Consider the following 288358-nt stretch of genomic DNA (forward strand, 5'->3'; position numbering starts at 1 on the left):
CAATATCCAGTCAGTGTTATGTTATGCTTCATAAGTTTTAGCAACCTATACCATTGGAAGCCAACACATTTTATTTTTTCCAATTCGGCCACAGGCTTTGGAAATGCGCTTTCTATGATACATTCTTCTAGTGATAATTACGTCACATTTTATTCTCATTTCCACAGTTATTTTCATTATCTTTCTCTCCGGCTTCTTGGCTTAATGGTCATAGTAGTGCTGTTCGGTTCTGAGGGCCCTCAGTTCGATTCCCGGCCGGTTTGGAGACTTTAACTTTAAATGGTTAATTCCCTTGGCTCGGGGACTGGGTGTTTATAATGTCCCCAACTTCCCTGCAACTCACGCACCACACTCACCACTATCTTCCTCCACAATAGCACACAGTCTCATATACCCTAACCGGGCGAGTTGGCCGTGCGATTAGGGTCGCGCGGCTGTGAGCTTGCATCCGGAAGATAGTGGGTTCGAATTCCACTGTCGGCAGCTCTCAAGATGCTTTTCTGTGGTTTCCCGTTTCCACACCAAGCAAATGCTAGGGCTGTACCTTAATTAAGGCCACGGAAGCTTCCTTCCCACTCCTAGGCATTTCCTATGCCATCTTCGTCCGAAGACCTATCTGTGGCGGTACGATTTAAAAAATTGTGTAAGAAAAAGAGTAATGGAGTAGGCTGGCTGTCGCCGGAGTTGTGTTGAAAGTGTGTGGTCCGTGTCCGAGTGCTGAGGGTATGTCGTCGTGGTGGACTGTTTACATTGTTGTCGTTGTGTCGGTCTGTGGGTGTTGGACAGGAGTGCTGGTTAGCAGCCTTGTATTAGTTTAGTGGTCTATGTTGAGTAATTCACTACGTGAAGCAGTTATGTTAACTGTGAGTTAACTGAGTTCACTGTGTTGATTTCGCGAGTTACCGAACCTATCTGGATTCGCCGTGCTTCGAGATTGCTAATAGAGTGTACGATTGAACCTGTCTGCTGTATGAAGCGACTAGGCGTGCGAAGCGAAGTGAAAATGAGACTTAACCAGGATTATCGCCCGTCTCAGTTAATACCACCGAACCGGACTACCTGCGGAGAGGAGGAAAGATACGTTGTAAAGGGAACTATTGTTATTCATTATTAAATATAATTGTTTTTATACTAATTGGGTCTTCGTACATTAAATTAGATCGATAAAACAGACAGTGGTTTATTCGTAACGATAATGTATTGCCCAGTGCACAACTCAACTATCCCTGAACTTCAGTATCGCGTTCCCAGAAATTCTACTTAGCCGTTTTACTGTGACGTAATACACAAACAGGCGGACACGCACAACATGTGAACTGAGGCTACTTTCGAAGATCTCCATTGGGGTAATCTCATAAATGGGATTTTTAATAAAGGGTACATATCTCTGCGGATGGTTATGAGAATATTTAGGGGCTGTAGTAAGGATGTAAAGGAGAGGGCACATACGTCTCTTGTAAGACAGTGAGTATGGTTCCAGTGTATGGGACCCTCACCAGGATTACTTGATTTGAGAAATGCAAAGAGTCCAACGAAAAGCAGCTCGATTTGTTCTGGGTGACTTCCAAGAAAAGAGTAGCGTTACAAAAATATTGCAAACTTTGGACTAGAAAGACTTGGGAGAAAGGAGACGAGCTGCTCAACTCTAAGTGATATGTTCGGAGCTGTCTGTGGAGAGATAGCGTGGAATAACATTAGTGGACGAGTAAATTCGAGAGGTGTTTTTAAAAGAAGGAGACTTTACAATATGAAGATAAAGTTGAATTCAAGAGGACAAATTTGGGCAAATATTCGTTTATAGGAAGGGGAGTTAGGGATTGGAATAATTTACCACGGAAGACATTCAATAAGTTTCCAAATTCTTATCAATTATTTAGGAAAAGACTAGGAAAACAACAGATAGGGAATCTGACACTTGCGTGTCTGCCCTAAATGCAGATCAGTGTTGATTGATTGATTGATTGATTGATTGATTGATTGATTGATTGATTGATTGATTGATTGATTGATTGATTGATTGATTGATTGATTGATTGATTGATTGATTGATTGATTGATTGATTGATTGATTGATTGATTGATTGATTGATTTTTTATACCTAATCCGAGGTAAACATTTAAGTATAAGGGTAACATTTTAAGTGCACAGAAAAATATTTTTATACTGCAAATGTAGGGAAACTACGCTAGCACTCTAGGGAAAGGTATTAATAAACATGGAAAATAAATATGGATAATTGTGACGTGATTAAGCAACAGTTAACTAACATGTAATAGTAACGACGATTGTAGGTGTATATGGTTCCTATAACTACCAGTGGCTTTCAGAGAGTGCCGAATGATTGGCCTTCATCTGCTGGCAGAACTGCTGCCATGGTTCACATTCATTAAGGAGGACAGCGTCCATCAACGTTTAATAACTTAGGTCACAAATGAACTCTGATTATCCATTATAAGTACAACAGGTAATTTGGCTAAGCTGACAGCCCTAACTAGTCTTCAACTTACCCTTAACTTTTCACTAACATACAAAACACAATAGCCAACGTCTACGAAAAAATACGCGCTTGAGCCATTGAAAATATATTTGCCGTTTCAGCTTCGAGCAACTTTCATTGACAAGTGACAAGTGCCTGGCGGATATTTATCGCAGCCTCTTGTAAATATACATAAATGTTCCACTACATGGCAAACGCAAGTTTTAGCTGTTCATACTGACTCGCTCTCTGCAGATAAATAGTTAGAGATAACCCGTGCTTACAACAGCAAACTGTTTTGACTGTCCATTAGTACGTTATTCTGTCTGACTCCAAAGTACACGATTTCTTTTCATTTTATTATTATTATTATTATTATTATTATTATTATTATTATTATTATTATTATTATTATTAATATTGTTGTGAGTTATACGATGATCCATAATTAGATAATTCTTGTGATTATATATTTGTGTTTTGTATCTTTCAAAATGCGAATTGATGCAAATAAGGTGTTGGTTGGAGGTTTTACACCAAACTGAACTACCGTAACTTATTCATCACGTGGAGTACATGAGGGGGAAAGAGAAATAATAAATTCATATCGATCAAGAAATTTGAAGGCGCCACCATCACTGAAATTCTGGAGAATGAAGAACTGGTGCAAATGCCTTCCGAGGAAACTGCTGATGTCGAGCCTGTTTATAAACCTTTGACTGTTGATGTAGCTATGTTGCTTTTGTGTCAAGAAGATAATTGAAGTTACAAAGAAATTATTGTCATTGAAATGAAAATGAAATATCGTATGGCTTTTAGGACCGGGATATCCCAGGACGGGTTCGGCTCGCCAGGTGCAGGTCTTTCTATTTGACTCCCGTAGGCGACCTGCGTGTCGTGATGAGGATGAAATGATGATGAAGACAACACATACACCCAGCCCCCGTGCCTTAGGAATTAACCAATTAAGGTTAAAATCCCCGACACGGGACCCTCTGAACCGAAGGCCAGTACGCTGACCGTTCAGCCAACGAGTCGGACATTGAAAAGAATCATGCGTCACTCCAGGAGGGTCGAGGACAGCAGCTACCTATCCCATTATAAGAGATAGTATGAACAACAAGGAAGGAAAGACGAGAAACTCAAGGAGTTGCTATAATAGTTGACTGTTGAAGGGAGCAGACGTGTTTGCGCAGCGATGGGTACAAATTATTTCCGTATCAGCTAGGCGAGCAGCAATCAGGATATGGGCAAGCAGGCAGGAGGATACCGGGTGTGCGCTGGAATGCGGACCTGCAGCAGGTAGTTAAGGTCTGCACACACCAACGCGGGACGTGGGGAGCAGGAGCGGGAGCGAAACCTACAATCCTGCGGTCGTTGCAGAGTTCGTCTTTCTGCACACACCAACGCGGCACGTGGGAAGCAGGAGCGGGAGCGAAACCTACAATCCCGCGGTCGCTGCGAAGTTCGTCCAATACATTACGTCCTTCATGGCTATCTGTTTGAGGAAGTTCGTGATTGTTTTCTCACGTTCTGTTGCTTCCAGGAGTGAATAAAGCAGGCGGTGCCGATACCTTCTTCTTAGACATTCCAAAACGGCCTGATCCATAGGTTGTATCAAACTTGTCAAGTTAGGGGGCAAAAACAAAGCACGAATTCCATCACATACTAGTTCATGTTCATCTGGATGTGGCCCTGCGTTGCCCAGCAATAAAACTGCTTTAAGAGGCAGACTTGGTCTCAGTAGAGGGGACCCACAGTACGATGACATGGCGCAAATACGCAGGGAATGAAATGCTGTAGAAAAATCATTTCAAATTTACGAAAGTAAACGTTCAAATAACGCTCGGATTTGCGAGACTCCACTCCACTCTATGTATTTTTCTTTCTGATTTCTGGCTACTGGAGATTTCTATACTACAATTGGTCACAGTTTCCGGGTCGGATTTACAACAGTTCGTGCTATTGTTCGAGATGTTTGCCAAGATATCTGCGATAGAATGCAAGGAATATACATGCCAGAACCATGTACCAAAACATGGATAGAATCAACTCAAAGATATTACAGAATATGGCAATTGCCAAACTGGATTGGTAGTATCGATGGGAAGAAAGTTACTATAAAATATCCGAGGAACATTGGATCGAATTATTTTTGTTGCCTGAAGAAGTTCTGTACTGTACTTTTCTCAATTGTTGGTACAGATTACAGGTTCCTATGTGTAGATATCGAAGGGTACGGAAAAACAGTGATGTGCTATTTCCCAGAACTCTGTAATGGGACAATTGTTAGAAGTGGGTGCTCTTGGTGTTCCGAAAGACAAACAATTTCCTGGACAGAACGTGCCTGCGCCTTATGTTATAATCGGCGACGAAGTGTTTCCTCTGAAAAGTTACTTATTGTAACCGTTTCCATACAGGCAAGCAAAAGGAGACAAGCGCAAAGAAAATTACAACCACCGACTATGTAGAGCAAGAAGGGTCTTAGAAAATTCCTTCGGCATATTAGCACAGAAATGGAGAATTTATTACAGACACGTGAAGGTTCATGTGGACACATCTAAGCTAATCATTAGAACAACGTGCATTATGCACAGTTTACTGAGAGAAAATTCATCATGTTACGAAGATTTAGATCCACCGGAATCAGGACTTGAGCATTTGAAAATGTTGAGAATGATACACGACGAGCACCCACTGTAGCCTTCGCTGATCGTGAGAAATTTGTGGAGTTCTTTGACATGCATAAAAACAGTGTATAGATAGATTGAGTATTCATCCTACATGTAGGTTTACGAACGGTGAAATGTGTGCAAAAAAGTCACAAACAGTGATAATTAAAAACTGATACTTATCAGGTACACGCAGTTCTCTTCCTATTTCATCCCACAACATATCTTTCTTCCTTATATTCTTTTAATCTTTATTACCCATATCGTAAAGCATTGGGTGTTCCTTAACGCACTCTATCAACAGTTCAGTCGCCATTGCTACTGTCACAATGAATGCGGGACGCGGCAAAACGCTGCATGCTGCGAACTGAAAATGGTTCGCAGCAATCCCGCACTAGGCGAGAGAGACGCATCGGTGTGAATGGCCCCATATCCCTCTGTACTTATAATAGTTCGCGACGGGATCGTTCCCGCTCCCGCTCCCGCGTCCCGCGTTGGTGTGTGCAGACCTTTACCCGGGAAGTGTTATATCGTCGGCACTCATTACTACGTTATTTGTCATAGGAGGCTTGGAGTTAAATCCGGAGCCTGTTCAAGCAGCTTCAGAAGAGGTGGTGAACGTGAAGGTGGAGTTATGGGATATAAAAAGAACTTAAGATCTGGTGCTAAGTTTGATACGTGTGGAATGTGGTATAATTTATAATGTGGTAAGCTACAGGCCCTGGACGGTGATAAGGAAAGGACGGCATGTAGCAAGTATTTCCTTAATGGGGATGTGACTAGCGACAAAGCAAAAATTGACGAACTTCAGCGGGAATTAAGTGAAGCAAATCTCATAACTGCGTGGCTACGAAAGAAGTTACAGTAAGTGTATATGAGAAATGTAGGCACTCATTAATCTGTGGAGAATATTAAACTGGTAAATTGTTCGGTGATAGGCGACTCTATCGTACGGCATACAGGACAGGAAAATAGGTCAGTGAAAGTGATGTGCCTGCCGGGAATTCGAGCGGAACAGTTGAACAGGAAAATAAAGGACGAATGAGGCAGGACTGAGGAAGTAGTAATTCTCCACGTAGGAACTAATGATTTAAAAAGGCAATGTACTGAAGACATAATGGGGGACATTTCTGATCCAGTGAACTCTACTAAGAAAAGTTCCCGATGGCAAATTGTGTAATTAGTGGTACACTAAGACGTATCATGGAAGAAGATTGGCCGGTTGAACGAAGAGCTTCAGTGGGTGGCCGAAAATTCCGGATCACTCTTTGTAGACGGCAACAGTTGGATTGGCGACAGGGACTGCAGCAGAAATGGACTTCACCTGGACCAGGGAGGAGTGGTGAGACTAGGTGAACTCTTTTCGAGGGTTACCGAGTCCTTTCCCATTCAACCGGATGATGATGCAGAACGGGCAGTCGAATGACGATCCACGATGGGAGCAGATTCGATGCATCTACAGCGACAGCGGGACCACCAGCAGGGTATTGTGAGAGGCAGTGATACGCGATCTGGTAAGTTTCTTGGAATGTTGCAGGTAAACTGCGGAAGTATTGGTAATAAAATCGCAAAATTCAAAAACTTAGTTGATGCGAGTGACCCTGATATAATTGTGGGAACGGAAAGTTGGTTATCGGATAATACACCTAAACGGGATAGAGGGTCGAAAGGAAAGGGAAGTTTCCTTTGTGTTACGTCAGAGCTAAGCAGTACGCTAAAACTGGTTCTCGATGACTGGGAAATAATTGGGGCGGAGGTAAATAATGCACCCAATAAACAAAATATTGTCATTATTGGAGCCAATCGCCCGCCGAAATCAGGATTAAACACGATCACTCCTCTTTCAGAATTGACATGTGCAAATATAAGCTACGAAAAAAGCTATAATTGTAGATCTAAATCTACGCTCGGTAAACTGGTGTGGTGTCAACTACGGGGGGGGGGGGCTATCGCAGGAATCTGTTAACCTATTAGTGTGGAATAAAGGCTTTTGCCAACTCATTACAAAGAACACACGTAAAGGAGCACTTTTAGATGTTTTTTCTAATTAGACCGGACGACATTGTGTGATAGTACATATGTCGCACCCTCGCACTGTATTCGCAAATATGAGATAATATTATTGTCATTATTCGTATTACTATTATTACAATAATTATTATTTTATTTATCTTAAGCTGGAAGGTCTCCATACGTGATGTGAGTAATTTGTTTTGTACAAGCGGATGGGAAAACACTGCTATTTATAACTCGGAAAGTTTCCGTGAGTCATGTGAAACAGGCCAGAGTCCGATGACGCGGCCTGGTTATTATTATCTTGGGATCCGGAAGAGGTTTGCGGCGTGGTCCTGGTATGGCAAGAGGATCTTCCACTCGTGATTGGATATCCAGGATCAATCTAGATGTACCATGTAAGAGTAGGGGGAAGCTGAGTTCTATTTAGGCATGTGAGTAAACGACGGAGAGAACTTGCCTTAAAACATTTCTGAAACGTGGTTGACGTGAATTGTTTGTGAAATATGAAGTGTGGTACTGGCCTACAAACTTTGGAGTTTTTAGGCACTTGATATTATATCACTTGTGATGGCTTGGTGTCTTATATGTTGGTGGAACAACAAGCGTGTGTTGCTCAAATGAAAGTATCTTTAAAAGAAGTGTTAGAATCAGTGAACAACGAATTCTAAAGGTACAGTATCAATGTGATGTAACAATAATGCCAATAATGAGAATATGCAAGTTGTGTTGGTACTCAGAGACAGTGCAGGGTATTTATTTACATATATATGCTTTGTAACTAATGTGCATCGGGCTGACTACAAATGGTAGTTTGGTCCTCGATTTTCGTTTCCAATTTTTGTTGTTGTTGTTGTTCTTGTTGTTCTTGTTGGATAATTGTGTAAATATGGAGTTTTCAGCAGTATTTTTTTTGTATATTTTATGTACATTTTGATGTGTTGATGAGGTGCTCATGCACGGATATTATTCTTAATATAGTTACTTACTTTAGAATAAGTGGAGTTATTGATGGACGTATGTGAAGCTCCTACCAATTTAGTTGTTGTCAGAAGGGTTAGGTAAGACCTGTAGCACATGCACCTGTACACATATTTATGCACATGCCCTCGGAGAGAGAATTATCATTCTCTATTAAAATTCTTGATATTCATTTAGGAGAACTCTGGGGCCCATATTACGGATATTTCGACAAAATTATTTTATTAATGTATTTTATTTCAATTACTTTTATTTCAATTATTATGCATATATAATAATGGGAGGTTACTAATGGCTGCCCAACGTGAGGCTGAATGATTGGTACATCCGTTAGGTTTATAAGTGTAGGTACACTTGTCAGGTATGGATGGAATTCTAAAAACTATGTCTCTCAAAGCTCTGTCCATTTCTGACCTTAAAAATGGGACCTCCTCTGTCAGTAGCATCGGCAGCCTCTTTTTCTTCCAGAACACTATCCTCTCCTTCTTTACGTTGATACAACTGTTGGATATGTTCCTGCCATCCTTCTGACTTCTCTTCTTTCCCTAGAAGTGGTTTACCCTCTGAGTTTTAAGAGTCATACACCTAGTTTTCCTTTCTTCAAAGGTCTCCTTGATTTTCCTGTTTACAGCATCTACCTTTCCTATGACCATATAACCTTCAACATTCTTGCACTTCTCTTTCAGCAATTCTTCCTTAACTGTCCTGTACTTTCTATCCCCTTCATTCTTTATTCGCCTGTATTCTTTTCTGCCCTCTTTAGTTTTTGCATTCTTGTAATTTCGTCGTTTGTCAATCAGGTCCAGTATCTCTTGAGTTATCCATTGCTTCTTAGTTGATCTTTCCTTTCTTCCTAACTTTTCTTCAGCAGCCTTACTGATCTCATCCTTCATGACCGTCAATTCTTCCTCTACTGTGTTTCCTTAAGCCTTTTCATTTTTCCTTATGTTACATGATCCTTGAAACAATCCCTCAAACTCTCTTCTATCAACTTGTCTAGATCCCATCTCCTTGCATTCCTTCCTTTCTTCAGTTTCTCCAAATTCAGATGGCATGCCATGAATAACAGGTAGTGGTCAGAGTCCTCATATGCTACTGGGAGAGTTTTGCAATTCAACACCTGGTTTCTGAATCTTTGCCTAATCATAATTAAATCTATTTGATACCTTCCACTTTCTCCAGGTATCGTCATGTATAAAGCCGCCGTTTGTTGTGTTTGAACTAAGTGTTAGCAAGAACTAAATTATGATCAGTGAAGAACTGAAGCAGCCGACTTCCTCTTTCATTCCTTTGTCGTAATTCGAACTCTCCTCCCGTATTACTTTCTCTTCTGTGGCCTACTACTGCATTCCACTCTCTCATCACAATTACGTTGTCGTCATCTTTTACATATTGTATTAAATCTTCTATCTCTTCATAAATTCTTTCGATTTCTTCATCATCCGCTGATCTTGTAGGCATATAGACCTGCACTGTTGTGGTTGGTATTGGCTTGGTATCTATCTTGACCACCGTTACGATGTTTTGTGGAACGGCAGAGGTGAAAGGAGGTGCTGGGATGAATAGGTCTCAACTTACGAAATTAAAGTTAATTTAAAATTTAACAAAGGTTATATTTTCTTTTCAAGATCAAGAAATAACAAGTATAACAGGTACTCAGTAGCATATTGTACCAGGAAAGCCTAGGTCCTGGTCCATATTAATTGAAAGAAACATTACTTCAGCATAAAAGATCCGACCGACGTACGAACATCTATGTAAAGAATGTTCCAGTATGTGCCAGACCCTACGAGTGCACTAGGCGGAGTCAAGTGACGTCACCTGTCGCCTGAAGCTCACCTCCCCTAGAGATATTTCTCGAAAGAATTTTTCTTTTACCAGCTTTTTAACACCTTAACCAATTTCAACGGGACAAACGCTGAATTATAGCGGACGTCATAAAAGTTAATCCCTGTGAATTTCGAATTAATTCATCCCATGGTTGTTGAGTTATAATAATTTAAAGTTTCAACGAAATTACGTAATCACGGTCACATGGCCGAGAGAGATGCTACCCCTCCCAGCGCTGGTATCTATATATGCCAAGGCCAGCCAGCAAGCAAGCCAGTACAAGGACGAGTAGACAGCTGTGTGAGTGAGATAGAGGAGAGACCGGCCCGCGTACAGTATGTTCGCGCAGTCACGGTGAAAGTACTTTCCGTCGTATTTCCGGAACGCGAAATTATATCGCCGACAGAATTATAAAAGACGTCGCACTATATTTAGTATATCGCGTCGCGACTACAGTCTAATCCTAAAGACATTTAAGAATGTAATACGAGTGAACTTATTGAAGTGCAAACATTAACTATTTTACGTTCACAGAATATGTCATTACGTGTAGACTTATGATTTTGAACTTCTGCAGAAACTAATGTGTAGAATCACCAGAACTCGTTTCTTTCCGAGTATTGAACTGTATTCCTTTATTCATGCCACGTCAGTATACGACTTACAGTAATTTGAGTGAAAATTAAGAACTTTTCTGAGGTAATATAACATTATAATAACAGGATAAGCAGAAAATAATTCTTAGTGACTTAATGACTGTGTTCAAAGACTGTGATTATCGACTTGCCTTTTCAAGTGTGAACTGTGCATTTATGAACGTTTCAATAACGACTGTAAATAGTAATTCATACAGGAAGGACTGTGATTCTTTCAATTACGCCATAAATAGTGTTCAACAGTCAATGACAGTGTCAGTGTTAACTACTCGCACTAAGTGAATTTTTCGTGTGCGAAAAATCACCCTAACGAGCTGCAATTCTACATGATCCAGTTCCAGCCGTCATCACCTCATCGGGAACGTCAACATGGTGTGTCAAGGGAACATCGCCGATCCTGATTCTCCACGGAACATTCCAGATGTCCATCCTTCGACATTTTGTAGCAACATTTCTTGCCATAAGTGAGTAGTAACAAACTGACTAAAATTTTCTTTCATTAATTTGTGAACAGTGGAAACTTCAGTGCCGCGTGTGAACAAATATTTCAGAGTTCCCATAATTTCTCAGAAGTGATTAATTTAATTTCAAATTTCAGTTTCATATCTCGTAGAAAGACTTTAGGCTTTTCAAGTGTGCTATATATCAAGGGTGACGAACTGAGAACTGAAAACTATTAACCAAAATTTAATTTCTCATTATAAGTGTGCTTAGGTTTAGAAAGACTTTAGGTGGAAATTCAATACCTCATATTCTCACATATGAAAGACTTTGAAATCAGTAATATTTATGCCATTTTCATGAACAGAATTCAGGAAGATTACTTTCAAACTTTTAATTTCAATGCCAGATTTGAATCAAAAATCATATCGCAGGGTGAAGAATTAATAAATTGTTTTGAAAAAGATTTTTTAACCATCTATTATTCGCTCTGCGAGTCTATCCTACTCTGTATCGGCTCCAAAACCAAGTTCCACTCCCTGAGGTCCTACTCATGCCCTTTGCCCACAACTTTTCCTGGTACAATATCAACAAATTAAGAATGTACAATTGCAATTTGTTAATGGATTTGGGATTCGAGCCCCCAGACACGCAATCCTTGAGCAATGAGCCTAACTTTGCCTATGTCCAAAGTTCAACCAAGGGGCAGAAAACCCCAACCATGCCAAGGAGCACTAGCTCCCAATTACCCAGTTAAGCCTGCTCGAGGCACACAGAAACCAAATTTAAGAAAGAGCAACCCGCTCTCAAAGTTCAAGCCTATTCAAAGGCCACACCAAACTCAACCTTCAAGCTGCCCTCCAGGCACACAAGAACAGGGGTAAAAATACCCAACCTACTGAGGCCTATTCAGTAAAGAAACAGGATAATTACATGGCCCCAAAATACCAACATGAGTGGAGGCGTAACTCGCACTCCTAATACACCTTTTTAAAACCTACTTGGCACTAGGCCGCATATGCAAGGGCTAATCCCATACTACGGAGGTGACACGATAGAAAAACTTTATTACATTACGAGGAGAAGGGAAACTGTTATGAAAACGTAGTCACCTCAAAACAAAATGAATGGGAGCTCGAGAGGGTTAGGCACTCTCTATCCCAATTTGTAGTTAAAGAGACAGAATTTATATCAAGTGTCTTTTACATTTTAAAGGAAAGTTACATGATAAAAGTTTCGAACCTGCCCCGAGGGTTAAACTGCTGAGCTAGCAAGAAAAGAAGTTATTAAAAGGCCATTACTTTATGGATGAACTGCTGCCCGAAGAAAGAGGCGCTTCCCGCCCCCTGCTACATACTCACACTATGATAGATGTTACTGAAGTGGCCCGGAGACCAGAAAATCAGCAGTTTAAATGCCCTCGTGGAACATTCGAGACCTTTCAAGAATGAGAACCCACACCCCCTCAATTTTATTGGGTAGCATAAAGCAACATCTCCATATCGGAGAAGACATACGTTATTGGTCAAAAATTAATTATAGAAATTCGGGATTGGCTAAATTCAAAACAAGCGGAAAGAGAAGGGTTATACTGCCAACCCAAAAAAAAACTGCAAGAAATTTAACAAAGAACAAACTTATGACTACAAAATTTCTTCCAAAAAGGTTCCTTCACTTCGCACTAGGGTGCACAATTGTAGTTCTTAAGTAGTGCCATCTAGAAGAGAATGTTCACACTTCTTACTACAGTGAAAACAAAACAAATCGAAACAGGCATAGTTCAGAACACTTCAAAATTTACTGTAGAGACATCTTCTGAGAAACCTTAGAATTAATATGGTGTTAAAGTTCAGGCTTTCTCCAGTAGATGAGTTTCAACTAGCGCAATGTTTGAATTAGCGGCGTGGAGGTGTACCGCCCGGTACAACCACAATAATCCTTTCAATATGCTGGTCGTAGTAACATACCCGCTGTACTATTCTCTTAGTCCTTATTAAACCAACTCTTGCATTTCCCCTGTTTGATTTTGTGTTGAAAATTCTGTCGATGCCTGACAAAATATCCTGTTCTTCCCCCAACGTATTTCACTTATACCCACAACATCTTACTTTAATTTGTCCATCTCCCTTTTCATATTCTGTAACCTATCAAAAGGATTCAAACTTTTAATATTCCACGCTCCAACTCGCAAGTCCGACTCATTGGCTGAACGGTCAGCGTACATGCCTTCGGTTCAGAGGGTCCCGGGTTCGATTCTCGGCCGGGTCGGGGATTTTAACCTTAATTGGTTAATTCCAATGGCACGGGGGCTGGCTGTATGTGTTGTCTTCATCATCATTTCATCCTCATCTTGACGCGCAGGTCACCTAAGGGAGTCAAATAGAAAGACCTGCACCTGGCGAGCCGAACCCATCCTGGGATATCCCGGCACTAAAAGCCATACGACATTTCATTTTTTTCCAACTCGCAAAATGTCACTATCCATCTTCCTGATGATTGCGTACTCTCGTGTAGTATCCAGCCGGAGATCCGAATGGGGGACTCTTTCCCCACCGGAATAGTATTCCCGGGAGGAAGCCATCATCAGTACATCATTCATATAGAGAGAGCTGCATGTCCTCGGGAGTTAGTTACGGCTGTAGTTTCCCGTTGTAAACTGTAGTTTTAAGCACTGGAAATACTTAAGTTGTGTGTAAGTTTGTATATATTGATGCGAAATTTAGAATGTTAAACTGGTAGTATTTCTTGTACTCTTGTTGTTGCTGCTGTTGTTGTCGTTGTTGTTGGGTACTTATATATTAACTTTACTTTATTATCACTTGTAATGTTAAGCTAGTATTAAGATTAACCCATAATATTGTAAGCTGTAGTGTTAAGCACTGGAAATACTTAAGTTGTGTGCGATTTTGTATATATTGATGCCGAATTTAGAATTTTAAACTGGTAGTATTTCTTGTAATATTTTCTTTTCATGGAATTGTTTGTTGTACTATGGTTGTAGTAGTTGCTGTTGTTGGGCAATTAAGTTTCTACTTTACTTTATTATAACTTGTAATGTTAAACCAGTAGAAAGCTCAGCCTATAGTATTGTAAGCCGTAGTGTTAAGCACTGGAAATAATTAAGTTGTGTGTAAATTTGTATATGATGATGCTGGATTCAGAATGTTAAACTAGTAGTAATTTTTGTAATACTTCCTTTCCATGTAAAGTGAATAGTTAAAGTTGTAAATGATGGTCACTGAATTTTTTATTTCCTGCTGGATCTAGAATGTTAAACTAGTACAGTAGTATTTCTTGTATCTTTTTGTTTCCGTGGAATTTCATGTTGTACACCAGTTGTTGTAGTTGTTGTTGGGTAATTACAATTTTAAATTTACTTTATTATCACTTGTAATGTTAAGCTAGTAGTAAGTTTAACCCATAATATTGTAAGCTGTTGTGTTACGCACTGGAAATACTTAAGTTCTGTGTAAGTTTGTACATATTGATGCGGAATTTAGAATGTTAAACTTGTAGTATTTCTTGTACTCTTGTTGTTGTTGGGTACTTATATCTTAACTTTATTATTACACTATTGTAAGTGACCGTTGCCACCGGTATATTTCCTAATTGCGATGTATTTGTTAATAATATATCCAATGAAGTGTGATATAATTTTAATAATAATAATAATAATAATAATAATAATAAATAATGTTATTTGCTTTACGTCCCACTAACTACTCTTTTACGGTTTTCGGAGACGCCGAGGTGCTGGAATTTAGTCCCCCAGGAGTTCTTTTACATGCCAGTAAATTTACCGACACGAGGCTGACGTATTTGAGCACCTTCAAATACCACTGGACTGAGCCAGGATCGAACCTGCCAAGTTGGGGTCAGAAGACCAGCGCCTCAACCGTCTGAGCCACTCAGCCCGGCGGTATAATTTTCAAGAGGAAAGGTCTAACCTAATGGCTGTGGCAACCCAATAAACCCTACTTTATTAGGCCCTTTACGAATTTGAATATAACATAATATAACAATATTACTTTCAAACCCACCTTCAAACGCACTACTTTTCAATGCAAGATCCATTTAAATTTTTTTATTGTAATCCATCTCTGCGGTGGGCGCCCACAAAAGATAGAGCGCTTAGATTGACAGATTTAAAGCAGGATCGACCTGGGCTTAGAGTTTCGTGGCATTTACTTTTCAACTTACAAACATCCTCAATAGCAAGAAAAGACTGACAATTCTGCGACTGCATTTGGTAATGCATTTACTACGAAGAACGTTCCTAATTGTTCATCAGCTGACATTTTTAACAACTACCAAGCTGGATTTAATTACGACACTACGCATCACCCAAGGTAATGAAAATTAAGAATGAGAACACTTTGAGATAAAAAAAAGGGTTGAGTGCAAGGAAAGAAATTATTTAAATAACATGGAGTATTATTTTAAACGAAAATATCTATTTCAGAACTGAAACAACGAGAAAAATGTTAATTATGATCGTTACATTATTTTTCAAGAAGAAATAATAGCCTAACACAACTTCTAGAATAATGCATTTATGAAGAAATAAGGAGAAATTTGAAAGCATTGACTATTTATCTCCTTTGATAAGACGACTAGCGTCCCAGTTGTTCATAATTTCATTGGTTCTCCCATGGACGAAGAATACCAGAGAGCTTCAAATAAGATGACGCCTCCTGATGCTCCCCCAGAATTCAAGATAAAAATTACAGACCGATTCAATAGTGTGTTCCTCTGGCGGCTCCCCATCCCGAACCATAACACACAGACATGATCGATGGGATTGAGGTCTGAGGATTATTTCGGCCAGTCCAATGCTGACACGTCTGCATGCTATCGAACACAACCCGTCCTCTGTGTAGAGCGCTCGGACTGTTAGCAGCATACACTCCCCTGCGTCCATCTTGGATGAGACCGGAACTAATACTTTCACTTCAGCGGCAATCATCCATTTTCAAAAGGCCAATCTGATCCTTCCACTCCATGTAGTGGTGACGACGTCTTCTAAGGAATAGCGTTTGATATCGGGGCTTCACAGGGACTTCTTTACGACAGCGAAACATCAATTACACCGCTCCTGATAACCGACTCCCTGAATTCCTGGATCGCCGGTAAGAACCACGTGAGGTTTTCTGTGCTCTGGTCTTTCCTGGTAGGGAGAAGTTAGTTACATAGCAATCAGAAATAGTAGCATTCAGAAATGTTTGAAGTTAAGATTTCCCTCCTACCTACGCGTGGAAGGAAACAGGTCAGATGAGTAGCTCCTCGCCAAGAATTTCCCCAGGGGTGATGAGAGCTTCCATAAATCCATTAGCTGTGCCGCCTGCCATATTCCTCATCATTCACGCAAGATTCCTATTTCTTGGACCGTACGAGCGTACACTTACTTCTGAAACCCACTATATGTGAAGGTAAGGCAACATGCATTTTTCCTTCAAGTAATATGATATGTAAAAATATTTTTCTCATATCTTCTTGTTTGGGTCTTAGGGAATAGTTTAATCTCTGAGAGGATGGTTGTATTCATATCGATCATTAAGCATTAAGTTATATATAAAATAACCTCCTTGTCGGGAAATTTAGAGACAAATGCAGGTACAGCAAACTGGGATCCACGTATCTGTCGAAATAGCGCGTGTTAATATATGTTGATAGCTCAAACAACAATAATTTAAACCTGCGACTGTACCATGGAAATGACTGCAATTACTGTTTCCGTGAAAGATTATGAAATTAATCCAAAATGTGAAATATTGACTAATTTATTTCTCATACTCATGTTTTTCATATTGCATGTTCGAATGGCATTTGTGCATAAAAGAGTGACATCGTAAATATTTAAATTAATATAACAACCATTAGTTGACTTACCTTTATATAGTTGGAACGGGCACCCGGTCCGCAGCCCGCAGCAAAGAAAACTGCATACATTTGCTTGCCCAGCTGGGGGTGATTTGTAACGGCAGTGCGCTTTAAAATGGAAGTTCTCAAACCCAACAGAAATCCTCACAGCTCTATTGCCAAAGCACCTCTTAAAATAGACATCAGTCTATTTCTTCATCTCAGACAATTAGCATGTGCTTTGTTCACTGTTTGAAAGTATTGTTATATTTACATCATTAATTAATATTTGTGAAATGAATTTCTTTTCACTTGCCTTCATGCAATAATGTGAAGACCGTATGAATTAAACCTGGATACTAACGCACCAGAAATCCCTGAATTATCAGTGCACGTAAACAATCCTCAACCGAGCACCAGTAGCAGTGCTACTCGACCAATTAACAGTGTTGCAGTCCCCGCGAGTGATAATCAACCGAGCACCAGTAGCAGTGCTACTCGACCAATTAACAGTGGTGCCGTGCCCGCGAGTGGTATTCAACCGAGCACCAGTAGCAGTGCTACTCGACCAGTTAACAGTGGTGCCGTGCCCGCGAGTGATATTCAACCGAACACCAGTAGCAGTGCTACTCGACCAGTTAACAGTGGTGCCGTGCCCGCGAGTGATATTCAACCGAACACCAGTAGCAGTGCTACTCGATCAGTTAACAGTGGTGCCGTGCCCGCGAGTGATAATCAACCGAGCACCAGTAGCAGTGCTACTCGACCAATTAACAGTGTTGCCGTGCCCGCGAGTGGTATTCAACCGAGCACCAGTAGCAGTGCTACTCGACCAGTTAACAGTGGTGCCGTGCCCGCGAGTGATATTCAACCGAACACCAGTAGCAGTGCTACTCGACCAGTTAACAGTGGTGCCGTGCCCGCGAGTGATATTCAACCGAGCACCAGTAACAGTTCTACTCGACCAGTTAACAGTGGTGCCGTGCCCGCGAGTGGTATTCAACCGAGCACCAGTAACAGTGCTACTCGACCAGTTAACAGTGGTGCCGTGCCCGCGAGTGGTATTCAACCGAGCACCAGTAGCAGTGCTACTCGACCAATTAACAGTGGTGCCGTGCCCGCGAGTGATATTCAACCGAGCACCAGTAGCAGTGCTACTCGACCAGTTAACAGTGTTGCCGTGCCCGCGAGTGATATTCAACCGAGCACCAGTAGCAGTGCTACTCGACCAGTTAACAGTGGTGCCGTGCCCGCGAGTGGTATTCAACCGAGCACCAGTAACAGTGCTACTCGACCAATTAACAGTGGTGCCGTGCCCGCGAGTGGTATTCAACCGAGCACCAGTAGCAGTGCTACTCGACCAGTTAACAGTGTTGCCGTGCCCGCGAGTGATATTCAACCGAGCACCAGTAACAGTGCTACTCGACCAGTTAACAGTGGTGCCGTGCCCGCGAGTGGTATTCAACCGAGCACCAGTAACAGTGCTACTCGACCAATTAACAGTGTTGCCGTGCCCGCGAGTGATATTCAACCGAGCACCAGTAGCAGTGCTACTCGACCAGTTAACAGTGTTGCCGTGCCCGCGAGTGATACTCAACCAAGTAGCAGTAGTTCTGCGAAGAAAAGAAAGGCGACTAAACTTTAAGGAAGCAAAGTCAACGGCTGGTATGTAACGCATACGAATACGTTACGAAGAACAATGCAGGAAAAGGTTATATTTCGGAGACAGCTAAAATTTTGAAACTTGACAGCAAAACTATTAGGAAAATCGTACAAATAGGTTCTACAACTCCCAAAGAGTTTTAACAAAATTGATGGAATATGCTTGAATACTAGATTGGCGATATAAATTCATAGAGCATTTCCGGCAGTATGTTTCGAAGGGTGCAGAGATAGTGTGAGGCCCCAAATTTAGCCAGCAAATGAGGTGCAGGTGAGGAGCAGCGTAAGCCTACACTCTAACTCAGCCCCTAACGTCACTCAAACTTTTGCCGCGAAAGGCTGCCTGCCTACCCTCCTCCTCAGTCTTAGCCTTCGACTCCGCCTGCCCTAAAGCCCTAGACTTGCGCTGAGAAGGTAGCCGGCCAACTTCCTCCTCAGCTTTAGCCTCCGCCTCCACCTGCCCTAGAGCCCTATACTTGTGCCGAGAAGGGCAGTCAGTGAGGATAAGTTTATGCTCTTGTATGTTAGGTTAAATACTTTTCAGATCACCTTTGTTAGGGACATCATTGTGAAAATGTAGAGAAGGGCAGCCGGGAAATGCAGCAGGTGAGGTTAGAGTGAGGTTAAGCTTACACTCTTAGCTAGCATTGGGTTGGGTTGGGTTAGGTTAGGTTAGAATAGGTTAACTTTTCAAATTGCACACGCTGTGATGCCATAGGTCACGTGACCACCGAGGGTCAGACCTGTTCCTCGGCGTGAGGATTCGGTAGAACCCGTAAAAATTACCCTATCATCATCATCCTTCTACTGCTTTCACCACAATTTGTAGGGTTGCGGGTGCGAACAGCGTTACGAGTGCGGATTTTGGCCCTGTTTTAGGCCGGATGCCCTTCCTGACGCCAGCCCTATATGAAGGGATGTAGTAACTATTGCGTCTTCCTATGGTGGTTGGTAGTGTGGTGTGATGTCTCAATATTAGGAGGAGAGTGTTGGAACAAACAGAGGAGTAATCGCAGGCGATTTAAATCCCCGTTCCGGCCGAGAATCGAACCCGGAACCCTCTGAACCGAAGGCCTCAACGCTGACCATTCAGCCAAGGAGTCGGACAAAAGTACCCTATTATTACTATAAAGGATGCATGGTCGATATTTCACTACCGGTTTGAATTTATTGTTGCTGATTTAGTAAGTGGGCACATCTTGGCCTTCAATTTGGACAGTTTACTATTGGGAGGTGAAACCTATCCGATATGCTTTTTCTAAATGTTTCATGTCCTAGTAGAGGATTGAGAATGTATTGCGTTAGGTAGATATGGGATAAGGATTGATACTATAGATAACGCTGGGTATTAACCATTCAGATGCCAAGACGTAGTTCAAACAACAGAATGGTATCCTCCAATAGATATCATCATATTGGATTTAACGTGAGGTTCTACAGTGGAATGTGCCACCGTGGATTCCTCCATGTTGGATTATATTGTTGTCTGTAATGTTGTAATGCTTCATATCTGCAATATTAGTTCATTTCCTTTTTTACTATAATAGTTCACAGTTCTGACAAATTTCCTCCATGGTCGTTTAAAATTCCGATTGTCGCCTTGGCGTGCTTCATTGTCAACATTTATCATTTTATTTAACTCCCAATATAGTTACTACCTTGGTCATTTACATGCCTAGAAACCGACCCAGTGTAAATCAGTTAAATTGATTTGGACACGCTTTCTTAGAGATGAGATCAGAGTTGGTATCTCTAGGATTTTTTTAAAGTTACCGTATCTCATAATCTACACATTCAGAGTGAGACTTAGTGGTATCTGGTACTTTCACACCCTTTAAGCTGACGTCTCCTACTCTGTTAACAGTCCAGTTTCCTCACCGCCTACTTTCCTAAGATAAGAGACCAAACGATACATTCTTCAAGCATAGTAATTCAAATCCGGTACCAGTACACCTTTGTGTCGAAACAATGAGCGTGGGATCATAATCTTGAGATATACAACCTTCAAATATTCACCTTGACACGCCATTATCGAGTAATACGTGAAATGGACAATGATCAGTGTACCACCGAGATGGTTAGAAACGTGACCGTCTAGTTTTCTAACACACACTCTAATTTGTTAACGTTACCTCTACGTGACCAGAACAATTGTCTAAAAATGACCGTATATCCATGAAATATGGAAAATCATACAGTTGTAGGTGGATTAATGCCTATAATCATGAAGTTTGAGGAAATGTTTGGATAGTGTTATAACATGTCCAACTAGTTAGATTGGTACTGTGAGAAGATAACATCCCGTCAATGAAACAAGGATGATTCTTGATGTGTTGCGCTTGCATTGAACGATCATTGAATTATGATCCCCACCCCATGGCACTACAGCCCTTGAAGGGCCTTGGCCTACCAAGCGACGGCTGCTCAGCGCGAAGGCCTGCAGATTACGAGGTGTTATGTGGTCAGCACGACGAATCCCCTCAGCCGTTATTCTTGGCTTTCTAGACCGGGGCCGCCATCTCACCGTCAGACAGCTCCTCAATTCTAATCACGTAGGCTGAGTGGACCTCAAACCAGCCCTCAGGACCAGGTAAAATCCCTGACCTGGCCGGGAATCGAACCCGGGGTAAGAGGCAAGCACGCTACCCCTACACCACGGGGCGGCGAATTATGATCTACCCCTTACTTAACAAAGTACATGTCCTCCATGTAACGATCATACCGTGCAACTGGCTGTGAGGTTTGGGTCACGTAGCTACCAGCTTGTATTCGGGAGGTAGTGAGTTCGAACCCCACTATCGGCAGCCCTGAAGGTGATTATTCGTGTTTTCAAACTTTTACACCAGTGAAATACTACGGCTGTATCTTAATTAAGGCCATTCCTCCACCTCTTATTCATTTCCTATCCCATCGTCGCCATAATGCCTTACTGTTCCCGTGCGACGTAAGGAAGATTGTATAAAATAAAACGTGAAATGTAAAAATCACATAATGTGGTATAAGCTCAATGAGATGTAGGGAGTATCCACAATTTACTGCCTTGCAGATTAAGTACAATATGACACTCAGTGTGGGTATTACGCTGAGTGGTGTACGTAAACGTCTGATGTACACCTTTCCATTAAATAGTACAGGTGATATCCTGGATAATATCTAGTGAATTTGACGGTCTCTCTAAGGCCGGGCAAATTTAATTCATATATGGTCGTCTTTCAAGACTGAAATCAAAAAATATCTAGTGTTGTATATTGCTATGTTCTATAGTAATAAAACAAAACATCTTCCTTTAATACTAAATCCAAATCTACTTTAGAATACAACAGAATACATTTATATCTGCCTTCTTGAATGAATGGGATGTCTTTGTTTGCATTATATTCACCTTTAATAATCTTCATGACAGTTTGTAAGATCAAGCTTCAAAACATCTTCCGTATGACTGAGACTCAGGCGGTCAGAAGTTTTAACCATGTTTAAATACGTAAATACCCATTCGCACAGATATGTCGAACCAAGAGAGGAATGGATCATTTAATTGCATATTCCTAAGTTGTGGCATTTGTCCCTTAGCTTTAATTTCTTTAATGGTAAATCACCAACATAAGCTTACAAACGAATGTTATTTTGCAGATATATAATTTCGTTTTCCAGACTAAGCTTGCTAATTACAAACATTGCACTGAAAAGAGCTGCAGTTTCCGTGACATTCAAATCTGATTTAAACTGCTGAACCTTGCAGCAAACTCAAGTAGAACAGTATCAATTTCATTTGTGTGTTTGTATGCTTTGAAATTATGTATTTTGATAACTCTCCTAATGATCCGGAATATTAAGAGAATGAGAAAAATCATTGTGTTTGAGATCATTCACCTTGAGAACAAATTTAATTTTGAATCATAAAATTGTGCTTACCGTCTCCCCGACTTACTTAGTTTTTGCCATGTAATTCTATATCCATTTCACTAAGAGTGCTAATAAATTCAGCTAAATAAAGCACAATCACATAGCCACTGTCCATCATCTAATAGCTCATGTCGTATTTCCTCTCCTTCAAGAATGATTTGAATTCATTCCAGGTCAAAATACCAAAGGGAATTATCAGTAGGCTACGATAAAATGTCCAAAATAAAAATGCCAAGTAATGAGCCCTCAACTAAAAAATGTCAAGGAATAAAATTCCGAAATAGAATGATACAATGGAGAATATGTTAATGGAAAATGTCAAAATATAAACGGTCCAACGCAAATATTGTTCAAAAATATACTTTAAAATTCATTTAATGTATATTAATAATAGGTATTTAATGTAGGAAATTTGCTTTAATATCATTACCATTTTACATGTGATAATTATCTGTACAATGTTTCTAATACGAGTTTGCTCAGTGAAATATTTTTTGTTTACAGTTTGCCTCATGTTTTCGTGGCACCCTTGCAACTGTATGATGATGTTTTCATGGTCATGTTCTTACTCTTGTAAGTTGTGAATGAATCGCCATACGCTGACCTGATGAGTCATAACCACTATTTGAACTTTCGAGTGAAACCCCTTAACTAAATATTTTGTCCTTTCTTGACTTGCAGTCTAAACTCGTAGACGTTCCACAACTCTAAAGGGAATTTAGGAGGAATTGGTCATCTGCAAGCGCTTCCTGATCGTCCTGTCACAGATGTATGTTTGATGTAATCTGCCATATCTAGGTAGGAGGTTATCTTAAACGCCATCATACAGCATATCGAAAACCTGTTGTACATCGTCCTAGGGGTTATTCGACATCTAAAACCCTTGCTGTCAGGCCTGTATAGACCTTGTATGAAATGAAACAAGCATCCTTTTATTGATGAATTCGGGACATTGTTCTGTGCAGCATTCATATTACCGTGCTCCAAGTCCGCCTCTCATACTGACATTGATTAGTCCATGCCCTAACCTAATGCGTGAAGATTTCTGGTTGTCATAAATCACTGTATACATTTCTTCAGCTCCTTTTGCCATTAAACATAACACAAACGGAACTGTTGTTTTATAAACTTTAGTGTGTACTATGAACACGTCACATTAACGACCACTACAGGAACATGCAAGTCCCTCCACACAGGGTTGTCGTCAGGAAGGGCACCTGGCAGCGAAACAGGGTCAGATACACACGAGTGACTCAGTTTGTACCAGCGATATACAGTCTGGGAAACGTGGTAGATGAAGAATTTATTGTGAACCGTAGCATAAAGTATAATGACACAGTCTTGAACGTTCCACCTGTGAGGCACTCTTCAGACCTACTCAACTGTTCACAGACGCGGTTCGTGGAGAATAGTAAAATTCAGTCCAAATCTCCTGTGTCAAAATCATATTGTTCATCTTTCAGGGTCTTATCAAGTGAGTCATTTTCTACCAGATCTTGTAAATTTATTACATTCAGCGGTCGTTTAGCGTTAGTTTAACAGTTCTTCACAATTTCCTTGTGACTAGCATATTGGATAGAACTATTTAGTTATGCACATTTTCCGGAACGAAACGGACAGTTCGGGAGGGTATTTCTTTTAAACCTGCATCTGCAGCAGGCTTACTTACACCGCAAACTTTTCTGACTTCAATGTCAAGAACATGAGTTTCGTGGAAATGCTCGCTAGTGCCATCATATTCAAGGTAATATTACACAAATAAACATTTTTGAAGCTTGTAGAATTTCATCGGGTCTTTTCTGCACACCTTCTCACAATTAGTTGAATATAAATCGTATATGAAAAAGTCATTAACCATTTTAATTATTCTGTGAATCAGTCACACATGCCAAATTTGTACGCCTACTTGTACATTTAAATCGAATTAAAAGACGACCAACTCCTAGCAACACATCCAACTATTAAAATGTCCTCAACAGTGCATAAATATGGCTCATTCTGCCTCTATGCAAACTACCCATGGGTTTCTGACTTTGGACTAACTACCTTTGACCTATCTCCTTATTGAATTTTTGACTTTGGATATTTTTTTCATTCTGAAATTTCTATTGGGATTGAAAAGATGTGGACATATTTTCTCGCTGACATTTTTCATTGTGCATTATAACTCTGAGCCATTTCACATCACTGAGCAAACTGCAAAATCTATACAAATGTTGCTTCTACCTTCGAAGTTCAGTGTAAAAACTAACTGCGGTGTTTATTCATCAAGAGTTGACTTGAAGAGACACCCCTGGAGAGATTTTCCGCAGATAAAGTTGACTTTCTTGAAGGTCATGATCATGATGTTACTTGTATTTAATGCCCATAGCTTACGTTTTCTAGCAATGCAATCTGGAAAATCATCATGTTGTCTGCAAAGGGAAATAAATCCATCACTACTCTTTTGCGACATTATTGGTTAGGAATGGTATCGACTCGCTATATTATGAAAGAGAAGAAAAGAGACTAAGAAGGAGGTGAAGGTTGGAAAGAAATAGAAATGATTGCGGAAGTAAGGAGAAATTGAAGGAACTAATAGGAAACTGAATCCAGTGAAGAAGTCAGCTAGGGATAACATGATGGGAAATATAATTGGCAGCCATTCAAATTATAGTGACACATGGAAGGGTTTGATATAGGCACTTTAAGACAGAATCAGGTCTCATGAGGGACATTTCAGGAATCATTAATGAACAAAGGGAGTGAGTATATGAGGATCTACAGAAAGCAGAAGTATTCAGTCAGCATTTCGTAAAGATTGTTTGTTACAAGAATAGTGTCCAGACAGAGGAGGTGACTAATACTAACGGAGTCCGGCCCCGCGGTGTAGGGGGCAACGCGTCCGCCTGTCACCCGGCGGCCCCGGCTTCGATTCCCGGCTGGTTCAGGGTTTTTAATTGTAAATTATTAATATCCCTGGCCTGGGGACTGAGTGCTTGTGTCGTCCAATAATATTGCCTTGAGGAATTTCCCTCTTAATGATTACAGGATCAGATATTGCTTCAACTATTTTAATTATCTGAGTTCTATTTTCTAGAAATACAACCACAAATTCAGTCACATTTTTGTCTAACCCAGTTGCACTAATTTTTGACAGTAGTCTCCCATAATACACCCCTTAAAATGCCTTATGTAGGTCATTCACTATACAGTCCATTTGACCTCCTGAATCTAAGATATCTGCTATAACTTGCTGGAAAGGAAATGGCGTATAGCCGGATATAGGTCTTTTCATTTGACTCCCGTAGGCGACCTGCGCGTTGTGATGACGATGGAATGATGATGAAGACGACACATACACCGAGCTCCCGTGCCAGAGAAATTAACCAATGATGGTTAAAATTCCCGACACTGCCGAGAATCGAACCCGGGACCCCTGTGACCAAAGGCCAGCACGCTAACCATTCAGACATGAAGCCGGAGCTCTTGCTGGAATCTTACAAGATGAGCTTCAGAGGAATAACCTTTCCTAATCACGAACTGCCTTTATCGAACCAGTTATTAATTTCGCAAACATGTCCAGTATAATTAGAAAGAATGCTTTCCCAAAGCTTGCATGCAACACACGTTGAACTGACATGCCTGTCATTTTCGGCTTTATATTTATCATCCTTTCCTTTTTACACAGGGGCTACTATAGCAAATCTCTATGGATTTGGCTTAGCTCCTTCTAGCAAACAATAATCTAATAAGTACTTCGGGTATGGTATTACAGTATATCCCAGCCCATTGTCTTTAGTAAATCCCAATAAATTTTATCAATTCCAACTGATTTTCTAGTTTTCAACTGTTGTATATTATTGCAAATGTCATTCTTATTGTTGGTAAATTTCAATACTTCGTTAGTATTTTTTAAAATGCTATTTGTTCGGGGCGTCGACCTATAGAGATCTTTTGCCCTACTTGCACCATATGATATGAATCTACGTGTAATTGGAATTGCAGAAGTGTAGAGTGTTGAATGTGGGGAAAGGAACGTTACGGACGACATCACATTTGTTACGATAATAATCTCCCTCGACGATATTGTTTTTACAAAATTCTTATAACCCAAATAGGATCCATTACTTTCCTCATTTCAGGTGAGTGCGGTCATGTTTGTCAATCTGATTTCCTCCTAAAACTCATCTACGTTTTATAAAACATGCATTCCTTCCAATGTCTCCAGATTCATAACTGAATATTCGAGTAGATTGGTATGATAAATTGATATACACTCACTACAAACATCAACATAACAATGTCACTTCACATGTGAGTATACATGTTACTTAAAATACTGTAATTAATATTCGCGGTTATTATGACCAAGACCTGCCGCTAACGGTTAGAATTTGGCACATTGGATACATCTGAACTAAATAGTTCACCGTATGAAACTATTTATAGCAAATGACATAAATGCCTTTACACAGGAAACTTATATCTCGTCTCTCTTCTGGGACTGCTGCCTTCACCTCGGATGTTATGCGTGCTCCATGCGGCTCATTTCCACCTCTCCAGATGTCATCTCTGGTCCCAATGCATGCTGCTGCTCAGCCTCGTTATGGCATTCCAGGTAATCTTCTCCGTCAGCTTAGGCGGATTTCATGAAGTCACAGTCGCTCATGAAAGCAGAAATTAACATTGTATTGGCAGAGTACATATTTGAAATATTCATTTAGCATCTCAATATATCTATATATTATTGTTTCTATGTAGAATTCCGTCTCTATTACTATGCAGATATGATTTATTGTTAATGAATGTATTTTTCAGGCTAATTATGGATTCCGATTGCTAATTTAATCACTCTTCCGTGTACTATATTGCCTGTAGTACGGAATTTTGCCTTCTCGCCTCTTCTTTTCGGTGGTCTCAATATAACCGTTCTTTAGTATTTAAATTTAACGATCTCAGGTCTTTTTCGCATCTAGATTGCTGTTCTCTGTTATCTAGTTCGCAATTTTTCCTCAATCTTATTATTTAAATTATTATTTCAGTCACAACGACGACAGATTCCGTCTTCTTTCTTCTAAGTTGACTTATTCAGTGTAATTTTTTTCTTCAAGTAAAGGATGAATCAGTTTCAATTATTTTTAAAACAAAATCTGTTCCATCTTAAAGTACCTTTGCATGGCCTTCATAATTCTGCGCCTTCTAGACGTAGATTGATCTGAGTTTTTGTGACAATTTTTATATATTTGTACTACCTGAAGTTGCGGCGCGCCATTTTGTCTGCCCCTTTTCCTTTCGTACAGTAGAACAGGAACAATCAGGACTACATTTGCTTTCTTCCAGTCATCTCGAATTTGCGTATTGTTGGGAGTTACAGTAAGTAGTACTTCCAAAATAATAGCGTAGAATATCTCTACCTCCCAGTTTCAGAACCTGCCCAGCAATATTACCAGGCCCTGTCGACTTACTTTTCCTTAAGTTATTAATTCTTTCCTGAATTTTTATACGGCTAATTTGGAAGAGAGAACAATCAGTGTTATGGATAATGTCCATCGCCAAGCTATTCTGCTCATTAAATACGTTCCCCTACCAATGATTTACTTCATTAGCTATTAGTAGATCGTCAGTAATTACTTCACCTTCTCTGGACATTACATTATTGACACATCATGGCTGGTTCCTTTCCTTTTCCTAACATACTTATAGAGATTTTTACACCCATTTTCCCTGGAAGAAAGTATGCCTTTCATATACTTGTCACGAGCAGCTTTCTTTTCACAAGCGAGTTCTTGCGAAACCTATTCATATGCTCCGAACTAAATTGTCTTTTATTGCACGCTTTCCTTACTTTTCTTTTAAGGCTCCTAATATTACTACTGTAGTAATCGGGATCTGGGTTCCGTTTTCCGGTTTAGTAATTTAAGGGGCACAAACTGTTCAATGGCAGTATTAATAATATCAACGAAGGTATCCCACATTATGTTTATTTGCCCGCCTTGTGATGCCCAGCTGAGAAATATTTGCCATGGAAACTCTTGGAATTTAAAAGGATCAGCTTTACTACACTGGTATAATTTTAATATCCCCTCATTATCTACTTTATTATTTAAGAGATATCTAAAGTTTAATTCTGCAGCAGAATGGTCGCTAATTCCTGGTTCCGGCATACAGCTAATATGTAAGTTATTGGGTCTTATAAGATAAACTTCTAAAGTGTCATTTCCTCTAGTTGGAAAGTCTAGTGCATGGGTAAATCCACCATCCCCAATTAGCTTGTTTACCGTGACATGACCGTAGCCCCTTCCCGAAGCCTTGCCGAACCAGTTCATGTCCGGAAGATTTAGGTCACCTGCAATTATAAAACCTTTCTGCATATTGTTGCATGAACATCGCACAGCCTATAGAGTACCGAGAAGTTGTTACCAGGAGCTCTATATATTCCTATTATTTGAACGGGGTTGGCATTCCCTTGATCAATGATTTGTACACACAGCATTTCGTGATCCTCATCAACCCATTTTAAACAACCACCTATGTTCTTTCGCATACAGATAAATACTCCGCTACCTCTAGACTCTCCGTCCCTTCTATATAAAATGAAATCACCCTGATGTACTTCGCTACTATTTACAATCCCATTCAGCCACGACTCTGTACAATTGATAATATCCACATGGTATGATTCAGTAAGTTTCCAAAATTCAATCATTTTATTTTGCATGCTTTGACAATTCACCTGCATTAGTCCTAGGATCTTACTTCCATAGTCTATAATCCGTGGCTGGTCATTGCCCGTCGTCATCTCCAGTTGGCAGCCGTCCTCGGACTCCAGTCTTCCTCATCCTTGCCGGCACGACTCGGTGACTCTCTCGTGAAGGTTTCCTAACTCGTAGGAGCGTCGCCTGTTGAGGTTCAACCCGTCCCGCACGATATCCCGGTCTCCTATCCAGCAATCCGTCTCCACATACACCAAGTCCAGATGCTGACATACCCAGTCCATCGGATCGTTCAAAGACTTCACCCACCGTAGAGGTACGCCCTTCCTTCGCACTGCGCCACTGAGTATGATCTTCGCATTGTTTAACTTTTTCTTAGCTGCGCTCGCCAGTTCATACACCTCACCACTGACACCTTTCTTCTAAGATCATCGGTCGCTACACGAAGCAAACACTTGCACATCCACTCTTTCAACCTGGTGAGACAGCTGTTCAGTTTTTGTTCCCGGATAACACTGTACCTTTCTACCAGTCCTCCTTGAAATATCACCACTCCAGCGTATCATCGAGTCACCTATGATGCGTACGTCACGTGAATTTTTGTGAACGAGTCACTGTCCTGCCCTGGTTCAACTGTAGGAATATAATCAGGTTCTGCTTCCTTGTTCCTTTTTGTAATATTGTCTATCTGTGCTTTCACCGTTTCTTCGAATTCTGTAAGCATTCGCTTTCTCTATTTTCACGTCTCTCGCCTTGATTGCTTCCCTCATATTTTCCACAGTGTCACAAATTTTACAAACCCAAAGGTTTTCCGGACAATCCTTTTTATTTACCTTAGCACAGCCGAAGTGGAATCACATCACACATTTGATTCCATTCTTTAAGTTATGCTACACGTTGAACACTTAATTACCGTCGCTTCTGTGGGGGCCTGAACATCACACTCCACTGCAGGTCCTGGGTTCAACTCAGCACCACCATTAACCAACAAGGCCGCTATAACAACTGGCAGGAACCACAAGTTACCAGGTCCGGAAAGACCGCACTGTCGGGTGCAGGAGGGCCTCACCTGCCCGTACCACATTCCTCTCCTCGCCCGGTAAATTTCCAACGCGCAGCCCATGGTAAACAACTTCACTTCAGAACGCTGGAAAAACACGTCCGTCTACTTCAACAGTTCACTCACTACATAATTACATAAGGGACCGATATTACGATAGGTGCTCCAATATTGGGAGAGAAACTTTCTGAGAGTTTGCTTGTGTTGAGGTGGAAATATTCGAAGAACGTAACACCCAGTATGACCATTGTCCGTTCCCTTGTTCAGATCATTAATCGATATATTTAAACTTAGGTGTCTGCAGCTCATCGGGCTGGCCGTAGTCTCTACAGGGCCTAAGGAATAGATAGGTTGGCAGATGAGAAAATAAGGATGAGGTTTTAGGGCGGCCTTATACCACATATATTGATCGTTCTTTAACAAATATAGGGGTACCTTACAAGAGCATAAAGATGAAGTTTGGATCCGTTTACCTTTACTGAGTGAGCAGTTATCAAAAGAGAATACTTTTCTCTCCCTCTCATTCTCGTTTTCTCGTTTTCTGGAAGTGTGTGTGTGTTTTGTGCTCATTTCGAAGGCATTAGAAGTAAGTGACCACAAGGTTAATTTGCTAGAACAAAGAGAAAATCCGAAAGACACTTTCATGTTAGTAAAATTAGTGAGATCACATGGCGTAGACATATTTTGCTTAGTCCGTATTCAAGCACTATCTAGCTGCAAGTGACACCTGACCAGTTGGCAAGTTCAAAAGTCTAAACAGTTTAACATAAGAAATAATATTATCCATTACTCAGTATTGTTCTTACCGGGAGCAGTAACATAAATACCAGTATCTCTGTGAAACTCCGTCATTATGGCATTAATAAATTTCTCCTTTCATTATAATCGATTTCCTTCAGTCCAAAGTAATATAACTATTTCCATTACTAAATAAACAGCAAACCAATGGTACGAACGAACGTTCGTTACTGCATGTGTATTGTGGCAAAGAAGGCCTAGTGTGAGGTGGCTGGCGGGACACAATAATGCCAGTGAGAGCGACAATATGGGCGGGACAACAGCAAAGAAAATAATAGCTCCGCCGAATTGTTCAGGCCTGCGATAAAGAAGCTCCTGGAAAAAACTGCGTGGTGATTTACAACAGGCCAGGCACCCAGAGTGAGGTGGAAGTCTACATTCCTTTACCAAATTATTGTAATTAACGGAGTTGCGTTAAGTAATTTTATGATCATATACTTAGCAAAAATTATAACAGGAATTTATTCATGGCTCAGAAAAGATATTTTGGATGCGGAAAATTTTTCACGGAGTTGGAGTGTTTATCGTAGAGACAGGGTAGGAAAGATAGGAAAGGGGGCATTCATACTGGTGCAAGGAGAATTTGTAAGCTACGAAAAAGTTAGGAATGAGAAATATGAAATTCAAGGTGCAAGGCTGATCCCTAAAGATAACAGGAAACTTGACGTTTCATAGTGTACAGACCTGGAAAGGCTAGCGCTGACGCTGATTAAGTTCTATTTGATAATATAATATGCTATGTGGAGAACGATACGGAAAGGAACATTGTTGTATCGTCTGATCTCAAGTCACCAAATGTTACCTGGGAATGTGAATGACAGAACTCATGACCAACAAATGGGAAGTATGTTAACCCGGGAAGGACAGCTGAATCAGAAAGCGATGGAACAAAATAGAGGGAAAAATATTCCAGACGTTGCGTGATAAAACCGGATGAACAATATAGAGAAGTGGAGTGATACATGGTATACGTGTTCATGAATCTGTTAGTACAGGATTTAAAATAAATGAATGTGGTAAAAGAAAGGTTAAACAAGTACGACTATTATGCAATACCATTCGGTTAATAAGAAGGGCATTGGAGAATTAAAAAACACTTATGATCAATGGAATATGGCAAATAAAAATATCAATAGCCTATGGGATGGGTTTAAAGCAATTGTTGAGGATTGTTACAATAGCTATGTGCATTTAAAGCTTGAGGAGTGTTACAGTAGCTATGTAAAATTGAAGCTGGTAACGGATGGTAGGAAACCATTGTATTACGACTGGGAAATAAAGATATTAAGAAGGAGGTGCGGGTTAGAAAGGAATTGGATTAGAAATGGTTGCGGGAGTAAGGAGAGATTGAAGGAACTTATAAGAAATTGAATTTAGCAAAAAGGTCAGCTAAGGATAATATGATGGCAAACAAAATCAGCAGCCACATGAATTTTAAGGATCAATGGAAGGATATGCGTAGATTCCTTAACAGGTTCCAAGTAGAACATTCCAGAGATCATTAATGAAAAAAGAGAAGTGTGCTGGTGAGGACTTGCAGAAGGCAGACGTATTCAGTCAGCAGTATGTAAAAGTAGTTGGATATAAGAATAATATTCAGACAGAGGTGGCGAATAAAATTGGCTAATTAATTAGTTTAGTGTGAGGTACGGTAATAAAACTAATTAATTTATATTTACTGTCACAAAACCGATCAAGTTTATTATTAAGATGAAGAAGAACGCAATTCGTTTTAATTTCGCTCGAACACAATTCTCCAAATACGCTTTTTGTCTCTCCTGTGAAATCTAAAAAGTGTCCGATGATCAGTTTCGTTAATGAGCTACTCGTATGCATATAATTGTGTTAAATTTAAGACATGTGAATTCTCCTTACCTCATTTTTTGAGTCTCCTTTCTTAGACTCGTCAAAGTATTTGTTTCATGAGAAAATCTAATGGGATGCAGATGAAACTTAGTTCTGATCCACGAACACACCGGATTAATCTTAATATACACTCTTCATATTCACACAATACATCACACTACCAACCACTGTAGAGTATGCTGCAATGAAAACATTCCTCCAGTTAGGATGGCGTTAGGGAAAATATTTGGCTGCAAAACTGATCCAAATCCCCTCGTAGTGCCGAACCTGAGTAACCTGGAAAAGATCATAAAGAAGAAGAAAAACACAACAGACGAATATAATTGAAGAGAGTTGTAATAGTATGGAGACATAATTTGAGAACCGAATTAAAACCGGGGCCCTTAATTTAAAATATTGTAATGTTCCAATATTTACTGAGTAATATTGTCAGAATGGCCATAGACATTCACCGATGTGTTGTGCATCCAAGCAGCTTATTTTGTCATTTATGTCAACATAAGAGAAATTAGTTCACTCGCACAATTTTTGAGGTTGGTGAAATAAGAAGCAAACCGTTTTTAGGAAGTGTTTATTCACATCATTATTTTACAACACATGTGGTTAAAAATCAGTCGCATACAAACAGTGAACATGTAACTTAATAACTATTGTATAAAGTCAATAACTTTATGGACAAATTACTAGAATATAGGATAGGAAACATATTCGCCATAATGTAATGTAGGTTTCTGTAATGATTTGTCTGATCTACAGATAATTTACTGACTATGGGTTCACCTTCCCTTTCACTTTGTTCATGATATTATTGAACAATGCGTATATACCGGCTCATCTAAACCAGACTACAACGAACTTCTCTGCTAAAACTCACAGAAAGACGGCCAATGTTTTTACTACCACAAGTCATACAACAGCACCCATACTCTTAAAGGAGATTTGATTAACCGAAACCTGGGTATGAGAATCTGCTTAGAGTACTGTTGCTATCAATGGGCCACTTAAAGGAAATCTTAAATAAATTATTGTAAGATAGTAAAATTTAATTTTTCAAGATTACTTCTATCTTTAGTATTTTACAATTTAACAATACGACCCATTGAACTCTGAATGCATAAGAAAAATTTTATGCTAATGATCTAAATGAACGAAACGCAATTCCTTTACTGGGCTAGATTTTTTCTATGACTGGGCTACAGTCTGGCATTTGTTGAAATTCATTTCTAAATTGGATCAATAAACGTACAATTTGACGTTGTCTTGACGGCGTTTTTTGTCATAGAACCTAATCAAAGCCCCTCGAACGTTTAAATAAGTACTATTTAAAGCAATCATTGGATATTTCGTGTACTCATGAAATTAAACCAAAGGAAAAAACTTCCTTTCCAAAATTTAAGAAACGAGATTTCCACTTCCGGAGATTCATATGACCCTGGGGTTCATGAAGTCTACACCAAAAATGAGTATCAGGTTAATTCCTAGGGGGAAAATCCAGTCGGGCTTAGAGCAAACCACTCTACCCTTCCATGAACCGAGGTTACGGAGAGTGGAAGCCTTAACCTTCCACCCCTTGGGTTTTGCTTTTACACCACTTAACGACACGTGTGATATGTGGCTTTAGGAAATGAAGAAAAGGAGTAAATATTCATTTAACTTGTTCTATTCCACAAAGTGATTGTTCAAAACGAGAGCTATTGTGAAAGAACTAAGCTAAACGAAGTAGAAATCGCGTCAAATTGAATTATTATTATTATTATTATTATTATTATTATTATTATTATTATTATTATTATTATTATTATTATTATTATTATTATTATTATTATTATTATTATTATTATTATTATTATTATTATTACGGTTTAAAACGACCATCATGAAGGTGTGTGTGGGTGCGGTTTCCATGCATGGAGCGCCAGCCTATATATCTAGAGTGGACGTTAAGGCATCGTGTTTGCATGTTCATCACGGCGTAACACTACTCCATCTTCGTTTAAAACATGCATCTTTAAACTGGTGTAAAGGATGTTGTTTTCTTTCTATTTTACGTCGCACCGACACAACCAGATCTTACGATGACGATGGGGTGGGGAAGGGCTTCGACTGGAAAGGAAGCGACCGTGGCTTTAATTAAAGTATAACCCTGATGTGAAAATGAAAAACAACGGAAAACCATCTTCAGGACTTCCAACTGCCAACAGTGGAGTTCGAATCCACCATCTCCCGAACGTAAGCTCACAGCTACGTGACTCAGACTGCGTGGATGAAAATTAGTCTCTCGTTGATTCAATGCCACAAAAAAACATTATTTACGTATCCATGAAAATCCGTATTTATTACCTACTGTACAAAAAAGGGAGTATTGATTTGCCTTCCTTCACCTTTGTTTCATAATTGCGGGATAATACGGTCAACTAAAATCACCATCTTCTGGCCTATTACAGTATGTATGACAGCTACCAGAGTATTGTTGCTGTCTATTCTTGTGAAGATTTCTAGATGGCTCATTGATATAAGTCTTACCCTAATAGATAAAAACCGCGGAGGGAGACTTTTAGTTTTTAGTGCTATCGGAAACTCAGGAGCATTAATTTTCAGTTAAAAAATTCAACGTTTATAAGGCTAGTGTTCAAACCGTGGGATCCTTAGTGAGAAGCCGGTGATTATGTTTCTCTTCTGCCACACCCTCTAAGAGATAATTCAATAAATTGGTTCTTCAAGGCAACGAACACATAAACGACAAGAGGGTCAAAAAATTGCACCCAGCTCATTGTTCACCAGTGCACGAGAGAAGTATTTATGTTAGACATGCATTCAAAAAAAGAGATGATAGGAATTATATGTTAAGAGTCTTCTCGTGGTTTATCTTGAAACGAATTTTCAGGAAACTTTTGAATAGATATGGGAGCAATGGGATATAGGTGCTACTTGTGATGTAATTGTGCACTTCAGTTAACGAGGAAACAGTAAGTATTTATATCGAACTTTGATCCAGTCGTATGGGAATATTTTTATGTGTAACAAAGCAGAAATAAAGGGAGAATATGATTACAGCTGATAGCAGGTTTGCGGTTCTCAGAATTGTCTGAACGTCTTCATTAGTACTTCACATATTATTTTTATCCCAGATACGCTGGAATACCAGAAAGTGTCTGTTTGCACGTTCTTACATTTCTTGATGACTGTACGCGAATGAGTCATAACCTTAGTGGTTTGAAGAGTTCAGAAATGATTCTTCTCGGTGGAGCATGGTAGCCAAGTCGTATAGTTACCGACTTCTTCGAGAGGCAACGTCAGTTTGAATCCCTGTCAATACATCTGAGTTTAAAAAATGAAAAGTGTCATCTATGTAGTTTGTATTCCGCGTACAACTTGAGATCCCATGAATATGGACTGCGATATAAATATTTAAAAAAACTGCAGAGTTGTTTTTGCTTTTCCATGTCCTTATGGGATTAGGTTTGATTGGGCCTTGATCTAATTCTGGAATGGCGCGAGCATGAACTAAGTTCTGTTAGGAGAACTGGTTCTACAGGATCAGAACTGAAATAAAATTCTCCCTTTTCGTGTTCCAAATTTTAGGCCCTATTACATCCCTCATTTATTACCTTCATATTCTCTCAGCAATATTTATCATTTGAAATTCAATCACATCCGTAACTTTATACGTTTCAATCTACTCTATCACGTACAAAATGCACACAAGCAATGATTCCTACCTTTTTCTGGACCTTGGATTCACAGTGTATCCTATAGGGAAGAAAACAAGGAAGTAAGAGGCCTACTACATATATTGAATCTGATTCCTGAAGAAAAATGTATAGAACAGTACAATTTCGGAAATTCTTAATACAACCAGATAAAATCATTAAAACAACGGAAATTCAATTTACAGGTAATTATTGTAACAAGGCATAGCAAGTAAGGATAGAGATAAAGCAAATATTAGTAATTTATTCCCTTAAGAAATCTCATCCATCTTCTACTATAATACATGTACATATTTTGACAAAGAATTTGTTCGCCAGAAGAATTTAGAATCAATTTCACTCTTAAATGTGCACATTACAGGAGAATGGATATTATCTCCCACTTTTTACTTGACGGTATCACTAAGATGGTAACAGACATCTACAGGCTCGTCAGATTTTGTATCTAAAGATGCAGATATTATTAATGGAGGAGATTAAAACTCTGACTGAGAAGTAATGAACGTCAACTTCAATTATGATCACTTAGAATCTGAAAGCTTTTGGCAGGACTAATGCTGACAAGAGCTAATTACGTACTGATAACAAGAACTTTGAAGTGCACAGGAGGTTCACTGGGAAATGACTGGTTGTTGAAGAGGCTAAAATGGGCCCCCGAAATATAATGTTTTGAATAACTTGCTCTTTAATGCGTAATATTAGTAGTAGCAGTCAGAATAAGAGTATAAGATGCTTTTTATGTACTAACAACCTGAAACACAGTCTCTTTAAGTAACTTGTCTTATAACCGTTTCCCTGATCTTCGATCAGTCTATCTATTTGCAATGTGCATGCTGGAATACAACGTTGTGAAACACACACAAGACAGGAGATACGACGGTAACAACGATACATTATCAAGCGTCCACGCCCTCGCAGGCAACTTCTTCGGTATAAATAAGCTAGCACACAAACTTGTTCTCCTTTCAGTCAACTATCGAACATCCTATAGCTTATTAATTTTGGTTAAGGAATTGGTGGCAGAAATGGATAATTTTGAATGCTCTTTGTAACAGAAAGACTAGCTTAATATAATGTTCTTGTTTGTAGAGACTTCAGCCGTAAGTCTGGATAGAGTCCCTATAGATCAAAGATATCGATGGCTTACTTCTAAAACCTCGTATCACCCAATGCACTTCCTATCCATTTTCTTCCTTAAGACTCGTCACGCCTCCCAGCCACATATGGATGTACAGTCCATCAGAAGAATTTTCGTTGTGTTCATTTTCCTATGCTGATGTGTAAAGGAAAATGAACCTTAAATATATTAAACTGTAGGAGTGCTTAAATTCGCCATTAAAACAACATCCCTACAATAGTGTATGATAAGGTCCATTTTCCTTTACACGCTAGCACAGGAAAATGAACACTTCGAAAAAGGTTCTGATGGACTGCATATAAATATGTGACTGGGAGGCGTGACCAGTGTTAAGGAATATAACGGGTAGGAAGAGCATTGTAACATACGAGGTTTTAGAAGTAAGCCGACGATATACTGCCGTAGAAAGCCAGGAAAACGGTAAAGAGGTGCACTAGGAAAATGAGGGGAGAGGTAGTTTTCCATCAAAAAGGAATGCAGAACAATTGTCAGCGTTTGATTTATTCATGATTAACAAGTCATTTGTTAACCTCGAGTAGAAAAAGAATTCGTAATTTCATTACTGCAGTCGCAGTCATTTGTGAAGATTAGGTGAAGATACTGTCCTTCATGCTCAGCGAATCGACCATGTAACGGACTGATGACGATGATGCTTGTTTTTTAAAGGGGTCTAACATCTAGGTCATCGGCCTCTAATGGAACGAAATGTAATGACAATTCAAAAGTCCAAAATCATCCACTGACCAGAATTCAAAACGTGATGATGAAAAAATGCATGGATGTATATGATTTTAAGACAATCAGTGGCTCCGACCCGCAATGCCCCACCTTCCACTTAAACCAATACTATTGCTGGCCAAGGGACTGCTTCTAAGGCACATTCTTGAAACTATGATGCTTGATGTATAAAAGGTCCAAAATCCAGGTCAACGGCCCCTCATAATGCTACTTATCACTGGTGAAGTAGAACCATGGTCATATTGCGGTACTAATCAAAAGTAGCGTAGACTCGCGGTGTTCCACACATTATGGTACTACTCATATGTATCGTATGTTGCACAGTTAACACAGACCTATGTTGTTTCTCACGTAAAGGCGCCATTCATAGGCAGCGCAAACCAATGGTGTTCCTTACAAAGGTGTACTAATCACGGGCGCCGGTATTTCCGTGGTGTTCCTCAAATAGTGGGTACTAATGACAGGCAATGCAGCCCCACGGTGTCGCTCGTATAATGGTACTAATTACAGGTACCGTAAACCCACAGCGAAGCCACTCTCTGCTGCTACTAATCACAAACCTGTTGTGTACCTAATATACAGTACTTGCAAGTAAAAGTGACCCATGGTGTTCCACGCGTGATGGTACTAATCACAAGTAGTTTCATGGTTCTAATACAATCATCCCTTGGTCGCCCCTTTTAGTTGCCTCTTACGACCTGCAGGGGATAATTATGGGTGTATTCTTCGTTTGCGTCCCCCACCCACAGGGGGTATGTAACGGACTAAGTCATCTTTATGCCCATATAATCTTGGCATTTTAACCTTCTGCGGTTCGTGGCTAAGCGTAATCCCAGGAATCTCATTTTTTACACCCTTACTAACCGGGAAGAGACCTGGGGGCGCATGCATGATTTCTTTCAATCACCCAATCCGCTGTTCGGAAGTTTCCGGCGACACTAATGTTCGCTTGGCATGCTGTGCAGAAATGTTGGTATCCGCTTATAATCGTTTATTAAGTTGTACTTTCTTATTTCGTGTTTGTTGTTTGAATGTTGTCTTGTCTGTATCACTTCGCCTTGTAAATAAATAATCTGTTAACTGTTAATAATAAGTTTCTGGAGTTACTCGTGAGACTAGTGAAATATTTGGAATGGCATGCACTTTCAACACTCCATCACCAAAAAACAGGGAAGTCTGTAATTTCGTTCTCACAGCTATGCTTTCTATTTCTTACAGCTCCGCTCACCAAGTCTCCTTACAGTTTGTACGATCTATTCCTATCGCCGTCGTATACAAACAGTACTAGTAAAAATTTACACGTGTGAAATGATTGACAATTAACTTCGTATAATACTTCATGTTCGCTTAACCCATATAATAAATGTGGCTATTGTTAGCCGCTTGCACCCATACTAAGGTAGACCTTCCAACGAGTTTTGGGTACATTGGTTTTGAAGCAGATATACATAAAATGTAGAATTATTGGATAGACATTTGCAAAACATATAATTTGGTTCGTGGTAATAAATTATTTGGTTACTCTAGTTCGTCAGTAACGAATACATTTCCCTAATTAACATAATTAATCATTAATCGTACGTGGTGAACAATTTCATTATTTCGTAATCATAATATTCGTTCATTAGTTTGTGAACTTTTGCCCAATTAAGCTTGGTAGACGTTTTCAATGACATCATTTTGTCCTTTACTGTGGACAGCTGCTGCCAGATATATTATTACAACTAAGGATCCAAGTCGTTAAATGATTACTGACAAAGCTAAGAGTAACAAAAATATATTTCCTGGAAGTCTGCAACAACGTAAAATAAGGCTAATTGCATTAACTATGGTTGTGGTACAGTTAAATGATTGTTCATCGTATAAGCGAATTGAAAATAGTATTTCGTTGAGTGAAAATTATGTTCGCTTAACCCATATCATAATTGTGGCTATTGTTAGCCAGTTGCATCGTTATTAAGGTAGACCCTCCAACGAGATCGGAAGGCATTTATAGTGCATGGAAAACTGCATAGTATTGTGTGTGGTGTATGAGCTGCAGTAATGTTGGGGACAGTGCAAATACCAGTCCCGGAGCCAAGGGAATTAACCATTTAAGATTAAAATATCCAACGCGACTGGAAATCGAACCCGGAACTCTCTGAATCGAAGGTCACTACGCTTACTATTTACATAAGTTTTTTACAATTTGCTTCACTTCGCACCGACATAGATAGGTCTTATGGCGACGAGGGGATAGGAGAGGCCTAGGAGTGGAAAGGAAGCGGCCGTGGCCTTAATTAAGCTACCTGGTATGAAAATGGGGGACCACGGAAAACCATCTTCAGGGCTGTCGACAGTGGAGTTTGAACCCACTATGTCCCGAATAAAAACTCACAGCTGTGCGGCCCTAACCGCACGGCCAAGTCGCCCGGTATTCAGATAATTAGCCGGACTACTTAACCCCGAAGACAGCATTTGAATCCAGTTTTTAAAACTTTCTTAAATATTAATAATGTTGTTGGCTTTACGTCCCACTAACTACTATGAAAACTTTCGGAGTCGCCGAGGTGCCAGAATTTAGTCCCGTAGGATTTCTTTTATGTGCCAGTAAATCTACCGGCACGAGGCTGACGTATTTGAGCACCTTCAAATACCACCGGACTGAGCCAGGATCGAACCTGCCAAGTTGGGGTCAGAAGCCCAACGCCTCAGCAGTCTGAGCCACTCAGCCCGGCTTAAAACTGTGTTACTAAATCGTGTAAACCGAGATATATTAGTGCTATTTTGGCTGGAAAAATGTTAATTTATGATAATCATGGTTTTCGTATTTTATTCAAATGAAATAATCAATAGGTTGGCCCCTTCATAATATTTCCTACTACAACTTCAACACTTCATATAGTACACATTTTGTTACGTTCATATATACCTTATAGTTGTGCTTTCAAGTTGTTTTGGAAACAATTTCATTAAAATGTATGTTCCACCTATAGTGACTTACTTCATTACAGACATTCAGTTATTGATAAAAACCGATAACAGTACCGGTACAAAGTAAACTACATACGTTGGTTTGTAAGCATGACACGGTCAACATGATTATCACAATTTTAATTTCAACTTTATATTTAAATTCAGGGCTTTTAAGCCACGGGCCGCGCCTGGTTCAAACATTTCGTTTCCTACCGTCAAACCTTTCCTGACATAGTCCTGTCAAACAAAGTACCTGTTCAGGCCATAATAACAACCATACACCGAAAGTCAGTAAAACAATATAGGCCAAGTTGAAATATATAGAAAGAAATAATAAGATAAATAAAACTAAAGCAAAAACAATGTGAATGCTTCCTATCTCTCGAACTAAGTACCTCATTAAAAATGTTTATATTTTCGTAATTGTATAGTGATAGGTTTTCACTAAACTTGAATACATCGGGTGAGTCCTCTGCTCCTTACTTTTCCCGACATTCGGTCTCTCTTCCAACGTCAAGGAAACTATGCTGTTGTCTACCTCTGATATTATATCAAGTTTATGAGGATAAATCTTTCAATGTACAATAGTCTCTAGAGACAGACCGATTCATAATAACAGCAACCAAACCAAACCAAACCAAACCAAACCAAACCCCATGGCACTACAGCCCTTGAAGGGCCTTGGCCTACCAAGCGACTGCTGCTCATCCCGAAGGCCTGCAGATTACGAGGTGTCGTGTGGTCAGCACGACGAATCCTCTCGGCCGTTATTCTTGGCTTTCTAGACCGGGAATAACAGCAACACCACTGTGAAAAAATGTATGCATCGATTTCTCGTATGATGAGGCTAAAAGGTCGTGCCCAATGGTCGGATGGAGCGGGATATTAAAGTTACACTGAAGATGATGGTGGTTCTTCAGAGATATGAAGTGAGTGTGACTTGGCTAAAAGGAGGAATTTGTACCTTTAGTAAGGTTGACAGAAATCTGGGAAGTCTTGGTCTCCTGGCCCCGTGGGATAAGCCCTCAAGTGCTGATACATTCGCTGTCCGGTGGGAGTTCAGAATCCACCTTCGAAAATACTTTTAATTGCATCTGTGCACTCAACAGACGACTATGTGTCAGAATGTCCGTTCGACAGCATGGTCAGGTGTGCAGTAATCAATAAGGTCACCAGTTGCAGTACTTCCTTCGATAAAGATCCCATGTTCTGACCAATAGCGGCCGGTGGAGTAAAGAGTTGAATTGCTCTTCCTCAAATTAAGATCGTAATATTTCATATTCGTTTTATTATTGTTATAGCATACTCAAAACCCGTTAGATTGTAAGCATGGCACGATCAACATGATTACCATAATTTTAACTTCAACTTTATATCAAAATTCAGGCCTTTTTAAGCCACGGGCCGCGCCTGGTTCAAGCATTTTCTTTCCCACCGTCAAACCTTTCCTGACATAGTCCTGTCAAACAAAGTACCTGTTCAGGCCATAATAACAACCATACACCGAAAGTCAGTAAAAGAGTATAGGCCTAATCGAAATATATAGAAAGTAAGAATAAGACAGATAAAACTAAAGCAAAAATTGTTTACATTTAAACAACATTGACACCGTTAATTGTAATGTTCCTCGATTACAACTTCTTAAAATATTCCAAACATATCACAAAAGCCTTCCCTTGAGATATAAACAGCCTTTCCTCTTGCAGCTTTTTGCTACACACGCGCTCCTCATAACTGAGCTACGTAACATGGTAGTAAACAACTCGCGGATATACCTACTTATGGAATCCGTACATTATTTCAGTGCACACTTTCAGTGGCGCTAACACTTCGTTCACGTCAAAGAACGTTTTTTCAAGTGAATTCATGAACGATACCTATATCTGGCCTAGGCTGTTATTATTGTTATTAGTATAGTCTACAGTCAAAGATTTTGCAGCATTTACATATCACAGGTACCTATGTATTAAGGTCGGATTATAAATTGTTCCTTGCTTAAATACTACAAAATAAAGGCCGGGTTACTCACCCAGTATGTACCAAAGCAAACCCCATGGTGCAACAGCCCCGAAGAGCCATAGCTTGCCAAGCGGCCGCTGCTCAGCCCGAAGGCCTGCAGATTACGAGGTGTCTGTGGTCGGCACGACGCATCCTCTCGGCCTTATAGACCGGGGCTGCCATCTCACCGTCAGATAGCTCCTCAGTTGTAATCACGTATCTTAGTGGACCTCGAACCAGCCACCAGATCCAGATAAAAATCGCTGACCTGGCCGGGACCCGGTATATACCTGAGTAAAATACGTATAATTTGGACTTTAATAGGTTAATTTTTCAAACCACTGAATGAGTGTAAGTTTATATTCTGAACGAGAGCGAATGCTGACAGTCATTTCCACAATATTGATAAGAATATAATTGGTTTTATGTCCAACTAATTAATATTTTACGGTTTTCATAGACATCAAGGTTACGGCAATGTTTCCCTGCAGAAGTTCTTTTAAGTGCCGGTGAAAGTACGGATATGAGGCCGGCGTATATGAGCAACTTTAAATAACACAGAACTGAGCCAAACTTGAATCAGCCACCTTGAGCTCAGAAAGGCAGCACTTGAAGATCCGAGCTACTCAGCCCTACTCACGGTTTTTATCGAACCTTTCTTGAGTTCACTTGTATTCCCACGCACGTCATTCTAGACTGCTATATATTGGACCCTCATTCTACAATCACAAGGAAAATACTACCTTTTAATTCTACGTCTTCGTTTTTTTTAACTCTGCCTTGTCGCCCGTTCCAAATCTCATCGTCTGTATTGTACTCGAATTATATTTTACTCGTAAATCATACCTCACCTACACTTTTGTGTCGTCACAATAAATAAGAAATAGGTTATAATTTTCAAGTTAACTCTAAATTACAGTTCTCCTCGTCAAATACTATTTTTCACCTTACTCGTCCTAGATTATTGTTCCATTCACTAAATCTTCATTTCGAACATCTGGCACAAAAGGCATGCACACCACAATATAGTTTTAACCTTGAACGATATCAAACAGCAGTTTAAGGTTTTCCTTTCAGCACCTTAATCGTCAAATTTATGGGAATACGTTCCCACATTATGGCACTATTATGATAGATGTAGATACGAATCCATTCTTGTTTGACAGCATCTGTAATGACTCCGCCGGCATATTCCTGGCAGTTCAGTGTCATCATTATGATACATTACGCATGTACGATCATTAATTACTCCGAGATAGTCCGTCCAGTATATCGTAGTTTATAGTTGAGCATTTCACAAAAGTTAATTGCAGCATCAAACTGGTTGCATTATGACGTGAGCACTTCGTGCTCCATTATGCTGACAAAGCCCATACTCTGCTGCCATACAGTCACCGTAATGAGTAATATGAAAAACTTTGGTCTGAGTTAATCTCATCAATACGTCAGGCATGCACTTTTTCGATGATCTTCATTTTATTATTATTTTGTAGAATGTTTATTATGAGGTTACCTCTTGATCCTGGGTAGAACTCGTCTAACAGGTACAGGTTCCGTAGAATGACTCCTCCTCTGTACCACAGGTGGGCGATAGGTTCCTCTTGGGACTATCACTGGGTCTATTGAGTTGCTGCGTTTATTTCTACTAAAAGAGAGATGAGGTGGTACCGGGGGTATTGACTTAAAACTATAGTTGAGGGACTCGGGCTGCAATGCGTCTTCAGGTGCACTCCATACTCCACTCTCGGCAAGAGGTATTTCGTCCACTTTCTGGGCAAAACGAACAATTTTCTTGTTAGAGTTAGTCTTTCTTGGTATTATTTCTTCGTCTTTCCTGAAACTCGTGTAGAATTGACCTGGATCCCCATGATGATCGCTTAGATGCAAGTCTTTTTCGGCGACTGCATCTTCTACAAATCTAGCTGGCTGTTTGTGAGAGCGACCCACAGCATATGAGTGTACATTGTTTCCAGGGTTCACTACCGACTCTATGGGTGTAGATGTTATTATTGCCAGGTCACAGAATTCGCATATAAACCTAGGCTCTCCTAACCAAAGAGGTTCCTGAGGTCCATCATCCTTTTCACTTACCAATCCACTCTCCTCCATACGATTATCCACTAAACGCAGATGTAAACCTTCGGAAGTAGCAAATAAAACAGGAGTTCTGTAGCTAGCAATTCTTCTGTATTTGTTGTTCTTTTCTTTCGTTTTCTTCTTTCTAAACTTCTTCTTAGCACCTGCATTGTTCTGGAGAGCTTTCTTTGCTACTGAGGCTGATACTGACCTCGCATCATCCAAATGCATTACACTATTATTTCTACAACAACAACAGCAGAAAAGATGCCCGCATTTCTTACGCACCTCCTTGTGAACAATAAGAACAACTATAGGGGCTATAATGGTAAACTTATAGCGACACCAAATGAAGAAGTCATCATATTCTCCTGTCATTACCGGCATTAGCTGCCAAGCTATCTCTGACGTAGAGCTTGATGACATGCTGGTTGAATTTCTGTTAGGTGAAGGTAGAACGATTGTGAATGGGTAAATATGGACGCTGAGGATGTGAGGAACGAGTAATATAATGTATATAATGATTAGAATAATCATTATAAGATAGAAACTTGTATCATCCCAGCAGGAGTTACAACCAAACCATGTCGTCCACGAGGTGTCCCGCGAAGTCGTCCAAATGGGGGACGACCCTAATGTAGCTCCCTGGCCACTTCGATGAAGAGCTGCTTCCTCGAGCTGTCTTTGACGACGACGCTCAGCGTTGACATGACGACCGATGGCAGTAACTGCACTGGTGATGACCAGCCAAGGAACGAGATCTCCAAGAATCAGTAAGAGTGAAGGGTAAATGAGGTCTTCCGGGACGGCTGTGTCATATGCAGCTCGTACGACACCACACAAGTACCTATAACAAACACAGGCACGTATTAGCTCCATAGCGTGAACATTTACCTATTTGCATGATACAGTGCACGACTGTAGCTGTGCAAAACATTCTGAAAATGGTTTGTCTTTGAATTATATCATCTAGTATGAATGTGGAAATTCACAGATTATTTTAAATGTTGTCAGTACTTTATTCAATATATTGCATGTTAATGTGCACATAATTCATAACGGCTTCGGGAGAATGCTTTATAAAACTTCATGTTTCAGTAGTATGTTCTTTTTAATAACGATGACGGTAAAAAACGACGATTTTGATGGCCTTGGTCTCAGCTGCGACTTATTCAGTAAAATACTGGAATATATACAAGGACACATGGAGAACGATATTATACATATAACATGAGTGCTGAAGTTATTGAAGTGTACTACAAGAAAAGTAAGTGGGGAGAATTACAGTTACTTAAAATAATTTTACTCGATTACCACTACAAATTACTTTTTCAACAATTAATGTTTAAGGTTACAATTACCTACCTCACAGAACGTCAGCATTAAGAAAAATAACTGGCATTTTCTTTTTCCGGAATGGGGCTTGAATGATACCAAAGAAAGGAACGAAAAATATATGTCATTTTGTAATTTTTCTTCTTAGCATAGAGACATTAATTAAGTGCCTATCATCATTTAGTAAGAGTAAATATGATAAATTGGAATTTAAAAACGATTTGTCTAACGTTTATAATTTAGTTAGTGACTAGTAATGTCAAACAATTTACAACTTGCTACACCACGTTTTCATGGGACAAGTTACAACTTTGCATTTGCTGAAAAGACGCTCGCTTGGAGGAATATCTTGGTTTAATTTTATCCCGAGCACTTTTGGATACTGCAGGTTAAGTTTGATGTCTCTGGAGGTACTGGAGAGTTAAAAAAGGAACGATATCTCATACAGCAGTGGAGAAGCTACTGGTTCTGTTGTAGTAGAACTGAAAGAGTTACATTCACCGTCACTTAATTTCTAACCCACTTCACCTTCCATACGACGTATATTTCTAGAGTGTAACGATTAAGGTTCTATTTCAAGAAGTAAATTGCGAGTAATAACCGAATTTTGTATAAAGTAACGATTACAAGTAAATATTACTAAAAATGTATTCGTTACATATTTGTCTATTACTTTTACTCAGTTACTTCGGAACACTGGTTTTAATACTGTTTTATTGAACTTGTAATCTGAATTAACGTACTGAAGTTGCATTTTTCCGTGACCAGTGATAAAATGTCCGGCTTCGTCGCTAAAGAGTTCTGGCCCCGGGTTTGATTTTCGGGCTGGTAGGGCTCGGCGACGGGATACTTTTGCCGTCTTCAACATTAGATTCATCAAAGTTAGAGCCCCATTCTTACATACGTGATTGCAGGCAGGTAGTGCAATTGCTGCCTGGGAGGCTGATTACCTCGGATCGAACAGGGGTATTTCAATCGCCTTGAAAAAGAGTACTGCACTGTATTTAAAACGTCGGCAAACTGTACGGAATATACAGAAAACAACAACACGGTTCAATTCAGAAGAAGAACTAAATAATACAAAAGAATGTTTAGTTGTCATCCCGTCAGGGTAGGTTGCTTTCCCATGGCTAGTATCCGATTTCCACCATGTCTGTTGAAATCCTAACCAAAGAATTGTCCGAACAATTCTGATAACCGCCCTGCTCCAGAAGTATATAAATTGGTATAATTACTGCTTTCGTCCAGCTATAACTAGAGTACATTGCTAAACCCTCAAACTACCAATAATAAACCTCTTTCTTCTGGGGAAATTGCATCCTCATCTGTGAATTGACCGCTCTCCCCACCCGTCTCACATTACCACGCTCTTTCTCGCCACTGACTTCTGAGATCCGCGACGTTATCAGAAACGTTTCTTCTTAATTGTGATTAATTCCTCAAAATATTCCTTGTATTCGTCCAGTACGTCCTACGAACCTACAGTGAATTTACTTCACCAAACCAGAATGATATTTATTTATTTCCTTAAATTTCAATGATATGGGCCAGAATTCTCAAATGTATTTCATAAGTTATCACGTAACGTCTATGCTTGAAGTTCTGTAACGATTTGTTTAGCTCTTTCCTCCACGAAATACCCCCTATTTCTTCCAGATTTTTTTTCTTTTACATGTCACCCAGCCTTTAACAGCGACAATGACGTAAAGTGGGCATTTCTCCCATCATTAGAACTGTTATTTCAAGAATAATATTTAGCACTGTATCGTTTTATGCTTCCATTTCTCTATTCTATATCTCATTTCTGGCTCTTTTCTTGTTTCCCTTGATCGACCCGTGTATCTCTGTCCACATTTATTACCCTCAAAGCCCATTAAGAGATGTAAGTTTTTTCAACATTTTAGATCTCGAATTTATTGGCGATCTTTATAAGTATATATTTATCGCCTGATGTTAATATGGATCACTTCTAAAATAAATTCGGGCCTCTGGTCCCATAATATTCTTCGGTGATGGGAAAGCTGCCACTAGTTCAGTCTTCGTGAAAATTTCTACAATAAAACTTCAGGTGTGCGTGTGTGTGCGTGTGTGTGTGTGTGTGTGTGTGTGTGTGTGTGTGTGTGTGTGTGTGTGTGTGTGTGTGTGTGTGTGTGTGTGTGTGTTGTGATCATTTTCCAGACGACTAGAACTTCATCTGGCTCAAAATATAACTTAGAATATGTATAACTCAATTGGTATGGTTTTCAGTAGGAATAAATATGAATAGAATATGAAATTTCGATCTCTTAATTTGGGTCAAATTCAAAATGTGTGTTAGCCTATATTAAAATTCTAGGATAAAATTATTATACTTAAAAAATTAGAATATGTAAGAGATCACTGCTAGCCCAGCGGTCTAGGGGTAGCGTGCCTGCCTCTCATCATGAGGTCCCTGGTTCGATTCGCGGCCAGGTCAGGGATTTTTACCTCGACCTGAAGGTTGATTCGAGATCCACTCAATCTACATGATTACAATTGAGGAGCTATCTGACCGTGAGATAGTGACCCCGTTCTATAAAACAAAGAATAATGGCCGAGAGGATTCGTCGCAGTGTCCATGCGTCACCTCATAATCTGCAGGCCTTCGGCCTGAGCAGCAGTCACTTAGTAGGGCAAGGCCCATCAAGGCTGTAGTACCATGGAGTTTTGTTAGGTTTGCTTTGGTAAGACATAAGTTCAATTTTACAATGCGGATAATAGCATGTAAATTCTGATGTATACTCAACTGCACAAAAATTCGCCGACAAGTAAATATTTAATTATAGATGTATTCTTGAAACGCGTTGATATTCGTAAACTGTGGTTAGTTGGTCGCAGAAGAGATGATACCTGGAATCCTACTGTCTGCAAAATATATTCATCCTATTTCAAACAAGGGGATTTTAAAAGAAAGTCATCTTCTCCGTCGGCCAAATTTTCTGTGGTTGAATGTACACAACCATGATCCAAGAACTGTTGAATTTATCGGTGGACGGTTTCTAGTGTGATGACTAGGCTACTTTATTCCCCTTTCAAGAACACCTCTATTTCTCGGCCTCTTTGAAACATCTGCTACCCCATCTCCAGTCCTGCTGCCTGGAAACTTCAAAGAGCTCTCAGAACCATTTGAACCTCTACCTCTAATCCAATTAAAGAAGGTTAGAGCTGACTTAACAATATATAGCCTACCATGTTGCTAGAATGCTAATTGATGACGGAAGCATGGGAAGAGGAGAGGGGGCAAGAAAGGAAAAAGAAGTCCCCTGGTAACACACTCAGTACAGAGTGTGAATGCAAGACATTTATCGTAAATAGTAATTCAAAGCGCTGACATAGTTTGTGTTTGTTCGTCTGTAGTATAACGTTTCGTTAAAGAAATAAAATGCAATCTGTTACCACATGAATTGCTCCCTTGAATAGGAAAAAATAGCGGACATAGCCGAGCACTGAGATGCAAGAAAGTAGCTTTTAACCCCACTGCTTTCTGCATCGAAGATGGTTTTCCGCGGTTTCTCATCTTCACACCCGGTAAATGGTGGAGCTGTACCTTGAATAAGGCTACGATCACTTCCTTCTCAGTCCTAAACCTCTACTATCCCATCGTCACAATAAGACCTGAGTCGGTGCGACGTAAAACCAACAGTAAAGAAAAAATATGCCTATTACCTCCGTGGTTCTGACAAGTAATTTATTGTGCAGAAATACTGAAATTGGTTGGCGAAGAAGTTGCTTTACGCTTCTTAAAATGTGTTGTAAATATTCTATTGTATTCAATATTTGAAACCGGATTGTAGCAATTGTGAAAGACTACTAACCAAGTATATCAAGTTTCTGAGAGATGTATTTAATTTCTCCAAGTTATTTTTCGTAGGGAGGATGCCAGTATATTCAGGTACGTTTCTGGGATCTAGAAACGGTGAGTAGGGAAGAGGTTTTCCTGTGGTGTTGGCAGATGTATCTAGACAAATTTCAGAGTTAAAATAGAGCAAAGTGTTGAAATAAATGTCTCTATCAGTCGCATGTATTCCGTATTATGGCGTTAGGATTAATGATGGACATAAGAAACCATTTCTTTCTCGTTTACCTAATTGTGAAGCAACATTCCTTATTCCTACTACAAAAAACGTCATCTGGTTGAAGAATATATTCTGAAATGTGGCTGGTAGTCCCAAAAAACAGAAGGAAATACTTACTTTTGATCGGTTAGTGTAAGTGAGATCTAGCCAATTAACCTATTGAGAATCTCACACAAAGAATTCAGAATAACCGACGTACTCAAAATACAAGTGGTGCAAGTCGACAGCTGTCCTTAGTAAGATATTCATTGTTTTTTAAATAATCAAGTAGAAAAGTTTAGACACTTTTTTCCTGGTGGCTTTACGTCGCACCGACACAGATAGGTTTTATGGCGACGATGGGATAGGAAAGGCCTAGGAGTTGGAAGGAAGCGGCCGTAGAGTTGATTAAGGTACAGCCCCAGCATTTACCGGATGTGAAAATGGGGAACCACGGAAAACCATATTCAAGGCTGGCGGCAGTGGAATTCGAACCCACTATCTCCCGGATGCAAGCTCACAGCTTTGCACAGACGTTCACTAGTACAGCGTCTCCTATTCTACGTATTTACCGGAGGTCTTCTTGATATGACCAAAATTAAATATATAAATCCCATGCCGAAATAAGAAATTTGTCAATAATCAATCCATGGCTAATATCCCTTACCAACGTCTGCAATTCCAGTCTACATGTTTATCTCCCAAAACTTAGGTGTAACTCTAGAATTATCCGGATTAGAATAAGTTGTATGTAGCAGATGTACCGCACACGAGCTTCATGCAACATCTTGATTATTCAGTCGACATTTCAAGTTCCTTTGTAAAGGGAACTATTTAAATACTTTGTCTCGTACGCGCATGATCAAGCAAGAATATTTATGGCATAGCCGCCAATCGAATCGTATCACATGGAGTGAACTCTAGGACGTGATAGTAGCATAAGATAAAAACGAATCAGAAATAGCTTAATCAGCTAGCCTTGCTAAGTACCTCAAAATACGTCGAGTTTCTTTCTTGAACACCATTCTCACTAGATAATATAATATAATATAATATAATATAATATAATATAATATAATATAATATAATATAATATAATATAATATAATATAATATAATATAATATAATATAATATAATATAATATAATATAATGTGAAATGTCGTATGGCTTTTAGTGCCGGGATATCCCAGGACGGGTTCGGCTCGCCAGGTGCAAGTCTTTCTATTTGACTCCCGTAGGCGACCTGCGCGTTGTGATGAGGATGAAATGATGATGCAGACGACACATACACCGTGCCCCCGTGCCATTGGAATTAACCAATTAAGGTTAAAATCCCCGGCCCGGACGGGAATCGAACCCGGGACCTCTGAACCGAAGGCCAGTACGCTGACCGTTCAGCCAACGAGTCGGACTATAATATAATATAATATAATATAATATGATATAATATAATATAATATAATATAATATAATATAATATAATATAATATAATATAATATAATATAATATAATATAATATAATATAATATAATATAATATAATATAATATAATATATGTCGTCGACATTCTTCTCCTCCCTCCCGTTGTAAATGAGATAACCGGCTCCAGCCATCGCGACACTTCTTGGAAGAAATGAAGTTTCAGATTCAGAGGAACAGAAGGCACTAGCCCACTTGGTAGATAGGGTCTTAGTATGGTTTACCTTCACAATCAGCTCAGCTCAGTAACAAGGGACAGCTGTGATGCTATTAGAGGATCTGCATGTAGAAGAGATGTGACCTGCGACATCGTCTGTTACCAGGATTGCACAACAACTTCTAAATACGATCCCTCTTGCACGAGTGGCTCTGAAACGTTTGACGGTCTCGAAGGCTTTACTTAACAGAAAATGTAAAATGTATTTTGATTATTTTTTTATTCATTGAAATGATTATAAATCCGGCCAGTATTGCAAACATCAAATACGACCTTTTTCAACCTTACTGATGAGCACGGGGATAATACAAAGATGATTTCCTAAAATCACCGATATGGTAAAAGTAACTGAACTTTTATAACACATTTCTTCAGAGGAGGAAATACTTGGTGCACGTAATTCAAGTTCAATCACCTGTACTTATTCTACTTGACCTCGATAGGCCATTCACTTCTTTTTCGTGGAGGGATCGAATTCGAAAAGTGATAGTATTAACATATCTTTAATGATGTTTGTTGTTGCCCAGTATTGAAGGAAAACGTGGACAAAATGTAATCGTAACATTTCCTTACTATCGAAAGTAATCCTGCCTGCTGACATTTCTTGATGGAAACAGTACTATTGCATCCATCTCTTGGCACAGACTAGAGTAAAGTGTAGCTTCCACAGAAGTCCAAGTCTCATCCATGGCTGTGATAATATGGAAGCTGCTGGGGTATGGATGATGCTGAGTAATGGCATTCGGAGCACGACTAGTGCGTCTAAGTGTTATGAAAGGTGTTGTTCATAAGGTCAGTCTTGCTGCAATGGCACTCTCTGGCCCAGTGGAGAAAGCAATGGTAAACTATCTCACTCCTCATTTTGCCTAGTACGCCTCATTTTGGTGCTACCATTGGTTTTTGTAGTTTCCTTCTAACGACATAACGTTTGGTGGTGCTATTTGAGGATTCAACCAATATCTGTGCTGATGACCTAACAGAGAAACAAAACGTAATATTTTTCCAAAGTATTATTAGAATATATGTTACATATCTACGTGGTAGAGAGGGTCTTAATATGGTTTGCTTCACAACCTGTTCAGCGACAAGGGACACCAACAAGGAGCTGTATACATATGAGATGTGAATATAGGGTATATAATATACAAATTATTATTATTATTATTATTATTATTATTATTATTATTATTATTATTATTATTATTATTATTATTATTATTATTATTATTATTATTATTATAAGTGATATGCTCTAAGTTGAAATTTTTTGGTTATATTTGGCATTGTTCTTGTACAAAGTTCCAAGAACATACAATGTTGTCAGACATCCAGTTTTTCACAGGGTTTCCCGTTATTAGAATTGCAATATTTTCAAACATCCTGTGCCCTGTATTTAATATATCAATTAAAACATTAACAACTACATTTCAATTTAAGTTTGGAGAGAACTTTCAACAAAGATCAGGAAAGAAAACCATAATCGACATTCTGTCAATGAATCTATCAGCAGTTGCTTCCATTGTGAGCTTGAGGAAAGATTTGTAATACTATAACAGTGCGTGTGTACATGCGATGCAGTGATATCTCATATATCATGGATGGAGAATCTATACAAAGCAAAAATATAAACGAAAAGAAACACCACTGAGGAAATAATCGCAACAAATGTACCTTTTCCTTACCAGTTAATTCTGATCACAAATCTAACTCAAACTTTTTTTTCTCTCTTTCTTTTCATTTAGAGAAAGTATCGATCATTGGCTGTTACATTACATTTAACGTTATAAGAAGTATAAAATAAATGTGTCGCCTAATCTGATAGTTTTCAAATTCCCTTTGAATTCGGTATGAAATTCTGGCAAACCCAGAACCATACTGTTATGATGTGTGTATTGGTTTATGTGGTTTGTATTCTTCACTTTGCTTCCCCTTCCCTGCCATGGAACGAGTAATATACCGTACGAATAAAAAGGAAGGTCGTAAATAAATAAATAAATATAGAAATTACCTCTTTTCTCAACTACAGCGTGCAAACTTTTTTATTTGACGTCATTTACGCTGCCTGGTGTCTGTTTCAAAGTTCCACTTTACTCTTCAAGATGGTTGGGAATTCAGAACTCTACTGGGTGTCCTGCCGCTCAGGTATATTTAATGTTGTCGGAATTTTGGGATCCACAGGCGATACTCTACCACTGATACAAACAGGAAACAAGGTTTGTGTGTTGCTTGGGTCATCAGTCCATAGACTGATTTGATGCAGCCTTCCTATCCACCGCTAACCTGTTAATTTCTACGTAACTACTACATCGTACATCTACCTAATCTGTTTGTTATATTAATATATTGGTCTAGCCCTGTCATTTTTACCACCTGAACATCCCTAAAAAACTAAATGAGCAAGATCTGGGTGTTTTAAGATGTGACCTACCAATCTATCTCATATTATGGCCAAATTTCGCCAAATCGTTCTTCTCTCACCAATTCTATTTAGTATCTCTTCATTCGCGATTCGATCTACGCATGTCATCTTCAGTATTCTTTTGTAACACCACACTTCAAAAACATCTATTCTTTCTGAGCTATAGTAATTGTTTCAGCTCCATACACTGCCATGCTTCAGTCGAAAGTCTTCAAAAGTATCTTTACATTTCCTATATCCATATTCGAAGTGAGGAAATGTCTTTTCTTAAGTAAGGCCTTCCTTGCTTTTGCTAGTCTGTATTGTATGTCCGCATTATTTCTGCCATCATTAGTTATACTGCTACCAAAATAACAACATCCATCTACTTTCCTTTAGACTTCACTTCCTAATCTAATATTTCCTGCATCACCTGATTTCATTCGACTACACTCCATTACCTTTGTTTGGGATTTATTTATTTATATCTTGTACTCCTTTTCCAAAAATGAATCCATACCATTAACCCATTTCTCCAGATCTTTTGCAGACTCAGATAGAATAGCAATATCATCAGCTCGAGGGCTCTCTATCAACGTCTTTTAGCTTCAGAGATTTCACAGGACTTGATATTGGTAACTACGCCGTAGGCCACGGGTGTCAAACTGTACCGCCCCCCGTAAGAGCAGTGCCCGTGCTAGAAATAACTGTGGACGCGAGCGTAAGTCTCTTCCACTCAGTCGCCTTGTACTTCCACACGTTGCTGCCTCAGGGATGTGCATGAGAGTAGGGTATTTTCAGGGGTTCGACGGCCACTTCCACCTCAGGCCCCCTGTAGGTCAGTCAAAATCAACACAAAAATAGCTAAATTTCCCAAACCATGATGTATATCTGATTTTTAGTATGTTGTTTGGACCCAATAGGGATATGTATACCCAAGCTGCTGCAAGAAGCAAGGCCAATGGACAGATGAATTGCTTTCTCAGCTACGACCAGCCATTGTACATGAAAGCAAGGGACATTGTCCAAAACTGTCCCGGTGCTGAATTGAGTGGTGTAGAAGTACGATTAGGTGGTTTCCAGCTATTGATGTCATATATGGGAGCAATTGGCAATATCATGGCGGGGAGCGGCCTCAAACAGCTCCTTGCCACGATATATGCTTAAAACAATGTCGAAAACGTGAAGAATGGGCATGCATATTCTCGTGCAGTGAGAACCCATACCCTCACAAACCTTGCACTGGCTCGTCTGATTTTCAACGAGATAGACATCACTGACGACGAAATGGTTGAGACAGAGAGGCTCTTGCTCGGCACTGAAAGGTCACTCATACTGTCTGCAGAAGACAATGAAAATGTACAAAGTGTAAGTGCCAAAAGCGCCCTTGAAAACCTTGAAGAAGAAGCCCCGACCGCAAAACTTTGGGTACTCTAATAATGAATGACCTTACCAACGAAGCAATTCATTCAAGCCGAAAGGATGGGAGATTGGAACCTTCACCTCCAAATAATCAGCCAAATGCTCCCATTCTTTCACTAGTCTGGACAACTCTTCCATGCGAAAAGTGCTCGTTTATATTTACAAGATATGAGCGCTCTGAAAGACCGGATGGACCCAAAATAATATCAATTGTTCACGAAAGGATGCTTTACCATCCGCAAATCCGACAAATTTTGGTCAGGTCTGTGGACTGACTTGACAATTGAACAGGTATTGATGCGTTAAATGACGAGCCAGGGTGGCTTAAGCCATAACAGAGGTATCTCTCTCCTTGGGAGGGCAGGATGGTATATGTGAAGAGGTAGAAGGGTATTGGGATATTTCCGCCACAACAAGTGAACAGCATGTCGATATGCGACATACACAGATTCCACGAGATACATCTGGCGTGAAAAAACTGAAAGCCGCGTTCAATAACCATCCACCTTTCCCATCGACAGATAAACTAGTATCCATCAGCAGTGGCACTGTAGGTGGCCTCCCCCCATAAATTGCCACACTGCCCGAGAACAAGGACTGAAAGGAGTGAACCGAATTATTGGAAAACTTTTGGGAACGTTAGCTTCTCTAGGAAAGAAAAAGTCCTCTCTTTGGCAACGCATACCACCTCTATCATGATCCACAAGAAGAGAGTCGATGTCGAGCCACTCACCATCTTCCAGCGGACGTGCATCATGAAACAGTCAGACCAGCAGTTAAAGACCCACTTCACATACGAGCTCGCTCCATATCCAAAAGACCCTATTTTCTGATGAAGGGATACGTAAAGGCACAAAGTCAGCTTTTTACGCTGCCTTCACTCAAGCCACAGTGAACGTCAGTGTGTAGGCAAAAATATTTGCTGTCGTCGATGAAGGATACCTCGTCCATAAAGTCGTGAGGCATCGGAATGATTCGGTACGGGATATCACAGCAAGGTACATAAGCTAAATATTTAACCAGTTTGGGAGAAATGTGTGTGTAGCCTTCGACGGGTATCCTGAGGATGGCACCCAAAAGAGCACCAAATTTGCAGAGCGATCACGACTGTATTCTGCAGCATCAGCGGGAATTGTGTTTGACGCATCGACCGTTATCACGGTCCCCCAAGAGAACATGCTCTCGAATGACAAAAAGAAGGTTCATCTCATTGAGCATCTCTGTTCTGCTTTTGCTCTCGAGGGGAGTGAGACAAAAATATCAAAGGAAGACGCAGACTGCGACATGGTCGTGACTGCTCTGCAAAAAAGTACCTCCAGTGACCTCGTCATCATCTTTGGAGAGGACAAACGTATACTTCCAGAAGAATGGCAGAGGTGAGGTGTGTTGCGTCCAATTATCCACCAGCTCATCCAACCAAGGGGAAGTGGAGCTACCACCTGGATTTGACTTTTTCATCCACACATTTACTGGGTGCGACCCCACCTCTGCCCTCTTCTGGCAGGGGAAGATGAAAATGTCGGGCCACTACAGACAAAATTAAGCCCTAGTGGACCAAGCAAGAGTTTTCCTCCAGACAGATGCCACACACCAACAAGTCGCAGCAGCCGGTGACAAGTGCCTAGTTGCCCTATATGGAGGAGACGAATCGACAGACACCCTCAACGATGTACGCTTCCGTACTTTTGTGAGGACAGCAGCCAACGCCAAAGCGAATCTCGTCCGTTTGCCCCAACCACAGAGGCTGCGTCGTATCACCACTACCGCAAATACCACCAGGTGCAAAAGTGGTTGGGGTGGAGAAAGAGTCCGTTGACTGGGGTTGGGAATTGACTTCGGCTGGACTCATCCCCATTACCAGTCGGCAAGCTCCTGCCCTCGCAGAGCTCCTAAAACTCCTCCTTTGCAAATGCAAGAAGGGTTTCAGAGGTGGCTGCACTTGCCTGAAAGCAGGGTTCAGATGTTCTGTAATACGTGCTACCTGCTCTGGGGAAACGTGCCAGAACGCTGCCCTTATCATCATTGAAGAGGACGACGATGACGGGCCTCAACACAACCCACACGATCCATTAATACTGGAGTACCTGCCTCCAGGGGACGAAGACCTACCTATTGAAGAGAGTAACGAAAGTGACGGCCAGGACCATGAAAAACATGGCGACGAGTTTGAATATGTGTCTATTTGATTGAACGATTGATTATGTCACTGTACTTTTGATTACTTATGTTTATATTAAAATACATTTCACAGTTATTTAAATGATTACATGCTTTCTTTTACATTACCAAACCAAATACCAAAATATAGGAAAGGTTATGGAACATTTTTGGAAAAATGCTATTTTACCTTATATGGCTTTTTGAGATTTTGAGAACTGCGAGGCCTACAGACCCCACTTTGCGCTTAATTTAAAGCTAATTAAATTGCATACAAATTATATTCTACAAGTTCTACTGGAAAAATCAATGGTTTCGACGCAATTTCGGTCCAAAGAAGGTCTAAAATTTTCAATTTTCAGAAAACTGGCCTATTTTCGAAGTGCCGTAATTCGGTAACCAATTAACCTACAGAGCTCCAGTTGGGCTTAATTTATCACAAATGTAATGCTCGTAAAACGTGTAGAGTAGCTTCGACAAAACATGCATGCAATACGAGATATAGAGCAGAATCTGAAACAAGTCCGCAAATTTCGCGGTTTTTCGCGTGCAAAAGTTTTTCCAAAAATTTTTGAGAGTTGCAAACTTGGCTACAAATAGCCCTAATGGGTCCAAACAACATACTAACAAATCAGAGATATATCATGTTTTGTTAATTTATTGTCGATTTTGACCGGCCTACTGGGAGAAGCCTCCATCTCAAGGAATGTGCTGACTAAGAGTGCATGCTTAATCTCACATGACCATACTTGGCAGGCGATTTGAAATCAAGCCGTTACAGGAAACACATTTCGGCAAAAAAAAGTGACTGCACAAGCAAGTTGATCATTCTTTGAAGTACTTGCTGAGACATGAAATAACAAGTTCATTGTTTTAGCATTTAGCTTAGTATGAAAATATCAGCAAAAAATTGACTGCACGTGCAAGTTGATCAGACATGGAATTATTTGCTGAGACGTGAAATAACAAGTTCATTTTCTTGCATTTAGCCTAGCATGAACATATCAGCAAGAAATGACTGCACGAGCAAGTTGACTGGCCTTGGAAGTAACTTATTTGCTGAAACAGGGAATACAAAGTTCCTAGTTTCCACAAGTTCGCGACTTAGGCACAGTTACACACCCTAATAATAGTTTAGAGGACCCAACCTATCCTCGTACTGAATACTTAACATTCATACACAATAAAGAGAAACAATTTGATGCCGAAATTCAGTCCCGCAGGATTTTGCGTATTATCAGAATTTCCCAATAAATAATAAAGTCCCCAACCCACCCTGCAAGTTCGTTGGAAAGCGACTTGAGGGAGCTTGGAATTGAACTTGAAACAAGATGGCGGCTATAAGACTTAATACGCATGCTTTATTCATAGGGGCGTAAGATTGGAAAATAATTAAGGGAGCTTGGAACTGAATATTGAACAAGATGGCGGCTATAAGGCTTAATACGTATGCTTTATTCATAGGGCCGTAATATCTTTACAAATTTGATTTATTCTATGCTATACTTTCTTAGTATTATTATTCAGAGCATCTCTGTTTAAGTTGTCAGCCTGTTTCTTCTGCCACACATCTTTGGTACTTACCAATAATTCTTTGTACCCTTTTCTTTTGCGTAGACTTTTAACCCGCTTATCAATATGCTATTGCCTGCTGTCCATCTCACAACATTTTCGAGGTCACGTTGCAGTTGCTCACAATCTTGTAACTTATTTATTACTCTATACAGAATAACATCATCCGCAAAAAGCCTTATCTCTGATTCCACTCCTTTACTCATATCTATATATATAAAATAACTTGTCCTGACTGACTGACTGACTGATTCATCATCGCCGAGCCAAAGCTACTGGACATAAAGAAATGAAATTTTGAGGATATATTCATATTAAGATGTAGGTGCTCGCTAAGAGAGGATTTTTGGATATTCCTTCGCTAAGGGGGTGAAAAGGGGGGTGAAATTTTAAAATGAGTGTATCTATATCTCAAAACTTTAAAAGTTTACAGATGTGAAAATTGGTATTTAGAATCTTCTTTAAAAATAAGGAAACACGTATTTTTTCATTTTCGGAAAATCGCAATAGGAGGAGTGAAAAGGGGTGAAAAAAGGGTTAAATGCCTTTAATATATCAGAAAATGAAGATATTACAGACCTGAAAATTGGTGTTTGGGATCTCTTTTAAAAATAAAGAAACACGTATTTTTTGTTTCTGGAAAATCCAATTAAAGGGGGGGTGAAAAGGGGGTAATATTTTAAAATGAGTGTATCTATATCTCAAAACTTTTAAAGGTTATAGATGTGAAAATTGGTATTTAGAATCTCCTTTAAAAATAAAGAAACATGTATATTTTGTTTTCGGAAAATCCTAATAGGAAGGGTGGATAAGTTTGAAAAAGTTGTCCAATGCCTTTCATGAGTCTACTTATATTTCAGAAACTGAAGATATTACAGACCTGAAAATTGGTGTTTGGGATCTCCTTTAAAATAAAGAAACACGTATTTTTTTTTTTTTGGTTTTGGTTTCGGAAAAAAAATTAATTAATGTGGGGGGGGTGAAAAGGGGGTGATATTTTAAAATGAGTGTATCTATATCTCAAAACTTTTAAAGTTTATAGATGTAAAAATTGGTATTTAGAATCTCTTTTAAAAATAAAGAAACACGTATTCTTTTGTTTTCGGAAAATCCCAATAGGAAGGGTGAATAATGGGTTGAATGCCTTAAATGAGGCTACTTATATTTCAGAACCTGAAGATATTACAGACCTGAAAATTGGTATTTGGGATCTACTTTAAAAGTAAAGAAACACGTATTTTTTCGTTTTTGAAAATTCCAAATATTGGAGGGTGGAAAGTGGGGGTGAATTTTTAAAAATGAGTGTGTCTACATCTTAGAACTTTAAAATTTACAGATGTAAAAATTAGTAGTTAGAATCTCCTCTAAAAATAAAGGAACACGTATTTTTTTGTTTGCTGTAAATCGCAATAAGTGAGGTGTAAAAGGGAAAAAAAATGGGTTGAATGTCTTTAATGAGGATACATATATCTCAGAAACGAAAGATATTACAGAACTGAAAATTTGTATATGGGATCTCCTTTATAAATAAAGACACATGTATTTTTTAATTTTTGGAAAATCCAATTAATGGCGGTTAAACAGGAGTGACAAACTGGGGTGAATTTTTTGAAAGACTATATCTACAGAATATCTTGGAAACGTAAAATGTTACAGACGTAAAAAGTGGGTGTTTGGAATCTCCTGCAAATGTAAAGAAACATAGGTGATTTGTTTTTGGAAACTCCACTTAAGGGGAACTCAAAAGGGGAGAAATTTTAAAATGAGAATTTTTACAGTATATCTAAAAAACTTAGCATGTTACAGAAGTTAAAAATGGTATTTGTTATCTCTATTAAACATAAAGAAACGTGTATTTTTAGTTTTCGGAAATGCCACTTGGGTGGAGGGGGGGTAAATGTAACTGTGGTGTTGAATTCTTTTAATTAGGCTACTGATGTCTCAAAAATGAAGATGTTACAGACGTGAAATTTGATACTTGCAATCTGTTTTAAAAGTAAAGGAACACGTATTCTCGGAAAATCCAATGAAAGGGGGGGGTGGTGGTGAAATAATTGAAAATTTAATTGACTTAATTGTATGAGAATACATACATCTAATAAAAATTAAAGCTGTTACAGGCGTGAAAATTCGTATTTGGATCTCCTTTAAAAACAAAGAAAAACGCGTTTTTGGGAGGAAACCATCTTGGAGGGCGAGAGTGTAAAGGAGTTGAATTCCTTTCATGAGGACACATAAATCAAAATCTGAAGAAATTAGAGTCGTGATAATTGGTATTTAGAAGATCCTTTACTATTAAAGAAACAAGTATTTTTTGCGGGAATATTCACTTAGTGGGGTGTTGGGGAGTAGTGTGAAATGAAGTGAAAAAATAAATTATTTTTATGGGGATACTTATAACTCAAAACTGAAGGTAATAGACGTGAACATTGGTGTTTGGAATCTCCTTTAACCATAAAGGAACAAGCTTTCTTTTAATTTTTTTTGGAGGGGGGAGTGGGTGGCGATAAATAAACTTAACGCTGGTGGGGTGTAGAAGGAGGTGAGACCAATTGATTTTACTGTTCTTAATGTACTTATAAGTATCATCCGTTGCTCAGGCGGCAGCGCGCCGGCCTCTCACAGCTGGGTTCCGTGGTTCAAATCCCGGTCACTACATGTGTCATTCGTGCTGGACAAAACGGAGGCGGGACAGGTTTTTCTCCGGATACTCCGGTTTTCCCTGTCATCAGCCATTACAGCAACACATAATAGTAATAATAATAATAATAATAATAATAATAATGTTCCGGACCGTCGTCAGTTGTGCGCTGGAAACGGCTCCTGGACTGGTAATGACTAAGAATGCAGTCCGGCCGCGGGTTTAGTGCCGCCAAGGCACCCAATATGACACCACGCCGGTTCTCCTGAAGGATTTTATCCATATTAAAAATGATTATAATAAAATATGGCAAAGATTTAGTGACCCAACTGACCGGGAGGAATACCTGAGAATAGCCCGGGAAGTACGAAATCGATTGCTGGAAAGGAAGATTGAAAAATGGCAGGAAACATGCCGTAATCTAATAGAAAACGAGTCAGATCGGGAATTTTGGTGTATTCTCGCCGAAAACGAGTCAGATCGCGAATTTCGGCGGATTATATATCTAAAACAATAAGCATTCAATTATAAATTTCAGTATAATACCGTAGCGAAGCACAGGTATCTTGCTAGTCATTTATATACATATGAAATATACAGGTCCGATAATACTGCCTTGAGAAATTCCCCTCTTAATTATTACAGGGTCAGATAAAGCTTCACCTACTCTAATTCTCTGAGATCTATTTTTCTAGAAATATAGCAACCCACTCAGTCACTCTTTTGTCTAGTCCAATTGCACTCATTGTTGCCAGTAGCCTCCCATGATCCACCCTATCAAATGCTTTAGACAGGTCAATCGCGATACAGTCCATTTAACCTCCTGAATCCAAGATATCTGCTATATCTTGCTGGAATCCTACAAGTTGAGCTTCAGTGGAATAACCTTTCCTAAAACCGAACTGCCTTCTATCGAACCAGTTATTAATTTCACAAACATGTCTAATATAATCAGAAAGAATGCCTTCCCAAAGCTTACATACAATGCTTGTCAAACTTACTGGCCTGTAATTTTCAGCTTTATGTCTATCACCCTTTTCTTTATACACAGGGGCTACTATAGCAACTCTCCGTTCATCTGGTATAGCTCCTCCGACCAAAAAATAATCAAATAAATATATCAGATATGGTACTATATCCCAACCCATTGTCTTTAGTATATCCCCAGAAATCTGATCAATTCCAGCCGCTTTTCTAGTTTTCAACTTTTGTATCTTATTGTAAATGTCATTGTTATAAGATGTAAATTTTAATACTTCTTTATCCTTAGTCTCCTCCTCTATCTGGACATTATCCTTGTAACTAACAATCTTTACATACTGCTGACTGAATACTTCTGCCCTTTGAAGATCCTCACATACACACTCCCCTTGTTCATTAATTATTCCTGGAATGTCCTTCTTGGAACCTGTTTCTGCCTTAAAATACCTATACCCAAGGCTAATGAACTTGCTCGTGCAGTCATATTTCTGCTGATAAGTGCATGCTAGCCTAAATGCAAAAACAATGAACTTGGTCATAAATGTGTCAACAAATAATTCCAAGTTTCATCAGCTTGTAGGTGCAGTCAATTTTTTGCTGATACGTGCATACTAAGCTATATGCTAAAACAATGAACTTCGGCCTCTCACCGCTGGGTTCCGTAGTTCAAATTCCGGTCACTCGATGTGAGATTTGTGCTGGACAAAGTGGAAGCGGGACAGGTTTCCTTCATGCTTCTCCGGTTTTCCCTGTTATCTTTCATTCCAGCAACACTCTCCAATATCATATCATTTCACCTGTCAGTCATTAATCATTGCGACAGAAGAGTGCGGCAGGCTTCGACAGCCGGCACAATTCCTATCTTCGGCGAAATTTGGGGGCTTCATTCATTCCTTCCCTGACTCAGTCACTGACTGGAAAACAGGTAGTAGGTTTTCACTTTCATTTTTAATTTCATGTCACAGCAGGTACTTCCAAGAATAATCAACTTGCTCGTGCAGTAAATTTTTTTGCCGAAATGCATTTCCTGCCACGTCTTGGCTTCAGCAGCAATCTCACTCCGTACTAACAGTCCACACTTAGTCTTCAGGGGGAAAGAAAACCTTGGCATCGATTTTTTCTCTTATACACTTAAGCTATTTAGTTCTGAGTCCAAGTAAACTCCAGGTTCAAATCCTAGTCGATGTGTGAATTTCGCACAGCTCAAACGTTAGGTGTTCCGAATTGAAAAATAGCAATTGAGCTGTATGTATATCCAAGTGAGTTCCATGTCCGAAACCCAATTTGGTCGGTAATTTTTTGTTAATTTCTTGTAGTGCTAAAGCTTTTAACGTACATTTATGCTTATTTGATTCCCAGGTAGAGTCACGGGTTCGATTCCTAGTCAGGTCAGCGATTTCTTGTAGCTCGAAGGTTGGGTGGTTTTTAATTTAACGCACAGTTATTTACTTAGCATGATACTCAGCAGCCCAGAGGGATGTGAAGCGTGCCATTTCTTACGTATAGTGCGAAAAAGATATGTTCTAAACACAAAGTTTTAATCTCTAAGTGATATCAATAATATTGTCTGCTACTATAAGTCTCTAGAATTCAAATCTATAAACACGACATCTTAACATCAAAATTTCAGTGCTCCAAACACTAAAAACCAATAGTGCGTTACGGATCACTTCAAACCCTAACGTATTGGACGCCGCAGTCGCTTAACTTCGAACCTCAAAGATGCTTTCCCCTATTACGCTCCCTATTAATAAAGTATATGCACTACACCTCACTCCATCTCCCTGATCCCATGTGTTGCCGCCATCCTATTTCAAGTTCAACTTTTACAAATCTCAGCATCGAAGCTCGCAAAGGTTACCCTGGAGCGTGTCTCATCTTTTGTAGTTACGTTAAGCCTGGGATCGAATCTCAAACTTGATACTGTAGCGCCCTGGTAAGGTTAAGTCTGGCATCAAATGCGTACCTGTTAGGTTAAGCTAGTACTCTTTTCCATCATCACCCTAGCAGTTAGGTTAAGCTGGCATTCTTGGGTATCAAACTTAGGACTGTAAAACTAACGCCCTTAAGCCTAGAGTCGAATCTGGGTTCTGTAAGGTTTAGCCTGAACACGTAGCCTGTGTAACATCATGTGAGGTTAAGGGTGAACTCTTAGCCAACCGCCTTACTTTTCAAATCGCCCGCCAAGTAAAGTCATGTGAGGTTAAGCATGCACTCGTTGTCAGCACATTCTACGAGGTGGAGGCCTATCCGGCGAACTGTGGTGGTAATGGTAGTCGAGCTCTCCAAAAGTATACTCCTCACGAGTATCGACGACAGGCTCCAGTTACCTGCTTTGGTCTACACGTAATGGTCGAAACATACAGTTACATAGGTTGTGACATAAGGAGTGACACAGTAATTTGTTGCACTATGTTTGTATTTGTGTACTTTTTTATTAGTATGGTTGCTTGAGGAGATGCTACTTTTACCGAAACCTACTTTTCTTTGTTTATCTTCACAGAAACGTGACGATTTGCCACAGAAACGGCATATAATTCTGCACTATTCTGCTTCATATTAAAACTGTCCCTAAGAGAGTTGAGAATTTTAAGCCAAAACAAACAAAAAAGCCTTTTATTTTGCACTTCATATTTTATGGCAAACTTTTAAATAATTATTTACTTTCCTAGTACACAGTGATTACAATGCAGGATATTTCGCTCGTTGCATGCAAACGCCGTGTTGAGCACATTTAATTATGTATGTCCCTATATAAAAGAATACATGTACATGAATTGGGGGAGTGCCGTAGAACGTGTAATGTAGAGCCCTCCAGGCTTGCGCTATCTGACATCCTGGGATAGCGCTCGTAACAGCTGTTTCTCGTGCACGCAGATCGTGACCTTGACATGTCTGTCGTAGGCCAAAGAATGTTTAAATTCTTTTGAAATTTTCAGCTCTTCAGCACTTTCGTTCCTTACCACCTTTTCCTTCAGCGTAACTCTCGTCCCGCACTGCTGACTTAAGTAGATTTCTAGTGGGCATTTTGATATAAATGAAATATGATAAGCCTGTAATTTTCACTCCAATTCCCGTTTCTCTAGGCGTAAACATTTTACGGTAAACCACGGCAGCTTCATCGCTTCCGTTTGCCCAGTGGTATGGGAAGGGTGCGGTATCCTTCTCATATTGCACAGCACTCTTTGTTTCGTCTCTCGATTTATTATTGATTTCCACTATGGCAGGAATACCGTTGAAATTCCCTATTTAGCAAGCACTTCATAAGCTTAAATTAGAACGAAGGACAATGGCAAATATCATGAATAATATTGACGCTTGAGCAATGTGGACTCTTGAAGTGTCTGACCAGATTTTAACAGAAGTTTACTGAGCTCAAGGCTCGTGCTCCCGTAAAAGTTTACATAGCAGCATCAGTGAACAATGAGTTCGATTAAATCCTCTTGGTGTAAAACAATCGTTTTAAGATTACTGCTTGGTTGTGCTTCACTGCGGAAGCTAGACGTGAATAAACAAACACGAATTTACTTTCAAACAAAAGACTAGTTCCTGAACTAATAATGGTGAAGCGTCTGTGAGACCGAACAGTGCATTTGCGTCACTCAGCTGAATAGAAATAAACTCGCAAACTTCTTTTTTTTTTTTTTTGCTACGGGCTTTACGTCGCACTGACACAGATAGGTCTTATGGCGACGATAGGATAGGAAAGGCCTAGGAGTTGGAAGGAAGCGGCCGTGGCCTTAATTAAGGTACAGCCCCAGCATTTTCCTGATGTGAAAATGGGAAACCACGGAAAACCATCTTCAGGGCTGCCGATAGTGGGATTCGAACCTACTATCTCCCGGATGCAAGCTCACAGCCGCGCGCCTCTACGCGCACGGCCAACTCGCCCGGTGCATACTTTTTTTTACTATTTTATTTATTTGCTTTACGTCGCACTGACACAGATAGGTCCTATGGCGAGGATGGGATAAGAAAGGCCTGGGAGTGGGAAGGAATCAGCCGTGGCCTTAATTGAGGTACAGCTCAAAAATTTGCCTAGTGTGAAAATGGGAATTCACGGAAAACCATCTTCAGGGCTGCCGGCAGCGGGGCTCGAACACACTGTCTCCCGAATGCAAGCTTACAGCTACGTGACTTTAACCGCACGGCCAACTCGCTGGGTACTGTATAGTACAGTACTCGAATTTGCACGGCAAGTACTGAATTTACATTTAAGGTAAAATTTAGATACGTTTCTTCTGAATGTTATTAATAGTTTTGTGAAAGAATTTGCATATTATTTCCGCAATAATATGTATACGGACTGCATTATTTATTTCGTTAACGAATTTTCTGGGTGATCTGGATTTGGATCGGATTCATTGTCGCTTGAGCCGGATAAATGTGGTTATATTGTATCATTTTTATGCAATAAAGCATCATTGAGGTATATTTTTTCTCATGAACTACCGCGACGCACATCAGTCTTCTATGAGAAATTCAAAAGAGCAACTCAAACAACAAATGTCGTGCAAGGTATTGGTGCCCATATGCCACTTCTACTGTTCTGACTGGAGCATAAATCTCTTTATTAATGTGAAATATCTAACAAAAGTGAGATTTTTTTGCGTGAGAATTGGTGAGCTATCAGAAGAATCAAAGAAGCAAACATTGAATGTTTTACAACGTACAAAACTGTTATGTGCGAGAAAAGTGGAGACGACATGACATCACGTGTTGATTGACCGAAAAGCTCCCCTAGACTGAGAAGTGTAGTATTTTCTATTACGTTTACGCATTTTACGATTTACTTAATACTCAAAAAACTTGACGATAAACTTAAAAAGTATCCGAAGGATCACCCTATACTTGAAATGTATAAGAGTCCATTAGAAATTTCTTGGAATGAACTCATTATGACTAATATCTCAAGCCTTCTTTTAACTACAGCATGCCAATACAAAAACCCATATTTGTTCTTCAATGTTTCCTGCTGTGGAACTTCAAGTAACACAATATTTTCCAAATGGAAAACTTTGTATGACTACCAAGAGATATCCCTATCCAGAGCTCGTAACGTCTTGCGACGATGGTCACCTGTGCTGCCATATTTAATTTTAATCATCATCATCATCATCTGTTTACCCTCCAGGGTCGACTTTTCCCTCGGACACAGCGAGGGATCCCACCTCTACCGCCTCAAGGGCAGTGTCCTGGAGCTTCAGACTCTTGGTCGGGGATACAACTGGGGAGAATGACCAGTACTCCCCCAGGCCGCCTCACCTGCTATGCTGAACAGGGGCCTTGTGGAGGGATGGGAAGATTGGAAGGGATAGGCAAGGAAGAGGGAAGGAAGCGGCCGTGGCCTTATGTTAGGTACCATCTCTGCATTCGCCTGGAGGAGAAGTGGGAAACCACGGAAAACCACTTCCGGGATGGCTGAGGTGGGAATCGAACCCACCTCTACTCAGTTGACCTCTCGAAGCTGAGTGGACCCCGCTCCAGCCCTCATACCACTTTTCAAATTTCGTGGCAGAGCCGGGAATCGAACCCGGGCCTCCGGGGGTGGCAGCTAATCACGCTAACCACTACACCACAGAGGCGGCTTTTAATTTTAATACTCCACGGATATATTACTGATAAAAATATCACTCGTGTTAGAGGGAATTACAATTTAAGTGAACTTATCTAAATGATATTTTGCAGTAACTCTATGAACATGTACGTCCAAACAACATATTTTCTTGATTGAATAGCTTTTGTATTTTATTATCTATTGTATGGGAGTGGAATCTCGACGATATTCTGAGTCATGGCACTCCTTCTGCTCAGGTGGCTCGGACTATACAATACACCTGTGGTCCGTAACCCGTTAGAGGAGAGATCCCCACTGGGACTATGTGTAAGTAGGGGTAGCATCCTGCTTCACAGAATTTTCACCGAGCACCCTCGGAACAAGCCTCCGTGGCTCAGGCGGCAGCGCGTCGGCCTCTCACCACTGGGCTCCGTGGTTCAAACCCCGGTCACTGCATGTGAGATTTGTGCTGGACAAAGCGGAGGCGGGACAGGTTTTTCTCCGGGTACACCGCTTTTCCCTGTCATCTTTCATTCCAGCAACACTCTCCAATATCATTTCATTTCATCTGTCAGCCATTAATCATTGCCCCAGAGGAGTGCGACTGGCCTCGGCAGCCGGCACAATTCCTATCCTCGCCGCAAGATGGGGACTTCATTCATTCCATCCCTGACCCGGTCACTGACTGGAGAAAAGGTTGTAGGTTTTTCATTTCATAACCCTCAGAACGTTTTAAGCAAGCCTCGGACCTATGGGACTAACGTGTCCCACTCCCATTTGACAGGCGAGGCACTCCTTGGAAACAACTTGGCGAACGAAATGGAATTCGATGGGGAGCTATCAATATTAATGGGGCTTATGAAGAAAAAAAGTAGAACTGGCTGAACCAGCAAAGGGAATGCATCTGGATGTGTTAGAAGTTAAAGATATTCGGGTAAGAGGAGATGGCGAGGAAGAACTAGGAGATTATAAAGTCTACTTGACGGCTATTAAAATGGGAAGGGTTGGACTGTTCATCAGGAATACTATTGCACGCTAGTTACTGTTAGGCACGTAAATGAGGGAACGATTGGGTAGATTTGTCAGTTGGAGGAATCAGGACGAGAATTGTCTCAGTGTATTCACCATGTGAGGGTGCAGATGAGGATAAATTTGACAAGTTTTAAAAATAGTGCCAACAGTACAAACAGGATAGAGCTAATGGGTGATTCCAATACACGAGTTGGAAATAAAACTTAAGGATACGAAAGGGTGATTGGTAAAGGTGGGTAAGATTTGCAAGCTAATTGGAATGGGAAACGTTTGATGGACTTCTGTGCTAGAGGGGGATTAGCGGTTACGAATATATCCTTCAAGGACAATGCTATTCGCAGCGGCACACGGGAGAGTAGGAATAGACCATAATTATTTTAACCGATTTTGATTCAGAAAATCTGTTAGGAATGTGGGTGTTTTCCGGGAATTTTTCGTTGATACGGATCAGTATCTTATCTGTAGTGAACTAAATAAACTTAGGCCTAGGATAAAGAAAGTGAAATCTGTCTGCAGACGAATAAGGGCAGAAAATCTCCGCGACGAGGAAATGAGACAGAAGTACATGGATATGATTAGTAAAAGTTTCAAGAAATGGACAGTTGGCTGGATCAGTATATAGAAAGAGAATTGGTGGCTTACATGGATGCTGTAGAAGAAACAGCAAGGGAATGCCTAGGAACAACTGTGTGTAAAGATGGGAAAAATGTAACATCTTCGTAGAATGATGGAGTGAGAGCAGCTTGTAAACGTAAAAGGAAGGCCTGTCAGAAGTGGCTCCAAACAAGGACTGATGAAGACCGGGCATTGTACGTAGTAGAATGAAACAGAGCAAAACAAGGAGTTGTTGAATCCAAGAAGTCGTGGGTAAACCTGGAAAGGCTAGGTCAAGCAGCAGGGAAACCTTTCTGGACAGTCATAAAGAATCTTAGAATGGGAGGAAAAAAAGGAAATGAATAATGTTTTGGGTAAATCACATGAACACATAATAGATCCCAGGGAATCATTGGACAGGTTAAAGGAAATAATAATACAAGGTTTTCCGGTTAACGGTGTAATAATATAAAATGTAATAATTTGAGAAGTAGTTGAGATATTTACTTGCGGTTTGTTTCTACAAGTAGGGTAACTCAATATGTTTGTTTACATACCTAATAAATCTCAATATGCGCACCATTAGTGGCGCAACAGACAACTAATCGGTATTCCACTTCTCTCCAAGTGTTCTACAGCATTGTAGGCGTAACATTTGCGATAGCTGTTCGAATGAAATGACTCAGATCTGGTAGATCACGAACTGGTGTCAGGTACACTTGATTCTTGACAAACCCCCACAGGAAAAAATCAAGTGGCGTAATGTCGGGGCTTCTAGGGGGGCCAAGCAGTTGATAGACTACCTCTCCCAATCCAGCGATCTGGGAACCAACGATTCAAGAAATCCCTCACAACTTCCGCATAATGACATGCTGAAAGATCACGTCACGAGGAAGTTGTGGGACAACATACTGCTCCAACATGTCTAGGTAACGTGTTCCATTAACTGTAAGCTCCGCGAAGAAGAATGGGCCAATAACCCTGTCCTTCAACAATCCACACCACACATTCACTTTCGGAGAGTTTCGTTCCAACTCTATCACTACGTGGGGGTTCAGATCCCCATATGCGGCAATTGTGCTTGTTTACCGTGACGAAAATATGGAATGTAACCTCGTCTGACAAACAGGCTGAATCGAGGAATGCCTCGTTTCCATCAATTTTTGCCAGAATTGTCTCCGCGAATGCCTTCCGTAGCGGCCTGTCCTGAGGTTTGATTTTCTGACGAAGCTGCAGTTTGTACGCCCGTAGGCACAACCTCTTGGGGACGAAGTCGTGTACTGTCGAACGAGGTGGCAGTAACTACCTACTTTCTTGTCGAATTGACTTACGAGGGCTCCGCTTGAAGGACTCACGAATTAAATCAACAGTAGCCCCTGAAACTGCGTGCTTGGCGTGGCGGCCCGACATCGACAGCATGGTCCAGATTCTTGAAGGCGCCTGTCCCATTTCATGATTGTTACGTAAGTAGGAACATCATCAGTTTGTAATAGTCCATACTCACGCCGAAATCTACGTTGTACTAGTGTTACGGATTTTATCTCGGCGAGCGAAAGCACAAAGAACACCTTCTGCTGTGGATTCCACATGGTTACTGGCGCGCTTCTCGTGAACAATGCAGTTACGCGCATGATCATGTGGTACAACCGCCACCGCAGGCGAACACAGAAAACATTTTGAGTTACCCTAGTTGTACAAACAAACCGCCAATAAATATTTCCATTATTTGTCAAGTTATTAAATTTGATATTATTATACCTATAACCCGGACACCTTGTATTTGCTTTACGTCCCACTAACTACTTTTACGGTTTTCGGAGACGCCGAGCTGCCGGAATTTAGTCCCGCTGTTCTTTTAATTGCCAGTAAATCTACAAACACTAGACTGGCGTATTTCAGCACCTTCAAATACCACTGGACTGAGCCAGGATCGAACCTGCCAAGTTCGGTTCAGAGGGCCAGCGCCTCGACCGTCTGAGCCACTCAGCTCGGCAAAGAAAAGCTTCCTGGTAACGTCGCCAAACACCGAGATCATGGGTAGGAGGATAATGATGCTGATGAAATTACGTTAGAGTGAAGTAGAAAGGAGAGTAAATAAAATTCCATCGTCATAAAGCAGCCGGAATAGATGAGAGTAGACCTGAAATGTGAAATATAGTGGCGAAGCGGGGATGAAATTGCTCCATAGAGCAGGGGCATCCAGCCTTTGCACGCTCGGCATGCCAGCTGCGCTGCGCCGCACTCTGGCAAGCTGATTTCTGCTTTTCGTGGTGGGGCTGCCTGTGCTGACTGCCAGCGCGTTGGACCGAGTCAAGTTGGGATCGCCTTCGCACCAGACGTAATGTAAACAAACAACTGTTCTTCCAATGTGTTGGTTGTCCGAAACATGTACATTTTGTTCGCGTGGTTCTCCGCGTACCGGCACTTGAAGAATACGAGCTGAGAGACAGACATGTAGTCTTCTCCACCATCACTGCAAGGTCGTCTGCGCCAAAAGCACACCGGCGTGCAACCGGAGAGCAAGCGCGCCTGGAGTGCTGTTTGGTTGCCTCTGCCATAGAGTAACAGGATTTGCTTGGAATGGCAGTAAGGTACTTTCTAATTGGACAAAAGCAATAATTTCACCTATCTACTACCAAGGGAACAGGAAGGATTTCAACTACTATGGAGGTATCTCATTTGGTTCACTGGGATTTTGGAAGGGAGCGTGCTATCAGTGGTTGAGAGTAAGTTGAATGGAAACCAGCGTGGTTACAGACAACAGATGGGCTGTAAGGATTAGATTTCAGTAAGCGCCACGTAATTTAAAATGCTTTGAGTGGAATAGACTGTTATGTTTTTGTTTCGTAGGTCTAGAGAAGGCATTTGATAGCATACGGAGGAAAAATATGTTCGCCGTACTGGGGGGATTATGGAATTAAGGATAGATTATTGAAATCAGTCAAAGGCATTTATGTTGACAATTGTGTTTTAGATAGAATTGATGGTAGAATGTGTTCTTGGTTCAAAGTACTTGCAGGGTTTAGACAAGGCTGTAATGTTTCACATTTGTTGTTCATAGTTTACACGGATCATGTAGGCCTATTGAATGGTATAAAGTGGCAGAAAGGGATTTACTTAGGTGGAAATTTAATAAAAAGTTTGGCCTATGCGGACTATTTCGTCTTAATGGCAGTTTGTACCGAAAGCTTTCAGTCTAATACTGTATCTTGGAACTTGAAAATAGGTGCAATGAGTATGGTGTGAAAATTAGCATTCCCACCACTAAATTGATGTCAGTTGGTAATAAATCCAAGAGAACTGAATGTGAGATTGGGGATACTAAGCTGGAACAGGTACACCATTTCAAGTACAGTATTTAGGATGTATGTTCACCTAGGATGATAGTATAGTATGTGAGATTGAATCAAAGTGCAGAAAAGATAATGCAGAGAGCTCTCAGTACGAAGGAATTTAGCTCCATGACGAAACTATCTTTATATCGTTCTGTTTTCAGACCAACCTTCCTTTACGGGAGTGAAAGCTGGGTTGAATTGATATACCTCATTCATACGTTAGAAGTAACAGACATGAAAGTAGCATGAATTATTGCTGGTAGAAACAGGTGGGAACAATGGCAGAAGGGTACTCTGAATGAGTATATAAAGGATAAGTAAGATATTTACTCGACGGATGGATCCGTACGCATAAACTGGCTTTGGTGGTGGGGTCATGTGAGGCGAATGAAGGAGGATAGGTTACCTATCAGAATAATGGACTCTGTTATGGAGAGTAAGAGAAGTAGTGTGTGACCAAGACGAGGGTGATTCGACTCGGTTTCTAATGATTTGAAAATAAGAGCTAGTTTTGTGGCGGTGGTTAGTAAATTCAAGAGCCCTGCAGACTGAACTCTGAATGATATGACCGTCTGTAATGAAGATGAATGTATTTATTGTTCAATCGCATGTCTGTTTTGCCCGAAGGAATTCAGTGATCTACTGTAGTAGCTTTATGAAAATGATACTAACTTTTGGAATTTATGATGTTAAAATTCCCGCCCAGCGGAGTCTCAGTTGGCGTAATTTTGTCTATAGCAGCCAGTGACTTCAGTGAACATTCAGCTTGCATGTGGTGTTACAAGTTCAAGGAGTCGATGAATTTACTGACGGAAAGCGTACCTAACGTATAGAAATATTTTCGTGTTGTACTGTGCAACATCCCTTTTGCATAAATGATAGTGTTATCTTACATCTAAGCAAATATTTGAATCCTATTATTAACAACGTTTTATGCTATCTTTATCAGATAGGCTTCTATCGCATTCTCCGCCTCATCCTTGGAAGGATAAAAGAAGTAACAACTAAGGAAGCTATATTTTTTCAACGTGGGAGTTGGGGTGGACTGAATTGCTAGTAAACAATTAGACTTTTCTCCTACAGGAAGCTATAATTGTCAATAATTATTACGTCAAACTTGTTATTCATGGGCGCTGACTGATCGCAATTATTGCTTTTTGTGGAGTCTTATATTTATGACAACATTTAACACTCCTTTTGAAACTGATGATGAAACGTAGAAGTGCTGGAATATGCAATGAATGGGTCACACTGAGCGCCAATGAGTACACGGAAACTGGTATCCTGTATTTAATTACTCTTCAATTGTACAGTAACTAATCCTGGAACGATTATAGAAGAATGCGAGCGAGTATATACATGTGCAACAAAGTCAATAAAATATGTATTAGTTTTACATTTTAGTTGATTTTGTTGTTGATGGTAAGTTATACTGGAAACAAGGTGTGTGTGTGTGTGTGTGGAGACTATATTAATAACCTGTTTGTGTCCCTCCGGGATTAACAATTCTCACAGCAGAAGCACTGGCCATCTGAACTCAAGTTCCTAGGTTCGATCCCACCTCAGTCCGATGGTATTTGAAGGTGCTCATTTACTGGCACGTAAATTCATTTCAAAGGGACACAATTCTGGCCACTAGGCGCCTCCGGAAAACGTAAAAATAATTAGAGGAACGTAAAGATGAATTATCCTATCAATTGCCACGTCCTTCATTGAAATATCATTCTGTGCCTGGATGTCTATCAGAATTCGTTTAAGTGAGGTATTTCTAGGTCTTCCTCGTGGATGTTTCCTTTCAACTAAGCCTTCTGCCACAGTTCTCATGGCCCCATCATTCAAGGTGACGGTTACGGATTGTGCGAAAGATTGATCTCCGTTGATTGAAAATTGTTGTTTGGCATCTTAAATCCCCACGTCACATTTATCATCTTACGATAGCACCTCACCTCAAAGGCTTCAAGACGGCGCTTTTCAATTATATTTATTTTCCGCGTTTCATATTCATACAAATGCATGCAGCATTCTCATTCGAAGGTGAAGACTAAGTTGATTGGTATCCAGTAAACTCCTCTTCTGCATAATAGCTATTTTCGCCAGGGCAATACGGTATTTAACTTCAGTTGTGCAACTTCAATCCCCTGAAAACATTTTACAGTTTCTTACACACTTGCAAACTTATTTATTACTCTATACAAAATAACATCATCCGCAAAAAGCCTTATCTATGATTCCACTTCTTTACTGATATCATTTATATATAAAAGAAAACATAACAATCCAATATTACTGGCTCGAGGAATTCCCCTCATAATTATCACAGGATCAAAAAAATATTCGCCTACTCTAATTTTCTGAGATCTATATTCTAGAAGTATAGCCACCCATTCTGTCACTATTTTATCTAGTCCAACTGCACTCATTTTTGCCAGTAGTCTCCCATAATCTACTCCACCAAATGCCTTAGATAGGTCATTATCATTTAACCTCCTGAATCCAAGATATTTGCTATATCTTGCTGGAATCCTACAAGTTGAGCTTCAGTGAAATAACCTTTCCTAAACCCGAACAGCCTTCTAACTAACCAGTTATTAATTTCGCAAACATGGCTAATATAATCAGAAAGAATACTTTCCCAAAGCTTACGTGCAATGCATGTCAAACTAATTGGCCTGTAATTTTCAGCTTTATGTCTATCACTCATTCATTTATGCACAGCGGCTACTATAACAACTCTCCATTAATTTGGCATAGCTCCTTTATGCAAAACAATAATCAAATAAGTACATCAGATATGGTACTACATCCTAACCCATTGTCTTTAGTATATCTCACAAAATATTATCAATTCCATCTGATTTTCTAGTTTTCAACTTTTGTATCTTCTTGTTAAAGTCTATGTTATCGTAGGTAAATTTGAATACGTCTTTATTGTTAGGTTGTGTGTTCTCCCAGGATGGTAATATGGTAGGTGAGATTGAATCAAGGTGTCGTAAAGCTAATGCAGTGAGCTCGCAGCTGCGATCAACAGTATTCTGTAAGAAGGAAGTCAGCTCCCAGACGAAACTATCTTTACATCGGTCTGTTTTCAGACCAACTTTGCTTTACGGGAGCGAAAGCTGGATGGACTCAGCTTATCTTATTCATAAGTTAGAAGTAACAGACATGAAAGGAGCAAGAATGATTGCTGGCACAAACAGGTGGGAACAATGGCAGGAGGGTACTCGGAATGAGGAGATAAAGGCTAATTTAGGAATGAACTCTATGGATGAAGCTGTACGCATAAACCGGCTTCGGTGGTGGGGTCATGTGAGGCGAATGGAGGAGGATAGGTTACCTAGGAGAATAATGGACTCTGCTATGAAGGGTAAGAGAAGTAGAGGGAGACCAATACGACGATGGTTAGACTCGGTTTCTAACGATTTAAAGATAAGAGGTATAGAACTAAATGAGGCCACAACACTAGTTGCAAATCGAGGATTGTGGCGACGTTTAGTAAATTCACAGAGGCTTGCAGACTGAACGCTGAAAGGCATAACAGTCTATAATGATAATGTATGTATGTATGTTTATTGTTAGTCATCTCCTCTATCTGGGCATTATTCTTGTTACCAACAATCTTTACATACTGCTAACTGAATACTTCTTCCTTTTGAAGATCCTCGCATACATACTCCCCTTGTTCAATAATGATTCATGGAATGTCCTCCTTGGAATCTTTTTCTGCCTTAAAGTACCTGTACATACACCTCCATTTTTCACTAAAATTTGTATGACTGCCAGTTATGCATGCCATCGTGTTTTCCTTAGCTGACTTCTGTGCTACATTCAATTTCCTAGTAAGTTCCTTCAATTTCTCCTTACTTCCACAGCCATTTCTAACTCTATTTCATTTCCAACCTGCACCGCCTTCTTAGTCTCTTTACTTCTCTGTTAAGATATAGGGCGTATTTACCACTCCTTACTACCTTCAGATGTGCAAACCTGTTCTCTCATTCCTCAAACATTCCTTCAAACCCATCCCAGAGTATGTTTATATTTTTTATTTGCCGTTCTCCACCGATCAGAGTTACATTTTAACAAATCCCTCATGCCTGTTTAATCGGCCATATGGTACTGCCTAATAGCCCTACTTTTAAGATCTTCCTTCCTATCACTTTTATTTTCAAGTACGACAAAAACAGCTTCGTGACCACTAATACAACCTATTACTTCGGTTTCTCTATAGAGCTCATCTGGTTTTGCCAGCACCAGGTGAAATATACTTCTCTCTAGTTGGTTTCGTAACTTTCTGAATCAGCTGTCTTCCCCATATCAACATACAGCATATAGTTTCCCACGTAGCTGATTATCTTGTCAAGTAATTTCAAAGCAGCGTAAATGCTACCCTTTCCAGGTCTGTACACTCCAAAGATATTATGTTGCCTATTACCTTCAGAGATGGTCCTTACACCTAGAATTTCATGTTTGCCATCCTTAAGTTTTTCACAGCTTACATATTCTTCTTTCATCAGAATTAATACTCCCCGTCCTACCATTCCTATCCTATCTCTACGATACACACTGCAATTCCCTGAGAAAATGTCTACATCCCTAATATCATATCTCAGCCATGATTCGGCTCCTATTACAATATCTCTATTAAATTAATTCTATTCCTTTCTTTACAATACTTCTATAGCTCAACACTAATCTTCTTGTGATCCGTACTTGATTTCCAGATCCCTATATCCTTATCACCGCTCCTTAGACCACCCCGTTTCCCCGAATATACCTCCATATAACCCTTCTAAACAAATTTCCTAACTTATACGTACCACTGCGGTATAAGTGAAGGCCATATGGGAGCAGATCCCTATCTCCTACCCACCCATTAGGATGTAGAAATATTACTCACAGTTTCCCACATACCCACTCCATAATCATATTTAAATCCCCAATCACCTTCCTGCCCGTATCCCTCCTACACCGTATTCCACTGATAATAATCTCCGATTCCTTAAACTTCACTCGTGCTGTATTCACCAAGTCCCACACATCTCCAAAAGCCAAACTGTGTTTCTTGGATATAGCCACAGACTACCCCTTCTAGTCTTTACGACTTTGAGCATGATTTTGTATGCATGGGGAATCAAACTGATTATTCTGTACATACCGCATTTGTATTTCTTGGTAAAGGGAAGATGATGGACTTCCTAAATTCAGGTGGCCAAATGCCCTCTCTGAATATTATTTGAGTTAAGTGATACAGTTTTTCATTGATTTTGTCGCCAGCTGACTTAAATAATTCAATCGGGAGGTAATAGATGCCTGAGTTTTTCTCATTATGTAGTGACCTCATTGCCAACTAAAATTCCGTTTTAGTCACAGGTAAAGGTTTGACTGAACTTGTATGTGACTCAGTTGTGTGCAAGTAATCAAATTTTATATTATTAAATATTTCACTGATATTTACTATATTTTATGTACAAATTTCGCACTTTTGTATTACAATACATAAATATTCGGTCCCTGCTGTAAGTACTGGATCGGAGATTACTTACGAAGCAGCTGTGACTGCGAAAAATAACACTGCTGAAGCTGAAATTTTTCTGAATGGTACCTGGCGGCTGCATTTGAATGCCATTTTCTCCTGAAATACTGGAACATGGTGGCCGCCACCAAGCACAATGAGTCGGCAGCTGGAAACTCACTTAAGATGGGAATCATATATTTCAGAGCTACAGTACTTGCTTATAATATTCTTCACATTATTACTGAAATTTTTTTTTTCTACTTGTATGATGTCGTGTATTGGCGCTACAATCAACTGAGGTTGCTATTGTGTGGCCTAAAATGATTTCAGAGGGGGAAGGGTTCGAGAGAAAACGTACAAAATCACAGCGGACTGTATATCATGCTGAAAAACCATTGATCATTAGTTATATATTAGATGCTAAATTTACTTCAACTTCAAGTATATCTATATACATATATAATAACATGTCCTGACTAATTGATCGATCATCATTGCCGAGCCAAAACTACTGGACGTAAAGAAATGAAATCTTGGGAATACATTTATATTAGAGAGTAGGCGACCGTTAAGGGGGAATTTTTGGATATTCCGTCGCTAAGGGGTGAAAAGGGGGCATGAATTGTTTAAATGAGTATATCTATATCTCAAGGACTTAAAAGTTTACCGACGTAAAAAGGTGTATTTGAAATCTACTTTTAAAATAAAGAAACACGTATTATTTTAAAAATCCCACTAAGGGGATTGAACAAGGAGAAAAGGGGGTTGAACACATTTAATGAGGATATTTATATCTCAAAAACTGAAGATGTTACAGACATGAAAATTGGTATTTGGAATCTCCTTTCAAAAGGAAAAACCACGCATTTTTTGTTTACGGAAAATCCAATTAATAGGGGTTGAACAGGAGTGATAAATGGGGCGTATTATTAAAAAGACAATATCAGCAGTATATCTCAAAAACGTAACATGTTACACACGTAAAAATTGGTATTTGGAATCCCACGTAAACGTAAGCAAACATAGAAGATTTGTTTTCGTTAAATCCTCTTAAGGGGATCTGAAAAACGGGTGAACTTTTAAAATGAGCATATCTACAGAACATCTCTAAAACTTAATATGTTACAGATGTGAAAATTGGTATATTTAATCTCTTTTGAAAATAAAGAAATACACATTTTTTGATGTTGGAAAAGCCACTTGAGGGGGTTCTAAAAAGGACTGGAAAGGGAGCTGAATTGTTTATTAGGATAGTGATCATAAAATCTGAAGATGTTACAGACGTGAGAATTGGCATTTAGACTCTCCTTTAAAAATAAAGAAATGCGTAGTTCTTTCCTTTCGGAAAATCCACTTAAGCTTAAGTATCTCACCCCCCGTGAAGAATTGAAAAATTAGTTGAATTATTTATATGATGATACTCATATCTAAAAAATCTAAATGTGTTACAGACGTGAAATCTGGTATTTGGAATCTGCTTTAAAAATAAAGAAAAACGCATTTTTGGTGGAAAATCAACTTGGGGGGGAGTGTTTAATTCTTTTTATGAGGATTCATATAACTTATCTCAAAAACTCAAGATGTTACAGTCATGGTAATTGGTATTTGAAAGCTCCTTTACAATTTAAGCATCACGTATGCTTTGTTTTCAGAAAATTCACCTAATGAATTGAAAAATGGTAGTTGAATTATTTGTATGAGGATACTAATATCCAAAAAAATAAATATGTTACAGGCGTGAAAACTGGTACTTGGAATCTGCCTTTAAAAATAAAGAAAAACGCATTTGGAGGGGGAGGGGGAGTTATGAAACAACTTGGGGCGTGAAAAAGGAGTTGAATTATTTTTACGACGACAACAGACGTGAAAACTGGTATTTGGAATCTCCTTTAAAAATAAAGGAACACGTATATTTTTGTCTTCGGAAAAGTAAAGAAGGAGCTGAATTCTCTTTATGAGGATACTTACATCTCAGAAACTGAAAATATTACAGACGTGAAAGTATTTTGAATCTCCTTTAGAAATAATGAAACACACATTTATTGTTTTCGGAAAGTCCGCTTAAGGAGGGAGAGGGGTGAAAAGAAATGAAGTTGAATTCTTTTTTATGAGAATACTTACATCTCAAAAACTTAAGATGTTACAGACGTGAAATCCTGTATTTGGAATCACCTTTACAAAGAAAGAAAAACATTTTTTTCGGAAAATCCACGTAAGCGAGTGAAAAGAATTGAAATGGCGGGCGAATTTTTAAAATGAGTACCGGTATATCAACAGTTTGTGTAAAATACTTAACATGGTACAGACGGGAAACTTGGTATTTGGAAAGTCCTTTAAAAATAAACATGTATTTTTTGTTTGTTTTCGGAAAAGGCACGTAACTGGGGTCAAAAGAAGTGAAAAATAATTTATTTATTTTATGAGGATACTTATATGTCAAAAACTGAAGATGTTACAGACGTGGAAATAGGTATTTCGAATCTCCTTTAAAAATAAACAATTTATTTTTCGACTTGAGAGAAGACTGTTTCTCACATGTACAGTTCTATGTCACATGGTCATCTTAGCCCCAAAAGCAATACCACAAGCGTGGTTTTTCAAAGAGTTTCTGGGGTAAATGAAACTCAATTTTTCGGTGAGTTTTCATACTTTTTCATATAATGCCTTGGTACTGAAAAATTACTTTTAACAAATTAAGAATTCCACGCAAGCGAAGCCACGGGTAATTGCTAGTTTATTTATAATTTCATTACGTCAAATAGTAACACAGCCATGGTTTTCTACATTACCTAAAATATATATGTTGTCAACTTCCTTCATTCTATAGGTAAAAGGGAATTCAGAAGAGACATAAAAGACGATAGAGCGATATTCCATCATCGGCCCACAAAATAGAAACCGATCTGTAAATCATTTTAATTTCAACGATGATTTTGTTGGCTGAAGGGTTACTTGTATTCGCGTCTTTTACTACAGTCCTGTCTGGTTATGATTCCTAGACCCATGACACAAACTTGAAGGGTGGATATAAGTTAGGCCAATGTAGGTACGGGAAGCATGGTGGATTATACAAAGGACTTAGGAGGAAGTGGTTGTGACCTGTGAAAATTATCTTTCTACCAGTTTATCGGAATTGACTTCCAGAAACTCGGTAAGTTTTTGTACGGATGTCCAACGTACAAGTGTTCAATGCCTTTAGATAAAATGTCACAGTGGTCAGTGCGTGAACGTACTAGATTATCATCGTCTTAGCAAAAGATGTATTACATTAATGTTCAATACCACTGAGCAAACAATAACTTTTTCCCGAGAGAAGTTTAAAAAATAATTAGCCAGGGTTAACAAATATTATTCACATTTGGACAGAGCGTGACAGTTAAGCAACAAAATACAGCATTTGAATAGTTTATCGAGATGAGTAGGGCCTATTGTCCGGCCTCGCGGTGTAGGGGCAACGGGTCTGCCTGTCACCCGGCGGTCCCGGGTTCAATTCCCGGCCATGTCAGGGGTTTTAATTGTAAATGATTAATATCCCTGGCCTGGGAACCGGGTATTTGTGCCGTCCTTAACGTTCCTTTCCTCACATTCAACACTCTACACTCCAGCAATTACACTTACACGTAGGTTCCTTGTACGTTGGACATGTTGATTACAACATGATGACCGAAGTCAATTCCAAAAAACTTATAGGAAGATAATTCTCACAGCTCACAACCACGCAAAAGATCTGTAGAGGTCGACGTCACGAACCAATATGTATTTTAAAGGGCTTTTCGGCTGGTAAGAAGGAAACACACACGGATACCCACCATATGTTGTGCATAGTTAATAAGTACAGTGTTAATATGAAGAGTACTTATAGTGATTTAATTTTTCTTTAAATGTTTATTTGTTATGGGAATATAATTCATTATTGAATTTTTTTGAGTTAATCTCTGTGCATTCTGAAAGTCTATAGAAAGGAAAATAAACAAATAATTACTAGGAAATTTAAGAATCAGAGACCGATCTCAATTGAAACCCCACTCAGATTTTCATAGATAAACAAACAATTTTGACAACAACAACATTCTTGGGCGCGCTCATGCACAGAATTTCAACATTCGTTTACTATTATCTAGTACAAAGTGTGTGATAAATTTTCCGGAGGATCTAATGAAAATAATTTCATTTATCAAACAACTCGATACTGCTTATTATTGCCTAAGGAGCGCTTGGTATTGTCTTCATTACGTTCGAATTTTGGAACGAGATATGAAATCCCGTGTATAGAATTTGAACAACGATTCGATGTTGATGACAACATCAGTAAAGTACATGCCTTTCGTGCAGTAGAATTGACATACAGTATATTTGACTCTGAAACAACGTTCCTTAACTAAAACCACAATTAGTAATTATTACAGCAAAGTTCGAGTAATCTAGCATCTGCAGATTAATATAGTTCTTCAGTTATAAATATGTTACACATACTGATTCAATAACGTTCACTCACGAACCATTGAAAAGTATAATTCCTAATATTTTAATAAAATGTAGTCTATCGGACTATTTTATAGCCATTACAATTGTATAATTTGTAGAGCAGGGCACGGGAAATTTTGGAGAACGCACAGTTTCTTCCATCGCAGATTTCACATAAAACGATTAAGATTTACCGGGAATTCAGTGAAGGAGGAGTGAAGGTGAAGTGGAGTGAATGCGGTCAGCCTACCTTCTAAACTATGTATAATACTTGACCAACTGTGAATATGATTACAACATTTCACAACGACAACCTAAAGAACAGGCGAGTTGATTACGGTACCAGCCCTACAACACACAGGAATGTTTAACTCCTGTAACGAATAATTTTCAAAATAATATTAAAGAATTTATTCGAAATGTACTTCAGCACTTCTATAAGCTGATTGTTTTGAATTCTCACATTGTACGCGTTCGTTATGTTATTACACGATTAAAAATTTACTGACGCACGTACAATCGTTTTCCGCTTCGGCAAACTTCCTTGTTTACTACAAGTTGAGAATATCTGTATTTTCAGTCTGTTAATCAGGACTGTACCAGTTTATTGATCAATAAAGGAAGCTATCAAAGTGACGTGATGAATGTGTTAGTGTAGACAGTGCTGTGTTGCTATTGACCACTTGATGGTCCTCCGACAGTTTCCGGCAAGGTAATGGATGTAAACTAGAACACATATTTCAGGCAATGCGTATACCTAACTCTTTACTCAAAACAGAAGTTACAAACGGGTTTCCACGCAGACTTCCGGCAGACTCAATTCTTTGTTTTCTTTACTGATTAATCTCAGGGTTCATACGCGCGACACTTCCTGAACAAATACATGTGCCTCTTATTAATTAAGACTCTATCGATATAGTGAGTTTTAATTGTCGTGCCTAATCATTCTATATTTATCTCTTGAAATATGGTACTTGTTAAGGTGACGGAGTTAGATGTATTTTTGATTGCTAGTTGTTTAACGTCGCACCGACACAGATAGGTGTTACGGCGACGATGGGACAGGAAAGGGCTAGGAGTGGGAAGGAAGTGGCCGCGGCCTTAATTAAGGTACAGCCCCAGCATTTGCCTGGTGTGAAAATGGGTAACCACGGAAAACCATTTTCAGGGCTGCCAACAGTGGGGTTCGAACCTACTATCTCCCGAATACTGGATACTGGCCTCACTTAAGCGACTGCAGCTATCGAGCTCGGTGAAGTATTTTTGAAAATGACCCGAAGTTAAGTTTGGGAGAGCGACAACCTGGTATGTACGGCAGTAATACTAGATCAAACTAGTTCAAATAATTACGTTATATAATCATATTCCTTTATTTTTGTTTTTGGAAAGTATAAAAAGCTAAGATCATTTATTTGAACCAATAAATGAGCAGAGTGAAATGCATGAAGAATTTCGTAATTTATGTGTGAGAAGGGATTCTATTCCACGGGCTGAGTAGCTCAGACTAAGAGTTCTCTTATATCAATCACCATCAATCACTATAAATCACCACTGATCTGCATTTAAGGCAGGCAATCAGATGGCAAATATCTATTGTTTACACAGTCTATTCATAAATTATCTCAGATAATTTGGAAGGTGGTAAAACACTGGTCTTCTGAAATCAAGGTGGTGGGCTTGATTCTGATTCAGTCTGGAGGTAGTTTAGAATGCTCAAATACACCAGACTCGTACCAGTAGATTTATTAGCACATAAAATAATTCTTGCCGAACGCAATTCCGTCACTTTGGGAGATCCCTAAACCGTACAAATAGTAAGTTGGACTTACAATCAATAACACAGTTTGTTAGATATATTGAATAACTTATCACACAATATTGTATTCATAATACAGCGTACTGAATATACAGCAAGTAATGCTGTGTACATCACCGACACTATAAGGGCACTTAAACGGCTTCTACGCTATAGTTTTCATTCTAATGTGTTATCAATCAATCAATCAATCAATCAATCAATCAATAAATCAATCAATCAATCAATCAATCAATCAATCAATCAATCAATCAATCAATGATCTGCACTTAGGGCTGTCGCACGTGTGGCAGACAACCTTTCGATTGTTTACCAAACGTTTCATTATATGTTTTCAAAGAACTTGGAAATTTATCGAGCATTTCCCTTGATAAATCAGTCCAGTCCCTTGTGCTTCGTCCTATTTATGAACATTCAACACAATTGAATTCCAACTTTATTTTAATTTTATGATCTTTCCCAATTTTAAAAGCTCCGCTCTAGCTTATTTGTCTACTAATGTCACACAACACCATGTCTCCACTGACAGATCGGAATCTACCACTTAAAAGAGCATCTCGTTTCCATACTCCCAAGTCTTCCCAGACCAAATTTTGCAACACTTTCGCAACGCTACTCCTTTGTCTGAAATCACCCAGAACAAATAGCGCAGATTTCATTAAGATTTTTCAGTTCTCGTATCACGTAGTCCTGATGTGGTTCCCATACACTGGAACCATACTCTAATTGGGATCTTACCAGAGACTTACACGCCCTCTACATTACATCCTTACTACATTCCCTAAACACCCTCATAACCGTGCGACGAGATCAGTAACCTTTCTTAACAACCTCGTTAATATGATTATCCCCATTAAGACCTAGGTACCTACAGTATTCCCCATGAGGTACTTTCAACCCAGCATCACGGTAATAAAAACCGAGGGGACTTTTCCTCTCGGTAAAGTTTACAGACTGATTTTTTATCACGCTTACCAACAGACCTTGTCCACTGTCCATCTTACAACACTGTCTAGGTCCCCCTGCAGTCGCTAATAATCCTGAAACTCATATACTACTCTATACAGTACAACATCATCCGCAAATAGCTTTATGTGTGATTCCAGTTATTTACTCATATCATTTATCATATATAAAAAACCATGTAGGCCCAACAAATCTGCTATGTGGAACCACCATTTTAATCATCACAGGATCAGATAGTACTTTACCTACTCTAATTGTCTGAGTTCAATTTTCTAGAAATTTAGCTACCCATTTAACAGTTTACTTGTCTAGTCCAATAGCCCTCATTTCCGTCAGTAATCATTTATGATCTCCCCTATCAAAAGCCCTGGATTGATCAAAAACGACATAGCCCATTTGTCTTGCTGAATCTAAACGGTCTGGTGTATCTTGCTGGAATACCTTTTCCTGAATCAGAACTCCCTTCTCTCAAACCAGTGAACCCTTGAAGTTAACGTTCCATCGTTGGTCGTCTGCCTCGCCTGCTTCGGTAGAGCAATATCGCACTCTTGGATCTCGGGGTCGTTGCGAGTTTTTTCCGTCACTTCATTGACCAAACGATAGGGTTCAGAGCAGAGCATAACTACTGTAAATGAGGAGCAAAAATTTGCTTACTAAAATATTTATTCAGTGTAAATCACGATACATTTATTTATTACTAGCGAATGTACCCGTGCTTCGCTACGGTATTCTACATTGTATTCGAATATCGAAGTAAATAGTGTACATGCAGTAAATAAGATTGTTTTAAAATTGCATGTCTCTTAGCGTTATCCGAGAAAGAGCATGGGGAGGTCCCCGTACGTTGTTTCCAATGTAAATTGTTTGTTACGGATTTGTGATATAACGGCAGGCTCACTTGCCTACTGCCATTCACAATCGAGTTGGGAAGTTTACATTATAATTGCAGGCCCCATTGCCTAGTACGCGGACAGAATCGATTTGGGGAGTTTTCGTTAAAATGGCAGCCCCCCTTTCCTACTTCCAGACAGATTACAGTTGAGGGGTTTCTATTATAACGGCAGGAAATTACAATACTATCACTCGAAATTGAGTTGTGCAGTTATCATTATAATGCCAGGCCCATTTTCCTACTGCCAGCCAGCTTACTGCCAGTCACACCAAGTTGGTGAGTTTCCATCAAAATAGCAGGCCACTATGCCTAATGCCAGTCACATTTTAGATGAGGACATTTCTTTATAATGGCGGGCACCCTTGCCTACTGCCAATCACAATCGGGTAGGGGAGTTTTAAACAAAACTGCATGCTCACTTGCCTTCTGCAAGTCAAATCGAGAAGGGAACTATTCATTACAATTGTAGGCCTTCCTTACTAATGACAGTTACACAGGAGTTGGAGAAGGAACCCTTTCATACTGCCAGTCAAAGTCGGTGTGGGGAGTACTGATTACAATACCAGACCCACCCTTTCTCGATCGCTAAAAGTCGACATCAGTGAATACATATAGATCGACATACGAAAGTATATGCGTGTTTGCAATATTGAAGGCCTTCATTTACAGATTAACTGCTACTAAACGTACGTCATATCGACAAAGGATTATACCATAAGACACGCCGGATTTAGTGGCCTAAATGGCTGGTCCTATGATATGTCATCTATTCTTGGGTCAGATTGAGTTAGAAACGTGGAACAGGGTAAAGGTTTTGTAAGATTATCTCACATTACATTACTTTTCGATAATTATGTGACAGCTACATACACAGCAAATGGCTCCCATATGGTTACTCGGTCGGCCAATTTTCGTGAAGAGTTTGATGATTCTGTATTTGATATAAGTAATCGAAAGTATGAATTATGCATGTGAAAATTCCAAATTGACTTAACATCGATTGACAGAGAAAAGTCAAACGTAAAAGGGATACAGATACGGCAAAAAGTCATAAGACCAAGGTTGTAAATCATTCCAAATTGAACGGAGATTGTGCAATCCGTTATGTGGTAGGAATTTCCGAAGGTCTGCACCATCATTAAAATTGCCTGCATATTTCGATATTCTTCGGGGATAAAAAGTGAAAAATTTAATGATCTAGGATGTTTTCCGTTCGTTACAGGCTAAAACGTATAATTTTGTCAAATTTCAATTATCTTCTTTTTCTTCTGGCAGATTATGCCGCAATCTGGATTTTGGGCGAGGCGGGTAAAAATTAGGACTTTCAGGAAACTAAACCAAAAATTATGCAGATGGTCATTATTACCCCTTAAACGGAAAGCTGCACGAAAATTTCGCCCATATAGTCAGTGTAGTGGCACACAGTCGTTACGATTTGATTTATATAAATAAGGAATCTGCTCCATGTAAAACACCTTTGTGGCTATGTCCGCTGGACTTAACCTGCAAAACTAACCATTCATGGTATCTCCCTTATTCATACTCCTGACAAAAAATGCACATGGACAAAAGGTTTAGAGGTGGAATTCCATAACGTTTGGTCGATTTCCAGTCAGGTTGGTCTTGTTCTGTATATATTGTGGAAGAGTAAAATCACCATTTCGGTTCCCTATAAACCGCCAGTCCATTCCGGAACATGAAATGATATTTACGTTTAAAACCTACCTTTGGACAGGTGGATGCTAAATATAAATTTAGGTTCGAATGTCTTCAGTAGTTTTCAAGTTGTAAGGAATACGCTTTACACGCACCCGCTCGTGAGTCAAGTCCGATGAGACTTGTACAGAAAAACGGTCCGTTAATGATATCTCCCTTATTAATCCTCGTATCGAAATGATGCACATGAGAAAAAAGGTTTAGAAATTAATTTCTACCAAGGCAGGTAGATTTAAAATAACGTTGGTTGTGTATATTTTGTGGAAGTGCAAAATTACTGTTTCGGTTTCGTATAAACCCCCAGTCAGTTCAGGGATTTAGAAACAATATTTGCCCTAAAACCTGTCAAGGACAGGCGTATTCTAAATATGAGTCTTGGTGGAAATACATCCAGTAGTTTCTAGCACTCGCGTACATACGGCGTAATTAAGGAAGAAAATAATACAGTTAAGAAAGTTGAAACTAATAGAAAATGAATTATAACTGAGGACAGCCGGATAACGACAAATATGTAAATGGAAAGTGAATGTATTGGAAAATCAAATGCCCCTCAATAAATTATGCTAGTGTGAGTTATGGATATAATAAAGCGGTAACAGAGGAGAAATTTAGGTCCATTGATTCCTAGGTAAACAAATAAGAAGAAGATGACTAATGGTGTTATTACTTAATCTATTCGAGGGCGGTTATAACAACCAACGATATTCCGCCAATATCCCGCAGGTAGGCCGATTGACGCCTCTCTTGTCTTCTACCCAAGGAACAACCACGAATTTAAAAGCATGATGAGAAAAATGGCAATACGTTACTTCCCTGCTGGCATGCAGTCAGAAACTTTGCCATGGTAACCTGTAGGTTCGTTGTCGGTCTGTCTGTCCCTCAATGCAGAGCATGATACCAGCGGAAAATTGTAAATTTCTCCGTCATGTGAAGAGTGATGATGATGATGATGCTTGTTGTTTAAAGGGGCCTAACATCGAAGGTCATCGGCCCCATGTGAAGAGTAAGGTAAATTATGAACATAACGAAAGTTGTTTATAATGAAGAGACGTTTCCCGTACGGTAAACGAAGTTTACAGAAAATCAATAGTATAAGACAAAATAGAGGAAAACCAGAATGGTTTTCCTATAAACCCCCGTCTTTTCAAAGATTTTAAAATGATATGCATATCGAAACCTTCCCCGGGATGAGTATACTCTAAATATGAAGTTTGGTTGAGATCTATCCAGCCGTTTCGACGTGATGGTGGAAAAACCATTCTGATTTTCCTATAAACCCCCCGTCTATTCAAAGATTTTAAAATGATATGCATATAGAACCTTCCCCGGGATGAGTATACTCTAAATATGAAGTTTGGTTGAGATCTATCCAGGCGTTTCGACGTGATGGTGGAAAAACCATTCTGGTTTTCCTATAAACCCCCCGTATATTCAAAGATTTTAAAATGATATGCATATCAAAACCTTCCCCGGGTGAGTATACTCTAAATATGAAGTTTGGTTGAGATCTATCCAGCCGTTTCGACGTGATGGTGGAAAAACCATTCTGGTTTTCCTATAAACCCCCCGTCTTTTCAAAGATTTTAAAATGATATACATATCGAAACCTTCCCCGGGATGAGTATACTCTAAATATGAAGATTGGTTGAAATCTATCCAGCTGTTTCGACGTGATGTTGGAACAGACAAACAGACAAACAGACAGGCAAACAGACAAACAGACACGAAACGTAAAAACCACCGATTCGGTCTTGAGTTGACCTAAAATGGATAAATATCTGAAAAATTGGCAAAACAAAAGAAATTACAGACAGCGGACCCCCTACAATTTTATTTATATAGATATAGGCAAGAAAATTAGTAAAATTAGTTATAACGTTATAACGCAGTCACAGTGCATAACGTGAGTGGTAAATATATTTTGAAATTGTTTCTAATTGTCATCTAAAGAATGAAAATATAGTGTAAAATTCATAGACATTAAAAACCTGAAAAGGAATAGAAAACCTGAAAATCGGGCACCATTGACCCAAACGAAAACTGAGAGTTAACCCACATGATCCGTGGAAAATCTGACTTCCAACAAGTAGAATTCCAGATTTACATTTAATTAAGGTTATTCACCAGTCGTCTATTCTATCGAATATTTGAAAATCCCCCTAATGGACCCTTAATCGAACCAAATCGTCTATCAGTTGCCTTGGATAGGTTGCGAAATATTACTTGAAAACATGGTGTTCATTACAAGTTAACAGCAATTGTCACAATCAAAAATAAAATTCCACCATGTATTGTCATCTCGTGACACCCTTAAGTTACAGAGGAATCCCGATGCTGAAACATGCATCACCGCGAACAGATGTTCAGCAGGAACCAACAACACTTGATCCGAGGGGATCTTACGTTACATCGTTCTGAAGGAACAAAACTGCGAAATGCAGGAAAACATTAATTCATTATGCGTTTAGAAGAAATGCCGACACTGAAGTTGAAGAAAAGTGATAAATCACTTGAAAATGTTCTTACTAAACCAACATTCAGGTTCTAAAACAGTTACATCGTTAAATTCGTTAAAATACAAGTCCACAATATATAGCAAACAAAAGGAAATCTTTCCAATTGTCTAATAACTACGACTGAAATTACAAATTTCTCTACCTACACTTGCCCCATTAAACCAAACTACAAGTGATCGGTAGATCAACGTCTCATATAAATAATGTGAATAAAGAAAAATGAAAACAGAATATATTAACAGCTGACGAATCATAACCACATTCGTAGTTTAAATTCTGCATGAAGCAACTAAGTAGACGAATCGAAACAGCATTCGTACTTTAAATTCTGCATAAATCAACCAAGTATCAACACACGGCACTATCATAATATACCGGACACCCGAACAATAAATCTTAAAGTAAAAGAAAAGAAAAGAGTAAACGGAAGTTCATCGAAATTGAACACACGCGGCTAGGTTGTAGCGATCAACTCCATTTGCCAGGTTTTCATGTGAGACAACATCCATGCCGCTACTGATGCAACGCTACTATGGGAGCACCTTCGGGCTGGTAAGAATTATGCTAAAACATGGCCTAAATAGCAAGTGCTAATATCTTTCACACTCGTATTCACTACTGTATACACTAACTTCGTTCAAGTCTATTCGCAAAAGTACCTAACCTTTGATTTGTCTATGTACAGAAGACGTCCTAACCCTGTCGTTGAGTCAGTGTTATTGTGTCTACTCATCCTTAATAATAATACACGCGGCATCTTAAATATATCGTTGAGCCAACGTTATGGTATCTCCACATCACACATACTGCCAGGTGAAATCGGAACTTTAGCACACCATCCTGATATTTAAATCTGATCCTCGTTGAAACTCTAACACATGAAGTTATAGAAAATCGCTATAGAAATGAACTCAAATCTGGAAATATTACCGTATCTATTTCATGCAATAAAGCGTGAAATCGAAATTAAACAACGTGTTCGAATAGTTTCATTTATTCCTCAATACAGTCTAAACACATGCGGTGAAGTTCGCTAAATAAAATAAACTCAAATTTCGTTCGACATTACGTAATATCACTGAAAACATTAATCATTAGCATCACGATATTCACGGCGTAAATCGAGTGTGTGTCTCCAAATGACCTGCAATGTCGACATTCTATACATGGATCATCGTGAACTGTCCAGTGATGTAACTTCTCATCAATCTACGCAATCTAAACTCTCATTCTAATAAAATTCATTTTTGCACCCGCAAGGTTTCCAGTCAGCGGCATTTTCGTCACGTAAAGATACTGGATACAATTCAATTTACGATAACTAAGTATTATCTTGACCGTGTGTCAGAATATATTTTGTTCGTGAGGTCGGTTATCACAAAATGCACTTCGCTGGTATCAAATAGAACATTCACTTAGACTTATCTGCAGTTACCTACGTTCTTACATAAAATAGTAATCACGGGATAACATCAACTTGCACATAAAATAGGCGTTATAACGCTCTCACTTGAATTTGACAACCCTTACATTCTTCAATTGTTCTGGATTGCTACAGGACTTCGTTCCTCTTATACAGATTGCCTCAGAAATATTACACCTCAACCTATTCACCATGTCACAAAAATTACTCTCCGTCGAACTACATGGCTTATTCTACATCACTCATAAAATACAGGCTTACTCTGCCTTTAACATCTCCCTAATTATTCTCATAACAGTTAATTTCTATTACAATCCATTTTCTTCTCGTTTGAAACTTTTATATATACAAACGATCCCATGACCAAACAATTTTATAATGATCTCACAATTAACTTATCGAAATTTTTCCTGACCTCAGGAGCAAAATAGCTTGCTGTGATTTTCTGTATATCAAATACACGGTGTCACTAAATTTAAATTTCCCCAAAACGCCAAACTTTAACATACTTCACTGGATTTCGATATAAACCGCATATCTCGCTTACCTAACTCCTGAACGCATAATTTATTATCTGAATTTTATCCTGGCGTGATTATTATTATTATTATTATTATTATTATTATTATTATTATTATTATTATTATTATTATTATTATTATTATTATTATTATTTGGGTACATCGTTATTTAACTTTATCACACTCATAACGGTTATTTTACCATGATCATTATTATAACTTTTAACGGCCCGAACATTATTTCATTGATTTTCATTCAATATTTAACTTCACTTTTATTCTTTTAAGAAATTTATACAAAGTTTAACGTCTCGCGCGCTGACATAAATAACAAGCAACTCGCCTCCACAATGGAATAACGACAAGACACATCATCGTCGTCGCAACACTTATTTTTACTCACGCCACATATACAACGCGATGTTATGATTAATTAACTTACAAAGACAAGCATTCACATTTCTAACTACAAAACATATTATTTAAATTAGACAGACCACTAATTTCGCCGTTTGGCGTGGAGTTATCTCGGCTTCACTTTACGCCAGCCACCTCTGGACTTAGCCCTCATAATTGCAGGACACATTTTTCGCTTATATAGTACCTTATAAATCCACTGATTCTGCACACGTTACACATTGGATTTATGAAACTTAACCATAAATTTTATTTTGTACATATACACAACAGTTAAACAACCCCGCTTCGTGTCGAGAGTTCAACTAATGCAGTTTGCGGAAATCTCCAACTTCTTCCTCTCCAGGTGTTTCACAACTGTGACTGACCCGTGAGGCACAAGCTTATCTTTGCCAGACTATAACAGTCCTCCTTTACCAATTAAGAAAATTACATCGTCCGCAGTAATTCACAAGAGCTATCAATGAATCTGCTGTCTCCCTACGCAGAAGACCGAGCGAGTTGGCCGTACGGTTAGGAGCGTGCAGCTGTGAGCTCGCATCCGGGAGATAGTGGGTTCGAATCCCACTGTTGGCAGCCCTGAAGATGGTTTTCCGTGGTTTCCCATTTTCCCACCAGGCAAATGCTCGGGCTGTACCTTAATTAAGGCCACGGCCGCTTCCTTCCCATTCCTAGGCCTTTCCTCTCACATCGTCCTCATAAGACATATCTGTGTCAGTGCGATATAAAGCAACTAGCAAAAAACTACGCAGAAGTTCAGGAATCATACAAATATTTAACTTATGTTTTTCTTCCCCGACCGGGAGAGATATCTTAAACACAATGTTTCAAGATCTAAATTGTCTACGCTCACCATTACCACTCGGTAAAATATTCATCCCTCAAGCCAACTGGCTTTATTTTTTATTTTTTTATTTTTGCTAGGGGCTTTACGTCGCACCGACACAGATAGGTCTTATGGCGACGATGGGATAGGAAAGGCTTAGGAGTTGGAAGGAAGCGGCCGTGGCCTTAATTAAGGTACAGCCCCAGCATTTGCCTGGTGTGAAAATGGGAAACCACGGAAAACCATTTTCAGGGCTGCCGATAGTGGGATTCGAACCTACTATCTCCCGGATGCAAGCTCACAGCCGCGGGCCTCTACGCGCACGGCCAACTCGCCCGGTCCAACTGGCTTTAGAGATTCTACAAGTCTATTTCGCACTCTTCAAGTAATCTTCTTAATGTTGCGCGACATAGGTTCACCCTCTCAGACAATTGAAGGATGACTGACTTTCTTGGTTGAGGAGGGGGTATTTATGCCTTCTCTAGGGATGCTCTGCTTGGCGTTATGTACTCTTGTACAATCATTCCATTTGATGACCACTGGACCGATTTCCCCGAGACTCACCCTAGAGATTTCACCTATTTTTCCAGTCATGATGGCGTCGTTTGCTGGTTTTTCCTGTACCTTTAGCGGGCGTAATTAATTTCGTGCACGAGGTTTCCAGCGCATTTTGACTGCATGTCCTTGACACGTGTACCCCACACTGCCAGTGTGGATGCCAACTTCTCTGCAAGCCTAATGAAATACATTTCCACCCTGTGACTTTATCTTCAACAAATATTTCCCAAAATTCTTAATAACAAATTTCCTTGTTAATGCCAGTGCCGAAATCTCTCGCAATGAGTGTTATTATCCGGAATTTAACTTTAATTTCCCGAGATCTTTCGAAATGGCCCGACCTCGTTCGATGTTTGGTGGGTCGCATCCCGCTGTGAGTTGTCACGCCACGGAACACGGGGTGAGCTTGCAATAAAAATATGGATGCACTCCATCTTGTTATTGAAATTTCAGCAAGGTATAATTATGGGCTCACTAGTTAGTAATTTATATTCTATCACTCCATCTCGCTTTATTCTCTCGTACTGTGTCTTTCGCCAGCTCGTAGCTCACATTGCTGATTATTCCTAGAAAATTTTTAAATAAGCAATTCAGGAAGAATGATTTCCCAGATCTTACATACAACACATGTCAAGATGACTGGCCTGTACTCATCCGCTTTATGTTTATCACCCTTTCCCTTGTACGCTGGGGCTAATGTTAAAACTCACCATTCATTTAGTATCGCTCCTTTATGCAAACAGTAATCAAATAAGTATTTCAGATATGGCACTACATCCCGACCCCGGGGCCTATCATCTCTGATTTTGGTGAGATCTCTCTTGCAACTGGACGTCTCCGACCTCCGACGCAACACTTCTTCATTCTTGATCGGCTGGGTGGCTCTTCATTCATCTCTACTGTCAGCTCCCCGCCGAACTAATACAGCATATAGGCCGACTCCACACTGGAAGTTAGCCTCCCCATCATGACCACAACAACCACCACCACCGCAGCCACGACCTCCGCTTTTACCTTTCTTCCCATTCTTATCACAAATGTTACGTACTCCCACCCTTCACCTATTGCTACTTCGACGCTTCCTAAGTCAACATACCCTCATTCACCCAGTTTTCTTTACATCCCTCACCGCTACATTAACCACTTGCCAACCAACGCCGAAGAAAGCTATATGACGCCAACAGCAACGCAGCCAGCACCTCAAGCAGATGCCGCAAAACAATCGCCATCGCCACAGCTGCAACCAGCCCGCAACATCACGTATAGTTGTGTCCTCCGCGGCGTGGATCCCCTCATTTCTGACAGGGACGTCATCCACGAGCTCAAGCAGGAAGGTATCCCTGTCCGGCGAGCCTTCCGCATCTGGAATACTTCGGAACCAACATACTTAGTCCGTCTTCACCTCCAAACTCAATAGGAAGTCCAACGCCTCATCACCAACGGCGCACGCCTCTATGGTCGACAACTCACCGTGGAACCTTCCCGCTTCCCTCCCAGACCCTCACACACCTTACGTCATCGACCCCGAACTGCCACCCCACATCGACCTCCACCACCACTCAGTCCACCCCTTCCTCCACCGTCCTCCTTCATCCCATCACCTCTAACAGCTGACCTACTCCGACTTCTCACCACCTCCCTATGTAACACCTCAGCCACGCTTCACCACCTTCTCTCACACATCGGAACTGTAGCTTGAACCTTTACTACTCCATAACCCACATCTCCTCAACCAAGAGGCCCTCATCACTTCTCCACCTAATATCAAATCGCATTACCCACCTTCTTCATTTCTCACACCTCTCACTTCTCTTCACTTCTCCCGGCCCGAGCGAGAGCGTCACACTCTAGGGGGCCCGCCCCGCCCTTCAGGCGGGGAACGAAAACATGAAAACAACACACAACACATCCCGACCCACAGCCTTCAATATATCCCCAGAAATCTTACCAATTTCAGCTGCTTTTCTAGCTCTCCAATTTTGTACGAAGTACCTTGTAAATGTCTTTATTAGGGACTAGCGAATGTACCCGTGCTTCGCTACGGTATTCTACATTGTATTCGAATATCGAAGTAAATAGTGTACATGCAGTAAATAATATTGTTTTAAAATTGCATGTCTCTTAGCGTTATCCGAGAAAGAGCATGGGGAGGACCCCGTACGTTGTTTCCAATGCAAAGTGTTTGTTACGGATTTGTGATATAACGGCAGGCTCACTTGCCTACTGCCATTCACAATCGAGTTGGGAAGTTTACATTATAATTGCAGGCCCCATTGCCTACTACGCGGACAGAATCGATTTGGGGAGTTTCCGTTAAAATGGCAGCCCCCCTTTCCTACTTCCAGACAGATTACAGTTGAGGAGTTTCTATTATAATGGCAGGCAATTACCCTACTATCACTCGAAATTGAGTTGTGCAGTTATCATTATAATGCCAGGCCCATTTTTCTACTCCCAGCCAGCTTACTGCCAGTCACACCAAGTTGGTGAGTTTCCATCAAAATAGCAGGCCACTATGCTTAATGCCAGTCACATTTTAGATGAGGACACTTCTTTATAATGGCGGGCACCCTTGCCTACTGGCAAACACAATCGGGTAAAGGAGTTTTAAACAAAACTGCATGCTCACTTGCCTTCTGCAAGTCACATCGAGAAGGGAACTATTCATTACAATTGTAGGCCTTCCTTACACAGGAGTTGGAGAAGGAACCCTTTCCTACTGCCAGTCAAAGTCGGTGTGGGGAGTACTGATTACAATAGCAGACCCACCCTTTCTCGATCGCTAAAAGTCGACATCAGTGAATATATATAGATCGACATACGAAAGTATATGCGTGTTTACAATATTGAAGACCTTCATTTACAGATTAACTGCTACTAAGCGTACGTCATATGGACAAAGGATTATACCATAAGACACGCCGGATGTAGTGGCCTAAATGGCTAGTCCTATGATATGTCATCTATTCTTGGGTCAGATTGAGTTAGAAACGTGGAACAGGGTAAAGGTTTTGTAAGATTATTTCACATTACATTACTTTTCGGATAATTATGTGACAGCTACATACATAGCATTTGGCTCACATATGGCTACTGAGTGGGCCAAGAGTTTGATGATTCTGTATTTGATATAAGTAATTGAAAGAATGAATTATGCATGTGAAAATTCCAAATTGACTTAACATCGATTAATAGAGAAAAATCAAACGTAAAAGGGATAGAGATACGGCAAAAAGTCATAAGACCAAGGTTGTAGATCATTCCAAATTGAACGGAGATTGTGCACTCCGTTATGTGATAGGAATTTCCGAAGGTCTGCACCATCATTAAAATTGCCTGCATATTTCGATATTCTTCGGGGATAAAAAGTGAAAAATGTAATGATCTAGGATGTTTTCCGTTCGTTACAGGCTAAAACGTATAATTTTGTCAAATTTCAATTATCTTCTTTTTCTTCTGGCAGATTATGCCACAATCTGGATTTTGGGCGAGGCGGGTAAAAATTAGGACTTCCAGGTAACTAAACCAAAAATTATGGAGATGATCATTATTACCCCTTAAACGGAAAGCTGTACGAAAATTTCGCCAAAATAGTCAGTGTAGAGGCACACAGTCGTTACGATTTGATTTATATAGATATAAGGAATCTGCTCCATGTAAAACACCCTTCGGGCTATGTGCGCTGGACTTAACATGCAAAAGTGACCATTCATGATATCTCCCTTATTAATCCTACTGACGAAAAAATTCACATGAAAAAAAAAAGGGTTTGGAGGTGGAATTCTATCACGTTTGGTCGATTTCGTCAGGTTGGTCTTGTTCTGTATATATTGTGGAAGAGTAAAATAACCATTTCGGTTCCCTATAAACCGCCAGTCCATTCCGGAACATGAAATGTTATTTAAGTTTAAAACCTACCTTTGGACAGGTGGATGCTAAATACAAAGTTTGGTTCGAATGTCTTCAGTAGTTTTCAAGTTGTAAGGAATACGCTTTACACGCACCCGCTCGTGAGTTAAGTCCGATAGGACTTGTACAGAAAAACGGTCCGTTAATGATATCTCCCTTATTAATCCTGGTATCGAAATGATGCACATGAGAAAAAAAGTTTATAAATTAATTTCTACCAAGATAGGTAGATTTAAATTAACGTTGGTTGTGTATATTTTGTGGAAGTGCAAAATTACTGTTTCGGTTTCGTATAAACCCCCAGTCAGTTCAGGGATTTTGAAACAATATTTTCCCTAAAACCTATCAAGGACAGGTGTATTCTAAATATGAGTCTTGGTGGAAATACATCCAGTAGTTTGTAGCACTCGCGTACATACGGCGTAATTAACGAAGAAATAATGCAGTTAAGAAAGTTGAAAGTAATAGAAAATGGATTATAACTGATGACAGCCGGATAACGACAAATATGTAAATGCCAAGTGAATGTATTGGAAAATCAAATCCCCTCAATAAATTATGCTAGTGTGAGTTATGAATATAATAAAGCGGTAACAGAGGAGAAATTTAGGTCCAGTGATTCTTAGGTGAACAAATAATAAGAAGATGACTAATGGTGTTATTACCTAATCTATTCGAGGGCGGTTATAACTTCCAACGATATTCCGCCAATACCCCGCAGATAGGCCGATTGACGCCTCTCTTGCCTTCTACCCGAGGAACAACCACGAATTTAAAAGCATGATGAGGAAAATGGCAATACGTTACTTCCCTGCTGGCATGCAGTCAGAGACGTTGCCATGGTAACCTGTAGGTTCGTTGTCGTTCTGTCGGTCACTCAATGCAGAGCATGATACCAGCGGAAAATTGTAAATTTCTCCGTCATGTGAAGAGTAAGGTAAATTATGATCATAACGAAAGTTGTTTATAATGAAGAGACGTTTCACGTACGGTAAACTAAGTTTACAGAAAATCAATAGTATAAGAGAAAATGGAGGAAAACCATTCTGTTTTTCCTGTAAAACCCCGTCTATTCAAATATTTTAAAATAATATGCATACAGAAACCTTCCCCGGGAGGAGTATACTCTAAATATGAAGTTTAGTTGAGATCTATCCAGCCGTTTCGAAATGATGGTGGAAAAACCACTCAGGTTTTCCTATAAACCCCCCATCTATTCAAACATTTGAAAATGATATGCATATCGAATCCTTCCGCGGGATGAGTGTACTCTAAATATGAAGTTTGGTTGTGATCTATCCAGCCGTTTCGACGTGATGGTGGAGAAACCATTCTGGTTTTCCTATAAACCCCCCGTGTATTCAAAGATTTTAAAATGATATGCATATCGAAACCTTGCCCAGGTTGAGTATACTCTAAATATGTAGTTTGGGTGAGATCTATCCAGCCGTTTCGACGTGATGGTGGAAAAACCATTCTGGTTTTCCTATAAACCCCCCGTGTATTCAAAGATTTTAAAACAATATGCATATCGAAACCTTCCCCGGGATGAGTATACTCTAAATATGAAGTTTGGTTGAGATCTATCCAGCCGTTTCGACGTGATGGTGGAACAGACAAACAAACAGACAGACAAACAGACAAACAGACAAACAGACAAACAGACAAACAAACAAACAAACAGACACGAAACGTAAAAACCACCGATTCGGTCTTGAGTTGACGTAAAATGGATAAATATCTGAAAAATTGGCAAAACAAAAGAAATTACAGACAGCGGACCCCCTACAATTTTATTTATATAGAAGATAGGACAAATGGTTACTTTCCAGAATCATTTTATGTGTATCCGTTACACTGTAGTATAGTCCGGCTCCATTACTAAATGGTTAGCGTGCTGGCCTTTGGTCACACAGGTCCCGTGTTCGATTCCAGGCATGGTCGGAAATTTTAGGCATAATTGGTTAATTTCGCTGACACGGGGACTGGGTGTGTGTCGTCTTCATCATCATTTCATCCTCATCGGGACACACAGGTCGCCTACGGGAGTCAAATCGAAAGACCTGCATCTGGCGAGCTGAACTTGTCCTCGGACACTCCCGGCGCTAAAAGCCATACACCATTCCATTCCACTGTAGTAGCTGCCTCTTGCAGCCCCAACCTCAGCTTAGTAAGTACGCAAATAACAGTACTCTATCACTCCATCTCGCTTTATTCTCTCCTACTGTGACTTTCGCCAGCTCGTCGCTTACATTCTTAATTATTCCTAGAAAATTTTAAATTTTAAAGCGTCGTGACTGCTAGGTACAGTAGCTCAATGTATTCCTGTATGTCCCAGGATATGTAGTTAAAGAGACAGTGGAAACCGACATTATACGTCGACGAACGAGTGTCATACACTCTTCACATGCTGCCGGGATGAGGGATGAGGAAATAGTCCTTCTATCAGGCAAAACGTAAAAGCAGAGTTTAAGCCAGTAACTTAGCCTACTTCCATTTCTTTCTTTCTTTCTTTCTGTTTTTTTGCTATTTGTTTTATACGTCGCAACGAAACAGAGTGATTTTATGGTGACGATGGGGTATGATTGGACAAGACTAAGAAGAAAGCAGCCGTACCCTCAACTGAAGAACAGCCCCAGCATATTCTTGGTGTGAAAATGGGAAACCACCAAAACTCCTCTTCAGGGCTGACGGCAGTGGGGTTCGATCTCCCGAATACAAGTTAACAGCTACGTGACCCAAGCCGCGTAGTCAAGTCGCTCAGTAAATCCAATATAAAAGGCTCCAAAACCTTCGTGTTTCCCCATAGAAAAAGGTTGAAAATATGCGGTAATCAACTGTGTAAGTGGGTCGTTCAGCGTCTTCTTCTGTATATCATTTTTCATTTGAACTGGAAAAAATTATGATAGCAACTATTGCTACACTTTGTTGCGGGTTGCAGTCGATGGCGTAGTTTCAGGACGAACAGACACACATGATGCCACTTGCGATGGCTTTGCAGGACCTAATATTTGAGTACCATGTATATTATCAAAACCAAATGAATGGGTAGAAATTTTAGATTTTTCAATTATCTTCTATTATTATTATTATTATTATTATTATTATTATTATTATTATTATTATTATTATTATTAATTACCTTTCCTCAACTTCTGTCTTCAAATTATAAATCATTTCTCTGTAATTCTCGGTCTTAGAAAGCCGAGAGAATTCGTCGTGCCGACCACACGGAGGTTCAAAATCTGCATGCCTTCGGGATGAGCAGCGATCTGTTCGTTAGCCATGGCCCTTCGGGACTGTTCTGTGCGATAGGGTTTGGTTTGGTTCCCTGTAATAGAGTATTTGTACGCATAAATAGCATCGAGTTTTTGCTCATTGTCCACAACATAGCGTGAAACATTAGAGGCAACTGTATCGAGAAACTACGCCTCCGTACGCATTATCACCAACAAGCATAAATCAAAGCACTTCAAATAACTAAAGAACATCTGTAACCGGCCACCAAGTAACAGAGTAGGAAAGCCAACTCTGCCTCTAATCTGTTACAAAATTATCGCTCGCGCCTGCGCAGGATTGTGCGCTTGAAGATTGCTGCTGTGCTTCCTAATATCCGTTAGCCAATCAGAAACTCCCTACCCCTCCCTTCCTTCCATTGAGACATTATCCTTGGATCAAACTACCTTTACGTACTTCTGCCTTCTGCAAGTCCCCATAGTGCCACCCCACTCTCTAAAGGCATGGAAATAAACAGTGACAGCCCACGCTCTCATGTGGCAACTGCTGAAACTACGCGAGAACAAGTGAAGAACATCAACCATCCTCTAAATTCACAGAACAGTGCTGCCAACATCTTGACCTGCGATGATCAGTGCACCCGATCGGACACGTTGCAAACCAGCGTAAGCAGGGAGGTTATAGATACTACGGTGTCACTAACGGTGGATAACCTCATTAAGAACAGTTCACTCCTCGACGAACTGGTAGACAGAGTAGCCGATAAGGTCATACAGAAACTTAAAGAAAGTATTGATTTTAATACTGATGTAATCAGAGAGTTAAAATGTGAACTCACCAAACGTGACGAGGCAATAACTGATCTTCAACGGCAGTTAGACGATAGGACAGATGAGCTGGAAAGTTATCAACGTCGGAACAGTTTACGTATATTTGGAGTACCTGAAACTTCAGGAGAAGACAGGGACAAGTGCATTCAGGAGATTGCCACTCGGATCAATGTTCCACTTGATCCCGCGATGATCGACCGTTCGCACAGAGTTGGTGCCAGAAGTCACAACAAAACCAGGCCCATCATTGTGAAATCTGTTTCATACGCCTACCGCAATGCAGTCTTCAAATCAAAGAGGCTGTTAAAGAATAGTGGTATAACCATACGGGAGGACCTAACTAAGACCCGTACTGACATTCTCAAACGTGCTGTAAGCCATTTGGGACTAAATTCAGTGTGGACTATGGATGGTGTCATAATGGTGCGCATTGGTGATGTGAAACATCGAGTGAAGACGGAACGGGGCCTCGAGGAACTGAAGAAACGCTACTCAGCTCCACTGAAATGATGCGGTGCGATAATTCGTATTCCTGTGCATCACTTGATTACTGGAATTACCTTGGACGAGAAGTAAAGATAATTCTGGTGAGGCTAAAAATTCAAAAGTTTCTCTTTCGCAACCGTTCTATTTAGTGTAGTGTATTAATTATAATTTCTTTTACATTTATAAATAATTGCTAACGCGATTGATTTTATAAACATGTTCTACACTTTTCTTATCTCACTTCATCACATAATTTCTAAATCCTTAAATTATTCTTATATTGATATAGGCTACTAAAAACATCATATTTCTTGAACGATCTGTTATTTATCTATTGTGTTTAACCTTTTGTACTATATTGTACTCATGACAAGTAATGAGTATGTCTTATCTGACTTACTACACGGTGTTAGTGTGAGAAACACAAGAATCTTAAGGTCATTCATATCAATTCTCAGTCTCTTGTTGACTCCTCCCATATATCTGAGTTCCGGCACATTTTTGGCAAGAGTTCGTTTGATATTATTGCAGAAAGTGAAACATTTCTTAAACCTTCAGTACCAGATTCTGCCGTCTGTCTCGATGGGTATAATATTTTCCGTAATGACAGAATAAACAGAGCCGCTGGTGGTGTTGCAGTTTACTTGAAGAACAGCAAAAATGTAGTGTACTTAGCAAATCTCCTGGAGAGTACAGTAAGAAACCTGAGTACATAATCCTTGATATAGCCCTTGCAGACACTAAAATTATTTTTGCTTGCATATATCGTCCACCAAAAGTAGGGTTCATGGATACATTCTTGAACGATATGTATTCTCATGTTATGAATTATAAATACGTATTCGTTGTGGGCGATGTTAATGCTCGTTTCGGAACTGGGACGTTTGAAAGCAAAAACATACGCGATGTGCTCAACGCTTGTAACCTCGACTGCCTTCCATTCAATCCAACCTTTCATACTGCCACTTCCGATAGCACTCTTGACATAATCTCATCCAACTGCAATGAGTTGGTACTAGAATACGCACAGGAACCAGCTGCCGGTTTTTCTGGTCATGATTTGCTATATGCTGTATTCAATTTATCCACGCCAAAACATTTTCCGAAAACAATTCTTGTTCGAGACTTCAGTTAATTTGACGTAAACAAGTTTCGTGCTGACGCTGAATTACTACCCTGGAATGTGTTTTTCCAGTCTAATGACATAGATCAAAAATTCTCTCTCTTCAACAGCTTTGTGCTTTTTCTTTATGACAAGCATGCGCCCCCAAAAAGAATTCTCGTAAAACACCAGTCAACACCATGGTTCAATAAGCGTATTAAGGAATTGATAAGTAAACGGGACAGAGCTAGGAAGAAATTTATTAAAACAAAACTTCCAGATGATTACGAGCAATTCAGGGTCTTGCGTAATGAGACAAAACAAGTCATTAGAAACACTAAAGTGAAGTTTACGTACAACATCTTCCGTAATTGTAAGAGCACCTCAGCTTGTTGGCGTGCTGAAAAATCACTTGGTATTGGAGTCAGTCACTCTCAAGATAGCCAGAGGCCTGTTACTCCATCTGAATTAAGTGAATATTATATGGCATCAGTCTCTAACTTCAACTCTCCGAAAGTATCAGAATCTCCCAAACATTATAGATCTGTCACTCTAAGTAACAGAGATAAATTCTATTTCATTTACCTACACCCTTCACAGGTAGAAAAAGCAGTCAGATCAATTCGAACTGAAGCTAAAGGTCCAGATAATATCTCAATATCCATGATTTCTAATTGCATTGACATATTTCTTCCTGCCCTTGTGCATTTATTTAACTTCTCTCTACAGAATGGAGTGTATCCCTCAGAATGGAAGCGTGCCAATGTACGCCCTGTGCCCAAAAAGAAAATCCCAACAGTCTGTAGTGATTTTAGGCCTATCATATCCTCTGTGCACTTAGTAAGGCATTATAAAGAATTGTTCATGAGCAGATATGTGAATATCTGTCTAAATATCACATCCTAAATCCTTACCAATCTGGCTTCATGAAGGGCCATAGTACTACTACGGCTCTGCTGAGAGTTACGGACGATATACGCGCGGCCATCGATAAGAGGCAGCTTACTATCTTATGTCTCTTTGATTTCTCTAAGGCATTTGACTCTGTTAATCATGAGTTGTTTCGTGCAAAGTTGAAGTCAATTGGTTTCTCGCAGAGTGCTCTGTCTTGGTTTGAATCATATCTATCAAGTAGATCACAAAGAGTTACGTTTGTTGACGGACGATCCTCTATCTGGGAATCAGTAAACTGTGGCGTACCACAAGGATCAGTCCTCGGTCCTTTATGTTTTTCTATTTATATTAATGACATTTCTGAAGTCTTTAAAAGTAGTACTTTTCACATGTATGCTGATGACTTACAAGCTTACTTCCACTTCAGTCCCACTAACGCACCTTCTTGTATAATGCATTTCAACCATGATATCTCTCGATTGATCGAATGGAGCGCAAATCACAACCTCCAATTAAATGTGGCCAAGACCCAGCTCATTTTCATAGGTTACTCAAACCTCCTGAAAACTGTTGACCTCAAATCCCTCCCACCAATAAAAATTCTAGATTCAGATATCCATTATAGTGACACCGTTAACAATCTAGGACTCATTTTCGACAGAACCCTATCTTGGTCTGATCGTACGTCAATTGTGATCAGAAAAGTTGTGTCATCCATGCATATTTTGAAACGTAACGTGTCATGTACACCACCTTTTATGCGGAAACTACTTGTTCAAAGTCTTATATTCCCCATAATTGACTACGGATCAGTCGTATACAACGACTTATCTGAAACTTTGAACGTACAACTACAGAGGGTACAAAACGCATGTGTTCGTTACGTGACAAATGCCAGGCGTGATGAACACATAACACCCTATTACATACAGCTGCAATGGTTGAAACTCCATGAACGACGGGAAATCTCAGTAGCCGTTGCCACGCACGGAATTCTCAAACTGAAGACCCCACCCTACCTTTATAATGCATTTAAATCTATGGAGTCAGTACATAACAGAGTTTACAAAAACTAACCTTCAAATTCCCCTTCATCGTACCACTAAATTTAACAAATCTTTTGTTTGCACTGCATCCCGTATCTTCAATGTCTTTAATCTTCACCGTTTCGCAAATGACAGGAACTGTACCCAACTAAAGCAGTCCTTAACATCTATCTTCCTGGAGGAGTACGCAAGGGGCTGAGATCAGGTATTCTTGTGTCTAATAATAAGAAATATGTATATTTCTAAGAAAATTGTTTCTGTTTTTATATTCCTGAGATTCTTGTAGCCTAAAATATTAAAAAATCGAATGATATACTTTATTACTTCTTATATGATTTATGATTTAATTTTATTGGAATTGGTATCTGTATTTTAATTTTTAAGTTTAATGTTTAATTTAATATTTTAATATTATAAAATGCAGTTAGTATATTCATAAACTTGTATTGTGTTATAAGTAGACGCTACATAAAGGGGCTTTTCAGCCTCAGTGGCATGTGTATCATCATTATCAATAAATTCAATTCAATTCAATTATCAATACATACACTCTCCTTATTCATTATGATCACTGGAATGTCCTTCCTGGAACCTGTTCCTACCTTAACGTATCTATACATACCCGTATCCTTCTGTTGCTCCCTAAAATTAATATGGCTCTCAATTATGTTTGCCATCATGTTATCTTAGCTGACTCTTTCACTAAATTCAATTTCCTAGTGGAAAAACCTACAACCTGTTTTCCAGTCATTGGCCGGGTCAGGGATGGAAAGAATGAAGCAGATATAGGCTATTAGTATGATGGGGTCGCCACTCCCAAAGTGATTTATTAATGACTGATAGATGCTATGAAATGAGAATGGAGAGTGTTGCTGGAATGAAAGATGACAGGGAAAACCGGAGTACCCGGAGAAAAGCCTGTCCCGCCTCCGCTTTGTCCAGCCCAAACCTCACATGGAGTGACCGGGATTTGAACCACGGTCGGTGAGAGGCCGACGCGCTGCCGTCTGAGCCACGGAGGCTCCCTCAATTTCCTAGCAAGCTCCTTTAATCTCTACTTATTTCCGCAACCATTCGTAACAATATTTCTTAGTCATTTACACTTTCTTAATATCTTTATTTGCCTGTTATAATATAATGATTCCTTACAATTCTTTATCTATCTTTCTTCCTTAATCTGTTTACCCTCTAGGGTTGGTTTTCCCTGGGACTCAGCGAGGGATCCCATCTCTACCGCCTCAAGGGCAGTGTCCTGCAGCGTGAGACTTTGAATTGGGGATAAAAATGGGGAGGATGACCAGTACCTCGCCAAGGCGGCCTCACATGCTACGCTGAACAGCGTCCTTGTCGGGGGATGAGAAGATTGGAAGGGATAGACAAGGAAGAGGGAAGGAAGCGGCCGTGGCCTTAAGTTAGGTACTATCCCGGCATTTGCCATGAAGAGAAGTGGGAAACGACGGAAAACCACTTCGAGGATGGCTGAGGAAGGAATCGAATCCCCCTCTACTCAGTTAACTTCCCGAGGCTGAGTAGACTCCATTCCATCCCTCGTACCACTTTTCAAATTCCGTGGCAGAGCCGGGAATCGAACCCGGGCCTCCAGAGATGGCAGCTAATCACACTAATCACTACACCACAAAGGCGGACTCCTTACAATTCTTTACCATTTTAAAGGTACTTACCTGTTTTCACCCTCCTTAACAATTGCTTCATACTCGTCGCTTAGGCTGTTTACATTAATCATAAATTCGTTTTAAAAATTTCCTCATGCCTCTCCTTACAACCATATGGCCTTGCCTAATAGTCCTACTTTTACGGCATTTCTTTCTATCGCATTTACGTTTAACTACGACAAAGGCAGCTTCATGATCACTTATACCATCTTTCTTTTCATTTTCCCTATCATCAGGTTTTATTATCACCACGTCTAGAAAACGTTTCCCTGTAGTGGAGTGGATCACTTTCTGATTCAGCTGTCCTTTCCATATCAACTTATTCACCATTTGTTGATCATGCTTTCTGTCGCTCGTATTCACTTCCCAGTAATCATTTGGCAAGTTCAGATCGCCTGCTACAATAACGTTATCTTCTGTGTCCTTCCACACATAGCTGATTATCTTATCGAATAATTCCGCATCAACATCAGCGCCAGTCTTGCCGCGTCCGAAAACCCCAAAAATATCGAGTTGCCTATTGTCTTAAAAATAAGTCTTACACTTTGAATTTCACGTTTCTCATCCTTAACCTGTCTCTACGATAAACACTCCAGTACCATGGGAACATTTCCGCATCCATAATATCACTTCTCAGCAACAGTTCAATTCTTATTACGATAACTCGCAAATATACCAGGTGTATGCATAAGTCTTTTCCGGTTTCACTAAGAGATGGCGCCAGCAAACAGTACGCAGCGTATGAATTTGACGCATACGTCTGTTTGTTCGTTTGACATTAACCTACCAACACAGACAAGTTGAGTCCGCCAAACACTAGCGTGTTTGTTGTATCGTTCAGTGATCACGTCGAAGTTTCTGCCTGAAAAAGAACATTTGCAGCACGCAATGCTTTTCTTACTTAATCAAAAGAAAATGGCTGTGGAAAATCATTGTTTGCTGTTAGAAACATATGGTGAACACGCTCCATCGATTAGAACATGTCAGACATGGTTTCGACAAATCGCTTCGGCAAGAAGACCATGTTTTGTGACTGATGGGACCAAAGCGGTATTGTGTATTATGAAATCTTGAAGCCAGGCAAAACCGTTAATGCACAATGCTATTGCCAGCAAATGATTAATTTAAATCAAGCATTGATCGAAAAACGACCGGAATGGACCAGAAGACATGGCAAAGTGATTTTATTACACGACAATGCGCCGTCTCACACAGCAAAACCAGTGAAACACGCCTTAAAATCGCTTGGATGGGACATTCTTCCGCACCCGCCGTACTGCCCCTATCTGGCGTCATATGACTATCACCTCTTCTCATCAATGGGGCATGCACTGGCAGAGCAGCACTGCAGCAATTTCGGGGGAAGTTGGAAAATGGCTAGATGAATGGTTTGCCGCGAAAGACAAGCTGTTTTTCTGGCATGGTATTCATAATTTACCTGAATGATAGGAAAAGTGTGTAAAAGCTGATGACCAATATTTTGAATGAACGAAAAATTAATTTCCCTAGAAAATTACATGTTTTCCTTACCATCAAAACTAACAAAAACTTTTCAATATACCTGGTATATCAATTAAATTTCTTAGTACTATAGTAGCCGAGCATAAATTCGTGGAGAAACCTAAAAAGAAAGCTGGTAGGAAGTGATCCACAGAACGCAAGGTAAAACACAGTGCATTCAAGAAGATATTTTCGGAGGATAAGAAGGCGAAATCTCTCAGGCCAACGAACAAGTTCAAACGCGCTCTTTGAATGGGCACAACGAAGAAAGAGGAAGAAGTATTCAATTACTTACCTCTATTCCTATCTTTACAGTACTTCTGCAGGTTAGCACTAACAATTTCATGTCACCCTCACTTGACTCCGTGTTTCCTATACTGTTATTACCACTCCCTATAATACCTCGTTTCCCTGAATGTATCTCTCTCTAGCTCTTCTAAACAAATCCGCTAACGTATGTGATATTGTGTTTCAAGGGAAGGTCATCTCAACGTACAGTACAGCTCTCACCTCCCACTCACCCATTATGATCTACAAATCTCACTCCCAATTTCCCACAAACCTACGCCACAGACTCATTTAAATGCCCGTTCACACTCCAGTCAGTATCCTTCGCACACTGTATCCCACTGATAAGAATCTCCACTTCATTATATTTCTTCCAAATCTATTCCTCCTTGCCTTGCGTTATGGTACCAATGGGCTCCACCCAGCTAGAAATAGCCACACGAAAAATCAAATTGGTTCCAACGAAGAAAGTTACAACTTCTCCTTACCGTTCTCATTCCCTTCTATTTTCCTCAACGTCCGCCTTTCCTAATTCCCAACTCTACTCTCGCTCCCTTTCCTCCACGCATTTTCCTCACATGCCTATCAATTGAGTCACCCAAGACCGGAGCTTCAAACCCATCCTCCTTCTTTAACTTCCCTGACGGCTGCAGAACCTACTTACTTCTCTCTTCTCTCCCTCGCACTACCCTGTTCCACCACCCTCTTCATATACTCTATGTTACCCTTTTCTACCGTTCCCTATCCCCTTGCCCCGCCTTTCCTCTGTAACACTTCCCTAACCATTATTTTCCTCTGCTGATCTACCTGCAGTAACACTTACCAATTCTTCACCGATACCTCTCCTTGGCCCACTCCCTGTGGAAAGTTCGTACACCTCTTTATTCGTCTCCTTAAATTATCCCACTGATTTTCCATAACTTCCCCCCTTCCTCCCCTCCCTCTTGCCTACTAACCATATCCTGTACACTGATTGATTCCTGTCCTCCGTTACAACTCTAATTGTCAGCCTCAAACTCGCTAACTCTTGCCTCATCTCTGTTAATCTCTGTTAATATATATATATATTATATTATATATATATAATTATACTATATATCGGAGGAAGCGAATTAATGAAATAACTACACTACAGTTATTGTACTTAGACGTATCCTAATTATACATTACTAGGAATAAGAGGCTAACTAGAGATGTATGTATGCGCATAGGTATAGACAGATTATTATTATTATTATTATTATTATTATTATTATTATTATTATTATTATTATTATTATTATTATTATTATTACTGGAAGTAGTAGTAGTAGTAGTAGTAGTAGCAGCAGCAGTGGTACTTGTAAAAAGAAAAAGAAGCAAGATTCTGTCTAATAAGAATAGTTACTCTATAATTCTAAACTAAGTTAAGCCTATCCTAATTACAGCGATAGAATTCTAGTAAGACGTCAGTTTATAGAGAGATTTTTCCCTGCAACACATAACCGTATGGCACTAAAGCCCTGAAGGGCCTTGGCGTACCAAGCGACCAGTGCCCAGCCCGAAGGCCAGCAGATTACGAGGTGTCGTGTGGTCAACACGACGAATCCTCTCGGTCGTTAGTCTTGGCTTTCTAGACTGGAAGTAAGATACTAGCCTGTCTAATAAAATAACTACACTACAAATCTCAACTGCATTTAGGCATATCCTAATTACCACGAACCTACTACGCTGGCGTAGCAGGGGGAGAGGTGATACTCCCACGTGGCGCATCCCAGGTGGCGGATAGGGGGGTCCTAGCCGGCTTGCCGGCGGACTTGAGGGAAATAAAATAACTCCCGCGGACCAAACACACTACCCCCTGTGGGTGGAGGACGCAAATGAAGAATACACCCACGGTATCCCCTGCCTGTCGTGAGAGGCGATTAAAAGGGGCGACCAAGGGATGATTGTATTAGAACCTTGAAACTACTTTTGATTAGTACCATCACGCGGGAAACACCATGGGCTGCCTGATCTTGCGAGTAATACCACCATATTAAGTACGAAACAGGTTTGTGATTATTAGCAGCAGAGAGTGGTTCCCCTGTGGTTTTCCAGTACCCGTGCGTCGTACCCATGCGAGCAACACCGCGGGTCTGGGCGTTGCCTGTGAGTTGTACCACTATATGAGCGACACCGTGGGTCTGCGTTGCCTGTGATTAGCATCCACTATGTGAAGAAGACTACGGGGCCCGTGGGACCGGCACCCGTGCCTAGTACACCTAGGTGAGGAAACTCATCGGTTTGCGTTGGCTATGAGTGGCGCCATTGTGTGGGAAACACCATAGGTCTGCGTTACCTGTACGAAGTACAATACTTGTGAGTAGTACCATCTTGTGTGGAACACCGTGAGTCTTCGCTACTTTTGATTAGTACCCCAACATGACAAATACCATGGTTCTACTTTACTACCATTTTGAGGGGCCTTAGACCTGGATTTTGAACCCATCTAGACATCAAGCATACTCGATTCAAGATTGCGCTTTATAAGTGGTCCCTTGGTCAGTAATACTGCTATATATGATCTTTTTTGCGTTGGATCCACTGTTTTTTTTTTGTTTCATGTCCATCCATTCATTCTTCATGACATTTTTCTTATTTTGGTCAGTGGATGATTTTGAACTTTTTGTTGTAATTTCATTTCGTACCATTAGGGGCCGATGACCTCGATGTTAGGCCCCTTTAAACAACAAAAGAAATTCCTAATTAAAACAGGATTACTGGAACTTCAGAACTGAAATACTGAAAGTTCTAGGGTGAAAAGTGTAGATTACGCCAGGGACTTAAATACCTACTCAGAACTACAAAACAATTATCAGAATACAGGAATAAGGTACTTTTTCTGTTTTGCTTTCTTGACAACACCATTTTGAAATTTATGCGCCACTCTTTTTGGAGAATAGCTATTTTCTGAACCTTGGAAACCAATACGTCCTTCCTTATCACCCGCTTATCTTACCATAGGTTTACACTAATACATTATCTATATGTATAAAATAAAATGTCCTAACTGACTGACTGACTGACAGATTAATAATCACCGAGTCAAAACTACTGGACATAAAGAAATGAAATTTTGGGGATATATTTATATTAGGGTGTAGGTGCTCACTAAGGGAGGATTTTCTGATATTCCTGCCCTAGCGGGGTGAAAAAGGGGGTGAAGTTTTAAAATGAGGATATCTGTATCTCAAAAACTTAAAAGCTTACAGACGTAAAATTTGGTATTCAGAATCTCCTTTAAAAATTGAAAAACACGTATTGTTTTGTTTGCGGAAAATCTCATTAAGGGGGGTGAAAATGGGGAAAAAGTGTTGAACACCTTTTATGAGGAGTCTTATATCTCAAGGAACTGAAGATGTTACAGACATGAAAATTGGAATTTGGAATCTCCCTTAAAAATAAAGAAACGCGTACTTTTGTGTTTTTGGATAATCCGATGAATAGGGGGGTGAACAGGAGTGACAAACGGGCTGAATTTTTTGAAAGACAATATCTTCAAATGATCTCAGACAGATAACATATTACAGGTTTGAAAACTGGTATTTGGAATTTCCTGTAAAAGTAAAGAAACATATTTGTTTGGAAAATCGACTTAAGGGGAACTGGAAAAGGGGTGAATTTTTAAAATTAGCATATTTACACTAGGGCCTATTTCTCAAAAACTTAACATGTTGCAGACGTGAAAATTGGTATTTGGAATCTCCTTTAAAAATAAGGAAACACGTACTCTTCTGTTTTCGGAAAAACCCTTGACGGGGGGGGGGGTGAAACAATTGAAAAATTTGTTGAAATATTTCAATGAATATATACCATACATACCATAAAATCTAAAGATGTTACAAACGTTAAAATGGTATTTGGAATCACCTTTAAAAATAAGGAAACACGCTTTGGAGGGGGAATCAACTTGATAGTGCCGGGGGGGGGGGGGAACGGAGATGAATTCCTTTTACGAGGATACATATATCTCAAAAACTTAAGATGTCACAGTCGTGATATTCTTTTAAAGAAACGGGTACTGTTTACTGTTGGAATATTCGCTTATGTGGGGAGTGTGAAAGGAAGTGAAAAAAATTGAATTCCTTTTCTGGAGAAACTTATATCTCAAAACTGAAAGTTACAGGCGTGGAAACTGGTATTTAGAATCTCCTTGAAAAATAAACACGCGTTTTTTGGGGTCGATGTTACAGACGTGAAAATTAGTATTTGGAATTTCCTTTAAAATAAAGAAACACGCATTTTTTGGAAAATCGACGTAAGGGGTGTGGGTTTGAAAATGTAAATAAGGAGTTGAAATATGTTTATGAGTATACTTCAACTTAAAAACTGAAGCTGTTACAGACGTGAAAGTTGGTATTTTGAATTTCCTTTCAAAATAAAGGAACACGTATTTTTTGTTTTTGGAAAGCCCACTTAAGGCGGGAGAGGGGGGGAAAGAAGTGAAGGAAAAGAAGTCGAATTATTTTTCTGAGTATACATTTACCTCAAAAACTGAAGGTGTTACAGACGTACAGACATGAAAACTGGTATTTGGAATCTATTTAAAAAATAATGAAACACGTATTTTATTGCTGTCGGAAAATCCAGTTAAGCGGCTGAAAGGAATTGGAAAAGCAGGCGAAACAAAAACTTAACATGTTAGAGACAAGAAACTTGGTATTTGGAAAGTCCTTCAAAAATACAGGATTATGTAGCTCTTTGTTTTCGGAAAAGGCACTTAACGGGGGGGGGGGGTGAAAAAAGTGAAAAGTAGTTCAATTATTTTTATGAGGATACTTATATCTTGAAAGCTGAAGATGTTACAGATGTGGGAAAGGGTATTTGGAATCTCCTTTAAAAGTAAAGAGACCTGAATTTATTTTTTCGACTTGAGAGAAGACTGTTTCTCACATGTACAGTTCTATTTCGCATGGTCGTCTTAGCTCCAAAAGGTAATACCACAAACATGGTTTACAAAGAATTTCTGGGGTAAATGAAACTAAATTTTTGGTTGAGTTTTTATACCTCAGGAATTTTCAGATAATGTCTTAGTACAATGCCGAGGAACGATTACTTTTATCAAATTACGAAATCCACGCGAGCGAAGCCGCGGGTAATTGCTAGTAATATCATAATTAAAAGCGCATGATCTGCCTTGTTACAGTCACATTGGGCGATATAAGTATCCCGCCGCCATTACTGCGATGCTAGGAATTTGTCATTTGTAGAGCTGAAACTTTTCATCAGCTAGAGAGGTTTAATGAAGCCCGAGACAAGATGTTATCTGACCCTATGAATTTACCTACATGTACATGAGAAATTTACTTCTGTCCTTTTGTTTTGTATAGGGCCTACTCAATAGAGCGCAATTAGCAACTATATTTCGTGTAAATAACCCGCGCACTCTTACGTCGTGCGAGGTTCTCGAGTACTGATGGTTGACAGCATCCAACGGTACTATGTATGCAAAACGCAAATTATTAATAACAATTTTTCTGCTTATTGTCTTTAATTCGGAGAAAGATTGAGTTTAAAAACATGAAACATATCTTGGATTATTAACCATTTTTTAATATCTATAATTGTTTCGACAGCATCTACAACGAAATTTATGGTGAGTTTTTCTTTTCTTTTGCAAATATTATGACCAAATAGGTGGCTCAGTGACACATTCATGGTGATTTGGGTCCATTGTTGGCTGGGTTCTTCACATGGAATGCAGTGATAGCCAAGCTGTTAACACTGTGATATTCGTCAGTATAGCGCATAAGTTTTGGCATTACTTTTTTGCTGTTGCCGAGTTGAAGATAATTATTTTTCCATATTCAATCTAAATTCCTTTCATCCGTATTATAAAATATTCTTTAGTAAAGAATATTACTGAACTGATAATATATACAATTAAATACATTCATTTTTAAGACAAATTATTATACAACTAAACACATTAGTTCTTACACGAAATATTCCTTTGCACACTTCTGAACTAACATTTACTTTATCACACAACTATCCTTACGTCGCACCGACAAAGATAGGTCTTGTGGGGACGATGGGATAGGAAAGAGCTAGGAGTGGTGTTTTCCGTGATTTCCCATTTTCACTCCAGGCAAAAGCTGGGGCTGTACCTTGATAAATAACATGTTTGCTTCTTACCCAGCCCTATCCCGTCGTTGTCATAAGAACTACCTTTGTCGGTGCGGTATAAAACAAATAGAAAAATGTAAAGATTAAGAAAAGGGGAAATGGAACCATGTCATACGTCTTTTACAAACGTCTGAATAATTTCATTTCACTGTCAAGTACGATGAAATTCAAGGCTACAAACGAAGTGTCTTAGCAGAACGCTCAAATTTATTTTACTGCATCTAACAATGAAATGAGCAAATGATTTACGAAGGTGAATTAAGTCTAATTATTATCCACTGAAATTAAACGATTAGTTAAAATGCCACAACTCTATTATTTCCTTAAATGTAAATGACGATGTCCTTAATGTCTTCCAACAGACTTTCTTTTCGCATTTCATAGGCTTTTTTAAATAAATAGAGTGATGCCTTTTGAAAATCTTGGAAAGTAAGACACGATTTCACATTCAACAACCGTTTTATAATACATATTGACCACACTACTTCATCGCAGAAATTATTTGAAGTTCTGCAGTGCATAATAATATACGATTAGCGTGAAATGAAGGTAAAGATGAAACCCTCTAGGTTCAAAGCAAGATATAAGTATACTGACCGGCAAAAGAATGTAGAACACTTCATTTTTTAAATGTAAAATCATAATTAATTCCACTAAACTATATCGGTTCTCCAACATTCATTAAAGTGTTACGGGTAGTTGGGACTTGAACCCTTTAATGCCCATATACGTAGTCCTGATATAAACCCTACTGAACATGTATCGGATACGACTGGAAGGAAAGTCAGACATCGTGACAACATCTTGGGACAGTGAGAGGATTGGGATCACAACCCGGCAAAGGCCATTCACAAACTAGTGTATAGCTAGCCAGAGCGTTTACAGGCCGTCATAGAATCTAGGATTGGAAACACCTTCTTTAGTGACCAGTATATCGATGAAGTTGTGTACAAACGTTAACTTCGTTTTATTTGGCCATACAATTAATAAAAACTGAAAAATTGTAACGAAAAATAAAAATCTGAAAAATTCCAAGAATTGAAAACTGCAAGGAAAGCTGTGAGTTAATGCATTTGTATAACATGTTTTGGTATTTTCTGTTGCCAAATATCTAGCTTTTGTAAAATTGAAAGGAATATTCGAAAACCGATAAATTTTAATGGAACAAATTAAGATTTTACATTAGAATATCAAAATATTCCACTTTTTGCCGGTCAGTGCATTTTAGTTGAATACAATGGGAGAGAACTAATGCTGGAACTGTAACTTAGTTAAGACCTCGGCCGCTACATTCCCAATCCTAACCCTTTCCCATCCTTCCGTTGCTGAAAACGTTCAATGTGTTCGTGCGACGTTTAAACCAAGAGCAAAAAATCTATTGTTGATAATCAATGTGCCATTCAAGTTCATCTAGCAATGCATGGAACTAGGTCACATACATTTGACACTGACCTGATTGGTGACCTACCTGGTCAGTAGGTCAGTAGCTCATTGTAACACTCATCATTATTGTCTAGTGATAAATATCGTCGACATTATTAACAAAACTATCCTTGAGACCTTGGTGCCTAAGAGTCACGAATCATGTAATTCCTCAACATTTCAAAACTACTGTGTATACCGACACCTAATCAATGAAATTATTCATCGTTCGTTTGCCTTCATTTCGCTGTCCAAATTTTTATTCCTTGACCTCGACCATGCTTTCGTTAATTAATGCATTATTTATTTATTTATTTATTTATTTATTTATTTATTTATTTATTTATTTATTTATTTATTTATTTATTTATTTATTTATTTATTTATTTGCTTTGTTTTGCTTGGCTTATTAAGACTATGAAGACTTTTCTTACATTTTTTCTTTTGCTTTACATCGCACCGACACAGATAGGTCTTATGGCGACGATGGGATAGGACAGGCCTGAGAAATGGAAGGAGGCGGCCGTGGCCTTAATTAAGGTGCAGCCCCGGCATTTGCCTGGTGTAAAAATGGGAAACCACGGAAAATCATATCGAATCCACTATCTCCCGATTACTGGATACTGGCAGCCCTTAAGCGACTGCAGCTATCGAGCTCAGTTTTCTTACAATAAACCGAGTTTATAAAATTATTTGAAATAATGAAAAGTAACTAATAAATAAATAAATAAATAAATAAATAAATAAATAAATAAATAAATAAATACATACATACATACATACATACATACATACATACATACATACATACATACATACATACATCTCCATAGACTGTTATGCTTTTCATTACAAAATAAGCCAGGCTGAGTGACTCAGACGGTTGAGCGCTGGCCTCCTGACTCCAACTTGGTAGTTTTGATCTAGGCACAGTCCGGTGGTATTTGAAGGTGCTCAAATACGTCAGCATCGTGTCAGTGGATTTGCTGGCATGTAAAAGAACGCCTGAGGGCCTAAATTCCGGCACATCGCCTCCTCCGAAACCCGTATAAGTAGTAGTGGGACGTAAAGCAAATAACATTATTATTATTATTATTATTATTATTAATATTATTATTATTATTATTATTATTATTCCAAAATAAGGCTTTTGTGGATGACGTTATAGTGTGTAGAGTAATAAATCACATCATTGCGAGCGACTGCAAAAAATACCCTGACAGTGTTGTGAGATGGATACCGATAATGGGGGGGATGGTAAACGTGGTGAATGTCAGGTTGTAATTTTCAGCAAGATGAAAAGTCGCATTAGATTTTATTACTGAGTTGCTGGAGTAAAAGTACCTCACGGGGATCAATGTAAGCATGTAGATATTAATACAAAGTAAGATCTTCGCTGGAGTAATCTCATTAGAGAGGTTGTTAGCAAAGTTTCCGGATCTCGTCATATGGTTACGACTGCAGTACAAACCACCACAGAAACACACAACAGTGAATTTCTCTCTCCACGTAGGGTTTGTGACAGGAAAAGCCTCCAGCCGTAAAACAGGACTCAATCCATTCGTAGTACCAACTCCAAGTTTATAATTGGAAAGCGACCAGGAATACCAAGAATTTGAACCACACTCAAACGTATAAAACCAACACTTATCATTAAGTTAACAGCATAATTCTTGTTTCTCTATTTGATGTCGCACTAACAGAAGGTTTTCGTCGACGCTAGGGCTGAGAAATTCCAACTGAGTTAATTAAGATACAGCCCTTTCATTTGCCAAGTGATAAATTGGACAATCGTGTAAATCATCCTCAAAGCTACCGATGGTGGAGTTCAAGCCTATCATCTCCCGAATGCAAGCGTCCAGCTGCACGAGTCGTCCCGCTTCAACTACTCGCTCCATGATTATTTATTTATTTATTTATTTATTTATTAATCTGTGGTGTAGTAATTGGTGTGATTAGCTGCCACCCCTTGGGGTTCGATTTTCGGCCGTGCCAGTAAATTCTACGTGAACTGATTAGGGGTGGGGGTTCGACTTCCACCTCAGCTGATTAGAATTAGACTTATCTGAAATGACAGTAACCTCCTTAAGTCTAATAATCTCGTATTTCACGTTAGCTGTTAACCAATAATCCCTATATTGCTCTCATATGTCAAACACCCTATCTGTTTCATCCTGCATTTACCGAGCTCGATAGCTGCAGTCGCTTAAGTGCGGCCAGAATCCAGTAATCGGGAGATAGTGGGTTCGAGCCCCACTGTCGGCAGCCCTGAAGATGGTTTTCCGTGGTTTCGCATTTTCACACCAGGCAAATGCCGGGGCTGTATCTTAATTACCTTAATTAAGGCCACGGCCGATTCCTTCCACTTCCTAGTCCTTTCGTATCTCATCGTCGCCATAAGACCTGTCTGTGTCGGTGCGACGTAAAGCAAATTGCAAAAAAAAAATTCATCCTGCGTTTTATGATCAATATTCTGAAAAAAGAGTTCACTCACCTCTTCTTCAATCTTGTACAAACGTTCAGCTTTATCAGACAATACACTGTATGATACACGTGCCGCTTCACTGAAGGTAGATTCATCTTGGAGCACATTGTTAAAGTTGTCATATACTCGCGCAAAAGTACGCCTGTACTGGGTTCATTATTTTACCAAATTCTCCATTGCCGCTTTGCCTTAGTCCTGGCGCGGTCGCCACTATATTATTTTCAGCAAAAGGTTTATAATGGAAAATATTTACACTTATTATCTCAGTGCACATGATGCACACTGCCATGTCTTGTACACACAATAGATCACAAATATACAAAGAAAAAAACAAAGAAATATCAGCACGCGCTTCGCAGGCTCCTCACATCAGAAATAAGCATTTGGGTTATTCACCTACACGGAATGCCACGGAAATAACGTCTAAACCATTAAATATATCTGTATTCTGTTTTCATATTCGTAAATGATACCCAAAGGCTTGTAAAATAATGTGCTACGTATTATCATGGGGTGATTAATAATTGAGATATTGATACTAACTCCATATTTTTTAATGGAACGGCACAAATTCACATAGCTGGCCTAAAAGTTCAACTGTGTGCAAGTTCAAATATGTAAGTATTTTCAAAATCAATATGAACAGCATGCGCGGTTTTGCATGCCGCATCAGACAATGTGCACCCCAACAAGGACATATTGACGCCCAAGTAGTTTCTGGGGTGGGATTCCAGCCACAGGCTGGATACCAGGCATGTAAGCATATTGTACAACGTGCATTCGGAAGAGCGCAGTTTCGAGTCCTGCATTTGCTCTTTCAATTATCACAATATTAACAACTAATTGTAAACTTTTAACAACTCAACAACAACAACAACAACAACTGTTGGGCTAGTGTGGTTGCAAAGAATGTCTGTTGCGGATGTATGGTGCTTGTTCTCTTCGCTGGCATAGCTGTGTACTAGCAAAATATTGAAGAAAGACTAGCCTGTTTTGTCATTTCTTCTTGTCTCGGTCTTATTTCGATTAAAATCCCCGTTGTAAAAATAGCAGTTACGCTCCCGTACTAGATTCTTCTATTTTGAGAAGATGTCCTTTTTAATAGTGGCTAACAGCAAACCAAAATCGTGCTTGTACAAAGGGAAAAGATTACAATTAGTTGTTAATATTGTGATAATTGAAAGAGCAAATGCTAGATACAATTAAATAGGATAATTTATCACAAAAAATGTATAAAACTCTATTACACTTTCGAAGAAGGAATGCAATTTGTGTTTCAGAAAGAGAAATTTTCTAGTGATTAGCAAAATGGAAGCCTGAAACATTCAGGCTCTGCTCAATAAGATCTGTAACTTAACAGTGAACATAAAAGCGAACTAAAATCTAACCCGGACCTACTCAAAAGTGAAATTACGAGTGAAATCAAATCTAACCAAGAACAACTAAAATAATAATTAAGTGAACTCAAAGATGAACAGTTTAAGTTAGAACAAGAAGAGCACTCTCCCCACCAAGTTGAAGTGTGACATTATGAAGGACGTGTGAGCCAGTCATGTGTGTCGTGCCAGTTGATGACAAAGGTACACAGGCCCGGGAAGCAGAAGAAAGGTCGGAAAAGCTATGAAGGATTATTTTCGCCGCCCGGAAGCATCGGGAGTTGGAACAATTCTGGGAGCTAAAGGTGCTAATCCACGTGTTCCGGAACATGTCCACTGCTACATAAGGCGACTACGGAAAGACGGACTAGATGTACCATCTCATCAATACCGGTGACGCTACCCCAATTCGGCAACCACCCGGCAGTTTACTCCTCGTGTACAAGGCGGAAATTGACCGGATGCTGGATGGCAACAATCAGCGAAGGCTCACAGAGGAGTCGAACAGTCCGTGGTCATCACAAGTGCTCCCGGTAGAGCAGAAGAATACTGCGATCAATTTCTAAGTCGATTACCCCACGTTGAATGTCGTCACAAAGAAGGGCTGGTTTCCGTTAGTCCGGATAGATGTCACCCTGGACAAGTTGTCTGGAGTCCAGTTGTTTTCGATCATGGACTAGCAAGTGTCACCCCATTCGGAAGACAAAGAGAAGACAGCGTTCTCTACCAGCCAAGAGATGTACCAGTTTACTATGATGCCATTCAGCCTCTGTAATGCGCCGGAGACCTTCCAATGCCTGAATCATCATAGTTGGGCGCACGTTCAGTGAACACATTGAAAACCACCGGAGAGCGTTCCAGAGACTTCGAGGGGTCTCACCTGGAGCTGAATCCTGGGAAATTCCAGCTGCTCCAGCAGGAGGTGCATTACCTGGGCGACATCGAGTCGTGAAAAGGAGTACCCAATGAACCTGAGCACTTAGGAGCCGTCTAGGGCTGGCCAGTGTCGGAGGACAACCGGGAACTCAGTAGCTTCCTCGCTCTCTGCGCTTTTTATCGCAGTTTTACAGCCGGCTATGCTAACATTTTGAAGCCAATTACTCGGTTCACCGAGGAGAGAAGCCGTTCCAATGGTCGTTAGAGGCAGGGGCTGCCTTCCGTATCCTGAAGAAGTCACTATGCACGGCGTCGGTTGTGGAATATCCCATGTCTGGTGAGAAGTTCATCGTTGACACCGACGCCAGAGACTTGGTAGTTGGAGGGGTGCAGGACGGCCAGGAGAAGTTGATCGCTTACCAATGTAAAACGAGATCTAAAGCTAAGAGGAATTACTGCGTGACGCGTCGGGAACTACCAACCTTAGTGAAGACCTTGAATTATTTCAACAAGTACTTGTATCGGCCACTATTTTATTTGAGCACCGACAACTCTACCCTAATCTGGCTTCTGAGGTTCCATAACCTGGAGGGACAGACGGCTCGTTCGATTTAATGTCTCCAAAAGTACGACTTCACCAGTGAACGCCGTCAAGCAAGGACACACTGCAACGCCTTTGCTCTGTCCAGAAGGCCGTGCCCTTAGAACTGTGTGCACTGCTAGAAGGTGGAGAGGTAAGAAGGCGCCGTGCATGTCCAGGAGGTGAGAGCGGCTACCGCTGAAAGATGGGATCGAGGTGCCCTCAGGGGAGAGTAGCTGAAGGACGATGACGTTGGAGAGATTCTGCGTGAAGTCCATTCGAGACAGCGACATCGCCGAACGCAGGCAACTTACAAGGCATACAGGATCCAGTGGACATCTCTAAGAGTCAGTGAAGGGGTTTGGTACCCGCGCTTGGGAGTATAGCGACGGCAAGTAGCAGATTGAACAACGGATAATATCCAGGAGTATGAGGAAAGAAACCACCCACATGGGATATAACACGACTTTAGACCTTTTCCGACAGCGATACTGGGTGCATCGCTGGAATCCATAGGAGCCAGATGTCTGACGTCGGGGCACCATTGAATATGATCGCAATCGATATAGCTGGGCCATTCCTCGAACCCAGCGTCGGGAATCGCTACTTACTCCTGGCCATGGATTACTTCACCAAGTAGCCACAGGTCTATGGTATCCCTAATCAAGTGAATAACTTATTTTGCCGCCTCGGTATACCGAGAGAACTGCACAGGGACCAGGACAAGAAATTCCAAGTCAACACTGATGGAGGAGGTCCTACAACGTCCGGGATTTCGTAAGATCCATACGACGCCTTTTAACCCTCAGTGGATTGGCACGATGGAGCCTTTCGTGAAGACTATCGAGGAGAATCCCAGGAGGGTGGTTTTGGCACACTAGAGGGACTGTTATGAGGGAATGCCATTCTTCTTGAAGACCTGTCGGTTCTCCAACTACGAGACGATGGCCGTGGCACCTGGCATAATGGTCTTTGGGAGGGAGCTAAGCCTTCCATGCGACGTGATGTTTGGATCGACACCATATCAGGAACAGCCAGCGACGGACTAGGTGTGGAAGTTGGTGGATAGGCTAAACGACATCCACGACTATGCCCGACAACATCTGAGGGTAGCCTGCGACAGTATTGTAGTCCGCTACGACATGCTTGCGAATTCTAGGGGTCTCCAAGAAGGCCACTGGGTTTGACTATATGTTCCTACGTGGACGAAAGGGAAGTCACCGAAACTTCAGTCGCCACGGGAGAGCCCATTCGCTGTCGGCATTAGGAACAAAGACATTGTCTATATGATTCGGCGATTCCCCGAGGGACGACGGTGGTTGACCAACTGGACCGCCTGGAGCCGTATCTCAGAGCAGTTCGGGACAAGTAGCCTTATGGAATCACAATGCGACGATGTCCGCCATTTCTTTGTAAGACTTAGGGAGAAGCATATTAGCATCGCTCCAGCCATGAGGGACGTCACTAAATTGGGGCCGCGCCATTTTGTCAATTCAGCAACTAGTCAAGGTCGAACCGGGTGCGCAAGAGTATGGCCAGGAGTAGATGGTCACCTACTACAGTAGACCATCACTCCGTGACATCATTGTAAGTCTCCCTGTTGGCGCGAGAAAGGACTAGATGATGAACTCGGAGGTTTCTCCTTCGGTGAATTGCCTGTAAGGACTCGCCTCCCTATTTAAGGCAGACCAGACGAGCTTCATTGGTTCAGTTACGGCAGCAGTAAGGCGGTTCAATTCTCTCAGAGGTTCAGATGCGTGAGTTCAGCTCTGAAGCACTGGATCAGTCGGTGGACAGCGAAGACTGAGTGCTGTTGATGCCGTGTGTGTGAACTAACGGAGAGTGCTGGATAGTGCAGCCGAGTGACGAGGGACAGTGAACGATGACCGTCGTGACTGTACGCACTGAGTACCACATAGATAACTGTAAGAATGTGTTGCGAATACGCAAACTGAGAACTGTGTGATAGTGATAGTTTACAGTGAGCGCAATTGTGAACTGCCGTATGCTAGGCCCAGCATTTCAAGCTTGATGTATACAGTAAATGATTGATGCCTGATATTTATTTTTTAGAATATTATACACTGAGTACTTACTCTGTATTTCATATAATACAGAGTGTGACACAAGTAGAGGGCAAAATTTTAGGAATGTTTTGTTCGCAAGTGGGGAAGAAAAATAGGTTATATCACCACGCTATCATAAATGGTTAACGTCTGACTTATCAGACTGTTAAATATGATCTCAGTATCCATTAACGTTAATTTTTAAGGAATGAAATCGAGACTATTATATAGTACTTGGCTGAACAAAACAATTTTGCAACTACTCTACGTGAGCGAATTTTAGAACGCATAAGAAAATACGTACTGCTCTCAAAATGTCAGAATTCCGTGAGGGTATGACCTGAAATCTATATTCTGGCAGGACGTGGACATTTCTAAGGTTTGTTTTTTTCTAAATCAGGAATTATTTCCGGACTCATGTGGAAATATTGTTTAATGTTATCTATTACTTCTCTGTTCTAGTAACCACATTTAATGATTCTGGCAGACACTGAGGCGTCAGGAATTTCGCCTCGCAAGAAGTTCATTTACGCGTTGGTAAATTTAGTGACATGAGGTTAAAGTAATTGAACAACTCTAAACAACATCAGACAGAGTTGGAATTGAAATCTTCACCTCAGCAAAGCCTCAGTTCTACCATTTAAGCCATTCAGCCCGGTCCATATTGATATCAACTACAATACTATTCTATCCCGCACGTCCTCAAACAAACAATTCGTAACAGCAAAATGTCACTACTTTCATTTACATATGCCTACCTGCTTATGAATAAGATATTCAATGTTGACTCGGTGTTCTCTCCCGTACTGCATAACGGCATAAAACAAAGCGATACACGAATAATTTCGATTAAAAATTCTGTTGATATTTTTCGCGTAAAACGCTACCGATAGAAATTGTGAACTTTCAGAGTTCGTCTTAAAATACATCGATTCAATTTATCCCTCTGCACGCCCATCCAAAAATAACTTGAAATAGTGTATTGACCTATGATCTAGATGTTAGGCCGTTTAAACAGCAAGCATCATCATCATCACCATCAGAAATTTAAATAGTCCAAATGCTAGAATTTTCTAGTTCATTGTGATAATCAACATTCTTAGTACCGGGCGAGTTTGCCGTGCGATTTGGGGCACGCAGCTGTGAGCTTGCATCCGGGAGATAGTGGGTTCGAACCACACTGTTGACAGCCTTGAATATGGTTTCCCTTTATTACACCAGGGAAATGCTGGGGCTGTACCTAAATGAAGGTCACGGCTCCTTCCTTCCCACTTTTAGGCCTCTCCTATCCCATTCTCGCCATGAGATCTATCTGTGTCAGTGCGACGTAAAGCAAATTGTAAAAAAAAAAGATCTCCTGAAACGTAAGTCCCGTGAATAGTGGTTCTCGTTTTTTTGTTGCATAATTTCTACAACTGTCAGAAGTTCCGATAATGTTTAATTTTAATTATTTTGTATTTTTTATATTTTGACTTATTATTTTTTTAAATTAAGGCCATGGCTGAAACCTTCCCGGTCCTAGGCATTTCCTATATCAGCGTCATGGAAAACACTACCGGTGTTCCCGAGACGTCAAAATTTAAAATCTGATTAGGCTTAATCGTTGTGGAAAATTTCAAACGAACAGATTTTCTTAAATTCGTAAATTGTCATATTAATCAGTGTAACGCAGTTCGAAGAGTCAGTACCAGAGACACTTATCTCCAAAATTGCATTTTTCTCCTTATTTACAGAAATTGCTAATTAAGCTATGCGCTAATTAGTGCCAGAGTAACGTACCTCTGAACTCTATATCATTTTTCCATTTTCCGAATCTCAAAATCAAAGGAAGAAAAACCAAAAAAACCTCCATTTAGGAGTCAGATCTGCTCTTAAAACAGCATGTTGTCGCCAGATCCAAATCAACGTAGCAACACATACAGTACAGTTTGAAAATGTGAAACAAGCCATATTTGTCTTAAGTACGGTAATGATTTTGATGAGGAATTCAAAAATATTTCTACTGTCCGAAAAAGCCGAAGTTTTTCCAAATTTATTTTCTAAACGTCATAATAATTCAGAGAAGGCTTGTGGAGAGGAGACACATGGATAGAAATATCTAGAACTTGGAAGGTAACATCCGTGGCCTTATTTAAAGCACGGCGCTAGTACTTGAATGGTTTGAAAATAAGAATCCTCGGAAAATAACCTTCAGGGTTGCCGACGGAGGTGTCCAAACCCACCATCTGTAGAATGTGACCGAACCACATAGCCAACTATCTAGATGCTCTTCCGATATGTTCCAACTACAATCAGCACATCATGGACCTTTCAAAGTAAGGGAGGAGAAAATGGCACTTTTTGGATCTGACTTGTGTAGGTATTCTGAAGGAGCAGTGCCATAACTTCTACAATAATTTGACCGGGCGAGTTGGCCGCGAGGTTAGAGGCGCGCGGCTGTATGACTGCATCCGGGAGATAGTGGGTTCGAATCCCAATGTCGGCAGCCCTGAAGATGGTTTTCCGTGGTTTCCGATTTCCACACCAGGCAAATGCTGGGGCTGTGCCTTAATTAAGGCCATGGCCGCTTCCTTCCCACTCCTAGGCCTTTCCTATCCCATCGTCGCCGTAAGACCTATCTGTGTCGGTGCGACGTAAAGCCACTAGCAAAAAATGTACAATAATTTGGACAAAGAAGAGAAGACTTGCAAGAAATTTACTGTGATTATCCCAATCAGAAATTTATTATTTAACGCTTCCATTAAAATCAAGCATAAACAAATTTACATTCGCAATAACATTGTGTACATGAATGATATATTCTTAAAAAAACATGAATTCCTCTTAAAATAATAATTTCCCATCTACTCACATCAGATAAATATTCATTAGGGTTGGACAGATATATCTTCGAAATATATCGAAATCTAAATAATACATAAGAACCATGTAACATGAAATGTTCCTCTACAACCTTATTTTATGGTAGAGAAGGTGAAATCGACACCGGACCTGAATACATGCCTTCATTGTTGCATGAAAACAAGAAGGCCTAGTTAATTTTTTCACTTCCCCGTCCTGAAAATATAGGAAAATTGAGATACAGTACGTCTATCTGGTTCTGAATTCTCGAAATTCATCTATCACACATGTTCTTCTCTGGAGTATAACAATCCGCAGTAATATAATGATTCTGATCTCGTCCTTTTCATATTCGGGCCTGAATCTAATTCTGTATGCTGATTAATCTCACCTCAGTTAGCGCAGCTTTACGAATAATTGAGAGAAGTATGTTGCCAGAGCTTCCGAATTTAAAGTTGATGTACTTCTCTTTAGAAATCTCCATTTCTGCCACTATTATTAATAATGTCGTGTGTTCATCGTCAAAGCCTCCGTGGCTCAGGTGGCAGCGCGCCGGCCTGTCACAGCTGAGTTCTGTGGTTCGAATCCCGGTCACTCCATGTGAGACTTGTGATGGAAAAAGTGGAGGCGGACAGGTTTTTCTCCGGGTACTTCGGTTTTCCCTGTCATCATTCATTCCAGCAACACTCTCCAATATCATTTCATTCCATGCGTCAGTCATTAATCATTGCCCCAGAGGAGTGCGACAGACTTCGGCAGCCGGCACAATTTCATTCCTCGCCGCTAGATGACGGCTTCAGTCATTCCTTTTCCTGAACAGACGTATGACTGGAAACAGGCTGTGGATTTTCATTTTCATATGTTCATCGTCCTTTCAATTGCTGTACAGTATAAGAGGTACCTAAGTGTTGAGCTTCTGCCCTGAAAGAGGTTACCTTGCCCTATAAATCAAACTGTACGGGTCTCCCATATTTAAGAACATCAACCAACTGCAGCGCGATTTGACGTCACAAACTGAAGGATATAAGAAAAGCGCACAATCTGCGCTACAGAGCTGCTTCACTGATCTAATGCTGAAGGTGGCAAGGTTTATTATACTTTTATTATTTTTTAGAATAATTTCCTTCGCCAAATCACTATATTTACTATGTCACCAGGAGTCGACAATGATTAACAGGTACTTCCATATTACTAAGAATGTTTATTTTATTGAAGACTTGAGATAGGTTAAATGACTTGAAATTATAAATTTAGGAGAAATCGTTATTTTGTTAATTTACATGGGGGTTAACTTCGTGAGTTTAACCCACACTAGGCTAACGTCATGTCAGTCACCTGTAATAATGACAGACAATTCCCGCACTGGTTGCTGCACGTAGAAACAGCAGCCGAAAGCTGTCACGGGAACAAGCATTATAATTATCTCCATTTGTGTTATGATAACTCATTCCATAATTTGTTGTCACCGAGCTTGATAGCTGCAGTCGCTTAAGTGCGGCCAGTATCCAGTATTCGGGAGATAGTGGATTCGAACCCCACTGTCGGCAGCCCTCAAGATGGTTTTCCGTGGTTTCCCATTTTCACACCAGGTAAATGCTGGGGCTGTACCTTAATTAAGGCCACAGCCGCTTCCTTCCCAATCTAGCCCTTTTCTGCCCTATCGTCGCCGGAAGACCTATCTGTGTCGGTGCGACGTAAAGCCAACAGCAAAAAAAAAATTGTTGTCAACGGATCAGTATAACTACATTTTTAATAGTTACTTACATTTACTGCAGCGTTTTTACAGTCTATTGGTGTGGTCTGTGAAGTAAATTTTACTGTAATGTACTGACATGTTAACACTAGACAAGATTATTTTTATACATTGACGCTAACGTGAAAAAAGCACATATAGGGACGAACGTATGTGATTTATAGAGAAATTATCTGGGGAGCTAGTTCCACATAGCATTACAGTTAAAAGACTTCTTCTTAGGTGGGTAAATGGAGATGGATATGTTGATTCGCAGTATAATAAACATAGGGGAACAGAAAAAGACATACCTGTAACCGAAGTTACTCTGCGTTACATATAATTTGTGTATGGTGGGCTGTAACTGCAAGGAAAGGTAATATATCCCATATGTTTAGAAGACGCTTTAAGTTCAGAGATATACCACACTCAAACACTAGATTATTATTTGAACAGTAGTCCCATAATGACAGAAAATATATCATACATATTTTGAACAAGACTCATCAAGAGCACACATTGCTTGGGATTCTTCATATCCAAGAGAGATTACTCATGAGTCCGGCTCCATGGCTAAATGGTAAGCGTGGTGGCCTTTGGTCACAGAGGTCTCGGGTTCTATTCCTGGCAGGGTCGGGAATTTTAACCATAATTGGTTAATTCCCTTGGCTCCGGAACTGGGTGTATGTGTCTTCACCATTATTTCATCCGCATCAAGACGCGCAGGTCGTCTACTGGAGTCAAATCAAAAGACCTCCACCTGGCGAAACGAAGTCTTCGGACATATCAGGGCACTAAAAGCCATACGCCATTTCATTTCATTCCTTCATGTCAGAGTCTTATGTGCAGGGTTACGCTCACACGTTCCCCAGCTCTTGGTGTCTCTATCGTTAACCCCAACAAATGAAATCAACAAGAATACCACGTTTAGTAAAGGAACATGAAGAAAATGTCAGAGAAAGAACTGAAAGTATTAGGGAAACAAATATGTTGTAAGTGAATTCAAATTTCATTTAAATATACCAATAATGTAAGGGCACTGATTTTATCCAGGAAATGAAGATTTCTTCAAGAAGAGATTGTAAAATAGTGTGATTTTTTGTTTGACTGCGATTTCTATGGAATAGTATAGTGTGCTAAATTAATCTAGACGTAAGTTACTGTACTGCTTAATGCACTACAGATTATTGCATGCATGTTCTGCGATAGGTGGAAACAGCAGTGGTAACTTGAAGTAGCATTATCATATGTTTGTAGAATTCCACCTGCTATTTTCATATAATTACTTTCCATTAGTCTCTACCTTTCGATAAAATGTTAATTTGTATCTTGTGTTAACTGTAGTGTCATCCAAAATTATATTATTTCTAACTTAGAAGATATTTACTATCCATCTTTTGCAAATATACCCATAGTTATAGTTACAGACTCGTATAGTAATAACAATAACAATAATAACACCAGGTTAAGTGGCTCAGGCGGTAGAGCTCTGACCTTCTGAGCGGATTTGATACAGGCTCAGTCCTGCAGAATTTGATGTTGTTGAAATAAATCAGCCTCGTATCAGCAGATCTACCTGAAAGTAAAACTACTACATGCGGGACAATTCTGGTACCTTCCCCACCCCCCTAAAAATTGCAAAATATTGTAGTTTCTGAAGTGCAAAACCTTTAATTTTAATTATAATAATGAAATAATGAAAACAAATTGAAGCACACACAAAGGGAGAGGGAACAAAATAAAACTTCGCGTGTTGAGATGGTATGTGATTGTATTTCAGTGATCACAAACGTACACAGAACTTGGCAGTACGAGCCCACTAATCAGTATGACGTCGCACTCTCTCTGGTCTGGATGCGTGCACTAATTCGGTTAGGATGTGTGTCATAAAAGCCGTTGTATCCTCACATGGTGTAAGGTGGCCCAAAATTGTTGTAACTGGTAGTTGACAACCAGGATACTGGCACTGAGATGTGGTTGACGTCCTAGCTGGTCCCACATATGTTCTATCGTGGACTTATTCGGCGATCTTGCTGGCCACGCGAGTAACTCAACATGACGTAGCCAGTTCATAAAGACACGTGCCATATGGAGATGAGCATTGTCCCGTTGAAAAATGGCACTACGATACTGTCGCATGAGAAGTAACACATGAGGACGCAGTATGTCCGTGACGTACCGTTTTGCCGTCAAAGTTCCCTCCATCACTACCAGCCGTGACCTGAAGTTAAACCCGATGGCTCGCCACACCACTGCTGTGCCTCTCCAAAACATTGAAAGAATGGGACCTATCCCCAGGTCGCCGCCATGCTCACAGACGATGGTCATCCGGGTTGTGCAGAACAGCGATTCATCATTGAACATATGGCGACGCCATTCAACAGCAGTCCATGCTTCCCGGTCACGGTACTGGTCCAAAAGCAGCCGTTTGTGCTGTGTTGTTAACGGCAGCCTTCCCACGGGACGGTAATTCCCTAGTCCAGTTGCAGCTAGTCTCCGGCTAATGGTGCGGGATAGCAATGAATATTTCAGGGAGTCCATTACTCGTTCTCGGATGGCAGGCACAGATGTGAAGGGGTTACGATGTGCTTGGTGCCCAATACGGGGATACTTCCTAGTGGTGGTCAATGTTGGTGGATCGGAACATCGACGACGAGTATGCCTACCCCAACGCTCCCATGCACTTCGGTATCTGTCCACTGTCACCTCCTAATGCCCCACAAATCTGGATATTGCACGATTCGACCAGCTGACCAAAAGGAAACCCACAATGTAGCCCCCTTTCAAACTCAGGTGCTGATAACGCTGCCTCACACGAGTACCCGCCGATGGTGTGTACGTGCATGAGGTTACATTGGCATTCGACCATTTCTTCCGGGTGCTTCAAATTTTTTGTGAGGCAGTGAATAATTAATTATTACTGGTGTACGTTACTGCAGTCCATCCTAGTTCGTGAACTATGGGCAACGGCTCAGAGGCCTAGTATGTGGTCCTGAGATGTGTATACCAGGTGTTATGGATTGGGAGTGGGCATCTCGGACATATTTTGAGTTATGACCCTGCTTGTGCTCAGGCTGCTAAGACTATACAATTCACCGGGAGGTCCCTAACACGTTAGAGATCCTCTCTGCGACTGTGTGTAAGTAGGGTAGCAACCTTCTTCACAGAATCTACCGAGCTCAGATTATTTTCAGCAAAGACTCCTACCTATGGGAGCAACGGAGGGGAAAAGGATAGTACTTTGGGTAAATCAGGTGAACTCATAACAGATCTCAGGGCATTTGGGTGTGTTGGAAGTTAATGATATTCGGATAAGGGGTGATAACGATTAAAGGATAGGAGCTTATAAAGAGTACTTAACGGGCGTCAAAAAGGGAAGGGCAGAGTGTGGAGAAGGACTGTCCACGTAACATAGATTCTGCTCGGCACGTAAATGAGCGAAGTATGAGGGTAGATTTGTCAGATTGTGGAATTAGGACGAGAACTAACTCAGTGTATTCACCATATAAGGGTTCAGAGGAGAAGGAAGTTGACAAGGTTTATGAAGAATTGAGTGACATTGTAGTCAGGCATAGGATAGGATAGTGCTAATGGGCGATTTCAATGCAAGAGTTGGATGTAGAAATAAAGGATACAGGGAAGATGATGGGTAAATATGGGGAAGATTTGGAAGGTAACGAGAATGGGAAACGTCTACTGGACTTTTGCGCTAGTATGGGATTAGCAGTTTTGAATACATTCTTCAAGCATAAGGCTATTCACCGCTACACATAGAAGGTGAGGGACACCAGACCCATAATGAACTAATAATAAATAATAATGTTATTTGTTTTACGTCCCACTAACTACTCTTTTACGGTTTTCGGAGACGCCGAGGTACCGGAATTTAGTCCCGCAGGAGTTCATTTACGTGCCAGTAAATCTACCGACACGAGGCTGACGTATTTGAGCACCTTCAAATACCACCGGACTGAGCCAGGATCGAACCTGCCAAGTTGGGGTCAGAAGGCCAGCGCCTTAACCGTCTGAGCCACTCAGCCCGGCCCATAATGGACTATAACACAACCGACTTTCAAATCAGGGAATCTGTTAAGAAAGTCCGGATTTTTTGGTTGCAGAGACCACTATCTATTCCGTAGAGAATTAAATATCTCTAGCCACACGACAGAGAAGATGAAATCGGTCTGCGGACGAATGAGTGTACAAAACCTCCAGGACGAGGAGATCAGACAGAAGCACATGGATATGATTAGGGAAAAGTTCCAAACAAGAGACAGCAGGTTCAGGATATAGAAAGAGAATGGCTGGTATACAGGGACGCTGTAGTAGAAACAACAAGGGAATGACTTGGACCAGGTGTGTATGAAGATTGGAAAAAGATGACATCTTGGTGGAATGATGAAGTGACAGCAAATTGTAAACTTAAAATGGAGGCGTATCAGAAATCGCCTCAAACAAGGACTGAAGCAGACTGGGGATTGTACGTAGATAGAAGAAACAGAACGAGAGAAATAACTGTTGAGTCCAATAAGGAGTCGTGGAAATACTTCGTTATTTATCTGGGGAGTCTACGTCAAACTGCAGGGAAACCTTTCTGGGCAGTAACTTAGAATCTTCAAAAGGGAGGGAAGAATGAAATGGATAGTACTTTGGCTAAATCAGGTGAACTCAAAATATATCCCAGGGCATCTCTGGACTGGTGGAAGGAATATTTTGAAAATTTTCTCTGCGTAAAACGAAATACATCTGGCGACGTCGCTAACAACCTAACTCATGGGGAGAATGGGGATGCTGTTGGTAAAATTACGCATGATGAAGTGTACAGGATGGTAAATAAATTCCGTTGACATAAACCAGCAGGAACGGACGGAGTTAGATCTGAAATAGAGTGGGAATGCAGGAACGAAATGGCTTTATATATTTAGATTATCACGGGTCCGCCTCTGTGGTGTAGTGGTTAGCGTGATTAGCTGCCACCCCCAGAGGTCCGGGTTCGATTCCCGGCTCTGCCACGAAATTTGAAAAGTGGTACGAGGGCTGGAACGGGGTCCACTCAGCCTCGGGAGGTCAACTGAGTAGAGGTGGGTTCGATTCCCACCTCAGCCATCCTGGAAGTGGTTTTCCGTGGTTTCCCACTTCTCCTCCAGGCAAAATTCCGGGATGGTACCTAACTTACGGCCACGGCCGCTTCCTTCCCTCTTCCTTGTCTATCCCTTCCAATCTTGACCATCCCCCGCAAGGCCCCTGTTCAGCATAGCAGGTGCGGCCGCCTGGGCGAGGTACTGGTCATTCTCCTCAGTTGTATCCCCGACCAAGAGTCTGAAGCTCCAGGATACTGACCTTGAGGCGGTAGAGGTAGGATCCCTCACTGAGTCCGAGGGAAAAACCGAACCTGGAGGGTAAACAGATGATGATGATGATGATGATGATGATGATTATCACGGTATATTAGTAAGATACCTTCTGATTGGGCAATAGTTGATGTTGCAAGTATCTATAAGCAAGAATTGCATCAACTACGGAGGTACTTCATGGATCATCATTATACCGGGCAAGGGGTTCCCTGGCATTTTGGAAGGGAGTGTGAGATCAGTGGTTGAGAGTAAGCAAGATGAAAACCAGTGTGTTTTCAGACCACAGAGGGGCTGTCAAGATCATACTTTCAGTATGCGCTGTGTAAGTGAAAAATACTACGAGTGGAATAGACAGTTATGTTCAAGTTCCGTACATCTAGGGAAGGCATATGACAAAGTACCGAGGGAAATTCTGTTCGCCGCACTGGGGAACTATGGGATTAAGAATAGATTATTAGAACCAATCAAAGGCATTTGTGTTGACAAATGGGCTGCAGTGAGAATGGATGGTAGACTGTGTTCTTTGTTCAAGGTACTCACAGGTGTTACCTTTGTTGTTCATAGTTAACATGAATCACTTACTTAAAGGTATTAAGTGGAAGGAAGGGATACGGTTAGATGAAAATGTAGAAAGCATTTTTGCTTATGGCGACGACTTGGTCTGAATGGCACATTGTACTGAAATCCTGCAGTCTAATCATTTGGAACTGGAAAATAGGAGCGATGTGTGCTATATGAAAATTAGCCTTCCCATGCCTAAAGTGATGTCAGTACATAGGAAACCTAAGAGAACTGAATGTCAGATTGGGAATCCAAAACAGGAACAGGTAGATAATTTCAAGTATTTTGAACCAAGGTGCAAAAAAACTAATGCAGTGAGTTCACAGTTACGATCAACAGTATTCTGTAAGAAGGAAGTTAGCTCCCAGACGAAACTATCTTTACACCGGTCTGATTTCAGACCAACCTTGCTTTACGGGCGTGAAACCTGGGTGTACTCAGAATATCTTATTCATAATTTGGAAATAACAGACATGAAATTAGCGAAAATGATTGCTGGTACAATCAGATGGAAACAATGAAATGAGGGTACTCGGAATGAGGAGATAAGTTAGGGATGAAATCGGTGGACTAGGCTGTACACATAAACAGTCTTCGGTGATGGGGTCATGTGAGGAGAACGGGTAAGGAAATGCTACCTAGGAGATAAATGGACTCGGTTTTGGAGAGTATGAGAAGTAGAGAGAGACCAAGAGTATGATTGTTAGACTCAGTTTCTAATGATTTAAAGTTAAAATGTAGGCTTATAGAACTTAACGAGACCACAGAACTGCATAGTTACAAATAGACGATTATTGTGGCGGTTAGTAAATTCATAGAAGCTTGCAGACTGAACGCTGAAATTCGTAACAGTGTATAATAAATATGAACTATGGCATTATTATAACTATTATTCCTAATATTATTAACACAATGTTACATGTGAGTGGGAAATCACAATAGAGTTCATGAGCATTAATGTCTATTATCAGTAACGGAGTAGTTCCCTTGCTGAATCTCTATGACGTGTTTTGACCTACAATTAACATATTTTTAATGAACGTAATCAGACGTTGCGCTGAAATGATTGGCAACGTGAATGACAACTGCACAATAATGGTCAAAATATAGGTTAATATAAAGCATTCTTCCACAGCAATTAGATTCGTGTTTTCCTACGTCATTTATAGAATGGAATGGAGTTCGATCCGGTTGCAGGAGGGACAATAAGCTAATACTATTTAAGGCAAGCAAAAATCAATAACGGTGGCCTTGCAGCGAGAGTTTGTTTTGACAACGTGTCGGCAACAGGCTTGCCTCGCGGCGAACGTACCCGTAGCATACACGCTACTGATGACTATCGATTGGAAACTCATGCATACAGCAACTGCAAGAGACCTATCTTCCCATTACCTGTGTAGTGTCTATGTGCTGAACTGTAGCAAAAGTCACGTATCACTCTCAGCAGACTACCCAATCACGATATTGGGCCTCTTTAATAGTTTTATCTTGAACGTACATTGTTTTAATTATTTTGTTTCTCTGGCTGTGCGATATAATTTACAACATGCAAAATCTACATACCAATTTATAATGCACGATGAAGGTTGTTGATCAAGCAGTGATGAAAGTGGAAACGTTGTTCACAAGGTCCGAATTTGAAAATGCTTGGATTACTTACCCCCTTGACAGTCTTCGGAAAGTTCAGAATCGAAGCTATGTTCCATGTGGATTTGAAATGTTCCTGTATTCCGTTCTCGATATCCAGGCATGAAGAAAATATGTTTAATGAATTTCCTGAACCAAGAAACACTAGGCTGAAAATTAGTAATATTTTGCAGAGGGATAAGTGGCCACGGTATCAACTGCCATGGCTTTATATGTAATGAACCTCACAGAATTGTTATGCATATTAAAACAATCCTGCATCAATGGACTCACTACAGTATCAGATTCTAGACTGCTGTAATAAAGTATGTAGAAATCCGCAAAGAGGGAAATGATAGATACGACTGGTGTATTCCTTATTATATTAATAAATATCATCTAAAAATCTTGAATCCATGGGTGTAATGGTCGGATCCAAAGACATGATTACGTCTTTCTTTGTCGACTTCTGCAGCAGAGTCGGAATCAGCAAAGATTTCATACATGCAGCTCGCGCTGCTCCATGGCACTGAAGAGATCTCCATCAGGATATTGAGACACCATTTGCAATCATCCTCGTCTTAAAGTACTCAATGCGCCATGAATCAGAAATTTTATTTGGTACTTGTATGCCATTTGCTTCATTCCAAACTGCATAAGGCTGTTCATTTACGACAGTTGTAATCGAGCAAGTGAAGCGAGAGGTTGTATAGTGAGTGCTGAGTGAGGAATATGGGGATTGCTATGCAACATTATAGGACGGTCATAGGTCGACGCCACACACGAGTGAAGTATGTGAGTACGACAAGCGGGAAAATCACCTGCAACAAACTGGGCTGCATGCATCTCAAAGGCACAGCAGCAGTGGTAGTACTACTTGTGATAGGAGGTGTTGAAATAAACCCTGTACCAGTGGTATCAATTGGCTGGGAAGAACTAGAACAGATCAAGGAACTAGTCATAGAGGCATATCAGGCTGATCGAGCATGAGAGCCATTACGTGAACAAAAAGAATGAAAGGAAGGATATAAAAGAGTTTTTTAAAAGAATAACTAATAAACATAACAGAAACATCTGTGGAGAATTCTGGTGAGGTAGGATTACTAAAGGCTAAAGTGAACGGTTTAAAGGAATAGTTGTGGCGCGTCAAGTGGCAACAGAAAATGATCAACCAGGAAGGAGAAACAAGCATTTTGATTTAGTGCAGAATGAGAATTAATTTTAAATTACTTTTGTGAGTACAGTATTAGACGTTATAAACAGACCTACAGTACACAGATAAACTGCAGGGAAACGTGTACAGACTGTGGAGAGTAAAAGGGAAGAGTCCAAGTAAAGTTAGGTTGATTTCAAACCTAATGACAAATAAAGCCGTACTCATTGTTACGAATTTAAAAAGGGAATTGGGTGTGAAGAGACATGAACTCAAGGACCATCGAATCATGCGATTTCATTTATAAAAAGCTGGAAACTCTGGACTAAAGGCCTACACAAGAGATAAACGCCTCATATTAGGTGACGGAAATTGGTCAAGTACTCCAGCTCAGCTGAAGGAAATGGATAACCAGCTTAGTTCACCGATTTCGGAAGTGCGTACTCTGCTGACAGAGAAAGGAATGTGCAAGGTGGGTGCAAGTGACAATTCTGACCGCACAAAGACAGCTGACAACGATGACCATCGTACTACAGAGCATATGAACGGAAGATTTACGATATACACTAGTCTGTACTTACAGACAATGTTTTAACTAGTTGATTTGTGAGTGTCGTAACTGGTGAACTGGTGGAACGTCCGAGCACCTGAACTTCACATAGGGGGAGATTTCGTCAATCTGCAGGAACTTAACTCAATTTTTCGACCACGCAATATTGCAAAGAATACTGCATTTAAACATCTAAATATGCCAGGAATTCGGAAGATTGCCACGTGCAACGGTAGCAAATATGACCTGAAGTGAGGCAACGAAGTGTGCACGACCGGGCGAGTTGGCCGTGCGGTTAGGGGCGCGCAGATGTGAGCTTGCATCCGGGAGATAGTGGGCTCGAACTCCACCGTCGGAAGCCCTGAAGATGGTTTTCCGTGGTTTCCCATTTTCACACCAGGCAAATGGGATTACGCCCAAACCCGCAGAAGTGGTAGATATGAAAACGTTTCTGAAAATACGCTATGGAAAAGGTTGGAATTGTGTACCAGAACTAACATCTGAGGCTGTACCTTACGGCCGCTTCCTTCCCATTCCTAGGCCTTGCCTATCCCATCGTCGCCATAACATCTATCTGTGTCGGTGCGACGTAAAATAAATAACAAAAAAAAAGTGTGCACGATCAGAGCCTGCGCCAGATACGCATCTTTCTATCAGTTCATTTGACTTGTGTCGTGCTGTACTTACAGGCAATGTTTTAACTAGTTGTTTTGGGAGTGTCAGATAGCACTTACATTACTGAAGGTCGGGTAAATCTGTAATTAGCACTTTCGGACCTATGTTGTTATCCCATTTTCTTCCACGTATCTAAATGAGGAATCTATTCTTAATGTTTTGCCGTTGAAGTTTCGTACAACGGGTATACAGAATCTGCTCATAGGTCTAATTTACGCCTCCTGTTGTAACATAGGTTTTCTTCGCATCTCTTTCACGAATTCGTTGGAATACCATTGGCAATAACACTTCCATCTGTATGTCGAGCTCAAACCCAAACGTATCATTATACCGGGTGGAAGAAATAAAACTGGGCCGAAAACGATTTCTAGGACTGACACGGAATTGACCGTTGTTCATGAACAAGAGAACTGCCCATCACAGAAAATGCTGGAAACCGAGATTTCGATGCACCAATCGATTGGTGTCACATTTCTGTGCGAGTGCATCACCACATGCTCTCTCCCGTCTACGTCGCTGTGTCATTACGTGAGAGTGAGTGGTAGGAGCAGACGTTTTTACTGTTGTTTTTTTTTCAAAACATCCAGCAAAGTCAGCAATGCAAATCTTAGCGGCAAAATGGTGCGAAACGGGCTCTGTAGTGAATAACAACCGTAATTCTCCGAAAAGAGTTCGAACATCAGAGAACATTGCTCGAGTGAAGTCCGAAGAAATCTCAACGCCGTTTTTCTGTGCAAGTGGGAATTAAGAGATGGTCTGGTCGAAACATTTATCAAAAAGGACCTGCAACTGTATCATTATAAATCAATCAAATGGCCGCTTCGATCGCTCTCTCTCTCTCTCTGCGAGTTTTACATTGGGGCAAATTGAAGTGTCAGATGTACTCCAAAGAAAATGAAATAGCGTGTGGCTTTTAGTGCCGCGATTGTCCGAGGATAAGTTCGGCTCGCCAGATGCACGTCTTTTGATTTGACTCCCGTAGGCGACCTGCGAATCGTGATGAGAATGAAATGATTATGAAGACGACACATACACCCATCCCCCGTGCCAGCGAAATAAACCAATTATGGTTAACATTCCCGACCCTGCCTGGAATCGAACCCGGGACACGTGTGACCAAAGGCCAGCACGCTAACCATTTAGCCATGGAGCCGGACTGTGCTCCAATAATCCTCATACACTAGAAGAGCTACACCAGAACACTGAAAACGCTATTGCTGCTATCCCTCAGGCAGAGCTGCTACGCGTGTCTCATAGTTTGATAAATCGAGCACACCAAGCTCCATAGCTGAAGTCGCTTAAGTGCGGCCAGTATCCAGTATTCGGGAGATAGTGGTTTCGAGCCCCACCGTCGGCAGCCCTGAAGATGGTTCTCCGTGGTTTCCCATTTTCACACCAGGCAAATGCTGGGGCTGTACTTTATTTAAGGCCATGGCTGCTCCCTTCCACTCCTAACCCTTCCCTGTCCCATCGTCGCCCTAAGACCTATCTGTGTCGGTGCGACGTAAAGCAACTTGTAAAAAAAAAATCTAGCACATCGTTGCATCGATGTCAAAGGTGATGATTTCCACCATCATCAGTGATGTTCATTAGGCAAGGCCAATTCCTCGTTAGTCCTTTTGTAATTATTTTCCGGGCCAATTTTATTTTGCCCACCTGTACTAGTCCCGTATAGGAACAGATAATTTAGGTTGTCTACAAACTGCGGATTAAATAAGACTAAATTATAAGGGGCTGGTGGACCCGTCTGTTCAAGCACCTGACTAAGAAAATGTTATCGGGTGAGTTGGCCGTGTGGTTAGGGGCACGCAGCAATGAGCTTGCATCCGGGAGATAGTGGGTTCGAGCCCCGCTGTTGGTAGCCTTGAAGACTATTTTTCGTGATTTCTCATTTTCACACCAGGCAAATGCAGGAGCTGTAGCTTAAATAAGGCCACGGCGGCTTCTTTCCCCCTCCTAGACCTTTCCTACCTGTGTCGGTGCGACGTAAAACAAATTGTAAAAAAAATTGCATGCAGGTTTCCTCTGACGAACCTGAAGAGCTATCTCATCATTTATAACAACAATTCAACTACATTTCCTATTCCCTGCCAAGCATTGGGTCATGGTATGAGCTCCCAGCTACCATGGAGGCGCAAAAACGTACAACTAGCGAAGTCAAAGCGAAGACATTAAATGGTTATGAAGCATTACTGTAATAAACATGGCAGGAGTAATTCAAGATATCACATAAAATATATACTGCACAAATTCCATGTGAAGTGTCCAGATTTGATTTCGAAATGAGATCTGAGCTACGATTGAACCTAATACAATCATCTGATGAACTGATAGCCGTAAATGTTGCAAGACACCTAAAGGAACAGGTACAATGCAACAGCGCAAAAACTGACAATGTCAACTCATTTAGCTGAATGACGTAGTAAGTTAGGCTCTCGACTCCTGTGGGATCGAATCGCGACTCGGAGTGCTTCAGTGTCACAGATCGGTGTCCGCACTTACCTGTGATACTTCTGAAGACTATAAGATATTAAACTACCATTTACTACGTAGAATAATAATAATAATAATAATAATAATAATAATAATAATAATAATAATAATAATAATAATGTATTATATAATTATAATTATATGATTAATTAATTATAATAATTATATAATAATAATGTATTATATAATTATAATTATATGATTAATTAATTATAATAATTATATAATTATATTATTATTATTATTATTATTATTATTATTATTATTATTATTATTATTATTATTATTATTATAAATATAATTTGTAATCATAATTCGTTCGTGTGGGGGATGGGAAGATTGGAAGGGATAGACAAGGAAGAGGGAAGGAAGCGGCCGTGGCCTTAAGTTAGGTACCATCCCGGCATTTGCCTGGAGGAGAAGTGGGAAAGCACGGAAAACCACTTCGAGGATGGCTGAGGTGGGAATCGAACCCACCTCTACTCATTTGACCTCCCGAGGCTGAGTGGACCTCGTTCCAGCCCTTGTACCACTTTTCAAATTTCGTGGCAGAGCCTGGAATTGAACCCGGGCCTCCGGGGGTGGCAGCCAATCACACTAACCACTACACCACATAGGCGGAGATTGAAAATCACTGGGTTTTTTTCTTGGTAGAGACTATTACACCACCTCAACGTTCGAGACCGCGGACAAGAAATGTGGACTTGCCTTCACGTGCTCGGCCAACAGGCAACTCTCATCTTTCTGTCTATCTTGTAAGTTGACGTATAGAATGTGTGGATGATGATACTATTAATTATTTGGATATTCTGGCGATAACGGTTTGAAGAATAATCCAGGAAATGTTCAGCTGATTCAAAATGGTTATGTCTCGTTCAACTACATTCATCAGTCATCAGGTTGTCATTGTTTCTTAAACATTATAAATTATTTACTGGTTCAAATAATTTTAAACAAATCGTTTTATGCCCGATATTTATTTATTCGGCTGTGCGACTAACTATAATATGGATGACTTCCATCAGATAATATATGATCTGCTAGCCTCCTCGTGCCTCGCTGAATGAAACACACGGGTATTGTAATGAAAAGAGTATTTAGCCAATATTCACTGAATATTCACAGTTATCTCTGAAAAAATGTGTGGTGTATTTTTTACTAGTGGATTTACGTCGCACCGACACAGATAGGTCTTATGGCGATGATGGGATAGGAAAGGCCTAGGAGTTGGGAGGAACGGCCGTGACCTTAATTAAGGTACAGTCCCAGCATTTGCCTGGTGTGAAGAAGGGAAACCACGAAAAACCATCTTCAGAGGTGCCTACAGTGGGTTTCGAACCCACCATCTCCCGGATGCAAGCTCACAGCCGCGCGCTCCTAACCGCACGGCCAACTCGCCCGGTAAATGTGTGGTGTAAACTGAGTGACATGTGTACTGGACTTTTATTCCAAGCAACTGGAAATATGTTTTATAGAAAGGAATAGGTAAAGTAAGGGTTATACTGCCCGAAGGCAGATCCGAACCTCCGCAGAGGTGTTCCTGAGCCGGAGTTTACGTGCGAAAGGAATAAACTGTAAACAATTAATGTTAATATTATTCACTGTTAACGTTTGTAAAATTAACTTCCATCCAAAATAATGATCAAAAACCATTGGAAAATGAGAGCCGTTCTGTATCATCATCATCATCATCTGTTTACCCTCCAGGGTCGGCTTTTCCCTCGGACACAGCGAGGGATCCCACCTCTACCGCCTCAAGGGCAGTGTCCTGGAGCTTCAGACTATTGGTCGGGGATACAACTGGGGAGTATGGCCAGTACCTCGCCCAGGCGGCCTCACCTGCTGTGCTGAACAGGGGCCTTGTGGAGGGATGGGAAGATTGGAAGGGATAGGCAAGGAAGAGGGAAGGAAGCGGCCGTGGCCTTATGTTAGGTACCATCCCGGCATTCGCCTGGAGGAGAAGTGGGAAACCATGGAAAACCACTTCCAGGATGGCTGAGGTGGGAATCGAACCCACCTCTACTCAGTTGACCTCCCGAGGCTGAGTGGACACCGTTCCAGCCCTCATACCACTTTTCAAATTTCGTGGCAGAGCCGGGAATCGAACCCGGGCCTCCGGGGGTGGCAGCTAATCACGCTAACCACTACACCACAGAGGCGGACGCCGTTCTGTAACGTATCATTAATTTGTAGGGATTGGTTAATAGTATCGAATGAATTCCTCCACCGGTTATCTGATGTTTGATGATGTAGGCTGTGTTGAATGATATGGTAGCAGGGCTCTAAACTAACCATTAATGCATTACCGATGCCAATATTTTCAGTGACATATCACGCATATTTAATTTTTGTGTCGGCGTGGATAATATGAAGCCTAGGAAAGCAATGAGTGTTCATTTTACATGAATGTACTTATGGTCAGTCACCCACTATTCAACAGCAGGCAGAAGATGTCCACGGTTGGCTGCTCTAGACGTTTCTCTTCTTTCACTGCTGCTTACCACTCCTTCAGGATACCATTTAAGGCAAATATTCCAAAAAATGTGAAAAGTATGGCATTTTCTGAAGTAGCTGATTCTGAAGTAGTTTCTGATTACAATGCTGTATAATTTATTGTAAAAATCTACTTAGAACTATTTAATTCTAATTTTAAAGGTATATCTCTTCGCCACACTTCAAAAATAAATTGATCTTAGAAGGCATTGGGTTGTAGCAATCGTTAGAGAATAAGTTTTTTGCTATTGGCTTTACGTCGCACCGACACAGGTAGGTCTTACGGTGACGATGGGACAGGAAAGGGCTAGGATTTTGAAGGAAGCGGCCGTCGCCATAATTAAGGTACAGCCCCATCATTTGCCTGGTGTGAAAATGGGAAATTACGGAAAACCATCTTCAGGACTGCCGACGGTGGGGTTCGAACCCGCTATCTCCAGAATACTGGATACTGGCCGCACTTAAGCGACTGCAGATATCGAGCTCGGTAGAGAATAAGTTGGCTACATTACCAAATGCCAATGGTTGTCGGTTTGCTGGTCTATTGTTTTATTATGAAGCTACAATATACCGTATTCCTTCACTGTACTATCAATTATAACAACTTGCAACTAAAATTTATTTTTATGAAAACTGATATCTTTAAAAAAACATGTCATACTTCATCTCTGGAACCATAACACACAGTTTTCTTAAGTTTTAAAGCAGTTTAATAATACGTCAGCATATGAATTGAACATGTAAACTTAGTAAAATATTGAAAACTGGGAAAGTAAAAAAGGGTTACCTTAATTTATTCTCTAAAATTTATCTGCATATTAAGAAATTCCCATATTTCAATGAGATAAATCAAATTTAGATTTGAAAGGCTAAATGTAATCTAACAACATCGCTAAAGCGATTGTAGAAATCTCAGAGCATTACCTGTCATGGATTAGGAGGAAATTAATATCGAATATGGCTAATTGAACGTTATTGAGATGCAGTCCACTTAGGTCGAACATTTTCCCTGCCATTGGGATTTCAAGCACTTCAAGTCCTTAACCTACCACTCTCCTTTTATTAACATTTTTGTTCGCATTTCTTACTACTGTAGGTTCTGTGCTTATTTTCCATGGCAGTCTCTGAGCAGGTGATGCTTTAACAGAAAAAGATACAAGCTTTTTAACCTCTATAGGAAATCTTGTTGACACAGCTTGTTGCTAGTTGCTTTATGTCGCACCGACACAGATAAGTCTTATGGCAAGGATGGGACAGGAAAGGTCTAGGAGTGGGAAAGAAGCGGCCGTGGCCTTAATTAAGGTACAGACCCAGCATTTGCCTGGTGTGAAAATGGGAAACCACGGAAAACCATTTTCAGGGCTGCCGACAGTGGGGTTCGAACCTACTATCTCCCGAATACTGGATACTGGCCGCACTTAAGCGACTGCAGCTATCGAGCTCGGTACAGCTTGCTGACATAGCCTGTTAACGTAGTTAATCTACAACCTTCGCATAAAATTCCTCTACATATTATAAATGTAATGATTTGTTTGAATTCGGCTCAGTAAACTTTACTGCCAAAAATTTCAGGGAACATATCATAAGGGCGCATACATTGCTTGTTACGTGAGCGAAGGTGTTTTCTACAAGGAGGTGAAGTACTCTGAAGTGCCTATCGCAATCAGATTAGTTAAGCTGAACCTATATCTCACTTTCTTAAATAGTGAAGTTGGACTGAATGATCGGAATAATTGCTGTGTATGTTGTACTCAGTTTTAGCAGGGCTGAGCATGAAAACACATTCGCATGTACTTAAATTCAATGGTTCTCATTGTTCGACACTGCTAATCACCAGTGGTAGAGTTGTTTGTTTGGGTTGAAAATCTATTTTCCCTTTTCCAACATACATTTTTACCGCAAAAGGTGAATTCTGAAAAACAATCGGTTAAAACGACATCTAAATATTGAAATGCAAATGTAAATCATTTCTAGAGAGCATAGGTATATGCCATGAATGTGCACTTACACATTCTTCAGGTGTAGAAAGGTCATATTTCATCTTTTTTTTTTTTTTTTTTTGCTATTTGCTTTACGTCGCACCGACACAGATATGTCTTACGGCGACGATGAGGTAGGAAAGGCCTAGGAATTGGAAGGGAGCGGCCGTGGCCTTAATTAAGGTACAGCCCCGGCATTTGCCTGGTGTGAAAATGGGAAACCACGGAAAACCATCTTCAGGGCTGCCGACAGTGGGGCTCGAACCCACTATCTCCCGATTACTGGATACTGGCAGCACTTAAGCGATTGCATCTATCGAGCTCGGTAAGGTCATATTTCAAAAATCAAGTAATTCCTTATGACTACAGGGATTTCGCAACTGTTTAAAACTCTGACTTATTTCTGGTTAAAATTTTACACTTAATAGTAGGTAACTTGTGTCAAGAGGTAAAAATAATTCGAATTTGCAAATGAAATGTATTTTATGAAAACGTTTGTTAATACACGCCAGAGAAACTCTCTATCTTTATACATTTTAAATTAAGTTTAGTTCAGATTTGTACTGCCTAGCTCATTGCTTGGGTAGTTACGTGTTGTGTAATGGCGAGGTAAGATTAATCCCTGCTGATACTGCCTCAGTCCGCCTCTGTGGTGTAGTGGTTAGTGTGATTAGCTGCCACCCCCCGGAGGCTCGGGTTCGATTCCCGGCTCTGCCACGAAATTTGAAAAGTGGTACGACGGCTGGAACGGGGTCCACTCAGCCTCGGGAGGTCAAATGAGTAGAGGTGGATTCGATTACCACCTCAGCCATCCTGGAAGTGGTTTTCCGTGGTTTCCCACTTCTCCTCCAGGCAAATGACGGGATGGTACCTAACTTAAGGCCACCGCCGCTTCCTTCCCTCTTCCTTGTCTATCCCGTCCAATCTTCCCATCCCCCCCACAAGGCCCCTGTTCAGCATAGCAGGTGAGGCCACCTGGGCGAGGTACCAGCGATTCTTCCCAGTTTTATCCCCGACTCAGGGTCTGAAGCTCCAGGACACTGCCCTTGAGGCGGTAGAGGTGGGATCCCTCGCTGAGTCCGAGGGAAAAACCAACCCAGATTAAGAAGACGGAGAAGAAGAAGATACTGCCTCAAAGATCCGGGCTTCAAAAGTTAACAACATGAAATTTCACCAGCACTGTTACTTATAACGTGACAAATGACTACCAAGATAAAGTTATGCAGTTACGTTATTGCTGTAGCATCGAGAAGCTAAGTTATACCTACAATGACTTCTTTAAGATGAATGGAATGATAACAGAGTGGTCATCAGTGCAACTGCTCTGATTGTAGAGCTATTGCTGAAGACGAAAATTATTTTTAAGCGGACAAACATCGAGGTCACAGCTCCAAGGAGTAGTAGTAGTCATGGGCATAGTACTATAATACTGCCTTACGGTAACGGCAGATGCATTCATTTGCAGGGTAGTGTTATTTTACTACATGAGGATAAGTGGGTAAAGTCGCGTCGTTCTATCACAAAATGCTAGCCGGCAAAACAATACTGTAGCGAAAAAAACTATCTTGGGTCTCCTTGAACTTGCGCTTAACTAACGAAATATATTTTGCATGAAGAGCGGAAGTAATGCTTCCCTGTGCTAAGCGTCTTCTGCACGTGCTTGCAGTGAAAAGCGCAGCTGGGACACTAAAATGTAGAGGCCCAGGGAGCATGCTAGAAGTGAAATGTGGAAGAAAGCTCTTAAAGGCAACATTTGAACTATGGCAGGAACCAGTGGAAATAATCAAAAGAGAAGCAAATTCTAGGGACCTTAAATAATCAACGTGACATCGTCCCTACTGGTGTAGAGCACATGCCATTTACGTGCTACGTGCGAGCCGGTAGTTTATACTTCAAACGTCCAGGCTGTAACTCTGGTTCCTTTTCTTCATCTTCTTCTTCTTCTTTCTTTGTTATGCCCAACTAAGGAGCCCGATTGAACTTATTTAGCTGATATCTTTGCCTTTTTCCTCTCCCTAAATCTCTTACTGTGGCTTTTCTTTCGATCTTCTGACCTGGCTTTGTTGGTGGTTGTGCCTGGATGATATTTATAGCGGTCATGGCTCCAGTGAGTAGTAGAAGTCAGTGGCATAGTACAATAATACTACCTTACGGACGTCAAAATTGTCGACTAATTTCCTGAACTTAGATCTGTCAAACACAATGTCATCTGTGATGCTTATTTCCGGAAGATATTTTCCAATTTCGAGCAGCCAATTGATCTTTTTACTTTTACTTTCTTGCTACAGCAATAACGTAACTGCGGAACTTTACCTTGGTAGTTATTTGTCACGTTATAAGAAACAGTGCTCGTGTGAATTTCACGTTGCTAAATTTTGAAGCCCGGATCTTTGAGGCAGTATCTGCAGGGAATTACTATTATCTCGCCATTACAGAACAGGTAACTACCCAATCAATGAGCTAGGCAGTAAGAAATATGAACGAAGCTTAAGTTAAAATATATAAAGATAGACAGTTTCCCTGGAGTGTATTAACAAACGTTTTCATAAAATACATTTCATTGGCAAATTCGAATTATTTTTGTTATTTTTTATTTTTGTTATCTCTTGGCACAAGTTGCCTAGTATCAAGTGTAAAATTTTAACAATAAATATGTCAGAGTTTTAAACAGTTGCGAAATCCCTGTAGTCATAAGGAATTATTTGATTTTTGAAATATGACCTTTCTACACCTCAGGAATGTGTGAGTGCACTTTCATGGTTCAGAATTCTTTTGGTCAATCTCTGAAAATATGTCCATAAAATTTCAAACATCTTTTCCTATATATGTCGGGGATGTTCTCTAACTATTAGTACGGGTCATGAGATTTCATTATCATCCAGATTCCCCCTGTACAGACTGGTTCAAAAGTATTTCTTAAGATTTTCCTTTCTTGCTTTTTCTACATCTTTAATCCATGATCTTGGGATAATACTGGGGAAGATGTTCAGAGTGTTACCTGGACGTCTTTACCCACATGAAGTAAAGGAACATTATGGGGATAGTAAGCAATGTGGGTGGGTCGGAAAATTGAAAATAAGATGCCCCTACCTACGATAAAGGTGCCATTCGAGCATTTTCTTCAATATGAATTAGGATATCCCGCAAAACCATTCTAAAGCAGAATGATAAGAATATAAACTTGTGTCTTCGTATTCCAAGACATGGTGCAGCTCTTTTCAGGCACACCCCTAATGAAGGTGAGATACTTGTACCACACATCATTCCTCCTGTCATCCTTAAACCTCTCACTGTACCTGGAATAGAACCCAGACCTGGGAGGACTATAGCTAATAATGCTAACCCTTCCACTACGAATGTGGATACCGAGCTCGATAGCTGCAGTCGCTTAAGTGCGGCCAGTATCCAGTATATGGGAGATAGTGGGTTCGAATCCCACTGTCGGCAGCCCTGAAGATGGTTTTCCTTGGTTTCCCATTTTCACACCAGGCAAATGCTGGGGCTGTACCTACCTTAATTAAGGCCACAGCCGCTTCCTTCGCAGTCCTAGCCCCTTCCTGTCCCATCGTCGCTATAAGACCTATCTATGTCGGTGCGACGTAAAGCAACTTGTTAAAAAGAACGAACGTGGATAGGACGAAAGGTAGTATGGTTCGAGTCAACGTCTGCCCAAAAGCCATGGACATTGCTACATTTACTAACAAGAGCTTAACATACTATCACATATTCTTATTCTTATTCTTATTCTTATTCTTATTCTTATTCTTATTATTATTATTCAGCTTCACCTTTCCTGCCCCCCACGTGGGGTCACAGGCACGAACTCTGTCACACTATGGATTTGGTCCTGTTTCAGAACCGGATGCACTATCTGATGCCAGAACTATATCGATGGATATGTATACTATTACATAATTATTTCTGCCAAATATCATGGTAGCTTATTGTGTAGCATGGCATGGTTTAGTGTTTGTATGTGAGGAGATATGTGAAGAGAGTTTGTATGTCGAGTGTATTTGTACGCGAAGACAAGTACCAAGTCTCCGATCCAGATGAATTAACCCGACACCGAGCAGGTGGCTTCGGGGTTTGGATCACGTACTGTATATCACCTTGCATTCCGGAGAGAGTGAATTCGAACCGGGCGAGTTGGCCGTCCGGTTAGGGGCGCGCGTCTGGGAGCTTACATCCGGGAGATAGTGGGTTCGAACCCCACTGTCGGCAGCCCTAAAGATGGCTTTTCGTAGTGTCCGATTTTCACACCAGGCAAATGCATTAAGGCCACGGCCAATTCCTTCCAATTCCTAGGCCTTTCCTATTCCATCGTCGCCATAAGACCTATCTGTGTCAGAGCGACGTACAGCAAATTATGAAAAAATTAACCTGACGCACAGTGCGCCGACCAATAGACAAAGAAAGATTAACAATTGTATCTTAAGTGTGAGAAGCACGGAATAAATTACAATTGATTGCTAAGATAGGAAATCCACGTCGCAAACAGATGAAATTCTCACAGTCAACAGAGTGAGCGCTTCATGCGACACTACTCGACCAACCCGAGTCGTTACCTCTCCATTTGCCAGTCAACCTCGTCCAGCATGTGCGTCGGTGTTTTTTTTTCTAGTTGCTTTACGTCGGTCTGACACAGATAGGTCTTATGGCGACGAGCGTCGGTGTTCGAGATCGCAGTGAATACTGAGGCTTCTTGTTACTAGTGGACAGTTTCTGTACAGGTATGTGCTTTCTTTCACGACGAACGTTTGGTAAACATGTTTTCTCTGATATATCCGGGATATGTTAAAAAAGCCAAAACATGTCTAAACATCTCCGTAATAATATCTTTCTCGAATATTTCTCTTGAAGTTTATCAATACTTTGTGTGCATTTGCCCGCAAGTTTGACATTTATGACGTATTTTGCAGAGAAATGAACCAGTACATTTTGAATGGTGGATGTCAACGATCGATGCTAGTCGAAAGAGGGCGGAAATTCTGAAGGCTATTTGTAGTGCTTATAAACTTGAAAAATTCACAGAATATATGTTCAACAGTTTATGAAAATTTAGTGAATTACTGCACGTGACTTTGATGGCGGATTTCTCATAGGGTTCGGTCGGTATTTCTAGCCAAACCTGCAGAGCGGCTCGATCGTCCGTGAACGCTCCCGGATTATGTAACCATATCGATAACAGCTCACTGCCAAAGTAAACTGAAGACCGATGGAGCCTGCTCTGCTCGCGGTAAGCCCCATAAACTATTCGGGACTGTTCACTAAAAACAAATAAAAGGTGTGTAGAACCTCATTTAGCGAAATAAAACACATCAAGAAATACGGAAGAGTCTAAATGCCTATCCATTATGCAAACCTTGTCTTTATTTGTAGATCTCGAACTTTCCAAAGAGCAATACACCACTTTGAGGTCGGTCGTCAACAGCATTCGTGCAGACTGTTTCCCTAGCCTATAAAGTGTAAGGCAAGCAAAGAAAGAACTTTTGCCCCAATATATTTCATTCACCGAAACATCTGTAGGCCTACAGGTAGACCTACAAGAACTTTTGTATAAAACTGTCAAAATCATTTCCAAATCGTTGAATGTAGAACGGAATGTAACAGCCAAATTGATCTGTAAATAGGGATTTGACGGCAGTGGAGGTCACAGAATTTACAAACAGAAATTCGATTATTCGGTTGTGAAAATGAAATGGCGTAGGCCTATGGCTTTTAGTGCCGGGAGTGTCCGAAGACAAGTTCGGCTCGCCAGATGCAGGTCTTTTGATTTGACTCCCGTAGGCAACCTGCGCGTCATGATGGGGATGAAATGATGATGAAGACGACAAACACACCCAGCCCCTGAGTCAGCGAAATTAACCAATTATGGTTAAAATTCCTGACCCCACCGGGAATCGAACCCGGGACTCCTGTGACCAAAGGCCAGCACGCTAACCATTTAGCCATGGAGCTGGACTCGGTTGTGGAATATGCGGATGAATACCTGTTTTTGATTGCCTTCGTCACTATTCAATTATTTGATGTAATATCGGGAGCAGTTACGTGGTGCAACGATCGTCCAGGATCAAAATCTTACTGTAGACCTATTAGATTCATGTCCTCGAAAGAGTCGCCGGAGTTGGTTTTACAAGAAGAATATGTCATGAAGATTCGTAGAGAGAATCTGTACCTTGGTCCTTTGTGATTGTACATTAGAGGTCACCTTTGATTCGCGTTTAACTATGGTAAATGGCATCGTGTGTGACATTCTAAGCGGAACCAACGCAACCGAATAGTTTCATTTTTGGTTCGGGCCGATGACCTTCGATGTTAGGCCCCTTAAAACAACAATCACCATCAAGCAAGCAAGCATTTTTGGTTCGAAACCAACGGAAATGAATTCTACTAAACCTTGTGATAAGCTCTCTTTTCATCTCCCCTTCATGCCATAAGAACATTGGAATGTTTATTACATATTGCGTATCGTCTACCCTTCAAATCCTGGTAGGTTAGGGTACGAGAAAAAATGTACTTTTTAGAAAAGAACAAAAGGGAATCAAACAGCGTTTAAATATAAAATGGGCCTCATTGTTGATAAACCAAACAAGTCTTCCGCCACACTAGGTTAAAGCAAACACGGAAAACTTTTCGATCCAATACGGGTTTAGAGCAGATGACACACATGCTCATTGTGTCGGACCCTACTGTATCCTCACTGACAAAGAAATTCGCAAAAGAAAAGGACGATGGATACAGATCTGAACATTTATTTTTAAAATGATGCTGGCCAGCTGCATACCTCTATGGACACCTATGATTTCGTAGACTGTTATGGTGTTGACTGATAGGAGGAAAATCTAGACACACCGGGCGAGTCGGCCGTGCACGTAGAGGCGCGCTGCTGTGAGCTTGCATCCGGGAGATAGTAGGTTCGAATCCCACTATCGGCAGCCCTGAAGATGGTTTTCCGTGGTTTCCCATTTTCACACCAGGCAAATGCTGGGGCTGTACATTAATTAAGGCCACGGCCGCTTCCTTCCAACTCCTAGGCCTTTCCTATCCCATCGTCGCCATAAGACCTATCTGTGTTGGTGTGACGTAAAGCCCCTAGCAAAAAAAATCTAGACATGTTGAGGTCATATAATTAATTAATTTTCACCATATTTTCAGTGTTATTACTTATGTTTCCAAGTGCTTTGTAAAGTTTGATACGCGACTCTCGGAAGATATTGTATTTTCTATATATATATTAGCAGGATACCCGTGCTTCGCTACGGTATTATACTGAAATTTATAATTGAATGCTTATTGTTTTAGATATATCATCCGCCGAAATTCGCGGTCTGACTCGTTTTCTGCGAGAACCCACCAAAATTCCCGATCTGACTCGTTTTCCATTAGATTACGGCATGTTTCCTCCCATTTTTCAATCTTCTTTTCCAGCAATCGATTTCGTACTTCCCGGGCTAGGCTCAGGTATTCCTCCCGGTCAGTTGGGTCCGTAAATCTTTGCCATCTTTTCCTATAATCATTTTTAATATGGATAAAATCCTTCAGGAGATTCGGCGTGGTGTCATATTGGGTGCCTAGAAGGCACTGAACCCGCGGCCGGACTGCATTCTTAGTCATTACAGGTCCAGGAGCCGTTTCCAGCGCGGTCCGCACATTTGACGACGGTCCGGAACATTATTATTATTATTATTATTATTATTATTATTATTATTATTATTATTATTATTATTATTATTATTATTATTATTATTATTATTATTATTATTATTATTATTATTATTATTATTATGTGTTGCTGGAATGGATGACGACAGGAAAACCGGAGTATCCGGAGAAAAACCTGTCCCGCCTCCGTTTTGTCCAGCACGAATGTCACATGGAGTGAACGGGATTTGAACCACGGAACCCAGCTGTGAGAGGCCGGCGCGCTGCCGAGGATCCTTATAAGTACATTAAGAACAGTAAAATCAATTGGTCTCACCTCTTTCTACACCCCACCGCCGTTAAGTTTATTTACCGGCACCCCCCCCCCCCAAAAAAAAATTTAAAAAAAGGCTTGTTTCTTATGTTTAAAGAAGATTTCAAACACCAATGTTCACGTCTATTACCTTCACTTTTGAGATATAAGTATCCCCATAAAAATAATTTACTTTTTTCACTTCATTTCACACTACTCCCGCCCCCCCCAAGTGAATTTTCCCGCAAAAAATACTTGTTTCTTTAATAGTAAAGGATCTTCTAAATACCAATTATCACGACTCTAACTTCTCCAGTTTTTGATTTATGTGTCCTCATGAAAGGAATTCAACTCCTTTACACTCCCGCCCTCCAAGATGGTTTCCCCCCAAATCGCGTTTTTCTTTGTTTTTAAAGGAGATCCAAATACGAATTTTCACGTCTGTAACAACTTTAGTTTTTATTAGATGTATGTATTCTCATTCAATCAATTCAATTAATTTTTCAATTCTTTCACCCCCCCCCCCCCCCTTCATTGGATTTTCCGAGAATACGTGTTTCTTTATTTTTAAAGCAGATTGCAAATATCAAATTTCACGTCTGTAACATCTTCATTTTTGAGATATCAGTAGCCTAATTAAAAGAATTCAACACCATTTTCAGTCACTTTTACCCCCCCCCCTCCACCCAAGTGGTATTTCCGAAAGCTAAAAATACACGTTTCTTTATGATTAATAGAGATAAAAAAATACCATTTTTCACTTCTGTAACATGTTAAGATTTTTGAGATAAACTGTAAAAATTCTCATTTTAAAATTTCACCCCTTTTGAGTTCCCCTTAAGTGGAGTTTCCAAACACAAATCACCTATGTTTCTTTAGATTTACAGGAGATTACAAACACCCACTTTTTACGTCTGTAACATTTTACGTTTCCAAGATATTTTGTAGATATAGTCTTTTAAAAATTCACCCAATTTGTCACTCCTGTTTAACCGCCATTAATTGGATTTTCCAAAACTAAAAAATACGTGTTTCTTTATTTTTAAAGGAGATCCCATATACAAATTTTCAGTTCTGTAATATCTTTCGTTTCTGAGATATATGTATCCTCATTAAAGGCATTCAACCCATTTTTCACCCTTTTACACCCCTCCTATTGGGATTTACAGGAAACAAAAAATACGTTTTCCTTTATTTTTAGAGGATATTCTAACTACCAATTTTTACATCTGTAAATTTTAAAGTTTTAAGATGTATACACACTCATTTTAAAAAATTTACCCTCCCCCCTTTTTACCCCCCAATATTTGGATTTTCCAAAAACGAAAAAAGACGTGTGTTTATTTATTTTGAAAGGAGATTCTAAATACCAATTTTCACATATATAACCTTTAAAAATTATGAGATAGATACACTCATTTTAAAATCTTACTCCATTTTCACCCCCCCCCCTAAATTGGATTTTCCAGAAACAAAAATACGTGTTTCTTTATTTTTAACGGAGATTCCAAACACCAATTTTCAGGTCTGTAATATCTTCAGTTTCTGATATATAAGTAGCCTCATTAAAGGCATTCAACCACTTTTTAGCCCCTTTTCACTCCTCCTATTGCGATTTTCCGAAAACAAAAAAATACGTGTTCCTTTATTTTTAATGAAGGTTCTAAATACCAATTTTTACATCTGCAAACTTTAAAAGTTTGGAGATATAGATTCACTCATTTTAAAAATTCACCCCCTTTTCACCCTCCCATTAATTGGATTTTCCAAAAACAAAAAATTACGTGTTTCTTTATTTTTAAAAGAGATCAAAAGTACCAATTTTCAGGTCTGTAATATCTTCAGTTTCTGAGATATAGGTACCGGTATCCTGATTAAAGGCATTCAACCCATTTTTCCCCATTTTCACCCTTTTTCACCCCTCCTATTGGGATTTTCTGAAAACAAAAAAATACGTGTTTCCTTATTTTTAAAGAAGATTCTAAATACCAATTTTTACATCTGTAAACTTTTAAAGTTTTGAGATATAGAGCAACTCATTTTAAAATTTCACCCCCGTTTTCACCCCCTTAGCGAAGGAATATCCAAAAATCCTCTCTTAGCGAGCACCTACGTCTTAATATGAATATATCCCCAAAATTTCATCTCTTTATGTCCAGTAGTTTTGGCTCGGCGATGATGAATCAGTCAGTCAGTCAGTCAGTCAGTCAGGACAAGTTATTATATATATATACTAGCAAGATACCCGTGCTTCGCTACGGTATTATACTGAAGTTTATAATTGAATGCTTATTGTTTTATATATATAATCCGCCGAAATTCGCGATCTGACTCGTTTTCTGCGAGAATCCACCAAAATTCCCGATCTGACTCGTTTTCTATTATTTTACGGCACGTTTCCTCACATTTTTCAATCTTCCTTTCCAGCAATCGATTTCGTACATCCCGGGCTAGGCTCAGGTATTCCTCCCGGTCAGTTGGGTCCGTAAATCTTTGCCATCCTTTCCTATAATCATTTTTAATATGGATAAAATCCTTCAGGAGATCCGGCGTGGTGTCATATTGGATGCCTTGGCGGCACTGAACCCGCGGTCGGACTGCATTCTTAGTCATTACCCGTCCAGGAGCCGTTTCCAGCACGGTCCGCACATTTGACGACGATCCGGATTATTATTATTATTATTATTATTATTATTATTATTATTATTATTATTACTATTATTATTATTATTATTATTATGTCTTGCTGGAATGGCTGATGACAGGGAAAACCGGAGTATCCGGAGAAAAACCTGTCCCGCCTCCGTTTGGTCCAGCACGAATGTCACATGGAGTGACCGGGATTTGATCCACGGAACCCAGCTGTGAGAGGCCGGTGCGCTGCCGCCTGAGCAACGGAGGATCCTTATAAGTACATTAATAACAGTAAAATCAATTGGTCTCACCTCCTTCTACACCCCACCGCCGTTAAGTTTATTTACCGCCACCCGCCCCCACCAAAAAAATTAAAAGAATGCTTGTTTCTTTATGTTTAAGGGAGATTCCAAACACCAATGTTCACGTCTATTACCTTCAGTTTTGAGATATAAGTATCCCCATAAAAATAATTTACTTTATTCACTTCATTTCAGAATACTCCCACCCCCAAGTGAATTTTCCCGCAAAAAATACTTGTTTCTTTAATAGAAAAGGATTTTCTAAATACCAATTATCACGACTCTAACTTCTTCAGTTTTTGATTTATGTGTCCTCACGAAAGGAATTCAACTCCTTCACACTCCCGCCCTCCAAGATGGTTTCCCGCCCAAAACGCGTTTTTCCTTGTTTTTAAAGGAGATCCAAATACGAATTTTCACGTCTGTAGCAACTTTAGTTTTTATTAGATGTATGTATTCTCATACAATTAAGCCAATTAATTTTTCAATTCTTTCATCCCCCCCCCCCCCCCCGCTTCATTGGATTTTAAGAGAATACGTGTTTCATTACCTTTAAAACAGATTGAAAATATCAAATTTCACGTCTGTAACATCTTCATTTTTGATATATCAGTAGCCTAATTAAAAGAATTCAACACCATTTTCAGTCACTTTTACCGCCCCCCCCCCCCTCCGCCAAAGTGATATTTCCGAAAACTAAAAATACACGTTTCTTTATGTTTAATAGAGATAAAAAATACCATTTTTCACTTCTGTAACATGTTAAGTTTTTTTAGATATACTGTAAAAATTCTCATTTTAAAATTTCACCCCTTTTGAGTTCCCCTTAAGTGGAGTTTCCTAAAACAAATCACCTATGTTTCTTTACATTTACAGGAGATTCCAAACACCCACTTTTTACGTCTGTAACATTTTACGTTTCCAACATATTCTGTAGATATAGTCTTTCAAAAAATCCACCCCAATTTGTCACTCCTGTTTAACCGCCATTAATTGGATTTTCCAAAAACTAAAAAAATACGTGTTTCTTTATTTTTAAAGGAGATCCCATATACAAATTTTCAGTTCTGTAATATCTTTCGTTTCTGACATATATGTATCCTCATTAAAGGCATTCAACCCATTTTTCACCCTTTTACACCCCTCCTATTGGGATTTACAGGAAACAAAAAAAATACGTGTTCCTTTATTTTTAGAGGAGATTCTAAATACCAATTTTTACATCTATAAACTTTAAATGTTTTGAGATATAGATACACAAATTTTTAAAAATCACCCCCTTTTCACCCCCCCAATTAATTAGATTTTCCAAAAACAAAAAAATACGTGTTTCTTTTTTAAAGGAGATCCCAAACACCAATTTTCAGGTCTGTAATATCTTCAGGTTCTGAAATATATGTTGACTCATGAAAGGCATTCGACCACTTCTTCAACCTTTTCCACACTTCCTATTAGGATTTTCCGAAAACAAAATATAGGTGTTTCTTTATTTTTAAAGGAGATTCTAAATACCAATTTTCACATCTATAACCTTTAAAAGTTTTGAGATATAGATACACTCATTTTAAAATATTACCCCCTTTTCCCCCCTCCCTTAATTGGATTTTCCAGAAACAAAAAAATACGTGTTTCCTTATTTTTAAAGGAGATCCCAAACACCGATTTTCAGGTCTGTAATATCTTCAGTTTCTGAGATATAAGTAGCCTCATTAAAGGCATTCAACCCTTTTTCCACCCCTTTTCACTCCTCCTATTGCGATTTTCCAAAAACAAAAAAATTCGTGTTTCTTTATTTTTAATGAAGATTCTAAATACGAGTTTTTACATTTGCAAACTTTAAAAGTTTGGAGATATAGATTCACTCATTTTAAAAATTCACCCCCTTTTCACCCTCCCATTAATTGGCTTTTGCAAAAACAAAAAAATACGTGTTCCTTTATTTTTAAAAGAGATCAAAAGTACCAATTTTCAGGTCTGTAATTTCTTCAGTTTCTGAGATATAAGTACCGGTATCCTGATTAAAGGCATTCAACCCCTTTTTCACCCCTTTTCACCGCTCCTATTGGGATTTTCTGAAAACAAAAAAATACGTGTTTCCTTATTTTCAAAGAAGATTCTAAATACCAATTTTTACATTTGTAAACTTTTAAAGTTTTGAGATATAGGTGCACTCATTTTAAAATTTCACCCCCCCTTTTCACCCCCTTAGCAACGGAATATCCAAAAATCCTCTCTTAGCGAGCACCTACATCTTAATATGAATGTATCCCCAAAATTTCATTTCATTATGTCTAGTAGTTTTGGCTAGGCGATGATGAATCAGTCAGTCAGTCAGTCAGGACAAGTTACTTTATATATATAGATATACTAGCAATATACCCGTGCTTCGCTACGGTGTTATACCGAAATTTGTAATTGAATGCTTATTGTTGAATGCCGAAATTCGCGATCTGACTCGTTTTCTGCGAGAATCCACCAAAATTCGAGATCTGACTCGTTTTCTAATAGATTACGGCAAGTTTCCTCCCATTTTTCAATCTTTCTTTCCAGCAATCGGTTTCGTACTTCCCGGGCTAGGTCCAGATATTCTACCCGGTCAGTTGGGTCCCTAAATCTTTGCCATCTTTTCCTATAAGCATTTTAAATATGGATCAAATCGTTCAGGAGATCCGGCGTGGTGTCGTCCTGGATGCCTTGGCGGTACTGAACCCGCGGCCGGACTGCATTCTTAGTCATTAGCAGTCCAGGACCCGTTTCCAGCGCGGTCCGCACATTTGACGACGGTCCACAACATTATTATTATTATTATTATTATTATTATTATTATTATTATTATTATTATTATTATTATTATTATTATTATTATTATTATTATTATTATTATTATTATTATTATTATTATTATTATTATTATTATTATTATTATAGATGTTCTGGACCCCACAGCAAGATGCAAGACCGCTACTTGGCGGTAACTTACATCCCCTGCCATTGTCATTGTTGACAATGTGACCAGCACCATCGTCGCGCGTAGGCAAATGTGCGGGATTTCTGGCGATACGAATGACATACTTCCGTGCATTATTGACCTTATTATAGAGGTGAACGGACGGTCAATCTCTTTCTTATCGTTTATTTCAAATTAGTTTAAATTTTTATTTATATGCCAGCAGAATCTACTGTAATCTAAGAACGTTCTCCGAAGGAAAAGATGGTTCTTGAAAATGAACCCAGGAAAGGTTAGAAATGATCGGTTTATGATCAGAATAAGTTCATCGAAAATCTATAGCCTGTTTCCAGTCATTCGACAGGGTCAGGAATGGAATGAATAAAGCCCCCGTCTAGCGGCGACAATAGGAATTGTTCCGGCTGCCGAAGCCTGTCGCACTTCTGTGGGGCAATGATTAATAAATGACAAATGAAATGAACTGATATTGGACAGTGTTGCTGGAGTGAATGATGACAGGGAAAACCGGAGTATTCGGAGAAAAACCTGTCCCGCCTGCTTTTTGTCCAGCACGAATGTCACATGGAGTGACCGGGATTTAAACCACGGAACCCAGCTGTGAGAGGCCGGCGCGCTGCTGCCTGAGCAACGGAGGCTCCTTGTAAGTACATTGCGAACAGTAAAATCAATTGGTCTCCCCTCCTTTTACACCCCACCGCCGTTAAGTGTATTTACCCCCCCCCCCAAAAAAAGAATGAAAAGATGGCGTGCTTCTTTATGTTTAAAGGAGATTCCAAACACCAATGTGGTCACGTCTATTACCTTCAGTTTTGAGATATAAGTATACCCATACAAATAATTCACTTTTTTCACTTCCTTTCAAACTCCTCCCCCTCCCCCCTAAGTGAATTTTCCGGCAAAAAATACTTGTTTCTTTAATAGTAAAGGGTTTTCTAAATACCAAATATCACGACTCTAACTTCTTCAGTTTTAGATTTATGTGTCCTCACGAAAGGAATTCAATTCCTCTTCACTCCCCCCCCCCCCCCAACACACCCCAAGATGGTTTCCCCCCAAAAACGCGTTTTCCTTTGTTTTAAAAGGAGATCCAAATACAAATTTTCGTGTCTGTAACAATTTTAGTTTTTATTAGCTTATATATTCTCATAAAAATAAGTCAATTAATTTTTCTATTCTTTAACCCCCCCCCCTTATTGGATTTTCCGAAAATACGTGTTTCTTTACTTTTAAAGCAGATTCCAAATATCACATTTCACGTCTGTAACATCTTCATTTTTGAGATATCAGTAGCCTAATTAAAAGAATTCAACACCATTTTCAGTCATTATTAACTACCCCCTCCACCCAAGTGGCATTTCCGAAAACAAAAAATACATGTTTCTTTATTTTTAAAGGAGATTCTAAGTACAAATTATTACATCTATAAACTTTAGAAGTTTTGATATATAGATATACTCATTTTAAAAATTCACCCCCTTTTCACCCCCTATTAATTGGATATTCCAAAAACCAAAAAATACGTGTTTCTTTATTTTTAAAGGAGATCTCAAACGCCAATTTTCAGGTCTGTAATATCTTCATGTTCTGAAATATAAGTAGCCTCATTTAAGGCATTCAACCCCTTTTTCACCCTTTTCCACCCTTCCTATTGGGATTTTCCGAAAACAAAATAATACGTGTTTCCTTATTTTTAAAGGATATGCTAAAGACCAATTTTTACATCTATAAACTTTAAAAGTTTTGAGATATAGATACACTCATTTTAAAAATTCACCCCCCTTTTCACCCCCATTAATTGGATTTTCCGAAAACAAAAATATACACGTTTCTTTATTTTTAAAGGAGCTCCCAGACACCAATTTTTAGGTCTGTAATATCTTCATTTTCTGAGATATAAGTATCCTCATTAAATTCACTCAAACAATTTTGCAGCCCTTTTCACCCTGCCTATTGCGATTTTCGGAAAACAAAAAAAATACGTGTTTCTTTATTTTCAATGAAGATTCTAAATACCAATTTTTACATCTGTAAACTTTCAAAGTTTTGAGATATAGATACACTAATTTTAAAATTCACCCCCCATTCCACCCTCCCATTAATTGGATTTTCCAAAAATAAAAAATACGTGTTTCTTTATTTTTAAAAGAGATCAAAAGTACCAATTTTCAGGTCTGTAATATCTTCAGTTTCTGAGATATAAGTACCGGTATTCTGATTAAAGGCATTCAACCCCCTTTTTTACCGTTTTTCACCCCTCCTATTGGGATTTTCTGAAAACAAAAAATACGTATTTCCTTATTTTTAAAGGAGATTCTAAATACCAATTTTTACATCTGTAAACTTTCAAAGTTTTGAGATATAGATACACTCATTTTAAAATTCCAACCCCCTTTTCACCCCCTTGGCGAAGGAATATCCAAAAATCCTTTCTTAGCGAGCACCTACATCTTAATATGAATCTATGCCCAAAATTTCATTTCTTTATGTCCAGTAGTTTTGGCTCGGCGATGATGAATCAGTCAGTCAGTCAGTCAGTCAGTCAGGACAAGCTATTTTATATATATAGATATATAGTTGTAAAGTTCAACGACGGCAAACAAGTTTGTTTAGGTCTAATTGGCCAGTGAGCGTCTTCACATACAATAAACACGTGAAGATAACTTAATTTTGAATTTTGTCCACTACTCCCATGTGATCCCCGCACTCTGTGACGTGGCTACACTCATCGACCCGTTCCGAAATCGAAACCGGGACCCTCCGAGAACCAAAGCCCGTGGAGCGGGCCATTCGGCAAAGAGCCCGGCTAAACACATACTAAACACGTACGGTCTTTAAACGTTTTTGTTATACGGTATGTAAGGTTAATCGATGCTAAGAAACAGTTAAGTACATAAATTTCGCCTAGGAAAATGATTGTTTAATATGTTAGAACAGAGGTGCTTACGCTGGGCATTCCGTCCCGCGGGCATCCGGCACTGTAAGTGGGTGGGCTGGCAGGCGATGAGCACAGCGTTCTGTATGCTGTTCAGCCAGTGACGCTGTTGGGCGAAGTTCTCCCAGTCACCCTCGATCACTGCGGCGATACCCGAGTTTGAAATTGAGGCAGAAAATAATGAAAGAAAGGAGGCAGAAATCCACGTCATTTTTTATTTACGTTGTAAGAAATAAGTTATTTGCGTTCATTGTAGTTTACGCCTTTTCACCGAATACAAGAAAGAGTTAGGATTACAACCTCAAATATTTTCATAATGTACGTACTGAATTACAATTTTCACTATTAAATTTTAAGAGGTGCCTTGTTTGGGGTTAAATTATCTGATGAACTTACCACCAATCGAATCATGCTTACCGCGAATAACATCAGTTAAGTTATTTATTTGAAGGCATACCGTATAGCTATCTAGTAGACATATTTACATTGTTGTTGTACTTAATCTTGGATAGTAAGTATCCATATCCTCACTCGTGATGAAACTCCCTCTCGCCATTTAGAGGCTAGCTATTTTAAATGGACGCCTGTTAAATTTTAAATACTATTTGCAGAAATTCAGTGAACAGAGAAAGTCACACAACACTACAACACTGTGCAAAATCAAGCAGTAAACTTGTTGAATTCTGTAATTATATTACTTTTTGCTTAACGAATAACAGGAACATTACTTTTTTAAACAGAAATACTGCCAAGTCCATCCAAGGAATTGTAAATCGTAGCTTGTACGCTTAAAACCTGTACGTTTATAGCTTTTAACAAAAAAAATATAAAGTGCCAGTTTTATTTGAATGTAGAAATATAAGAAAATAAAACTGACTTTATATCGAGCTCAGTATAAATCAATCTGGAATATCTTGAAAAGGTCATGTTGTTTTACCATTATAGCGCTTTGTTTTAAATACTGCACAGCAATCATCGTGTCACTGAGTAGTTGAGAAGAGCTTCATAATCACAAGTGAATGTCAATGCTTCCTCCCTTCCCTGTAAAGTATGCTCGCTCTCTCGCTTCACTGTGACGTATGCTTGATACGTAAGCTGCCCGCATTTACGTCACGCCAGCCCGACCGCACTGGGCTATTCTCAAGGGGCGCTCAGCTGAGCACCTCTGAGCTAGAACATTTAACGACACAGATTTCTCTTATTTAGGTACTATTGAATACCAACGAATGTCCCATGGTTCGATCCTTCTACCATGACCGCAGAAAGCAAGTAAATAACCAACTACACAACGCAGCTGGTCGTAGTCCTCCAACATACCAGAGTGAAGAGCGGAATGTATTTGTCTCCACCTGGTAACTTTCTCCAGACAGCACGAAATACATTGTTTTCCATACTGGCAAAATTTGAAGCCAATCCTAAACCTGAAACATTTTTGCAACAAAAGTTTAATTGACTGTGCCCGTTTTTCAAGGACTGTTATGTACAGTGTCTGAAAAACTATCCGTGCAAATTGATTTGGGAGCTGAAGGAAATGAAGGCAAACTTATTTTAGTTAGAAATGTATGTCCGCTGGTCTGCTATTGGCGCTACGAAATGTTTAAAAAGCTTTTTCCTTGAGCATGATTACGTCGATTACTATGTAATATTATCATAGCTTAAAGGTAGCTATTTATTCCCCTAAGGACATTTCAGGCAGCTCGTGTACGAGAGACTCGTTTCATCAGATTACCTCGTCGCAGAATTGTTGTAACCTTTAGGACCTTTAGTGACATGCCGAAAATATTCGAGCGTTTATGACAATCAATGCTTCGACGTTGTAATGCACGCAATGATACTGATGGCCGAAACTTCGAGCACCTTCCGTAATAAATAAATTATACCGCATCTGTCCTTTTTGTCTTACCGCTACCTGCAATTGCCTCTAACGCTAATAGCTGATTTCACCGGACATACCTCCTTATCCAAAATAAGTTTGTCTGGGTTTTCTCTAACTCCAGTGTCAATTTGTACACACAGTTTTTGCAATGTCCTGTATATCAGCTTTCCACCCATTTCACTGGATTCATATTCTTGGCTTGATATATCAATTCTAGAATTAATTCCAATAATTGGGAACGAATATGAACAGAAATCCCAGTTTTGTTAAGTTGACGAGCATACAGGCCATGACCAGATAATTCTCAATTCTACTTCCAAAAAAAAATAATTCAACTCACCATTAGAGAAAGCAGAAGTACATAAAAAACCATAAGGACGTGGAGCATTGGTCAATACAGCATGTTTCAAAACCCTACTTGAAGCAACAACGAAAAAGAGGCAGCTGTACTTCACAAACAAATGGATGTGAGAATATCTCACTGACTATGATATTTTTTTTAAATTTGTTATTTCACTTGTCATCCACGTCCTCTTGTTGGTCCATATCATGTAGGATACTAGCCATTGGTAGTGTTCCCTCGCTTTCAATTGCATAGTTTTTTCTTTCAACCATTGTCAGAGTCGGTTCTCTGCTCGCTGGTTTTAATTGAGCTGTCTGTATTAGTCTGCACACACTATGCGGTCTCCGGGAACGACTCGTGTGCTTCAGGCACAAAGGAAACAAATGCAACTTTAATGTGATTACTGAGTAGTCGTCTAGTACCATGCGAGCAGAGACGTAGGCAAATATAAGTCAATGTCAATGGCAGAGGTGTGAGATAGGCCTTCATGGCTCACACAACTACATGTCATCCTCACATTTATCGTACCTGGTTCAGATCTCCAGAGCTGAACACAAGAATTTTAATGAATTCAACGGGAGAAGGACAAACATAAAGAGAATTAGAATGCCCCATTTCGTCAATGTTAAAATCACAAAATTTATTATCCCTTATCTTCGCAACCTACGCACCTAGATTTTCGGAATTTGTACAAATGTTCCGGGCATCTCTTGTAAGTTCAATGTACCAGAGATAGGCCTTAAGTGATTCTTATGATTTGAATATGGTTTCTTTTTTACCTTAAAGTCTTTTTGAAAGGTATAAATATTACTTAAATCTCTATAAATTAGGCAAAGAAGACCTTACTGCGAATTTGGTTCGATGGGTACTCGTAATTGTTTTAAGGAATTCGAAAACATTTTAAATATTATATACGCAGTAGTGTGTCAGATACAGGTACATAAATAGAAATAAGTAAAGGGACATACGAATTTCAAAGTTACAGATAGTCGACACTGTGCATACGCAAGGACGCAAGGCTGTGTTTCAGACTGAGGGATTGGTTTTTACTTTAACTCGACCGTTATTGTATCCCTTTACTACACCCATAAACCTGGGTGCAAAGTAAAAAATAAGTGCTGTCGTCACAACGAGTGCAAAACAGATCACGTCTCGTCGAAAGTATTCAATATACCACCTAATTTGAGAGGATGAAATTATAATACACGTTTCGAAACCTTACAGCTGAAACTAAACAGCTGTCCCGACCTGAGTTATGTCACAAAGTGAAGAATATGAGATACGAAAACTGATGGAGTGAAACAGAGTATATTTATGGCTGGAGGAGAATACGTGTGTATGATAGAGGGAGAATGCGAGGGGGGATGCATTATTGTACACTCAACCGCGCAAAATTTGGCCGGCAGCTAAATTGGAAGAATCCACCAGATTAGAGACCCATCCATCAGGGCGGGTTTACATTAATTGCCATGAAACGGAAGCATACATGATATATATCAATAAAATAGGATATCGGTAACATTGTTGTAGATACACATACAGTGTGTACGCCAATTTTTCCATTTTCGGAAAAATTAAAATTCATTCTTTTAAATAACAGCGTAAGTGTAATATCACATCCACCGTATTCGTCCATGACACATTTTAGAAAAAGTCTAATTCTCGCGTTCTTTTTCGTTTCTGTATTGTTTCGTACTGTTCAGTTTGATGTGTATGTTATTTTTATTACCAGTTAAAATATCAACAATGTTTAAAAATATTGGGACAAGTGCATTAAAACTGAAAATTCAACTTTGAATGGAAAGACACACTGCAGATAGTTGTACGGCAGGTTGAATCCGAAACTGTAGTCCAAATTTTAGCCGTATAATCTCAAAACAATCAGGCTGTCAAATTGTTGATTTACTAAAAAAAATTGTCCAATCTTGGACACTCTTCTCTTATACTCAGGAGACAAGCCAATAGACTGTATCTTCATCCACCAAGATTGGCGTAACTGGAGCCTACAACTCTTTATTGCCGCTGCAGCCGATACTGAATTTACCGCTGTATGAATAGCTTCCTCATAATCTGCAAGAGCAGCACTGGGTTCTAAGGATTTCTTCAAGAATTCGAATAATTTCTTGTGAGTGTCGACCTTCTTTTGCGGTAAGAGAGAAGACATTACCGTTCTAAAACTTAAAAAGACGGAGTGCTACATAAATGTAATCATATTTTCAACTAGACCTATATCATGTACACTAGATAGTTCTAAGTCTATTAAACTGCTAAGGAAAACATCGATGTAATAGAGGTCGATGCAGTGCTTCAGAGCCATATCGGATGTAACCCAGTAGTCGATTCATAAAGAGAAATGTTATGCTCTGAAAGCCAGGTCGGAAACTGCTCATTAATGCATAAGGAGAACATACCTATTACTATGCATGATTAGCACCACCGTGATTTACATCTAACAAGTTTTCATTGTGTAGACATGGGTGCAGTAAAAGGACTGTTCTGCTTTTGTGAGTTATTAGTCGAGAATGTGGAATCATTCGGGTGTTTATTTCGTTCATTTTATTGAAGAATAAATATCCAAATATGAATGAGTAGAAAAAACTACAGTATATCAATAAATCTGAACGTTTACGATTCCAAAATTTGTTGCTTTGCATTATATGTATTTCCATTATGTTGAGAAAAGTCCGCCTTGTTATTTTAAAATTAGCAGTGTTCCTATAGCTACAATTTTCTTCCGACTTCTATGAACCATTATTGACGACAAGAGCGAAGTATTCTCATAATCTTAAAAATGGTCCAAAATGTTTTTTTCGGAGAATGGACACAAACACACGTAATAGAAATAAGAACGAATTGGGACGATAACAAATAGCCGTATCAGGCCGCGAACTGTACTCTAGTCTGAGGTGAGATGGTATATTTACACATTTGGTAGAACAAAGTGGTTAATAAAAATCGAAGTTTTCAACAATGGGTCAATTGCAGTGAACAAATATAACTATTCCACAAACATTGTTTTATTTGATCATCTTTTTTGCTATTTGCTTTACGTCGCACCGACACAGCTAGGTCTTATGGCGACGATGGGATAGGAAAGGCCTAGGAATGGAAAGGAAGCGGCCGCGGCCTTAATCAAGGTACAGCCCCAGCATTTGCCTGGTGTGAAAATGGGAAACCACTGAAAACCATCTTCAGGGCTGTCAACAGTGTGGTTCGAATCCACTACTGTATCTCCCAGACGCGAGCTCACAGCTGTGCGCCCCTAACCGCACGGCCAACTCGCTCGGTGTAATTGATTATATTGAGTGTAAGAAAGACGGCCAGTGGTTTTGAGTTCAGCCAGTGTCAAATATTTCAGAAAGGCAATTCTCTAATTCAAAACAAGAAAAGATATCAAGAATAATTCCGAAACGTCCCCATTATATATCCCTAATTCAGAAAACGGAAGGTAATATATCTATAATTTAATATCAATATAATGCTACCATTTTGCGTTTTATCTGCATGATAAACTAATCCCCAGTGAAATATACGAGTCTTAGGTTTATTGAATTGTCTGGAACAGCATAGAGCTAGAATCCTACTTGCCCATATCCTAAACTTAAGTATCGAGTTAGCTCGTGAGTCTTACAAATGCCTAGTAATATTTCCATCTGATAACCACGGAACACTTGTCGACACTAAATCCACTAAAATTTTGTTCTATCTAAAGTGAGTGTTTGTACAACTTTTTGAAGATCCAACACTAAATAAAAAATAGTGGTATTCTACACAGATAAATGAGCGCTTTTCTTCGTGTTGTGACCTTCACCTCTATCCTCCTTCTCTTTCGCTTCAAGTTTAAAAACCAAGAATCCGCTTAACATTCGAAAAACGCGGATATAGAACAATGTACTAATCCATTTCCTCATGATACTGTAACAGACTAACAGATATAGGGACAAACAGACAAAACTTAACGCTGAACCCGAAATAGTCCATATTTTTTTCTGTCCGATTTAAAAGCCACGTATAAGGTTAATATTCTAACGTACAGGTGGAAATACGATTTTGTACCTAAGTATGTCCTACAGTTTACTCATGCTTTATTCGTAAGGATTCGTGTTTAAGAATCATTTATATTAATGTTGCTCTGAAAACAGAGACATAGTTCCAATCTAACGCTCCTGTATCCTACAAATATGTTATTTAATCTTCAAATCAGGATTATAACTCAGAGAGGAATTTTGTTCAGTTTGCGTCTCTGAAAGAAAGGTCGGAGCTATATCGAACCTCCAAAATTATCTCAAAATAAAAATGTGGAGAGTCTATAAAATCTGTATCTCTCCCATTGTTATCTATAGTATTGTTATAATTGTGTGCTATGTGCTTGATAATCACAGATATTCTTAACACGAGACCAATAGCAGAGGACCATTTTTCTTTATTCCCTGCCAGTTCAAAGCTTTCCATTACTAGTATATTTAAATACTGTTGAGCATTCATAAGTTAAATGTGGTTTAAATGAATTGTGTGTTCAAAATCTGATTGATGAAAAAGGAAAATTTGCCCCTCTTCCTCTCCAACCGAAACTCACTTTTCAGTGATGATTTCGGTTGCCTTAAAATGAATGTATATTTTGCCGTATATCATCATCACTTAGATACATTAACTTTAGCTGGCTTTACTGAAGAATTCGGTTAATCGTTAACATTCTGATCCTAAGGCAAGAAATGCGAACCTGGCTGAGATTAATAGTATTTAGAATTGTATAAGTCCGCCTCTGTGGTGTAGTGGTTAGTGTGATTAGCTGCCACCCCCGGAGGCCCGGGTTCGATTCCTGGCTCTGCCACGAAATTTGAAAAGTGGTACGGGGGCTGGAAAGGGGCCCACTCAGACTCGGGAGGTCAACTGAGTAGAGGTGGTTTCGATTCCCACCTCAGCCATCCTGGAAGTGGTTTTCCGTGCTTTCCCACTTCTCCTCCAGGCAAATGCCGGGATGGTACCTAACATAAGGCCGCGGCCGCTTCCTTCCCTCTTCCTTGTCTATCCCGTCCAAACTTCCCATCCCCCACCAAGGCCCCTGTTCAGCATAGCAGGTGAGGCCGCCTGGGCGAGGTCCTGGTCATCTCCCCAGTTGTATCTCCCGACTCAGAGTCTGAAGCTCCAGGACACTGCCCTTAAGGCGGTAGAGGTGGGATCCCTCGCTAAGTCCGAGCCGAGGGAAAACCCAACCCTGGAGGGTAAGCAGATTAAGAATTGTATAAAAGCGGCAGTCCAGTGCAATTAGCTTTCAACACGTTATGGAATTCTTACAGAACCAAAGTTTGACACCCTGGTGTCTGTTACGACATTTAACAGTTAGAAATTAGAACAGGTGACAAGCGTTATTGCCGGCCCCATGGTGTAGGGGAAGCGTGCCAGGCTCTTACCCGGAGGAATCAGTTTCGATTCCCGGCCAGGCCAGGGATTTTTATCTGGACCTGAGGGCTGGTTCGAGGTTTACTCAGCCTACGTGATTAGAATTGAGGAACTATCTGACGGTGAGATAGCGGCCCCGGTCTATAAAGCCAAGAATAACGGCCGAGAGGATTCGTCGTGCTGACCCCACGACACCTCGTAATCTGCAAGCCTTCGGTATACCAAGGACCTTTAGGGGCTGTAGTGCCATTGGGGGGGGGGGAGGACAAACGTTATTATTGAATATTTGTACTATTACACTTCTATCCATCACTCCTGGCAGACATAAAGCGATGTTTACATATTATGCTATTGTGATTATACCCTACTGGTTACTGTTTGAAGATGTTTACAGTGAAACCATCGATGTTACTTATGCAATAGTACCACTGTGAGCAAATGCTACGTTTCGTAATAGCATTCTAAAGATAGGGATAGTTTAAATAAGTAAAAGTTTCTTGAAACGAGTGTGTGAAATTAATCTTACTACTGTAGCGAACATGAAGTAGGATGTTAGGGATGAAAATTATAGTGATCGGGAAAATGATATGTTAGGAACAAATATTTGTAGAACTCTTTATTTAAATATTCTCAGAGTCCACCTTTGCTTTTTGTTGAATTTGCCTGTATTATTACTTGTAAACTGGTCCTGTAGACTGAAAATCTACTATTGTTTTATGAAAGCATATTTTCCCTCTTGTACACACACGGGGAAACGATAACTGAACAACTAAATGACTGTCAACAAGTGTTACTGTTCTATTGTCCTATGATCGTGTTGCATAAGGCCTACTGTTTCACGTTGATTCCTATCCATATCAACATGACAATTTATTGTGAAAATCTAGCATGCATTGGCAAGATCATCGGGTTAGTTAGAAGCAAATGTCTGTCACTGACTTTGTAACGGATCAAACACCCCATATAGATAATTAAAAACAATTGCACGCTGGACGCCAGGCTCGAAATTAAATGTAATTTGAAACCGAATTTAGATATAAAAAGTACTAAACATAATTTAATGAGACTATCTCGGTCGTGAGGTATAGGGATACTAACCATTAAATACCATGAGGAAAAACATAGGGAACCTACTGAAAAGTCAATTATATAACGACGTAAAAAGAAAAAAGTTTTTTTTTTGAAAAAAGATGACATTACGTAAAAACGAGTTTTTACCAAAATTAAAAATTACTGACTGTGATTACAATTCATTACTACACGCGCGGACTTGCGTTTACAGGGATTACTAATGCTCACCGTAGGTTGATCTTTTCGTCGTCTGCTTCCGTGGTTCCGTGGTTCCGTGGTTCCGTTGTCGTCCCTCTTCCACCAGCATCATCTTTGGCATCTGCTTCATGGAATGGATTCCACCCTGAATCTATCACTCCCTATTGTGCTGAGTACCAAAAACATAGTACCAGCCTTACAATGTGAAATTCCACATCGGAATTAATTGAATAGAGAGAACGGAAAACATCCAGTCCTTCTATATTATACGAACTTGTCTTTCTAAATAATCTGAGTAAGTCTCACAGAGCCGACAAGAAATGTTGAGTATAAGTACATCGTAAGCGATGCACTCAAATAGCAGAGTTGGATGCAGAATGCAGAATGCCGAATACAGAATCAGAATCAGAATGAACTTCACCCCGCCGTGTAGATCTATATAAATCATCTTCAGATTCCCACTTCCTCCCTTGGGGTCACATGACATCACGTTCCAATGAGAGCCGATATACGTCACTACCCTGTCGATATATAGATGAAGTGTCTGTCCTTGACAGAAAAAGCCCTCCTGATAGGAGCACGTGATATGGGGTAATTTAGCGTCGCAAAAACGAAATTAGGTATCTTCCTCTTGCTGTTGCGTACGTTTCCAAGAACCATCAAACATTAACCTTCCTGGACTATTGCGAGACACCCAGTAGCTTGTTAGCGCAAGACCTGTCTTGACATTACCACGGAATATTCTAATATATTACAATTAAAAATTATATCTCGTTCTTACGTACAATTACATAAATGATGATGATGGACATTAATCTATATATACAAAATAAGAGTTTTGTCAGTACATTGCTCAGAATTTGAAATGAATGGTATTTCTGTATCGGTCATGTCCACAGTAACAAGAAAATGCATTTTTTAATTTTCCGTAATGTCTGTCTGTCTGTCTGTCTGTCTGTCTGTCTGTCTGTCTGTCTGTCTGTCTGTCTGTCTGTCTGTCTGTCTGTCTGTCTGTCTGTCTGTCTGTCTGTCTGTCTGTCTGTCTGTCTGTCTGTACACGCATCACGAGAAAACGGCTGAAGAGAATTTTATGAAAATCGGAATGTAAAGTCGGGTGATGAACCGCTATAATCTAGGCTATGAATTATTTTAATCACGCTGAGTGAAATGGTAGTTTAGGGAAGGCCTGAAATGTAATTCTCAAATATTTATGTTATTAGTGGTTGTATCTTAATGAAAATCGCTAGACAAAGATGGAAAATAAGTCGCTACAATATAGGATATACACGCTGAGAAAAATGGTAGTTTAGGGGAAGGCCTAAAATTTAATTGTCAAATATTTATTTTATTAGTGGTCGTATCTTCACGAAAATTGGTATGCAAAATCGGGAAATAGGTCGCTATAATCTAGGCTATCAATAATGTTATTCGCACTGAGTGAAATGGTAGTTTAGGGGAAGGCCTGAAATGTAATCTATACATATAAAATAAGAGTTTTGTCTGTACATTGTTCAGAATTTGAAAAGATTGATATTTCTGTATCGGACATGCCCACAGTAACAAAAAAATGCATTTTTTTACTTTTCCGTAATTTCTGTCTGTCTGTATGTATGTATGTATGTATGTATGTATGTATGTATGATTGTACACGCATCAATAGAAAACGGCTGAAGAAAATTAAAGGAAAATCGGCATGTAATGTCGGGTGATGAACCACTACAAGCTCGGCTATAAATTATTTTATTCACGCTGAGTGAAATGGTAGTTTAGGGGAAGGCCTGAAATGTAATTCTCAAATAAGTTATGTTATTAGTGGTCGTATCGATAACTCTACATATATAAAATAAGAGTTTTGTCTGTACATTACTGAGAATTTGAAAAGAATGGTATTTCTGTATCGGTCATGTCCACAGTGACAACCAAATGCATTTTTTACTTTTCCGTAATTTTTGTCTGTCTGTATGTATGTATGTACACGCATCACGATAAAACGGCTGAAGAGAATTTAATAAAAATCGGAATGTAATGACGGGTGATGAACCACTGCAATCTAGGCTACAAATTATTTAATTCACACTGAGTGAAATGGTAGTTTAGGGGAAGGTCTGAAATGTAATTCTCAAATAAGTTATGTTATTAGTTGTCGTATAGATAAATACTACATAACTAACCTAACTTTAGTTATGTAGTAAGTTAGTAGTAGTTATGTAAGAAGTTATTTAATTTCCGATCACTTATGTCTTATACATTGTTACCGTACCGCATATAATCAGAGATATTCATGAATTAGGATTTTTGTTACTAAGTCCATATCAGCGCCGAGTCACGAGAAAATGGGTAAAGAGAATTTAGTGAAAATCGGTGTGTAAAGTCTGAGAATAAGGAACTACAGTCTACGATATAAATAACTTTGTAAGACACCCTAATATCACAGAGTCGAAAGAAAACTAATGTGAAGGCCTGCAATATAGAAAGCTCATAAACTTTATCAACAATAACACTACATTGACCATTGTTTGTTGTGATGTGCTTTTTGTCTTCTGTTTCCTCTCATCTCCGATAGACAGGATTACTGCAGCGTACCGAGATTTTTTTTTAGTTTGCTTGACGTCGCACCGACACAGGTAGGTCTTATGGCGACGATGGGATAGGAAATGAATAGTGGTGTGAAGGAAGTGGCCTTGGCTTTAAGGTACACCCTGGTGTGACTGGTGTGAAAATGGGAAACCACGGAATACCATCTTTTTTTTGCTTAACGTCGCACCGACACAGATATGTCTTACGGCGACGATGGGATAGGAAATGTCTAGGAAGTGGAAGGAAGCGGCCGTGGCTTTAATTAAGGTACAGTCGCGGCATTTGCCTGGTGTGAAAATGGGCTTTTTTTTGCTAGGGGCTTTACGTCGCACCGACACAGATAGGTCTTATGGCGACGATGGGATAGGAAAGGCCTAGGAGTTGGAAGGAAGCGGCCGTGGCCTTAATTAAGGTACAGCCCCAGCATTTGCCTGGTGTGAAAATGGGAAACCACGGAAAACCATTTTCAGGGCTGCCGATAGTGGGATTCGAACCTACTATCTCCCGGATGCAAGCTCACAGCCGCGCGCCTCTACGCGCACGGCCAACTCCCCCGGTGTGAAAATGGGCAACCACGGAAAACCATCTTCAGGGCTGCCGACAGTGGGGCTCGAACCCACCATCTAACGAATACCATCTTCAGTGTTGCCGGCAGTGGGGTTCGAATCCACTGTCTCCCGGATGCAAGCTCACAGCTGCGCGCCCCTAACCACACGGCCAACTCGCCTGGGCGTACCGACTGTAACAGCCTGCCTGTATATTGGTGGGAAGTAGCTGGGGTGTAAGATAATTTTATTCTTTAGCATGCCATTCCTATGGTTCATACATTCGCTGATATATCTGGTACGTAACACACTGGTTCATCACAGTATTCGAGCTATACAATCCCTAATCTGAGCCACTGACTGGAATGAGTAGTGTGCATATTTAACGGAATAATGACAGAGGAGTGTTCACGGCAGTTTGCGACCTGGTTATTCCAGCTCTGGAACTTTGGACTGTTAGATCGGCACCATAGTACTGTTCGTTGAAAGTGAGCCAGTGTGCGGTTTTTCATTTGATCGAGTATTTTATATCATAACATTGCTTTCAATCGCTACATTCCTACTGACGTTTTTGTAATGACCTATGTTGAATTCAGTTAGGAAAACCACCAAGTCAGTCTTTCTGAGAATCCCGTAGCGAAGCACGGGTACATCAGCTAGTAATGAAGAAAATTACATATGATACATGAAACATATATATACAATTAATTCGGGTGGGCAATCAAATTATGTAAATGTCGTGACGACCACGATTATTACAACTTCTCACGCCCCAAGAACCATAATACATAGTACGAATATCACATTATAGTAATATAATCTGCATGGCTGTCTATTTTCATACTGGTTTCAGCGAACTTAAATACTGCGCTTGACAGTTCTAAACTACTGCATTTCTGTAGACTACAATGACCTCATACGGTATAGAATTGCTTTGCAGGTTGCATAGGACTAGGGGACGACATATCTTAAGAGTATAAAACTACGTAATTGAATGAACAGAGAAAAATATTGATATTAGAATATTAAAGAGGGACTGAATTTCCTTTCCTAATTTGCAAATTTTGCATTACATGAAACATTCTGTGTATGAATTACGTAAATGTGCACATTACTGAATATAAACTAATTACACTTGTTTACATTTAAATAGAAGGACCGCGGCGACAAGCATACTTACAAAGATCAGAAGAACCAAATTGGGCACGTGTGTATTTTGCAGTTATGGCCTATGTTAATGATTATACATTAATTCGATTTTGTAAGTTTCAGTGTAAACTCATATGTTTTACTTTACTAGCTAAATATACTATTGGTTGTAATTAATTACGTTTTTAAATTACATACACTCAAAAAATATTTCAGATCATTAAGCATTCAAGAAATAATAAATAGTGTAACTTCTATAGCAATTTATGTTTTTTACTCGACTGTTATTGTTCACTGCCTCTTAGCACTGCATTTGACACACCATACTCTCCTTTCCTTCTTGAACCTGTCACACGTTGCGTTATCACAAACTGAACATGTTATTTCCGTATGGTTTCTTTTACATGAGCAGCTAATTTTGCACTTCTACCTCTTAGTTGTTCTCTGTGTAGCGTCTTTACGACCGTCGTGGTCTTTGAGGTCAGAGCGCTCCGTACTTCTAGATGCCACATACTGTGCTCGGAGTTCTTCACTCGGATCAAAAGTAAATTTCCTACTGCCTATTCTTTTCCAAGTTCCTTCTTGTACAATACTTACGAATTAATGGCAGCCAAATCCAACATTGTAGAAAACTTGCATTGGTCAGCGTCTTGTGCTTAATTTATTAGTATTCATTCTAACCGCAACATCAACACCAGATGTTTTTTTATGGAACTTCACAGTTTCTGCCGACAGACACGTATTATTATTATTATTATTATTATTATTATTATTATTATTATTATTATTATTATTATTATTATTATTATTATTATTATTATTATTATTTATCAAGTTAACTAGTCTGGAAACCAAGGAATTTTGTCAGACAAAGAATAATGCAGTGCACTAAACACCAGAGCTTTCTTAATGGTTTTTTCCTGATACGCACTTTTGCCATCATTCTTTTTGAACAAAATGTTACGTAGAATGAAGTAGTTGTTTTCCATTCTTAGCTGTTGTAGATGCTTGTCTTCGATTATGATTCAGTGTACCTACAATATTTATGGAATCATTCCTCAGAAGATTTTCAAGGGCCAACGATGTGAAGTAACTGTCTGTGATGAAGTTTCTACCACTGTTCAGATATGGTTTCATAAATCGAAGGACAACATTGGTCAGATGGTCGAAGAGAATCAGCACCAGTGTAAGGAAAGTCACTCAGAATATATTTGCCTGAAATGTAAACAGATACGTTAGCCAGAATTCAGGCCAAACTTGTCAGATTTACTTGCTACATATTGCGTAAAGTGACATCCTTTTTTATGGCTGAAGTTTCTCGTTAACAGTAAAATCAGGTTCTGCTTGCAGCATGCAGCACTGTTTTCTTTGATTCCATACTACTGAGGCCAATACAAATTTACCAGTCTTGAGACACTCCGATCTTGTGAACTTGACGTTGAACATAATGAACCTCATTATTTCTACAAATCTATTCCTAGGACCTCATACTGTCGACCATAGGTTTTTAGCGTAAATGTTTACATTCATATGCTACATTTGCATATAGTATAGCCATGAATGCTTCAAATTATTTCAGATCTACAGTCAAAGTATCTTCTTGAAGTTGGCGACATGCCTCATTTCAGCAAATTTCTTTAATATGACGCATCATACTGTCACCGAAGATGAGGCTCTTCTAATAGTTATTCTTCCCTGAGAAAACGTTTATTGTAACCGTAACTTACATTTACTCAAGGACTTTCAATTACTAACTCAACTTTTAAATAAACACGTTACTAAAAAGATTCCCCTTCAGCCACTAATATGTGTTATAGCTACCATTGTAGTATACTCTTTGAACTTTAAATTAACAACAATGGAATAATAAATAACTTTAATATGCTCTATTCAATAATAAATAATAATAATAATAATCGTATGGCCTCAGCTACCGTGTGAAGACATTTCAATTTGACGCCATCTGGCTGTCTGCTCGTCAATTTCGACGTTCCGTTTCACTCTAGGCCCACTAGACAGCAGACAAGTAAACCGAAATTCTCTTGGGCGTCTATGGCTGAGATTTAATGAATGTTTTCGGGTGAAAACCAAATGTGCCACCTGAGATCTTTTACATGCCGACATCGTACGACATGGAGTGTCGAATGGACTTTTTTCCGCCCTTCAAAAATCCGACTACCTCTGCCGGGTTTGAACCCGCTATCTTGGGATCCGGAGGCCGACACTCTACCAAAGCAAGCCATACAGTTATGCAAAATTAAACAGATATATCTGGTGAAAAATTGGCCACTTGATATTTCTAGGTCGTTGTCACATTTCATGATCTATTGTTGGTACATTATTGTAACAAGTGGTATTTACTATATCAATAAATTGATGAAGAGTCATAAAATATTATTGTCATCAGTCATGGTTTAGTCAGGTCAAAAGCGAAATATTTGGAAAGCGGCAAATATGGGCCCTCGGTCCTTCTAGTGTTTTGGTATCACTTCCTGATTGGATTGCTTTCATTACCAAGTTTTAGTTACGCTGAGTGGTTCAGACGGCAGAGCGCTAGATTTCTGAGCCCAAGTTGGTGGGTTTGATGCTGGCTCATTACGGTGGTATTTGAAGGTGCTCAACTACGCCAAACTCGTGCCGGTATATTTACTGCCATGCAGAGGAGTTACGGGATATAATCCCGACGCCTACGTGTCTCCGAATATAGTACATGTACTTAGGGGGACCATGCTTTCTACAAGTTACATCGAATGATTAAGATAAACTGGAATAGAGTACTTCGTACAGTTAGAACATTACTAAGCACCTAAAATCTTTTTTCTTTTTTTTGCTAGTTGTTTTACGTCGCACCGACACAGATAGGTCTTACGGCGACGATGGGACAGGAAAGGGCTAGGAGTGGGAAGGAAGCGGCCGTGGCCTTAGTTAAGGTACAGCCCCAGCATTTGCCTGGTGTGAAAATGGGAAACCACGGAAAACCATCTTCAGGGCTGCCGATAGTGGGATTCGAACCTACTTTCTCCCGGATGCAAGCTCACAGCCGCGTGCCTCTACGCGCACGGCCAACTCGCCCGGTGCACCTAAAATCTAAGAAATCATATTACGGTATAAAAAGTATGGGCTATCAACACATTTATACTAAACGAAATTTGGTATATAGCACAAGCCCTACGTCCTCCTATAATTACGATAAAGAAGGTAGACCTGGCCATGGATTACTGTTAATGGAGTGGTCTCAGATGTACAGAATTGGCAGAGTGCAGCTGCTGCATGGAAACATTTAACAAGGAAGACAAATGCTAACAGTCGAAACTAAATGTTCTAGTAAGAGATGGAATTTTTACAAGCTGCTTTAATTCCCATCTTTTTTTTTGCTTATTGCTTTAAGTCGCACCGACAGAGATAGGTCTTATGGCGACGATGGGACAGGAAAGGCCTATGAATGGAAAGGAAGCGGCCGTGGTACAGCCTGGTGTGAAAATGGGAAACTACGGAAAAACATCTTCAGGGCTGCCGATAGTGGGGTTCGAACCCACTATCTTCCGGATGCGAGTTCACAGCTGCACGCTCCTAACCGTACGGCCAACTCGCCTAGTATGTGTATCTTAATGAAGGTGTAATCTTATAATAGTACATTATGCAACAAGCCTATAATGGTAATAATTAAGACACAAGTATGTTTAAATACGTTGAGAAGATTTTCAAATATTTCTAACTCCTGTCCGGTGACTCCTGGGGATCTACTGCGAATTCACCTTAATTACCCTAAAAACTATTCATTTCTTTTCCCCCTCATTTTCTAAGATTGTTTATTACCGTTCAAGAAGGTTTTCTTGTCGTCTGACCAAGCCTTTTCAGGTTATTGCCGAAATCTTTCCATGACTTCTTCTTAGACTCAATAATTATTTGTTTCGCTTTGTTCGTTTTATCTATATACAATTCTCTGTCTGCATCAGTCCTTGTTTGGAACTATTTCTGATACACCTTCCTTTTACGTTACAATCTGCCCTCACTTCATCATTACATAATATTCATCTTATCCTTACATAAATGAAGCGATACCAACGAAACGGAAACTGTCCCAACACAATCGCAATCAGTGTGAATATTGTCAGCTGACAGATACTTTAAGACACAGGATTACAAAATGTTCCGGAGAAAGTTTATGGCAATTGACTATGGCAATCAGAAACAACATTCTGCGAACACCATTATAACTCACAGCAGAAGATCGAATCCTTAACCTGAATTACGAACAACGCAGATCTAAGGTTGAACGTAGCAACAATTCATTACATACCACGACATCACACGATGTCTCGAAAACAACGTACACAAACTAAGCCGTTACGTGCGTGAAGAGCTATAGTAGGAAGAAGAGCAAGATCACAGATTTACTGGCACGTAAAAGAACTCCTGCGGGACTAAATTCCGGCACCTCGGCGTCTCCGAAGACCGTAAAAGTAGTTAGTGGGACGTAAAGCAAATAACATTATTATTATTATTATTATTATTATTATTATTATTATTATTAATAATATTATTAAGACATGAATATGTTTATAAAACGAGCGAACAGAGTTTTATAATTTCCACACGAGTGTCTTAATTACAATTTTAGGCGATTTGCATACGACGGTTTATGCTCGACGATAATTATAACTCTATTTTTTAAATATTCATAAATTTCTGTTGAGATGTCGCTTGACAGTTGAGTTTACTGAACAGGCGCAGAGCACATGCGCTGGGTTATTGATTTTCCGTGACTGGAACAGAGATCCTCAGAATGTCTTTTTTATAGTGGCTTTACGTTGCACCGACACAGATAGGTCTTATATCGACGATGGGATAGGAAAGGGCCGTGAGTGGGAAGGAAGCGGCCGTGGCCTTAATTAAGGTACAGCCCCAGCATGTGTCTAGTGTGAAAATGGGAAACCACGGAAAATTATCTTCAGTGCTGCCGACAGCGGGATTTGAACCCACTATCTCCCGGATAAAAGCTCACAGCTGCGCGCTCCTAACCGCACGGCCAACCTGCCCGGTACCTCACAACGTCATATGTTTTCAAAGCTTTGATAGACGGTTATCTTATCCTAATTTTATTTCAAATACAAATTGCTTATTGTACAGTTGGTGAAGTGAATTTGCGGGAATGTGCCGTGTGGTTGTGGAATATTGGAAGTAGAAGGTGAATTGATGTTAATGTGTGTGTCCGGCATGTTTGATTTTGTTATCCTTACCTAATTGGTCAAACAGTTGTATAATAATGAAAATCTGAACTCTGATTGGTAGAAAACCTCTATCATAATGAAAATCTGAACTCTGATAGGTGGAGAACCTGTATCATAATGAAACTTGAACTATAATGAGCCTACTCTCCGGCATATAATACTTATATTTCAGCATCGTCGAGCATAAATAAAGTTCTAGGGGGTCCGTTGTCTACAATACCATTTATTTCACCCAATTTTGATGTATTATCCTTTACAGGTCAATTCAAGTCCGTATAAGTAGTTTTTAGCTTTCGTGTTTGTTTGTTTGTTTGTTTGTTTGTTTGTTTGTTTGTTTGTTTGGTTGGTTTTTGTTTGTTTGTTTGTTTGTTGTTTGTTTGTTTGTTTTGTTCCACCATCACGGTTGAACGGCTGAATATATCTCTACCAAATTTCATATTTAGAATCTACTTATCCAAGAGCAGGTTTCGATATGCATGTAATTTAAAAATCACTCAATAGACTGGGAGTTTATAGGAAGACTATATGAGTTTTTATCCATTTTCTCTTACACTATTGATTATATCTCGACCAAACCTCATATTTAGAGTCTACTCATCCAGTAGCGAATTTCGAAATGAATAGCATTTAAGAATCACTTAATAGACTGGGGGTTTATTAGGAGGACCAAGAGAGATACTTTTTACAATTTCTATTTTACCCTATTGATCTTATCGACCAAACTTCATATTTAGAGTCTTCTCGTCCAAGTTCAGGTTTCGACATGCATATCATTTAAGTCACTGAACAGACTGCGGGTTTATACAAAGATCAGATGAGATATTTTCTTCAGTTTTACTTACACTATTGAATATATCTCCACCAAATTTCATATTTAGAGTCTACTCATCCAGGAGCAGGTTTCGATATTCATATCATTAAAAAATCACTCAATAGACTGGGGGTTTATACGAAGACCAGAAGTGATTTTTCCATTTTCTTACACTATCGATTATATCTCCACCAAACTTCATATTTAGAGTCTACTCATCCAGGAACAGGTTCCAATATGCATATAATTTAAAAATCACTAAATAGACGGGGGTTTACAGGAAGACCAGAAGATTTTTTAAATTTTCTTTTAATTATTGGTGTAAACTTCATATCTATAGTCTACTCATCTGTATCTGAACACCGAGCTAACACCTATTCCCTTTGCTGTCTGTCTGTCTGTCTGTCTGTCTGTCTGTCTGTCTGTCTGTCTGTCTGTCTGTCTGTCTGACTGTCTGTCTGTCTGTCTGTCTGTCTGTTCCTAAAAGTGGTAACCTGCTGGACTTATTTCAGGCAAACTACGTATTTGGATTCAAAGCACTCACGTTTGTGTTATCAGGTGCATATGATGTCATGGTCATCAAATGGAGTTGATATTTATAGGAGGATTATTCTCAAAGATTTTCGTTATCATTAGGTCTATCAAAAGACAGTATACAACAAACGTTTAGAAATATGTCATTTCCGTTCCTTTCTGCTGTGTACATATTTACCGTTTGACGGACAATAATGCAGATGATATCGAAAATTTGGATTTTCATTCCAAGTCCCGTGGGGCATGTCGTGCATGTCACTTCACTGTGGACAACGGGAAAAACTAAAGAGCGATATTACTCTTTTCGATTGGACAGATATTAAGGGATGTATCTTCAGTGTCAGAACGCCACGCCAGTGGTCAGAGATACAATATGCAACCTGAGAAACGTGGAGAATTTTTTTTCTAGTTGCTTTACGTCGCACCGACACAGATAGGTCTTATCGCGACGACGGGACAGGAAAGGGCTAGGAGTGGGAAGGAAGCGGCCGTGGCCTTAATTAAGGTACAGTCCCAGCATTTGCGTGGTGTGAAAATTGGAAACCACGGCAAACCATTTTCAGGGCTGCCAACAGTGGGGTTCGAACCTACTATCTCCCGAATACTGGATACTGGCCGCACTTAAACGACTGCAGCTATCGAGCTCGGTGTGGAGAATTTCGCACAACTTCGGACCAGGAATTGTGCCGTACAATAAATTCGGAAATCGTCATCAATCTCTCTCGACTTCGTTCAGCTTCATCATATCTCACGTCACAGCCGTGCGGTTTCATACGAAGATATCATTTTAACATGTCGTATTAAACGTGTGAATAGAGCCATAAATTCCTGAAGGAAACATGTAATCCACTGCAAACTCCCGTGCGAAGAACGGGTACAAATGCTAGTACGTGATTAAATCTGAAGACGATAACATCCAAGTGGTTAAGGAAACTCAAGATACATTCAGAAAGTGAGTGACACGTGAGTGAGTGTGCAATGTTACTGCGGTATATAATTCCCTATTATCTTCTTATTCATCCATTTTGTATAATTATAATACTGCTCATCTGTCAAAATGTGAAGTGGGATAATGCAATGCGCGTTTTATATGTAATAAATGAAAATATATACAAATCAAAAATACTACAATAAGGATCCCGCAACTTCGAGCGTCGATAATGAGCATATAACTAATTACACCACGCAATCGATCTATTCCACGATAATTGGCAAATAAAATATAAAATCTTGGGGCACGTATTCCGGTCCTGCATCAAAATATTTGCATTTCCATGCTTTACCATAGAAGTCATCATGCCAAACATTCCAACGCTGAAAACTAGTCCCAAAGTCCAAAATCTATATATATATAAAATAGCTTGTCCTGACTGACTGATTCATCATCGCCGAGCCAAAACTACTGGACATAATGAAATGAAATTTTGGGGATACATTCATATTAAGATGTAGGTGCTCGCTAAGAGAGGATTTTTGGATATTCCGTCGCTAAGGGGGTGAAAAGGGGGGTGAAATTTTAAAATGAGTGAATCTATATCTCAAAACTTTAAAGGTTTACAAATGTAAAAATTGGTATTTAGAATCTTCTTTAAAAATAAGGAAATACGTATTTTTTTGTTTTCAGAAAATCCCAATAGGAGGGGTGAAAAAGGGTGAAGAAGGGGTTGAATGCCTTTAATCAGGATACCGGTAGTTATATCTCAGAAACTGAAGGTATTACAGACCTGAAAATTGGTACTTTTGATCTCTTTAAAAAAAAGAAACATGTATTTCTTTTGTTTATGGAAAATCCAATTAATGGGAGTGTGAAAAGGGGGGTGAATTTTTAAAATCAGTGTATCTATATCTCAAAACTTTGAAAGTTTACAGTTGTAAAAATTGGTATTTAGAATCTTCATTCAAAATAAAGAAACAGGTATTTTTGTGTTTTCGGAAAATCCCAATAGGAAAGGTGGAAAGGGGTGAAAAATGGGTTGAATGCATTTAATGATGAAGATATTACAGACCTGAAAATTGGTGTTTTGGATCTCCTTTAAAAATAAAGAAACACGTATTTTTTGTTTTTGGAAAATCCAATTAATGGGGGGTGAGAGGGGGTGAATTTTTAAAATGAGTATCTATATCACAAAACTTTTAAAATTTATAGATGTAAAAAGTTAGTATTTAGAATCTCCTTTAAAAATAAAGAAACACGTATATTTTTGTTTTCGGAAAATCCTAATAGGAAGGGTGGAAAAGGGTGAAAATGTGTTGAATGCCTTTAATGAGGCTAATTATATTTCAGAACCTGAAGATATTACAGACCTGAAAATTGGTATTTGGGATCTACTTTAAAATAACAAAGAAACACGTATTTTTCGTTTTTGGAAAATCCAAATAACGGGGAGTGAAAAGGGGAGTGAATTTTTAAAATGAGTGTATCTACATCCTAAAATTTTAAACGTTTACAGATGTGAAAATTGGTATTTTGAATCTCCTCTAAAAATAAAGAAACATGTATTTTTTGTTTTCGGAAAATCCTAATAGGAGGGGTGTAAATGGGTGAATAATGGGTTGAATGCCTTTAATGAGGATACATATATCTCAGAAACTGAAGATATTACAGAACTGAAAATTTGTATACGGGATCTCCTTTAAAAATAAAGAAACACGCCTTCTTTATTTTTTTTTGGGTGGGGGGTAAATATACTTAGCGGCGGTGGGGTGTAAAAGGAGTTAAGACCAATTGATTTTACTGTTCATAATGTATTTATAAGGAGCCTCCGTTGCTCAGGCAGCAGCGCGACGGCCACTCACAGCTGGGTTCCGTGGTTCAAATCCCGGTCTCTCCATGTGACATTCGTGCTGGACAAAATGGAGGTGGGACAGGTTTTTCTCCGGATACTCCGGTTTTCCTTGTCAGCATTCATTCCAGCAACACTGTCCAATATAATTTCATTTCATTTGTCATCCATTAATCATTGCCCCAGAGGAGTGCGACAGGTTTCGGCTGCCGGCACAATTCCTATTGTCGCCGCTAGATGGGGGCTTTATTCATTCCATTCCTGACCCTGTCGAATGACTGGAAACAGGCTGTAGATTTTCGATGTACTTATTCTGATCGTAAACCGATCATTTTTAATCTTTCCTGGGTTCGTTTTCAAGAGCCATCTTTCCCTTCGGAGAACGTTCTTAGATTACAGTACCTTCTCCTGGCATATAAATAAAAATTTAAACACATTTGAAATACACGATAGGAATGAGATTGACCGTCCAGTTTTTCATCTCTATAATAAGGTCAATAATGCACGGAAGTATGTCATTCGTATGGCCAGAATTCCCCCACACGTGCCTACGCGCGACAATGGTGTTGGTCACATTCTAAACAACGACAATGGCAGCAGATGTAATTTACCGCCAAGTAGCGGTCTTGCATCTTGCTGTTGGGTCCAGAACATCTATAATAATAATAATAATAATAATAATAATAATAATAATAATAATAATAATAATAATAATAATAATAATAATAATAATAATAATAATAATAATAATAATAATAATAATAATAATAATAATAATAATAATAATAATAATAATAATAATAATAATGTTCTGGACCGTCGTCAAATGTGCGGACCGCGCTGGAAACGGGTCCTGGACGGGTAATGACTAAGAATGCAGTCCGGCTGCGGGTTCAGAACCGCCAAGGCACCCAAGACGACACCACGCCGGATCTCCTGAAGGATTTCATCCATATTAAAAATGCTTATAGGGAAAGATGGCAAAGATTTAAGGACGCAACTGACCGGGTGGAATACCTGGACCTAGCCTGGGAAGTACGAAATCGATTGCTGGAAAGAAAGATTGAAAAATGGAGGGAGACTTGCCGTAACCTATTAGAAAACGAGTCAGATCGCGAATTTTGGCGGATTCTCGCAGAAAACGAGTCAGATCGCGAATTTCGGCGGATTATATATCTATAACAATAAGCATTAAATTATAAATTTCAGTATAATACCGTAGCGAAGCACGGGTACCTTGCTAGTAGTATATGTAAAAGCAACATCTATATATATATAAAGTAACTTGTCCTGACTGACTGACTCATCTTCACCGAGCCAAAACTACTGGACATAAAGAAATGAAATTCTGGGGATACATTCATATCAACATGTAGGTGCTCACTAAGCGAGGATTTTTGGATATTCCGTCGCTAAGGGGGTAAAAAGGGGGGGGGTGAATTTCTAAAATGAGGATATCTATATCTCAAAAACTTAAAAGTTTACAGAAGTAAAAATTGGCATTTGGAATCTCATTTAAAAATAAAGATTAACGTATTTTTTGTTTTCGGAAAATCTCATTAAGGGGAGTGAAAAAAGGGAGAAATGTGATTGAACACCTTTTATGAGGAGACTTATATCTCAAAAACTGAAGATGTTACAGACATGAAAATTGAAATTTGGAATCTCCTTTGAAAATAAAGAAACACACGTATTTTTGCGTTTTTGGATGATCCAGTGAATAGTGGGTGAACAGGAGTGACAAACGGAGTGAATTTTTAAAAAGACATTATCTGCACATTATCTCAGACACGCAACATATTACAGATTTGAAAACTGGTATTTGGAATTTCCTGTAAAAGTAAAGAAACTTAAATACATTTTTAGGAAAATCCAGTTAAGGGAAACTGAAAATGTGGGGGTGAATTTTTAAAATTAGAGTATCTACAGTATATCTCAAGAACTAAACATGTTACAGACGTGACAATTGGCATTTGGAATCTCCTTTAAAAATAAGGAAACACGTATTCCTTGGTTTCCAGGAAAAACCTTTAAGAGGGGGGTGGGGTGAAAGAATTGAATTATTTGTATGAGAATGTATATATACACAAAATATATAAATATGTTACAAACGTGAAAACTGGTATTCGGAATCTCATCTATATATATATAAAAGAACATGTCCTGACTGACTGACTGACTGACTGACTGACTGACTGACTGACTGACTGACTGACTGACTGACTGACCGACTGACTGATTCATCATCGCAGAGCCAAAACTACTGGACATAATGAAATGAAATTTTTGAGAATACATTTATATTACAATGTAGGTGCTCGCTAAGAAAGGATTTTTGGATATCCCGTTGCTAAGGGGGTGAAAAGGGGGTGAATTTTTAAAACGTGTGTATCTATATCTCAAAACTTTAAAAATTTACAGATGTAAAAATTGGTATTTAGAATCTCCTTTAAAAATAAAGAAACGCGTATTTTAGTTTTGTTTTCGGGAAAATCCATTAGGAGGCCTGAGAAAGAGTGAAAAAGTGGTCGAATGCCTTTAATGAGGATACTTATCTCAGAAACTGAAGATATTACAGACCTGAAATTTCGTATTTGGGATTTCCTTTAAAAATAAAGAAACACGTATTTTTTCGCTTTTGGGAAATCCAAATAACAAGGGGTGAAAAGGGCGATTGAATTTTTAAAATGCGTTTATCTATATCTCGAAAACGGAACAGATTAAAGACATGAAATTTGGTATTTGGAATCTCCTTTAAAAATAAAGAAATACGTATTTTTGTTTTCGGAAAATCCCATTGAGGGGTATGAAAAAGGGGGAAAATTGGTTGAACACTGTGACATTTCACTTTCTGTATCTGCATAAATAGGAACAAAAATGGAGTTCAAGCTAGTAAAACGTCGATCTAGAAAGGAATAACGCCGATATACCGAAATGATATATCTTGTCAACAGGCAATTACCGAAAAAACCACGTTTAGAAGGCGGTAAGAAAAGAATGACAAATGCAGATTATTCATATCTATTATTAATAAAAAAAAAAGGGAACCTCCATTAGAAAATTTCGTCAATCTACATTACTAAGCTTAACTGGCACGAGCAAGAGAAGAAAGAAGCAGCTTTTTACTTCGAAAGCAACATATTTGTTGGCTATAGAGTTCGAAATACCAAGTAATATACGTCGCTTTACTAATTGAAGCAATAAGGAAACACCAGAAGAGTGTAATAACAATTACGTCACGACTCGACTCAGTGGACGGATATTTTGCACGATGCTGCTTGTTCTGAGAAGCACTGACCAACTAGTTACTACGTATTCTTCGATAAGGGAACCAGAAAAACATATTTACCCGATTACCAAATTTATTATCCTCAACAGTTAGCAGTTTTCAAACCATACTAAAACTGATTATTCCAAACAGAATCATTTTTAATATTGCAAGTATTATGGAGATAAAACCCTGACCATAAGATGACGACACTAAACCCTGTATTGCAATTTTCTTTTCCGAGAGTTCAACACGTTACCATGATGGTGTGAGCAGCTGAGAGGCACGACTACTTAGACTTGGCGGAGCTATGCTGTGACGACCCAATACGGATGAAAGTCAGCTGAGAGAGGAACACATGGACCCGTTGACCTAAACAAAACCGAGGAGCCAGACCTACTAGTTCCGATGACCTGAGGAAGAACAACAGGAAGAGTCCAAATAAGCAAGTTAAGTTCTCTTTAAGTCGTATATACGTAAGTACCGTAATGTATTTTAACCTTCGGATATATATTAATATTTTGTGCTGTGATAATGTGTGCGTGCGTGTCAACGTAATGAAATATGGTTATGTGGATACAGGTATTCATCTGTAGTCAATGTTAATTCCATATGTAGGCGCAACTCACCAGTGAAACTCGTTCGCAATATTATCCAATGCGGTGTTTAAAAGGCAATAAGCATGTTTATTTTGTTATCAGTGAAGTGGTAAGGTGCGAGTGGTAATGTTTATATTATGTGTGATGGCTTTATTCATAATATCAGATAAAGAGATCGTATGTAGGGAATGTATATGACAAGATATGATATAGCACAGCTTAGGATTGCGATATATTATGATTTAATACTATGACAGAAGGAAAGACGGCAAAGATGAGAAGGTTATGGTAGATATGTTATGTATTTATGGAAATGGAGTGCCTAATGAGTTTTGATACGGTTGCTACGCGAAATATTGAAGGTTGATGGTTGAATAGTAGTAATGGCAGGCACGTGTTAGTAGATGATGATGATGATTATTTTATTTGAGAGATCGGTCATAATAGTCTTCTGTGCGATGTTATTATGTGTTGGATATGCATTATGCGGTATATATGAAGTGTACCGTTTTCAAATGATTGTTTTATCCCATTGATATGTAGAGTAGCATAGGATACGATCTCGAAGCCATCCGTAAAACCTGGTTTTGGAGTACTTAAGGTCATCTAAAGTGCCATGAAGCTAGTTATGCTAATAAATAGGCCATCAATGAAATATATTTAACCACATTAGAGAATTCTCGCACATAATAAGTTAATTGCCGAATTTATAAGAACAAATTGGTATACCACTGGTGAATTAGTCATTCATATTTGAGTTTCTAAGTGAGGGTAGAGTCTTCTAACATAGAAATTTTTCTGCCTATGGATAAATTTGTTAAAAATTGGATGAAATACATACTGTAACGTAATATTCAGCCTGAAGCACACTTAAATTGAATCTTTAACCTAATATTGAGATGCTAATTTTTCATATTAACCGTATTAGCCATACAAATGCTATGATATAAACCATTACGACATACAGCGGACTTAATGTTGCTTATTTTGAGACCAAGTAAGATGAAACGTGAAGATCTGAATGACAAAGTGAAAATGAAATTGTAATTGATAATGAGAACACCTTTTAATCTTATTGAATAACTGTTGTTTTTCTGAGTGAGTTAAATCGTTTCCCACATTTTCACTGTGTATACTGACACAGATACTAAATTTAGGACAAGGTGACGTTCATTTCTTTAGTCACATTTGAGCTTGTAATTAAAGCATTGGACTTTGAATTATTTTAAGGGAGCATTATAGCTACAGAGAAAGAGATTCCAAAACTTAATCAAATATTTATCTGAACAAACTTTGCGTTTTTCAATCTGATATGATGTGACACTGTATGATAGTAAATGTAATTCTACTTTTATTCATAATCGATTAGATGCATCTAATACCTTTAACTCTAGTGAATTTATATTTTTTTCTTTATTAACATTTCTACTCATTTCAACCGATTATTTTAATTTTACTTGATATTAATTGAATTACCAACGAGGCCAAAGCACTAATATGGACATTCATGGCCAGGATTTTGTCATTATTGGCAAGTTCTTAAGAGGAATATTTTTTTTTACTTTCATTTCAATGACGAGGGGAGGAACCCATATGGTTGTATAATGTCAACAGGACAGTGTGGAACATCCCAATGTGATCATAGCGAATTAATTCATTTATTATTCAGAGTAATTATTTAATAAATATGAGGGGAAAAAATTAACAATATTTTTTATGTCTAGTTAGCATAAGAGCTAGATGTAAGAATATGTTAAGCTTTTTATTCTACTTGCGAATGCGATAGCGACTTGTAAGAACCAGTCATGGTACTACATTGGTAATTTTCATTTGCGATTACTTCGGCAACACAGAGGTACTTAGAAATTCAACTGATAGCGTGTAGGAGACGTCCTTCAGCCTAGGTTGATTTGAACTTTAACCCGTCGGCACACTTTCTCAAGCGGAACTCACAACCCGAATTGTTACAGAGGCCAGACCATTTACACTTCAGAGTTAGTCAGGAAACTAATGTATCCCTACCTGGACGCGGGAGCGGTGCAACACCTTTCATGAGGAAACTTATATCTCAAAAACTGAATATGTTACAGACATGAAAATTGGTATGTGGAATCTCCTTTAAAAATAAGACACATTGTTTTTGGAAAATCCAATTAATGGGGGTTAAACGGGAGTGACAAATGGGGTGAAATTTTAGGCATTTTTAAAATTAGTGTATATATATCTCAAAACTTTAAAAGTTTACAGATGTAAAAATTGGTATTTAGAATCTTCTTTAAAAATGAAGAAACGCGTATTTTTTGTTGCTAAGGGGTGAAAGGGTGGAGGTGAAATTTTTAAATGATGATATCTATATCTAAAAATCTTAAAAATGTACAGACGTCAAACTTGGTATTTTGAATCTCCTTAAAACATAAGGAAACCCGTGTTCTTTTCGTTTTCGCAAAATCCCATTAAAGGGGTGAAATTAGTTGAATACCTTTTATGAGGATACTTATACCCCAAAAACTGAAGATATTACAGACATGAAAATTGGTATTTGGAATCTCCTTTAAAATAAAAGAAGCACGTATTTTTTTCTGTTTTTGAAAAAATCCTATGAATAGGGGGTGAACGGGAGTGGCAAACGGGGTGCAATTAAAATATCTATATATATAAAATAAGAGTTTTGTCTGTACATTGCTCAGAATTTGAAAAGAATGGTATTTCTGTGCCGGTCATGTCCACAGTAACAAGAAAATGACCGGGCGAGTTGGCCGTGCGCGTAGAGGCGCGCGGCTGTGAGCTTGCATCCGGGATATAGTAGGTTCGAATCCCACTATCGGCAGCCCTGAAAATGGTTTTCCGTGGTTTCCCATTTTCACACCAGGCAAATGCTGGGGCTGTACCTTAATTAAGGCCACGGCCGCTTCCTTCCAACTCCTAGGCCTTTCCTATCCCATCGTCGCCATAAGACCTATCTGTGTCGGTGCGACGTAAAGCCCTTAGCAAAAAAAAACAAGAAAATGCATTTTTTACTTTTCCGTAATTTCTGTCTGTCTGTCTGTCTGTCTGTCTGTCTGTCTGTCTGTCTGTCTGTCTGTCTGTCTGTCTGTCTGTCTGTATGTATGTACACGCATCACGAGAAAACGGCTGAAGAGAATTTTATGAAAATCGGAATATAAAGTCGGGTGATGAACCGCTACAATCTAGGCTATAAATTATTTTAATCACGCTGAGTGAAATGGTAGTTTAGGGGAAGGCCTGAAATTTAATTCTCAAATATTTATGTTATTAGTGGTCGCGTCTTAATGAAAATCGCTAGACAAAGATGGAAAATAAGTCGCTACAATATAGACTATACACGCTGAGAGAAATGGTAGTTTAGGGGAAGGCCTAAAATTTAATTGTCAAATATTTATTTTATTAGTGGTCGTATCTTCACGAAAATGGGTATACAAGATCGGGGAATAGGTCGCTATAATCTAGGCTATCAATAATGTTATTCGTACTGTGTGAAATGGTAGTTGAGGGGAAGGCCTGAAATGTAATCTATATATCTAAAACAAGAGTTTTGTCTGTACATTGCTCAGAATTTAAAAAGAATGGTATTTCTGTATCGGTCATGTCGACAGTAACAAGAAAATGTACTTTTTACTTTTCCGTAATTTCTGTCTGTCCGTCTGTCTGTCTGTATGTATGTACACGCATCACGAGAAAACGGCTGAAGAGAATTTAATGAAAATCGGTATGTAAAGTCGGGGGAAGAGCCGCTACAATCTAGGCTATAAATCATTTTATTCACGTTGAGTGAAAATGGTAGTTTAGGGGAAGGCCTTAAATTTAATTATCGAATATTTATATTATTAGCGGTCCTATCGATAAATACTATATACCTAAATTTATATAGAATTCAATTTCCAATCATTTATGTCTTATACATTTTTACCGTACCGGCTCTGATAACACAGATATTAATGAATTTGTGTTTTTGCTGCTAAGTCCATATCAACGCCGAGCTACGAGATAATGGGTTAACAGAATTTAATGAAAACCGCTATATAGAGTCGGGGATAAGAAACTACAGTCTAGGCTGTAAATAATTTTATTTTACCCGAGATAAAATGGTAGTTTAGGGGAAGGCGCCTAAAATTGAATTTTAAATACCGGTACCTATGTTATTGGTGCTATCGAAAAGTACGGTACTACATAACAAAAGTTATAGGCAATACAATTTCCGATCATTTATGTTTCATTCAGTTTTACTGTACCGACTATGATAAGAGTGGTATTTCAGAAGGCCTACAATATCCAAAGCGCTTAACACTAATCAACAATAACTTTACATTGACCATTGTTTGTTGTGATGTTCTTCGTTTCTTAAGGTGGCGCTCAACTCCGTTAGATGGGATTACTACTGCGTACCGAGTATAACAGCCTGACTGAACATTGACGGGAAATAGCTTGGGAGTTGGAAAACTTTCTTCTTTATTATGCTATTCCTCTGGTTCATACATTTTCTGATACTGCAGGTACGTAACACACTGGTTCATAGCATTCGATCTATTCAATCCCTACCTTGAGACACTGATTGGAATTAGTAGTGTGCATATTTAACGGAATAATGACAGAGGAGTGTTCATGGCAGTCTGCGACGTGGTTGTTCCAGCTCTGGAAATTTGGACTGTTAGATCGGCACCGTAGTACTGTTCGTTGAAAGTGAGAATGTGTGCGGTTTTTCATTTGATCGAGTATTTTATATCATAACATTGCTTTCAATCACTACATTCCTACTGACGTTTTTGTAATGACCTATGTTGAATTCAGTTAGGAAAACCACCAAGTCAGTCTTTCTGAGAATCCCGTAGCGAAGCACGGGTACATCAGCTAGTATATATATATATCCAGGCCTACAATATATCTCAGACACTTAACATGTTACAGACTTAGAAACTGGTACTTGGATTCTCCTGTAAAAGTAAAGAGACATAGATATATTTTTCGGAAAATCCACTTAATGGGAACCAAAAAGTGGGTGAATGTTTAGAATGAGCATATCTAGAGTATATCTCGAAAACGTAACATGTTACACAAGTAAAATTGGTACTTTTAATCCCATTCAAAAATAAGAAACACGTATTTTTGGTTTTCGGAAAAACCACTTGGGTAGGGGGGAAGGAGCGGGTAGAAAGGACTGGAAAGTAAGTTGAATATCCTTTCTATTAGGATACTGATATCTCAAAAACTGGAGACGTTACAGACATAAAAATTTGTGATTGGAATCTCATAAAGAAATGCATATTTTTTGTTTCCGGAAAATCCACTTAGGTGGGGTGAAAAAATTGAAAAATTCGTTAAATTATTTGTATGAGTCTACTTATATCTCAAAGCTATAGATGTTGCAGACATGAAAATTGGTGTTTTGAATCCCCTTTAAAAGTAAAGTAACACATATTCATTTGATTTCATTTGATTTCGGAAAATCCAATTAAGGGGGCGTAAAAGAATTGAAAAAAATTATTGAATTATTTGTATGAGGATACTTATGTATTATGAAAAGTTGATACAGACGTGAAAATTGATATTTGGAATCTTCTTTAAAATAAAGAACCGCGCATTTTAGGGAGAAAATAAACTTGGGGAGGAGGGAGTGAAAAGGAATTGAATTCCTTTTATGCGGACACATATCTCGAAAAATGAAGATGTTACAGTCGTGATAATTGGTATTTAGAAGTTGCTTTATAAATAACACGTATTTTTGGTTTTCGGAAAATTCACTTAAGAAAGGAAGTGAAAAAATTGAATTATTTTTATGTGGATACTTATATCTCAAAAACTGATGGTTACAGACGTAAAAATTAGTGCTTGGAATCTCCTTTAAAATAAAAAAAACACGCATTTGGGAGGGAGATCAACTTAACGGGGGGTGCGGTGAAAAAGGAGTTGAATTCTTTTTGTGAGGATACTTATATCTCAAAGGAAAGATGTTACAGGCGTGAGAATCGGTATTTGGAATCTTCTTTAAAAATAAAGACACACGTCTTCTTTTGTTTTCGGAAATCCACGTACGGGGGAAAGAATTGTAATAATCGTTGAATTATTTGTATGAGGATACTTATATCTCTAAAAGATAAGGATGTTACAGACGTGAAACTTGGTATTTGGAATCTTTTTAAAAAAAAACACGTACTTTTGTTTTCGGAAAATCGACTTGGGGGTGGGGAGGGGTGAAAATAAGTAAAGATACAGTTGAATTCTGTTTAAGAGGATACTTATATCTCACAAACTGATGATGTTACAGACGCAAAAATTAGTATTTTTAATCTCCTTTTAAAAGTAAAGGAACACATATTTCTTTCTGTTTTCGGAAAATGGGAAGGTCTGATACAGGGGTTAATTTTTTTATGGGGATTCTTATAGCCTGTTTCAAAAACTGAAAATGTTACGACATGGAGATAGATATTTGGAATCTACTTTAAAATAAACATCATTTTTTCGATTTGAGATAGGACTGTTTCTCATATGTACAGTTCTATGTTGCACGGTCATCTTAGCCCCAAAAGGCAATAACACAAACGTGGTTTACAAAGCGTTTCCGGGGTAAATGAAACTCAATTTGTCGGTGAATGTTTATACTTTAGGAATTTTCAGATAATGTACAGTACCGAGGACCGATTACTTTTATTATTTTACGAAATCCACGCGAACGAAGCCGCGGGTAGCTGCTAGTTTAAAAATAAAGAAGCACGCATTTTTGGGTGGGGGGAAACCAACTTAACGGGTGGCAGTGGAGTGAAAAAGGAGTCGAATACTTTTCATGAGGATACTTATATCTCAAAAACTGAAGATGTTACAGACATGAAAATTTGTACTTGGAATTTTCTTTCAAAGCAAAGAAACACGTAATATTTCGTCTTTGGAAAATCCACTTAAGGGGGTTGATTAACTGAAAAATTAATTGAATTCTTTGTACGTGGATACATATACCTCAAGAACTAAAGATGTTACTGACGTGAAAATTAGTATTTGAAATCTCCTTTAAAAATAAGGAAACACGTATTTTTTGTTTTCCGAAAATCCCATTAAGTAGAGTGAAAAAGGGATAAAAGTAGTTGAACACCTTTTATGAGGAAACTTATATCTCAAAAACTGAAGATGTACAGACATGGAAATTGAAATTTGAAATCTCCCTTGAAAATAAAGTAACGCGTATTTTTGCATTTTTGGATAATCCGATGGATAGGCAGTGAACAGCAGTGACAAACAGGGTGAAGTTTCAAAAAGACTATATCAGAAAATTACCTCAGACACGTAACATATTACAGACTAGCAAGATACCCGTGCTTCGCTACGGTATTATACTGAAATTTATAATTGAATGCTTATTGTTTTAAATATATAATCCGCCGAAATTCTCTATCTGACTCGTTTTCTGCGAGAATCCACCAATATTCCCGATCTGACTCGTTTTCTATTATTTTACGGCACGTTTCCTCCCATTTTTAAATCTTCCTTTCCAGCAATCGATTTTGTACTTCCAGGGTTAGGCTCAGGTACTGTATTCCTCCCGGTCAGTTGGGTCCGTAAATCTTTGCCATCTTTTCCTATAATATTTTTAATATGGATAAAATCCTTCAGGAGATCTGGCGTGCTGTCATATTGGGTGCCTTGGCGGCACTGAACCCGCGGCCGGACTGCATTCTTAGTCATTACCCGTCCAGGAGCCGTTTCCAGCGCGGTCCGCAGATTTGACGACGGTCCGGAATATTATTATTATTATTATTATTATTATCATTATCATTATTATTATTATTATTATGTGTTACTGGAATGGCTGATGACGAAAAAACCGGAGTATCCGGAGAAAAACCTGTCCCGCCTCCGTTTTGTCCAGCACGAATGCCACATGGAGTGACCGGGATTTGAACCACGGAACCCAGCTGTGAGAGGCCGGCGTGCTGCCGCCTGAGCAACGGAGGATCCTTATAAGTACATTAATAACAGTAAAATTAATTGGTCTCACCTCCTTCTACACCCCACCGCCTTAAGTTTATTTACCGCCACCTCCCCCCCCCAAAAGGAAATTAAAAGAATGCTTTTTTCTTTATGTTTTACGGAGATTCCAAACACCAATCTTCACGTCTATTACCTTCAGTTTTGAGATATAAGTATCCCCATAAAAATAATTTAACTTTTTTCACTTCATTTCACAATAATCCCCCCCCCTAAGAGAATTTTCCCGCAAAAATACTTGTTTCTTTAATAGTAAAGGATCTTCTAAATACCAATTATCACGACTCTTAACTTCTTCAGTTTTTGATTTGTGCGTCCTCATGAAAGGAATTCAATTCCTTTTCACTCCCGCCGCCCAAGATGGTTTCCCCTTCAAAACACGTTTTTCTTTGTTTTCAAAGGTGATCCAAATACGAATTTTCACGTCTGTAACAACTTTAGTTTTTATTAGATGTATGTATTCTCATACAATTAAGTCAATTAATTTTTCAATTCTTTCACCCCACCCCCCTCCTACTTTGGATTTTCCGAGAATACGTGTATTTTTACTTTTAAAGCAGATTGCAAAAATCAAATTTCACGTCTGTAACATCTTCATTTTGGAGATATCAGTAGTCTAATGAAAAGACCCTCCACCCGAGGGTGGTATTTCCGAAAACTAAAAATACACTTTTCTTTATGTTTAATAGACATAAAAAATACCATTTTTCACTTCTGTAACATGTTAAGTTTTTTTAGATATACTGTAAAAATTCTCATTTTAAAATTTTACCCCTTTTGAGTTCCCCTTAAGTGGAGTTTCCAAAAACAAATCACCTATATTTCTTTACATTTACAGGAGATTTACACCCACTTTTTACGTCTGTAACATTTTACGTTTCCAAGATATTCTGTAGATATAGTCTTTCAAAAAATTCACCCCAATTTGTCACTAGTGTTTAACCGCCATTAATTGGCTTTTCCAAAAACTAAGAAATACGTGTTTCTTAATTTTTGAAGGAGATCCCATATGCGAATTATCAATTCTGTAATATCTTTCGTTTCTGAGATATGTGTATCCTCATTAAAGGCATTCAACCCATTTTTCACCCTTTTACACCCCTCCTATTAGGATTTACAGGAAACAAAGGAAATACGTGTTCTTTTATTTTTAGAGGAGATTCCAACTACCAATTTTTACATCTGTAAATTTTAAAGTTTTAAGATGTAGACACACTCATTTTTAAAAAAATCACCCCCCCTTTTCACCCCCCCCAATATTTGGATTTTCCAAAAACGAAAATGTACGTGTGTTTCTTTACTTTTAAAGTAGATCCAAAATACCAATTTTCAGGTCTGTAATATCTTCAGGTTCTGAAATATAAGTAGCCTCATGAAAGGCATTCAACCCATTATTCACCCTTTTACACCCTTCCTATTGGGATTTTCTGAAAACAAAAGAATACTTTTTTCTTTATTTTTAATGGAGATTCTAAATACCAATTTTTACATCTATAACCTTTAAAAGTTTTCAGATATAGATTCACTCATTTTAAAACATTACCCCCCTTTTCACCCCCCCTTAATTGCGTTTTCCAGAAACCAAAAAGTACGTGTTTCTTTATTTTTACAGGAGATCCCAAACACCAATTTTCAGGTCTATAATGTCTTCAGTTTCTGAGATATAAGCAGCCTCATTAAAGGCATTCAACCCCTTCTTCACCCCTTTTCACTCCTCCTATTGCGTTTTTCCGAAAACAAAAAATACATGTTTCTTTATTTTTAATGAAGATTCTAAATACCAATTTTTACATCTGCAAACTTTAAAAGTTTGGAGAATTAGATTCACTCATTTTAGAAATTCACCCCCTTTTCACCCTCCCATTAATTGGATTTTCCAAAAACAAAAAAATACGTGTTTCTTTATTTTTAAAAGAGATCAAAAGTACCAATTTTCAGGTCTGTAATATCTTCAGTTTCTGAGATATATGTACCGGCATCCTGATTAAAGGCATTCAACCCCTTTTTCCCGTTTTTTTACCCCTCCTATTAGGATTTTCTGAAAACCAAAAAATACGTGTTTCCTTATTTTTAAAGAATATTCTAAATACCAATTTTTACATCTATACACTTTTAAAGTTTTGAGATATAGATACACACATTTTAAAATTTCACCCCCCTTTTTACCCCCTTAGCGACGTAATATCCAAAAATCCTCTCTTAGCGACCACCTACATCTTAATATGAATATATCCCCAAAATTTCATTTCTTTATGTCAAGTAGTTTTGGCTCGGCGGTGATGAATCAGTCAGTCAGTCAGTCAGTCAGTCAGTCAGTCAGTCAGGACAAGTTATTTTATATATATAGACTAGCAAGATACCCGTGCTTCGCTACGGTATTATACTGAAATTTATAATTGAATGCTTATTGTTTTAGATATATAATCCTCCGAAATTCGCGTTCTGACTCGTTTTCTGCGAGAATCCACCAAAATTCCCGATCTGACTCGTTTTCTATTATTTTACGGCACGTTTCCTCCCATTTTTCAATCTTCCTTTTCAGCAATCGATTTCGTACTTACCGGGTTAGGCTCAGGTATTCCTCCCGGTCAGTTGGGTCCGTAAATCTGTGCCATCTTTTCCTATAATCATTTTTAATATGGATAAAATCCTTCAGGAGATCCAGCGTGGTGTCATATTGGGTGCCTTGGCGGCACTGAACCCGCGGCCAGGCTGCATTCTTAGTCATTACCCGTCCAGGAGCCGTTTCCAGCGCGGTCCGCACATTTGACGACGGTCCGGAACAATATTATTATTATTATTATTATTATTATTATTATTATTATTATTATTATTATTATTATTATTATTATTATTATTATTATTATGTGTTGCTGGAATGGCTGATGACAGGGAAAACCGGAGTATCCGGAGAAAAGCCTGTCCCGCCTCCGTTTTGTCCAGCACGAATGACACATGGAGCGAACGGGATTTGAACCACGGAACCCAGCTGTGAGAGGCCGGCACGCTTGCGTCTGAGCAACGGAGGATCCTTATAAGTACATTAATAACAGTAAAATCAATTGGTCTCACCTCCTTCTACACCCCACCGCCGTTAAGTTTATTTACCGCCACCTTCCCCACCCACCCCCCACCCCCACGAAAAATTAAAAGAAGGCTTGTTTCTTTATGTTTAAGGCAGATTACAAACACCAATGTTCACGTCTATTACCTTCAGCTTTGAGATATAAGTATCCCCATAAAAATAATTTACTTTTTGCACTTCATTTCACACTACTCCCACCCTCCCCAAGTGAATTTTCCCGCAAAAAATACTTGTTTCTTTAATAGTAAAGGATCTTCTAAATACCAATTATCACGACTCAAAATTCTTCAGTTTTTGATTTATGTGTCCTCATTAAAGGAATTCAACTCCTTTACACTCCCGCCCTCCAAGATGGTTCCCCCCTCCCCCCACAAACGCGTTTTTCTTTGTTTTTAAAGGAGATCCAAATACGAATTATCACGTCTGTAACAACTTTAGTTTTTATTAGATGTATGTATTCTCATACAATTCAGTCAATTAATTTTTCAATTCTTTCACCCCCTCCCTTCATTGGATTTTCCGACAATACGTGTTTCTTTAATTTTAAAGCAGATTCCAAATATCAAATTTCACGTCTGTAACATCTTCATATTTGAGATATCAGTAGCCTAATTAAAAGAATTCAACACCATTTTCAGTCACTTTTACCCCCCCCCCCCCGCTCCACCCAAGTGGTATTTCCGAAAACTAAAAATACACGTTTCTTTATGTTTAATATAGATAAAAAAATACCATTTTTCACTTGTGTAACATGTTAAGTTTTTTGAGATATACTGTAAAAATTCTCATTTTAAAATTTCACCCCTTTTGAGTTCCCCTTAAGTGGAGTTTCCAAACACAAATCACCTATGTTTCTTTACATTTACAGGAGATTCCAAACATCCACTTTTTACGTCTGTAACATTTTACGTTTCCAAGATATTCTGTAAATATAGTCTTTCAAAAAATTCACCCCATTTTGTCACTCCTGTTTAACCGCCATTAATTGGATTTTCCAAAAACTAAAAAATACTAAAAATATACAAATTTTCAGTTCTGTAATATCTTTCGTTTCTGAGATATATGTATCCTTATTAAAGGCATTCAACCCATTTTTCACCCTTTTAAACCCCTCATATTGGGATTTAAGGAAACAAAAAAGACGTGTTCCTTTATTTTTAGAGGAGAATCTAAGTACCAATTTTGCATCTGTAAATTTTAAAGTTTTAAGATGTATACAAACTCATTTTAAAAATTCACCCCCCCTTTTCACCCCCCAATATTTGTATTTTCCAAAAAAATACGTGTTTCTTTACTTTTAAAGTAGATCCTAAATACAAATTTTCAGGTCTGTAATACCTTCAGGTTCTGAAATATAAGTAGCCTCATTAAAGGTATTCAACCCATTATTCACCCTTTTACACCCATCCTATTGGGATTTTCCGAAAACAAAAGAATACGTGTTTCTTTATTTTTAAAGGAGATTCTAAGTACCAATTTTTACGTCTATAAACTATAAAGTTTTGAGATATAGATACACTCATTTTAAAAAGTACCCCCTTTTCACCCCCCATTAATTGGATTTTCCAAAAACAAAAAATACATGTTTCTTTATTTTTAAAAGAGATCCCAAACACCAATTTTCAGATCTGTAATATCTTCAGTTTCTGAGATATAAGTAGCCTCATTAAAGGATTCAACCGCTTTTTCACCCCTTTTCACTCCTCCTATTGCGATTTTCCGAAAACAAAAAAATAGGCTAGGTGTTTCTTTATTTTTAATGAAGATTCTAAATACCAATTTTAACATCTGCAAACTTTAAAAGTTTGGAGATATAGATTCACTCATTTTAAAAATTCACCCCATTTTCACCCTCCGATTAATTGGATTTTTCAAAAACAAAAAATACGTGTTTCTTTATTTTTAAAGGACATTCTAAATACCAATGTTTACATCTATAAACTTTAAAAGTTTTGAGGTATAGATACACTCATATTAAAAAAATCATCCCCCTTTTACCCCCACCATTAATTGGATTTTCTAAAAACAAAAAAATACGCCTTCTTTATTTTTAAAGGAGATCCCAAATACCAATTTTCAGGTCTGTAATATCTTCAGTTTCTAAGATATAAGTATTCTCTTTAAAGGCATTCTACCCGTTTTTCACCCCTTTTCTCCCCTCTTATTGGGATTTTCCGAAAACAAAAAAATGCGTGTTCCTTTATTATTAATGAAGATTCTAAATACCAATTTCTACATCTCTACACTTTAAAACTTTTGAGATATACATGCACTCATTTTAAAAATTCACCCCCCTTTTCGCCCTCGCATTAATTGGATTTTCCAAAAACAAAAAAATATGTGTTTCTTTATTTTTGAAAGAGATCAAAGGTACCAATTTTGAGGTCTGTAATATCTTCAGTTTCTGAGATATAGGTACCGGTATCCTGATTAAAGGCATTCAACCCCTTTTTCACCCTTTTTCACCCCTCCTATTGGGATTTTCTGAAAACAAAAAAATACGTGTTTCCTTATTTTTAAAGAAGATTCTAAATACCAATTTTCACATCTGTAAACTTTTAAAGTTTTGAGATAAAGGCACACTCATTTTAAAATTTCACCCCCCTTTTTCACCCCCTTAGCGACGGAATATCCAAAAACCTTCTCTTAGCGAGCACCTACATCTTAATATGAATATATCCCCAAAATTTCATTTCTTTATGTCCAGTGGTTTTGGCTCGGCGATGATGAATCAGTCAGTCAGTCAGTCAGTCAGTCAGGACAAGCTACTTTATATATATAGACTAGCAAGATACCCGTGCTTCGCTACGGTATTATACTGAAATTTATAATTGAATGCTTATTGTTTTAGATATATAATCCTCCGAAATTCGCGATCTGACTCGTTTTCTGCGAGAATCCACCAAAATTCCCGATATGACTCGTTTTCTATTATTTTACGGCACGTTTCCTCCAATTTTTCAATCTTTCTTTTCAGCAATCGATTTCGTACTTCCCGGGTTAGGCTCAGGTATTCCTCCCGGTCAGTTGGGTCCGTAAATCTGTGCCATCTTTTCCTATAATCATTTTTAATATGGATAAAATCCTTCAGGAGATCCGGCGTGGTGTCATATTGGATGCCTTGCGGCACTGAACCCGTCCAGGAGCCGTTTCCAGCGCGGTCCGCACATTTGACGACGGTCCGGAACATTATTATTATTGTTATTATTATTATTATTATTATTATGTGTTGCTGGAATGGCTGATGACAGGGAAAACCGGAGTATGCGGAGAAAAACCTGTCCCGCCTCCGTTTTGTCCAGCACGAATGACACATGGAGTGACCGGGATTTGAACCACGGAACCCAGCTGTGAGAGGCCGGCACGCTGCCGCCTGAGCAACGGAGGATCCTTATAAGTACATTAATAAGAGTAAAATCAATTGGTCTCACCTCCTTTTACATCCCACCGCCGTTAAGTTTATTTACCGCCACCTCCCCCCCCCCCCCAAGAAAAATTAAGAGAAGGCTTGTTTCTTTATGTTTAAGGGAGATTCCAAACACCAATGTTCACGTCTATTACCTTCAGCTCTGAGATATAAGTATCCCCATAAAAATAATTTACTTTTTGCACTTCATTTCACACTACTCCCCCCCCCCCCAAGTGAATTTTCCCGCAAAAATACTTGTTTCTTTAACAGTAAAGGATCTTCTAAATACCAACTATCACGACTCAAAATTCTTCAGTTTTTGATTTATGTGTCCTCACGAAAGGAATTCAACTCCTTTACACTCCCGCCCTCCAAGATGGTTTCCCCCCAAAAACGCGTTATTCTTTGCTTTTAAAGAAGATCCAAATACGAATTATCACGTCTGTAACAACTTTAGTTTTTATTAGATGTATGTATTCTCATACAATTAAGTCAATTAATTTTTCAATTCTTTCACCCCCCCCCCCAACTTCATTGGATTTTCCGACAGTACGTGTTTGTTTACTTTTAAAGCAGATTCTAAATATCAAATTTCACGTCTGTAACATCTTCATTTTTGAGATATCAGTAGCCTAATTAAAAGAATTCAACACCATTTTTAGAAACATTTACGCACCCACCCCCTCCAGCCAAGTGGTATTTCCGAAAACTAAAAATACACGTTTCTTTATGTTTAATAGAGATAAAATATCCATTTTTCACTTATGTAACATGTTACGTTTTTTTAGACATACTGTAAAAATTCTCATTTTAAAATTTCACCCCTTTTGAGTTCCCCTTAAAAGGAGTTTCCAAAAACAAATCACCTATGTTTCTTTACATTTACATGAGATTCCAAACACCCACTTTTTACGACTGTAACATTTTACGTTTCCAAGATATTCTGGAGATATAGTCTTTCACCCCATTTTGTCACTCCTGTTTAACCGCCATTAATTGGATTTTCCAAAAACTAAAAATACGTGTTTCTTTATTTTTAAAGGAGATCCCATATACAAATTTTCAGTTCTGTAATATCTTTCGTTTCGGAGATATATGTATCCTCATTAAAGGCATTCAACCCATTTTTCACCCTTTTAAACCCCTCCTATTGGGATTTAAGGAAACAAAAAAATACGTGTTCCTTTATTTTTAGAGGAGATTCCAAGTACCAATTTTACATCTGTAAATTTTAAAGTTTTAAGATATAGACACTCTCATTTTTAAAAAATCACCCCCTTTTCACCCCCATTTAATTGGATTTTCCAAAAACAAAAAATACGTGTTTCTTTATTTTTAAAAGAGATCCCAAACACCAATTTTCAGGTCTGTAATATCTTCAGGTTTTGAAATATAAGTAGACTCATGAAAGGCATTCGACCACTTTTTCAACCTTTTCCACCCTTCCTATTAGGATTTTCCGAAAACAAAATATACGTGTTTCTTTATTTTTAAAGGAGATTCTAAATACCAATTTTCACATCTATAACCTTTAAAAGTTTTGAGGTACGGATACACTAATTTTAAAATATTACCCCCTTTTCACCCCCTCTTAATTGGATTTTCCAGAAACAAAAAAGTACGTGTTTGTTTACTTTTAAAGGCGATCCCAAACACCAATTTTCAGGTCTGTAATATCTTCAGTTTCTGAGATATAAGTAGCCTCATTAAAGGCATTCAACCTCTTTTTCACCCCTTTTCACTCCTCCTATTGCGATTTTCCGAAAACAAAAAAGTACGTGTTTCTTTACTTTTAATGAAGATTCTAAATACCAATTTTTACATCTGCAAACTTAAAAAGTTTGGAGATATAGATTCACTCATTTTAAAAATTCACCCCATTTCCCCCTCCGATTAATTGGATTTTTTAAAGGACATTCTAAATACCAATGTTTACATATATAAACTTTAAAAGTTTTGAGGTATAGATACACTCATATTAAAAAATCATCTCCCTTTTACCCCCCCCCCCCAACCATTAATTGGATTTTCTAAAAACAAAAAAATACGCGTTTATTTTTAAAGGAGATCCCAAACACCAATTTTCAGGTCTGTAATATCTTCAGTTTCTAAGATATAAGTATTCTCTTTAAAGGCATTCTACCCCTTTTTCACCCCTTTTCTCCCCTCTTATTGGGATTTTCCTAAAACAAAGAATACGTGTTCCTTTATCATTAATGAAGATTCTAAATGCCAATTATTACATCTCTAAACTTCAAAACTTTTGAGATATAGATGCACTCATTTTAAAAATTCACCCCCCTTTTCACCCTCGCATTAATTGGATTTTCCAAAAACAAAAAAATATGTGTTTCTTTATTTTTGAAAGAGATCAAAAGTACCAATTTTGAGGTCTGTAGTATCTTCGGTTTCTGAGATATAAGTACCGGTATCCTGATTAAAGGCATTAAACCCCCTTTTCACCCTTTTTCACCACTCCTATTGGGATTTTCTGAAAACAAAAAAATACGTGTTTCCTTATTTTTAAAGAAGATTCTAAATACCAATTTTCACATCTGTAAACTTTTAAAATTTTGAGATATAGGCACACTCATTTTAAAATTTCACCCCCCTTTTCACCCCCTTAGCGACGGAATATCCAAAAATCCTCTCTTAGCGAGCACCTACATCTTAATATGAATATATCCTCAAAATTTCATTTCTTTATGTCCAGTAGTTTTGGCTCGGCGATGATGAATCAGTCAGTCAGTCAGTCAGTCAGTCAGGACAAGCTACTTTATATATATAGATTTGAAAACTGGTATTTGGAATAGCCTGTAAAAGTAAAGATACATTAACATTTTGGGGGAAAATCCAATTAAGGGGAAGTGAAAAAGGGGGCGATTTTTTTTAATTAGCGTGTCTACAGTATAACTCAAAAACTTAACATGTATTCTTTGGTTTTCGGGAAAAGCCCTTAAGGGGGGGGGGGGTTGAAAGAATTGAAAAATTAGTTGAATTATTTGTGTGAGATGTATATATACACCAATAAACTAAAGATGTTACAAACGTGAAACTGGTATTTGGAATCTCTTTTAAAAATAAAGAAACACGCATTTGGTGGGACAATATACTTGGTAGGGGGGATGAAAACGTAGATGAATTCCTTTTACGAGGATACTTATATCTCAAAATCTGAAGATGTTACAGTCGTGATAATTGGTATTTGGAATCGCTTTTAAGGAAACGGGTACTGTTTGTTTTTGGAAAATTCACTTGAGTGGGGAGTGTGAAAGGAAGTAAAAAATGAATTCATTTTCGGGAGAAACTTATATCTTATAACTGAAGGTTACAGACGTTGAAACTGGTACTTGGAATCTCCTTTAAAAATAAAGAAACACGCTTTTTTTGGTGTGGGGAAACCAACTTAAAGGGTGGGAGTGGAGTGAAAAAGGAGTTGAATTCTTTTCATGAGGATACTTATATCTCAAAAACTTAAGATGTTACAGACATGAAATTTTGTATTTGGAATTTTCTTTCAATGTAAGAAACACGTAATCTTTTTTCTTTGGAAAATCCGCTTAAGGGAGGGGGTGAATTAACTGGAAAATTAGTTGAATTCTTTGTATGAGTATACTTATATCTCAAAAACTAAAGATGTTGCCGACGTGAAAATGAGTGTTTGAAATCTCCTTTAAAAGTAAACACGCATTGGGGGGGATGAACTTGGGGGCGGCGGTGGTGAAAAAGGAATTTAATTCCTTTTTATGAGGATACATATATCTCAAAACTGAAGACATTACATTCGTGATAATTCCCATTTGGAAGGTCCTTTATAAATAAATTAATTTTTTTACGTTTTTCGGAAAATTCACTTAGGGGGGAGGGTGAAAGGAAGTGAAAAATTTAATTATTTTTATGGAGAAACTTATATCTCAAATACTTAAGGTTACACACGTGAAAATTTGTATTTGGAATCACCTTGAAAATAAAGAAGCACGCATTTTTGGAGGGGGGGGGGTAATCAACTTAACGGGCTGGGGTGAAAAAGGAGTTGAATTCTTTTTGTGAGGATACTTATATCTCAAAAACTGAAGATGTTAGAGGCATGAATATTTGTATTTGGAATCTTATTTCAAAGTAAAGAAACACGTGTTCTCTTGTCTTCGGAAAATCCACTTAAGGGGGGTGACTGAATTGAAAAATAATTGAATTCTTTGTGTGACGATACTTATAACTCAGAAACTAAAAATGTTAAAGTCGTGAAAATTGGTATTTGGAACCTCTTTTAAAAATGAAGAAACACGCACTTTTGGGGAGGGGGAAACCACTTAACGTGTAGGGGTGAAAAAGGATTTGAATTATGTTTATCGGTATAATTATATCTCAAAAACTGAAGATGTTACAGACGTGAAAAGTAGTATTTGGAATCTCCTTTAAAAATTAAGAAACACGTATTTGTTTTATCGGAAAATCGACGTAAGGGGTGTGGGGTTGAAAAATAAGTAAATAAAGAGTCGAAATATGTTTATGAGGATAATTTATCTTAAAAACTGAAGCTGTTACAGACGTGAAAGTTGGTATTTTGAGTTTCCTAACAAAATAAAAAACACGGATTTTTGTTTTCGGAAAGTCCACTTAAGGCGGGAGAGAGTGGGAAAAGTGAAGGAGAAGAAGTTGAATTATTCTTATGAGTATAATTTATCTCAAAAACTGAAGGTGTTACAGACGTACAGGCATGAAAACTGGTAATTGGAATCTCCTTTAAAAGTAATGAAGCACTCTTTTTTTGGGATTTTCGGAAAATCCAATTAAGGGAATGAAAAGAATTGTAAAAGCGGGTGAATTTTTGAAGTGAATACCAGTATATCTACACTACATATCAAAAACATAACATGTTAGAGAAAAGAAACTTGGTATTTGGAAAGTCCTTTAAAATAACAGGAACCTGTACGTTTTTGTTTTCGGAGAAAGCACTTAACAGGGGGTGAAAAGAAGTTAAAGACAGTTGAATTATTTTTATGAGGATACTTATATCTTAAAAACTGAAGATGTCGCAGACGTGAAAATTGTTATTTGGAATCTCCTTTAAAAATTAAGTTACATGTATTTTTGTTTTCGGAAAATAGACTTAGATTTAGTTGGGGGATGGACTGATAAAGGGGTTGAATTCTTTTTATGGGGATACTTATGTATATCTCAAAAACTGAAGATGTTACAGATGTGGGAATAAGTATTTTGAATCACCTTTAAAAACAAATAAACATGTATTTATTTTTTTCGACTTAAGAGAAGACTATTTCTCACATGTACAGTTCTATGTCGCATGGTCGTCTTAACCCCAAAAGTAAATACCACAAACATGGTTTACAAAGACTTTCTGGGGTAAATGAAACTCAATTTTGCGGTGAGTTTTTATACTTTAGGAATTTTCAGATATTGTCTTAGTACAATGCCGAGGAACGATTACTTTGATCAAATTACGAAATCCACGCGAGAGAAGCCGCGGGTAATTGCTAGTTATTGATATACATGTTCTGGTTTCAGTAAATGTAATGGCACTTATGTCTTTCCTTATGAGGACTGTACTCCATAAGTATGGGATTTTTCCGTACATAGATAATGTCCATGGCTCAATGGCAGACTGATCTTTTTGGTATTCGAACCTCGGGGTTCCAGAACCATTTTCCACCCGAGTCACGGGATTTAAATCACGCATAATTAATTTCTGTGGATGTTTGGCTAGGTATTTGTTTTTTATATCTAACGTTCCTGTAACTCACGTCCCATGGCAGACACCGCCCACTCTCAGCGGAGTGTTTACTTCACTTCCTATAACAGCTACATAACTCAGAGAATCCTTATCATTTCCTAGTGTGTTACCGTCATTGTGGAACTTACCATTCCACTGTTCACCTCCGTAGTGTAACGATTAGTGTTATTAGGTGCCGTCTTTGTGGGATCATGTTCGATGCTCGGTACTGCCAGAAATTTAAGATAGGCAGGAGGGCTGGTATATCGATGATCTAGAACCATGTTGTTCCAAGTCCCATTTATCTGATTTTACAGTAAAAGCGATTTCATTTTAGGACAGTCAATTTATACCTTATTTATTATCATAGGCTGACCTTGTGACTGTATTAGGTTCCTACGTAATGATAAGATGCTTTAATGAAAAAACCATACCAAACATTGGAAATTAATAGGCCTCAGATGGTTGATGGTGACGAACATAGAACAAAATGGCTTACAGAAATATATTTATTTCAGAGATGAAGGACATAGAACATTCATATTACTCGTAGTAATATTCATTTTTAACAGATAATTGTAATAAACTATTATTCTCAGTTTCTGACATAACTGAGACAAGTATCACTTCAGGAAACAATCCCATACCTTTTTGTCTTCTAATGAGAAATATTGGAAAGTGACAATGACCGTCCGCCTCTATGGTGTAGTGGTTAGTGTGACTAGCTGCCACCCCCGGAAGCCCGGATTCGATTCTCGGCTCTGCCACGAAATTTGAAAAGTAGTACGAGGGCTGGAACGGGGTCCACTCAGCCTTGGGAGGTCAACTGAGTAGAGGGGGCTTCGATTCCCTCCTCAGCCATCCTCGAAGTGGTTTTCCGTGGTTTCCCACTTCTCCTCCAGGCAAATGCCGGGATGGTACCTAACTTAAGGCCACGGCACTTCCTTCCCTCTTCCTTGTCTACCCCTTCCAATCTTCCCATCCCCTACTACCAAGGCCCCTCTTCAGCATAGCAGGTGAGGCCGCCTGGGCGAGGTACTGGTCATCCTTCCCAGTTGTATCATCTATCCAATGTCTCACACTCCAGGACACTGCCCTTGAGGCGGTAGAGGTGGGGTCCCTCGCTGAGTCCGAAGGACAAACCAACCGTGGAGGGTATACAGATTAAGAAAGAAAGAAAGAAAGAAAGAAAGAAAGAAAGAAAGAAAGAAAGAAAGAAAGGCTTGATATCCTTTATCTTTTTAGCATCGATTTTACGGCTTGCAGTGCTAATTACTTTGGTTGAGGTAAACTTACTTTAGAATTAGACCTCGTCTTAGTGTGCACTAATATGTTAACTTAGGGTACTAAAAATCACTGTCTGAAGATGAGCATTTGTATTTCACTGAACTACTACATTTTTCATATTGTACATGCTTCAATTTTGAGTATGGAACTTTGTTTAAATTTGATTTAAGAGAAAGCGATTTAAAATTAAAGTAAAAAGCATCTTTAGGCACCATTTGGTCAACTTTGCCATTCTTTTTTGACCTACAGTTCACAATAACACTGAACACAAGCAATGAACTATGAAGTTCCGTATTTCTAATGTGTCGTTGAATATCTATATGCATTGAATCCATCTCTTCAACAGCACTATGACCAGGTTCTTAGTATTCAGGTTAGATAATGTTTATGTTACGGTTGTCGCTTTCCAGAAATTAATTAAGGCCATGCATATGTTGTGTCTGACGTTACGTTGGTACTGTGATTCTTGGACATGGCACAGTATGGTCCGGAAATTAATAGGAGATATCAACACAGAATAAAACTGTTCTGTTGATATCGGATGTTTTAAATGGACCTCCCCCCTCCCTGTAATTCACAACATAGTTGTGGACACGGAAAATTCACTGAGCTTCATAACTAATATTGTTTTTAAATGGATTGAAAAAGTATTTGCTTTACGTCGCACCGACACAGGCTGGTCTTATGGTGACGATGGGATAGGAAATAGCTAGGAATGGGAAGGGAGCAGCTGTGACCTTAATTAAGGAACAGCCCCAGCATTTGCCTAGTGTGAAAATGGGAAACCGACAGTTGGGTTCGAACTCACTATCTCCCGAATGCAAACTCACAGCTGCGCGCCCCTAAGCGCACGGCACAGTGTGGTTCTAGACCGTCGATATGGTAACAAATGGCACGCGCAACTCACTCCCATTGAGGGTGTGCCTGGAATGAGCGTCATAACCTTGGGATTTACGTACTTTCTATTCCACTGAAGAGTAATAATTGATAATCCAGCCTACCGCTTCCCTCTATTCACGTTATATGCTGTGTACTTAGGTGGCATGCAGTCTAATTTTAGCTGGAATATAGAGTTGAATTTCATAATCATAACCACAACACGCCCACATAAACAGAGTTCAGTTTAGTCAGCGTAAACCACTATGGAACCGTTCATATCGAAATTAAACGCGATTAATTATTGCCATTTGTGGGAGCTAATGAGATTTTCTCGTAATGATGCATAATTCAGTGCAATATTTGGACGGCGTACAACAGCCTTGTGTAACACATTTACAAATACATCTCGAGCTTAGTAGATAACAAATACTTCCGTTCCTAATTTAAAAAGTAATTTGATCTAACGTTCAAATTATAACAATAATAGAGAAAGGCATAGAATTTAATGCACCGATATTTGTGATATTTACAGACTTTAGAAAAGTCTACCATACGGTTGGTATGAAAAGGATGGTGATTGATACCCAGAAGGAACTCAATGTACCAAACCAATATATGAGATCTGCAATTACCGGGCAAGTTGGCCGTGCGGTTAGGAGCGCGCAGCTGTGAGCTCGCATCCGGGAGATGGTGGGTTCGAACCCCACTGTTGGCAGCCCTGAAGATGTTTTTCCGTAGTTTCCCATTTTCACAACAGGAAAATGCTGGGGCTGTACCTTAATTAAGGCCACGGCCGCTTCCTTCCCATTCCTAGGCCTTTCCTCTCCCATCGTCGCCATAAGACCTGTCTGTGTCGGTGCGACGTAAAGCAACTAGGAAACAAAACAAAAAGATCTGCAATTAGGACAGAGGGCTCTGTATGTACAGTATGTATCTCCATCAGCTCCACCATCAGCTCTCACTGATGGGCGTAACTGAAGTGTTGTTCTAGGGAAATGAGGAACGAGATAGTTTCCGTTTGCTTTCCTCGCCAAAAGATGCTATTAACTACCAGCTGCCAAGCTCACTGAGATGCGATCACCATCTGACTCATAACAGCGACTGGTTGCGTAACGAATGGCAGTACTGACATTGCTCACACTTCACTCACCTTCAAGTTGTCAGCGTCAAATATTGGAATGAGATAGGTCAATAAATTTAACATATTTATTCTAGCCCGTAATCGAAGACCCCTGTAAACACTAAATCTAACAAGAAGTTGATCTGGGACTAAGGCTAAGGCTCTATAGAGATAAGAATTACTCATACACTTATGGGGCCTGTAAGCCAACAAATGTGTAATAGTCTCACCGAACCATTACAAATATTATACGTGGAAATAATTACAATAAAATGCGGTGAGAGTAATATAAATTGAATCACAATAACCGGAAAGGAATTAACTCACCTTATATATGAAAATGACAGAACTTCAGAACGCAATATGCCAAGGAATGGCAGAAAACAGCTGAAAAATCATTAACAAGATGCATCACCCTATAAAATCAAATTCCTCGTTGCCTTTGACATGTAATATAATCAGAATAAATGGAAATCTAGTAGAACACTTAATTGAATTTAAATATCTCGGAAACATCACAAGCCAGATGGCAAGAAAGAATTCCAATACCTACAAAAATAAATTCTGAGAATCATTGGAATTCTCAACAAACACCGTGGTCAGATAAATCTCAATAAATTTTAAGAAAACTTCGAAAATAAATGCAAAATAGCAACGAAATGGATCGTGATATATAATAATAAACAAGGTCCATAGCGCTTTTCAAATTAAATATTTGAATGAGATATGGTTAGCCTACATTATTTTATTGTCCGATTCGTTGGCTGAATGGTCAGCATGCTGGCCTTCACTTCAGAGGATCCCGGGTTCGATCCCCAGCCGGCTCGGGGATTTTAACCTTCCTCGCTTAATTCTAATGGCTCGGGGGCTGGGTGTTTGTGCTGCCCTCAACATCTCTGCAACTCTCACACCACACATAACACTATTCTCCACCACAATAACACGCAGTTACCTACACATGGTAGATGCCGCCCACCCTCATCGGAGGGTCTGCCTTACAAGGGCAGTACTCGCCTAGAAATAGCCACACGAAATTATTATTATTATTATTATTATTATTATTATTATTATTATTATTATTATTATTATTATTATTATTATTATTATTATTATTATTATTATTATTTCATTCCTATAGATTCTGTCAACTGCAGTGGCAATACATTTGTTTTGTTTCTGAGCAGATAGTATCAATCTAAGTTACACCACGTACCTAGGTTGTTTTAATGAAATCTGGCAGAACATCATATACCTCCAATTAATCCAGATCAATGGTAATTTACTGTACACTGCATTTGTAGCAGATCCCCTCACCTAATGCTAACCAGCGAGATCACTTCAAGAGCGATTTCGTCAAAGATCATTAGATTTAGAATTAAAATTACCCTAGAACATCCTTTTCCAAGTTCTGAAAGGTGGCTAGTTTGAATAACCACGGGCAGCTATTCCAGGAAATTTCAGTCTATCTTTCTCACAATTTTTTTGACAAGTCTCTCCCAGTCTTTTCTCTGTTCTGTCTTTGTTAGCCATTATTTTCCGAATATATTGAACTCGGCTGACCACCTCATCCATTGCCTTCCCATCTTCCTTCGCCCGATCCATGGGTCCCAGATGGTGAGTTTATGTGCCTACCTGTTGAAGTCCCTCCTCACTATGTCCCTCCTCCAGTTTAAACAAATCGCTGCAATCACCACGTCCTGAATACTCGTCTTTTTTCTCACTTTCGTGTTCCTTATTCTGTCCTTCAAGGTAATACCCGAGATTTTCCTGTCCACCTATCCCTGGCGGATCCTCAGTGCGTCTCTGGCTCCTTGAGTTAAGAGCCATGTCTGTGGGCCGTACAGAAGAACTGTCACGATGCACATATTCAAGAGTTACTTTTCCAGCTATGGGCTGTGGTATTAGGAGGTAGTTGGTAACACTGGAGTAGGTCGTTGGCTGAATGGTCAGCGTACTGGCCTTCGGTTCAGAGGGTCCCGGGTTCGATTCCCTGCCGGGTCGGGGATTTTAACCTTAATTGGTTAATTCCAATGGCCCGGGGGCTGGGTGTTTGTGATGTCCCCAACATCCCTGCAACTCACACACCACACATAACACTATCCTCCACCACAATAACACGCAGTTACCTATATATGGCAGATGCCGCCCACCCTCATCGGAGGGTCTGCCTTACAAGGGCTGCAATCGGCTAGTAATAGCCACACGAAATTTAAAAGAACTGGAGTAGGTCAGCAAATGGCCATTCCAAAACATAAATATTTTCAGGACTTATGGGATGTATAAGGGACGCTTCTTTTACAGTCTCATGGCTTATACCATATATATACCATAAATAGCATTTGCAATCCTTTCACATCACCGTCAGAATTCAAAGGAAACATTATGTATAAATATAGTTCTCTTATATCCAGTTATTCTTAACATAATTAAGGACTGGAATCATTTATGGTACCAAATAGCTTGGGAAAACATTCTGTTTATATTTTGTGTTTTTGATTATTTTATTTCCTGATTTACTTCGATCACTCATTTGTCCTATATGTTTTCTTATATTTCATTTCATTATTTCAGCTATTTTCTCTACCTATTTAGCCTGCATTTTGATAACTAAGGATATATATATATATTATTTTTTTGCTAGTTGCTTTACGTCGCACCGACACAGATAGGTCTTATGGCGACGATGGGACAGGGAAGGGCTAGGAGTAGGAAGGAAGCGGCCGTGGTCTTAATTAGGGTACAGCCCCAGCATTTGCCTGGTGTGAAAATGGGAAACCACGGAAAACCATCTTCAGGGCTGCCGACAGTGGGGTTCGAACATACTATCTCCCGAATACTGGATACTGGCCGCACTTAAGCGACTGCAGCTATCGAGCTCGGTGGATGTTTCTTACCTATAGAGCATGTCCGTTGGTGGATGTAAAAATTATATGCCTGTTTCATAGAACTGAAGGACTTTTTCTAAAGATAACATGTTGAATCTGCTCAAAGATAATGGCGTTACTAATATTTCAGCATAACAAAGCCTGTATACTCGTATAATAAATATTTTTTCATGCAATATAACCTCATACTACCAGTCAAAAAATTGAGCTGAGAGGTGTTAATATTTCGAAAATTAATGTGGACACTTTCTAGGATTTGGTGTTAAAAATTAATTTGAAATTACAGGGAATGTTCAAGCCCACGAATACTACATGTCATCGTTTTGGAAATAAGGTTTCCCACTGAATGAAGAATTTGCTTACTCTTGCGTAATTAGGCTTTTTTTTGCTCTTGGGCACAAATTTCGTACCCCTCACCTCGGTTCCCTCGGGGAGTTTTGAGAATTTTCGATTTTCTTTTAGGGATCTTATGGGTATAAGGTAGTGTGGCACCAGTTTTAATTTTCTTTTGATCTAATGGTGCCTATATGATCCATTTCTATTTTATCTCCTGTATCTAACTTTAGACATCGCTATAAGTAGACTTCCACCATCTAGAACAACCGTAAGATTTCGAAACAAAACATAGACATGGACTAAACGGGACAAGAACAGCATCCGTGGGGGCGAATTCCACTATCTGGATACAAAAACCCAGACCATAAACATAATAAGTCTCTCAGGAAATAAACAACGATAAGTGATATAGTAGATGAAATAAGCAGTGGAAGAAACATGTGAACAAAATGCCTAATTTACGATGTGCAAATATCGTTATGAATTACCTAGCAAAAGTAGAGAAAAACGATGAAAATGGCAACATTTTTTCCTGAAATAAGAATTGACCCAAGAATTGAAGTCAAAAATGAGGAGGAAAAAGTTAGTTGAATGATTATGTCATTACTAATGTGCAGACATAAAGTCAGGTGTCGAGGTAACAGATTTAATTTAACTGGCCTAGTTTAATCTTTATTCCCTATCGAGTACGTCTCTGATATATAACTGACCTTCCGCGAAAGAGTTCTCTCTATGTTTTAAATATTCAATGGTAGCAATATTTCACATGCATAACCATTGTATAACCAGTACTGAGGATGTTCCCTCGCACTAATTTCTAGACGACATTTGAGGTAGACCTGCATGCATTTACCATTGATATTGTAATTCACTCACACGTCTCTAATTTCATCGACACGTTTGTGAATTGGTCAGTCAGTAGCTTCTATTCTCCCAGCAAATTCTCTCACAGTTAGCACTAATTCTTCTGACAGTTCACGGCAACTGCATTTTCGCCTCTCTTTTAGCTATGCTCTACAGTTCTTTGAACATTACAATATAGATGGTAGATCCATGCAGACCTACCACAAATGAGGAGTTTCTGCTCAAAAGGCACTAGTTCAGCCATAAGAAAGTAGTGGAAAGACGCACGAAACGTATAATAAAAGGCACATGGGACGTACCCATGATCAGATAACCGAGCTCGATAGCTGCAGTCGCTTAAGTGCGGTCAGTATCCAGTATTCGGGAGATAGTAGGTTCGAACCCCACTGTCGGCAGCCCTGAAAATGATTTTCCGTGGTTTCCCATTTTCACACCAGGCAAATGCTGGGGCTGTACCTTAATTAAGGCCACGGCCGCTTCCTTCCCATTCCTAGCCCTTCCCTGTCCCATCGTCGCCATAAGACCTATCTGTGTTGGTGCGACGTAAAGCAACTAGCAACAAAAATGATCAGATAAAGTACAGTTTTTAAGGAATTACACATTTCTTAGTCTGGATTGCTCATGGCATTTAATAGTACTGCAATGCACGTGGACGAAATACTAATTTTTGTTGCCGGGCTGAGTGGCTCAGACGGTTCAGGCGCTGGCTTTCTGACCCCAACTTGGCAGGTTCGATCCTGGCTCAGTCCGGTGGTATTTGAAGGTGCTCAAATACGTCAGCCTCGTGTCGGTAGATTTACTGGCACGTAAAAGAACTCCCGCGGGACTAAATTCCGGCACCTCGGCGTCTCCGAAGACCTTAAAATAGTAGTTAGTGGGACGTAAAGCAAATAACATTATTATTATTATTATTATTATTATTATTATTATTAATTTTCGTTTGATGTGGAAATAGCACCTTCTGAACAAATATCGTCTTCAAATTAGTGCGAGGGAAACTCTACAGTACCGGTTATACAATCGTTGTGCCGACGTGTAGCAATGGATGTTACGCAAACTGTTATCGCCATTGCATAGACAAATACCTAAGTAATATCTTGTCGAACAAAACAAAACCAACCCCATGGTGCAACAGCTCCAAAGGGCCATGGCCTATCAAGCGACACTCATATCTTGTATACCCCCATAAAAGCTGATTATAGAGAAATTTCCTCTCAGGTGTGAACCTAAAAGTTGAAAACTTGAGTGTTAAGACCTAAAGTACTGGTAAGTGTGAGATGGCAGCCCTGAAAAAGATTTTCCGTTTTTCCGTAATTTTCCATTTTGATACCAGGTAAATGCTGAGGCTGTAAAGGCCACGGTAACATCCCTCGCAGTCCTAGCCCTGTCATATATCATCGTCTGAGTCGCTGTGACGTAAAACAAGCAGCTAACTGGTAATTCTACAAATTGCGCCTCTGAACACAGTACGTTGAACTTTGTTAATCTGAATCGATACGCCATAGTTTACTACTACCTTCAGATTATGTCATTATTCATATAATATTGATAACCTATGAACATTACCTCTCGAGGAGGTACAGAGAGTCAAATATATGTGATATTTGTAAAGAATTGGTATCATATCCTGCTTATATAACGTGACTTGAGGACCAAAGTAGTTACTGTAAAATAAACATTTTAGAACCTATTCTGCGTGAATACACAGAAGTTTACTGTTTCTAGTGTGTGTAATTGATACGTTTGTTGTGTACCTACTTCTCGATAAATCATCGAAAAGATTTTGTTCATCAATTTGATCAATAAGGCAGTGCTTAATTTTCACTAGCAGATAAATAGGCTAATACTTTTAGTTTAATGGTAAGCTAAGTTTGGTGTTTATGGGGTATGAGTCTCCATTCAGATTGATACTTTTGAAAACCCTGCTATATGAGAGACGTGTTGGCCGTTTTATTTATGGTGTTGATCGTGATAATGGTAGTATTGTATCTGTAAAAGAATGAGATTTTGTCTCCCTTTAAGTCTTTCGAAGTACACATGGTCAGCAATAAAATATAAATAACATGCAGTGATCATCTATACACACATATATTCCTTGCCTGGCAGTTTAACGTACCGCTGCCATTGATAGGTTTTCGGCAATAGTGAGGTGGGAGAGGGCTAGGACCGCTAAGGAACATATCCGGCATTTGCCTCGCATAAAAATGTGAAACCATAGTAAACCATCTTGAAGTTGGAATCGAAACCACCAAATTCCGAATTCAAGTTTACCTTTATAAGACTCGTACCTCGTAGTCAAATCAGTTTATTATTATTATTATTATTATTATTATTATTATTATTATTATTATTATTATTATTTTAAATATGTGTAATTTTGTACTTTAAACTTTTTATTTGGAAATGTTTGTGTGTAATCTGGTATTTTATGGTTAAATGAAGAGAGAACTTAATGCTCTTATTCTTGCCGAATAAAACTAATCTAATCTCAAGGAGTTAGGTTACCTGTTGCTGAACGGCCGTATTTGAACGAGGTTTGTGGAGACAACTATAGGCAGAACGAGAAGAAGAGCGTAGAGCCAGGCCACTCCAGGGAAGACTCTCCGGACGGCCGCCTCCAGCCTCCCTTTGCTGGAGTTCCCCGCTTCATCTTTGGAGGAGGTGCAACACAGGGTGAGAGCCCGATCAGCCGCGATGGCGGCCAGGACAAGACTCTGCATGGTGATGGTAAACTGGGCAATGGCACTGTTTGCTCGACATAACGATATGGTGAGGTTTACTTGCTTTGGAGTAGTCCGGGCCAAGCTGGTCAAGAACATGATGGATGCCGTAATGTTCAGGAGACATTCGAGCGCACATGTCACACTTAGCTGCAATAACAGAAGGTTGAAGGTTACTCGGCGAAGTGTCAAACTTGAAGCAATAGTGTACACTAGCACTACATTCAGACATAACCCTAGTGTGAAGATCAAGGCGAGAAATGCACCCGGGACAGCCGGGGAAGAAATCTCGAGAGTTATTATAGAGCCATTCGCATTCATAGTGCATGATTTTCTGTGGCACAGAGAAATACTAATCAGTGTCAATGGTGCTGGAAACTAATCCTCGTTTTGTTACTTCAGTCCAACTTATTACTCTGCAATAACGAAACAATAACTTTTAAATATACAGGAAATGACCATGAATGCTGGATTCTATTCAAAAATCTATTTATATTCCATATATTGTGTAATGTTCTTTTGGTCTGTAACCCCACACACAAAAAGTCCTCGTATCACTGAGTGTAACGCGTGCGTTGTATCACAACAAGGTAAACGAAGTTCTGAAGTTCGTAATTCAAAATTTATGAAAGTCGATTGTGTTCAAGTCATGGGATAGTCGGAAGATCAGCTGATCCAGGAAGCCGCCAGGTAGACGTGGTTTCTTGACAGCATGTCTCGTCACGCAGAACTCACCGCCACTGGCTGATGGCTCAGCGACTTCCACTCATATTTGTTGTGGTCGCCCGTTGGCCTAGCAACACCCAATCAATAAAATGAGTCCATAAAATTGACCTCAGGTTTCAATGCAAGAAGAAATATAACAAGTAAAATAAGTACCGTCTGTGCTACACTCATAGTATAGTATTGATTGAATTGTCAACGTAATTGGAGAAGCCGCTTTTAAATAGCATTTCATTTATACAAATCCCCTTTAGCATATATTTGAATTTCAATCAGTGCCGTGTCTCCTTTGGCTGCTTCAGGCTTACGTCATCACGAAAAAATATTTTTCCTTCTTTGGAATATTTCCTCGCTTATGAATGCCGTCTGTACGAAGCACATCATTAGACATTCACCTCCCGTACATAAGAATGCAGGGCTGAAATGCAAAGAAATTGATCGGTATTTAAGGGTTAGTAAATGCGACAAACCAGTATTAGTATATTTACCGACAATTTAAAGAACCCCTTTGGTGATCGTTGTGATTACTGTTTTAAAGGGAAGTGCAAATTGATAAACATTCCATTAAAAGTAAATTCTTTTCTAAGTAAAATTCTAGCGTGCCGGTGCTTCCAAACACCGTTCACACTAAAATATATATTTATATATATATTTAAACTTTCTATACAACGCACTGACACAGACTGATCTGGCGACGATGGGATAGGAAAGGCCTAGGAATGGGAAGGAAGCGGCCGTGGTCTTAATTAAGTTACAGCCCGAGCTTTTGCCTGGTGCGAAAATGGGAAACCACGGGAAACCATCATCAGGGCAGCCGACAGAGGGGTTCGAACCTACTATCTCCCGGATGCAATCTCACAGCTGCGCGCCCCTTACCACATGACCAACTCACCCGGTATATCCATATAATAATAATAGTAGTAATAATAATAATAATAATAATAATAATAATAATAATAATAATAATAATAATAATAATAATCTACGTCAGTAAAGAAGTATGTATGTATCGGTGTTCGGTTATAATTCGACAACCGCTGGACAGATTTTTATGTGGTTTCCATTGTTGCCTAAACGATCTCCCGAGGAAGGTACACGTATATGAAATATTGAACACCGGTGGAAGGGAGCCGAACAGTAAAGCTTCCTGCGAAACAACTCGATGAAAATGACGTTAGGTGAGCACTTTCTCGGCTAACGTTGCCTAAACTGTTACAAATATCCATAAACTATATGGCTAAGAATTATAGAGCATAAAATTTCTACAAAAAGGGCCACAGGACTACAAATCCAGTATCTTTCTAGGGGCACACAGAAAAACAGTTCTTATATTTGTCAACAGCAGAAACCTTGAGCATTCCTGAGCCTCGGCTTAACGCGTTCTAATCAATTAAAGCTATCCTCAAACTATGCATGTAAGAATTATCGAGTGTAAATAGTTCCTAGGAAAACGTCCGTAAGACCACATGTGTATTTTATATTTAAAAGGTAGCCCCGCTATAACAGTTTTTATATTGCACTTGGCATTAAAAAATGCACTGATATGTAGAGCAGTAATTTTATTTTTCTAACATCATCCAAAGTTTATTCAAATGAATTTCACTGATAACTTACAGCTAAAACATGTAAAGTTTTTCAGTTAGTGTGAAAATGGAAAACCATGGAAAACATTTTCAGGGCTGCCAACAGTGGCGTTCAAACCCACTATTCCCCGAATGCAAGCTGATAGCTACGTGACCCAACACTACGCAGCCACTCCCTTGGTTTGTGCAGTTCTCTTCAGCAACTTGGTCTTAAGTTAGTACGAAAATGAAATATAACTAATGGCAACCCACAGACACCTCTGCTACGAGGAGTACATTATTCAATTACTTGAGGTCTATAAAAATCTATATCTTTAAGTTCTTCACTAAAATGTGCCGATGGATATTAGCCAACTGAATTTACATGCATCAACGGTCTCACTGGGAATTATATCTTAGGTGATGAAATCACTTGTTGCTGACGTAACATATCAGGCATCTACTTTACGTAGGCGTTTCTTCACTCGTAAACTGGGCTCCGTATCGCATAAACATCCACATTACAGGGGCATTTCCTAGCATAACATGTCCAGAAAGCTTTACCATCATTCTATAGGGCATTCCAACTTCCTCTAAAGCACATCAGAGCATATTTAATTTAGCCCGACAAATAATCCAATGTTACCCAAAATAACATCCAACTTAAATTTACAATGACAAAAATATATTTCTTGACCTCAAGAAAATAACGTAACCACTCCATTTTAACGCACCAGGTTCCAAAATATATAATAACTAGCAAGATACCCGTGCTTCGCTACGGTATTATAATGAAATTTATTATTGAATGCTTAACGTTTTATATATTATCCGCCGAAATTCGCGATCTAACTCGTTTTCTGAGACAATCCGCCAAAATTCGTGATCTGACTCGTTTCCTGAGAGATTACGGCAAAGTTCCTCCCATTTTCAATCTTTCTTTCCAGCAGTCGATTCCGTACTTCCGGGCTAGGTCCAGGTATTCCACCCGGCCTGTTGGGTCCCTAAATCTTTGCCATCTTTTCCTATAAGCGTTTTAATATGGATCAAATCCTTGAATCGATCCGGGTTGGTGTCGTCTTGGGTGCCTTGGCAGTACTGAACCCGCGGCCGGACAGCAATCGTAGTCATTACCCGGCCAGGACACGTTTCCAGCGCGGTCCGTACATTTTGACGACGGACCAGAATATTATTATTATTATTATTATTATTATTATTATTATTATTATTATTATTATTATTATTATTATTATTATTAATGGTCTTGAACCCACAGCAAGATGCAAGACCGCTACTTGGGGGTAAATTATATTTTCTGCCATTGTCATTGCTGACAACAATGTAACCTGCACCATCGTCGCGCGTAGGCAAGTGCGCGAGATTTCTGGCGACACGAATGATATACCTCCGTGAATTATTGACCTTATTACAGAGGTGAACAATTGCACGGTCAATATCATTCATAACGTTTCTTTCAATGTGTTTAAATTTTTATTTAAATGCCAGGAAAATCTGCTGTAATCTACCTTTTTGTACTCCAAAGGAAAAGATGGTTCTTGAAAACGAACCCAGGAAAGATTAAAAATGATCGGTTTGTGTTCAGAATCAAGTACATTATGAACAGCAAAATCAATTGGTCTCAACTCCTTTTTCACCCCACTGCCGTTAAGTTGATTTCCCCCCCCCCCCCCCCCCCCCCAAAGGCGTGTTTCCTTATGTTGAATGGAGATTCCAAATACCAATGTTCACGTCTGTTACCTTCAGTTCTGAGATATAAGTATCCCCATAAAAAGAATTCACTTTTTTAACTTCCTTTCACACTCCCCCCCAACCTTAACTGAATTTCTCGTTAAAAATACGTGTCTCTTTAACAGTAAAGAATCTCTAACATCTTACGTTTTTGAGATACGGGTCCACATAAAAGGAATTCAACTCTTCTTCACCCCCGCCCCCCAAAATGATTTCGCCCTAAAAAGGTTTTTTCTTTGTTTTTAAAGGAGATCCAGAAATTAATTTTTACGTCTGTAACAACTTTAGTTTTTATTAGATGTAAGTATCCTCATAAAATTAATTCAATTAATTTTTCAATATTTCACCCCCCCCCCCCCTTCATTGGATTTTCCGAGAATGCGTGTTTGTTTAATTTTAAAGCAGATTCCAAATACCAATTATCACGTCTGCAAAATCTTTCGTTTTTCACTTCCCCCCTCCCCCTTCATTGGATTTTCCGAGAATGCGTGTTTGTTTAATTTTAAAGCAGATTCCAAATACCAATTATCACGTCTGCAAAATCTTTCGTTTTTGAGATAATAGTATCTTCATACAAATAATTCAACTAATTTTTCAATCCCCACCCCTTGTGGATTTCCGAAAACAAAAAATACGTATTCCTTTATTTTTAAAGGAAATTCCAAATACCAAATTCCACGTCTGTAACATCTTCAGCTTTGAGATATCAGTATCCTAATTAAAAGAATTCAACCCCATTTTCAGTCACTTTTACCCCTCCACCCAATTCGTTTTTCAGAAAACAAAAAATGCATGATTCTTTATTTTCAATAAAGATAAAAAATACTATTTATCACTTCGGTAACATATTAAAATTTTGAGATATACTGTAGAAAGGCTCATTTTAAAATTTCAACCCCTTTTTAGTTCCACTTAAGTGGAGTTTCCAAAAACAAATCACCTATGTTTCTTTACTTTTACAGGAGATTCTAAATACCACTTTTACGTCTGCAACATTTTAAATTTCTGAGATATACTGTAGATATAGTCTTTCTAAAAATTCACCCCAATTTGTCACTCGTCTTTAATCCCCATTAATTAGATTTTCCAAAAACAAAAAATACATGTTTCTTTATTTTCAAAGGAGATCCCAAATACCAATTTTCAGGTCTGTAATATCTTCTGTTTCTGAGATATAAGTATCCTCATTTAAGGCATTCAACCACTTTTCCACCCCTCCTATTGGGATTTTCAGAAAACAAAAGGATATGTGTTTCTATATTTTTACAGGGGATCCTAAATACCTATTTTTACATCTGTACACTTAAAAGTTTTGATATATATACACTCATTTTGAAAATTTACCACCTTTTCAATTCCCCCCCCCCCCATTAATTGGATATTCTAAAAACAATGGATATGTGTTTCTTTATTTTTAAAGGAGATCCCAAATACCAATTTTCAGGTCCGTAATATCTTCAGTTTCTGAGATATAAGTATCCTCATTAAAGGCGTTCAACCACTTTCTCGCCCTTTTCCACCCTTCAAGTTGGGATTTTCCGAAAACAAAAAATACGTGTAATAAAAATCTTCCGGGCTATTAAGCCGTGGTCCACTCCTCTCACTTCTCCCAGACGTTTCGTCTACTGCTGCGGTAGTCATCTTCTGTGGCGTCGTGTAGATGATACGCTCTCCTGTATCCCGTAGTCGCCAGCGGGACTACCGCAGCAGTAGTCGAAACGTCTGGGAGAAGCGAGAGGAGTGGACCACGGCATAATAGGCCGGAATATTTTTATTACATTGACACCGGTCGTGAAAGCCTTCATACTTTAAAAGGAGATTCTAATTACCAATTTTTACATCTATAAACTGTAAACGTTATGAGATATAGATACACTGATTTTAAAAATTCACGCCCCTTTTCAGCCCCAATTAATTGGATTTTCCGAAAACAAAAAGTACATGTTTCATTGTTTTTAAAGGAGATCCCAAACACCAATTTTCAGGTCTGTAATATCTTCAGTTTCTGAGATATAAGTATCCTCATTAAAGGCATTCAACCACATTTTCAACCCTTTTCACCCCTCCTATTGGGATTTTCCGGAAACAAGAAATAACTTACGTGTTTCTTTATTTTTAATGAAGATTGTAGATACCAATTTTTACATCTGTAAACTTTCAAAGTTTTCTGATATAGATACACTCATTTTAAAAAATTCACCCCCCTTTTCACTCTCCTATTATCCATTATCCACAAAAATTTTCACACGCGGATTTACGGATTGATTATAACCTTCTTGTACAAATTAACACACGCTAACTGATGGCATTACTGGTCATTTGAAACGTATACATGCTAAATAAATGTTATATAAATCAAAATACAGAACTCGTCTGTAGCTTACTGCTGAAAAATAAGTACTAGTTTGTCTCCTTAACATATTATATATTAAACTCAAGATATTGATACATTACTATACGGACCACTTCTTCGTTCTTCCACAATACCTTTCTTAACCTCAATAACTGCGTTGTCGGATTGTTAGTCCTACCAGGGGACTTATCTAGCCACGAAAGTTACCATCAGTACCTCAGCTCCGATTTTATTTCACCAAATGCGTGATAGTATTCTTATATTGATTCTAAATTTTAACTCGTAATTGATCTGTCTTTCCATTGCGTATGCTTTCAAAGCACATACTTCTCCTATGTTTCATTCTTTAAATTCATCAATGTTCCTATCTCCCTTAAAGTTTCCTTTTTCCTCCAGTTCATGGCCATTGTTTGTTAAAATAGATGAAGATCGTTCTACTCTTTCTTGCTGAATATTATTCTTCTGTAGCATTTAATGAGTATTTCCCTTCCTTTAAGAGAATCCCTAAATTCGTTTTAATGCTCGGTTCCAAAATAAAATAAATAAGAAAGGAATCTCTATCATTTACCTTTTATGGCAAAAATGAGCCGGAAGAAATATGAACTTAAATAAATCATGGGTGATACATAGTACCTTGTACTCCATTTGAGGAACATTCACTCTGCTGATTAAATCATGTGTAATATACTTATTTCAGGTAGAAAAAGAAGTGCTTGGATTTTATTAGACCATGCAGGAAAGTAAATTATGAAACATATTCGTCTTTCCGTGGCTTTTTATAGCGCTATCAACGCATTTAAATATCTACTTTATGCCTCTTTGAACATTTTATTGCTTTTCTACTTGCACACTTCACGCGTTTATGGCAGTGAATGAGTACATTGCAGATATCAGTGACTGTAGAAATATTCACTGCTTATACTTTTCTGAAACGCACTTGGACTCTCAAATGCTTTTACAGCAACTTTATGGAGAATAGTGAATGTAAAGAATAGAAAATAGGAGCTTTATATGCTTTGAAAGCATACGTAATAGAAGGAAATATGAATTACGAGTTAAAGTTAGAAATGCATATAAGAATACTATCACGCATTTGGTAAAATAAAAACGGAGCTGAGGTACTGATGATGACTTTCGTATGTCCCCTGATAGGCCTAACACAATGTTAAACTATGCCTAATATAGCGAACAACTTCTCATAAACCATTGCAGCCACAAATCTAAATTATTGACACTACATGCTAACATATAGGTTAGAGGCCGCAGTACTTTGATTTCCCGCTATGTAGCACCTCAATGTCAGCACGTGAACCATTTCTGAAGGAAGAATAGTGACTGATAACCTACGGGTGTTCTTCTGCTTATTAAATTGGAGATCTGCGGTTCTGAAGGTCCGATGTTTGAATCCTGGCCCAGACAACGTGATCGTAAGTAATGATTTGCTTTCATACTTCCGTTTGTGCTCGGAGGATATACTGGTTAAAAATTTATTTGACGGGCTGGAGAATCGTACAACATAATGGCAAAACACACACACACACACACACGTGCTGGGTGGTCATAACTTACAGTATATCATTTTAATGACATATTCTTTGTTGAATTTTATATCAAAAGTCTTCATCCCGCTATGAATGCTGCCACCACATATTTTAATTTCTCCTCTTTTCTGATTTTCCTCTTTTTTCATTCTTTACTTTTGTTTTCCCTTTCATTTTCTATTTAAGCACAGCACACACACCCAGTCGCCGGGCCAGTGGAAATAACCAATTAAGATTAAAATCCCCGACCCGGCCGGGAATCGAACACGGGGCATCTTGAACCAAAGGCCAGCACGGAGCCGGTCAATTCGCAACTGCGGAGAGGTCAGATGTGTACGGTAGCTCAAAGAGGTCAATTTAAGGCTAACCCACACGAACTGCTGGAAGATCATGCTGTTCTCTGTATTCTGCATTGTTTTCTTCTTTCATTTCTCCCTTGCTTAATATTCTTATAAAAAGTGTTTATAAACTTATGAAGGCCTAATCTTTTATTATCATTTGCATTTTTTCAAGAAGCTGGTCTGAGTTTTTCAGACGGTTGAGGTGTTGGCCTTCCTATCCCATATTGGCAGGTTAGATCCTGGCTCAGTCCGGTGGTAACTGAAGGTGCTCAAATACATCAGCCTCGTGTCGGTAGATTTACTGACATGTAAAATAACTCCTTCGGGACTAAATTCAGGCACATTGGCGTCTCTAAAACCTTAAAAGTACTTAGTGGGACGTATACCCATTATTATTATTATTATTATTATTATTATTATTATTATTATTATTATTGTTATTATTATTATTACGGAGATATCGTGGTGTACAGAAGTGAAAGAAGGTTCGGGCATGAATGGGTCAATAGAAGGTAATCAAAAGATTAAGTTAAAACTTTAAAATTAATGTTATAATTCCTTCTCCTTTTCTTTTCTTTTTTTTTTTTTTTTTTTTTTTAAGTTAGACTTTGCAATTTCATGTACCAAAATGTGCTTACAAGTTAGGTGACAACGTTTAGAAAATCAGAACAATCAACAAATGACAAATTAGCGAACTTGAGCATGCAGCTCCCTAATTACCAATGTTACATGAGCACCACTGCTCCCATTAACAAACAGTGAAGGAGACGCGTCTCCCAAGTTCTTTTACATCAAAATCAAAGCATATTTGTTCTACAAGTTAATCTAGCAGACTACATCCGAACCTTATAACTAGAACTTGGATGTTTAAGACCTAAAAATAGTCCAAATAAGCAAGTAAATATGACCTCGAAAGTGACGAAATATGACGTCAAAATTACAAAATTTGACCCGTAAATTATTAATCTAAATATGGCCATTTTCAAATATGTTATAAATCGAAACAGCAATTCCTTTGATACATATTTGTTAAGTAAATTCTTTATTCTTACTTTCATATTAATTTTCTAAATATAGGCCCTACATGTTTAGCAGTAAGTCGCAGGCTATTGTACTCGATTCACCTATCAAACGTTTGTGAACACATACCTATGAAGTAATAAGTTCGCTAATAAGATTATCAGATCACACAACATCTGAGAAGTCAAAACATGTTTGCACCATTCATTGGTGGTTTGAATTACGAGAAAACTAGAAATCAATATATTTTTTAAAATATTTTGGAACGTTTAAGCCCAGATTACATTAATAATACTCAAATGCATTGAAGTTTGAATTGAGCACCACGAATTGAATTATCATTATGGTAGGGTGGCAGGGCAAATAGTACAAACTCACCTAACATTTTCATTCTTCTCCGCGGATGGAATTGAAGTGTATGACAAGATTCATCTTCAAAGAATCAGGCACGGAAGACCTCCGATTATCACCTAACACATTCTTATAGGAAGATAAGCTCCTTTCTTCGTCACAAGACGTTATTGGTGTATATTTAAATAATATTCAATCACTGCTGTCGAGTATGCACTCACCTTGAAATGTACTGGTACCTTCTCCTCCAAGAACACCATTTATCTTGCCACACACAGTGAAAACCGTCACTTCGATTAAGCACGTTTTGAAGTTTCCGTTTAACAATGACGTCAACTATTCCATATGTTTGTTGTGCTGAAAGTTCAACACTTCTCACAATTTTAATACTTGCATGAATTTCTAAGCTAGCAGCTTCTAAAGGAGTAATTGCATTCGATATAATTCAAAAGTTCGACTTAATATATGCCAGACTTTCTGACAAATGGTTGAAAAACAATTCCTGCGCTATCTTGATAGAAGAGGCATTCCACTTTTATTAACTACAGATGTGATGCGGAAAAGTAGTTTTGTAAATACTAGTTCACATTCGGAAAGTTGACGACGAATTTGCACAGCTACAGAAGTTGCCAAACCGCCGAAATATGACGTTTCTACAAAAATAGCTCAAAATATGACCTTATGACAATAAATAGCCAAAATATGCATTTATATGACAAGTAAAAATCACTTAATTGCGACGATAATCACCTGATATTGCACCAAAATACAATCAGGCAAGGAAATAGAGACAAAGAAAAAATATGACTTTTCCTAATCATCCGAGCCCTACTTATAACATTACTGCCTTCCAAAGGCACCAGTCAATAGTTACATTACTAGAAAGAGCGTCTTTGTTCTATGAAACTTAAGGAATATATTTCCGGAAATTTCCAGGCCTATCAAAGGCACAACCTACATTTTACATTTCCAGTAGTATGCACTGTCTTATGTGCTCAACAGTCTACCTCTTTACATAAAAGAAATGACACGGGGGTATCGAGTACCCATTCTACCAGGCCTTTGTGAAAAACAACAGGTTAAGATACTAGCCCAAAAATCAAAATGGAAAGGCGGCGGACATTTGCGCTCTTTGAAAATCGAAATGCATGTTTAAAATCCTATTTGGGCGTATGGTCCGAAGTCACAGAGGCTAAGCCTATACTACTGAGGTGACTAGAAGAAGAGAATATTTAAATTACAAGGATTACGAAACTAAAAATGTTACAAAATCATAGCCACCTCAAAATCAAGTTTATAGGGAACCCAAGAGGGTATCACACGCTCTGTTCCCTGATTTCTGGTAAGTTACTTTGACTTGTTTGAAATTTACATTTGAACTTGGAATTTGATTTCAGAAATGTAAAGTTACATAGTTAAAGATCGGAAACCTTCTCCTCGAGCTAGCTTTAAAAGACTATCACTTAGTAAAACGAGGACTGCCATTACCTTGAGCTGATGGACTACTCGACGATGGGCGAGGCACCCCCACCTCCCTTTACAATCACACACACTAGACTGGAGCGAAGAATAAGACGACCTGTTCGAAAATGTGCCAATTTTTTTTACCCGAGAGGAAGGTTCTAGGGAGCTCTGGGCTAAGGCCCGACACTACCCCAGAAAAATAAGAAATAAATAAATAAATATACAAAATTTTATATTGGCCAACATCTTGAGTTGGCGGGAAGAGATTACGGTGACCACGAGTCAAACCTGGAGGTACGGGTCGAATTCAATGCGCGACACATCTTTAAAAGTGAGTACGGTTAAAAGTGGACTTTAACAACATCCTATGATTCTTAAAGACTTTTTCTTAAAGCGTATTATTGAAGTCTCCAGTACAAAAATTAGTTTATTTCTGTGTCTTACAAACACGTAGACATTTCCTGACATACATGGTGTCATATTTCAAATACTAGAGTGTGCTAAGATATGAACATTAATGAACTGCAACCATATGTCGTATGGTATTATAATGTGAAATACACTAACTATCGCCTTGTAAACAGAGTTAGTGCGGTCATAAACAAACTTGTGGTTCTTTCCGAAAGTGCATTTCATGAACTTAACCTCAGAGCTACCAACCGTAATTGTTTTCCGGAGAGAATATTTGATTTTTTAGGAAAAGTTTTCCCTTATTTTCCAAGTGAATTTTTAAGTTTAAGCAAAAAGTGAGCAATACTTCGTCACGATATGAGTTTATTTTATTCAACTTCAACTTCGTGAAATTTAAGCATTTTACTTATTTGTGCATTACACACTCTGGGACATTTACGACATACTTGTGCACTTCAGAGAGTGAGATAGAGTTCTCCAATACTTTAAACATTTTCCAATATGACAAGTGAACTATGTAGGTCGCTCAAAACCATACAGTTGAACTTTCACTTAAGTTAACATGTGAAATCCTGACAGCGACCTAAGTTAGCACTAAAATTATGCCTTATGAACGGCCGCCGTGGGTATCACGAATTTTCGTCTTCTGGAACGTGATAACAAAGAGGAAGCGTGGTCCTACGGTTCTCTGGTTCTATGGTTCTGACGGCCAGCGAGGGATCGTGCTGCAATTGGCCTATGGTGATGACAGCATTGCAGTATCAACATCTTCCAGCCTAGACATTCAGGTGATATGAAATGAAATGGCGTATGGCTTTTAGTGCCGGGAGTGTCCGAAGACAAGTTCGGCTCGCCAGGTGCAGGTATTTTTATTCGACACCCGTAGGTGACCTGCGCGTCGTGATGAGGATGAAATGATGATGAAGACAGCACATACACCCAGCCCCCGTGCCACTGGAATTAACCAATTAAGGTTAAAATCCCCGACCCGGCCGGGAATCGAACCCGGGACCCACTGAACCGAAGGCCAGTACGCTGACCGTTCAGCCAACGAGTCGGACAGGTGATATGAACCCAGTGTTAATTTAAACGGTCACTTTTATCAAATGAATTGCTTTAACAGTTCACAGTTGACTTTGTTTCTGAAAAATGTGGAAAGTAAATCATTTAAAGCCAGTGTAGTTTTAAGTACCAAGTGAACAATCATAAAAAATGAAATTGCTCGTATCATAGAAAGACTTTTAAGGCAATAATTTTGCGTCGCTTTCCTTACTCCAAGAATGAACCCTTAAACTTTATTTTCCTTAATATTCGAAGTGATTATCAATTTCTTGCATTATTCTGACATCAAGAAACGACTTAATTAATCAAGTTTAAAATTCAATCATATAAAAATACTTTGAGTTCTTCTTTTTCTTATTCTTCTTCTTCTTCTTAATCTGTTTACCCTCCAGGGTCGGCTTTTCCCTCAGACTCAGCGAGGGATCCCACCTCTACCGCCTCAAGGGCAGTGTCCTGGAGCTTCAGACTCTGGGTCGGGGGATACAACTGGGGAGAATAACCAGTAACTCGCCCAGGCGGCCTCACCTGCTATGCTGAACAGGGGCCTTGCGGGGGATTTGGAGATTGGAAGGGATAGACAAGGAAGAGGGAAGGAAGCGACCGTGGCCTTAAGTTGGGTAGGCCCTACCATCCCGGCATTTGCCTGGAGGAGAAGTGGGAAACCACGGAAAACCACTTCGAGGGTGGCTGAAGAGGGAATCGAACCCCCCTCTACTCAGTTGACCTCCCGAGTCTGAGTGGAGCAGGTTCAAGCCCTCGTACCATTTTTCAAATTTCGTGGCAGAGCCAGGAATCGAACCCAATCCTCCGGGTTGGCCGCTAATCACCTGCGAACATGTTTGACAAACAAGCGGCGAACAGTTTCTGCAGAACCCATCCATCAGTTTGCACGACAATGCTCGGCCTCTGATTTGTTCGGTCGATGGGACTGGGAATTGCTGTACTATCAACCATACTCTCCGGACATAAGCCCTTGGGAATTGGACTTCGTGGCATTCGCTTCAGAACTGTTCCAAAGAGTCGCCAGGTAGTAGATCGCTCCATTCGAACTATCAACACAACAGACGCTGCTAAAGGTGTTTTACGACTTCCACATCGCTGGCAACGGGTTGTACACAATGCTGGTGACTACTTAGGACAGTAAAACTTACGAGGGAACACATACATGTGTTACACACGGATTCAGTTGAAATTTGGTAGGAATATTCGTGGGAGGCAGTAGAATGCTAAGGTGAAAACTGCATGTGCCCAGCGCAAGTTTAAACGCCAAAATTGAACAAATGAATAGTCGTAAAATTCGAAGTGCCGCGGGAGTTCTTGTCACTCGTTGTAATTTTTCAAACCTTATTGGCATCGTTCTTCAAACATCGTCCTTTGTACACTTGTTTCATGTGTTGTTTTCATATTTACGTTTTGCACATCTGATCAGGAAGTTAAGGGGAACGCGCTAACTATACGCTCCCTGGCTGCTGGCGCAGCTCGTTACAGCCTGGTTGGTTCACGTCCGCTGCTTCGCTCCTCCCTACTTCTCCGCCACACCCCGATACTCCCGCGACACTTCAAATTTTACGACTATTTATTTGTTCAATTTTGGCGTTTAAACGTGCGCTGGGCACATGCAGTTTTCACCTTAGCATTCTACTGCCTCCCACGAATATTCCTACCAAATTTCAACCGAATCCGAGTGTAACACATGTATGTGTTCCCTCGTTAGTAACACATATCTCTTTTATATAAATTTAATTAAATCGTTTCCGCTATTATAGTTCCAACCTTCGTAATTATTTATTTTCCTGGTACATGGTCATTACTAAGCATGCCGCTTCACGCATTTTACACAAGCGCCATGCTGAACACTTTTAATTATGCACGTCCTTACATTAAAAAGTACGGAGTATCGTAGTTATGAACGGGTAATGTACACACACCCACTCTTGCGCTAACTGACAATGTCCTGGGCTAACGCTCATAACAGCTGTTTCTCATGCAAGCAGACCTGTCAGTCAGCTCGTGACCTTAACATACCTGCTGTAAAGCGTTTGCTGTTGATTCCCCGTAAATTAGGAGTATATCAATGTACTCATTCGTTGAATGCATAGCGTAGGAATGAACGATGCTCTTGAGAACGAACACTACGATATTTGATTGGAGACAGTTAATATCCGTATCCCAATAAAACAGTGTCTCATTAGTCGAATGTGGCACGAAAAGACGTATGTTTGATAGCCGATGATCCGATTGCAAAACAAAAACAAATAAAAAGAGGCATTTCTGGCAGCGGGGAGGGGAGATTTTAAAGATCACAAACGGCTAACTTCCCAACGCTGACAACATATGCCAACTGCACCACGCTGACAACATATGCCAAACGTCTACAAATCATAATTAATATGCTTTTACTTCCATTACACCAAGTCGAAAACTTTTAATACCCCTGTATCGTTTTTTCATCATTCTCATGTTTTACAATGTTAGACCATTTTGGACAATCTGTTAATATTATCGTTTGACAAATATATGCATTTTGTAGCTACCGAATACATACATGTTTTTACAATGATCTTGCTGTTATGACGTCATGTAACCTTAGATGTAAGTTTCCTTTGCAACTTCTACCCACTGTCATGGTAAATGTTCGCAAGTAGGCGAAGGGAACATCCGTGCTCTTGACTTTGAAGGGTGATTGAACATATAACATTCAAAGGGGCAGAAGACTCACACTGTATTGCTCGTCTCATAGCTTCCATTCCTTGCAGGAATCATGTGGGGTAATCGAAACCGAAGGCCTTTGTACAAGTTACTAGGTGAGCTCGTGCCGTGGTTATGATTTCAAGTAAAAATAAGCCTATATGTCCCGGCTGCTGCTGGGATTGTTAACTCACTACGGTGAGCTCTTCTTATTCCATTAGATGTCACCTGGCCACCTCTCCCATGGCATCCTGACATAGCATCGTCGTCCCAGCGTCAGGTAGAGTAGCGATACCTTCGGGACAGGAATGATATCTCCCGAAGCTGTTAGCAGCACATAGGGGAGGTTGGGTTCCCTCTCTGCCTGTCCTTCGGCAATATCTGGCCAGACGATATTCAATGCCACTCTGTATCAAACGTGACCCGGCATAGCGTGTCCCCGACCCATCCATCGGCGATCAAGCTTTCGTCGATCCACTCGGTGACCACATTTAACGAGAAGCGAGGGGATGGTATTGGCGGTGCCGATGAACGCCTCTCCGGTTTGGCCCTTACTCGTTTCTATGATCGGGTGCTGCCCCTCACATGGCAGTTCACCCGAAATTGGCCGCACTTGCCATTCCAGCCGGTGATGTCGCGGGGATTCGGCGTCTCGGCGGTGGCGTGCGTCGTTCTCCTTTCACTGGGGAAGTTTCCGGTGCGGCTTCGCTCTTCACGGCATTTATCACCGGTGACGATGCTGTGGTTTCCTTCACTGCCTCCATGCTCAAGGCTATGTCGGAGCACCTCTGCCGTTATGCTCCCCACTCAGCATCAGCCTTTGACGAATCTCAGTGTCGTGGAGCCCGTCATTTATGTACACGCTGCCTCGCACTGAATGTGATATTGAGGTAGCCCGTTCAGAGCATTGTGGGCTACCTGTTCGACCTCCGCGATGAATTTCTGCAATGCCTCGTTGATGCGCCGGGCCCTCTTCGTTAGATGGACTGCGTACGGGGCCTGGCAACTGGTGGTCACCGCAACGTCTGTCGAGCACTCCCACAATCTCCTCATAACTAGCCCCCCGGTTGAAAACTCTGTAATACCTCCACTGCTTGTCCATGTAGCCCGGCGATCAGGTGTACGACTCTCTCTTCCGATGTCCAACCATTGTGCACGCACACGGTCTTGAGCTGTGTCCGGAACGTCCTGCAGGACGTGGTACGGTCGTAGCGTGGGTTTGTACCTTCGTGACGCAGGAGCCGCCGTCGCTGCTGGTGGACTTAATACGAGTCTCGATAACCGCCACTCTTCCACACATTGCACTCACTAACACCCTCAGGTCTCGAACTCCGGATTCTACAACCAGGGGCATTGCTTTAAACGTATTTTCAATAAGTTCGTTGATATTCTCTATAATACCGCTCTTTAACTTTGTTTTGACAGAGCTTACTTTCTATTCTAATTTAAACTGTAAGGCCTATATCATTAATTCCATTTAGTTCTGATTTCAAATCTCACTTGACTTCCTCCTAACTTACTTTTAGTTCACTTTATTTTTATCTGAATTTATTCGATATCTTACTTTCAAGCTGGTCATGGAGTTTACTTTCAAGTTCTCTAAACTTATTGACAAGAGCCTGGAACTCTTTGGTATCCACTTTCCTACTCAATATGAATTTCTAACCACTGCGAAGTACGCTACCAGTCAATATCGCTTCTGATACCAGTTGTAATGTGTTGGCGGAGCAGTAGGTAAATAAATACACGGCTGGTGGCGTTTACTCTAAGATTTATTAACTAACTCTAATAATCGCTTACACACAAGCATTTATTTACACTTGTTAGCGCTCTCTCTCTCTCTCTCTCCCCTCACTGTTCAGCCATATTAGCATTTCTGTATAAAACGCACGAGCTAAAAGAGTTACATTACACAGTTTACATACATACGCACTGTACACTATAGTGGCTACACAGTCACAGTTTGCGCGTGCGTGTACACACAATCTCACGATTCTGTTCATGGTACACAGTCTCTTCCTCACGGCAGTCTTCAGTTCACTGTTCTCTGGTCGCTCTTTTTTCTGCCATCCCCCGTCGCTCAAATGCATTTTTCGCTCCCGTCGTCAGTTCACATGCACCACTCCAATGCTCCCAAACGCTTACTCCACAGCACTGAACTTTCACTATCGCTAACAAAACTGCACTCCTGGACCTCAACCGTTTCCTGACAGCTCACACTGAACCGCCGAAGATCGTTCGGTCTGTCTTTTGTAGGGGAAAGCCCTTCCAGATACTTCAGAAGAGGAGAAGTCACTGGAACTCCTCTCTGGAGACTGAATGCTCTGGTTATAACTCTAGCCCCTTTCTACACTTCCGGGAGGCCTCCAGTGACGTAATGGGTCAGGACAGTGGTAGTAGCAGATGGGCTACCCAATCCGGGCCTGACTCGTATCTGACTGGTTGCCAGCTGAAGCAAGTGGGCGGACCCTACTAGGTGACGTCTTTCGAGACTGGGAGCTAAGCTGGATTGCTCCTCCTAAAGCCTTCTGCACAAAATGGTGGACTCCGCCACAATTACAAACAAATGACATTTATTGATCTACTCCTGATTTCACACTGACAATGTACTGTGTACATTTATAACTGTATTAGAACTTGAACCAACCCTGAAGCGCTATACATATTACATAAGCCTCGTAAACCTTTGGGGTTTTTCACTTACAGACCAACAAATAACTTTCCGAAATCGGCCGAACTGGTTGAATGCACGCGTACCGGTGTTCGAAAGGAATATTCATGTGAGTACATCAGCCATGACACGTATAATAATCATAACCTGGTAGAAATTCATCGCATTCAGGAACATAGCCATAGTTATGAAAAACGAGAACATTTAGGTAGTTCTCAGACTTCTTATTAGTATGCAATATGAATCCCTTTCACATGGAGACCATCACAGAGGTGACAACAACAACATGGCCTATACTGCTTCATGGATATTCTGGATGGTAACGTACTTCTTCAAGACTTGCTACTGGTTTTAGTGGTCCAATGTAATCTCGTCGAATTTCTTCTACACTTCTGTGGGGAGAATTTCCTGATCGACTACTGTAGAGTGCGTGTTTGGTTAATACCACAGACGTTTGAGCAGATGCGCTGGCGAAGTCACTTAGACTTTATCGTTCTATTCTCGAGATGGTGAGTTCGATCCTAGCCGAGGTCGATGGTATTCGAGGTTGTTTAAATGCGACGACTTTCTGTCAATGAACTCCCGCTCCGATACTTTAATGAGTTCCTCTGGGATAAAATTCCGACAATCTTCCGTATCATAAAATATTTAGCAATTTAATGAGTGTTAATCAAATAACTTTAATATTATTATTATTATTATTATTATTATTATTATTATTATTATTATTATCGAAACTGCCTGGCAAAGTTTGTCGAAAACGTTCGAGACAAACCAAACCAAACCAAACCAAATAAGCGCATCATCCCCGAAGGGCTATGGCCTACCAAGTGACCGCTGCTCAGCCAGAAAGCCTGCAGATTACGAGGTGTAGTGTGGTCAGCATGAAGAATCTTCTCGGCCATTATTCTTGGCTTTCTAGACAGGATATAGACAATGACCAAATGATTTACAATGGGATATTAGCGGAATGGAATCCAACATTTTCCATGTCTACCTTGTCCACATGAAATCATGTCGAACTGACGGGTGATAGATCGCATTCTGAGCTATGTACAAGCCCTGTGCATACAAATATCAATTGGTATTTTGCGTAACCAAAAATCATATTCTAATTTATCAAATAGTTCATTTCAAAAAACATTCTGATTTGTTTCTCGAAGTATGTCTTCTTCAGTTTCACGATATTATGTAAATAGCTCATTCAGCTCATCTTGGGGGTTCATCTCAAAAACACTTCATACTGGGGCATTCTTGAATGAGACCTAAGCAGCCCCTCGCCAAGGTGCTGCGATCGATATTGCTCAAGAGAACTGTGGAGGCACGACGCAAGTGCGTATATCTCGTCCCATTTCCCGTCTTAAGAGCGAACGAACTTAGTATCAGGATCTACAGTGTTTGGGTGCATTTAAAGCGCTTAACAAATGATATATTTTCGAACTTTACAGGTTGTAAGCAATATCACGCATAATTCTAACTGAATTCTTCCACAACAACATGAACATTATATTAATAAGAAAAAGAATAGTACCGGTAATAGAAGTAGAGGAAGAAGAAGAATATCTTTCATTGTCATTGTGCAGGGTGAATCTGCTAAACTGTTTACCTCTAATAACTTGTAAACCGTCAAAGATATAAAAGAAAACACTTTTAGAAATGGTACCAAGGGGTTCATAACCGAACTTCAAGTACTTTTCCAGAGTGTCAATATCTGCTGAGATAACGGTACTATATGGAACTACACAATTTCCTACAACTAGTATTAGAAATACGAGCATAAAAAATGTAGGGACCGAGCGAGTTAGCCGTGCGGTTATGGGCGCGAAGCTCAAGGGCTTCGAACCCCACTGTCGGCTGCACTGTAGATGTATTTTCGTAGTTTCCCATTTACACATCAGGCAAATCCTGGTGCTGTACCTTTATTAAGGCTACGGCCGCTTCCTTCCTCCTTTCCTATCCCATCGTCGCCATAAGACCTATCTGAGAAGGTGCGACGTAAAAAACTTGTAAACAATGTAGGGGTGTGGCCGTACTCAAAATCCGACCAGTATTTATTATTATTATTATTATTATTATTATTATTATTATTATTATTATTATTATTATTATTATTATTATTATTATTATTATTATTATTATATTCGGTTCGTTACGACCCCTGAGGATCACGAGTGACTTGTTCGGCACGTCTTCTTTCTTCCCAATACCTCTTCATTCTCTCACTCCTCCTCTTTTTCTCGGCTTCCGTGATCTGAATCTGGATTCTGGTGTCTGTCCATCTGTGACCTTCCACGAGCTTTTTGTATTTGGACCTATCCTGTACTGTCATCAGTGGATATTTTTCCTTTATGGCAATAGTCTCCCAATCTTCTCTGACTTCCTTCATCTACTTATTTCCAGTTAAGCAGGTTGCATTCCATATCTTCTTCGTCAGCCTACTGTCATCCATCCTCATGAGATGTCCAACAAATTGTAACCTTCTCTTTCTTATCACACTCAAGATTGGTTCTATACTCCCATTTAGTTTCTGCTTTGATCTCTGTATCCAGATTTCACCTTGCTTTTTGGTGCCCCGTATACTGTATGTCTCAAGATTATTCTTTCCTCCTTCTCCAATTGTATGCACGCTCTCTTGCCCAATGTCAGCGTTTCACTTGCATATAATGCAGCATTCCTGATGGTTATCATGTAATGTCGCAATTTGACGTTCCTTGAGAGTTTCTTCTTTCCATATGTAGTCATGGCTGCATATCGCAGTTTCAGCAGCAGTTGAGCTCTGTCTGTGGTACTTTTGTTGGGTTGTACTTTACCCGTGCTGCCTGGCCGAGGCGGTAAAGGCGTGCTCGGTTCGCCCGGAAGGACGTAGGTTCGAATCCCCGTCAGGAAGTCGTAAAATTCAAGAAACGAGATTCCACTTCCGGAGGTGCACATGGCCCTGAGGTTCACTCCGCCTACACCAAAAATGAGTACCAGGTTAATTCCTGGGGGCAAAGGCGGCCGGGCGTAGAGCTAACTACTCTACCCCATCAAGTGCCGAGGTTACGGATAGTGGAAGCCTTTACCTTCCACCCCTCCAAGGGCCTTCATGGCCTGTACGGAGATGACTTTGCTTTGCTTTGCTTTGCTTTGCTTTGCTTTGCTTTGCTTTTCTTTGCTTTGTATTTTACCCGTGATGTTCTCACCTAGGTACCGGAAGCTGTCGACTCTCTCCACCACTTGGCCTTTTACATTCCAATCGGTCTCAGTACCTTCGTCTTGTTTTACGCTATTTTTAGACCAACCTTTGCTGCAGTCTCAGCTAGATTTGCTAGTACCAACTTCGCGTCTTCTTCCTTCTCATGTAACAACACCATATCATCTGCGAAGGCAAGGCAATCCACTATGGCATTGTTTTTGATCTTATATCCAATCTGTACACCTTCAATTCCCATGGTTCTATTCAACTGTCTCCACTGCTTCACCACTTCATCCAAAACTAGGTTAAGTAATATTGGCGACACACCATCCCCTTGTCGGAATCCTGTCTTATTTTCAAAGCTGTCTGACAACATACTCCGGTATCTTACTCTAGCGGTTGTAGCATTCAATGTTTCCCCCACCAATGCATGTGTCGTAGTATCCAATCCTCTGTCGCGTAGGATGTTCAGTAGTGTGCTCCTGTCTATTGAGTCGTAGGCTTTTGCGAAGTCTACAAATGTAAATATTTTGTCCATTCCTTTCCTGTGTCTGTGTTCTATGATTCTCTTCAGTCCAAAGATATGTTCTACTCAGTCTCTCCCTTTCCGGAAACTACCCTGGTATTCTCCTATGGTCGATTCAAGCTGCGCTTTCACTCTATTCAGCAATAATCTCGAGAGTATATTGTACCCAATGTTTAGCAGTGAGATACCTCTGTAGTTATCCAGTATTCTTTTGTCTCCTTTCTTATGTACTGGTATAATCATGGCTTCTTTCTAGTCACTAGGTATCTTTTTATTTATCCGGATGTCCATTATTATTCTGTACATGCCTTCTTCCATTGCAGAACCACCCCATTTGATCTTCTCGGCACATATACCATCATTACCTGCCGCTTTGTTTTTCTTGAGATCATTGATTGCCTTCACAAATTCTGTTCTGGTGGGTGCTCGTTCTTGGTTGATGTCTCTGCTGTACTGTAGAGTCATACTCCCTATGGGTGCTTGTGTGTTCAGTAGATCTTTGAAATATCTTGCCATTTCCTCGCATACGTCTTTTTCACCTATTTTCAACTCGCCATCTTGTCCTTTCACAAAAGTTTCTCTCGCCTCATAACCCTTTATCCTGCTCTTCATCTCCTTAAAGAAGGATTGTGATTTGTTTTTCTTAAACGCATTATCATCTTCTTTCAGCCTCTCATTCCACCTTTTCCTTTCTGGCATTCCTGATCGTCTAGGCAGCCATTTTTCTCGCTGTCTCGAATGTTGACAGGTCCTCTTCCTTTTTGGTAGTCTGCCACCTAACCCACATCTTACTCCTGTACTCTACCGCCTCTTCACATTCTTCTGTCCACCACTCATGCTTCCTTCTCTTGTTATTAGTGGCCAATCGTTTGGATTCTTCTCTAACCTTGTCCTTTACGTTTTCCCATTTACTCTCAACTGTCAGGTTCTTCATATACTGATCTTGGTTTTTGTTCAGCAGTTCTCTGTTGATCTAGTGTGAGTTTGTGTTCGTGTTTCCCCTAGTTCTGTTTGGTATCCATCTATATTTCATTTCAGTGAGATAGTGGTCAGACTCCATTCTGCTGTTTTTCCTGACTTTGATGTTCATGATCTCCTCATGGTTTTCTTTTTTTGTCTTGGATCGCTACGTGGTCTATCTGCCTTTCACCAATTCTATTGCCCGGACTTACCCAGGTTGTCTTTTTATTCGCCCTGACTTTATAGTGTGTGGTCATGATTCTCACCTTGTGTCTTTTGCACAAGTTCGCAAGCCTTTCTCCGTTCTTATTTGTTCTCTTGTGCGCAGGGTAATCCCCTACAGGGACTTTGAATATCCTTTCAGTTCCTAGCTGTGCATCGAAATCCCCCAGCAAGATCGTGACACCTCTCTTGTTTGCTTCCGTTACTACCTTATCCACTGTGTTCCAGAAGTTCTCTGTCCCTGCCTTGTCTTTTTTGTCCTTATCATTTGTAGGGGCATGTGCACTGACAAGTGTATAAGTTTTATTGCCAGTTTTCATCATCAAGTATGTCCGACTCGTTGCCTGAATGGTCAGCGTACTGGCCTTTGGTTCAGAGGGTCCCGGGTTCGATTCCCGGCCGGGTCGGGGATTTTAACCTTAATTGGTTAATTCCAGTGGCCCGGGGTCTGGGTTTTTGTGCTGTCCCCAACGTCCCTGCAAGTCACACACCACACATAACACTATCCTCCACCACAATAACACGCAGTTACCTACAAATGGCAGATGCCGCCCACCCTCATCGGAGGGTCTGCCTCAGAAGGGCTGCACTCGGCTAGAAATAGCCATACGAAATTATTATATATATATCATCAAGTATGACAGTCTCTCATTCACACCCCTCCAGTCAACGATACTACTCAATAAACTTCGGTCTTCTACAAACGCCGTACCAAACATAAACGGCTGTTGCTTCATCTTGATACCCGGTTTTCCCTTCAATATTACATATCCTTCTAATTCCACCGTATCTTCATCTCTCAATCTCGTTTCCTGTAGAGCCAATATGCCTATTCCATGTTATCTCATTACATCTAGGACTTGTTTCAGTTTCCCCACTCTGATCATGGTCTGTATGTTGATGGTTCCTAATTTAAAGGTTCTCTTAGGTCTGATCATTTGTAACTGGCGTATTGAGGATGTTGAGGTATTGGGGAGCTCCGACTCTCCCTCCGCACACGATACAGGTTCCCCAGAATCCGACAACCTGCTTGCGCCGACCGAAGACGACGGGGGATTAACCCCCTGGGGTAAAGTAGTGATTATCATGTGCTCCATGGTTACTTCAGAAGCCGATGTATTAATCTGGGGTACCGCAATATTGGTAGCGTTGTTACAACTGAAGTAATGAGCCCCAGAGGGCATTTTATACTTTCTGCCAGAATAATGTTCACCCTAGTTGGTCAGGGCTGGGAGTAGGCATGTCCTCCATACCCCCCAATAGCTATGGTTTTCCCGCCAATACTCGGATGGCTGACTGCAGTGGTTTCCCACTGGGCGATGGGGTCGCCACATCCCTACGCCTTATTATTATTATTATTATTATTATTATTATTATTATTATTATTATTATTATTATTATTGAACTAAACTACGAAATTGTAAAATCTTACCTAAAAGTGAAATACTTTAAATCATTAAGGTATACAAATACATTTCTTCTTAAACGTAATTCAAGTCAAAGATCAGATCAGACGACATAAATCTATATAAATAAAATTGTAGGCGTTCCGCTGTCTGTAATTTCTTTTGTTTTGCCAGTTTTTCAGATATTTATCCGTTTCAGGTCAACTCAAGACCGAATCGGTGGTTTTTGCGTTTCGTGTCTGTTTGTTTGTCTGTCTGTCTGTCTGTCTGTTTGTCTGTCTGTTTGTCTGTTCCACCATCACATCGAAACGGCTGGATAGATCTCAACCAAACTACATATTTAGAGTATACTCATCCCGGGGAAGGTTTCGATATGCATATCATTTTAAAATCTTTGAATACTCCGGGGGTTTATAGGAAAACCAGAATGGTTTTTCCACCATCACGTCGAAACGGCTGGATAGATCTCAACCAAACTTCATATTTAGAGTACACTCATCCCGGGGAAGGTTTGGATATGCATATCATTTTAAAATCTTTGAATAGACGGGGGTTTATAGGAAAACCTGAATGGTTTTTCCACCCTCACGTCGAAACGGCTGGATAGATCTCAACCAAACTTTATATTTAGAGTATACTCATCCCGAAGAAGGTTTCGATATGCATATTATTTTAAAATCTTTGAATAGACCTGGGTTTTATACGAAAACTAGAATGGTTTTTCCACCATCACTTCGAAACGGCTGGATAGATATCAACCAAACTTCATATTTAGAGTATACTCATCTCGCGGAAGGTTTCGATATGCATATCATTTTAAAATCTTTGAATACACGGGGGGTTTATAGGAAAACCAGAATGGTTATCCTCCATTTTCTCTTATACTATTCATTTTCTATAAACTTCGTTTGCCGTACGTGAAACGTCTCTTCATTATAAACAACTTTCGTTGTGTTCTTAATTTACCTTACTCTTCACATGACGGAGAAATTTACAATTTTCCGCTGGTATCATGCTCTACACTGTGTGACCGACAGACCGACAACGAACCTACAAGTTACCATGGCAACGTCTCTGACTGCATGCCAGCAGGGAAGTAACGTATTGCCATTTTCCTCATCATGCTTTTAAATTCGTGGTTGTTCCTTGGGTAGAAGGCAATAGAGGCGTCAATCGGCCTATCTGCGGGATATTGGCGGAATATCGTTGGATGTTATAACCGCCCTCGAATAGATTAAGAAATAACACCATTAGTCATGTTCTTATTATTTGTTTACCTAAGAATCACTGGACCTAAATTTCTCCTCTGTTACCGCTTCATTATATCCATAACTCACAGTAGCATAATTTATTGAGGGGCATTTGATTTTCCAATACATTCACTTGGCATTTAAATATTTGTCGTTATCCGGTTGTCCTCAGTTATAATCCATTTTCTATTACTTTCGACTTTCTTAACTGTATTATTTCTTCCTTAATTACGCCGTATGTACGCGAGTGCTACAAACTACTGGATATATTTCCACCAAGACTCATATTTAGAATACACCTGTCGTTTATAGGTTTTAGGGCAAATATTGTTTCTAAATCCCTGAACTGACTGGGGGTTTATACGAAACCGAAACAGTGATTTTGCACTTCCACAAAATATACACAACCAAACTTTATGGAAATCTACCTACCTTGGTGGAAATTAATTTCTAAATCTTTTTTCTCATGTGCATCATTTCGATACGAGGAATTAATAAGGGAGATATCATTAACGGACCTTTTTTCTGTACAACTGCCATCGGACTTAACTCACGAGCGGGTGCGTGTAAAGCGTATTGCTTACAACTTGAAAACTACTGAAGACATTCGAACCAAAATTTATATTTAGCATCCACCTGTCCAAAGGTAGGTTTTAAACGTAAATAACATTTCATGTTCCAGAATGGACTGGCGGTTTATAGGGAACACAAATGGTGATTTTACTCTTCCACAATATATACAGAACAAGACTAACCTGACTGAAAATCGACCAAACGTGATGGGATTCCACCTCTAAACCTTTTCTTTTTTCATGTGCATTTTGTCGTCAGGAGGATTAATAAGGGAGATATCATGAATGGTCACTTATGCAGGTTAAGTCCAGCGGACATAGCCCAAAAGGTGTTTTACATGGAGCAGATTCCTCATCTATATAAATCAAATCGTAACGACTGTGTGCCTCTACACTGACTATTTTGGCGAAATTTTCGTACAGCTTTCCGTTTAAGGGGTAATAATGACCATCTCCATAATTTTTGGTTTAGTTTCCTGAAAAACCTAATTTTTACCCGCCTCGCCCAAAATCCATATTGCGGCATAACCTGCCAGAAGAAAAAGAAGATAATTGAAATTTGACAAAATTATACGTTTTAGCCTGTAACGAACGGAAAACAACCTAGATTATTAAATGTTTCACTTTTTATCCCCGAAGAATATCGAAATATGCAGGCAATTTTAATGATGATGCAGACCTTCGGAAATTCCTATCACATAACGGATTGCACAATCTCCATTCAATTTGGAATGATCTACAACCTTGGTCTTATGAATTTTTGCCGTATCTGTAACCCTTTTACTTTTGATTTTTCTCTATTAATCGATGTTAAGTCAATCTGGAATTTTCACATGCATAATTCATACTTTCAATTACTTATATCAAATACAGAATCATCAAACTATTCACGAAAATTGGCCCACCCAGTAGCCATATGTGAGCCAAATGCTATGTATGTAGCTGTCACATAATTATCCGAAAAGTAATGTAATGTGAGATAATCTTACAAAACCTTTACCCTGTTCCACGTTTCTAACTCAATCTGACCCAAGAATAGATGACATATCATAGGACCAGCCATTTAGGCCACTAAATTCCGCGTGTCTTATGGCATAATCCTTTGTCGATATGACGTACGTTTAGTAGCAGTTAATCTGTAAATGAAGGTCTTTAATATTGTAAACACGCATATACTTTCGTATGTCAATCTACATATATTCACTGATGTCGATTTTTAGCGATCGAGAAAGGGTGGGTCTGCTATTGTAATCAGTACTCCCCACACCGACTTTGACTGGCAGTAGGAAAGGGTTCCTTCTCCAACTCCTGTGTAACTGTCATTAGTAAGGAAAGCCTACAATAGTAATGAATAGTTCCCTTCTCGATTTGACTTGCAGAAGGTAAGTGAGCATGCAGTTTTGTTTAAAACTCCCCTACCCGATTGTGTTTGGCAGTAGGCAAGGGTGCCCGCCATTATAAAGAAATTTCCTCATCTAAAATGTGACTGGCATTAGACATTGTGGCCTGCTATTTTGATGGAAACTCACCAACTTGGTGTGACTGGCAGTAAGCTGGCTGGCAGTAGGAAAATGGGCCTGGCATTATAATGATAACTGCACAACTCAATTTCGAGTGATAGTAGGGTAATTGCCTACCATTATAATAGAAACTCCTCAACTGTAATCTGTCTGGAAGTAGGAAAGGGGGGCTGCCATTTTAACGAAAACTTCCCAAATAGATTCTGTCCGCGTAGTGGGCAATGGGGCCTGCAATTATAATGTAAACTTCCCAACTCGATTGTGAATGGCAGTAGGCAAGTGTGCCTGCCGTTATATCACAAATCCGTAACAAACACTTTACATTGGAAACAACGTACGGGGACCTCCCCATGCTCTTTCTCGGATAACGCTAAGAGACATGCAATATTAAAAGAATCTTATTTACTGCATGTACACTATTTACTTCGATATTCGAATACAATGTAGAATACCGTAGCGAAGCACGGGTACATTCGCTAGTCCTGAATATATGTCCTCAAACGTACTCCGTTCACCAGCGTTCGGGCCATTCCATCGAATTTAACCAGGTGGCCAAGGTGGAGTTCCTTCACCTACTTCTGACAGCTCTGCTGTACTAACATATATAAAGTGATAACCAGGGAACGGACTTCTGTGTAAGCACATATCTTTTTAGGAAACTAAAATGAGTTATGTTTTGTATTATCTTTACGAATCATGACGTGTGGATTAAAAATTTTTGTGTTTATTTTCCATATTTTTCTACATTTTATTACATATGTTAAATATTCCTAGTCACTAAAATCAATATAGTCCATATTTCGGATAAAAATATTAAATTATATTAATTTCACAGTCCATAATGGAGAAACAAATTAACATTTATATTTAATCATTTAATAAGATGAGTGCATTTCAACCATGAACAGTGTACCAGTTATTTGCCGATTAGTTTGTAATTCGGACATTTCATTGCTTCATGAACTCTAATAAGAACATTCTGCATGCCATGGACTCTGAAGTTTCAGCCTAAACTAAAGCTCCAAAAACAGGAGTCTATGGCACAAGTCTGAGGAATGACTTTAAGTTCCATTCGGCATAATTTTTCATGCATCTCAAAAGCACTCTAAAGGCTCCAAAACGTACTGTACCGTACCCAGGGGTAAGAACCCTCCAGGACGATGCCTCCATTTCCTGATTAAACGTCCGACTAACTCAGGTTGGGTAGAGATGTGGGTTAAGTTATCGTGGGTAAATCTAAATGTGGAAGTTTAACTTATCTCTAAGTATCATGACAGGAATAATGAAGGTTTATCTCGAATGAGAAACACTAATATGGGGTAAGATGAGTTTATTATATAAAGTAACCCGAATCATACTACAACACAAATAAAAATAAATTAATGAAACGTCAATGAAACTGGCATTAAAATGCAATATTAAATCAGCAAAGTTTGAATGTGGAAAACTGCAAACCAAATAAAATAATAAAGTGAAAATTCCAATTGCAACATTTAATATTGATAATTTCCGAAATGACTCCACGCTTTAGTCCAACGTTCCTGTTCGCATAGAGTAACACCATTATGAGAATCACAATTATACGGATTGCTATTCAGGGTAGTTGCCGCGATAATTGCATTAAAACGTGATTTAAGACGCAGTGGGACATGACGATATGAACCACGAAAATACTACTGACATTTACCTACGCTATATTTACATTAATCAAAACAGTTAAACTAACCGAGATATTTACATTGGATCAGGTGGGGAAAACTTACACACTACACTGACTCGACATGAAACGCAGTTCACCAAAAGATCTAGTAAGAACTAGATGAACCACAACCATCCACTCAGCACTCGGGCTGTTCCCCATTAATCAACAAGACAACAGATCAAAATCACAATGAAATCACATAAAAACACCATCCTGTAAAATAAAAACAAATAAAAAATTTAATAAACACATGGAAAGCAATGGGCAACCATCGCGTTCGTCTTGCTGCATTGGCGCATCGATTAGCGCCCCTCATCAATCGCATATTTCCTGCTTGGCAGTGGACTAAAAAGAATGTTAAAACTCAAGACTACTCTTGGAACTTGGTCACTGTTTTGACAAGATTATATCACGGAAATTGCTTCTCACTTCGCGACTACAGTATAACCTTGGCTGATAACTGACCTGCATAGAGAGCTCATATCTCAACAACTGCTCGGAGATTCACATACAAAATCGTACATATTTCCAGCATGTTACTATATCTCAATACACATAATATCCACTGGCCTGACATTTACTTCACGGGAATTCTAATTCTCAATAATAGTCCAGAATACAATCACAGGCCTATTCTCGCTTCACACAATTCTTATAACATTTTCAGGCATGCAATCTGCCCGCATAATTGACATCATATTTCAGCATGCACTAAATTCTCATGTATATCTTGTATTCTCATCAGCCTTCCTCATTACAAATCGGGGTTCGACTCCCTCTCTAATCATTGTTCAAAACAGTTTCCAACCCACATTAAAAGAATCTATTCTAGTCAACGGTGCACGTACAGCTCCATACGTCTCACAGCACCTGTAATACATGCAGCATGCGTTCTATCTGTCACTAATCTCTCTAAATAAATAAATAAAATTTAGTCTCGGTGCTGTAAGTTTATAACTCGGGAGGTTGATGAGTTTGGCAATCTAATCCTTCTATCTCTATCAAACAAGAACACAGGAATAACCTTAAGCTAGATAAGATGCATAATTCACACAAATAAAATCAAAAATAAAGCCTAACCTTTCCCTCAATATCCCATCTAGCTAGTTATAAATTAAAAGAAATAAAGAGAAAGAATGCGATCCCATCCTGTCCATATTTACAACATCACAAATATAAAATGAACACATGCCGTCAGGCGAAAATTACACTAAAGAAAATCCCGAATCTAAGCCTCGCTAGTATTAATCATAATTCATAAAACATGCAATTTAATCATAATACATGCATCTTATCTTGGCAACTCCCAGGACACCTGTAGCGGCTTACATCCCCACCTCTATAGGGGTCTATTCCATGTTCAGCAGGATTTCAACACGTGGAACCAATCTTCTTTCTTCTATAGGCGTTGCCATCTTCTTGAGGATAGTTCCTGTATAACAGCAACACACAAGATTCCGGTCAATATTTTTTCACCGCTCTCCGTGCACGATGCACCGATCAAACCCTTTGTCAGCCGTAATTTCAGGCCAACGTGAACACAATGACACAAAACACACGTAATATTCACTGTACATTAAATGTTAAGGGTTTAAATAGAGTCACTAGGAGCGGCTCGCGGATGGTTACGAAAAGTCTCTCGCGACACGCGACTGGCCCGAAAAAGTAGTATAATGCAGGGATTCGGCGGCCTCCTCCTCCGCCCGCGGCGCGGGAAATTTGAATTCTGGCGAGAAATTTGAATTTTGGCGGGAAATTTGAATTTTGGCGGGAGATTTGAATTTGTAAACAAAGCCACGTGCTTTTTGACAGCTGTCATCGACAACAACGCATCGGTAACCTCACTGCTGCCATCTTGACGGGCCTAAACCTCACTAGTGCCAACTTAACCTAACTAGCATGAGGTAAACAAACCCACGTGTTTTTTGACAGCCACGTGCTTTTTGACAGACAACAACGCATCGCTAACCTCAGTACTGCCATCTTGACGGGTCTAAACCTCAGTAGTGCCAACTTAACCTAACTAATGTGAGGTAAACAAAGCCACGTGTTTTTTGACAGCCACGTGATTTTTGACAGATTTGTAAACAAAGCCACGTGCGTTTTGACAGACAACAACGCATCGCTAACCTCAGTACTGCCATCTTGACAGGCCTAAACCTTAGTGGTACCAACTTAACCTCACTAGCTCGAGATAAACAAATCCACGTGCTTTTTTGACAGCTGTCATCCGCCATCTTTGAGCACCGTGCTGCCCTCTTTAGCTACTTACCTTTGACAGCTGTCATCCGCCATCTTGCATCCGAAACCTCAGTGCTGCCTGGTGACGGCAAATTCCACGTGCTCTTGTTTGGAAACAAAGCCACGTGCAGCTGTCATCCACCATCGTTGAGCACCGTGCTGCCCTCTTTAGCTACTTACCTTTGAAATGTGGTACGTCACAGCTGTCATCCGCCATCTTTAATCCAGAGAGAACAGTGCTGCAATCTATGTGGTGGCGGCAAATTCCACGTGCTTTACAAATCAACATGCTTTTTTTTGACAGCAGCCATCTTTAATCACCGTGCTGCCCTCTTTAGCTACTTACCTTTGAAATGTGGTGGCGGTAAATTCCACATGCTTTACAAACCTATATGCTTTTCTGACAGCTGTCATCCGCCATCTTTAATCCAGAGAGAACAGTGCTACCCTCTATGTGGTGGCGGCAAATTCCACGTGCTTTACAAAGCCATGTGCTTTTTTGACAGCTGTCATCCAGCCATCTTTAATCCAGAGAGAACAGTGCTGCCCTCTATGTGGTGGCGGCAAATTTCTGTTAGCTGTCATCCGCCATCTTTAATCAAGAGAGCACCGTGCTGCCCTCTATGTGGTGACGGTAAATCCCGCGTGCTCTTGTTTGGAAACAAACTCACGTGCTTTTTTAACAGCTACCACCCGCCATCTTTAATCAACAGAGCATAGTGCTGCCCTCTATGTGGTGGCGGCAAATTCCACGTGCTCTACAAAGCCACGTGCAGCTGTCATCCGCCATCTTTGAGCACCGTGCTGCCCTCTTTAGCTACTTACCTTTGAAATGTGGTACGTCATCCACCATCTTGCATCGCAAACCTCAGTGCTGCCCGGTGGCGGCAAATTCCACGTGCTCTACAAAGCTACGTGCAGCTGTCATCCGCCATCTTGCATCACAAACCTCAGTGCTACAATCTATGTGGTGGCGGAAAATTCTAAATGCTTTACAAACCTATGCCCCTTTTTTTGACAGATATCATCCGCCATCTTTAATCACCGTGCTGCCCGGTGGCGGCAAATTCCACATGCTTTACAAACCTATGTGCAGCTGTCATCCGCCATCTTTAATCACCGTGCTACCCGGTGGCGGCAAATTCCACGTGCTCTTGTTTGGAAACAAAGCTTTTAATCCAGAGAGAACAGTGCTGCCCCGGTGGCGGTAAATTCCACGTGCTTTACAAACTTATATGCTTTTCCGACAGCTGTCATCCGCCCAGCAATTCTCTTTCTATATAATAATTTCGTGTGGCTATTTCTAGCCAAGTGCAGTCCTAGTCTTGTTACATCAGGAAGGGTAACTGGCTAAATCCTGGTCTTTCAGCGTTAGGAAGGGCAACCGGTCGAAAACCATAGTGTAAGAGGCTATATACTCCCAGTTTTGCATCAGGAAGGACAACTCAACAAATTCTTGCGATTTAAAAATCTTAGTCAGGAAGGGCATCCGGCTGTGAAACAATAGTTCGTGATTTACAATCTAAGAAGTACATCTAGCTGTAAATCCCCCGATTCTCGACAGATTCTTAATCCGAGTTGTCAGGAAGGGCAACCGGTCGAAAACCATAGTGTAAGAGGCTAGATACTACCAGTTTTGCGTCAGGAAGGGCAACTCAACAAATTCTTGCGATTTAAAATCTTAGTCAGGAAGGGCATCTAGCAGTAAAACAATAGTTCGTGATACAGCGATTTAAAATCTAGCTGTAAAACCCCCGATTCTCGACAGATTCTTAATCCGAGTTCTTTGACGTCAGGAAGGGCAACCGGTTGAAAACCATAGTGTAAGAGGCTAGATACTACTAGTTTTGCATCAGGAAGGGCGACTCAAGAAATTCATGCGATTTAAAATCTTAGTTTTGCGTCAGGAAGGGCATCCGGCTGTAAAACAATAGTTCATGATTTAAAATCTAAGAAGCGCATCTAGCTGTAAATCCCCGATTCCCGTGTTAGAAGTTGTAAAACAGATTCTTAATCTGAGTTGTCAGGAAGGGCAACCGGTTGAAAACTATAGTGTAAGAGGTTAGATACTGCTAGTTTTGCGTCAGAAAGGGCAACTCAACAAATTCATGCGATTTAAACACATTTTTATTCCCAAGAGAATCGAACCCGAGACTACTGGGTGAGAGGCATGCATACTGTAGGCTATGGGTTTGTTCTACAGTCCTTGAAGTATCGGCACAGAGCGAGTGTGGAATGCATGTGTTAGCTGAAATTGTACACGTATCTTCCGGCTTGTGTAACCTTGAACGAAAACACGGTGTGCTGATAAGCGACTTGTAACTCACGAACGTCTTCTTAGCTGAGTAGCATTCAGCCCATGTAAGCTCTTAAAACACAGTACTAATTAAGGTTGTAAAATATTCTGAAATACTCCTCCTCTGTAGTGTAGTAGTTAGTGTGATTAGCTGCTACCCCCGGAGGTCCGAGTTCGATTCCCGGCTCTGCCACGGAATGTGTAGCATTTAGCCTATGTAAGTTCCTAACGTAAACTATCATGATTGTACGGAGAGGTTAAAACACACACAGGGCCCACTCCTATCGAAAGAGCCTGCGCGGTGCCGGCATGTAGGCTTCTCCTGATGAAGGAGCCTGCACAAGGTTTAACGTCCCCATCAACAGCCCTTACTTATTGCTGGCTGTTTTTTTGCACACCCCGCCTCATACCATAGTTTTATACAACCGGTTGCCCTTCCTGACTATTATTTTAAATCGATGTTCCGACATAGCCTACTCCTACTGAAGAAGCCAGCACAAGGCTTATTACCTCCATCCGACAAATGAATCACCATCAACACCTTGTACTCAAAAATCATTTTCGAAGGAGCCTGCACAAGGTTTAACACCCCCTATCAACAGCCCTTACTTAATGCTGGCTTTTTTGCACACCCCGCCTCACACCATAGTTTTATACGACCGGTTGCCCTTCCTGACTAGGATTTTAAATCGATATCCCGACATAGCCTACTCCTACCGAAGAAGCCTGCGCACAGCTTAACGCCTCCATCCGACAAATGAATCACACTCAACACTCTTCAATCATTCTCGCTACTTCGGAAGATAGCGGGTTCGAACTGGAAGCCGTAAATGCTAGGCGAGGGACCTGCGCGATCGACATTACATGATCTAGCTAGATGCCCTTCCCGACGGCATAAGTTGCCAGGATTTGAATCGCGTACCCTGACTAGAAGAAGCCTGCACATAGCTTAACGCCTCCATCCGACGAATGAATCACCCTCAACACTCTTCAATCATTCTCGCTACTTCAGAAGATAGCGGGTTCGAACTAGAAGCCGTAAATGCTAGGCGAGGGGGCCTGCACGATCGTCATTACATGATCTAGCTTTAGCTCAATACCTACAGGTAAGGAATACCGCGGATGTACCCTCGAGAAGTCGAGGATCGCGCGCTAACTTTCCAAGGCTCCAACTCTTAAATTCCGGCACCTCGGCATCAACAGGAGGTTCGAATACGTCAGCCTGCGGGACTACAGGGGGAGAGCTCTTGCTGCATAAACACTTCGTTCCGACTGTACCGCAGTTGTCAGCGATTATCACATCCGCTTGGTAACAAGCAGCATATTTAGTCGCTGCAGTCTGCGCGAAGTGCTCACAGTTCTCTGTATGCGTTTATTACGTACACACACATCTCCCGTCTGCTGTGAATATTATTCTTCAGCCTTTATCTTAAGGTAAGGTAGAACTGTTAGTTACTTTTTTATTTGCAAAGCAACTTCTACGCTAGACATCTACATTCATATATGTTTGTTCTTTTTTAGGTACCGTTCGAAACTACGCAATTTTATTCATCCCAGTAACAGTCTGCAGCACGTGCATTTTTTAAAGGTATGTTTTCGAACTTTGAGTTGTAAAGATAACTAGGTTAGATGATGTACCCCTACACACTACATTCATATATGTTTCTTCTTTTTAGGTACGACCAGAATATTATCATTCGAGTTTCAGGCTTGAACGCACGCATTTTATTTCATCCGAGTAACAGTTTGCAGCGCGAAGATTTTAAGGTATGTCTGACCTCTATTCATTGAAACTTGGTTTCTTCTAAAACATCGTAACTTTAGTCTATTGATAAATAGTTGTTCTCTTTAATCCTCGCGCTATAGACGTGGTATAATTTCAAACACGCGCACATAAATATGTCTACCCTCAACAGGCTGAAACTTGGTTTCTTCTAAAACATCGTAACTTTAAGCTATTGATAAATAGTTGTTCTCTTCAACCCGCATACTAGAGACGAGGTGTGCACATAGCTATGTCCGCCCTCAACAGGCTGAAACTTGGTTTCTTCCGAACATCGTAACTTTAAGCTAATCATAAATAGTTGTTCTCTTCAATCCTCATGCTATAGACGTGGTATAATTTCAAACACGCACACATAGCTATGTCTGACCTCAACAAGCTGAAAGTTGGTTTCTTCCGAACATCGTAACTTTAGTCTATTGATAAATAGTTGTTCTCTTTAATCCTCACGCTATAGACGAGGTGTGCACATAGCTATGTCTATCCTCAACAGGCTGAAAGTTGGTTTCTTCTAAAACATCGTAACTTTAGTCTATTGATAAATAGTTGTTCTCTTTAATCCTCACGCTATAGACGAGGTATAATTTCAAACACGCGCACATAGCTATGTCTATCCTCAACAAGCTGAAACTTGGTTTCTTCTAAAACATCGTAACTTTAGAGTATTGATAAATAGTTGTTCTCTTCAACCCGCATACTATAGACGTGGTATCATTTCAAACACGCACACATAGCAATGTCTATCCTCAACAGGCTGAAAGTTGGTTTCTTCTAAAACATCGTAAATTTAGTCTATTGATAAATAGTTGTTCTCTTTAATCCTCACGCTATAGACGAGGTATAATTTCAAACACGCACACATAGCTATGTCTATCCTCAACAGGCTGAAACTTGGTTTCTTCCGAACATCGTAACTTTAGTCTATTGATAAATAGTTGTTCTCTTTAATCATCACGCTATAGACGAGGTATAATTTCAAACACGCGCACATAGCTATGTCTATCCTCAACAAGCTGAAACTTGGTTTCTTCTAAAACATCGTAACTTTAGAGTATTGATAAATAGTTGTTCTCTTCAACCCGCATACTATAGACGTGGTATCATTTCAAACACGCACACATAGTAATGTCTGACCTCAACAAGCTGAAAGTTGGTTTCTTCTAAAACATCGTAACTTTAGTCTATTGATAAATAGTTGTTCTCTTTAATCCTCACGCTATAGACGAGGTATAATTTCAAACACGCACACATAGCTATGTCTATCCTCAACAGGCTGAAAGTTGGTTTCTTCTAAAACATCGTAACTTTAGTCTATTGATAAATAGTTGTTCTCTTTAATCCTCACGCTATAGACGAGGTATAATTTCAAACACGCACACATAGCTATGTCTATCCTCAACAGGCTGAAACTTGGTTTCTTCCGAACATCGTAACTTTAAGCTAATCATAAATAGTTGTTCTCTTCAACCCGCATACTATAGACGAGGTATAATTTCAAACACGTGCACATAGCTATGTCTATCCTCAACGGGCTGAAACTTGGTTTTTTCTAAAACATCGTAACTTTAGTCTATTGATAAATAGTTGTTCTCTTTAATCCTCACGCTATAGACGAGGTGTGCACATAGCTATGTCTGCCCTCAACAGGCTGAAACTTGGTTTCTTCTAAAACATCGTAACTTTAAGCTATTGATAAATAGTTGTTCTCTTTAATCCTCACGCTATAGACGAGGTGTGCACATAGCTATGTCTGCCCTCAACAAGCTGAAACTTGGTTTCTTCTAAAACATCGTAACTTTAAGCTATTGATAAATAGTTGTTCTCTTCAATCCTCATACTATATACGTGGTATAATTTCAAACACGTGCACATAGCTATGTCTGCCCTCAACAAGCTGAAACTTGGTTTCTTCTAAAACATCGTAACTTTAAGCTATTGATAAATAGTTGTTCTCTTCAATCCGCATACTATAGACGTGGTATAATTTCAAACACGTACACATAGCTATGTCTGTCCTCAACAGGCTGAAACTTGGTTTCTTCCGAACATCGTAACTTTGGTCGTTCTCTTCAATCCTCATGCTATAGGCCTAACTCACAGCCATGTCCAACCTCTATACGTTGAAACTTGGTTTCTTCCGTAACTTTCACCTAATCTCTTTCGGTCGTTCTCTTTTCAGATGTTCCCCTGCTGCGAGGAATGTAATGTAACGTTTGCAAGGCGTGATAACTTCATGCGCCATATGAAATCAAAACACCCTAGCATAACATCTGCTTTATGTAAAGTTTGTAGTGTGTATTTCGCTAACCTAGTGCGATACGAGGCTCACTTAGCAGAGGTACATCAAATATCTACTTGCCCTCAGGTAGTAGTAGGGAAAAAGCGTGCAGCTACTGATGTAGCTGTAGAAAGTACTAGTAGTAAAAAACCTAGAAAAAATCATGAACTTCAAACTATTCACTGCGAGCACTGTAACACTGATGTACCATCTTCGCATTTTCAGGGACACTTACGGAGTAATGCACATAAAAATAATCCATGTAGAAGTGGTAGTAACGCAAACATCGAGGAAATTAATACAGCATTTAAAAGTAGGATTGCTAGTTACCGAATTCGCACCAGTCAAAAGTTTCAGAGCACTTCAAACTTTTTAAATTGCGTTCTTGCTAAATCTTTGTCCAATCATAGTTTATTTAAAGTTAATTTTGAACTTTTCGCCTTGTACATTAAAAGCACGGATGAATCCGAAATAACGGACATTAAATCATTTAATACGAAGAATTTTGTCATAAGTCAGTCGACTAATTTTGGTGATGTACTTAGGGATGTCTCTAACATTATTTCAACTAAGAGCGAGGAATTTCAGGAAAAGGAATCAGGGTGGGCTTTAGTTGAAATAATGTATCTAGAAGTTAACATCAATAAGTACAATCCCATGCGAGGTTCATCGTACATCGAGCTGCCGACATGGATTCAGCGAAAAGAAGCTGTTGTAAACATCCAAAACAATGACGAAGCATGTTTTGCACGGGCGGTGATGTCAGCTTTAAATCTTGCGAAATCAGACGTAGCTAAGAGAACATCATCGTATCCACACTATTCAACGCAGCTAAATTTCGATAGTATAGAATTTCCTGTGCAGATAAAGGATATTAAGCGCTTTGAGGAACTAAATAACATTAGTATTAATGTGTATGGTGTAGAGAAAAAGTCTGTAGTAGGTCCTCTGTATTATACATGTCATAAGAAGAGTACTCATGTTAATTTACTCTATATTGAAAACAGTGTGAATAGCCACTTTTGCTGGATTAAAAATCTGAGTAGACTTGTTGGTAGTCAGTTATCCAAAGAAAGGTGTAAAAAGTGGCTATGTGATGGATGCTTGCAGTATTTTAGAACTGAAGATCAGTTAACGAAGCATTCCAAGAATGACTGCAATCATGTACGTACAGAGATACCTACTACAGGCAATAATGTTTTAAAATTTACAAATTTTCACAAGCAGATGTGGGTACCGTTCGTGATTTATGCAGACTTTGAAGAGATCCTCACGCCATGCAAACACATGCTCACCTAATCCTAACAACTCTTTCACTAATACTACGCACATGCATGTCCCGTATAGCTTCGCGTATTACATCAAGTGTAGTTACGATAGTACGCTTAACACGTTAGAGCTGTATCGAGGACATGATGCTGCTAAAGTATTTTTAGAAAGACTTGAAAGTGATGCAGTTCGTCTCGGTCGTATTCTGAATAGTAATATTCCTATGAAGCCACTCACCGAAATTCAGTTAAATGATCATGAACGTGCTACAAAGTGTAGCATTTGTGATGGGGAATTTTCCGAAAATGACCCTAAAGTTTTTGATCATGATCATTTAACTGGTTTCTACAGATGTGCCGCTCATTATAGCTGTTATCTTAAGTATAGAGTTCCTAAATTTATCCCTGTATTTTTTCATAACTTATCTGGTTACGACTCTCATTTCATCATTTCACAATTTGGAGCTTCAGATGAAAAAGTAGATATAATCCCTCAGAATAAAGAGCGGTACATTGCGTTTGCAAAGTCTGTAAAAGTAGATGCTGAGCATTCTATAAAACTGAGATTCCTTGACTCGTTTCGCTTTATGGCGAGTAGCCTCGATAAACTTTCTAGTCATTTACAGCCTGAACAATTTACAGAAATTCGACGCGTTTTCCCCGAAGAAGCGCAGTTTAATTTACTTCGGCGTAAGGGTGTTTTTTGTTATGAATATCTCGACTGCTTAGACCGCCTCGAAGAACGTGCCTTACCATCGAAACAATCCTTTTACAGCTCGCTGAATTCAGCAGATATTAGTGATGATGACTATTTACATGCACAACATATCTGGGAGCAGTTCCACATTCAAACGCTGGGTGAATACTCCGATTTATATTTAAAGACAGATGTACTTTTGTTAGCTGATGTTTTTGAAAATTTTCGCTGTGTTTGCATGAACACCTACAGCCTTGACCCATGTCAGTATTTTACTGCACCTGGGTTAAGTTGGGATGCCATGTTGAAACACACGCATGTGAATTTGGAACTGCTGACCGATATCGATATGGTGCACTTCATAAAATCATCAATTCGAAGCGGTCTGAGTAAGTGCAGCGGGCGGTATACGAGGGCTAATAATAAGTACATGCCGAGTTTCGATTCCAGTCAGGAATCTCGGTATATCGTTTACCTCGATGCTAATAATCAGTATGGGTGGGCGATCTACCGGTGAGTGGTTTCCGCTTGCTGACGCAGTGCGAAATTGATGCTTTACAGCTACACGCCCTAAGTGATGAAGCCGATAAAGGCTATTTCCTCGAAGTTGACTTACAGTATCCTAAAGAGTTACACACTTCTCATAATGACCTACCGTTCTGCCCTGAAAATATGAAGCCCCCGTACATCGCATCAACGACGAAAATGCTCATTGCTAATTTGTGCGATAAATCTAAGTATATCATTCATTACCGAAATTTAAAACAGTGTTTGCAGCATGGTTTGAAGTTATCCAAAATTCACCGCGTACTAGAATTTAATCAGTCACCGTGGCTAAAGCCATATATCGATCTGAACAATAATTTAAGAACGAATGCGGTTAACGAGTTTGAAAAAGATTTCTACAAGCTCATGAATAACAGTGTGTTTGGTAAGACTATGGAAAATGTTGACAAACGCGTTGATGTAAAATTGATTACAAACTGGGATAATATTAAGAAAAGGTATGGTGCTAACTATTTAATACGTAAACCAAATTTCCATAGCTGCACCATCATACATGAGAATTTAGTTATTATACAGATGAATCGTGTTAAGGTTAAGTATGACAAACCTACCTACGTCGGCTTTGCAGTACTTGAATTGGCTAAAACACTCATGTATGAATTCCATTACGATTATATGATGAAGAAGTACGCGCATAATGCGCAATTGCTCTACACAGATACCGATTCGTTTATTTATCAAATCAAAACTGATGACTATTACAATGATATAAAGCCGGACTTGGGTAGGTTTGATACAAGTAACTATCCTGCAGATAATCAATATCATCTACCGCTAGTGAACAAAAAGGTTCTAGGTAAAATGAAAGATGAATGTGCTGGGAATATTATCGATTCATTTGTAGGTACTAAATCCAAGACATATTGCATAAAACTCTTAAATGAATTACAAATAAAGAGATTGAAGGGGGTTAAAAAGAATGTCGTTCAGAATCAGCTAAGTTTTGAAAACTATAACAATTGCATTAAAAGTAATCCATCTGTTTTGCATAAGCAAATGTCTGTCATTAGAAGCGAGAAGCACCAGTTGTACACTCATTTAATTAGTAAGGTAGCCCTTAATAGCGATGATTGTAAACGGTTTGTCATTCCAAATTCTACCAACACGCTAGCCTGGGGGCATAGTAGTATTGATAGGTACTACTTTACATAAACATTATGCTAGAGGTGTGTACTTACGTTACGCTGTCTTATTTCACAAAGAGGTACGCTGAGAGCGTAGTACAGCAAGTTAAAACTTGTACATTCAAGAATTGCATCGAGAAGTACGCAAACATCACTAGGGTAAAATGATTTGAGATAAAACTTGTACATAAGAGATGTAAATAAATAATGTAGAATTGGCATATTCTTTTATTTTAGGTTAGGTATTACCTTCCTCCCGCTCCTTATTTGCAAGATAGAGTTTTTGTTTATTACTCATAGAAGAAATAAGGTGATGAGCAGATTCGTAAGTATAGTATCGTCTAGTTCGGTAAGTATCTCGAGAGCAGAATTTTTTGTCAGAAAAGCATATAAGTTTGTAAAGCACGTGGAATTTGCCGCCACCGGGGCAGCACTGTTCTCTCTGGATTAAAAGCTTTGTTTCCAAACAAGAGCACGTGGAATTGGCCGCCACCGGGTAGCACGGTGATTAAAGATGGCGGATGACAGCTGCACATAGGTTTGTAAAGCATGTGGAATTTGCCGCCACCGGGCAGCACGGTGATTAAAGATGGCGGATGATATCTGTCAAAAAAAAGGGGCATAGGTTTGTAAAGCATTTAGAATTTTCCGCCACCACATAGAGTGTAGCACTGAGGTTTGTGATGCAAGATGGCGGATGACAGCTGCACGTAGCTTTGTAGAGCACGTGGAATTTGCCGCCACCGGGCAGCACTGAGGTTTGCGATGCAAGATGGTGGATGACGTACCACATTTCAAAGGTAAGTAGCTAAAGAGGGCAGCACGGTGCTCAAAGATGGCGGATGACAGCTGCACGTGGCTTTGTAGAGCACGTGGAATTTGCCGCCACCACATAGAGGGCAGCACTATGCTCTGTTGATTAAAGATGGCGGGTGGTAGCTGTTAAAAAAGCACGTGAGTTTGTTTCCAAACAAGAGCACGCGGGATTTACCGTCACCACATAGAGGGCAGCACGGTGCTCTCTTGATTAAAGATGGCGGATGACAGCTAACAGAAATTTGCCGCCACCACATAGAGGGCAGCACTGTTCTCTCTGGATTAAAGATGGCTGGATGACAGCTGTCATAAAAGCACATGGCTTTGTAAAGCACGTGGAATTTGCCGCCACCACATAGAGGGTAGCACTGTTCTCTCTGGATTAAAGATGGCGGATGACAGCTGTCAGAAAAGCATATAGGTTTGTAAAGCATGTGGAATTTACCGCCACCACATTTCAAAGGTAAGTAGCTAAAGAGGGCAGCACGGTGATTAAAGATGGCTGCTGTCAAAAAAAAGCATGTTGATTTGTAAAGCACGTGGAATTTGCCGCCACCACATAGATTGCAGCACTGTTCTCTCTGGATTAAAGATGGCGGATGACAGCTGTGACGTACCACATTTCAAAGGTAAGTAGCTAAAGAGGGCAGCACGGTGCTCAAAGATGGTGGATGACAGCTGCACGTGGCTTTGTTTCCAAACAAGAGCACGTGGAATTTGCCGTCACCAGGCAGCACTGAGGTTTCGGATGCAAGATGGCGGATGACAGCTGTCAAAGGTAAGTAGCTAAAGAGGGCAGCACGGTGCTCAAAGATGGCGGATGACAGCTGTCAAAAAAGCACGTGGATTTGTTTATCTCGAGCTAGTGAGGTTAAGTTGGTACCACTAAGGTTTAGGCCCGTCAAGATGGCAGTACTGAGGTTAGCGATGCGTTGTTGTCTGTCAAAACGCACGTGGCTTTGTTTACAAATCTGTCAAAAAGCACGTGGCTGCCAAAAAACACGTGGCTTTGTTTACCTCACATTAGTTAGGTTATGTTGGCACTACTGAGGTTTAGACCCGTCAAGATGGCAGTACTGAGGTTAGCGATGCGTTGTTGTCTGTCAAAAAGCACGTGGCTGTCAAAAAACACGTGGGTTTGTTTACCTCATGCTAGTTAGGTTAAGTTGGCACTAGTGAGGTTTAGGCCCGTCAAGATGGCAGCAGTGAGGTTACCGATGCGTTGTTGTCGATGACAGCTGTCAAAAAGCACGTGGCTTTGTTTACAAATTCAAATCTCCCGCCAAAATTCAAATTTCCCGCCAAAATTCAAATTTCCAGCCAGAATTCAAATTTCCCGCGCCGCGGGCGGAGGAGGAGGCCGCCGAATCCCTGCATTATACTACTCGAAAACACAGTACGGATGAGCGTCTCTCACTCGATCACCAGTCTGCGGCTAATATTACCGCCTGTTTCTTCAATACAAAAACTTGCGACATACAGCACTTGGCGACTTATAAATGCACCCAGTTTACGTAGCACTGTTCACAAGAAATAAATTCACTGTCTTTGGTCAGTGCGACCTTACAACGTTATACTTCAGCCCACGTGGCAGCAATTACGCGTCCCGCGCACACAGTAGTACGACAGTGATGCTCACGCACAAATAAAAATAAGTACGGAGCGATGTTCACTTCATGACAACACACCCAGAATAGTAGAACGCTCCCGACAGGTGGGGCGCTTAATTAGTAACTTAGCCAACGCCGTTGTCGCTAGGGGATTTCCTGTATGTTCAAATATTCAACCAGTCAGGGCTCTTGTTACACAAAATGAGTTTATGATTTGCTAAAATTAATATCAGATGCACTCATGGTAACCAAATATTGGCTCAGACAATTGTTATAATTTATTCCTTACTATTTCTTGCTCTCAGACCTGTGAAGAGCCTGACAGAACTGACCTCTCTTTTTCACTGAACACATCACACATATATCAGTGTTGGTCAACCTGGGATTTTAATTCTGCGTGGTCCAAAATTCATATTAGCCACACCCTAGCGTCCTAATTGGCTAACACTCTTCGTGGCCCAATGACTTCTACACGTGCCGGGATGTGCTAACTCTTGGTAAAGCTGAACGTTTCCCACGGTTGCAGCCAAGCTTCGCGAACCATACAGCGAAATTACGTCTCCAGGACTTCCAGTCTCAATTATACTGTAATCTGCTACTCTTCCAATGTCTAACTGAAATCAACGTTTATATTACTATTTGACATGCCAAATATATGACTTAATGTATCATATAGGCTGTCAGGGTACGGCTCAGTACATCAGTCGGAAATGCCGATAATACTGTGGAACAACTGAAAGATCGTAGAGGTGAAGCTACAGGTAGAGCAAAAATGAAAATGGACACCGTACTTTCAAAGAACCTTGGCTATGAAGAAATCGGAAAGGTTGGTGCGACGTTGTGTGGAAACGTAATTGTGAAGTTAACGTTGTACTCAAGCCCGGCAGACATTGTGAAGTTTAAACACGCCCCCATTACAAGTTCTATTGAGTGCAGTTTCAGTCTGTATACTGTAAATCTGTTGTCATCAGAGAAGAGACAATATTCACTTTCCAGCAGTTAAAGGAATATTTTGTCATCCATGGTTTTGACAATAGAGAATAAAAGATAGTGTGTTCTTCGAAGTTCAAAATAAAATGAGAATTGCAACATAATGCTTCATGTATGCCTACTTTGTTTAGATTTATTGAACTTAAATATTGAATAGAATTGATATTTTTTCTTGTAATTTTAAGACCATTACAATTCCACATTTCAATAAAAATTTGATTAATTATTAGTACATATAAATTCGTTCCCTGGTGATAACATTGTATGATTTCAAACTTAGTAAAGAATGTTTGGCTTCCAAACTTTCACACTTGAGGAACTCAGCCTATGGTCTCGGGTAGAATCTCGTACATTCTTTTATCAAATGATGTAATCATATTTGTTGCCTGGCCACTTTCTCATTAGATTAACACTCACTAATATACCATCCTCCGATCTAAAGTGTAATCCAGCATTTTAAATATATATATAACATTTATTTTATCTAGATCTTACAGTTTTCCAACCTAATCTATCTCAACTGAGAAAATAGAAAAAACAATTTTAAAACCAAGCAAAACTAGCTAAAATTTCAAGCAAAAATAAGCGAACCAAGACAACATATACTATAAAGATATAATAATACTCAACGCTAGTGAACAAAACAAAACTGAAACTAAAAAACAAAAGGAAAAAGGAGGACAATGGCAACACGGCAAAACAAAACAAAACTGAACATAAAACAAAAATACAAAATAATGGCATCACGGCAACACAATATTAACCACCCCTCTACTTCCTAGGTACGTGATGGCATGTGTAACTCAATCTCTCCTGACCTATCATAATCCATTTATGATAGGATCCCCCCTCTGGTGACACTTGCCATCACCTTCCCCCTTTCCCCACTGCTTATAGTCTAGCATTGTAAACGTACTCTATAGAAGGCAGTCCGCCCGATGGCCATAATTGTTAAGCCGTCAAGTCTTCATGGCACGTGGTTAGCTGGTTCGAATGACATTTGCGGAAAAAAGTTATCATCAGAATACTGGCCGGCAGCGTAGGAGAGATGCTTGTATAAGTTACAATTTCTTATCATTAGATGACGTGCCAAAAGCCTGGACTCAATTCCAAACCCCTGCGCAGTGTTAATATGGAGTGAGGACATATGGCACTCATGATGGTGCTTCGTCCTTCGGATGGAGATTTTAAGCCTTGATCAGGCCCCTCGGTGTTGTACAACGGAAGTAGGCTGTGTCGGCACCGGGTCTCACCATCTCCCTACGCCATAGGCGTAATTCGGTGATGTCAAAGGGTGGCAGTTGTTACCATCCCCCAAAGTTTTCAAGGAAACAAAATTTTCGTAATGTTACAGACATAGAGATTCATAATTTATTAGTACGTTGTTCGTTAATGTGTTTAATTTTTTCTAAATGAAACAAAATGATCGTTGCAGGCTACCTACATTGTTGATAGAAATAATTTTTATTATTTTTCCATTTTACCTTCCCCCTCAATTCTAATTAAAATGTTCCTAGTAAGTTCCGAAAAAAGGGCTAATGGGTAGGTGCCGAACGCCACTGACTCCGAGCTGTAACTCTACATGACTGTCTTGATGATCAGATGATCAGATTACCTACCGAACACATATTTGCCGAGTGGTAGAGACGCAGAATCTCATATCATTCCAGAGTAGTTCCTCAGCATATGTCTAACTATGTCTATCAAAGTTCTTCCATTTATATACCAGGCGGCTCGCGAGCGCCGTACTTTCTTCTTATAAATGTCCCGCATGCACAAATGATGAATGGGATGTCTACAAGCTGATTTTCACAGACGCACTACTGAAAGCGGGCAAGTTACGTCAGAATATGAAGAGATAACAACCAGACGGTCGCTCGCAGCATGCTACTCAGCGCTACGGGTCTAATGCACCCCTAGCATTAGTAAACCTCGTTTTCCACCGCAAAGTTCCAGGCTGGTGTATGGTACAACTGCACTAAATTTGCTCTCTGCTTATCGGCAATGGCTAGTGTATTCAGCAGCGTCGAATACACAGACATCATTTTCATCTGAACAAATTGGTCGGAATGCAACCGAAGCTCCAAACAGACGTTTGCCTTTTACACAAGTATTTACCGAACAGTATTAGTTTTCGTTTCATAGAAACAACTCTGTTATAGAGTGGAATGTCTACATGTGTATAAATTAATAAGTTATTAAATTTTCCTTTCTGCATCTTTGGCGTGTTTACAAACAGTAGCGGCGATTAGGGCAGGGGACGAGGGGGGACAGTACACCCCCTCCACTTTGTGGAGGAAACATTATATTTTTATTCCACTTTAGCCAGCTGGAACTAGGAATTATTTTTAAAAATCTATTTTTACAAGCCTTGTTGTCTTATCTGGTAATTCTTTCCTTTATTTCCTTTAATTATTAACATAATTATTGGCGAAAACACGCACAAAATGCCGTTCGTCGCGGCGAACCGATTTGTATGGCGCTATGGCAAGTAGTAGAGACTTTGCGTGTGCTGTGAGGAAGGTTATTAGGGGTACATATTTTTTACCGAGGTCGTGGACACTAAGGTATAATTAAATTATATTACATGTATACATTTTTACAATTAGCTTTACGTCGCACCGACAAGGATAGGACTTATAGCCACGATGGGACAGGAAAGGGCTAGGCGTGGGAAGAAAGCGGCCTTGGTATTAGTTAAGGTACAGCTCCAGAATTTGCTTGGTGTGAAAATAGGAAAACACGTAAAACCATCTTCAGGGCTACCGGCAGTGGGATTCGAAACCACTATCTCCCGGATGCAAGCTCACAGCTGCGCGCCCCTAACCCCACGGCCAGCTCGCCCGGTACAGTTAAATAGAAACACGGCATGATTATACAATTAAAATTCACTGAGCATTTGAATACACACTAAGAAACGCACAGGCACTAAGATTGCCAGAGTGACAAATGCGCCCGGCAAGCGGGTGAATCATATCTCAGTGTTCACGACCTTGGCAAAAAAATCATACAGACCTACTACCCTTCCTCATAACATATCCAAAATCTCCACTACTTGTCGTAGCGCTATACAAATCGGTTAGCCGCGACAAACAGCATTTTTTTGCGTATTTCCGCCAATAATTATGTTCATAATTAAAGAAAATAAAGGAAAGAATTAGCTGATAAGACAAAAAGGCTTGTACAAATAGCTTCTCTTAAATAATTCGTAGTTCCACCTGACAAAAGTGGAATAAAAATGTAATGTTTACTCCACAAAGTGGAGGGGGTGTACTGTCCCCACTCGTCCCCTGCCCTAATCGCCGCTACTGTTTGTAATTCCGCCAAAGATGCAGAAAGGAAAATTTAATAATTAATCTATACACGTGTAGACATGCCACTCTATAAAAGAGTTGTTTCTATGAAACGAAAACTAATACTGTTCGGCGAAATACGTGTGTAGGAGGCAGACGTCTGTTTGGAGCTTCGGCTGCATTCCGACCAGGTTGTCCAGATTAAAATGATGTCTCTGTGAATTCGTCGCTACTGAACACACTAGCTACTGCAGATATGTAGACAGCAAATATAGTGCTGCTGTATCATACACCAGCCTAGAACTATGTGGTGGGAAACGAAGTTTACTAATGCAAGGGGTAGATTGGACCGCTAGCGCTGAGTAACATACTGCGAGCAACCGGGCGGTTATTATCTCTTCGTAATCTGACGTAACCTGCCCACTGGCAGTAGTGCCCCTGTAAAAATTAGTTGGTGGACATCCCATTCATCATTTGTGAATGCGGGACATTTATAAGTAGAAAGTACGGCGCTCGCGGGCCGCCTGGTGTATTGACAAGGACCAAGCAAAGCAAAGTCATCGCCGTACTGGCCGTGAATGCCCTTGGAGGGGTGGAAGGTAAAGGCTTCCACCCTCCGTAACCTCGGTACTTGATGTGGTAGAGTGGTTATCACTACGCCTGGCCGCCTTTGCCCCCAGGAATTAACCTGGTTCTCATTTTTGGTGTAGACTGAGTGAACCTCAGGGCCATTTGCACCTCCGAAAGTGGAAATCTCGTTTCTTAAAATTTAGGACTTCCTGAAGGGGATTCGAACCCACGATTGACAAGGACCAAGAGAAGCAAAGAGAGTATTAAGGCAAGAAATGGTAGACTGAGCAGTGGCCATCTTATTCAGAAATAGCTATAAAAACTGTGTGAAACCATCTACAAACACAAGGAAAATTTTGTTCCCGTTCCCCTTAGATTTAGGGAAGGGTACGACGTAATCTATGTATAAACGCTCCATAGGGCGAGATGCTTGATGAGATGACAGTAGCCCTAGATTATTAGACAACGTGGGCTTACTAACCAAATAAGCTTTACAAGCTTTAACCATTTTCATAATTTAGCCGTTCATACTCTTCCAGATGAACATTTCTCTTATTTTTCTCTAGTTTCGAAGATGCCTGCATGTCCCCCTAATGGGGTTTCATGATAATACTTGAAGATCATGGAAACAAGAACAGTTGGGACTACATTTTTTCTTTTTGTCATGCCTCAAAGGACAACACAGAACCCCGTTCCTCAGAACATGACGGACCACATGTTCTCCAGGAGAAAGGGTTCCCATAATGGGAGCTAGCACTGGATCTCTAGGTTGATATTTTTCAGTGTCATGGATTAGCATAGGGGCATCCTTTAAAATGGCACTTACACAAGGAGGTATGGAAATAGAGAGAGATGTACGTTCCTCCGGGTCAATGGAATCAACCTCGCCAGAAAACATACGGCTTCACCCATCTGCGACCACATTCTCCGATCCCCGAATGTGCCGGACGTCAAACTGAAACGCCGGAATGCGAATAGCCCAAAGGGCGATACATCCTGTACAAAGGGACCTAGCCAAAACTCAGCTCAGAGCCTGATTATCGGTTTCTAATTGCAACTTATGTTAAACATACAGGCGGAAATTTTCCAAGGCAAGGGCCTAGCTAAGACAGGAGCGTTACAGGGAGGTAAGTACAAATCTTCAAACGTAGCTTGCTGCGATGGCCCCCATTCAAACTTGACACCTTTTCTACGAATCAAATATAGGGGCGCCCCATATAAGCGAAGTTGAGAATACGTTTCCTGAAGAAATTCACCATTCCGATGAATCTAGCAATTCTTTTAACATCTTTCGAAGGTTTAAAGTCACGAATTGCCTGCGTTCTGGAATGGTCGATTGAAACTCCACCGGGTGACACAATGTGCCCTAAGAAGGACATAGAAGATTTAGAAAAAGATACCTTAGATAACTTTATCAATCCGGCCTTTCGAAGGCGATTTAAGACTTTCTGAAGATGTGCTACGTGTTCTTCAAAGGTTTCAGAGAACATCTCGACATTATCTAAATATTGGTCCAGATATTCAAACTTGATGTCGGAGAATTTGACAAAATTTGGAAAAAAATCCGAAAACAGGAAAGTTTTTTAGAGTTCGATACCAAATTCTATGAAAAGCCGTCAAAAGGGACTTTGTCCAGACCCATTCAACCACGCTCTGATACCACTTGTTATGGAGATACCGTGGAACGTAGAGGTGTAATAGAGTATAATGTACTTTTCCCCTCTTTTTCAGACTATAGACTTTGGTAAACAACTACAAATCAGGAGCTCATTGGCTCAAATAACAAGAGGAAACAAGTTCCAGGTACTCAATAATTTGTAGAAATGAGCTTGTAGTTCACAAAATTACATATTCAAAATAGCAACATGGCTCCATTCAATTAATGCTCTAGGAGACTACTCTCCAAAACGTATTACAATCAAGCCTCTCCAAAGCACGATCCAAATTTTACAATAGATAATTACACAACAGATTTACGGTCTTACCCGCTCGACAGTCTGATTTACACTTGACTATGAATAGTTAACATTTAACAGAGGAAAGAAGTGCCCATTCTACATGTCCTTAGTGAAAAAGAAAAGGTTTAAGATATCGGCCATAAACCAAAATGCTAGGAGGCGAACATTTGCACCCCTTTGAAAATGTACTTGAAAACAGTTACAACCTTATGTGGGTTTATGGCCGGAGGTTACAGAGGCTGAGCCTATACTACGGAGGTGACTAGCTGGAGGAAAAATTAAGTTCCGAAAGAAGATATAAATTTTAAATTTTACAAAATCAGTCACCCCAATACCAAGATTAAAGGGAATTAAAAGAGGGTGAACACACTTTATTCCCTAAGTTATAATAAATTCCTTAGGCTTGCTTGAAAATTTACATTGAAAAGACAGAGATTTACACTAAGAAAGAATTTTGAAACCTTCCCCTCAAGTCAGTTTTCGGAGACTATCACATGATTAAAAGATGTCTGCAATTACATTCAGCTGGTGGGCCTTCCTATGACGGGCAAGGCTTGCCACCTGCCTTCACAACGAACACACTCTAAACCTCTTGAATGGAGCGATGGACAAGACAACATGGCCCAAAAGGTCCCAGCATTTATAGCGGAGGTGAAGGATCCAGAACTCTCTGGGCTGAAGCCCTGCACATCCCCTCAATTCTGACTGGCTAATTTAATAAATATACAAAATTCCTGATTGGTCGATAATTTCATCAAAAGGAGGAGATAGCAGTACTAGTAACCTTAGAACACAAAAAACAATCTACAAATATCTACAAATATCTACAAATATTTCAGTTTTGTCAACCTAGAAACTACACATTTTTGAAAATTAATTGTCCATCCTCTCACCAGAGGGGGCACATAAGACGAAAGTAGAGACATCTGAAGATAAAGTTCGAAACTTCTGATACAGAGTTCACGCTTCATATAACAGATGGCCTTCTAAAAGGCGGTCGATTTAAATGTACGGAATATGTGTACCTCCGGTACAATTAGAATAACTAACGGTCGACCTTTATAAATCACCTGAACTCTCTTAATCCAAATGTTATGTTCACACTTGATTCTGAGATAGATAACAGTTTGAATTATTTAGACTTGAAAGTTACTATCATGTAATATTTTAGGAAAGCAGCGCAGACCATTAACATATTAAAAATGATTCCATACAATCGAGAGCTCATAAAAGTGCCGGTTTCTTTGGAATTATCTCCAGAGTATTTCATATTCCTCTTTCAGCTCCGGATCTAAACTAAAAATTAATACCATATACTGTGTGGCACATAACAATGGCTGTGAGAAATAATTTTTAGACAGGATTATAAATAAAATATAAAATAAACCTGTCACTACTTTAGTGAAAGAACTCAAAGAAGAAGATAATAAGAAATTTTCCGTATTTTCATATAATAACATTAAATTATATAGGATTACGAATGAATTCAATAGACGTAATTAAAGAATCGCTTTTAGGACAAACAACGCGAACTCTAAATTATTTTTAACACCCATATAGTTAATAATAACAACAAATTTCTTAATTCGGATGTATACAAATTGAAATGTGCGAGTTATTTAATTACGTATGTTGGTCAGACCAGAAGAAATTTTGTTGCAGGGCTGAGTGGCTCAGACGTTTGAGGCACTGACCTTCTGACCGCAACTTTGCAGGTTCGATACAGACTCAGTCCGGTGGTATTTGAAGGTGCTGAAACACGACAGCCTCGTGTCGGTAGATTTACAGGCACGTAAAAGAACACCTGCTGGACTAAATTCCGGCACCTCGATGTCTACGAAAACCGTAAAAGTAGTTAGTGGAACGTAAAGCAAATAACATTATTATCAGAAACTTTGTTACCAGATATCAGGAACATGCCATGGCAAAGAAGTACAACAGATACTCGGCCATGAGTGATTTCTTGACAGAATTAACTCACATGCTTACAAACATAGTCAATTACATTAACATCTTGAAGACTTTAAATAAAGGCCATTTAATGAACATATACCGGGAAATTTACGTTTATCTGGACCAGAGGAACAATCCGACGGGTAATATTGAACCATATCATAGTATGCTTCAGTTTATTTAAAAGAACACTGTGGCATAATTTTATTTAGCGCGCCATGGAGGCGCGGGGAGAGAAGGAAGGAACCCAGGATGGCCGTGCCATAGGCCGTGAAAACTCCATATTGCTCCGAAAGGAACGAAATCATCGAGTTGAAATTGAGCCGCAAGCCGTGATTTCATTCATTTAGACCCGCCCCCTAGTATACCAGCAAGCCCAAGCGCAGCAACCTGGACGGGGTGAGATTTAAACGAGGGGATCTACAGAACAATTGTCACAGGTTGACAAACTTCTCTTTCCCAGGGCTGGAAGCATCTGAATTTCAATCAATAAATCTGCCACTATGCTAAATTCCAAAGATCTGACACCGCACATAATTAAGATCACAATGATCGAGTGCCAGGAGTCAACAATATTATTTACTTGTGCTGAATTGAGAGAGGTGTGTATTTACAGCAGCGGCCGTTGACATCTGGAGGGCTGTTACAAAGGAGAACGGTTTGTTAAACGGGGGTTTACCTCGAGGTCAGCGTCCTTTTGAGGCTATAAAGGCTGCCGCAAGGAAGCAAGTGCTCTCAGTTGATTCTCTTTCGCAGACTCACTTTTACCTTACTTAACATTCTCTCATCGAGTCAGTCGCGCATGCAATGTCTCATTGTGTTATGAACTCTCTATTTTGAAACGCCAAGGGCGACGCGGCGTAATTCGCGAGCTTAATAGATATTTATTTATGAAACTGTTGTCAGACCAATGCATCATCGCCGTGAGTTAGCTCACAAGAGCTAGTGACGAAATTAAGTATTATAAATGTGTATAACGCGTACGCGGATCGTGGTAATAACGTGTGCGAGCCGTGTAAGATATAACCGCTGTCAAGGACTGATTAGAACCAGGCCGGTCCCCGTAAATAGTGCCGAACAGATGGGACTCATCTCTGCGCGGAGGCTATAGTCAATAGTAGCCAAACACTAAGGTTGTAGTCGTGTGTACGATCACGCTAAGCGGTGAAGTAGATGTTCTGAAGTGACTCCACAATTTCAGACACAACCAGGAACAAGTAGACGACAACCATGATATATCCAGGAGTCGAGCAGAAGACCTCCATCCCTGTGCTCTGTGCCGTCATCATGGGCCAGGCACGCATGACATAGTGGCCGTGTGATTCGTCGCTGATGGAGAGATGGCTGCTAAGTTGAGTCCTTTTGTTCTATAAGCACTGAAGTAATATTTGATGCACTATTTTGGGCCACTCTTAAACCAGCTAATTAATTGTTAAATGTAAGCCATTGTGGCATTTGCATTGCTCAGTTTAAGTAAAATTAAATACGTTCCGGGCTGCATGCATGATTAAGGCCCCGAACTAAGTGTTGTATATAAATTAGATGGGAACAAGGGACAGAATAGGTTAGATATAGGTGTATGCATTAGTTATTAGTAGTTTATTCCTGAATGAGTCGATTTTGTATAGAATTGTTGGCCAGATTCTTCATAACACTTGATGGGCTGCACGCCATCAACGTCGCGATATCAAACGGATTAGAGTAGAGGCAGCATAATGACAGGATATTGCTATGCATGACACATGGATTTTTAGCTGCAAGGAGATGTAACGGGAGAGCTTTCAACTTCGAAAAAAGAACAGGGTCTTCAAAATATGGTGGCAGGCAAGTTCATGAATGTAGCAGTCACCAAACCAAAGGCCCTTTATATGTGAGGCTATAATTGCCGTTAGATGTTTACGGGGCTGAAATGATTAGAGCAAGGCTATGAGAGCCATGGTCCTTTATTTGGAGCCATGACATAAATATATTGATAAGACAGCCTGTTTTATGCGAGAAAATGTGTGAGCTGTGAGCTATATTTTTCAGTGAGAATGTTGTGCCGTTATGAACACCTACAACATCGACCAAGCCACGACGACATAATTGCCTCCTAGGTAGGAAAAAATCCCCGAGTCAGCTGAAGGCTGAGGGCCTAGTTTAGTGAGTGAAATTCTCTACAGTGAATACCGTTATTTCCGTGAAATGCCAACCACAAACCCCAATTATTTAAACATTTGTTGCTGACAAACTGATCCCTCCTGTCGTGTTTATTCATGCTGAAATATTGTGTCTATGTGAGACATGCATCTTCGGAGCCTGGATGTATAGGAATCGAATCCCAGCGCTTCTATCGACTTCAGTGCGTATTTTGTATGTGTTTTATTTTGCAAGTGTGATTTATGTATATCTATCTTGTGCTGTTTATTGTTATGTCCAGTGCAATTATTTCTCTGTTGTGATGCTGTCCTTTGTTGATTAACGGGGATAACTTGGCCCGATGGCTAATTTTGGGGAACCGAGGTTCTGTCCTTATCGTTTGCTCATATGTTTAGAATCTGTGTTGTTTTGGTTGGGTAATTTAGGAGCAGCCTGAAGAAGTGTTTTATATATTTGTGTCCGAGAGATCGGCATGTACGTACGTAAATTAAGCCAGTTACTATTATTATTTCCGCATCTCATGAACGGTTTTAGATCGAGCCTTCGAGAAAAGAACTAGGGACTTAACGAGGCAGTCAACATAATGAAATTACGTAACCCATACATACTCCATGTAACTTCTTTTTCTTATTTCTCGGGTTCATTACCCGTTTTATAATGTGTAAACGTTTGTTAAATATGTCAATTCATGGAAATGTGTGTGTCACTTTCTTTGACCAATTTAATGGTCGGTTCACTTCGCTTTGTTTGATATTTGTTATTTAGTATGATTTTAATTCATGTTTTTAGTTAAATACATCTGTCATGCCCGATAACCTGCGTTCTCATTCACAAGGTTTATATGTACGTATTTCCTGTCCATATACTTTTAGTATACTTTAGTAAGTAGAGATTTTATTGCCCACATCTGGACGTACCACGCGCTTCTACGCTGATCTAGGCCGAATTTAAGACAGGATACGATATAATTTAAGTGATCTTTCTGAGAAGATTAACATTTTATATGAGGAATTGTTTAAAGTGAAAGTTAGAAAGAAACGTCAAACTTCAACGTGTTACACACTCAGTGACACTCAGGTTATTCCTTCGCCCAGAACATGCCCTTCCACTTCCCCTGCACACTCCCCGCTCAACGTAGCTCCTACTTGTTTGAATTCAGATAGACACATACCTCAGCAGAGGTGAGTCCTCTTCGTCACATTGGGGCCAATAACAAAGAAGTAAGTAACGCAATTTAGATCATATATAATATTTCATCCTCCATCTCTCTTCACTTATTGGGCCGATGACGTTAGATGTTAGGCCCCATTAAACAAGCATCATCATCTTCACTTATACTTAGTTTCCTTTTAATTTCAGACTGAACATTATTCAATTTTACAACTAACTTTACTGATTCGGCCCGGTGTTGACTTGGAATCCTGAAGCGTTCATTCTTAAATACAATTTAAAGGAATTTCTACCAAAGAACTTAAGGATCATTTATCAAGAAATATTTTAAATCGAAGGTTTTTTCATAAGTTGCTTCATGTCGCACCTACACAGATAGGTCTTATGGCGACGATGGGAGAGGAAAGACCTGGGAGTGAGAGGGAAGCGGCCGTAGCCTTAATTAAGGTACAGCTCCAGCATTTGCCTAGTGTGAAAATGGAAAACCACGGAAAACCATCTGGAGGGCTGCCGACATTGGGGTTCGAACCCACTATCTCTCGGATGCAAGCTCACAAGTGCGCGCCCATAACCGCACGGCCAACTTGCTCGGTCTCATCAATGTTCATCTAACGATTTACGAATACAAATTTTAGTTTCTACGAACGTGTCATCAAGCACTTTAATGAAAAATTCGCAACAATTTTAATGACTATATGACTTGAAACTTTAATCATGTTTGCAAATATTTTATTTTAAAAGTCCTTGTGTATAAAAATGTATTGTATGATTTATTCTAGTTGATGATGTCCCTTAGGGAAGAAACATGTACTAGGTTTAATAAATTATATATGTATTCAATAGGCGGACCGCTTAAATTTATTCTTAAGTAGTCCCTACTTGATTTTATAATCAGTGCGGGATTTTATAAAAAATGAAGCTGTTAAATCTTGTTACATGTACCATGAGTTGTATAATAAAGGGAGGGCAGGAGCTAAGGAAGACGCTGTGCTGCATGTTGGAGGGGGTACATCAACCACTCTCAGACGATTTCTAGCCAAAGAGTGCAAGGCATAAACAATATGAAATGTGAAATAATATTATAAATATCTCCTTGTGACGTATGTACAAGCCAAGGAAAAGGCATTCAATCTTCCAAAGATTATAGCCATTAGCATAACAAAAAGTTAAATTATACTGGCTTCTTTTCTTCAGATCGAGGATTAATCTAGAATTTCATACACGTCAGTAATATCAATTCATATTTCTTATCATATTTCTTAAGTTATAATATACTATATACAGGCTACCCATTTGGTAGTTCAATGGGTTAGGGCATCGTCAACGAACGACAAGTAAGTTTTACAGTTCTAGACGAGGTAATTTGCTATTCTGAGTACATTTTTTGTCAAAATTTCTCAACTCTTGTTCCGGAAAGGAATCCTGGTGTAGCATCTTATTTTAAAAAATTGAAATACCTAGTCCATTCCTTTTAATTTGTCTAGAACCCACCATACACAAGGATTGGTATATGATAATAATGAACTAAGATGTACTGAAACCAGTACGAATCAGCAATACTAACAATAATTATAACGAATGCAGTCTGTACACTAAACCTTCATTTCACGAACAATTACCTCGCAATAGGCCATGCTTCCCCCACAAGTCACAACATCTGCAGTAATACTCGGGCACGTATATCAGTAGCATCGCGCTATGCATTATTAATGCTGTGGGCAGTCATCGATCTAGGGGAGTTAAATCTACCCCAGTACACAAGTAAGCACTAGGTATCGTTGCTAACTGCTCATAAGCAGCTCAGGAATTCTAATAAAAACTCAGGCAATGATACTGTTGATTGAAATGTTGGTGTACCGGCATTTATCTCAGTCATGTTCAGGTTTCCATCACATATGCGTAAATACTGCAGTTGAGAGAAAGTAAATAACGGTATCTAGAAATGGTATATAGGGTGGCTTCATTTAAAGCAGTCACTTCAATAAGACAACCCACGGAATACAGACCTGGTCTAAGAGACGGTTCTTTTCCACAGCCAACTCTAAATTTCAAAACATCTATCGATTTCTCTCATGGCTGATAGACAGCTTTCTGGGTATTATTTCCTGCTTGGTAGATGTCTTCAAAGATAACCATTTCAACATTAAATATTTGAATATAGGCCTATCTACCATGTTTTGCAATGGGGTTCGTATTTCGCCTGTAGTTATCTACATAGACAGTCATTTCAACATCAATGAGCAGAATTCAACTATTTCATGCTATAACACATCCACCCGGATGGTTGGAGATACAGGTTCGATTCCCGTGGGTAGTTCATATTTTAAGCTCTGTAGCCTTAAATAATGATATACCGTATATTGCCGTAGAAGGTTGTGTTTAGTGCACAGGTAACTACGTAATCGAAGTACATTGTAAAATGAAGAATATTTGTGTCAGATGTTCCCGGTAAGAGACACTGGAATGCCGATATTCATCGTGCTAGTATATCTACTGATCCTGTTCTCTTACTTTTAAGAATTTTCAGGATGCCATCCGGAAGTGTTAGTATTCGATCCAACAAACCTCACAATAGAAGGCGATTGCATGACCAACTGTGTTACCCAGTTGGCCTATCGTTTCTTGTTGTTGTTGCTGCTACTGGTAGTGGTGGTTGTGGTGGTGATGAGTATGGTGATGATCAATGCCAGCATCATGGTTTAGAGCTAACTCGCCTGCTTTTTACCCACAGGCCACGAGTTCGGTTCTCGGATCTTTCAAGAATTATAATCACGGGCTGTGAACTAGAGGGTTCAATTAGCATCGAAACCAACTTGGGAGCTGTCTGAAAACAGACTCATTCACAATAGCGAAAATAGAACCAAAAGGACACGACGCTACCACGTAGCATTCCAAATAACTCCAGGCTATTTGGTTGGGCAGCAGTCTCTTTGGCGCCGAAGACCTTAATGTTCTGTAACTCTTAAATCACAGCCTATTGGGCTGTATGGCATATTTTACACCGAGAAATGAATAAAGGCTCTGACTGGTAAGAACATTTTGAATAGAATAATGCCAAATTTCGAATATACTGTAAAGATAAGAAAAACTTATTTAATTCCGCATTTAAAGCAATGTTATTGCATGGAGCGGAAATCTTAGAAGTAGATGATGGAATCGTAGCATTAGATGTAGGCTTAGTCGTAAAAGAGTTACCGAAATAAAATTGTATTTCCAAGCTGTAGTGTAAACAGTGGAGTGAGAATGATGTGCGAAGAGATGAGTATACGGTCAAGAATTGTTAAACGAATAGTTAATAAGTATTGGTTGAGACTTAACATGGAGGCAGGAGGACAGCGTACAACAGAAAAATGAAACATCAAACTCAGGGCTATTACGGCTTACACAGGAATGGGGTACTACTTGGAAAGAAATGTGTCAAGGGATGGCGGGAATTGCATAATGTAATAGCAAGTGAACACTAGTAGAATCTTGCAAAATGCATAAAGATATTGCAGGAAAGACTGAGATATTAACAAAACAGGGAACGAGAGAGATTTTTTTTTTGCTAGGGGCTTTACGTCGCACCGACACAGATAGGTCTTATGGCGACGATGGGATGGGAAAGGCCTAGGAGTTGGAAGGAAGCGGCCGTGGCCTTAATTAAGGTACAGCCCCAGCATTTGCCTGGTGTGAAAATGGGAAACCACGGAAAACCATCTTCAGGGCTGCCGATAGTGGGATTCGAACCTACTATCTACCGGATGCAAGCTCACAGCCGCGCGCCTCTACGCGCACGGCCAACTCGCCCGGTGAGGCATATTTTGATAGCTGACGGGAGTACATAAGAATAAAGACATAAAACAAAAAAATCAATTTATTTTATACAATAAAGATATGGAAGCTGAAAACTTCTTAAAAGACTGCAAGGAAACACGTAAAACCAGAGAAATCTATATATATAAAATAGCTTGTCCTGACTGACTGACTGACTGATTCATCATCGCCGAGCCAAAACTACTGGACATAAAGAAATGAAATTTTGGGCATAGATTCATATTAAGATGTAGGTGCTCGCTAAGAAAGGATTTTTGGATATTCCTTCGTTAAGGGGGTGAAAAGGGGGTTGGAATTTTAAAATGAGTGTATCTATATCTCAAAACTTTGAAAGTTTACAGATGTAAAAATTGGTATTTAGAATCTCCTTTAAAAATAAGGAAATACGTATTTTTTTTGTTTTCAGAAAATCCCAATAGGAGGGGTGAAAAACGGTAAAAAAAGGGGGTTGGATGCCTTTAATCAGAATACCGGTACTTATATCTCACAAACTGAAGATATTACAGACCTGAAAATTGGTACTTTGATCTCTTTTAAAAATAAAGAAATACGTATTTTTTTGTTTTTGGAAAATCCAATTAATGGGAGGGTGAAAAGGGGGGTGATTTTTTTAAAACAGTGCAACTATATCTCAAAACTTTTAAAGTTTACAGATGTAAAAATAGGTATTTAGAACCTTCATTAAAGATAAAGAAACGCGTACTTTTTTGTTTTCGGAAAATCCCAATAGGAGGGGTGAAAAGGGGTGAAAAATGGATTGAATGCCTTTAATGAGGATACTTATATCTCAGAAACAAAAGATATTACAGACCAAAAAATAGGTATTTGGGATCTCTTTTAAAAATAAAGAAACAATTTTTTTGCTTCTGAAAAATCCGAATTGTGGGGGTGAAAAGGGGGTTGAATTTTAAAATGACTGTATCTATATCTCAAAACTTTAAAAGTTTGCACATGTCAAAATTGATATTTAGAATCACCTTTAAAAATAAAGGAACACATATTTTTTGTTTTCTGTAAATCCCAATAGGAGGGGTGTAAAAGGGTGAATAATGGGTTGAATGCCTTTAATGAGGATACTTATATCCCTGAAACTGAAAATATTACAGACCTGAAAATGGGTATTTGGGATCTCTTTTAAAAACAAAGAAACAATTTTTTTTGCTTTTGGAAAATCCAATTAATGTAGGGGGTGAAAAAGGGTGAATTTTTAAAATGAGTGTACCTATATCTCAAAACTTTTAAAGTTTATAGATGTAAAAATTGGTATTTAGAATCTCCTTTAAAAATAAGGAAACAATGTATTTTTTGTTTTCGGAAAATCCCAGTGGGAAGGGTGGAAAAGGGTGAAAAAGGGGTTGAATGCCTTTAATGAGGCTACTTATATTTCAGAACCTGAAGATATTACAGACCTGAAAATTGGTATTTGGGATCAACTTTAAAAATAAAGAAGCAGGTATTTTTTCGTTTTTGGAAAATTCAAATAATGGGGGTAAAAAGGGGGGTGAATTTTTAAAATGAGTGTGTCTACATCTTAAAACTTAAAAAGTTCACACATGCAAAATTGGTATTTAGAATCTCCTTTAAAAGGAACACGTATTTTTTGTTTTCTGTAAATCCCTATAGGAGGGGTGTAAAAGGTTTAATCCCTTTATGAGGATACATATATCTCAGAAACTGAAGATATTACAGAACTGAAAATTTGTATATGGGATCTCCTTTAAAAATAAAGAAACAAATATTTTTTGTTTTTGGAAAATCCAATTAATGGTGGTTAAACTGGAGTGACAAATTGGGGTGAATTTTTTGAAAGACTATATCTACATAATATCTGAGAAAGGTAAAATGTTACAGACGTAAAAAGTGGGTATTTGTCATTTCCTGTAAATGTAAAGAAACGTAGGTGATTTGTTTTTGGAAACTCGCCTTAAGGGGAAATAAAAAGGGGTGAAATTTTAAAATGAGAATTTCTACAGTGTATATCAAAAAACTTAATATGTTACAGAAGTGAAAATGGTATTTTTATCTCTATTAAAAAAACTAACTGAAAATGGTGTCGATTTATTTTAATTAGGCTACTGATATCTCAAAAATGAAGATGTTACAGACGTGAAAATTGATATTTGGAATCTGCTTTAAAAGTAAAGAAACACGTATTTTCGGAAAATCCAATGAAGGGGGGGGGGGGTTGTGAAGGAATTGAAAAGTTTAATTGACTTAATTGTATGAGAATACACACATCTAATAAAAACTAAAGTTGTTATAGACGTGAAAATTGGTATTTGGCTCTCCTTTAAAAAGAAATACACTGCCTAACAGTGACAATGCAACACCAAGGAGGAGTGGTTCGAAAGGGATGAAAGTTGGGAAAAAAACAGAGACGGCACGGATGAATAATTGATGTTTATTTCAAACCGATATGCAGCTTACACAATGCGCACGGCATCGACTCAGTAGGATGTAGGACCACAGCGAGCGGCGATGCACGCAGAAACACGTCGAGGTACTGCACCCGCCCACCTCCTGAGTCCCAGACTAGCATTTATCTCAGGGGTGATCAGTTCGAAAACGAATTAAAAAAAATTTTATATCAAAAAAATATATATATCGGCGCATCAAATGAACACAGGGATGAACGGGGCATGAAACTTTAAGGTTACGGGGGACGACTCATTCATGGATACAAAATTCTGACTCCACAATAGGAATGGGAAGTGACAACTTAAATTCCATGGGCATACTAGACTAACTACAATGAAAAGATATGGAAGCTGTTTCCTATTGAAATTGCAATGAGGAGCAATTTATTCACTTATTTTGCATACTACACATGATGACAAATTTACATTGTGACACTTTAATCCTGAAAAATAAATGACATAATACTGGGATTTTACCTCACTACTCTGGTAGTGTAAAACATCTGGTGAATTCGTCCCAATTGGTTACTGGGGATCGAATTCACATCCGTATGATTGGACGTTTCACCGCTGGAGATCTTCTTTCGGAAACGAAGGCACGACAGTAACTTTTTACTGTCGTCTCCTCGTTCCGTTTGGACATGAGACACTTCCGGTATGTACATTCTGGTGAGCCGGACACCCACCGTAGAAAATGTTATCGCCTTGAAAAAACGGGAATTTATAATAAGGACAAACTCTAGCCTATTATTTCCAGATTCACAAACACACCAGGTAGAGTTCATTAACTCAAAAGCTACTTTAATATTTACACTTGTCAATACGACAAGACGTACGGAAAGGTTCATTACTCTGCTCTGACCCTGCAAACATGTGCCGTCCGTGGGTTATTTACGTATCTACCGCTATCTCCCCGTGAAAACCCAACATGTGGTTCGGAGCAGTTCGACACAGGATGACTGTCCCTAGCATACCCTCCTATGATTATCAAATAATATCATTACCATTCTCTGTCTGATCATTAGCATATACTTTGACTACCATCAATTAATTTTATTATTATCATTAATTTCAATTATAATCCGGTATTTGATTATTATCATTTGTCATCCGGGATGATATATGCCAACCCTTGCCGACGTTTCAAACGAAGGTTAGTTCTTCCTCCTAAATTATCCGCACAATATAATGATCAGCTTCCTCATAAATATTTTTATTATTATTATTATTATTATTATTATTATTATTATTATTATTATTATTAGTATTATTATTAATAGTGGAAATCGTGATTATCGTAACCAGTAATCAACCTCGCTATAATACTTCAACGTCTCGCTCTTATTAATTTCATCAAAAAAAATAAGTTTAAAAAAAAGTACCTTCATTGGTTATTCTTCTTCTCCTTCTTCAAATATTTTATTTATTATTATTATTAGTTAAAAATCTCAAATCTTTCATTTCATCTCCCAACATCATTATTATGTCCAAAATATAAAAAAAATTATTCTTCAAAAAAAAAAGTAGCTTATTTTTTATTATTATTATTATTATTTAAAAAACTTAAATTCGCCTGTTACACGGTAGTTCACTCTTAATATGTTTAACGCATAACCCCTTTTACAATTCCGATTTATCTTGGCACTAAGCACTCGATTTAAGACAAGATTCACTTGGAGTATGATTATTGTTATTATTATTATTAAAAATGGAAAGATGATATTTTAATATCCACTCTTTAGAATTTAGTCACATATGTTAAATCCCGTTATGAACCACTAAGATCTGCTTTATATCGGTCGGGACAACACGGTATTCGGGACCGTACCTTCAACTTCGTACTGCCGTTAATTTTATATGGGGACACCTGTCCTCCCAAGACACATCTCACAACCTATGGCACATCGCGGCTGGGCAAATACCTCCAATGCCGGCGATTGCTAAACTATTCCTTCAAATTTGAAGTCCATTTCCTTTCATCGGAACTCTTCAAACATTTAATTCATAAAATAATCCTCGGTGCGTGGATTCTACCACTAAGAACACCGGCATATGCATTTATATCATCTTAGGCCTTGAGATTCATCTATTTCATCATTACAAACAATACGGCTCAACTTATTTCACGCCGGATATTCGTCCCTCATGACTTCCAACTCTAAATATGGGCTCAAATCATTCTGGGCTTTTAACATATCGTGACCATTCTAATTCACGTGCCTATATCGCTCTTAAACAAAATTTTAATGGTTAAATTAAAGTCCAACAAAAAAAAACAACGTAAAATCAAAATTTTACGTAAAATCAAACTGACTACGCGAATGAAAGTCTTTAACGCTACATGTCATCTCCACTTTGATTATTATATTTGCACTGGCTAACTCGCAAAGCACTGTCATTATTATTATTATACTTTAACTTGCACACGCCCAAATATTATTATTATTATTATTTTACTTTCCTTTGTCGACTCACAAACATGATTATTATTAGTATTTTAATGACCTTCCGTACGCAACACAAATCTTCCATACTCTGGCTCTTTCATAATCTGGCTGTCTAATAGAAATTATTCCTAATTAAAATACAAATGATCACCGCAGTGAATGAAATTCAAATAAATGGGTTAGCACAAAAAAAGAATTTAACACTTGAAATGAACTTAATTCAAAGTATTATAAACAGCATGCATTAATTGAAAGAAATATATCCCATATTTACATTATATACAACAAACAATTACTCAAATTAATTAATCTAACCCATTATTACGTTAATATAAATTAGTTCGTCCGTCTAACAAAAAAATAAAAATCATGGACTCGGGAAGCGGACCATGTTAAGTAACCATAATTAATTTACACTGAACCCCGTTTAGTCGCGATAACATCCCCTAAATATCAAAATTGTGTACTCATTCCTATGTAGAATTCCATTGTCTCGTAGCGGAGGAGATATAGGCTTTACGGCCCCATGGTGATTTACACGTCCATCATGTCGCACAATACAAATTTTACACAATAAAACACTTCTGGGTGACTACCCATGATTGATACCTTATTACACTATTTTACACAACAATACTAATAACAAAAAAGACACTTATAGGTGCTCCTAGACCCCTGACACTCGCACAATATACTCTTCATATACGCCCGAAACACACGTCGTGACACATTACGACGAAATGTCGTTCATTTGAACCGGCGCGTATCGCGTCTTCAACCGGCACTTCCTGGTTTATTTTCAAGCCGTCTTGATCATCGCCTAGCTCCATATAATTCCCTGCTCGGATAGTTATTCACCGTCTATCTTGAGGTGTTTACTTCAGGCTCCGCACACTGCCTTCCAAAGGTACTATCGGCGTTCCGTTAGTTAGTTATTATTTAAACACATGACATTCATTAATTTCAACATACAATTGTACTGATTATACACACTCGGTACTATGGATAATTTCACTGTTCGTATTCATTCTCCTAATAATTCACGTACTTTCAGCTCTAACTGACTTCGAATACGTCCCGAGGTACTGACTTACAGAGTCAACGTGTCAGAGTCTCAACTACTTCATTACGACTGACACGACTGGTGACCGATAACGACTGGTGACTGGTAAGAACTGAGTGATGTGAGGTCCGCTCGGTCACAACTGGTGACTTCAAACGACTGAGTACTGGTAGGAACTGCTGTGATGTGAGGTCCGCTACTGGACTTTTATGGACGATCTGATTTCCCGCCGGGGTCATCCGCGGTCACTTCCTGGAGAGGGGGGTTGGTTTCCTAAATTGGCATATGCAGGTGGATTTGGATCTCTTGCTTTATCCTACTTAATACACTGGCGATACACATTCATGTGTCGTATTCTGAACTCCTATCGTTCGGTGATTATGGAAATATCACTTAATTTCTGTCCTCCACCTTTCGCGCGCTAACTCGGCGTCCCTGATGGCGTGCTCATCTCGACCAATGGCGAGATAGCGTGGGTCATTTCCACGAATTCAATACTTGAATTTATTATGATTACAATTAATCAACATGGGAACGATATCACAAAAATCCCCTCTATTCAATTATGTGGTTGGAATAATTTAATTATTGTTATCGGAGAAGCTAACTGGAGTTCACTCTGAGTTTTTCTTATGTTGGTTTATCTGCGGGCCTGTGATATATTTTCTCATTGGTCAACACCGTTTCGATTAGTTTGAAATCTCTCCCTTGAAACGTAACCACACCAAACGCCTCGGGCGTGGAAAAAAAACCGGTACGTCACATTCTCGGTATTGGTGATGCATCTACTCGCCCTTGGTCCGAAATATATACTCTTTCACTTCCTCGAAGTCATTATTCTGTTGTTGTGAGCTCTAGATTTAATCCTCTTATCTTCTGACCAGGAAACGTTTTCCCCCTAATGACAAGCTTATTGTGGCGCCGGACAGTCGCGATCACGGCTGGCTTATGTCGAAAATTTTTCCGTCCACACAAAACTGCCACTGTATTCATTTAATATTCCTATATATCTGTATTTCTCATATCAAATCAAATCATGAAACTAGGGGCCTATCTCATCAGGGTACATTTTCCTGTTGCTCGGTAAAAAAAATCTTGTGATAATCATGAGATTTTTTTATATATCCGCATCATACTTTCATCATGATTTGATTACTGCTTTCGTTCCTTTTCGATGGTGACTGATCTCGTCGCGCAGATTGTGGTTATTGAGTCTCAATTCTTCATTCTCTCGTTGAATCATGTGGATCCTGTTAACGAAATCTTGGACATCACTGTCGATCTCTCCGCATTCTGGGCATGGTCTTGCTTCTATTTGCCTATGGATCAATTGGACTTCTTCTTCTCTTCCATCTTCTTCTTCATCATCCTCTCCTTCGTCCTCATCTTCTTCTTGGTCATCCTCTGTTTTATTGAAACTCTCCCGTTTTTCTCCTAGCTCCGAGTTGTCGTTCGTCCTCGAATCTAGGGGCGTTTGGATTTAGCTGGCTACTATATTGCGAATGTGACAACGGCGCGTTCCTTTCCCCGTTGCGACCACCATTTGCCTCCTTCTTCCATTTGTCTTCTAAATATTGCTTGGTCTCCTGATGTAGCTCCTCCATAGTTTGTATCGTCGCCTCTATGTATGGTTTCCCATCGTCTCGGTCCCAAACACTACATGGCTTGTCATCCTTTCGGTCATGATTTTGGATTGCCTCCTTCCGTTTCCTCTTCTTCAGCTCATCGAGGTACTGCTGGGTTTCTGGGTGTCGATCATCCCCATTTCTACGGTATTC

The 288358-nt window shown here is 39.4% G+C and overlaps 1 protein-coding gene across 1 annotated transcript; it reads right to left on the reverse strand.

The window, feature by feature from the left end:
- Positions 1-44961: 44961 nt before the first annotated feature.
- On the reverse strand, positions 44962-221136 carry LOC137498463 (uncharacterized). Its single transcript, XM_068225996.1, has 2 exons — positions 220601-221136; positions 44962-46375 (listed from the first exon to the last, which is right to left on the reverse strand). Exons 1-2 carry the CDS (start codon positions 221134-221136, stop codon positions 44962-44964), a joined length of 1950 nt encoding a protein of 649 aa, XP_068082097.1.
- Between the last annotated feature and the right edge of the window lie 67222 nt (positions 221137-288358).

The sequence above is a fragment of the Anabrus simplex genome, chromosome 2 (assembly GCF_040414725.1).
Source record: "Anabrus simplex isolate iqAnaSimp1 chromosome 2, ASM4041472v1, whole genome shotgun sequence".
NCBI lineage: Eukaryota > Metazoa > Arthropoda > Insecta > Orthoptera > Tettigoniidae > Anabrus > Anabrus simplex.

Bases quoted from the DNA above. Each gene is read 5' to 3' on its own strand.
- LOC137498463 (XM_068225996.1), bottom strand. From the start codon at position 221,136: ATGAATGCGAATGGCTCTATAATAACTCTCGAGATTTCTTCCCCGGCT. The intron at 46,376-220,600 runs GTAACCTAACTC...TGTTTGTTATAG, and splicing joins ATACGGCCGTTCAGCAACAG to GTACTTGTGTGGTGTCGTAC.